This window comes from Panthera tigris, chromosome B3 (genome assembly GCF_018350195.1).
Source record: "Panthera tigris isolate Pti1 chromosome B3, P.tigris_Pti1_mat1.1, whole genome shotgun sequence".
Lineage (NCBI taxonomy): Eukaryota > Metazoa > Chordata > Mammalia > Carnivora > Felidae > Panthera > Panthera tigris.
The window spans coordinates 6,092,373-6,336,097 of NC_056665.1; the positions used below are offsets into that span (position 1 = coordinate 6,092,373).

The window sequence follows — 243,725 nt, forward strand, 5'->3', positions numbered from 1 at the left end:
CGGAGGGAGCGTGGGCCTGCCGACGCCTGGATCTCAGACATCTGGCCTCCAAACGGGGAGACAGTAAGTTTCTATTGTTTTAAGCCACCCGGTTTGTGATCATTTGTTACTGAAGCCAGAAGAAACCAACACAGTGGAGGCGAAAACCCGCGTTTTCCTCCACTGCACAGGGCGGCGCCTGGGCGGGGAAAGGAGGTTTGCAGACTGGCAGGGGGGCAGAGGGAGGGGGAGCCAGGGAGCGGGCTGCCTCGTAGCCTTGGGTGGGCTCAGGCGGTGGGGGTGGGGGGTGGGGTGGGCACAGGAAGGCCTGACGGATGGACAAGACCCGGGGTGGGAGGGGGGCGGAGGCCCGGAGCTCTCAGAGGGATGATGGGGATTCAGGAAAGGGCACTTTCAAGAGATAGCAGGGCCCGGGAAAGGATGCGGGAGGGACGGCTGAGAAGGCACATGGGGATACCCCAGAGCTGGGGATTGCTGGGAACAAGGCCGTTGGCCCCAGGAAGAGGCATGGCCAGAGGGGGCACGAAACTTGCCAAAGCGGGCAAAGGTGGACATTTGCATGGTAGGGTCTTTACGGAGGGCTCCCTATGCGCTTCATGAGGGACTGTGCCCATTTTACAGATGAGGAAGGTGAAGCTTCCTCGGCAAGTAAGCGCTCAAAGTCAGTTACGTCACTTGTATGCATCAGACCCCGACTGGAAGCCGAGCGTCTGGCTGCAAAGCTGGCCTCCTACTGAGCGCCCTGCCTGCCCTGGGGAGGTCCCCCCGTGAGTCCGGTGCTGAGGCAGCACTGGAATGGGAGCCCACCCAGGGGTGCGGGACTCACTCTGCCTCCCCGCCCTGCCTGCCTGTCCCTTCTCACCCCGCCTGGGGGCCTCTGTCCCTCCCACTGTGCTCTGGTCAGTCCTGTCCCTTCCGAGGCCCAGGACCCTGCCGGGCCCAGCTCCACATCAAAAGTCCTTTCCTGCTTCCTGCCTGGCCAACAGAGTTTGCTCTCAAAGCCGCTCTTTGTCCTCCTTTTTTTCCCCAAACAATGTGTTTTTTTGTGTGTTTTTTTAAAGATTTTTAAAAATGTTTATTTATTTTTGAAAGAGACAGAGACAGAGTGCAAGCGGGGGAGGGGCAGAGAGAGAGGGAGACACAGAATCCGAAGCGGGCTCCAGGCTCCAGGCTCCAGGCTCCAGGCTCCGAGCCGTCAGCGCAGAGCCCGACGCGGGGCTCGAACTCACAAACAGTGAGATCTTGACCCGAGCCGAAGTCTCAGGTCAAGCGACCGAGCCCCCTAGGCGTTCCCCCAAACAATGTGTTTTTAATCAATTTTATAATAAAACCCAAACTGACTTCTTGAAAACAGCAGCAATGAGAAATCATAATCATAAAATCCCAGCCCTAGCGGCCCCTCTGGATTGTCCTCCCTCTCCGGACACCTACCTCCTCAAGCCCGCAGTTCCTGGTTATCAAGCCCCTTCCGCGAAGCCCCTGCCTCCGCTGCTGGGTTTCTCCAGCCTCTGGAGAGCCTGAGCCCCCTCCCAACGCTCTCCCTGCCTCCCACCCGACTCCCCTCCACGCTGGTCCCAGAGTTGCTCAAAAGTCATCAGGGACTCGGCATCCCCGAGGAGTAGAGCCTAAAATCCTTATCGTGGCATCCAAGGCTCTCATGTCCTGTCCTCACCTGCCCCAGCCTTGTGCCCCACCGGACACTTGACCCCCTGCCTTTACAGATACCGGTCCCTCTGCTCAGGAACAACCTTCCTCCATCTGCCTGTTAGGTTAATTCAACTCAGTCCTCAAGACTCAGCCCAGATAGCTCTCCCTGCTCGCTTACCCTCCCCTGCCCTTCCCCAGGCACAGAGCAGACCTCCTGCCACCATCATGACAATAGTGTGGAATTTGGTTCCTACATTCACTCGGTAGGTAAGCGCCAAGTCCCGTGCTAGGCACTGGGGCGCAGCGGAAAGCAGTACAGATCCGGCCCCTGCACCCTGGGAGTTCATCATCCCTGCTACTGTTGCCCAGGTAGACCACGGGTCCCTTAGAACAGGTGCCACCTGTGTCCACAGAGCCAGGCGTGGTGCCCCCACACAGTGTGGGCTCCTCAAACATTTGTTGACTGACTGACCGACCAGATGAGTGAACGAAGAAGTGTAACCCTTTCTCTCTTCACTGTCCCCCAGAGCCGGGAGCTGAATCACCTGCTCACAGCAGGTGTTCCGTTCAAGGACGAGATCCATCGATCCATCGATCGATTGTTCCCCCCGGGAGAGGAAGGAGTGTGTAGGGAAGGGACACTGAGGGAAGAGAAGGGGAGTGCTCCCGGTGCTCAAGGCTGGGGAACCCCGGGAGTCTCCACCCCTCTCCTGCCTACTCCCACCCTACTTCTGAACTCACGGGGAGATGGAGACCTTGAAGGGATTGCCCTGGTCCCTGGCCCACCCTGACAGCCAGTACTCCCCACCAGGGCCCTGCCCAGAAGCCTCAGAGCCACGGAGGGGCCCCACGCGGGCTGGGCAGGGCCTGACCCCTCCCATCTCCCCCTTCCCCAACGCTGTCATCTATCCTTCCCGTTTGTAAGTAGCATTTGACTGGTTTGGGTGGTTGTCGCTACAAAATTAGTGTGTGTTTGTTCTCCGGTGTAAAGAGAACACAAGCGTCTAAGAAAGCAACGTCAGTCTCCCTGCCCTCCCTCCCACCCCCTGCCACCAGCCGGCCTCACTGAGAACACCCAGGTTAATCACTGGGCACATGCCTTTCCACTCGTCCCAACACTCGTGACACCGCAGGAGTATTCATGCCCCGAGAGAGTTCTTAGGAAGATGAAACATAGTAACTGTGTTCCTGTAGCACTTGCTTTTTCTTTTTTACTTAAAAATATACACAGACATCGGGGCGCCTGGGTGGCTCAGTCGGTTAACCGTCCGACTTCGGCTCAGGTCACGATCTCACGGTTCGTGGGTTCGAGCCCCGCGTCGGGCTCTGTGCTGACGGCTCAGAGCCTGGAGCCTGCTTCTGATTCTGGGTCTCCCTCTCTCTCTCTGTTCCTCCCCTGCTCTCACTCTGTCTCTCTCTCTCAAAAATAAATAAAAGATTAAAAAAAAAACCTCAAAAAAAAATATACACAGACATCATCCCAAGGTAAGTATACGGCATTAACTCATTCTAACTGCTGTGTAGTGCTTCCTGTGGATGTTTGATAATTTGTTTAAATGGCCCCCTACGGACACTTTGACCTTTTTTTTGTTGTTGCTCCCCCTATGACAAGGAATACTTCAATAAACCTCCTCCTATACATCCTTACGTTTTTGATTTTTAATTTTACTTTCTCGAGCAATCAGAGCAATTGACAAGTGTGCTAGGAGCTGGTGTCACCGGGTCACCGCACCCTGGCTAACTGTAGGTGTGGTGCATTGTCTAAACCTCTGCCAGCCTCCTGGGCAAAACCTGACCTCTCATTGTTTTGAAATTGTGTTTCCTGAATACAGCTGAGGTTGAATGACTTTTCATATGTCAATTGGCCTTTTTTATTTCCTCCACTATGAGTTTTTGAATCTAGTCCTTTGTCCTGGTTTCTTCTTTTTTTTTTTTTAACAGAGAGAGCCAGGGAGAGGGCTGAAGGAGAGAGAGAGAAAGAGAGAGAGAGAGAGAGAGAGAGAGAGAGAGAGAGAGAGAGAATCTCAAGCACGCTCAGGGCGGAGCACGACATGGTGCTCGATCCCACACCCCTGGGATCATGACCTGAGCCGAAACCAAGAGTTAGGTGCTCAACAGACAGAGTCACCTAGGTGCCCCCATTTTTAACTTTTTATCACAGAAATTTGAAAACATACTCAAAAGTAGTAAGAAGAGTTCAGTGAACTCCCCGTGTCCCCATCTTCAAGCTCCAACAGTGATCAAGGCAAGGTTGATTTTTCCCCCCCAGTATAGAATTTTCCTTTGGATGTCGCTTTTTGCAGTGCAGAGATTTTTTTTTGCTTTTACGCAGTCGAATTTCTTAGTCTTTCCTTTTGTGACTTTTGGGCTTTGTATAATTCTTAGAAAGGTCTTTCCAGTCTAAGGCTATTAGCAAAACAAAAAAAGATTCTTCCACTACTTCTAAAACATGATTTGTTATTTTGTGAATGATGGCGTAGCATTTTTTCACATGGAGGACCGTAATTTATTGAAGCAATCCGCACTGGCTGAGCATTAAGACTGTCTTCGATTTCCCCCTATTTTAAATCACGCTGTATTGGGCAGTCAGCCCTGACTTCCCCACCGCACCTGGATTATTTCAAAGCAAACCCCAGAAATCAAGTCTTTTCATCCATAAACATATAAAAGTCAAAAAAAAATTTATATCGTAAAATCTGTTAATCCTCTGGTCTTTTTGTCTTGCACTTTTTATTTACGTTTGAATAGACAGCATATGCACACGGCTAGACATTCAAAAGGACAAAAGCAAGCATGGAAAAATCTGTTTTCTATCCTGTTCTCGGGCTGCCCCGTTCCCTTCCTGGAAAACCACCAGTCTTATCAACGTCTTGCGTATCTTCAGTCATTACTTACACGTGTAAAAGCGAATTGTGTGCTTTCTCCTGCTTAAAACACAATTGGCAATCCACGTAAACAATGGTCTGTGTATCTGGTTCTAAACACATTTTTATTTGTTATTCTCGTTCCTTAACAGCGTGCCTTGGAGATTGTTCTAGGTAAGCATCCTCCTTCTTTTTTATCGCTCCATACATCCCATTGCAGGGACACAAAGGAAGGGTTCAGCGACCCTGATCCTACCGCTGCTGGTGGTAGGTTCCTCCCAACTACAGACGGTTCTGCCCGTGAAAAGCCTGCATTCACCATTGCACTTGTGGGTGAGGATATCGGTAAGATAAATCTCTAGGAGTGGAAGTGCTGAGTCAAAGGGTACGTGTGTTTCTATGTTTGCTAAATATTGCCAAATTCCTTCCGTCAGGGGTTTATCAGTTTACGCACCAGCCAGCCGGGCAGGAGGGCGTCCGTGTCCCCCGCCCCAACCCCGCAAACCTCGTGTGTGACCAAACCTTGTTGTCTCTGCCCATCCGATGTCAACCAGAGTATCTTTGGAGATCAAGTTTTTGTTTATCCTTTTAGGAGAGTTGTTGAGCATCTTTTCACACGTTTAAGAGTTCCTTTGAATTTCCCCTTTCCCTACTGTTTCTTCATATTCTTTGCCTATTCCGCAGCACCCCCCCCCCGCCCCCGATTTGCGTCATTGTGGGTTCATTTAAAAACGATTTGTGGGAGCCCTTTATATATTAGAGAAATCATCCCTCTGCCTTTGTTATGACCCGCAGCCCCTCACTCCCCAGTTTCAAGGTTTTCTGTTGACTTGTGGTAGTTCGTGCGAGGCAGAAATTTTAACTTTTTTACGAACTCAAATTTATCAATCTTTTGAGCCTTCAGGTTTTGGGTCATACTTAGGAAGGCCTTCCCCACTCCGGGATTTGTTGTTAGTGGCGGTGCTGTTTTTTAGTTCTCCCATGGGTTCATTCAGTAGTTATAAAACATGATTTGTTTTTCATGGTGGAGTAGTATTTCCTCGCACGGGAAGACCATAATTTATGTCACCAGTCACCTACAGCTGAACGTGTAGGCTATTTCCGATTTTCCTGAATTATAGAAGTCACGCTGCAGCGAAGGGCCTTGTCCATAAATATTCTATTTCATTAGGCTAAATTCCTGAAAGTGGCCTTCATTCCTGTCCCCAAACTACCCTCCAGAAAGTTGGGCTGCACTCTCCTGCTGCGGAGGCATATGTTTATTCTTCTCCAAATGCCCTCGGGGCCTAAGGCGGAGCAAAGGGACCCAGGGCAGAAGATTCTCTCCTGCCCTGATTGAATCTTTCCTTGGCTTCTGGGGCCGGAGAGCAGATTATGAGAAATATGCTGGAGGAGGGGACGGGGGCAGGATGAGACCCGGGGAGAGAGAGAGAAGGAAAACCCAGACCAGCTGCGGGGCCTCACTCAGAGCCTGCCTACTCTTACTTTACGCACAGTTCTACATCCCACTAAACTTGTGAGCTGGCTGTTAACAGCGCAGGAACAAATTAGGAAGGGGAAGCAAGACTGCTGCATAGGGGTACCCTGGTCCGCTGTGCAGTTTCCAAGGAAGAGCAAGTGAAAGTATAATGAAATGGGGTCAAGCAGCAACGGGCCCGGACCATGCGGTGCAGTGCTTAACTGTCCCACAGCTCCCAGTGACAGATAAGGAGAGCAGATGAGACTGGCTGATCTCTAAATGTGCTTCTAAACCTGAGACTCTGGCAGGCACCTTGAACGTCTTGTGTACGCAGAATGCTGCCCTCCTCCCCAGAGATGTCCTCGTCCTAATCCCCAGAAACCGTGACCACTGTCATGCTACGTGCCAAAGGGCCCCTGAAGTTGCAGATGGAATTAAAACTGCTAATCGGCTGAACTTAAAATGGGGCGATTATTTGGGATTCTCTCGGTGGACAATGTAACTACCGGGATCTCAGAAGTAGAAGCAGGAGGCAGAAGAAGAGTCAGTGTTGGACGGATCCAAGGGCAGGAAGGCCGGCCATCGCCGGCTTTGAAAATGGTGGCCGAAAGGAAACAAGGAATGTGGGCGGCCTCTGGAAGCCTGAAGAGGCAATAAATGGATACTCTGTAGACCCTCCAGAAGGAGGCCCTGTGGACACCGCTGAGTTTAGTCTAGAGAGAACCGTAAGGTACTAAATGTGCATTGTTTTCAGTTTGTGTTAATTTGTTGCAGCAGCCAGAGGAAAGGAATAGCGAGTCTCACCAGGGACTGTCCAGTGAAAAGATGCCCAGAGAAGAAGGCCCAGCCGTGGCTGCACAGCTTCTGGAAGCCGAATCTGAACGAGAAGTGCATATGTGCATACTCCTGGCTCTGGTATTTTTATTTTTATTTTTTAATTGCTATTTTATGTATTTATGTATTTATTTATTTGCTGAACCCTGCTTCTTCTCTGCCTTCTGATGATGAGCCCCAGGCATCACCTGGGCATCACCAAAGTTAAATTATGTCCTGGCAAGGGGCGCCTGGGTGGCTTAGTCCTTACGAGTCCGACTCGATTTCAGCTCAGGTCACGATCGCAAGGCTCCTGAGATCCAGCCTGATGTCAGGCTCCACGCTGACAGCGCGAACGAAGCCTGCTTGGGATTCTGTCTCTCTCACTCTCTCTCGCCCCTCCCCTGCTTGTGCTCTCTCTCTCTCTCTCTCTCTCAAAATAAATAAAAACATTAGGACATATATGTTGACTCTTAAAATATATATATGCTGGCGAGATTCAGCGATCTGTTTTCTTTCTGGGTGACAGGGCCTCTCTCTCCCCACCCACAACTCCAAAGGCGAGGAGGCTCTGTGTCCCTCCTTCGGTGGCAACTTCAGTCCAGATGTGGAGGGGCGGGGCGCTGAGGCTGCGGGGCCCCAGGGGGACTCGGTGGGGGTGGGGGGGGGAGGGGAGGGTGCGGGGGACCAGGAACCCAAGGGCGACTGGGGGCTGCGGGCGGCGGGGGCGGGCGCGGGAGGAGTCCGGGCGGAGCCGGGGGCGGGCGCGTGGCCTGGAAGGGGTTAACCGGGAGGAGTAGTGGTCGGGTCAGGTTACTTCCCTTTTAAACAGACGGGGAGAGGAGGAGTCAGGTCCTGGTGGGGCGGTTTTCGGTGGCGGCCTGGCTCCTGGACGTCGTCGGGGAGGAGGCTCCCAGCCGGCCTGGGTCGAGCGCCCGTGCGGGTCCCTCGGGCAAGTGCAGCGTGGTGGAGGGCTGCGGGCGCGGAGGGGGTGCGGGGCGGGGGCGGGGCTGCGGGCGCGCAGGGGGTGCGGGGCGGCGGCGGGGCCGTGGGGAGGGTGGGGGGCCGCGAGCCGGCGGGGCAGGTGCGGGATGCTGCAGGGGCGGGGCTGCGGGCGCGGAGGGGCTGCGCGGCGGCAGCAGGAGTCAGGCAGGGACCGCGACGCCGGCAGAGGACCCCACGTCTGCTGCCGACGCCCCCTTCTCCGTCCGGCACACTGAGGCCCAGGGAGAGCGAAAACTTTTCTTCCTTTCTTGTCTTTTTTCTTTTCTTTCTTTTTTTCTTTTCTGTTTTCTTCTGCTTTTCTCTTCTCTTCTTTTCTCCCGCCCCTCCTCCTCCTCCTCCTCTTCTTTTTACAAAAGATTATTCCTAAATGTGCAGCAGCTTCCAGGACGACCCTTCGCTCTAGATGTAGGTGGCAGCAGATGCTGTGGCAAGGGACCCAGATGTTTCAGCAGGAATGCAATGAAGGATCGCCAGGGCCCCAGGCACAGGAAGGGCTTACTTGGGCCAGATTTCTTCATTCCACCTGTGGCCAGGGGGCCCTTCCCCGCGGCTTCGTGTTCAGCTCCTGATGTGTGTGTCCTGCCCGTCTCTCTCCACTTCTGCTGGAGTGCCTTCTCTCGGCCGCCTCCTTGGCCAGCTTCTCGGGCTGCTTCAGGGACTCCTTGCTGCACCTCGGTGGCCCGGCTGGGTGCCTGCTGTCCCGTCCCCGGGGCCCCGCCCCCAGAAGTGCGAGGAATGCCTTTGGCAGAGATCCTGCTGTGATCTTAGGGCCCGCTCACCCGCTTCCCTGTGAAGCCTTGGAGTTAAGGCTACACCACCTGCAGAAGAAAGTTAAGCTGCTTCCATTTCGCAGGTGGGGAACAGGCCCAGCTGAGTGCGGCAGCCCAGCCCCCTCCTTGGATTCCCACCTCCCCCACCCCAGTCTCTTACCGCTCCCACATCTCTAAGTCAGGTCCTCCAGCCCCTCTGCTTGAAGTTTGTTTGCTTGCTTTTGAAACTTTTTTTTTTTTTAACAGTTATTCATTTTTGAGAGACAGAGCACGAGCAGGGGAAGGGCAGAGAGAGAGGGAGAGACAGAATCCAAAGCAGGCTCCAGGCTCTGAGCTGTCAGCTGTCAGCACAGAGCCGGACCAGGGCTTGAACCCACGAACCGTGAGATCATGACCCGAGTGAAGTCGGACACTCAACCATCTGAGCCACCCAGGCGCCCCTGAAGTTTCACTGCTCAGCAGTCTGGAGAGACGGCAGGGGTCCCCACATTGGAAGGGGTGGGGGGGGGAGAGTGGGGGTTGGAACTGGGCGTGGTTCCAGGGCTTGTGGCTCTAGTGGAAGGTCCAGGCCCCCTTGCTGGGGGCTCCTGGACGGTCTGAGGGATGGCAGGGGTGGTGGGCGAGCCGTTCACACTGAAGTCCCCTGGTGCCTTCCTCCGTGTCAGCCGTCAGCCATCACCACCTGCCTGGTCCCAACCCTAGGTGTCTGTCATCAACAACCCTACAGTGGCTTCAGCTGCACCCATGGAGGTTGGGCCAGGGGCCTCCGCAGGCAGCCCCCGAGCACTAACCTATTGCCAAGAAGTTCTACTTTCTAGAACCACCCTTCCCCCCCCCCCCCCGCCCCCGCCAGCTTCCTGTCCTGGAGGCCTGGGGCTCCTAGCCCTTTCGCAGAGCCCTCAGGCTGGCTTCCATCAGATTTTCAATCTCTCAGCCACTGCAGCTCCTTGCCCCTTACTGTGCCTAGAAAATCCAGACGGGACACCATTCCCCTAACTGACGATCAGACCTTTCATCCTGCCCAGATCTGCCTTCTGTAACTTGCTGTCTATCATGTGTTGTTATGCTAAAAGGTGTTTGTCTCCTCCCTCCCGGGGTCCCTAACATTTCCTGGGCACTGCACCGGAGCCAATAGGGGCCCGGGTAGGAGGTTGGGAGGATGCTTACGTAGTTGAGCCTATAAAAGCTGCCACTAACTAGCCGTGTGACCTTGGGCGAGTCACTTAATCTCTCTCGGCGCTTTGGCTTCCTCAGCAGCCCACTGGTGGTCATTATCCTGGTGGGGCACACAGTAGGTGCTCAGTTACACAGATAGCAGTTGCCAGGCAAGAGCCACAGGCCAGAGCGCCCCCCCCCTGCACACCCCCACAAGGCCTCTCTGCTCCTTCCCTCCTGAGTGCCCTACATGGGGCTAGAAATCTGTAGCGGGAGCTGACTTCCCATTAGGGCCCTTCTGAGGTTCTCACAGGATGAACAACGTCTGATGCTCCCAGAGGAAGCACCCTGGGGGGCTGGCCCACACCCAGCCTCATGCAGCTGTGGATTGAGGCCTCGGAAGTCTGGGAGTAGGCCAGGGCCTTGAGGGGCCAGAGCATGCCCTGTGCTGGGGCCCTAGCTGCGTCCCTGCCTCCCACTCACTGTTCCTTCAGGACAGACAGATGGACTTCAGATTGTCCCTAGAACCCAGCATGCCCAGCCCTGCAGGTGATGGGGAAACTGAGCGAGCACTGAGAAGCGGCTTACCGAGGGGTCTGTGAGGGAGCCTAGATCGCACCCGGCTGCTGGTCCTGGGGTCTCCCCACCAAGCCCCCTCCCAGGCTCCTGGTGTTTCCATGTTTGAATAGGAGGCAGCTTGTACCCCCACATCTGAGACAAAGGTGACTTTTACTTGTTTAGCTGAGGTCTCCTACAAGTGTGGCTCTGGCTTAAATATTCTCCAAGTTGTCAACCTTAATTTTATTTTATTTTTAATTTAGAAGAACCTTTGTTCTCTAGACCAAAATATAGATAGCCATAGGAGGGCTGCTTTGGTTGAGATGGGGCTGGAGGTCCTCAGCTTCTCCCCCATCAAGAGATTAATGGTAAAAGGGGGCACCTGGGTGGCTCTGTCGGTTAAGTGTCCTGCTCTTGATTTCAGCTCAGGTCATGATCTCACAGTTTGTGGGTTCGAGCCCCGCATCAGGCGGTGACCATGTGGAGCCTGCTTGAGATCCTCTCTCTCCCTCTTTCTCTGCCCCTTGCCTGCTCAATCTCTCTCTCTCTCTCTCTCCCAAAAAAGCAAACTCAAAAAATAAATAAACAAATAAAAAAAGAGATTAACAGTAGAAGGAACACACATTTTGCTCCCCTGCAGAAAGGTCCCACTCCAAAGACAGCCCGCAGGGAACACCACCCCCAGGATCACACAGGGTGGAACAAGGATTTCCAGAGTGAGTGCACTTATGCAAGATGATTTTAGGGGCCACCTGGATGAATAGGTTTTAAGTCAATAATCTTCAATTAAAATGTGTATTGGAAAAACGATAACATATCTAACCGTGAGTTCATGGTCATTATTGCCCAGAAGTAGAGTTAAGTAGTGGATGGAGTTAAGGAAAGATATTAAGTGAATAATACACAAGAGGATCAAAATTTGGCAAAACTCACAAAGGTGGTCTGTACGTATGACCCAGGAGCCCAAGAAGAAGGTGAGGTGTGGGGGGTGGGGGGCAATCTGCCCTGAGGATCGAGTGTCCGAATTACACTGAGTTCCATCTTTAACCACGGTCTCGTTTTCTTAGTGATGTATCCATTCCACAAACATGCGTCACCTGCTGGCTGTGCTAGGTGCCTGCCTGGTGTGGGGGATACTATCCCCGTGGTGCTCAGAGTCTTTAGGGGGCCGGGAAGGCTGTGCTGGGACAGCAGCGCTGAAGTGAGCCTCCGGGATGATGGGTGAGGGAAAGACAGGAGCCTCCCAGCCCCAAGGAACAGCTTGTTGCTGGTGGGGAGGGGGTTGCAGTATGTGGCTAGAAGAGGGAGAATGTGGTGGGCTTGAGGAACAGGAAGAGGCCAGTGGGCAGAGCCCAGGGGGTGACAGGGCAAGAAAGCCTGAAATGAGACCGGAGAATCTTTGGGGGCTGGATCACGCCAGACCTAAAAGCCATGGCAGGGATTGTGTGCGTTATCATTGATTTAGCCGATATTTACTGGGCTCCTGCCCTGTGCTCGTGATGGAGGGGTTTACAAAATTAGAGTCTTCCTTCAGGGGGCTTAGGTCTAGGGACAGGTCTTTGGACACAAAGATGGCCTATTCGTAAGTGCTGTGTTAGAAGTGTGACCCAGAGGCCAGTGAAGCACCGAGGGGAGAGGAGCCGTCAGGCGCGAGAAGGCAGTGACATGTGAGCTGGGCTTTGAAGGATGAGTAGGAGTTGGACAGGAGGGAGGGGAAAGGCACTCCTAGGAGCAGAAGCAGGATGAGTAAAGCCGCCGAGGTATGGAAAGGTGTGGGAAATGCCCGCGGCTGGCCAGAGGGTGCAGTTCGCAGAAGGTCTGAGGTTTCATTCCGCAGACAAGAAGGAGCCGGAGACCCGGTTCGAGCGGGAAAGGAAGATCCTTCTGCTGAGGCGTGTGGCGAGGCTGGGTGAGGTTGGGCACCTGCCACCACGACCCAGTGGGGTGCGAAGACGGCCGGGCTTGGGCCACGGCATGGGGGGGGGGCTTCTCAGTGGAATGGCAGGTGGGAGCCACGGATCATGCCCTCTCTGAGCCCCCGGAGCAGAGACCCCTTATCACAGGGCAGGAGGCTGCCTGCTGCACCAGCTTTGAGAACCGGAGGCTCTTTCCAAAAGGGTAAAGATTCTAGCCAGCTGGGCCTGCGGTCCGTGTCCAAAGCAAACAGGAAGAGACCACACTGGGCCGGGCGGGAGGAGGAGGGATTTTGTTTGGAGGAGGGACTCGGCCAAGTGGGCTGTCGGGACTTTCTGCTACAAAGGTGGGAGGGGGCTGCAGGCCCAGTCGGAGACAGAGTGAAACTCAGTTCAGGGGGACACGTGGCCCTGGATGCCAGCCTCCGGGGTTACGATAAAGATGGCCTCCCTAGGCGAATCCTAGTCCTGATGGTAGGAGATCGGGAGCACGTGACACGTCACCCTTGGGAGCCGCAGTTCCCTGTCACCATGCCCCAGCTGGAGCTTTCTCTTGGGCTCCTGGCTTCCCATTAGCGCAGCCTGGGCCTGAGGGGGTGGCTCCCGGCCGTGGCGGCGGGAGGTCCACACCGCCCGGGCCCGAGCCCTGTCGGCGGGTCTCTGTGGAAGGAGGGAGATGCCAAGGGCTCAGAACACCCTCAGTCTGACGGGTGGGCACCCAGGGTTCCCCCGCAGACCCTGCACTCAGACCTCGCGTCCCCTGGCCAGATGACGGTGGCAGTCATTCCTTCTGGCAGTTACACGTGAGTGAACTGATCTCCGCGTCCCTTCACTTACGAAGCCCTCGCCCAGGCTCAGGGGGTGAAAGACCCGAGCCAGGGCGGGGAGTGCCAGCCACGTGAGGTTCCTCGGGAATTTACAAGCTGATGGAGCCCTGGGATGCATTTGGCCCCAGTCTGCCATGGTTGGAGGAAGGTGCAGAGAAGGGGGCAGGCAGTGCTCCCCGGGCAAGGGTGGGGGCAGCGACAGGGCTGGAAATGGGCTAGAAAGCCTTCAGTAAGGAGGGACTCCTGAAACGACTCACGCGTTCACCTGTTCGTGCGTGTGTGCACTCAACAAACGTGTGTGCAGCACCTAGTGTGAGCCAGGCACTGTGGCAGGGCTGATGGGGACCACAGCTGCCGGGAGAGACAGGCAGGACTCGGGTCTTCACCATTCGATCAAATGGAAAAAAACTGCACTGAGTTATGGAGCTTTGAAGAAGAGGTTCGTGGGACTAATGGGGACTAATGGGAACGAATGGAACTCATGGAACTAGGGGGACCTGACCTGGTCAGGGAGGTTGAGGTGGCTTCTCTGAGGAAGACTTGAAGGATGACTAGGACATAGGTGGGGAAAGAGGGAGGAAAAGGTGATTCAGGCAGCAGGAACAGCATGTGCAAAGGGCCTGTGGTGGAGAGGCTGGATGAAGCCCAGAGTGGCTGGACCACCGTGACAGAAGGGAAGAGTCAGAGACAGAGACAGAAGAGTCTGGGAAATGGGCAGCTGAACTTGTGGGTCCCTTTTAGAAAATTTAGTCTGGATTTTATGAACAGAAGGAAGGGTTTTTTTGGTTTTTGTTTTTAGGATTTTATTTTGGGGCACCTGGGTGGTTCAGTCGGTTAAGCATCCACTCTTGATTTCGGCTCAGGTCATGATCTCACGGTGGTGGGATCGAGCCTCCTATCTGCGCTGAGTGCACGGCCTGCTTGAGGTTCTCTCTCTCTTCCTCTCCCTCTGCCCCTCCCCCCGTACCCTCTCTCTTTCTCTCTCTCAAATTAATAAACAAACATTAAGAAAGAAAGAATGATGGGAATGCAAGCTAGTGCAGCCACTCTGGAAAACAGTATGGAGGTTCCTCCAAAAACTAAAAATAGAACTACCTTATGACCCAGCAATTGCACTACTAGGCATTTATCCACGGGATACAGGGGTGCTGTTTCAAAGGGACACATGCACCCCCATGTTTATAGCAGCACTATCGACAATAGCCAAGTATGGAAAGAGCCCAGATGTCCATCGATGGCTGAATGGATAAAGAAGATGTGGCATATACATACGATGGAGTATTACTCGGCAATCAAAAAGAAGGAAATCTTGCCATTTGCAACCACGTGGATGGAACTGGAGGGTATTATGCTAAGTGAAATTAGTCAAAGACAAAAATCATACGACTTCACTCATAGGATGACTTGAGACAAAACAGATGAACCTAAGGGAAGGGAAACAAAAATCATATAAAAACAGGGAGGGGGACAAAACAGAAGAGACTCATAAATACGGAGAACAAACTGAGGGTTCCTGGAGGGGTTGTGGGAGGGGGGATGGGCTAAATGAGTCAGGGGCACTAAGGAATCTACTCCTGAAATCATTGTTGCACTATAGGCTCACTAATTTGGATGTAAATTTTAAAAAATAAAAAATGAAATTAAAAAAAAAAACAAGAAAGAAGGAATGAAAGCTGACTAAATTTTAAAAAAGGATTTTATGTTTCAGTAATCTCTACACCCAACATGGGGCTTGAACTCCCAGCCCCAGGCTCGAGTCGCACATTCCGCTGACTGAGCCAGCCAGGAGACCCAGGAAGGTTGTAAGCCGTGGTGAAAAATGAGCCAATTCTTGGGCCAAACAGGTTGGAGGGGCCCGAGCGGAAGTGGTGACTCCATGAGAGTATAGTGGTGTCTACTTAAACAGGGAGAGTGACTTTGACCAAGGACATGGTCAGATCAGAGGATGAGGGTAGAATTGGATGTGGAGGTGAGGGTCAGGAGGGGTCAAGGTCTGAGGCACTGAGCTGCTGGATGGCAAGAGTGATCACGAACATTATTTTATTAAGTATGATGAGTGAGATCTTCGTTCCACTGAGGATGGGAATAGAGGCCTGGCCGAGCTCTGAGTGGGGAAGAAGGGCGCGATGTTTCGGGTCTATTATGTGGAGTTTAACGTGTTTTCTCAGTAAATCTGTGCAACAAACCCGAGAGGTGAATGCTATTATCTATTTATGAAGAGAGAGATCTCAGAAAGGGAAAGTTACCTGCCCAAGGTCCCAGCGGGGAAGAGGTTAAGTCTCCACCAGCCTCTTCTCTCTCTCTCTCTCTTTTTTAAAAAGTTTATTTATTTATTTATTTTGACAAGGGTGGGGGTGGGGCAGAGAAAGAGGGAGAGAGAGAGAGAATCCCAAACAGGCTCCGAACTGTCAGCACAGAGCCTGCTTCGGGGCTTGAACTCACGAACCGCGAGATCATGGCCTGAGCCAAAATCAGGAGCCAGACGCTTAATTGACTGAGCCACCCAGGCGCCCCCAGCCTCCTTTCTTTAAAAACAAAACAAAACAAAACAAAACAAAACAAAACAAAACAGGGGCGCCTGGATGGTTCAGTCAGTTAAGTGTCGACTTGGGCTCAGGTCATGATCTCACGGTTCATCTGTGCGGACAGCATGGAGCCTGCTTTGGATTCTCTGTCTCCCCTCCTCTCTGCTCCTCCCCTGTTCACACACACTCTCTCTCTCTCCCTCTCTCTCAAAAATAAATATACATTTTAAGACCAACAAAACAAAAAAAACATGGCAAAACATCTTTCTTTCCCCTCAGTATGCCGATAGCTGAGATAGAAGTTTTGGGCAGGAAGGGGTGAGAGGGGGAACCTGGAAGGACTCCCTGCTCTGGAAGAATCGAGGGAGGGCTGGGGCCCCTGTCGCCGACGAGCCCCGGGCACCCTGCCAGGATCCAGCCACAGGGGTGACCCAAGGCACTCTTGACCCAAGCCAGAAACCGATCCTCTCCTCCCTTGTATCTCCTCCTTCTTGCTCCTGGGAAGTCCTTCGCAGACTCCAACCTCGGTCCTCCTCCTCTGTCCCCGCTGTCCCGGGGCACAGGCCAATCGATGCCACCCGGCCCTGCCGCTCCCTCTACCCGCTGCCTGCCCGTCAGCCCTCATTCCTGCATCCTGTAACCGGACACTGTTTGCTCCCCACCAGGCACCCCCAGCACGCTGTTCCTGGATCTCAGCCTCTCCAGGGCCCGAGCACAGGGTGCCCCTGGCCAGCCCACTGACCTTTGCCCGCCTGAGCCCTGGTTAATTTTTGCCCAATCTGTGGGCTGTGGGGCTCCTCCCCCTGCCCCTCAGGGATATAAGTCTGGCCAGACGCTGCGCCTGCTCCTCGCCGTCCTGAACCTCCCCCAGCTCCCCCCCTGCCCTCACCATGGCCCAGGGCTTCTACATTTCCAAGCCCGTGGGCATCCTGGCCATCCTCCTGGGCGTGGCGGCCGTGTGCACCATCATCGCTCTGTCCGTGGTGTACTCCCAGGAGAAGAACAGGAGCACCGAGAGCTCCACGGCGGCCTCCACGGCGGCCCCCACGGGCCCTACCACCACCGTGGCTACCACCTTGGACCAAAGCAAGCCATGGAACGTCTACCGTCTACCCAAGACGCTGATTCCCGACTCCTACAACGTGACGCTGAGGCCCTACCTCACCCCCAACGATAAGGGCCTGTACGTCTTCACGGGCACAAGCGTCGTTCGCTTCATGTGCAATGAGTCCACCAGCGTCGTCATCATCCACAGCAAGAGGCTCAACTACACCAACCACCAGGGGCACATGGTGTCCTTGTCGGGCGTGGGGGGCTTCCAGCCGCAACCTGTCATCGTCAGGACGGAGCTGGTGGAGCTCACCGAGTACCTGGTCGTGCACCTCCAGGAGCCGCTGGTGGCCGGCAGACAGTACGAGATGAAGAGTGAGTTCCAGGGGGAGCTGGCCGACGACCTGGCGGGCTTCTACCGCAGCGAGTACGTGGAGAACGGCATCAAAAAGTAAGTTGCGTCTGCGTCTGCTCAGTGGGGCAGGTCCCAGAGGCTGAGGCAGAGCCGGGTCCCGGGGGGCCGAGGAAGGTTTTGGGTTGCGGGCCTCGGAACCGCCTGGAGCCTTCGGCTGGCCATGACTCCATCCGCGGGGGCCGGGGGTGGGGGGCCCCTGGGGAGCCTTCCTAGTTACTTCCTGGGACTCCTTCCTGGGGAGCTTCCACCCCCCCCCCCACGAGGGAGTCGGGGGCAAGTGGCGAAAGAACCCCTCGGACAGATAGGAGAACTGGGGCTCAGAAGAGAGAAACTTGCCCAAAGCCTCCTAGTTAACTCGGGCACAGATCCTGCCGGGACTTTGACCCCGACTCCTGAAGGAGTTCTGCTCTCCCATAGGAGCTGGCCTGTCGGGGCCCAGAGGCTGTTTGGGGGAGGCGGGGAGGGCAGGGATGAGCCGGACCGGGCTTTCATGCCCAGCGACATGCCCTTCTCCCGCATGCCCAGCGGTGCCCTGAAGCCCCCGCCCTGCCCACCCTCACGGGGTGCAGGCATTCTGCCAGCACACCCTCTAATACCCCGGTCTGGGCAGGGTGCTGGCCACGACACACATGCAGGCTACAGAGGCCCGGAAATCCTTCCCGTGCTTTGACGAGCCCGCCATGAAGGCCACGTTTAACATCACCATCATCCACCCCAACAACTTGGTGGCCCTGTCCAACATGCTGCCCAGAGGTGAGCGGGTCTGTCCCAGGGGCCACACAGCCTTGGGAAGAAGGCAGCCCAGGGTTGGGATGCAGGGCGGGGGAGAGGAGGCGTCTCCACATGCCTGAACGGTCCATGCCCAGGCCCCAGCGTCCCGTTTGATGGAGATCGCACCTGGAAAGTCACCGAGTTCGAAACCACACCCATAATGTCTACTTACCTGCTGGCCTACATCGTTAGTGAGTTCTCATATGTGGAGACAAGAGCTCCCAGTGGCGTCCTGGTAAGAAGCTGGGCCTGTCGGCCCTTCCCCGGGATTGGTTCTGGCCTGACGGATATTCCTCTTTTATTAATTCCCATCTCAGCCCCTGAGTTGTTAGGCCGGTGTTTAAACCCCAGCTCCGAGTGATCTTGGGCAAGTGTCTTAAGTTCTCTGACCCTCGGTCTCTGCATCTGAAAAATGGGTCTGTCCTCATGAAGGGAGTTCCCAGCGCATGGATGCCAAACGGATGATGGCCGTGGCTATTATTATTCCCAGAGCTCCTCCCTAAGGCTCAAAGCCCCCCCAAGACCCCCCAGCCCCTCATTTTAACCTAGTCATCCCCCTTACTAGCCTGGGATCCCCACGGCTTGGCCATCTGCACCAGGAGCCGAGGGGGGCCTCTGACCTACCTCCACCCTCTTTGCAGATCCGGATCTGGGCCCGGCCCAGTGCGATCAACCAGGGCCATGGCGATTATGCCCTGAAGGTGACAGGCCCCATCCTGGACTTCTTTTCCCAACATTACGACACGCCCTACCCGCTCAACAAATCGGGTGAGTGAGGGGGCGTTGTGGTGGGGGCGGCGGGTAGGGTTCCCCACCCAGAGGCCGTCCTGACAATGGCTTTGGCCCATGCCACCCCCAGACCAGATTGCCTTGCCTGACTTCAACGCTGGCGCCATGGAGAACTGGGGGCTGGTGACCTACCGGGAGAGTGCGCTGCTGTATGACAGGCGGTCCTCCTCCAGCGGCAACCAGGAGCGGGTGGTCACCGTGATTGCTCATGAGCTGGCCCACCAGGTAGCCCCTGCTTCCCAGGGAGGGTAGGGAAAGGACACGGCCCAAGTCCCTGCTCTGCCCTGGGCACCTGCGAAGGGAGGAGGGTCCCACCCGACAGGATGGCAGAGGGGAGTCACGGCGAGGTCGGTGGAGTCCCAAACCGGTGCCTGGCGCGTGGGGGACACCCGGTGACCGTGAGCACAAGGCCAGCGTGGCCAGCCGGGCTGATCTTCCCCGCCCCCCCCCCCCGACAGTGGTTTGGGAACCTGGTGACCTTGGAGTGGTGGAATGACCTATGGCTGAACGAGGGCTTCGCCTCCTACGTGGAGTACCTAGGTGCTGACTTTGCAGAGCCCACGTGGAATTTGGTGAGCCGGCTGCCCCGGGCCCCGAGGTCTGGGGACGAGGGGCTGGGGGAGGGGAAGACCCGGGTCATCCCGTGTCAGGCCGGTCTCCTGACGCCCAGCGGGGCTTTGCAGAAAGACCTCATGGTGCTGAACGACGTGTACCATGTGATGGCCGTGGACGCCCTGGCCTCCTCCCACCCGCTGTCAACTCCTGCCTCGGAGATCAACACGCCGGCCCAGATCAGCGAGGTGTTTGACTCCATCTCCTACAGCAAGGTACTGAGACAGTGTGTTTTTTTTTTGGGGGGGGGGGCGTGTGGAAGGGGCGGGGACACAGCTAGGGCACTGGGAGCATCTGCCCTTGTCCGGTGGGGGCCCAGGGTCCGGCTGGCTCCGCACAGCCTTCTGAACCCCCTCTCCTTCTCCAGGGAGCCTCTGTCCTCAGGATGCTCTCCAACTTCCTGACTGAGGACCTGTTCAAGATGGGCATAGCGGTGAGTCCCCTCGGCCAGCCGTGGAGGCGGGGGGGGGGGGGGGGGGGGAGGGGGGCGGTTTCCTCCAACCCCCGAGGTGCGTCGCCACAGACACTCAGTGGTGGAGGCTGGGGAGCACCGGCTTTGCCCTCACTGCGACCTGTCTTTCCACAGTCCTACCTCCATACCTATAAATACGGGAACACCATCTACCTGAACCTGTGGGAGCACCTGCAGCAGGTCAGTGACAGCCAAGCCCCCTGCAGCCATCGTGTCGGGGTCCTGCGGTGCCCTAAGTCCCTAGGGGCGGCACACGTGTACTAGAATGTGTCCAGCTCCACTGCTCACCAGCCCAGGGGGGTCGTTTGAAGCCTTGTTGCTCATCTGTAAAGTGGGGGCCATGATGGCTCCTTGCAGGAGGCGTGAGACCATGGGTCAAGACCATGGGCAGCTTGCCTCAGCCCGTAGTGAGCTCCGTGATGGGAGCCGAGGAGCCCCCCAGGTCTTAGAGGTGAGGAAACCAGCCCTCCTCTGCCTGGAACTTTGGAGCGAGTCTTTCTATCTACTCAGCACTCCTGGCTGCCCTGTGCCCCGACCGGCCCCTCCCAGGCATGAATTTGCACACACCAGCACCCCCCGCACGAACTTTGACCCTCCCACCCAGCCCTGCCTTGCGTTCCTGTGCACTCAGACCCCAAGCAGCCCTTGCCTGCAGTGCAGACCCTCGGACTGCCCCTCTCCCCGCCCCCTCCCCCGGCCCCCCTGCCTCTAGTACGGCTGGAGTCTGCACACTCCCCATCTTCCCCCAGAGCTTCCCTTCTCTTAGGGCTCCTTCTCGGCCCCTCCTCAGCCCCACTGACCCCTCCGGGATCCCGAGCCCGGATCCCCTCCCCAGGGAGGGGAGACCCAGGGCCTTGTCTCAGAGTCACAGCCGGGCTCCAGGGCCCTCCATGCTGGTCTCCGGCCCAAATTCTTTCTTCTGGTCTGTCCCCCTCCCCCGCACCCCTTCCCCGCCCTGACCTCCCACAACCTGCCGACAGGGGGCTCCTCACTGCCTCGGTCCCTCCCCTCCACATCCACCGTCTTCCTCGCCTGCCTCAGTTTCCCGCTCCTTCCTCTCCTCCAAAGCTGAGCCCTCCTCCACGCCTGCTCTACCCCTGCCTCCAGGGTACTCCCTCTGTGCTGAGCCTCCCCTCTCTCTGCAGCAGCCCCCAGCTCCCCTCCCTGTTCAGCCTGTGCCCTTCTGGTGTTCTTTATCCTCTTTCCCGTCTTAATTTTCTCAGTCATTAACAGATGTTGTTGGCTTTTTGCCGTTATTACTAAAGCAGTGCACGTGCATGGAAAAAGATGAAGAAAGACCCAAGAAGACAGTAGCGACCGCCCTAAGCCCGTCCCTAGACCACCCACTCCTGCTGCCTGTCTCTGCACCCGCTCGTGCCTCGGACTATGTTTTCCCTCCTCTCCTTCTCCCCTCCCCTCCCATCCTCTGAGGTTCGAGCTGAGCTGGGACCCAGGCTCCTGCCCACCCCCACCCCCACCCCGGGCTCCTCCGCTGGCCCTGCCTCCCTGCAAGGTGGGTCTTCCGAGGCTGCCCTGGGCGGGCCACTGACGGCCGGGCACCGTCTCACTGTGCTCCAGGTTGTAGACAAACAGCCGACCATCAAGCTGCCCGACACCGTGAGTGCCATCATGGACCGCTGGATCCTGCAGATGGGCTTCCCCGTCATCACCGTGGACACCCAGACAGGCACCATCTCCCAGCAGCACTTCCTCCTTGACCCCCAGTCCGTGGTCACCCGCCCCTCACAGTTCAAGTGAGCAGCAGGGGGCACTGAGGCGGGCGTCCCGTGAGGGCTCTGAAGGACAGGTGCCGTGGTGTCCCTTGACCGTGGTGGGTCCTGACCTGCCGTGGTCCCAGCCCCAGCACCTGGCCCCGGATGGGGGGGTGGGGGAGGGGCGTGCTCAGTGCCCAGACGGAGCCGGGCAGAGACTGGGAGGCTGGGCGGGGCTGCTCTTTGCTGGCAGTGACCGAGAGCGGCCGGCTGTCATCACCTGGCGTCTGGGTCTCTTGTTGCAGCTACCTGTGGATCGTTCCCATCTCTTCTGTCAGAAGCGGCAGACCGCAGGAGCACTACTGGCTGCCGGGCGTCGAAAAAGGTAATCCAGCCCCGCCCTTGTGGACAGCCGTCCCCTCCCCCACACCCCCAGCTCCCGGCCCACATCCTGGGGGTTCCGGCAGGCCTCAGTGACGGCTTCCTTCATGGTCTCATTCAACAAATGGAGCCCACTTCTCTGGTTCTAAGCTCTACTGTGCGGCCGCCCAGCTGTGTGGCCCCGGGCAGGTTGCCATTCCTCTCTGGTCTCCCATTTCCTCATTTATAAAATGGGGCTAAGAACAATAGCGGCCCGGTGGAGTTGTGTGGGGACTAAAGAAGAGAACTCACATGAGATGTTTAAGACAGTGCCTGGCACAAAGTATAAACAGCCCTACTCCACCAGGTACTGGGGAATCCGGTCAAGGCAATTCATCCTCTGCCGAGGCCAAAACTGCAGCTGAAGAGAAGGAAGGAAGAGAAGCAGCTAAAACTTTCTAGAGCTGTGTTGGATGCCTTAACAGAGGCACGTACAGGCTGCTGGGGCATGGGGCAGGGAGCCAGGAATAAGGAAGTTTCAACTTCACAGAGAGGTGAGGGAAGGCTTCCTGGAGGAGGTGAGCTGAGTCTTAGAGGAAGAAAAGGACTTAGCCAGGCTCGTGGGGGCAGAAGAAAGAGCAAGTGCGAGGCAGGAGAGAACTAAGGACTGTGGCTAGGGCAGAGGTGTGCCCTGAAGGTAAAGCTGCTTCCCAAGGTCCCGGCGGATGGCAGGACACAATGGCTGTGTCCTCCGGCCAGGAGGAGCTGGGGCAGGTGGGAAGTGGCAAGCGGACGGCCCCCTCTGGCTGCTGGGAGCAAGGCTGGAAGGGAGGGCAGAGAGGGGCAGCACTGGGGGTGCTGACTGGCGGGGGGCGGGCATTGCCTGGGCTTCCCACTAGGTGACGACGGGGTAAGAGGGGAGGAGGAGGGAGGGAGGGAGGAGGAGCAGCGGCCTGTGGAGGCGGTCTGGGTGTCCTGAGGCTGTGCCGATGGAGAAGTCCGGGCTGCTGTCACTGGCCCAGCCACGTGGAGCCTGTGGGAGACAGGAAGGGCACCGAGGGGCAGAGATGGCGCTTGGTCCCTCTGAGGGCAGAGTTTGGCCTGGCAGCCCAGTCCTACCTACGCCCCTTCTCCTCCCCCTTCCCTTGGCATCGCCCGAGGCTCGAGGGCCAGCCGGTGCCAGGCTGCATGGGAGGCCTGGAGAAAGACAGGCCAAGGGTCAGCCTGTGGCCCTCTGAGCAGCCCCACCTAGCTCTGATCTCTCCCCGCAGCCCAGAATGACCTGTTCAAGACCACAGCTAATGACTGGGTTCTGCTGAACCTCAACGTGACGGGCTACTACCTGGTGAACTATGACAATGAAAACTGGAAGAAGATCCAAACTCAGCTGCAGACAGACCTGTCGGTGGGTGTTGGCCGCCAGCCCCCATCACCTGCCCCAGGCCCCGGCCCTGCCCACCCCCCTCCCCCCCCTCCCCCTCTCCCGCCCCCAGCAGCAGCCTGAGGTCACGCGCTCTGTCGCCCCTTCTAGGCCATTCCTGTCATCAACCGGGCTCAAGTCATCCACGATGCCTTCAACCTGGCGAGGTGAGTGCCCCCTTCCTCCTGGGGCCCAGCCTGTCCCTGGCCTGGTGACTTGGGCAAGTGCTGTTCTACAGCGACAGACCCAGGCACACTGCTATGGGCTCCCTGTGCTTCTCTGCGCCCCTCCCTGGGCCCCCACACCCCTGCAGATTGCTAGTGTTACAGCCCACTTTTCCCAGATAAGGAATCCGAGACTCAGAGTTTGATTGAGTGCTTTACCTGGGGTCACTCTGTAGCCCGTGACAGCCAGACACAGGTCTGGCCAACTCCAAAACCACAGTGTCCTTCATAGCACCAGCTCTTCCTGAGGATTAACTGTGTGCCAGCCTGGCATGGCAGATGCTACAAAAAGTCTGGGAAGGACAGAGCAGGAGAGAGGCAGCATGGATAAACAAATATTTATTCAGCACCTACTGTGTTCCCAGCAGGTGCTAAGCTCTTTGACTTAGGTGATGTCACCCATAGACACGGACATTTATGAACCACAGGTGCACAGATGGTCTGAGGAGGAGGAGGGAGGAAGGCACAGGGGGCCGAGCAAATCAGAGAAGAGGTGGGCAGAATAAAGAGCAGAGGTTTTTTGTCCTTATGCATCTCAGCTCTGTCTCTTATGGGCTGTGTGGCCTTAGGCAAGTCACTTTGCCTCTCTGAGCCTCAGTTTCCCATTTGTCAAATGGGGATAATACGCAGGGGAATGTGATTGGCAGTGGGTGAGGACAGGGCCTGAGCTGACCTTGTCCCCCATCCCTCCCCCCTCCCCGGCCCCACCCCTACCTACCCCCAGGCCCATCTACAGTGAACAGTGAACATTGGAGCTGGCTCATTTGGGGCTCTCAGGTTTCAGGAAGGGGTTGGGGCCCCCTCAGTGGGGAGTGGACTTAATGGGGATGCTTACCTGAGCCCTTGTGTCTATCCCCAGTGCCCAAAAGGTCCCTGTCACTCTGGCGCTGAACAACACTCTCTTCCTGATCCAAGAGACCGAGTACATGCCCTGGCAGGCCGCCCTGAGCAGCCTGAGCTACTTTAAGCTCATGTTCGACCGCTCTGAGGTCTACGGCCCCATGAAGGTACAGAGGGGCAGGGCAGGGTTCGAGGACCAATTTGCCCGGTGCCAGAAATGCACCATTAGGGAGTTACTAGAAATTTTGTCTGGAGCGGTGGCACCCTTCAGGCCGACAGGACACCGGGTCCTTTTCTGAGAGCAGGTGGGCAGAGTGGCAAGAGGGATGTAGGGTGAAGGGAACAGGTACTGGAAAGGCGAGCAGGTTGGGTAGGGCCGAGAAAGGACACAGACGGGGGCGCCTGGACAGCTCAGGCGGTTAGGCGTCCAACGTGGTTTCGACTTAGGTCACCGTCTCATGGTTTGTTGGGTTCGAGCCTTGCATTGGGCTCTGCACTTACAGTGCAGAGGTTGCTAGGGATTCTCTCTCTCTCTCTCTCTCTCCCCCTCCCTCTCTCTCTGCCCCTCCCCTGCTCTCTCTCTTCCCCCTTTCTCTCAAAATAAATAAATAAATTTATTTGTTGAGGCTCCCATGAGAGAGATAAGAGAGAAACTCAGCAGGGTGATTTACAAAAGAAAAAAAAAAAAAAAAAAAGAACCCAAAACAAATGTCCAACAGTTGGAGATTGGTTAGGTAAACTATGATATCCATTGATGGAATATTATGCAGCCATTAGATGAAACTTGAAGAGATCATTTTTTTTATTAACTTGTTTTATTTTTTATTTTTTAAAATTTACTTCCAAATTAGTTAGCATCTAGTGCAACAATGATTTCAGGAGTAGATTCCTTAGTACCCCTCATTCATTTAGCCCATCCCCCCTCCCACCACCCCTCCCATAACCCTCTGTTCTCCATATTTATGAGTCTCTTCTGTTTTGTCCCCCTCCCTGTTTTTATATGATTTTTGCTTCCCTTCCCTTATGTTCATCTGTTTTGTCTCAAAGTCCTCATATGAGTGAAGTCATATGATTTTTGCCTTCCTCTGACTAATTTCACTTAGCATAATACCCTCCAGTTCCACCCACGTGGTTGCAAATGGCAAGATTTCCTTCTTTTTGATTGCCGAGTAATACTCCATCGTATATATATACACCACATTTTCTTGAGCCATTCGTCCATCGATGGACATTTGGGCTCTTTCCATACTTTGGTCATTGTCGATAGTGCTGCTATCAACATGGGGGTGCATGTGTCCCTTCGAAAGAGCACACCTGTATCCCGTGGATAAATGCCTAGTAGTGCAATTGCTGGGTCGTAGGGTAGTTCCATTTGTAGTTTTTGGAGGAACCTCCATACTGTTTTCCAGAGTGGCTGCACCAGCTTGCATTCCCAGAGGTCATTTTTTAATTAAAAATTTTTTTTTCTCGTGTACTTCCTATGATGTTGAAAGAGGTGTGATGGCAAGTGAGATTTTAACTCTTTAACCTACCTGCGTTGGATTTACTCCATCCTCCCGATGTAGTTAAGTCACAATATTTGATCAACTCAGTAGTCAGCATTTACTGTATTGTGGTTATTGAAATTTTATTTATTTATTTATTTATTTATTTATTTATTTTTTAATTTTTTTTTTCAACGTTTTTTATTTATTTTTGGGACAGAGAGAGACAGAGCATGAACGGGGGAGGGGCAGAGAGAGAGGGAGACACGGAATGGGAAGCAGGCTCCAGGCTCTGAGCCATCAGCCCAGAGCCTGACGCGGGGCTCGAACTCACGGACCGCGAGATCGTGACCCGGCTGAAGTCGGACGCTTAACCGACTGCGCCACCCAGGCGCCCCTGAAATTTTTTTTAATGTTTATTTTTGAGAGAGAGACAGACAGACAGACCGTGAGCAGGAGGGGGGCAGAGAGAGAGGGAGGCACAGAATCCAAAGCGGGCTCCAGGCTCTGAGCTGTGAGCACAGAGCCCGGGACGGGGCTCGAATTCACGAGCCACAAGATCATGACCTGATCATGACCTGAGTCAGACGCCCAACTGACTGAGCCACCCAGGCGCCCCAGTATTGTGGTTATTTAAATATCATTCTCTGCTGAGCCACATGGACTACTATGTTTGTGTCCCCCCCTCCCTTTTTTTTATACATCTTGGACAAACGTCATCAGGGCATATGCTAGATTTGCTGCATTTTCCTGGAGGCATCCCTGCCGGAGCCCGCAGTCCCTGTGCTCCCTTCTGGAACTGCGGCTCAGCCCCACCCCTCCCCCGAATGGGAGGCTCTCCCCCGGTGTGGCTTCTCATGTTTCCTGAACCAGTGGGTTCTTCCTTGAGTTTTCTCTCCCATAGTGGAGCACCTTTTCCAGGAGTTTTTGAGAAAGTGTCCCTAAGAGTGGAGGTAGATCATGCGCAATGTGTTTATTCCATCACCACACGGGACCCAGAATTTACCGGGGATTAGAAGTTTCTAGGTTGGAAGCTACTATTCCTCAGACAATTTCAGGCCTTGCTCCGCTGATGCCAAGCCTCTCGTGCTGCTGTTGAGAAGCTCAGAGGCTTGCTCATCTCTGGTTCTTTGAACGTGGCTGTTTTTTCCCTTCTGGAAGCTTGTGGGCTCTTCTCTCAGTCCCGATGTGTCTTTCTCCTCCTCCTCCTGTAGCCCCCTTGGCTACAGATTGTGGGCGTTTCTTCTATCATATGTTTATTTTTAAAACATCTTTTTTTAATGTTTGTTTATTGGAGGGGGGGTGGTAAGAGGCAGAGAGAGAGAGAGAGAGAGAGGGAGGGAGACACAGAATCTGAAGAGGCTCCAAGCTCTGAGCTGTCAGCACAGAGCCCGATGCGGGGCTCAAACTCACAACCCATAAGATCATGACCTGAGCCGAAGTCAGATGCTTAACTGACTGAGCCACCCAGGCCCCCCAGTGTTTTATTTTGAGAGAGAACACATGCACATGTAAGTGGAAGAAGGGCAGAGAGAGAGAGAGACAGACAGACAGAATCCCAGTCCACGCTGAGCTTGGAGCCCAACGTGGGTCTTGATCTCACAAATCATGAGATTGTGACCCGAACCAATGTCAGGAGTCAGACGCTTAACCGACTGAGCTACCCAGGCGCCTCTGAGCATGTGACTCTTGGTCTCAGGGTTGTGAGTTCAAGAGCCACGTTGAATATAGAATTTACTAAAAATGTATACGCACACACACACACACACACACACACACACACACACATAGTATCCATGAGTGTGTTTCCCTGAGACCAGGGAATCACCCTTTATGTTGTATAATGAGGCTGGTGATGCCCACTTTCTACGACTGGCGGACACGGGGGAAAAAGAAGCTGACTAGAGTTACCTCCAGTTAGGATATAAACTTTCACCTCTGCAGTCGGCCAACCCTTCTGCTATGTCTGGGGGCCCCCGATTCTGAGCCCCACTGATTCAGCCTCACCTGTGGGGGAGGGGGGCTGTTGCCCTGCTGCAAGGAGGGGAGTGGGAGCTTGGGGGTTCAACTACTCCCGCTTCAGTCTTGGACTCATTCCCCCTGTGTTCAGCCCCCGCCTCACCCCTGTCTCCTGCAGACCCGTCCCTCTGAGTCTGAGCCTTGTCTGGGCAAGCCTTGCTTCCGGTTCCAACCCCCCCTACCCCTGTCCCCCGGGGCCCGCACTGTGACTCTGCCCCATCCCTCCCTTCCTCTCCCCACCTTGCAGCTTCCTGACTGCATGGGCATCTCCTCCACTCTTTTTCCCTTTCCGTTCTCTTGGCTCTCGGAGGTTTATTCCTTTTACGTTTGGACGTGGATTCCGGTTGGGGCCCGTGACGAACTACCGTGTTGAACCCGAGTCTGTGAAGGGTCTTAGTAACAGGAGGCAGAACTTACCTTCCAGCGTCGGGGGCAAAGGGCAGCAGACAGAATGACGGATCTGCTGGGTAGACAGGGGAAAAGAAGGGGTAAACTCACCAGTTTGAAAATCGGTTTGGGGAAGCTCCTGGGCAGTTTTCATTTTCTGCACATGCTGCTCTGTATTTTCCACACTCTTCACAGTAGACACGGAACACTCACCACCGGGATTGGTGGTGGAGTGGCGGGGCGGGGGGGGGGGGGTGGACCCAACACTATTAAAAACTGGTGACGCAGACAAGGAGTGTTGGAGCTGACTGAGGCTTTCAGGCAGGAGAGCCTCGGGCCGGTCATCTGAAACCTGGCCCGTGCGGGCCCCTTTGGGCCCTGCTGGCTCCCTCGGGGCCCTGAGCCTCCGGCCTCTCTGCCTCCGTAGCCACCAGCCCTTGCTGCACCTACACCCACGTCAGAGGCTGCAGGGACTCCAGAAAGACCTGGCAGGAGTCTTGCCTTCAAAGCTCTCCGTGTTTTCTTTTGCCCAGAGCTACCTGAAGAAGCAGGTCACGCCCCTCTTCGATCATTTCGAAAGACTCACCAAAAACTGGACTGATCACCCGCAAACCCTCATGGACCAGTGAGTGGACCGTTGAGAAGCCAAGAGCCTCTCTCCTTTCCTTATTTCTGGAGGCCATGGGCGGCCCAGCTACCCTGACCCGGGGAGTCCAGGGCAGGGCCCCGCAGTGTCCTCTGGAGGCCATCTCTTGGCCGGGGCCACCAGGCGGGAGGAGGAGGCCTGCCCTGAGCTTCTGTGCGGCCTGGGAGCCCATCTGACCTCTTTGTACAAGGGACCCAACTGAAACTCTGAGGTCCCCTCAGGGTCTTGATCATTCAGATTCTCGGTGTTCAGATAGGGGCTGCAGCCTGTGCTGACTCCTCTAAGTCCCTGGGCTGCCCAAGGCACAAAGCCACTTAGGGGATCCAGTGAGCAGCCTCAGGCAGAGCCCGGGCCCCGCCATCCTTCCCGGAGCCGTGTGTCGGCAGGGGGGTGTCTCTGCCCAAGTCCGGGCCGGGCGGCCCATGGGCCTGCTGACGGAGTGTCACCCGTGGGGCAGGTACAGCGAGATTAACGCCGTCAGCACCGCCTGCTCCTACGGGGTTCCTAAGTGTGAGAAGCTGGCCGCGACTCTTTTCGCCGAGTGGAAGAAGAACCCCCAAAACAACCCGTGAGTGTATCCCCCGCTCCTCCCCTGACCTTCATCCGTCCCTAGAGCCCACAGCCGTGTCCTCGTCACACCCTCGTCCCCCCGCTGCCCTGCCCTGACCCTCTCACCCCTCGCCAGGATCCACCCCAACCTGCGGTCCACCGTGTACTGCAATGCCATCGCCCAGGGCGGCGAGGAGGAGTGGAACTTCGTGTGGGAGCAGTTCCTAAAGGCCGAACTGGTGAACGAGGCTGACAAACTCCGCGGAGCCCTGGCCTGCAGCAACCAGGTCTGGATCCTGAACAGGTGAGGACCGGGGCCCAACGGGGCCGCGTGAGTTCCCCTCCCCACGGGGGACCCCACGTGGGAGAGCAAGAACCAGCCGGGCCTCTCATTCACGGCATCCTCACAAACCTGTGTAGTGGGGCGGTGGGGCCCCCACGTCGCAGAGGAGGACACTGGGGCTCAGAGAAGCGAAAACAACTTGCCCAAAGTCCAGAAGCTTTTGTAAGTGGTGGAGCCAAGATCTGAACCCACGTCTGGGTCTCTGTCCCACACTTTTAACCGCTTTGGCTTCTTGGACGGTAGTTGACAGAAGCTCAGTTTTCCTCTCGGCCAAGGGCTCTGTTGCAGCTGGGCCTGGGTCCTTTTGGACGTCCGGCGGGGCACGCCCCAAGCTCCTGGCTCCCACCGGCCACCTGTATGTCATCTCCCGGACCCCAGTAAAGAAGAGCCTCCCTCAGTGTCAAAGACAAAGGTGGCTGCCGTGCCTGGGACAGGGCTCCCGGCTCTGGTACTCCTTCCTGTCTTCATTCATTCATCATCAGTCATCACATATCCATCGGGCACCAGGTCCGTGTCAGGCAGGGCCAGTGACCCTGCCTGGGAGACTCAGTGTCCCACCTGTGAGAGGGAGGTAGGATGAAGAGGTCTTCAACCCTCAGTAGACTGAAGGGACATTAGGAGGATGTCGGAGAGGTGTCAGGGGCGGGGGAGGGGATCCTTTGCCTTCCTGGGTTCTCTGTCTCGTATCATCTGACTACAGCCCTTGGAAGTGGTCACTAACCCAGCATTCTTCCCTCACAGGTTCCTGAGTTATACCCTGGACCCTAACCTCATCCGGAAACAAGATGTCACCAGCACTCTCAGCAGCATCTCCAGCAACGTCGTCGGGCAAACCCTGGCCTGGGACTTTGTCCAGAGCAACTGGAAGAAACTCTTTCAGGAGTGAGTCTGGGGGAGCCTGCTGGGAGAAGTGCCCGTCAAGGCTGGGTGTCCGGGGCCGGAGGGAAGTGTCCGTGTGTCTGTGTGCATGGGACACCGCAGGGCTGGAGCGTGGTGGGGGGCTGTGGACACCGCCTAGGAGTGCTGAAAAATTAACCCAGCTTGCGGTCAGGCGCGGGGGAGGGCGGGAAGGGCCAACATGGAAAGACGAGGCAGGGTATGGGCTGTCCTTTCTCCCACTTGGGGCAAAGAAAGTCTGTTTCTCTGGAGACAGGGGAGCAAGGATACTGAGATCAAACCTGCGGTCGTGTCCCCCGGGGTATCACCTTGGGTGTGTCATTTCATCTCACCTCCAAGATGGGGACAGTCGCAGAGCAGACGTGAGGGTATAATGGCACCTGGCAGTCACGGAGCATTGCTTCTTCCGCCCCTCACGGTGTCTTCTCTCTCCTGTCCCCACAGCTATGGCACTGGTTCCTTCTCCTTCTCCAACCTCATCCAGGCAGTGACCCGACGATTCTCCACTGAGTTCGAGCTGCAGCAGGTAAGAAGCCCGGGACCCTGGGGCGCCTGGGTGGCGCAGTCGGTTAAGCGTCCGACTTCAGCCAGGTCACGATCTCACGGTCCGTGAGTTCGAGCCCCGCGTCGGGCTCTGGGCTGATGGCTCGGAGCCTGGAGCCTGTTTCCGATTCCGTGTCTCCCTCTCTCTCTGTGCCTCCCCCGTTCATGCTCTGTCTCTCTCTGTCCCAAAAATAAAATAAATGTTGAAAAAAAAAAAAATTAAAAAAAAAAAAAAAAAAAAAAAAAAAAGAAGCCCGGGACCCTGGGGCGGCATCCAGAGGTCCATCGAGAGTCTAAAAGGACCACCATTCAGCCGGCGCCCCCTGGGTGTGGTCAAGGAGAGCCCGGGCTCCACGTTGCCAGGCCTTCCTCACCTGCAGGGGAAGCTGGGTATTCAGGCTTTTTATTTATTTATTTTGTTTTTTTTTTTTAAATTAATTTCTTTCTATATTAAATAAATATTTATTATTTAACTATTAAATAAATATGTAGTTAGTGAACACACAGTGTAGTATTTGTTTCAGGAGTAGAACCCAGTATCCAGGCTTTTTAAATGGTGACGATTCAATCAGAAAACTTCATCTTGGAACTCTCATATAGGCAAAAAGTAAAGACAATAATATAAATGAACCTCCACGTACCTACCCATTACCCAGATTGAACAGTTATCAGCGTTTTGCCGGTTCTATTTTGGGGGTGGAGAATTTTCAAGCAGGGATCACTAATATCATACAGTTCACCTGTCTATGATTTAGTCCTATTTAATTGAATTTTTAAAAGATAATCTCAATGTTATTAGCAAAGCCAAGAAAAGGAACAATTCTTTACGTATCATATTCTGCCTGGCCCATTTTTGTTTGTTTGTTTTGTTTTTATTTTTGAGGGAGAGAGAGAGCAGGGGAGGGGCAGAGAGAGGGGGAGACAGGATCTGCAGAGGGCCCTGTGCTGACAGCAGAGAGCCCGAGGTGGGGCTTGAACTCACGAACCGTGAGGCTGAAGTTGGATGTTCAGCTGACTGAGCCACCCATGTGTCCCTCTATCTGGCCCATTTTAAACCTTCTAGGTTGTTTCTTTTAAAACTCATTTTGCAGTGATATGCATGTTTGAATCAGAAGCTAAAGTTAACTCATTGTATTAGGTTGATATTATCTATTTTTTTAATTGAGATATAATTAATGTACTATAAAACTCGCCATGTTAAGTGGCTTTCAGGGTATTTACAAGCTTGTAGAAACATAACCACCATCTACTTCCAGAACATTCTCATTACCCCCGAAAAGAAACTGTGGCAGTCGCTCCCCAGTCCTCTGTTGTCAGCCCCTGGCAACCACTAATCTACTTTCCGTCTCTATGGATGTGCATATTCTGGATATTTCATGAAATGGAATCATATAATATGAGGCCTTTTGTGGAAGTTTCATCCATGTGGTAGGGTACCACTCCTTTTTATGGCTGAATAATATTCCATTGTATGGATATAACACATCTGTTTATCCATTGATCAGTCGATCGACATTGGATTGTTTCCACTTTTTGACTATTATGAATAACGCTGTTATGAATGTTCATGTACAAAGTTTTGAGTGAACATATGTGTTTGGTTCTTTTGGGTATACACCTGGGAGGGGAATTGATGGATCATTTGGTAACTTTATGTTTAACTCTTTGAGAAATTGCCAAAATGTTTTCCAAAGTAATTGCACCAATGTACTTTCCACAGCTCTATGTCTTTGGACACTTAACGTTTCTTTTCTTCCTTCATTCCTTTGTTCCTTCATTCCTCCTTCCCTCCCTCCCTCCTTCCTTCCTTCCTTCCTTCCTTCCTTCCTTCCTTCCTTCCTTTTAAATTATAGCCATTCTGTGGATGTGAGATAGTATGAATTGCATTTCTCTAATGACTAATGATGTTGCACATCTTTTCATGTGCTTATTGGCCATTCATATGTCTTCTTTGGAGAAATGTCTGTTCAAAACCTTTGCCCAATTTTTTAATTGGGATATTTGTCTCTTCATTTTTGAGTTGTAAGAGTTCTTTATATATTCTGGATACTAGACCCTTATTAGATACCTGAACTGCAAATGTTTTCTTCCATTCTGTGGATTGCCTTTTTACTTTCTCAATAGTGTCTTTCCATACATTAACATTTTTTTTTATTTTGATGAAGTCCAGCTTTCTAATTTTTCTTTTATGGCTTGTGTTTAGGCATATCTAAGAAACGATCGCTTAATCCAAGGTCATGAAGATTTATACATGCTTTTTACTAAAAGTCTTACTATTTGAGTTCTTACATTTAGGACTTTGATCAATTTTGGCTGAATTTTTGTATATGGTGTGAGGTGGGGGTCCAACTTCATTCCTTTGCATGTGGCTATCCGATTGTCTCACTACTATTTGTTGAGCAGACTATTCTTTCCCCCACTGAATGGTCTTGGCACTCTTGTTGAAAATCAATTGACTGTAAATGCGAGGGCTTATTTCTGGACTCTTAATTGTATTTCATTGATCTGTCTGTCCTTCAGCCAATACCACACTGTCTTGATTACTGTAGCTTTGTAGTGAGTTTAGGAATGTCAGCCCTCCAGCTTTGTTCAAGAGTGTTTGGCTATTCTGAGTCCCTTGAATTTCCTTATGAATTTTAGGATCAGCTTGTCCATTTCTGCAAAAAAAGGCAGTTGGAATTTTGATGTGGATTGCGTTGAATCTGTAGATCGATTTAGGAACCGTTGCCATGTTAATAATATTAAATTTTCCACTCCATTAACACAGATTTGGGTCGATTTGGGTATTGTTTCCTTTTATTCAGTCCTTCTTAATTTCTTCCAACAGTGTTTTGTAGTTTTCAGCATTACCAGTCTTGTATGTCTTTTGTCAAATTTATTCCTCAGTCTTTTATTCTTCTTAATGCTATTGTAAATGGGACTGTTTTAATTTCATTTTCGTATGTCTCATTGCTAGTGTGTAGAAATGTAGTATGATCTTGTATGTTGCTCATCTGAAACCTTGCAGAATTTGTTAGTTTTAATAGTTTTTTTGGGGTTTTTTGTTTTTGGTAGTTTCCTTAGGATTTTCTGAATACAAAAATCATGTTATCTGCTTATAGAGATAGTTGTACCTCTTCCTTTCTGGGTGCCTTTTATTTCATTTTCTTGCCTAATTGCCCCGGCTACAACCTCCTGTACTAATATATCTTTTAATCTGTGACTTATTTATTTATTTATTTATTTATTATTTTATTTTATTATTTATTTTATTATTATTTAAAATTTTTTGGGGGCGCCTGGGTGGCGCAGTCAGTTAAGCGTCCGACTTCAGCCGGGTCACGATCTCGCGGTCCGTGAGTTCGAGCCCCGCGTCGGGCTCTGGGCTGATGGCTCGGAGCCTGGAGCCTGTTTCCGATTCTGTGTCTCCCTCTCTCTCTGTCCCTCCCCCGTTCATGCTCTGTCTCTCTCTGTCCCAAAAATAAAATAAACGTTGAAAAAAAAAATTAAAAAAAAATTTTTTTAATGTTTATTCACTTTTTGAGAGACAGAGAGAGACAGAGCATGAGTGGGAGAGGGGCAGAGAGAAAGGGAGACCCCGAATCTGAAGCAGGCTCCAGGCTCTGAGCTGTCAGCCCAGAGTCCGCTGTGGGGCTCGAACTCATGGACCATGAAATCATGACCTGAGCCAAAGTCGGGGGCGTAACTGACTGAGCCACCCAGGAGCCCCGAGGCCGTGCTTATTTTCACCTCTGCCCTAGATAAGGACTTTATCCCAGGGACAGAGAAGGGCCAGCCCTTTCTCTCCTGGAGAACAGGCTGTGGCTTCTCCATTTGCAAGGGCCCTAATGTGGACAGGGAGGACAGAGGACTAGGCCGCCCTCCCCTCAAGGCTGTGTGAGAGACCCAGCCTGAGGCTGAGAATCTTCATTTCCCTGGCAGCTGGAGCAGTTCAAGAAGAACAACATGGACACAGGCTTCGGCTCAGCCACCCGAGCTCTGGAGCAAGCCCTGGAGAAGACCAAAGCCAACATCAAGTGGGTGAAGGAGAACAAGGATGTGGTGCTCAGGTGGTTCACAGAAAACAGCTAACGGTCCTCGGTCCTTGCGGTCACCTGGCCCCCATGTGAGAGGCCTATTATGTGTCTGTCCCAGTGGCCCACGGCAGGACCCCTCCCTGGAGCCTGAGGCAATGGTGTCCTCACCCCAGGACAAAGTCTCCGGCCCGTGTTTTCTCCACTCTGCCCATGGGGCCAATCCAGTTCCTGATGGCCAGACTGCCCCAACACCTCTCAGTCCCTGCCCCTCCTGCCAACTCCACCCCAGGCCTGGCATGGTGTCTGTCACCCGGGGCCCTGGGGCTGATCTCAGGGAAGCCCAGCGCTGGTCAGATGAGCAGAAGCCCTTGATGGACGATGGATGGCCTTAGGGGGCGGCCCTGTGCCCTCTCTCACCTTCCCATAAATTTCCTGAACCTGAGGAATCAACAGGGCACCAGATCTATATATTTTTTTTCTAAGAGAAAATGTAAATAAAGGATTTCTAGATCAATGCCTAGACTCGTTACTACACTAGAGTGGGAGTGAGTAGGTTTGCACAAGAGCCGGGAAGCCTGGGAGGGACGGAGGGACCCCGGGGTGTAGGGGACCCCAATGGAGCACAGGAGGGGAGAAGTGCCCAGCCTGCTGGCCCTTCCTACAGAACACCTGGGTGTCCTGTGGGGTCGGCCTGCGGTGTTCATTTCATCCGAATTCCCGTGGCAGGCAGGAGATGCCGGGTGCCGGAAACCGTGAGGAGGTGGATGCTAGCAGACCCGGCGGTTCTCATGATGGAGTGGAGGGAGCTGGGGCTTGGTGCCAGGCGCAGAGCAGGTCCTGACAGTGGAGGGAGTCTTTTTCAGAAAGCAGAAGTTTCCGTAGTTTCAGACACTATGATCCGCACCTGCCCTACCGCGAGGTTAAGGGAGCAGGATGCTGACTGGGCTTCTCTTCCTGCATGCAGCCAGCATCCCGGGGACACCTGGGACAGTGAAGGGGGCTTGCAGTGAGGACGGCAAGCCCTGGGACCCAGGCCTGGTCTGACCACCCACTGGCCAAGGGCATGTCCCGCCCCTTCTCCAGGATTCATGGTGGAAGGTGATCTCAATTCGTAAGGTGGTTGTTTTCAAAAGCAGCGTGCGGAAAAAGACAGGCGCCCCTCCAGATCACCTGGGGCAGCCCGAGGTCAGAGCCTATTCTGAGGAGTCTGGGACCCACGCGGCTCCACGGCTCACATTGGCCTTGGTGGACGTTTCTTAGCAAATGGAGCCAGGTTTTGGGAAGCTCATCTCAGCCTCAGCCCCAGCCCCACAGGACCCAGCGGAGCATCACAGTCTGGTGGAAAGAAAGAGGAAGGTAATAGACCACAGGGCTCTTTGGGGGTTTCCTCCCAGTGAGCCACTGGGGCTGGAGTCTGGGAGACCAGGGGGCCTGGTTTCAGATCACAGCTCGGGCTCCAGTTTTCGCACCTACACCTAAAGGCAGTGGATCCCAGGGTCGGGGTGTGCATCTAAGGAGATTCACGTATGTGGGGCACTGCCTGACACAGGAGGAGATTTGGGTATTGTTATCCTTAGCCCCGTCTCCTGGCCTGCCCTCTTCCCTCACAGCCTCTATTCCCCCTTGGGAGCAGTGGGGGTGGGGTCTGGGACCGAAGGCTCCCCAGCCGGCCCCTGCAGTCCCTACATCAAAGGTGGGGCGGCTGGAGGGGTGAGGCCCGCCCAGGTTATGGGTGGGGTCTCTCCACCAATCGGGAGGCTTCCCTCAGCCCAGCCCCTGTGGGCCAGCCCTTCCTGTCGCCAGTGCCCAGCAGCCCTGGCTGGCACTTAACCTTCTGGGGATCAGAGGGCAGGCCCCCTCAGGAGGTCCCGCTGGGGGAGGGCCCAGCCTCACAGGGTCCCTGGGAGAGAACTGGCCTCCTGGGAGAAGAGTCAGCAGGGATCCTAGCCTCTGCGCCTGGCACTGGGCAAAGTGTTTATGCGCATTATCTCATTTGGGCCTCAACAGTCCCAGGAGATAAGGATTGTTTTTGTCTCCGTTTTGCAGATAAGGAAACTGAGGCTCAGGGAGGTTAAGTCAGTAGAGCTAGAAGGCGATGCGGGCTGTAAAGCCTGTGCAGAAGGGAAGCCATCTGTGGCAGGGTCCGTGGCATCCCCACGTTACGTGCTCCCACCACCTCACGGCGTACGAGGCTGGCATTCAGAACGCCCTCAGTGGCTGCAGAAAATCAGTTCCTCGGGAACGCCGTCAGGGCTCACACAGCCAGACACCTGCCTGCAGAACCCTGCACAAGGTCGCACACAGTGCAGGGGCCGGCTAGAACGCAGGCTGTCCTTGCCTTCCGGGCACCCTGCGGTGGGGCCAGCAGGGAAGGCAGCCCCTAGGGAGGGGCAAGAAGCAGCGGGGTGGGGGGGTATGTCTCCCACCTCCCCCCACCCAGGAGGCTCTCCGGGAGGCATGTCCCCTACAGGCATTGAAAGAATGTCCAGTCTCTTGACTCCAGCCGCAGTCAGGAGCAGCAAGCCCAGGGTGGAGCCAGGGGCTACTGCTCCTGAGAGGCAGGCCTGAGCCTTCCCTCGCAGAGGCTGAGGACAGGGGTGGGAAGGTCGCTGAAGTCCCCCGGGCCCTGCCCCTGGGTCCAGCCGCATCTCAGCAACTCTAGCTGGCGGCCTCTCGCCTCTGCCTTTGCATCTCCTGGAAGAGGTACCTCTTGCAGTGAGCTGGGAACAGGCTACCAAATGCCAGAAGACGCCCAGCTCTGGCTGCTGCTGGAGAAAGCCAGTACTCTCTCGGGCTCGGGCTTTGGAGCTGGAGGAGCATGGCCATCAGTGACCGGACCAGGGCATATCTCTCTCTGTCCCTATAAGGACTAACCCCAGATCTGTGGGAGCCAAAGGAAAGAGGGCGGCTCTTTAGCTCTGCTTTTGGTGAAGTTGCTGCGAGACTGTGGAACCAAGACCTCGGGCCTTCTCGGGAAGGAGAGAGCACTGAACAGGGAGTCAGGGGCCTGACATCCCCACCTAGCTGGGGTGCTAGGGAAAGTTGCTCCTCTTCCCCGGGCTGGTTTCCCCAGCTATAAAACGAAAGGGTGAAGAATAACCATCGACCCCAAACCTGGTTGAGCCCCCAGAATCCTGGGAAGGACATTCTTAAAGCCCCGGGTTCCTAAGCCCCAGCTCAAGGCACTGGATCATGCCCTCAGGGTGGGACCCTAGGACCAGATGCTTCAACACGCAGTCAGGTTAGGGAACCTCTGGACTGCGTCGTCTCTAAGGCCGTTCAGCAATTACTACGTGTCAAGCCTAAGGACCCTAGGGAATAGATAGGGTCTATCATGGTCTCCTTTACACAGCTGAGAAAATTGAGGCTCAGGGAGGTTTCTCGGTTTGCCCACAGCCATACAGTGGGTAAGAGCCGAAAGGAATGTGCACCCGGGTCAGCAGTGCCCTGTATCCGTCTCCTAGCTGTTCATGACCTCGTGAGAGGTTTTCTCATCCTTCCGGGTGTGGCTGGCAGCCCCCTAAGGACACAAGACCCCAGGGTAAGAACCAGAACCCTAGAAGGTTAGGGGAAGGAGCCACCTCAGTGGTCGCCTAAACCCATTCCCCTTTTAGGAGATGGGGAAACTGAGGCACAGAGAGGGAGTGACTTGTCTGACATCATCAGGCACATGGGCAGGTCACGGGTCACCGTGCAGGGTGAGATTGTGCTCTGGTCTTCCACCCTCCCCTGCTCTTGCCCTGCACTGTTACAGCGGCCTCCCTGCCCGGCTCCATTTCTGCCAAGCACCCAAAGGGACCAAATGTGCCTGTGACAGACTCATCTGCCTTTCCCTACCTTCAATGCCTCCCCATTAGCCAGGAAAGAGGCCATATGGGGGAGGGGTCCCCACAACCTGGTCTCTGAGCCCCTTTTCCAATTCTCATCTTCACCTTTGCCTGCCAGCTCTGGACTCAGTTTCTTCTGCCTAGGTCACTCTCCACTCACTCCTCTTGGCAAACTCCTGCACATCCTTCAAAACCCACCCCCCCCCCAACATCCTGCAATTCTCCTCCACCCGGGTCAGCAGATACAGAACGACGTCACCACAGCTGCTGGCTCCCCAGCCCATGGCAGCTTTTGCTAATGGATCACAGATTCCTCAAGGTTCTTTACTCCAGGCAGCATAAATCAACGCAGCGGCATTAACCAATCAGGTAACTCAAGAAAGAAACTGTCATCAGCCCCATCTTCCACCAGGCTGTCACATCCCCTCTGGTCCCTAAGCTCCTTTATTATATAAACTCCCATCCTTGACCTGGTCTTTGACCGCTTACTTGCCTGTAATTCGCCTTGTTAGTTGAGGAATGTTTTCTCCCTCGCGTCTAACATTGGCTATTATGGGCTGAACTGTGTTCTAACATGGCAGAGTTCTAACCCCCAGGACCTCAGAACAGGAATGCATTCAGAGATGGCGCCTATAAAGAGGTAATTAAGGTAAAATAAGGCCATATAGGTGGGCCCTAACCCTGTATGACTGGTGTCCTTACAGGAAGAGACCGACAGACACATAGGCCGCAGGGTAATTATGTGAGGACACAGTGAGAAGGTGGCCATCTGCAAGCCAAGGAGAGGGGCCTCAGTAGAAACCAAACCTGCTGACACAGCCCTTGGACTTCTAGCCTCCCGATCTGTGAGAAAAGATACTGTTGTTTAAGCCACCTGATTGGTGATCTTTTCTTATGGCAGCCCCAGATACACTGGGCCTCGCTGGTGGGAGCTAACCATCATGCAGCCTTTAACTTTTTTTTTTAATGTTTATTTATTTTTGACAGAGAGAGAGAGCACGAGCAGGGGAGAGACAGAGAGAGAGGGAGACACAGAATCAGAAGCAGGCTCCGGGCTCCGAGCTATCAGCAGAGCCCGACACGGGGCTGGAACTCACGAGCCGTGAGATCATGACCTGAGCCAAAGTTGGACACTTAACCAACTGAGCCACCCAGGCGCCCCACCATGCATCCTTTAAAAACACTTTCATATAACTGTGAAGGAGCCCTCTGGGTCAGCAGGAGGGCACCCAGGAGAATGGCAAAGGTGACAGCTGTGGGGCTGAGGCAGGTGAACGGGCCCAAACGTTAACCCGCCCGTGTCACCTTGCACAGCAGGCCAGGTGGAGCCCTTGCACAGTAAAGACTGTCCAAGTGGCAAGTGAGGGCACACACCAACCTCAGGAGGCCTAGAACCGGGGAGGGGAAGAACAGAATGACTGCTCCCCACAGGATGGGAACATTCTTCCTTTTCCCAATAAGGCAATAAGAACCCAGGTTGACAGAAGAAAAAGAGACCACACCAAAATTTGTGTTGTTTTTTTAAGAAGCACAAAATCTAAGCATACAGGCTTCTCCCACCCCCCCACCCCACCCCCAGCCACAACCCACTCCCCCACCAGTCCCAGCTGGCTGAGTCTGTGCTCAAGCAGCTACCACCCTCCTGTAGGTCAGGCGGTGCTCTGTAGAGCACTGGGCATTCCGGGGTGGGGGGGGTGGTTCTAGGAATGGAGGGCCCTGCCCCAGCCCTGACTCCAGCCAGGGAAGCCACCCACGACCTGTTTCAAACACTGCTTCCATAAAAGACATCCCTTGGAAAAGAGATGCTTGGTTTAAAAAAAAGCAAAAACAAAAAAACCTTGAAGACCTCAGAGGCAGCAGATGGAGGGCAGCCCACCCTGGAGGCCTGACTCCTGGCCGACCAGGGGACAGCGCAAGGCCTTTAGTAGAAGATGCCCAGGTGGGCCCCCTCCAAATCATCTTGCCAAAGTTCAGGGCAGCCACTGAGCTGCGCGCCTGAGCTCTGGGAAGGGCTCTCATCACTGAGCTGGAAGGCAGGGCCTGGTCCCTGGTCTTCTGAACCGGGGAGCATCTCTGCGCTGTGGCTCCAGCCACCCCACTCGGTCTGAGGCTGGAGTCTCTGGCATGCTGGGCGGGACAGGAGGGGTGGCGTTTCTGGCAACAGACAGGACTCTGGAGACACAGAGATACCCTGCAAGAGAGACAAAAGCAGCTGGTTAGTGGGCCACTGCGCTGAGATAGCTTGAGACCTTGAACCTGGATGCTCCCTGGAGTGTGGCCGGCGGCTTCTGGACAGCCCTGGTGCCACAGGTGCAGTGAAGCCAAGTGGTGAACAGCACTGGCTCTGGAGATACACTGCCCGGGGTTCGAATCCCACCTCTGCTACTAACTAGCTGTAAGAACTCGACCTCTTTCATTCTGTTTTCTCATCTGTGAAATGGGGATGATGGTAACAGTTACTTACTCCATGGAGCTGCTGGAGGGCTGACTGAGTAGGCACATGTACACGTACAGTGCCAAGAATGGTGTCGGGCAGTGAGCAAGCAATCATTTTCGCTTATTAACATGCTCTTTCGTGGACCATGATTCATTCATTTGTGGGCCTCAAGAACAAATGAAGCTTGAAGAAAACGGGAAGGTCACCAGCTCCAAGCCCCTCGACTCCGGAAGTCCCTACCCCCGGGGCCAACCACTGGAGCACCTGGGGCGACTTTCTTGCCAGCGGCCCTTGCTACCTTCCATCCTGCCTCTGGAGCAAGTCCGAAGATTCCCCCTCTTCCACGTGGCTGCGGTGGTGGTGGCCTTAATGACCCGGGGCCCTACCTCTTTCCCCAAGGAGGTTAGGGTCCTCTCCATACTCCCTTCGGCTCCTCTCTACCCCCGCCTGGGTTGGATTAGATAAACGGGGATCTGAAAAGTATGAAATTCTCTGCAGATGAGAGCCAACTCACCGTCTCCACCCCCAAACGAACCTGGGGACCATCCCCAGGGGAAGCAGCGGGGCCTGGGTGCGTACCTGGTATATTACAGCCAGCTCAGGGGCCGCGGGGGAAGGCGTCCAGGGTGTAGCCTGATTCCTGGACTCTGGGGACGTCTGCGTTCCTGAACAGCCCTGGGGCGGTGTCCAAAGGGCCCCGTCGGGGCCTCTCCCTCGGGACAGTTGCGGGGGCGACTGCATCCCAGGGTGGTAAGGGGGTGTAACCCAGGGACCCATGTCAGGTATCCTGCTCCCCAGGCGCTCGGGGGCCGCTAGTGCTTCGGGACACGCCGGCGGGGACCCCCAGGACGCGGAGGGGCTGGCGGCTGAGCCCAGCGCCGGGGCGCGCGCCTGCACCTGCGTCTGCGTCTGCGTCTGCGTCTGCGCGGGGCCGCCGTCGGGGCAGAGCGGGCAGCCCCGAGGCACCGCCGCGTCGCTGCGCCGCCGCCGCCGGCGCTGCAGGCTCTCCTCGCTGAGGCCCAGCACCGCCGACAGGTGGCCGATGTAGCGGATGGCCAGGCGCAGCGTCTCGATCTTGGTGAGGCTCTGGCCGGCGGGCGCCACGGACGGCGGCAGAAAGCGGCGCAGCTCGTGCAGGGCGCGGGCGAGCGTGCGCATGCGCAGCTTCTCGCGCTCGCTGGCGCTCTGCCGCTGCCCGGCGGCGGCTCCGCTGCGGGCTCGTCCGGGCGCCGTCGGGGCGGCCTCTGCGGCGCGGGCGCCGCGGGCCTGGGGCGCGGGCTGCGAGGGGCCGCGGGAGCCGTCGCAGGGGCAGGAGCCCGACGAGTCCGAGGAGGAGGCAGGGGACGTGGAGTCCGGGTGGCCGGCCCAGCCCCAACCCTGGGGGAAGATCCAGTGGTCTTGGCCCAGGAGGCTGTGCAGAGGAGGGGACTGGGCCATGGCCGCGGCTGCTGCGGGCTCTGGGAGGCTGGGCCGGCCACCTCCAGGCCTGAGCTTTTATCCGGACCAAAGGTGAGAGGTGCCCCCCTGCCAGGTTGCAGAGAGGTGTCAAAACCCACAGAGCCCAGGGAAGGCCTGGGCAGGGGGGGGGCCTTGGGAAAGCGGGCCCATTTGCGGAGGTGTGGATTCTGACTCCTCGGGGGCTCTAATGGAGGCCCCTGCAGCCCGGGAAGTGTGGGAGGGACAATTCGCATCTGGATGGAGTTGCTAAGCTTCTTACCGAGTTCCCACCCACCCGGGCTCGTGGCGGCGCGGTGAGTGCCCAGGGGCCCGACAGTGGTGGGCAGTGCCATCGTCTAGGGGCGACCGGGCTGCCCCTCGTGTGAAGAGCGGACCCGGGCGCCTGTCTCATCACCAGCCCCGTGGGGGGGGGGGGGCGGGGGGCCTTAGCCCAGTAACTCCCCACTAGCCCAGAGGGGTTTGCCCATAGTATGTGGGGTGGGGTGCAAATAGGGGGCCATACAGGTGGATCCTTCCTGGGTTGCCCCACCCCCACCCCTGGAACCTGCACTTGCCGGTTTGCCGAATGCCATGAAGAAAGTCATCTCACTATCCACAGATAGTTTCTGTCCCTGAAAAATCAAACAGAGCAGCCTGAGATGAGAAGAGGAATCAGGTGCAGTGGGTGAGGAACATGGAGGGAGGTGGGCCCCCAGGCAGGCCTGAAGCTATTTGCTGTGTGACCTGGGGCAAGTCCCTGAACTCCTCGGAGGCTCAAGCTTCCCCAGTCTCCTAGCAGTAATAATCCCATATCCCCACCGCCTAGGATGGCTGCTGGTACTTAGTGGAACCGTCTGTGGAACCACTTAGTATAGGCCTGGAAAGTGGGCTGAATGTTTGCTGCTATCATTTTATAGGCAAGGTACTTCCATTTCAAGATGCTGGAGGCGTTGCTCATTTAATTCATATTTTTGTTAGCCACTGGTAAATGTCAGGCACCCCAGGGTGAACAGGCTAGTTGCGGTCTCTGCTCTCGTGACATTTCAGCCTTGTGGGAGAGACAGGTGAACAGGCCATTATACATTGAGTAGGTCCACCACTAACTAGCTGTGTGCCCTTGGGCAGGGCTCTTAACTTGAGCTTCAGCGTCTGCTCTATTAAACAGGGATAATGTCGTTATAGCATCTACTCAGAGGACTGTTGTAGTCTCTGAGGATAAACGCCGAGACTCCAGGAGTAAAGCTCTCACTCCTCAGCGGTGATTACAGTTTAAAGGAGGCATCAGTGTCCTTTGTGATCTGCGGAGAAAGGGCTGAACTCAGAGGCTAAGGGCCACATGAGGGGCAGGGACGGTAGGGCTCTGGCCACAGAGCTGGAGAGGTCACAGCTGGGCCCTGAACCATGAGTAGGACTTGGGTAAGGAGAGAGGCAGGTAGGGGGCATTCTGGCCGTGGGAACTGCATAAGCAAAACCTGGCAGTGGGACTTGCCAAGGTGCTTCTGGGAAATTCTGGAGCAGTGTGCGAGCAGGCTGGTGTGGAGAGCTCCAGCACACCGTGGCTGGGGCCGGGCTAAGAAATTGGGGAGCCAAATGGACTTCGTAGCAGAAGTATGACATGAAAAAAAATTCGGTAATCGATAGCTAAAGGTCAGCATGATGAAGTTTCTGGAATAGATTGGCCTGGACCAGCTGGAAATAGTAAACGGCCTTGTACTATTTGTGGCTGTTCCTAAAAGTAAATATTTAGTTACACAAATTACATAACTAATACATTCTCTTTGTGAGCAACGGGACTTTGCGGATAAAGCTGGAGTCCCTATTACCCCCTCACTAGAGGTAGCGGCTGTTAAGTCGTCTGGTGCCTTTCCAGTCCCGGCCCAGGCATTCACACTGACATATATAAACAAGGTAACGTTGTAGCAGGCTTTCTGTAACTTGCTTTCTATCATTCAACAGCGTGTCTTAGAGCAATGCCTGTCAGGATATTGTAGCCGATGCATAGACTGTCATAGTTTGATTTAAATGGGTGAATATTTAAACATCCTACAAGGGTGCCTGGATGTCCCACTTTGGCTCAGGTCATGATCTCGCGGTCTGGTCGGTGAGTTCGAGCCCCACGTCAGGCTCTGTTTTGACAGCTCAGAGCCTGGAGCCTGGTTCGGATTCTGTGTCTCCCTCTCTCTCTGCTCCTCCCCCGCTCGTGCTCTGTCTCTCTCTGTCTCTCAAAAATGAATAAATGTTAAAAAAAAATTTTAAATGTCATATGAACATTAGAGTGGATAATTTTAACTGGGAAAAATGTAAAAAGACAGGAGGTGCAGATAAACCTTCAATGATGACATTACATTACTTTCTGCTCAGAACTTACTATTTTTTTATTTTTTATTTTTATTTTTTTAAATTTATTTTTGATACAGAGAGAGACAGAACATGAGCAGGGGAGGGGCAGAGAGACAGGGAGACACAGAATCGGAAGCAGGCTCCAGGCTCTGAGCTGTCAGCACAGAGCCCGACGCGGGGCTTGAAGTCATGGAGTGTGAGATCATGACCTGAGCTGAAGTCGGATGCTTAACCAACTGAGCCACCCAGGTGCCCCAAAACTTACTATTTTTTTGATATTAGAGAAAATTGGGGCGCCTGGGAGGCTCAGTCAGTTAAGCATCCAACTTTGGCTCAGGTCATGATCTCATGGTTCATGGGTTCGAGCCCTACCTCGGGCTCTGTGCTGACAGCTCAGAGCTTGGAGCCTGCTTTGGATTCTGTGTCTCCCTGTCTCTCTGCCCCTGCCCTTCATGTTCTCACGTGTTCTCTCTCTCTCTCTCTCTCTCTCTCTCTCTCTCTCTCTCTCTCAAAAATAAACATTAAATATTAGGGAAAATAGGCCGAAATTACCAATCTATGCAACATGATGATGAAATAGTAATTGACATTGAATAACGTTGGTCAAGGCAACTCGTGTTTCGTTTATTCTAGCTGCTGTGAAGGAGGAAAGGAAAATTTTAATTCATCCATAGCACAGGAAGAAGCTGAATCACTTAACAGTGGCTTTGAATCCACATGGGCTTTCTTTGGAAAGAAGCAGGCAGTTATGCAATATTTCATGACTCAAGAGGATTTAAACCAAGTAAAAAAAAAAAATGATAATACTTTTTCCTAAGGGCAGCAGGGACTTAGAAAACAGCCAGTTCTACACTTTCTAGGTCGAAACAATGGCAAATCATTTAGAATAAGTCATTATTCATCCAAGCCTGCACAGTACTAAAAAAAGCTTGTCAGAGTGTACTATCAAGGAATTGATATGCATGTGGTTGACGGTTGTAAACAAAATTCATATGGTTTCATGTATATTTCTTGATCCAGACTCTGAAGTTTTTCAGGTTAATGTGCTGTTGATACTGAGCTTTCTGACTCACTCCTTTTAACATTTCTATAATACTCCATGGCATGTGTGCACCAGCCAGGCCCTTATCGATGCATCTTTAGTGTGTTTTTATTTATTTTTATTTTTATATTTATTTATTTATTTACTTTGAGAGACCAGGCAGAGAGAGAGAGAGAGAGAGAGAGAGAGAGAGAATCCCTAGCAGGCTCCACACCATCCGCGTAGAGCCCTGTGTGGGCTTAAACTCACAAACTGTGAAATCATAACCTGAGCTGAAATCAAGAGTCTGATGCTTAACTGACTGAGCCACCCAGGTGCCCTTTTAGTCAAGTGTTTTTAGTTTTTGCCAAATAGCACTGCCCTTTTGCTCAGGCAGGTAGATGTGGAGAGGTGGATTAGCCTTGTGAGCTCCTGGAAGGTTCTGGATATCCAGAGTCCTCCTCCCCCCACCCCCTTAGAGCCAGCCCAGAGGCATTTCCTATGAAAGGATTTGGTGAATAATGAGAATCCACTGCCAGCACAGAGCCCTGCTTACTATCCTTTCCTCTGGAGGGTAGCCTGGCCTCCTGTCTTGGTTTGAGCTAGCCCCAGAGCCCAGGCTTCAGGCTGACTGGGATGTCAGAGCGTAAGTTCTAGAAGACGGGGCCCTGGCTCTTCACCAGGCGCCTCAGCCAGGCTCTGGAAGCACAGGGACACACTGTGTGCCAGCCCCACTCCCAGGGGGGATGCCAAAGTGGATCCCCACCACCCCATGCACTGGGCCTCCACCTAAGCACAGGGAGGCAATGTAGCCTAATAGGATGCCAGGCTGTGGAATCAGACTGACCTGGCTTAGAGTCCCAGCTTCACCCCTTATAAGCCGGGAGAACTTGGGTGATTTACTCAGCCTCAGTTTTCTCATCTGTGAAGTGGGGATTCTGATCTCCAGAGCGATTGTTGAGATAAATAAACATAATGCGTGTCATAGAGCTTATCACAGAGCCTACGTTTATAAATCTTGCTTATAGCAAGTTCAGGGGCAACAGAAGGAAGTAGGCAAAGGACTAGGTCGGGGTGTGGGTAAGGATATCTTTTAGTCTTAACCCTAGAAGAAGGTGATTCCTTCCATTCCTGAGACTTTCTCTTGCACCAGGCCGAGTGCACCCCACCCCGTCCCCCTCCTCTCTCTCCAGCCCTTCTCCGTGGACCCAGTGTGGGGGTCATCCTCAGCAGGGCACTCCAGCTCCTGGCCTGTGGCAGGGGTCACCACAGCTGTAGTACAGAGGGAACGGGAGAGCTCAGATGCCTGGAGCTGGAGCCAACCAGCCCCGCTAAAGCTAGGAAACAGAGCATCTGAACCTGTTCCTCCTGGTGGCTGGGTCCTGGCCCAGGTGCCTGTCCAGCTTGCCTCTGGGACCCTCGAGCATCCCCGCTCTGTGCAGGAACCTGCCCCAGGTGCTCGGCGAACAAGCTGGGTCTGGGCCGTGCTCCACGGCGTCCTCCCATTGAGCCAGCTCTGTTTCTGTCTTCCTCATCTGACTCTGATGTTAAAAGGAGGGACGTCTAAAGCTGTACGCTCTTAGATAAGGCGATTACCTTCTGGGCCTCAGTGGGCTACTGGCCCCGGGTTCAGCCCCTCCTGATAGGAGGCGGTGGCGGCTAGATCAGGGAAACATGGTCAGTAGTGTTCCCTAGTATTGTAGACACTTCTAGTTGTACACACAACGTCTGGTACAGCCTCTATTCTTGTATCTTTTTAAAAATGTTTATTTACTTAGAAGAGAGAGCGGGGGGAGGGGCAGAGAGAGAGGGAGAGAGAGAATCTGAAGTAGGCTCCACGCTGTCAGCACAGAACCCAATGTGGGGCTTGATCTCATGAACCGTAAGATCACGACCTGAGCTGAAACCAAGAGTTGGATGCTTAGCCAACTGAGCCACCCAGGTGCATCCTTATATATATTTTTAATAAGAGGACTGTGTATTGTTGGGGGTGGCAATATGCCCGGTAAGAAACTACATTTCCCAGCCTCCCGTATTCATGGAATGGCCAATGAGATGTTAGTAGAAATATTAAATGGGGCTTCTAGGAAAGCTCTTTAAAGTAGAGAGGTACACTCCTACATTTCTACCCGCTTATATTTTCTTCGTGGAAAATGTGATGACTGGAGGTTCAGCAACCATTTCGTGACACTGAAGCAATCCCAGGGACAGAAGTCATACAGTAAGGATGATGGAGCAGAAAGAAGCCTGAGGCATTGATGATCACACAGAAACACTATACCGGCCCAGAACTGTCTATCCCTAAATTTCTTTACTGTGAGAGAAAACACATCACCAGCCTGTCTTAAGCTGTTCGCATTTGGCTGTGCATGAACAGCCACACATAATTCCTGTGCACATGAGAAAGAAGTGCCTGGGATATCCTTGTCGACAACAAATGGGGCCACGTGAGCTGGGTGAGAGTTAAGCGAATTCACAACAGATTCAGTGTTCCCACAGATGAAGGATGGGTGACCACCTGGAGGAAGGTCTCCAGCGATGTGCCACCGACTCTGTTCCCAGCCTCGTCAAGGGCAACGCTATGATCTTGAATGAAGATATGAACTGATCTAATTTGGGGCAAGTGCAGCAAGTGAACTAGGTAATGAAGAGACGCTGACAGGCTGGATCTAATAAGGAGGGATCCACAGGGCTCCACGTGGCCTCCGTCCCCGTTCAGGGCCAGGCGGCGTCGTGTGACCAGCGGCACACGTGGAAAGGGCATCGTAGTCACTGCCTTCCAGGCATCAAGGGCACCAGAAGCAAATGTGATCCCATTTGCATTTGCAAGAAACAGAGGTCTTCAACCAAGGAGGCGATGGCCTCCTATTTTCTGTGCAGGATGGGCCCTAGCCAGAGTAATTGGGCCAAGATTAGCGAGGGGGATTAAAGCCGGTGGGGGGGGGGGGGGGTTGAAGGACTCAGTGATGTTTTGTCCAAAAAGAAAAAAAAACCACTCAGGGACGTGATGGTTGTCCCCAGGTGCCTGCAGGGGGAATACTCCAGGGAGATTGAAGAACTTTCTAAGATCAGAGCTGCTGTCTTATGAGGGAGTGAGCGGCCGGTTGGTGGAGGTGATCAAGGAGAAGCCAGCCGAGTACGTGCTGGGCGCGTGCAGGAGCTGGAGTGGATGGCTGTTCTTGCCTCTGCCGACACTGACAAGCCCCACTAAACGGGGTTCGATGGGATAATCCCTGAGGTACTTCAGGAGCTGGGGCCAGGAATCAGGGAGGAGATGGGGCCGCTGCCTCAGGACCCTGGGCTGTGTGAGGGCAGCCGTAGGGGCCCCTTCAGGCACAGAACGAGGCCTCCCAGGTGCCTCGGTAGTCCAGATGCTCTCACCCCTGTTCTCTGGGCCTGAAGCCTTGGCTCAGCCGGGCCCCGTCTTGGGCTGGCACCACAAGGCCAGCATGGCCCCGGCCAGGTTGACGCTCTGAGGCAGGCGGTGTCCGTGTCGATGATCTTATTACGCAGGTGAGGAAACTGAGGCCTCCGTCCCATCCTCCCCTGTGGACTTCCCAGGGCTTTGCCCCAGGCCACCAGTCAGATGAGGAGGGCCGCGGCCCAGGCCTGACCAAACGTGCTCACTCAGCTCTGGCCCTGCTCACGGCCTTGGGGCGGGGGCAGTGACTGTGGTCCAGCTTGCTCTTGGTGGCCTCGCGCGGGCCTCACCGTCTGTTCACCCCCGGCCCTGCTCCTGGAAGCTCTGCACCTGCTCTTTCTCCCCGGACAGGCAGTGCAGGGCCCCCAGGAGCAGACCCAGGGACCCAGAGCGGAGCCCGGGGAAGGCCTGGACTCTATGGGTCTCCTTTCCCTTCCTCCCCCTCGAGTCCTTTCCGGGCCCTGGGGGTGTCCAGGCTGTGGGAACGTGGGAGGGAAGGATGCAGGCAGGGCTCGTGGGGCCTGTAGCCACAGTGTGGTATTCTCATTACCAGCCCGGCCTCTCCCTCGGCCACCGTGGCTGCCTTCACACCTCCTCTCTGCCTGTTGACACAAGGCCGCCTCCCCCAGGGCAGAAGGTGTCGACTTGGGAACGAGGGTGTTCAGGGGCCTCCAAAACAGCCTGGCAGCGGTCCTCTCAGCAACCCCGAAACCCCTTATGGGCTGGGGGCGGGGGCTGCAGGTCCCCACCCTGGGAGGCCCAGGGAAAGGCGGGGCCTAGGTCCCTGAGAGGGGGAGAGAGGGAGGGGGGAAGAGGGAAGACATGAGCTCTGAGTCCACCTGCCCAGATAGTCCTCTCCCCTAGCTCCAGGGGCTGGTGCCTGACACGGCCTGCCAGGCAGAGTGCCATCGGTGTCACCGGGAGACCCAAGACTGAAGCCACCAGGGCAAGGGCACCCTGACCGGACCTTAGAACCGCCTGGTCTTCTGAGCACCACACACTGTCCAGTGCCCAACACTGCCTGCAGTGAGGGACCCATTCAGGGCTTAAACCCCATAATTTTGTCGGCCTGCTGTTCTCCCCTTGCTTAGATGGGCCGGGCCGGAGAGATCAGTTCCTCTGTCTCAGTCCCCAGAGTCAGGATTCGGACCAGCAGAGGGTACACACCGTGCCATCAGCGAGGCTCCAGGGAGGGACGTGCCCTCTGGGATTCAGAGGTTGGAGGAGGCGAAAGGCAAATTCCGAGTCTGTGGTGGCCTGGGTGCGGGTACCCCGGGGCCACGGAGAGGCACTATGTGGCCAGGTGATCAGGGCAGGTCCCAGGAGGAAGGGAGGGACCTGAAGTCGTGGGTTTTCTCCAGGTGGAGGTGCCGGGACCCTAACCGAGGGACCAGGTGTGAGCCCAGGCCTGGGAGGGGAAAGGCAGCACTGGTGTGGACCGTGAAAGTGAGCTGGAGCCCCGAGGGGAGCGGTGGGAGGAGCTGGCCAGGATTGAAAAGGCCTCCCGAGTGGGGAGTTTGGACAGAAGTCCAGAGGAGGGGGAGGGTGAAGAGGCGGAGGCAGGAAGCCAGTCGGGCGACAGCAGTCAGGCGGGGTGAGGGCTGACTGGAGCTGCGGCCTTTGGGCCCAGGAGCCAGTGGCAGAGAATGTGGAGGTTGGCGGGGAGGACGCGGCCTCATTGGCTAGGGGAAGCACGGGAGGGCTGGAGGGCTGGAGGGCTGCCCAGCGGGCCAGGGGCACAGGGGTGGGCCTGCCACTCTTCCTCCAACAAGAAGGCCAGGCCACGGAGGCTGGTGTGGAAGGGCCTGTGGCAGCCCCAGAACTGCCTGGTTCGGTCCCAGAGGCGGCTCAGGCCTAGGTTCCCGCTGTGCCTGGGCTCTGGTCCCCACCTGAGCCTCAGTCTCCTCATCTGTGAAATGGGTGTCCTTGCTGGGACATGCACTCAGCATGTGGGACTGGAGAAGTCTCGCCTGCCTGCCCTGCTGGGGGAAGCGGTCACCTGGGGTCCCGCAGCTCTGGGGAAGGACAGTGTGGAAGAGTGAGTGGTGCACAGTCCTGCCGCCCGGGCCCTGGGAGGGAAGACCCAGCCTCCTGGCCCCCAAAGCCATAAGGGGGCTCAGACCCACCTGCTGGAATGCAAACAGGTTTGGGTGGTTCTGCAAAGTCTTTTCCTCCCTCCCTCTGCTCCGTCCCTCCCTCCCTCCCCACCTGCCTTCCTTCCTTCCTTCCTTCCTTCCTTCCTCCCTCTTTCCCTCTGCTCCCTCCCTCCCTCCCTTCCTTCCTTCCTCCCTCCCTCCCTTCCTCCCTCCCTCCCTTCCTTCCTCTGCTTCCTTCCTTCATTCCTTCCTTGCTCCCTCCCTTCCTTCCTCCCTCCCTCCCTCCCTTCCTCCCTCTGCTTCCTTCCTTCATTCCTTCCTTGCTCCCTCCCTTTCCTTCCTCCCTCCCTCTGCTCCCTCCCTCCCTCCTTCCTTCCTTTTCTTTCATTTAATTATCAAAGCATTCCTTCCTTGCTCCCTCCCTCCCTTCCTCCCTTCCTCCCTCTGCTCCCTCCCTCCCTTCCTTCCTTCCTTTTCTTTCATTTAATTATCAAAGCAATGCATTCTCATTTCAGGAAAGTGAGAAAATGCAGACAATCAAAAAGAAGGGAATTTTATTCTATTTTCAGGTTTATTTATTTATTCTGAGAGACAAAGAGAGACCAGGAGAGGGGCAAAGAGAGAAGGAGAGAGAGAATCCCAAGCAGGCTCCGTGCTGTCAGTGCAGAGCCCGACTTGGGGCTTGAACTCGTGAACTGTGAGGTCGTGGCCTGAGCTGAAATCAAGCCTCATAGGTCGCTTCACCGGCTGAGCCACCGAGGCATCCCAAAAGGAAGGGAATTTTAAAAGGCCCCTGGTTGCATCCTGCCAGAGAGAACCAGGTTAACACTAGGTTGGCCCCAGGTTAGCACAGACCCTGCCCCTGCATCCTGTCCTTTTCCAGGCTTCCCTGCAAGTACGTGAACATAGACATAGACGCATCAAGAGAAAGCGTGTCGGGGTTTTCTGTTTTAGTTTTTCCATTTTTTGAAGCTTCTGGTATATGTTTTCTTTTTCATACCAGCTTTATTGGGATTTGATTCACACATCATACGTTGACCTGTGTAAAGTGTATAAGTCAACAGTTCTGTGTGTATAGTACTTAAAATTGTTTTAATTGGGGTAAAATATATTTACCATAAAATTTGCCATCTTAATCATTTTCAAGTGTGCAATTCAGTGCCATTCATTATAGTCATAGTGTTCGGCAGCCGTCACTTTCCACAAGTTTTCATCACCTCACGTAGAAGCTCTGGACCCAGCAAGGAAGAACTCTCTTTACCCCCAGTCCCTGGTAACCTCTCAACCACTTCCTGTCTCTATGAATCTGTCTGTTCTAGGTCCCTCGCAGAAGTGGAATCATACAGTACTTTTTCTTTGTGCCTGACTTACTTTACTTCTTAAAAGTTAATTTATTTTGAGAGAGAGAGAGAGAGAGAGAGAGAGAATCCCAAGCAGGTTCCACACTGTCAGCGAGGAGCCCGACCCGGGGCTCGAACTCACGAACCGCGAGATCATGACCTAAGCTGAAACCAACAATTGGACACTTAGCCGACTGAGCCACCCAGGTGCCCCGCATATGGCTTCCTTTCATGCCTTCAGGGTTTGTCCATGGGTTAGCGTGTGCCTGAACTTCATTCCTGTTCGCGGTTGAAACATACTCCATTGCACGTACAGACCACATTCTGTTTCTCCATTCATCCGTTGCTGGACATTTGGGTCGTTTCCACCTTTTGGCTCTTGTGCCTTAATGCTCCTACAAAAGTTGGTGTCCGAATCCCTGTTCTAGTGCCTGCTTCCAAGTTCTTTGGGTATGAAGAGAGCCTGTGGTTTTGTGACCGACTCTTCTCACTAACGTATCCACATTCTCCGTATCGTCAGTAGATGTATTTCTGCGATGAGATGTTTAGGGCACGCCTAGTGCTCCCATGATGTGGTGGTAGCAGGTTAGCCGAGAAGTTCCCTGGTGCACACTGAGATGCCTTACAGTTTTCCACACAGGGACATCCTGATACCTAGATTTTAAAAATTATTTTTAGGTTGCATGTGTAAAGGGAGCCTGGGTGGCTCAGTTAAGTGTCCACCTTCGGCTCAGGTCATGATCTCGCGGTTCGTGGCTTTGAGCCCCGCGTCGGGCTCCGTGCTGACGGCTCAGAGCCTGGAGCCTGCTTTGGATTCTGTGTCTCCCTCTCTCTCTGCCCCTCCCCTACTTGCACTCTGGCTCTCTCTCAAAAATAAATAAAAACATTTAAAAATTTTTTTTAAAAAAGGTAAGTTGCACGTGTAATAAACGAATGCAAACTCCTTGTGAAAAAATTAAGCATTCCAGATGAGATGAAAGTCTCCCTTGACCACCTCCCAGAACCCAGACCTGTCCTCGCCCGCCCACCGAGTAAGTCCCGTAGTCACCCACAGATTGGCTGAGACTCCTACTGTGTGAGACTTGTCTGTGCACGTACACACGTGCGCACAGTAGACCCTTCGAACACGCACGGTATCGTTCGATGACTTTCTGTGCAGGGGTTGTTTTTTAGATCTGTGTTCTCTCTTGTTTTTGCGTGGATTGGTGGTGGCGTCCTACTGGATGGATTTTTCTGGAACTTGGTTCTGCCACCCAGCGGCGTGTCTTCAAGGGCGCCTTTCAGCCTTTTCTAACCAGAATGAATTCCCGCCAGGGAAACCGCCGGGCAGAGGGTGTGCTGAGGCTGTTCTGAAGTTGCAGGCTGGCCTCAGAGAGGCCCCAGAGGTGGGCTGTCGAGGCCAACGTGGTTTTGGGCAGCCGGCCCGGCTGGGGGCCCCAGCTAGCCCGGCCACCTGTGCCATGCCGTGCCGGGCATTGCGAGTGCATTCCCGGGCTGGGGCACCATCTCCAGGGGGGAAGGAGGTTCCCTCGGCTCAGGCCAGGGGCTGATCTTGGATTTCTCTTGCTGAGGGAGCCTCGAGAACAGAGGACTGAGTTCATCCTTTCCCTCAGTCTTTAGCACGTCATCTGTACTGACCAGGTAAGACCCTTCTGTGTGATTTAGTTATCTGGTCGCTTTAAGCTCTGTCCCCTCCCCCTAGATGTTCTCCATTCTGTCCAGGGACGTCCCTGTCCCCCCCCGCCTCTGGCAAAGAATCCTCTGCCCGGAGTCGGCTCACTCCCCCAGGTGCTGGCCAGGTGTTCAGTCCTAGGAGCCCCCACTCTGTTTTTTTTTTTTTTTTTTTAAGTTTATTTTGAGAGCAAGAGGGAACGTGCCTGCAATGGGGAGGGGCAGAAAAAGCGGGAGAGAGAATCCCAAGCAGGTTCTGCAACGTCCGCGCAGAGCCCGACATGGGGCTCCAACTCACAAACCATGAGATCGTGACCTGAGCCAGAATCAAGAGCCGGAGGCTTAGCCGGCTGAACCACCCAAGCGCCCCCCTCCCCTCTGCTTTTTATTGGGCCTGATGTCAGATGCCTCGGGGGGGTACCCTCCTTCTCCTGCTGAGTTGGCTGAGGGCCCGAGCCGCCCGGTGACCTGGTGGGGGGCTCGTCGTAGTCCTGACACCTCACCACACTGTTGTGAGTGGTCAGCAAGGGTAGGGGTGGGGTTACAAGGAACCCCAGAACTGTCCATCCTGCCTGGAGGGAGGTCTATCTTGTGCTTCCTGGAGGGGCTGGTGTTGGACATGGCCTCGGTCAGCAGCTGAGCTAGACCTGCTAATCCTTATCGGGGACTCAGCAAGGGCACTGAGCCCAAGGCATCCGCGGCCTAGAGTTTCCAGCGGCTTGTGGTCTTTTTTCAGCCTTTGCTCCCAGGAGCGTATAGGGAAGGCCGGGGGACCCGAGCCCTGCTTGGGCCCTTCCCTCCTGGCCCGTCCCCCTTCTCCTCACTCCTCTGGGCTCTGTCCCTCTGCTTCTCTGCACACTTGTACGTTTTTCCCAGTGAACAGATGAGCAGGCAGGGCTCCAGAGAGGGCAAGTGGCATATCTGGGAGTCCCACAGCCCATCACACTGGCATTGAGCTGGCTTCACCCACTTCTTAAGTCAGCCCCTGCATCTCTGGTTCCTGGTGCCTGACCCTGGCCCTAGAACAAAGGCTTGTTACCGGCAGGTCCGCCCTGCTCAGATCCCCAAATCCCAGGCGGCTGGGCAGTGCCCTCTGCTGGCAGTGGCTGGGAATTTGAGGACACTGGTCCGCAACCGTCCACCCAGACGTCAACTCTCTGGCCTGGGAAGGGAACCTTCCAACCAGGGCAGGCAGTGGAGAGTCCTGGCTCCATTTTACGGTTGGGGAAACCAAGGTGTCACGTGACAGGCTTCCCCACACCCACATGTCTGCATCTCTGCTTTGGGCCGGTTCCCCTCCTTAACCCCTTTATGCCTTGGTTTCCCCACATTATCCTAGAAAGCTGCCATCTTCCTCCGCTTTCCCAGAGGAAGCAAAGAAGCATAAATGTGACTCCCCTACGAGGGAGGCACTGTCTGCTCCCCCTGCGCCCTCAGCCCCGCTCCCAGAACTGCGGATTCTGCCACTTCCCCTTGAGTCTCTCCTGGAATCCGCCAAATCTCTCTCCTTTCTTGCCACCCCCTCCCTCCTCATCACCCCTTTGCCTCCTGTGACTTCCACTGGCTGAGCATCCAGCTGATCCATGACCAAGATAATCAGATTATCTCAGGTCCGGAATAATCTATTCCATATGGCTTGCCAACTCTGAGGCTCCGGGAGCTAAAGGTGTGAGGACAGGGGGTGATCTTAGTTGGAAGGGTCTCCCTGGGAGCCTTGGGGCCTCAGCTGGGAGGCTGCTGGGGAAGGAGGGAGGTGGCGGAGAAGTCGGGGGCCTTCCTGCTGAGCCCCCTGACTGCTTTGGGGCTCCAGGTGGCCGCAGCCACATCCACCCATGACCCACGGGGGTTTAGGAACCATGATGGGGGGCTGGACACTCCCAGTGCTTTCTCCACTCTCTGGATTGGGGTGGGGGTGGCCACGCCACTATAGGGCACTGCTTCTCAAAAGTGGCTGAGCTTCATAATTCTGGGGGAGGTGGTACTTTTCTTTCTTTCCTTTTTAGTGTTTGTTTATTTTTGACAGAGGGAGATAGAGCACGAGCAGGAGAGGGCCAGAGAGAGAGGGAGACACAGCATCTGAAGCAGGCTCCAGGCTCTGAGCGGTCAGCACAGAGCCTGACACGGGGCTAGAACCCACGAACTGTGAGATCATGACCTGAGCCCGTCGGACGCTTAACCGACAGAGCCCCCCAGGCGCCCCGGACATGGTACTTTTCATACCCAGATTCTCCAGCTCTGGTGCAGCAGGTCCAGAGTGGGTGTGGAAACCTTTTTATTTTTACGTCTCCCATGGTCCCTGTGACTTGTGACAAGATGTTGTGGGCACTTGAGGTCTCTGGGGGAATCTCCTCCCACGCCAGCACCCTCACTCTTGGGGCTGCCTCTGGGAGGTAGGGGGCCCCACGTCTTCCAGAAGAGACAGGAGAGGTGGTGGGGAGGAGAGAACCCGGGCTTTGGCCCCACACACAGGCAAACGGGCCCCAGCTCTGCCCCTGCTAGCCACGTGACCTAGAACAACCTCCCTACGCCCATTCCCTCACATACAAAGGGAGGCAGAGACCCCCACATCGCCACGTGGTTGTCAGCTGTGACCCAGCCAGGCCCCAGCACAGCGCCAGGCCCCAGTGACGGCGGCAAGCGTGCCCGTGGGTGTTGCCCAAAGCCCCGTCCGTATACTCTGATCCGATCCTTACAATGTGTCAGCACAGCAGGCATTACCCCCTGGCCCAGAGGCAGAAGCTGTGTGGGCCCCGAGATGGAGAGTGAGTTACCCACATGACACAGGTGCTACATGGCAGGACGGGGACTCTATTCTGACCCACACTGGCCACACTCCAGAGGGGTGTTCTAGGCTGCCTGGAGGTGGCAGCTCCTTAACAATGAAGGGGCTGCCTCCGGTGGGTGCTGGGGTGTGGTGGGAAGATCTCAGCAAGCAGGGGCACCTGAATTAGGAGCTTCCCAGGAGATGCGCCTGCTGATGCTAAGCAGGCTGGCGGTACAGGGGGCTGCTTCCTTCTCCTGGGGCCTCTGGCTCCGGCGGGCCAGGGATTAGGGGCTCCAAGGGGCTATTGACATAGCACCTTTGATTAGCACTCCTGTGTCAGAAGGGCTGGCCGGGAAATGAGGGCATTGAGGCCGGGGGGGGGGGGGGTGGTGGCGGTGTCCAGGACCCAGGCCGGGCCTGAGGAGCGGGCTGGTTCCTAGCGGGAAGGCTGAGAGACCCCGGCCCCCCGCCCGGGAGGATGCCGCCCTGCTCTGCCCGCCCCCACCCGGGCCAAGGACCGCAACTGAACTCTCACCTCTGCTCAGTGGGGCTGCCCCGAGGCCTCATTTCCCAGCCTTACACGTTGGCAGGCGAAGGCAGGCTCGGGCCAGGGGAGCGGGAGCCACTGGCACCGGCACTTGTCAAAACACAGGCCCCAGAGGTGTGAAGTCCTCACCCCAGCGGGAGGGCGTGTGGGCCCTGCAGCCCGGAGAACTCATTAACGGGGGCAGCTCCCAAATGAACCCACAGGAGAGGCTGGCGATAAGGAGATCAAAGGTGATGGGGGGAGAGGAAAAAGGGAGGCGACTGACAGGAGGTGGTGGAGCCCAGGCCCCAGGTTGGGGGGGGGGGTCCCTCCTCTTCCCCAGCTTAGCTCCGTCAGGCCCACTGGCCGTGGCCCTTGTACAAACTGGGCCTGGACACCCCAAGGGCAGCAGGAGAGGGAGGGACTCCCAGGTGGCAGCCTTTAGGGCTGAAGACGCCAAGGTTGGGGTCGGGGGTGGAACCCTGCCATCTGCCCCACCTCTCTCATGCCCTTTTTGTGGGCTCTTTGACTCCACACTGGCCCCGGGACCTTTTTAGCCCTCCTTCAGCCTGCCATGCACCGCTCACGGTGTCCTCCCCTCCTCCAGACCTCTTGGTGGTTCCCGGGCAAGTGCCCGAGGGATGTCAAACCTCAGGTCCCAGATGTGAGAATCCTCAGGAGACAGAGCTGCGTTTTTTCAGGAGCAACAGTCTGCCTCCCACACATACGGCCTGTTGTCCAAAACATGTCTGGTTGATTTTGTGCTTTTACAATAACAAACCGGCACCGGTGGTTTCCTCTGGACACAGAATGGCAGGCCTCAGAGGCGGGGATAGTAATGAACTTTGTTATACCCTTCATTACCTGTTGAGCTTTTGACTTTCCGGTCACACACACATACTGTATTTTCAGAGATGAGAGTAAAGCAAAAGGGTGGCTGATTGCCTAGGAGTTTTGGGTTGTGCTGAGTTTCCTCAATTAGCTACAAAATGAAAATCAGAATTCTGTGGGGATTGGAGGGATTTTTTTTTTTTTTTTTGACGTTCAGAAGGTTGGCAGCAGAGGCTCTGAGCCCTCTCAGATGCCATCCCTCCTGCTTGACGGGTTTTTATTCTGCACCCCACCCCCCCCCCCACCCCTCGCCTGAGTGCACAACATACTCTACCAAGTCCCAACTGTTTGTCCCCTTGGGTCCGGTGGGATCAAAAGAGCCCAGCCACTGGGCTGCAATACCAGCTTCTTAGCTTGGATCTGGAGCCCCAGGAGGGCATCCATCGAGCAGGGTCCAAAAGGAGCAGACCCTACTGACAGCTTCAAGCTGAGGAGGGCTCTCCTGGACCAGACTCTCCTTGGGAATGGGTCCTACGGCAGCTTCCCTTCTCCCCAGGGGTGGGTTGGGACTGCCTCTCCTGGATGTGACCGTGGGCGTAAGCATTCTGGGGCTGCTGGGACAGACTGCAGAGGAAGGGGGTGTAGAAGGTGCTGGAAGAAGCTGAGGGCAGGAGAAGATAAACGAGTCGAGGGCAGGGGACGGTGGGGGGCAGAGATGCCCAGGGAGAAGCCACTAAACCACTTGGCCTTCTTTGCTACAGACCAGCTCACCCGGCAGTCACAGGGCTGGAAGGCATTGGGGATGCAAAATGTTAGACCCCTCACACTGGAAAAGACCCTATGTACCGCTTCTCTTGAAGACATGCTATGGACCAGGTACTTCACAGTCTAGGTGGACAACAGACATCTGTGCATGAAGTAGCTATCATGACAAGGTGTATAAACTCAAACTCCTGAGGGATCAGGCAGGCAGTATCGGTTCCTTGAGATTTCCTACGTAGACAGTCTTGTTGCAAGTGGAGACGGTTTAGCCTCTTCCTTTCCAATCTGTATGCTTTTCTGTTTTTGCACAAGCCAGGCCCTCCGGCGCACTGTCGAATAGGCCTGGGGAGGAGCAGACATCCCCTCCTGGTTCTCAACATTATGGAAAAGCATTCACTCTTCCACTATTTACTATGATATTAGCTGTGGGCTCTTTGTGGATGCCTCTCATCAGGTTGAGACGGTTCCTCTCTATTGCTAGTTGGCTGAGAAGTTTTATTATGGAGGGGTATGAATTTTGTTATGTGCATTTTTCTATGTCGTGTCCACTCACGTTTCGATGGCAAAACCTGATATACCTGCCCCCAAATGGTAGGACGCCAACTGGTGGCCAGTGGTGGCAGCTTGCCAAGCCCTTGATCCTGCCAGGGAGAAGGTGCCCTAGAGGGCCTGAGGCTTCCCCTCCCTCAGCTCACATGGTCCAGCAACGTGGCCATACTTGGCCAGCTTGTTGGATTTGCCTGGGATAGTTTCCTCATAGTGCTCCCTCCGTCCCCCCACCCCCGATCACCACCACCTGGTAAGGCCACGTCCAGGACCGGTCTGCCTCAGAGGAGAAACGGATTACTGCTCCTTTCACCTCTAGCAGGGATCAGGGCCCCACTCCGGGTCCCCATCCTATTCATTCTGCAGACCTGGCTGCAGTATGCCTCAAGGCTCCCGTTATACAAACTGGGAACGAAGTTGCAAGAAAGCGTAAGAATTTGCATAAGGTCCCAACAGGTGAAGGCAGCCCCAAGCCCAGGTACTGTACTTCCAGTTCCCCGGACCGCGCTTCCTCTGACCTGCTGGGCTGGCCCAACACGCCAGGCAGCGCGGGCAAGAGGCCCCAGTGGCTGGCTCCGGTGCCCATGCGAGGGCCCAGGTGGGGCCGACCTGGGGCGGCCAAGGGGCCCGCACCTTCAGCACCCCCCGTTGGTTCAAAGGGTACGGCCCCGCCCCCTCCAGGCCCCGAGCCCGCTTTGAAGTGCTGATGCGGCCTGGAAGGGGTCACTTCACACCTCGGGCTCGGGATAAAGCGGGCGCCGGGCGCCGGTCCGCAGATGCGCCGCCGCCGCCATGGCCCAGTCCCTGTGCCCGCCGCTCTCCGAGTCCTGGCTCCTCTTCCCGGGTTGGGGCCCGCCTCGGCCTCTGCCGCCCTCCGACAGGGACTGCGGCTGCTCCCCCGCCTCGTCCCCGGACTCCTGGGGCAGCGTCCCGGCCGGCAGCCCCGAGCTGAGCCCCGGACGGCCCGGCACCCACGCGGCCGCCGGAGCCCGGAGCGCAGGGAGGCGCGGCGCGCGCAGCAGCCGCCTGGGCTCCGGGCAGCGGCAGAGCGCCAGCGAGCGCGAGAAGCTGCGCATGCGCACGCTCGCCCGCGCCCTGCACGAGCTGCGCCGCTTTCTGCCGCCGTCCGTGGCGCCCGCCGGCCAGAGCCTCACCAAGATCGAGACGCTGCGCCTGGCCATCCGCTACATCGGCCACCTGTCGGCGGTGCTGGGCCTCAGCGAGGAGAGCCTGCAGCGCCGGCGGCGGCGGCGCAGCGACGCGGCGGTGCCTCGGGGCTGCCCGCTCTGCCCCGACGGCGGCCCCGCGCAGACGCAGGTGCAGGTGGAGGCGCGCGCCCAGCTTCTGGGCTCAGCCGCCAGCCCCTCCGCGTCCTGGGGGTCCCCGCCGGCCTGTCTCGGAGAACTAGCGGCGCCGCAGCCGCGCGACCCGACAGTGCTTCATGACGAGGCGGCGGGTTCGGAATCGCAGGCAATGGAGCGGAGCCCCTCGTCTCCGGTTAGTGCTTCCTTCCCCGCGCGGGACTCTCTCCCCCCACCCACGGGGCCATCGTGGGTGCTGCTACCTGTCGTCCGCGTCCGCCGCTCACAGGCCTCCTGCGGCATCCCCGCCGGCAGCCTGGCCGTGTCTGCTTGCTGTCCCGAGCACCGTAGCTAGTGTGCCTGGGGCGCTCAAGCGGCGAGGGGAGGGAGAGGACACACAGGGGACAGGCTCTTGTGCCCGAGTGGAACCTACGAGCGCGGACACCCACGCGTGGCGGCCAGCGCTGAAGGTAACTCTATACCCTCTCCCCCCAGCTCTTTCCCGGCGACGTGCTGTCCCTGCTGGAGACCTGGATGCCCCTCTCGCCCCTGGAGTGGCCGCCGGCCTGAGTCGAAGTGACGACGTACAATTGGCGCCCTGTGAGCATCGAGGCCCTTTTGGCTTTCAGCACCTTCAAAACGGTCCCTCTCCAGACTCCCTTTCCTAGGAGAGGGCACCTGCGATACTGGCATGGGCATTCCTGAGAGCAAGAGCCCGTCCCCACCCAAGACAACTCTCCCCAGCCCCTCCGGCAATGGAGGGACCCACAGGTTGACCCTTGGAGGCAGGCAGGGGGCGCCTGCCTACTATGTATTTATTTATTTGTGAATAAACTGTGCTGGTGTCAGTTGACCGTTTCTTCTTCCTTCGCATGGACACAAAGCTCCCTCCCCTTCTCCAAAGAAGAACCTAGGAGAATTAAGAGAGTTTCTGGCAGTCTTCAGCCCTCAAAGCACAAAGGCCCAGACCCTTTCCCCTTTGCCCTGGCTTAGCCTGTCCTATTCCAGGAAGGCCAGCCTGGAGCGGGAAGATGCTGTATGTGAGAAAGTGGTAGCAGTGGAGCCTGTCCCCCTTTTCCTTGAACCTGGTGGGAGGTGCATTAAAAGCAAAGTATCTGTGTAGAAAATACGTTTTCTTAGTACTTACTGTGCATCATCAGGTCCTTTACACATTTTATACCCAAATAACGATTTTACTGAGGGTCAGCACTCAGGGTCGGTATGAATTCAGAATCCCAAGTTCTCCCTGGTCAGGTTTTGCCAGCTCTGGGGTCTGAGAGGACACCAGCTCCAAGGCCTCAGTCCATGCATCCCAAGTCCTTATTCCCCTGTACTGGAGCTTTGTGGCCTGGACCTTGGGATTTTCTTATCTCCCTTCACTCTGCTTTCTCTTCCAGGTGGGCTAGGGACATTAACATTTTATGAGTCAGTCCCGAGTTAACTGTGACCTCCCAGAGGCCTAGCTAGAGTGGAGAGGCTCATGGGGTTGCCTCCAAATCCACATAGCTAACCTGGAACCACACTCGTGTCTGCATCGCTGGGTTCAGATCAGGGATGCAGTGTATGGGGAAGAAGGAAGCCTTGACCCAGAAGGGGCCTGGCTTGGCTCAAGGGGTCTGGTAAGCAGTCAAGCCTTGTGGGGGAGTTGAGGTGAGGCTAGGGGATGTAGCCTCTGCCCAAGGGTCCCCCAGCCCTCTATGGATACCAAGTTCTCCCCTCCTGGCCAAGCAACTTTGAAACACAGGCCTTAGCATTTGTTTTTTATAGTAGCTTTATTGAGATATAGTTTACATACCATGAAATTCAACCTTATAATTCAGTGACTTTAGTATATTCGTAGTAATGCAACCATCACCACTGTCTAAATCGAGAACATTTTCATCACCGGGGAAAGAAACCCTGTGCCCATTAGCAGGTGCTCCCCTTGACCCCACCCCCCCCCCCACCCCCCCCCCCACCCCCCACCCCTCTCCAGCCCAGGCATCTACCTTCTGTCTCCATAGATTGGCCGGTTCCGGACATTTTGTGTAACTGGAATCACACAATAGAGGCCTTTTGTGCCCTGCTTCTTTCATTTAACGTTTTCCGGGTTTATCCGTGTGGCCTAGGTGCATCAGTATTCCGTTTCTTTTTATTGCCCAGTGATACTCCATTGCACGAATATACCACGGTTTATCTGTTTATCCGTCGGTACGGATAGGTTTGTTTTGAAACCACCTCAGAGATCAGTTCCAGTGCTCGGGCCCAGGCCGGGAGGGGCAGGAATTCGGCGTGGCCGGGGGCACCGCTGTGACGTTCAGGCGTCCAGGCGCACGCACCCTGGCCGGCATTTGGCCGCACAGAGCAGGATCCAAAAGCAGAGGCCCTGCAGGGGGGCTGACCTCACACCTCCGTTGATCACCCCCTTTCCCACACCTCGCCCCTCATCTTGCTCTCCCCTCCCAGGACCCTAACTGGAGCAGAGCGAGAAGTCTTTGCCAGGGACCCTACCCAATTTAGAAAATCTGTTTGCATGGCAAAGGCCCTGAGGTTTCGGACGGGGAATTAAAGTTATTAGCAAGTCTTTTCACAGATAAGTGGGGCTCATCGGCCAGCGCCCTCCCCTGCGGAGAGCATTCTCCTCCCTCTCGGAGCCGGCGAGGCCCACTGTTTATCAGCACCTCGGTGTGAATTTTCATTAACACGTCTCTGCTAATAAGACGGAGGACGGCGGATGGGAAGGGGGCTCCTCCCACCTCTCCTGCGCCTGCGCCCGAGCCCCCTCGCTGGGCCGGCGCCGCCCGCCCCCGGGAGGAGGCCCTGTGTACGCGTCCCAAGGCCTACGTCAGTGAGCACCGTCCAGGTAGGTGACAGCGTGCGCTCGCTCGGTTCTCAGCACCTGTGACAAGTGGCCAGTTGGTGGGAGAGTTAAGGAAGGGAGAGGCTAGCCGACGCGCGGGAGCGGAGGGTGGGTGGCCGCTTTGGCTGGGGACCCGGATGTGAGTGCGGCGCCTGTGTGCCAACCCCGGGGCGCACGGTTTAGGCGACAGCTGAACGCCGGCCTGTCTCTGGGACGGAGGCTAGGTGGTGGCACCTCACCCGGGGCCCTGCCAGGGTGCCCTGGCCTGGCGCGGCGGGGGCGCGTGCCTGTTGGAAGGCGGGAGCCGGAGCGTGGCGTGGGCACGGGGTGCCCCACCGGGCCGCTGGCCCGCGGCGCTGCGTCCTTCGGAAGAGCTGCTGTCCCGGCCGGCCGGGTCGGATGGGCAGAGCGGTTGGTTACCCGAAAGGCTTTCATTTCACTGTCTAACCTCAAGTCGCCGCAGGTGAGGCGGGCAGGTGTGTGCGCTTATACCTATTTAACAGATCGGGACACTAAAGCACAGAAAACAGGGCATTTTTCACAAAGCTAGTACCTGGCCGTTGGGACGGGGACAACGGTGGGCGGCAGTTGACCAGTCAGGTGTTTGGAACAGTCCTGGCGGGCAAGCGTGTGTGTTGGGGGGCGGAGGGGCTGGGGGTGTAAAATAAGGCCCCACTGCACCGTGGCCACCAGTGCCATTGCCGGCAGCGAACATTCTGCCTACTGAGCCTAGATGTTGCTCCCGCTGGGGAAACTGTACTGTGTAGGTGCTGGTTGGGCCGGGTTCTAAGGCGGGGCAGCTAAGCGGAAGGCCCTGTATTCAAGACATTGATTCAAGGACAGGCTGCAGGGGTCACAGTGTGGACCCCCGGGGCGGGGAAGGGGGAGGTGGTCATGAGTTGTCTGCATGGGCCCGTCCTAAGGTCCTAGGCGTAGGACTGAGGGGGGGTCCCCTGCCTTGGGTGGGTGGCTGGTGCGTCTGGAGGAGGGCCAGCCCGGTGTCCCTCTGGCCACGCGGTACCAAATAAGCAGGTCCATCCAAAGGGCATGTGGATGTGCCAGGATTCTGCAAGGGCCTGGATCTGGAGAACCAGGTGGCCCCAGGCTGAGGAGGGAAGCTAGCCCTAACCGCTAAGCCCCGCTTGCCCCGGAGTGAGGCCAGGAGCCCACCCTGACCCCCACATGTCATCCCTGCATCTGCACAACCCTAAGGGCCCTGCCTCCCAAATGTTGCGCCTTGGGTGCTCCTTCCACTCACGCTGGTTCCAGCCTCCCCTGAGGAGACCCAGGTTTCTTGGTGCTTCTGAGGGGTCCCTTTGCCCAGTGGGCAAGCTCCTCTTTGGGGACCGCTGGCGCACCAGCCCCGAGTGGGGCTAGAGCCGTGGGTCCCCAGCTCAGCGCGGCTCAGGCCCCTTCCACCCATTCCCCGGAGCCTTGCCAGGCCCTCTGCCCTCCACCCTCCTCTCTTCCCCCTCCTCCCTCCCTTGGACCTGGCCTGTGAGGCTTCTTTCGAATGCCCCAGCTCCCCTCTCCCCTTCCTGCCCTCCCCACACACACTAGGAGATGGGGAGGTGGCCTGGTGTTGGCAACACGTGACTTTGGAGAGAGTGGACAGGGCCACCTCTGAGGTCTTGGCCAAGCTTAGCACCCCTCCTGCCTTCTTCCCCTGAGGTCTGGCATTTTTCTTTCTTCAGACAGTGCTCTCCCCTCCTTAGCTTCAGTGGACACCCCCTCTGCATTGCTCCAGGGATGGGCACGTGACACAGGCCCGCACGATCAGCACCGAATGGTTCAGGCATGAGACCACATTCGGGCCAGTGAGAAGCAGGCTCCAGACTTTGCTGGAACCATCAAGAAAGGGACATTTGCAAATATACATTCTTCTCCAGTTCTTATGGAACGTTCTCCAGAATAGATCACATACTGGGACACAAATCAGCCCTCAACAAGTACAAAAAGATCGAGATCATACCGTGCATATTTTCAGACCACAACGCTGTGAAACTCGAAATCAACCACAAGAAAAAATTTGGAAAGATAACAAGTACTTGGAGACTAAAGAACATCCTACTAAAGAACAAATGGGCTAATCCAGAAGTTAAAGAAGAAATTAAAAAGTACATGGAAACCAATGAGAATGACACCACCACGGCCCAAACCTCTGGGACACAGCAAAGGCAGTCATAAGAGGGAAGTATATAGCAATCCAGGCCTTCCTAAAGAAGGAAGAAAGGTCTCAGATATACAACCTAACCTTACACCTTAAAGAGCTGGAAAAAGAACAGCAAATAAACCCCAAACCAGCAGAAGACAGTAAATAATAAAGATTAGAGCAGAAATCAATGCTATTGAAACCAAAAAACCCAGTAGAACAGATCAATGAAACCAGAAGTTGGTTCTTTGAAAGAATTAACAAAAAATCACCCCCTAGCCAGATTGATCAAAAAGAAAAAGGAAGGGACCCAAATAAATAAAATGAAGAATGAAAGAGGAGAGATCACAACCAACATTGCAGAAATACAAACAATAATAAGAGAATACGGTGAGCAATTATATGCCAATAAAATGGGCAATCTGGAAGAAATGGACAAATTCCTAGAAACATATACACTACCAAAACTGAAACAGGGATAGAAAATTTGGACAGACCCATAACCAGTAAAGAAATTGAATTAGTAATCAAAAATTTCCCAAAAAACAAGAGTCCAGGACCAGATGGCTTTCCAGGGGAATTCTACCAAGCATTTAAGAAAGAGTTAACGCCTATTCTCTTGAAGCTGTTCCAAAAAATAGAAATGGAGGGAAAACTTCCAAACTCTTTCTATAAAATCAGCATTATCTTGATTCCAGAACCAGACAAAGACCCCACGAAAAAGGAGAACTATAGACCAATTTCCTTGATGAACATGGATGCAAAAATCTTCAACAAGGTATTAGCCAACCAGATCAAACAATACATTAAAAAAATTACCATGACCAGGTGGGACTTATACCTGGGATGCAGGGCTGGTTCAATATCTGCAAAACAATTAACGTGATTCATCACATCAATAAAAGAAAGGACAAGAACCACATGATCCTCTCAATAGATGCAGAGAAAGCATTTGACAAAATACAGCATCCTTTCTTGATAAAAACCCTCAAGAAAGTAGGGAGAGAAGGATCATACCCCAAGATCATAAAAGCCATATATGAAAGACCCAACACGAATATCATCCTCAATGGGGAAAAACTGAGAGCTTTCCCCCTAAGGTCAGGAACAACACAGGGATGTCCACTCTCACCACTGTTATTCTACGTAGTATTGGAAGTCTTAGCCTCAACAATCAGACAACACAAAGGAATAAAAGGCATCCAAATCAGTCAGGAGGAAGTCAAACTTTCACTCTTGGCAGATGACATGATACTCTATATGGAAAACCCTAAAGATTCCACCAAAAAACTGCTAGAACTGATCCATGAATTCAGCAAAGTTGCAGGATATAAAACCAATGCACAGAAATCAGTTGCATTCCTATACACCAACAATGAAGCAACTGAAAGAGAAATCAAGGAATCAATCCCATTTATAATTGCACCAACACCTGTAAAATACCTAAGAATAAATCTAATCAAACAGGTGAAAAATCTATACACTGAAAACTATAGAAAGCTTATGAAAGCAATTGAAGAAGACACACACACACAAAGGAAAAAATATTCCATGCTCCTGGATAGGAAGAACAAATATTGTTAAAATGTCAGTACTACCCAAAGCAATCTACATATTCAATGCAATCCCTATCAAAATAATACCAGCATTCTTCACAGTGCTAGAACAATCCTGAAATTTGTGTGGAACCAGAAAAGACCCTGAATAGCCAAAGCAATCTGGAAAAAGAAAACCAAAAAAGGAGGCATCACAATCCCAGACTTCAAGCTGTATGACACTTTTTTTTTATTGTTTATTTATTTTTGACAGAGTGTGAGCAGGGTAGAGGCAGAGAGAGAGAGGGAGGGAGAGAATATGAATCAGGCTCCAGGCTCTGAGCTGTCAGCACAGAGCCTGATGCGGGGCTTGAACTCATGAACCGGGAGATAATGACCTGAGCCAAAGTCGACGCTTAACCGACTGAGCCACCCAGTCGCCCCTCAAGCTGTATTACAAAGCTGTAATCATCAAGACAGTACGGTACCGGCACAAAAACAGACACTCAGATCAAAGGAACAGAATAGAGAACACAGAAATGGACCCGCAGATGTATTGCCAACTAATCTTTGACAAAGCAGGAAAGAATATCCAATGGAGTAAAGACAGTCTCTTCAAGTGGTGCTGGGAAAACTGGGCAGTGACATGCAGAAGAATGAACCTGGACCACTTTCTTATACCATACACAAAAATAAACTCAAAATAGATGAAAGACCTCAATGTAAGATGGGAAGCCATCAAAATCCTCAAGGAGAAAGCAGGCAAAAACCTCTTTGACCTCAGCCGCAGCAACTTCTTACTCAACACATCTCTGGAGGCAAGGGAAACAAAAGCAAAAATGAACTATTGGAACTTTTTATCGAGATAAAAAGCTTCTGCACAGTGAAGGAAACAATCAGCAAAACTAAAAGGCAACCAACGGAATGGGAGAAGATATTTGCAAATGACATATCAGATAAAGGGTTAGTATCCAAAATGTATAAAGAACCTATCAAACTCCACACCCAAAAAACAAGTAATCCAGGGAAGAAATGGGCAAAAGACATGAATAGACACTTCTCCAAAGAAGACATCCAGATGGTCAACCGACACATGAAAAAATGCTCAACATCACTCATCATCAGGGAAATACAAGTCAAAAGCACAATGAGATACCACCTGACACCTGTCAGAATGGCTAACATGAACAACTCAGGCAACAACAGATGTTGGCGAGGATGTGGAGAAAGATGATCCCTTTTGCATTGTTGGTGGGAAGGCAAGCTGGTGCAGCCACTCTGGAAAACAGTATGGAGGTTCCTCAAAAAGCTAAAAATAGAACTACCCTATGACCCGGCAATTGCACTACTAGGCATTTATCCAAGGGATACAGGTGTGCTGTTTTTTTAATTTTTTTTTAATGTTTATTTATTTTTGAGACAGAGACAGAGCATGAGCAGGGAAGGGGCAGAAAGAGAGGGAGACACAGAATGTGAAGCAGGCTCCAGGCTCTGAGCTGTCAGCACAGAGCCCGACGCAGGGCTCGAACTCACGAACTGTGAGATCATGACCTGAGCCGAAGTCAGACGCTTAACCGACTGAGCCACCCAGGCGCCCCCAGGGGTGCTGTTTTGAAGAGGCACATGCACCCAATATTTATAGCAGCACTTCGACAATAGCCAAAGTATGGAAAGAGCCCAAATGTCCATCGATGGACTAATGGATAAAGAAGATTTATATTTATATATATATAATTTATATACATATATATATAATGGAGTATTACTCGGCAATCAAAAAGAATGAAATCTTGCCATTTGCAACTATGTGGATGGAACTAGAGGGTATCATGCTAAGCGAAATTAGAGAAAGACAAATATCATAGAACTTCACTCATATGAGGACTTTAAGACACAGAACAGATGAACGTAAGGGAAGCAAAAATAATATAAAAACAGGGAGGGGGACAACACATAAGAGACTTAAATATGGAGAACAAACAGAGGGTTACTGGAGGGGGTGTGGGAGGGGGGATGGGCTAAATGGGTAAAGGAATCTATTCCTGAAATTGTTGCACTATATGCTAACTAACTTGGATGTAAATTTAAAAAATAAATACAATAAAACATTTTTAAAAATTAAAATAAACTTTAAAAAAGTAAAAAATAAATAAAAGAAAGGGACACTCGCTGTGGGTCCTGTTGGCAGTCATGTTGCCACCCAAGCAAAGGGCATCAAAACAGAGATGGAGAGAGATTCCTGTTGTTACTCAGCACCTGGACCCGGCTCCCCAGAAAGCATTACGTCCTACATTACGTGAGCCAACCCTAAAGTTCGTTTGAGAGCTGGGTCTCTGACACTTGATGTTGGAAAAGCCCATTAGGTCTTGATACGGGCTATTCCGAGCAGTGACCTGAGCCTCCATTTTCCTTCTGTACAACGGGGATAATGATCATCTGTACATCTCACAAGGTGTACTTGTAAAGCAGACACATCACAGCAGGTGCCCCATCAGTGTTAGTCCTCTGTTACATTTAGGGGGTGTGCGAGGCCAAGGCCACCATCCTGAGTTTTCCTCCCTCATCTCAAAAGGGAGTCAGTGCCTGCTGTTTAGAGGAACAGGACCCGTTGGTGTAAAGGTTATTTTTGCTGCTGTTTCTGTTTCCACGGGCAGGAGAGTGAGGGGCGGAGTGCCTCAGGTGGGAACCTCTTCATCCAGGGACGTGCTGCCGGTCAGTACCAGCGCCGTGAAGGAGGGATCAGGACAGTGAGGAGCATGTGTGTCCCAAGGGAGGAGATGGATGGGGACACAAAAAGAGATGCCTGTCACCAACCCCGCGTGCAGTTGACCACGGGGAGGCTGGGACATGTCAACCACCTGCAGTTCTCAGAGACACCACACGGTGTCCTCGGAGAGGCAGGCATAGGCCTTGAGCTGCGGGGACCCCTCCAGCCGGTTTTCCTGGGAAGGGCAGTTTCCAGAAAAGAGAGGCACCTCTCTGCCCTCCTCCTGTCCCCCAGCCACCCCACCCTGAAGCATCCCCCCACCCCAGGGTCCCAGGCCACAGTTCCTGCCTGCCACCTCGCCTCTCAGACCCGTGTGACCTCAGGCGGTCACCCAACCTCTGATCCTCCTCAGCCTCTCCGAAGCAATTCCAGGAAGGTTGTGTATGAGCCAACTCAGAGAGGGAGAGGAAGTGGGTGGGGAGAAAGAGGGCCACATAGCAGCTGGGGTGGCCTGGGGTCTTGGTCATTTGAGCAAAGTGGCTCTCCTGGGCTTAGAAGGCGAGGGTCCCTCACGCGGCCTCGGACTGGGCCTTGCTGGGGTCTGGACTGGGTGGGAACAAAAGGACACACACCACAGCGACTCTGGAGTCTGGAAACAATAGCACTGTTTATTGGGGTGACATCTGCCCACCCGAGGGCTCTGACAAGCGGCCTAGGGTTGGAGGCTCCCCAGATCATCCCTCTCCCCTTGCTGAGGTCCCAGACTGCCCGTCTAGGCCCCTGGGGGCCTCTGTCACCTTGTCTCTTGGCCTCGGAGCGTCCTGGGGCGAAGCCTGCCTGCCGCCAACCTTGCAGAGAGCCCGGTCACTTCCTGGAGGTCTCCCTCTGGAGAAGCAGGGAGTTCCTGCGAAGCCGGGCCCAGTGCTCCTGCTCTTTCACCTTCTTCTCCAGCTTCTGGAACCTGTGGGCCACACAGGTGGACATGAGAGGAAGCCGCTTTGTGCCTCGTCACCCCCCTGCCGCCCGGCTCCAAGGTCCCCGGGGCAGACCTTGACCGCCCTGTGCTAATCTCAGAGCCTCCCCGAGTGGCTCGTCTGCGGCACGACTGTGTCCTCGGGGCTCCAGCCGGTGCACGGCCAGTACTTGAAACACCTTTACTGCGTGACGACGGGGCCTGCGTGCTGCGGGAGGCGCCCCACGGAAGGCGCGGTACCACGGGGGACTCACGGCCTGTGCGCGTGGACCGTTAGCCACGTCCGAATGCCCACACCTCCAGGGAGTAGACACCGCTAGAGCATCGAGTGTCACCGGCTAGACTCCCAAGACCCGACCTTGACTGCCCACCTGCTCAAACTCACCGACCTTTGTCCCACATTCTTCCTTAAATTCTTCTTTCCAGCTTCTCTCTCAACTCAGGCAAAAGACCCGAAGGGCATAACATCCCGAGAAGGAAACCAGAACCGCCCCGCCGGCAATAACGACTGACAGCCCAGACAGAGTTCTGGAGGCCCGGCCAACCAGACCAGTCTGAACTTAACCCCCGGCTCACGCCTGCGCACACGGGACCGTGCAGTGACCCAGGGAGGGACCAGCGGTGACCTTTGCCTCATCATAATACTAAAATCTGCACCGAGGGGGGGCTCGTCTCATTTACGTGACATACAAAGCATATGTGTAGACGTGTTTCCTTAGGGCGCGTGCAGGACCTCATGCCCACCTCTGCGTACAGTGACAAGGCTTCCCTAACCCTCAGTTTCAGGAACCCACCCGCCCCTGCTCTGAGAGTCACGGCTTTTGAAAGTTATTCCCGGTGATGTCCTTATCCGCCGCGAATAAAGTTTCCCTTGTGCCACAATTCACCTGCTGTAGTTTGTCTGTGTGGCTCACCACGGAGTGAACTCCCACTGGTTTAGTTACGCTAGTGACAGGCAAGGGTGCAAGTGCGGGAAAGATCCAAGTGGCTGAAACAGCCCTGCTTCCCCCCACCCCAGCTCCATCAGGGTGACAGGGGGGAAGGACATTTGTAATTTGAGGCGTTTTAAGTGCCACAGAGGTCGAATGGAGGGAGGCGGGAGGGATCCATCCACCTTGCCTGGGGAGCTCCTGAAAGAGAAGACCCTCGAGTTGGGTCTTTTACAAGATGTTAATTTTTTTTTTTTTTTAAGTAGCAAATAAATGCGCATTCAGTACAGGAAAAGCAGGGCAGCCCAGGATTCACCCCTCATTCTGCCTGTGCGGAGATGGCCGCTGTGGGGTGGGGGGGAGGGGGGAGGAAGCCTACCTTCTGGGGAAGGGGTGCCCCTGCTGTCTGGGTTTCTGCCTTGGGTGCCTGAGGGCACAGAGGATGTTAAACCACTTAGGGCAAGCAGGAGGAGGGCTACTTCCGGGGAGAAAGACCATGGTTGCAGCTTTGGATTTTTGAGGCTCTACCTGCCAAGGAACATCCACGTGGAGATGTATCTGATACTCGATGCGTGAAAACATTTGTATTTTATTTTATTAAAAAAAATTTCTTAATGTTTGTTTATTTTTGAGAGAGAGAGCGAGAGAGAGAGAGAGAGAGAGAGAGAGAGAGAGAGAGAGACAGCATAGGTGGGGAAGGAGCAGAGAGATAGGGAGACACAGAATGCGAAGCAGGCTCCAGGCTCCGAGCTGTCAGCACAGAGCCCGACGTGGGGCTCAAACCCATGGGCTGTGAGATCGTGACCTGAGCTGAAGTTGGACGCTCAACTCAACTGAGCCACCAGACGCCCCTAAAATATTTAACTTGAAAAAGTACTCTATACTTTGATTTTTTTAAAAAATGGAAGAATACAAGTGGGTATACAGTTAGAAGCAATTTCCTTCTCTCCTCAGATCCTTATTTTCTGTTCCCAAAGCAACGGTAATTAACGGCTCCTTGTAAATCCTTGGAAATTACGTATACACAGACAAGCGTAGACATGCGTATAATCTTTTTTTTTTAATGGAAGTGTGCCATGCACTGTTGTGCACCCTGCTGTTTGCAATGAAACCGTATCCCAGAAATTGCTTCCAGGAGGCACTCCCAGATCTGCCACAGTCTTTTTCCCCTATTGGACACTCGGGGTTTCCACTCTTTTGCTAATGCTGTCCAGGCTGCAATGAAGTCTTTGCCTGCGTGTGAGAGCGATGGGCAGGGAGGAGGAAAAGCGTGTGCATGTTACAAACTCGGGCTTTGAACCCACACTGCTTGTGCTCAAACCCAGCTCCTTTGCTTACAAGTTGGTGACCCGGGGCGGGTGGCACGACCTCATCAGCCTCAGCTTTCTCGCTGTGCAGTGGGGAAATAATAGTAAAAAATAAGATGATGCCTGCAAAGCACTTAGCATAGCCCTGGCACACAGTAGGTGCTCAGTAAAGTTAATTATAATAATACTTCTGCTGCTGATAAATAAGTGGGCGTGAAATTTTTGGGTCAGGAGGTCAAAACAACATGGATTCAATAAGGGACCATCCAGGAGCGCTCAGCTGGCTCAGGTGGTGGAGCGTGCGACTCTTGATCTCTCAGGGTTGTGAGTTCAAGCCCCATATTAAGTGTGAGATTACTTAAAATCTTTAGGGAGGCACCTGGCTGGCTCAGTCGGTGGAACGTGTGACTCTTTTTTTAAGTTTATTTATTTGTTTTGAGAGAGAGAGAGGGAGACCACAAGCAAGCGAGAGGCAAGAGAGAGAGGGATAGAGAATCCCAAGCAGGCCCTGCACTGTCAGGTTGGACCCCAACACGGGGCTCGAACCCATGAACTGTGAGATCATGATCCGAGCCGGAAACCAAGAGTTGGATGCTCAACCGACTGAGCCACCCAGGTGCCCTGGAGACTGTAACTTCTCGACCTAGGGTTTGTGAGTTTGAGCCCCACGTTGGGTATAGAGATTGCTTCAAAAAAAAAAAAAAAAAAGAGCAACCGTCCAAGAGGCAGCTGGATAGATGGAACTAGGGCAAGTTTTAAAAGGAAGCCTGAAAATAAAGTCATCCGTGTGTTCAAGACAACAGGGATGACGTTCAGAACATGATGCTGGCGGGGAGAAGGCCTTTCTCGATGATCTCGTGGTAAAGATGCTCAGCCTGGTTAACACTTCCAGCGTGTGCCAGGCCACGTCCTATGCGGAGATGCAGCTGTCACCCACTTTACACTCGGAGACGCTGAGGACCACCCCGTCGCACAGCTAGAGCCCCCTGTCTGTGCCCTCGTCATACTGTAGAGCTTGCACCCCGAATTTGAGGCCCTTTACACCTGCCCCTCAGCGAAGCCTAAGGGACAAGGCGGAAAAGTCCAGCTACTGGACACTTGAAACTTCTGTCTGGCTGGGCGAGCAACTCCAAATACTCCTCCCCAAAGACAAACCGGGAAAAATTATTCACAGCACATTGACAAAGAACTCTTAAAATCAAAAGAAAATGAACTCACGCATAGGAAACAGATCCAGGGCAAGCCAGGGAAGGAGTGAGGGAAATGTACAGTATATATAACAGAAAGATGCTCAGTGTCCTTCGTTCCCTAATTAAAATAGCCATGAGCCGTCAGTTCCTGCCTGCCCAGCCCCTGGCCCAGAGGGCCAGGTGCCCTGTGGACCCAGAAGCCCGCCTTCTGGCAGACAGGTGGGTGGTTGAACCTGAATCTTGCTTGGCTTTGTATTCCATAAGGAATAAAGGGAGAGAGAGACAGAGAGAGGAAGGGACACTCTGTCTGCTTCCTGGTGTCCAGAAATTTCTGTCTTGTGATCAAGTTTGACCTAGCCAGGGATGGCAGAACTCGAACGTGGAAACGGTGCCTGGAGCCCCAAGTTGCACGGGAGCAGAAGCCAGGCCTTGGGGTGGGGGGTGGGGATGCATATTTGTGGCTAGCTGGCCTCCTTTTAAAGCCCCAAAGGCAGGTTCCCTTTCACACTGGCTATTTATAAAAGTCCCAGGGGCAGGTTTTGCAAAAACATTTTGGACAGATGATTGCAAGCTTGAAACTCTGAATCGATTGCCACATAACCCACTGCCTTGAAGTTTCACCTAGTTTTAGGGCCAATGGAAGCGGTTTCAGACACGAGGAGTAAATAGGGAAAAACAAGATGAGATTAAAACCTTTGGGACATGTATGGATATGTGGGATAAACAACAATAGGAAAATGTTAATGGCAGAATCTAGGTTGTGGGTATATGGATGTTCAGTGACTTTTTTTTTTTTTCAAAACTGCTGTATGTTTGAAAATTTTCAAAATAAAGTGTTGGAGCGAGGGTGGGGGGGGGGGGTGGAGGGCTACTTTTGGGAAAGTCCCAGACAGCAGACCTCAGAGCAAGTAGAACAGGAAAAGCCTTCTTTAAATCAGTTTTTCCCAATTTATTGCTGGGACCCAATCTGGAAAATGGGTTGCCACAAGGGATATAATTCAAACACTGTGATCAGGCCGAAGTAAAAGTTCCTTCAAGCTGGGCTGGCCCCAACCACACGATGCGACCCCTCCCAGCTCCTGCTGGGTCCCAGGACCCAGTGACAACTTCTCTGAGCTTTTCTGTTCCCAAGCTCCCATGGTTTGGGTCAGCCCCAGGCCCTGCCCCTGGCCACCCCCCCCCCTCAGCCCCCCGCCCCCACCTGATCAGCCCCAAGGACTCCAGCACTCTTCCCTGACAAGCTTCCCTGGGAGGGCAGTCCTCTCCACCCCCTCCTGGCTATGGGGGCCACCCCAGGGAGGGGCTCAGGCATGACACCTAAGAGCTAAGCTCTGCCGACAGGGAGGAAAGACTTTGGGAAAGTAGTAGAGTGAGTCCCATTCCTACAGGAACACAGACTGGAGGGGGCAGGGTGGAAAGGACCATCTTTACAGAGCAGGCCCGACCACAGGGGAGTGGAGAAATGCCCTGCAGACACATCCTTTCCACAGAAAATGACATTGGCATATTTATAAGGAAGGTTTTCTTAAAATTAAGAAAGAATTAAGTGATATTCTGGAGTGACAGAAAGCCAGATTTAAAAGTTGAACTCGGAACGTGACCTCAACTTAGTGAAAACACCAAAGGGAAAACCAGAAGGAAATGCACTGACATATTAACAGCAGGGCTAGGGTTTGGTGATGGTCGTGGGTGGTTTACATTTTCTTTTCTGCGCTGTCCTGTTTTCCAGATTTCTACAAGTGCGTGTATAACTTCTATCAGAAATAATAACTTTTTTTTTTTTTTTACAACGGGGAAGTGCTCCGTTATGGTCGTAGTGTGCTTGAAGCAGATTTCAGGGGCTGAGTGGGGCTCTGCAGGTGTCCGAGTACCGATCTCCACTCATACATTGGTTGAGGGTTGGAAATGTCAGTCAGGGACTGAGGGCGGCCTGAGTTGGCCGGGCCCCTTGCTGCCAGGCAGGAGGTGAGCCGCCCGGCGCTGGACATGTCGGTCCAGCCTCACCCTTTCCAGGCCAGTAAAAGAGGGCGTTAAACTGCGAGGCAGAAATGGAAACAGTCTCCTTAAACACGGAGTTCACTAGGCCTCATCAGGAAAGAGCTCCGGAAACTCCACACCATGACCCAGGCGTACAACCTCACCATAGCTATGACCTAAACTCGTACTCTTGACTTTTTTTTTAACCAGTTTTTAAAATTTTCCAAGAGAATGTTTTGTTTTGTTTTGTTTTGTTTTGGTAGGAAAGCTGCAAATAGGGAAAATACAAAAAAAAAAAAAAATCACATACATCATCACCCAAATAGAACTCCTGTTATATTGGTGTACACATTTCCAGACTTCTCTCAAAATCAGGATTATACTGTAAACGGTATTTCATAACCTCTCTCCATCTTTTGTTTGGAAAAATTTCAAACCTGGGGCGCCTGGGTGGCTCGGTCGGTCAAGTGTCCGACTTCAGCTCAGGTCATGATCTCACGGTTCATGGGTTCGAGCCCCGCGTTGGGCTCTGTGCTAATGGCTTGGAGCCTGGTGCCTGCTTCGGATTCTGTGTCTCGCTCTCTCTCTGCCCCTCCCTCACTTGCACTCTGTCTCTCAAAAATGAATTTAAACGTTTAAAAAATTTTTTTTAAAAAGAAAAATTTCGGGGCGCCTGGGTGGCTCAGTTGGTTGAGCGGCCGACTTCAGCTCAGGTCACGATCTCGCAGTCCGTGAGTTCGAGCCCCACATCGGGCTCTGTACTGACAGCTCGGAGCCTGGAGCCTGTTTCGGATTCTGTGTCTCCCTCTCTCTCTGACCCTCCCCCGTTCATGCTCTGTCTCTCTTTGTCTCAAAAATAAATAAACGTTAAAAAAAAAAATTAAAAAAAATTTCAAACCTACATGAAAGTTGCAAGCAGTACAGTTAACCTGCACCTGTGGTCACCGATGGTGAACATTTTGCCTGGCTGTCTGTCTGTCTCTTTCTGTGAGTATTTTCCTGGGTTTCACTGGTTGTTAACATTTTCTCTTCCTCTCTCTAAATGTTTTCCTGGTCTGTGCTTCAAAGTAAGCTGCAGACATCACGATGCCTCACCCTTCAATTCTTCAGCTGTGTCTCCTCAGAATAAGTCAAGCCGTCAAGGGTCAAAGCAAGAAACTGCCATGTAAAGAACAGCCAAACGCTCTTGGTTAATCTTTAATCAGGGGAAATGCCCAGTGACCCCTCCTTCACTGTCCTCCCCCCGAGACCCACAGACCATCTGCCTCTCCTGATGAATGGGCTGCCTCCTTCCAGGAGATATTGAAAGCCCCCCAAGAACCCCCACAACCGGAGAACCACAAGCAGCAGGGAAATGCAGCCTTGGGGATTCACGGCGCCACCTTGCGGTGGTGTTTAGAATTTCCCCAGGCACGAACTGGAAGTAACCCAGCATCCTTCTGGAACCTACCATTTACTGAGCGACCACCCAATGCCCAGCACTAGACGTGTATTATCTCTGGAATACCCACAAAACCTGAGGGCTGGGCACCATCAAAGTGTCCACAGCACAGCCTGGCGCACTGCAGGTGTTCAACACACCGGTTTTGAACAAAGGAGGAAACTGAGGCTCTCGGAGGTGAAGGCACTCACCCAAGGTCTCTCAGTTAGGAAGGGGTGGAATTGGATTTCAAACCTGAGTATCCTGGCCATTCCACTTCCTTCCTCTTGAGGCAAGAGTAAATAGAAAAAGGGGAAATGGTCGTAAAGGGATATCGTGGGGACTGGAGAGATCACAGAGTCTCTGAAGACCCTGGAAGGAAGGGGCCACCGAAGTCCCCCCACCCCCACCCCCAGGAGAATCCAGGGCTCCGCTGGTAACCTCCTCCTGCCAAAAGTGCAATCATGCCAGAAACCATCAGCAAGAATTTGCAAACCGCCGAGATGAGTGGCGGATGGATTAGAAGAGACACCTGCTTCTCCAGAGCAGACAGAGCACAGCTCCTTATGCTTTTACAGCAGAAAGGGCCACAGGCAGAGTCCCCACGGGCCTGGGGGTCACAGAAAAGGGAGAGACGCGTGGCCAAACCGTTTGTCCAGACGACGGTTAAAGCCAAGGGGCTTGGACCAGGGGCTGGCGACCAGTTTGTATAAAGGGCCAGATAGTAAATGAGGCCGGCTTTATGGGTCGTGTGGTCTCTGTCACCACTGTTCAAGTCTGCTGTTGTAGCACACAAGCAGCCATGATGAGACATAGCAAATGGGCCGAACCTGGCCCATGACTTAAGCCCCTGTCTCCCAAGACTGGTGTCTGATCATCCAAATACAGTTTTACAAAACCAAAGAATCCAGAAAGCAGGAGGACAAGACAGTCTTGACGAGGAGAAAATAGCGACTGGCAGGCAGTCCTTCTTCTTTACCAGCCTGAATCCGGGGCTCCCTTTCCTGCCAACCCAAACGGGAAATTGGAGTGTGGCTCACGGGCTACAATATGGCAGGGTCCCCCACAGAAGGGGCAGTCGAAATGCCGGACGGATCTGACCATCGAACACACTCCGCTAGTCCTCAACCCAGAGACAACCCCAGGAGCAGGGATGGGAAGCAGACCCGGGACTCTACCTCTCCTGGAGGAAACTCTCGCATCTTTTCTCCAAGGGCAGCACCTGGGCGAAGGCCATGCTATCGGTCATGTCCGCTTGAGGAACGGTGCAAAGGTTGCAGATGTTTTCCAGGAGCGGGTAGGCCTCGAGATTAAAACAGAAAATAGAATTCTGGATGTCCTTGGCGTCGTCGGATTCAATTTCGTCAGGATGGTCTCCTGAGATGAAACAAAACACAGCGTTCTGTAGAGGGATGACCTTCTCTGTGGGCTGGGTGGGCAGCTGGGGGCAGCTCTCTGCTGGTAAAGGCTGGGCCGTCAGGGCTGAGCTGTGAGGGGCTCCCTTGAAGGGGGGCCGCAGGAGTCTCTCTGGAATCTGTGTTTTAGCTAAGTGCCTCGTGAGGGGCTAAGCAGCAGTGTCCTTTTGGCCTGTGGCGCAGGGTTGAAGAGCAGGGAAGAGATTGGGGGCATCACCCTGTGCTTTGGGAAGGGAGGGAGAAGGTCAGGCAAATAGCAGCCCCCAGGGCCCCCCTCCCATACCTCGGAGCAGGAAACACGGGCGGTGCAAAGACACGACAAACATAGGCGTCCAGGGCACTGCCAGATGGTAGGTTCTGGGTGGAGCAAAGGCACAGATGATCTGGGGCTTGGCCACGTCCATGAGCTGCACGGAGCCATTCCTGGAAAAGGTCAGCACCTGGGAAGCAAAGGGATGGCAACGGGGACTTCTCTGTCACCCCCGTTTGGAATAAGAGAGGCAGCTGGACATCCAGGCCAGCAACAGAGAGAACGGATTTGCTCGGGGAGCAGAGAAACATGTGTGTTTACTTCTCCGGTGTCCCCAGCAGCAACAGGCCCTTTTCCAGGTGCCGTGTCTGATGCTGGGTGGCGCTCCCCACTCCTGCCCGGGCTTCTCTTCTGGCTCACCAGCATCCCTGTCCGGGAGCTGGCCCTCCACGTGGCCGGACGCAGTGCCGCCCTCTGCACACGTATGCTTTCCTCCCCATCCTCGGAGACCCCGCTCCATCCCAGGGCCCTTCCTGGCGCGGGTTCGGAGGCCGGCCTCTCTCCTGCCTGGCTCCTTCCTCCCTGTAGGTGAACCTGTTAGATGCGCCTGATCGAATCGTCCTCCAGCTGCCACACCACCTCCCCGCCCCTCACACTCCGACACCTGAGAGTGCGACCTCACCTTCTCTGCCCCGTCCTGTCACTTCCTCCCGAAAGCAGCCCCCCGCCCCCACTGACTTCTGCAGGCTGAGGTGGTGACCCCTGTCTCTGTTCTGTGGCATCCAGGGCCCAGCGCATCACAGCCTCTCTCGTCTTCCAGGGCAGCTGCGCGGTGATTCGTCTGTCTTCCCAGCTGAACCGTGCGATCTGCGAGGGCGGCGGCTTGCTCTTTCGTCCCTGTGCGCCCCAAAGCTAGTCTAGTGCCTCGCGCTTGACAGGCCTTCAACAAACAGTCTTTGAAGGGAAAACGAACACGCTTGCTGAAGAGGAGTGAGGGGCGTGAGGAACCTACCATGCCAGGTAAGGCTGGGACTGGGGCCACTGCACAGATGGCTTCGTCCAGGTACTTTACCGGCCTGTGGGGAACCAGACACATACACGTTCGTCCTGGAAGGAGTTAAGGCTGTGCTGTCCTCTCCTGGCACGCATCTAGGAGACACTCTTGTGAATAAGCATCGGGAGACACGTCAGAGATGGTTCATAGTAGCAGACGCGGGGAACAGGCGCATTACCCGCTGGTAGGAGAATGCCTTGCTGTGATATATTTATTACACGATGGGATGCAGTAGAGCCGGGAAGATACAGACCCGGCGCTGCATTCACCGACATGTGCGACTCTCCCGAACAAGGCTGCAGAGCAAGTTACGGAATAAACAGCCCCGAGAAACAAGCTGGAGGATACAGAGCATGGGAGTCCCTTTACGAATTTCCCAAATAGGCACAGCTAAACGATGCGTTACTTGGAGATGCGTGTGGCTAATTCTTACAGGAAAGCGAAGGAATGGATGATGAATTTTGGAAAATGACACGGTCGATTGAAAAAGAAATCGGCCGTGATATTTGGCAGCGACTCCCATCAAACGGTGGAGTCAGTTTCTCCACTGCCTGACTGCGGGTGTGGCCACGTGACATGCTTCGTCCACTGTGACGTGAGCAGAAGCTTGGAGAGTGTACGTTGCGGTTGCCCTCGCTTGCTGAGGGGACCCCTTAGGCTGTGGGGCGATGGAGGCGGAGACGGCCCGCAGGAGCCACCACAGGGAAGAGAACCACGTGTCCTGGCCAACGGCCACCCCACTGCCACCTATGCAAGTGAGGCTGTGCCAGACCATCCGGCCCCCAGCCCAGCTGCCAGAGCCTAAGCAAGGCCAGTGGAAGAACTGGCCCAAATTGCTGGTCTGCGAGATCAGGGGCTACACATTGACTTGTTTTCTGAAGCCATCAAGTTGTGGAATGGTTTGTTATATACAGCGACGATTACTAAGGGGGTCACCTCTGGAGAGGAGAGAAGGGTGTGACCAGGGACAAGCACACAGCCTTAACTGAATTGGAGATGATCTATTTCTTTTTTTTAATGTTTATTTTTGAGAGAGGGAGAGAGTGAGAAAGAGAGAGAGAGAGAGAGGCAGAGAGGGGGGAAGAGAGAATCCCAAGCAGGCTTTGCACTGTCAAAGCAGAGCCCAATGCAGGGCTCGAACCCATGAACTTGAGATCATGACCCGAGCCGAAACCAAGAGTTGGATGCTTAACCAACTGAGCCACCCGGGCGCCCCGGAGATGATCTATTTCTGAAGGTTCATGATGGGTACAGGGGAGTTTCTCCCTCCCTCCCTCTCTCCCACTGCCCACTCTCTGTCTCTCTCTCTCTGTGTATATATATAAACACCCAAATACATATACACATACATATATACTATACATAGTGTATATATAGCTATATCCTAAATATACACATGTATATATTGTATAGCTCATTTGCATGCATGAAGTATTTTCACAACTTCAGAAAGAGACTCTTGAGACAATTTAAAAAAGAAAGAAAGCCTCGAGGAAACTGATAAAAGGCGATTTTGGCAGAAATGACAAATGACGTGAAAGCTGTCATTTGTGCTGTCGCACAATTTTGTGAGACAAGTTTTACACGTGCACATAAAAAAGACGGTGGGGACTTGGGAGCTCACAGGGAGGGTGTTGACTACAGAGCCAGTGGACTCCAGCTGGGGAGCTGGTCACTTTCGGCTGGCCGGTCATTTGCCCCGTCCTGCGCTCAAGCCACTGACCTCTCAACCAGCACACTGACGGTGGGTTCTTGGGTCCCCCTGGCTGTCACCAGATGGACAGAAGAATCTGTGCACAGCACCACACATTTCATGTGGGATTTCAAGGGCCCCTCAGGATACACGTTCTGTCCCTGGTGGACTAAGTAGTATTTGAGGAAGTGAACACTCTGGCAGGAACATCCCTTGGGAAGAGCGACGACCCCAAGAGGGAAACCTGGAAAAACAATGGCACAGGCAGGTCAGTGAAAGGGGGAGGGCTGATGCAGCCTGGGCGCAGGGTCTGTGACCAACAGGCATATGAGGGGTGTGAAGGCAAGATCCGGCAATGAGAGCCTTCTGGAAGTGAAGCCAGAAAACCCCAGTGCCCAGTGGGAGAGAAGAGCCCCCCCTTCTAAGTATGGAGGGGGGGTGGGGGACGGGGAAGAGCCCCGGGGAGGGGGCCAGAGTCAGTGCTGGGACAGAAGGGACAGTGCCCTGCCAGGTACGGAACCACAGCTGACCGTGGTGGGTCAAGGTATACCAGAGAGAAGGTGGTTCTCTGAGAAGGGCTTTTTTATGAGAAGGGTGTATATGTGTGTAGTCAAACGATATCCAGGACGTATCAGTATCCAGACAAATGAAAACAACCTATTGAGCAAGTGAATGTGAAATTATGAGCATTGTTCAGCCCTTTAAGTATCTTTCACTCTTGTAAGAAGACTGGGTGAGGAACCAAAATTCAAGAGGGCGCGTAGGGATGTTTATCTCCCCACCATGTGGGCCGAGTGCCGGCTAAACGGAAACCACCACTGAATCCTTCAGATGGAAACAGCCAAGGGAGGAAGGCACCTCACTGACCTGACAGAAGGCTCCCCGAGATGGCCAGTAGACAGGGCACTCTCTCTGGTTCTCACCAGCGCGCTGGCTGGGAAGGCTGCCCACCTCTACTCTCAGAGGAAACACCCATCCAGTTGTACAATGACAAACCCAGCGATTCAGTCATCACTTCTAAAAGAGTTTGGTCAGAGGGAGCCTTTCCCTCAGAGGCTGATCGATCGACTTAGGGAAACTAGACACCACTGATTTTCTGCACCTGCAGAGCTGGACCCGGGATCCTGGGACTCCAGGACTCTAGCAAGGTGCCACCCACCCAGCATGGCTACTGGTCTTGCACTGGCCACCATACAGGCCTCTTAGCTTCAATAGCAGTGGGCTTCCTGCTGACCGCGGTGGGGGTGGGAGAGCAGGAAGACTTAGTTTGAGAACTTGGGGGCGGGTGGGGGAGGGCCAGGGCTGCCCTACCGTCACATCCTGTGCTGGGAGACACCTCCTCCCTGGAGTGTGATAATGAGGTAACTAACAGTCTTACTTCCAGGACCCGCTCCAGTGCGGGGCACGGGGCGAGCGCTCAACCAGTACACGGGGATTGGGAAGTGTCAGCACTTATCGTGTTCAATAAGTGACTGAATGAATGAGGGGAAGGCGGGACCGGCTCCCCACACTGACTTAAGAACACAGAGTAACTACCAGAAGGCCCAGAGCCTGCAGGAAACTCCAGAGCTCCCCGGGGTCTCATAATCCAGGGGTGAGGCGGGGGCAGCGGGGGGGTGCTCACCTTCTGCCAGGTCCCACAGCGTGAGCACGCCATCCTCGCAGGCCAGCACCAGGTAGGAACAGCAGCAGCTGAGCTGAGAGACAGCAATGGGTGCAGCACAGGGCCACACGCCCTCCGGGTCTAGCGGGGAGGACGGCACTCACTCGGCCGCCCCTGCCCCAGCCGCTGCACCCGCCCACCACCTCCACGCGCACAGCTCACGGCCCGGACTAGTCTGCCCGGCTGGCACACGGGCAGGGGTACCCGCTGGGCTCTCTGCAATGCTACCTCTTTAGGACAGAAGAGCAAGTCCCACTCCTTTTGCACTGACGCTCACACTGAGTACTTGCCAGGCGCTAAGCACTGTATGTGCACCCTTTCGGCTAATTCTCGCAAGGGTCTGGTGAGATGAGTCCTGTTGGCACCCTATTTCACAGATGAGGAGACTGAGGCAGAGAAGTCACCTGCCCAAGGTCAGAGCCAGTCAGTACAGAGGTTGAGATTAGAAGCCACGCTGCCTGAGAGGGCGTTGGGAGGAGAGAAAATTCTTCCTTTGTACACTTTTAAACATTAAAGTATAATCCCTTTTTAAAACTTTTTAACAATGTTTATTTTTGAGAGAGAGAGAGAGAGAGAGAGACAGACCGTGAGTGAGGGAGCGGGAAAGAGAGGGAGACACAGAATCCGAAGCAGGCTCCAAGCTCCGAGCTGTCAGCACAGAGCCCGATGCACGGCTCGGACTCATGAACCATGAGATCGTCACCTGAGCCGAAGTCAGACACTTAACCGACTGAGCCACCCAGGGGCCCCAAACATTAAAGTACAATTCTAAAGAATGATATCCGTGTACAGCTCAAGGAATTACCACAAAGTGAACCTGCTCACGTAACTGCCTCCAAGAATTTGTAAAAACCAAAAAAGACCACGTAAGTGGTGGTCCTAAGTGCCGTTCAATTTCAAAAAGCTTTCACATACAGAAACCCTCTGGATTTTGCGATCCACGGCAAGCACGTGCAGTCAGCAGGGATGGATGGTGTGATGAATGAGCTCTGTGTTTCAGATGAGAAAACAGGGTTGGGGGCACGCGGTGACTGGCCTGGGGCTACACAGCTTGCGGGCCTTCATTGGGCCGGGGCCGGATCCGGCCCCTGATGCCAAGCCTCTTTTTGCCTCAGCTGCCAAAGGAGCCCTGTGGACCTGACCGGGCTTTGTCCCTATCGACCTATTCTCTTGGAGAAATGGGACCGCCCAGAGACAGAGCCTTGCGCTCACACCACAGGCCCTGAGCCACCTGCTTCTGCCTGCACAGCTCTGGTCCCCTAAAGTGACGTGTCAGTCACGTGCTCTCAGCTAAGCTGGAGAAGGACACGTTCTCAGGCAACTCCCATCTCAGCAGCTAAGTACCGGCTTTATCCTTCAGAGTTCGGTTAAGTGAATAGAGGAAGAAGTTGTGGTTTCCGGTCCAATGTATGCCAAGGACACAGGCTACCCCTGGGAAAGAAGAGAGGAAAGGGGTGTCACGTGAGGCAGCTGGGTAGCCCCGGGTTTGTACGGAAGGTGTTTGCCCAAGCGGAAGTCGGTTTGAAGTCAAAAGTGGTACGTTCTAAGGGGCAGCGCCCAGCAGAGGGGTGAGCCTCCCGGGGAGGAGGGCTGAGCATCCCCGGGAGGGCTGTTCCCACGGCCAGCTGGCCTTCCCCGGTGAGGAGGACGGTCACGCTGCCCCTCAGCGGCTTTCACGTCATCTAGATAATTCATGTCCTCTTGGCTGTCAGTGTTTTAAATAGCATGTTCTACACAGTGAGTTCATGTTCAGAAGCAGCCTGGCAGGATATGTGCTCAGACCCTCCTCTGTGGCGAGTCACTGCCTGAAGACTCCACGGCCTCTGTTATCAGGGAGTCTGGGCTGGGGCACCATGCGTCCAGACACCGTTAAGCGGCGACCTACTCTCCGCCTCATTGCCTCCCACCGTGCAGGGGTTGCTGGGGTGCTCCCCGAGTGGACCACCTGCCTAGGACAGCCACCTGCATCGTGTTCATTTACCCGAGGGGCTCTTGACGTCCGCTGGCATGGTGGTGACGCGGCCAGGAAGGAGGAAGTGGAACGTGGCCATACTGGGGGAAGAAAAAGAGACACGAGTCAGCCATGGCAGGCTCCTTGGCAAGGAGACACCCTGGCAGAGTCATGGTACTAAAACCAGAAATGGGTAGTTAGGATGGACCTTCCCAGGGATACAGGGCCATGAGCTAAGTCACATGGGATGTGCCGGCCCTGGTGGCCGCAGACCTGGGAAGTTGGTGAGGGCAGGGCAGGGCAGGCAGAGGCGCGGGAGTCACCCCCGGGCTGGGAACGGCACCCAGCACCCAGAAGAACCTTCTCTGTCCTTGGGGAAGATCCCCTAGTGACCAGACTTGCCTGCCGTGAACAAATGCTCCCTTATGCTGGGGGCAATCCAACAGGGTGTGCTGATACATCTGTCCTTAAGAAAAGAACAAACCAATTTCCTGAGGTCTATATAGAGTTTGTAGCTTCTTGTGGTATAGACTCCCACTACAGACAGACATTACCCGCAGGTTAACAACGAGCCTGCAGCCAGGCAGCATGCCCCTGAACCTCGCTGGGGCCCAGTTCAGGGATCAGGTAGCTGCTAGGAGGGTGTAGCCCTAGGAGTTTGTGTCCTGACGTGAGAAAATTCAAGGTGCACTTGGCAGCAAGATGAGGGGTTTCTCTTCCTCGGTGAAGCAAGAATGTTCCTGGTTCCTGAGCTCCACGGTAGCTGTGAAGAGAGCTAGTTCCTAAAACCAGCTCCACCAGATCCTTCAAAGCCTTGGGCTCGGTTTTTACAGTCACAGCAGGGGATTCCTGAGCCCATCTGCTGCCTGAGGTTACAAAGTAAGGTATTTTAGTAATTCTGCGTTAATATATTACATTGAGAAAGACTGGATGGGAATGGAGGAAAATGTGAATAGTGGCGACTTTTATTTCTGTCTTTAGGATCTTCTGTGTTGTCTAGATAATCAGGAAAAAACTTAAAAAAAATTTTTTTTTAATGTTTATTTTAGAGAGACAGCGTGAGCGGGGGAGGGGCAGGGAGAGAGGGAGACACAGAATCCAAAGCAGGCTCCAGGCTCTGAGCTGCCAGTACAGGGCCCTGATGTGGGGCTCGAACTCACAAACTGTGAGATCGTGACTGGAGCCGAAGTCAGCCGCTTAACCGACTGAGCTACACAGGTGCCCCATCAGGAAAAAAGTTTTTAAAGAGAAGATATACATAAGATTGTAAAACAAACTCGACTTCTTCTCCTCTCCATAGATGTCTATTCCTCTTTGAAATCCACATGATCAGCCTTTGTTCTAACTCTCTTTGAACAATCTCCACATATCTTTTCAAAAAATCTGAAATTCTCGGGAAAATCTCCCAAACCAGAAACAGCTTTTAATTCAAGTGCTTGGGTTGATTCCTGTGTGTGCCCTGAGAGGAGACACTCTGCCCAACCCCCACCCCCCACCCCCCACCCCGGCTCGAGGCGAGGGAGGGGGAGGGAGCCGGGCCTCCTTCCTGCTCACCTGAGCTGCTCCTCCCCGCACTCTCCGTCCAGGTACTTCTTGAACAAGGCTTTGAAGATGGCCTCCTGCTGCTCCCACTGAGTGTCCTTGATGAAGTGGTTCTGCCCTGAGCCCAGCCCGTAGCAGTCCTCTATCTTTGCAAAGACTTCCAGGGGGCTTTTAAATGTGGTACCTAGGTTGAAAAGATCCCAGAATTGGTCAAACCATGGGACTTCCCCCTTCCTGATTTTCCCTTCCTTCCTCCACACTTTCCAGTTTCCTGCAGAATCTCTAGTCCTCAGAAATCCATCTGGGAAGCCAGCGTTCAGTCTTCTCCCCGCCTCTTTCCTCGCCAGGCGGCTCAGCGAGCACAGGCTAAGGGCAACCGCCCTCCCCCCTCCTCCTCCTCCTCCAGCCTCACCATCACGTCCTGTTTCCAGATGCCCGGATCCCCAAACGAGGCCAAAGAAAAGTTCACGAGGTCACTAGAGACCTTAGATCACCGTTGCCGTCTTCCCAGCCCAGCAAGGCCCCAAATGTGTCAGTTGCCATCACTACTGAGCCGCTGCTGCAGGGCCCACAGAAACAGACGGTCCCGGCCTCTACCTATGTTGACGTCTATCCAACTACCTTCCTTCAACCATCTCCCTTCTCTGCCAGTCACTTTTCTTACCATTCCCCTTCCCCCCCGAAAACCTTTCATTTCCTTCTTTTTTCAACTGTTCCTAAATCCACAGTAAAACTGGGTCATTTATTTTCTAGGTCCCCACCCCAGCTTTCAGATGGAGGGTGCCCAGGAGGCCCCCAGTGCCCCAGGTCTCCTTGGCCGGAAGCAATCATTGTTATTCATTTCTCACAGAAGTTTCTATAGGGAGACCACCTTTGTATAAACAAATGGTAGCACAGGATACACTAGTACCCCCCAAGTGTGGTTCCAAGATGAGCAGGGATCTGAGGGGCTCAACCGGAACTTGTTAGAAATGCAGATTCTCAGGTCCCAGCCCCAGCCTGCTGAAACACAAACTGTGTGGCTGGGGCGCAGCATTTTGGGTTTTAACAAGTTCTCTGGCTGAGTCAGATCCAGCTAAAGTTTACACCAGCCCCCTTGCATTTTCCACTCACAAATAGCTTGGAGATCGCTTCCTTTCAGTGCTACAGACCTTCCTTATTGTTGCTTATTTTCATTTACTAAACCTTTTTCTTACTGTGAAATAGAACACGTTCAGCAGAGCATTAAAAAATGTATATCTTGGGGCGCCTGGGTGGCTCAGTCGGTTAAGCGTCCGACTTCGGCTCAGGTCATGATCTCGCGGCCCGTGGGTTCGAGCCCCGCGTCAGGCTCTGTGCTGACAGCTCAAAGCCTGGAGCCTGTTTCGGATTCTGTGTCTCCCTCTTTCTCTGACCCTCCCCCGTTCATGCTCTCTCTCTGTCTCAAAAATAAATAAATGTTAAAAAAAATTAAAAAAATATATATATATCTTAATAAATTATTACAAAGCAAATGTCTGTCTCCACTCAGGTCCAGAGACAGAACATCACCTGCTCCCTGGAAGCTTCGCAGGGGCCCGTCTCCAGTCACAACCTCCTGGCGAGAGCCGCACCCATTCTCTTGGCTTTTCCATAAGCACTGCAGTAAGTTTGTTTTACCTTTGCTGTCTAAATGCGCATCTACACGAAAAAGCTCTGCTTGGCCTGCTTCTGACCGTTACACACAGATGGAATCGTGAAGAGTTAACTCTGTGTCTGCCCTCTTTTGCTTAATATTGTGAGATTTGTCCATTTGGTTGTGGACGGCTGCAGTTTGTTCCTTTTTATTGATAGTATTCCATCAAGTGAATACATGTTCTCTTGTTGACGGACATTTCGGTTGTTTCATGATTGGGGCTATGGAGAATCATGTCACTGTTACCATTCTCGTACGTGTCTCCTTGTACGTATTTGCTTGCACACTGTCAGGTACATACCTAGGAGGAGGCTGACCACTTCACCCTGGTTTGCTCAGGAGTTCCCTAGGTTTAGCTCTGAAAGCCCCACATCCCAGTAGACCAACCCCCCAGTCCCGGGCAAGCTGGTACGGTCGGTCACACTGCCTCCGAGTGTAAGTGCTGGGTCTCAGGGTATAAATTATCGTCACCATCGCTGGATCAAACCAAACTATTTTCCAAAGTGGTTGTGCCGATTTTCATTGCTAACTGTAGTGTACGGGAGGCCTGCTTGTGATACATCCTCACCAACTTGGTATGGCCCGCCTCTTTTAAATGTTGCCCTCCTGGTGGGTGTGGAGTGGTAGCTCATTATGGTTTTAATTTGCATTTCCATGATAACTAATGATGTTGAGTACACACATTCATCTGCTTATTGGCCATTTGAATAAGCTCTTGCCTGTTTTATACTGGATTATCTCTTTTTCTTAATAAGTTGTAGGAATTCTTTACATATTCTCAGTAGGGACCATTCCTAAGTTTTATGTGTTTTGCAACTATCTTCTCCCACTATGTGGCTGCTCCTTCATGCTTTTAATGATGTCTTGGGATTACTAGAAGTCCTTAATTTTAGTAGCCAAATTTGTCAAATTTTTCTTTTATTGTAAGTGCTTTTTGTGTTTTGTTTAAAAAGTCTTTCCCTATGAAATCATAAAGATACTGTCTTATATTATTTTCTAAAAGCTTTACTGTTTTCTCTTTCATATTTGCTTCTATGGGTCGTCCGGAATTTATTTTTGTGTATGGTGGGAGGCAGGAGTCGAGTCTCACTTTTGTTTCCATATGGACAGCCAGCACCATTTATTGAAATGACCATCCTTTCTCTCCTGCTCTGTAATGTCACCTCTGTCAGTTATCAAGTGTCCATTTATGCCTTGGTCTGTTCTGGCCTATCATGTTTATCTATTTTTCTACTACTATATTCTGTATACTATTTCTATCTATATTTCTATATTCTCTCTATATATATTTCTATCTATCTACTGTCCACTTATCTATTTTTCTATTGTGTCTTAATTACTATAGCTTTATAATAAGTCTTGATGGAGCAAATCATATCATCGTGTTCTTTTACAAGAGTGAATTGGCTATTCTTGGCCTTTTGAATTTCCTTCTTTGTTTTTGAGAGTTGTAAAGTATTCCTTTGGATGAGTGTACCAGATTTTATTTAATTAGTCTTTTACCTCTATAAATAATGCTGCAGTGAACATTCCTATAGATATATCTTTGAGGTTCTGGGCAGGTATTGAGAGGATATACTCTATCCTCTGCCTACAATGGACTTCTCTGCTCCTCTTGACCTACTCCCACTTGTCCTTCAAGTCCTTCTCCCTCCGCCCCCGCCCCCCCCCCCCCCCCCCCCCCCCGGCAAAAAAAGACCTTCCCAAATGTCCCTTCCTTTGATAAACCCTCTGCCTCCTCCATGGGAAGAGTTGGTCACTCTTTCCTCTGTGTTTTCATGGTCCTAAATGTTCCCCATTGCTGCACTTATCATATCCTACAATGCCACTTTCCTCTTATTCTCCCTTGGTAGAACAGCAGCTTTTAGAGTATGGAAAAGGTGTCTTACTCATCTGTGTGCTTGGTGCTTCACTGGCACTCAGCAAATCCTGATGAATGCATTAACACAGGAATATAGAAATGGATGAACTCCAGCTAGATGCCTGTTTTTCCTGATTTTCCAATTCTGTTAGTTACCTATGTCCTTGTAACATTTATATTTTTGTCCTTAGATCCCAGAGCTTATGACTTTTAAAAAAATTTCCTCCTCAGAACTATACTTGTAATTTAGATATTGCTGCTAATATCTAGAAAAGATGGGAAATTTGGACGAAAGCAAAGAAAGAAAAAAACAGAAATTAATATCAGAAATAAAAAGAGTATTAGTTGAATTATACTAACCTGTAACTGGTTTGGGTGGTTTGATCTTCATTATGTGAACTGGCAGACTCAACTTAATGTCTCCTCTAAAACAAATGTTTATATCCTACAAGAAGGAAAAGGCACAGCTAATAAGCCAACAAAGGAGATATAACAGAATCATTAAAAACATATCCCAAAAGAAGACAGAAACAGAGGGAAAGGAAGAAAAACAGATGTGACAAATAGGAAGTAAATAGCAAAGTGATTTATTTCAATCCAAATGTATGAACAATCACATTAAATATAAATGGCCTAACTACCCAATTAAAAGGTAGAGACTGTCAGATTGTCTAAAAAGGTAAGACCCAGGGTGCCTGGGTTGCTCAGTTGGTTAAGCTTCCAACTTCAGCTCAGGTCATGATCTCATGGTTTATGGATGCCAGCCCTGTATTGGGCTGTCTGCTGTCAGATCCTCTGTTTCCCCGCCCCCCCTCCCCCCGCCCCTCCCCTGCTCTCTCTCGCTCTCAAAAATAAACTTAAAAAAAAAAAGTAAGACCCCATTATATGTTGTCAAAAAGAAACTAATTTTAAATACAAAGACACCAAATCTATTAAAAGCATAGTAAAAATCCGTCTTGTAAAACTAATCAAAGAAAGTTGGGGTGGCTATATTAATATCTGACATAATAGATTTCAGAGAAAAGAATATTAACAGGGATAAAAATTCACCGAATAATGATAAAATGGTCAATTCATCAAGCAGACATAACATTCCAAACGTTTATGCCCCTAATAACAGAGCTTCAAAATACACAAAGCAAAGATTCATTGAAGTGAAAGCAGAAATAGATAAATCTGTAATCTTAGATATTTGAATACTCCTCTCTCAATAACTGATAGAACAGACAGATAATCAGGAAGAATATAGTAAGGATATAGAAGGAAAAGCCGACATAAATAACTTGACTAACAGCAGCAAAATACACATTTTTTCAAGTGCATGCAGAACACTGACCAACAACATAAACCATATTCTGGGCATAAAATCTTAATAAATTTAAAAGGTTTCAAATTATATGAAGTATTTTGTCTAGTCACAATGGAATTAAATTAGAAACCAAAAAAAGAAAAATATCTGGAACATCTCCACTATTTAGACACTAATATACTTCTAAATAATTCATTGGTCAAACAAGAAATTAAAAAAAAAGCAAATAGGAAGTATTTTGAAGTATTTTTAAAAATGAGAACATCCCATCAAAATATAAAGAATGCAGCTAAAACAGTGCTTAGATGTAAGTTTATAGCACTAAATGCCTATATCAGAAAAGAAGATCTCAAATACATGACCTAGCTTTCTGCCTTAAGAAACTAGAAGGCAAGGAAAAACTTAAACCAAAAGTAAGCAGAAGAAAGGAAATAATAAAAATCAAATTGGAAACTGGTCAGATAGAAAACAAAACAAAAATGTGGAGACAAAGAAATAAAAAACTGGCTCTTTGATAAGATTAATAAAATTGACAAAACTCTAGCCAAGCTGATTAAGAAAAAAAAAAAGAGAGAAAACACAAATTACCACCATCAGAAATGAAGAAAAGGACATCAAAACAGGTTTTACAGATAATAAAAAGATAATAAGAGAATATTAACCACTTTAAGTCAATACATTTGATAACTTAGGTAAAAATGGACAAGTTCCTTAAACGACACAAAATACAAAAGTTTGCTTAAGAAGAAAGACCTAACCAGGGCGCCTAGCTGGCTCAGTCAGAAGAGTGTGTGACTCTTAATCTCGAGGTTTGAGTTGCAGCCCCATGTTGGGGGTAGTAGCAATTACTTAAATAAAAACTTAAAGAAGGTGGGCGCCTGGGCGGCTCAGTCCATTAAACGGCCCACTCTGGCTCAGGTCATGATCTCATGGTTTATAAGTTCAAGCCCCGCGTCTGGCTCTGTGCTGACCACTCAGAGCCTGGAGTCTGCTTCGGATTCTGTGTCTCCTCCTCTCTCTGCCCCTCCCATGCTCATGCTCTGTCTCTCTTTGTCTCTTGATAATAAATAAAACGTAAAAAAAAAAAAAAAAAAAAAAAAAAACAAAAACCTTAAAGAAGGAGAAAGAGATGACCCTTTGTCACTAAAGACACTGAATTTATAGTTCCACAAGGAAAACTCCATGGCTAGATGGCTTTACTGGTAAATTCTATCAAACACTTTAGGAAGAAATAATACCAATTCTACACAAACTCTTCCAGAAAATAAAACAGGAACACTCTACTTATTATATGAGGTCAGCATCATCCTGATACTACAACCAAAAGATGTTAGAAGAAAATAAAATTGGGGCACCTGGCTGACTCAGTCAGTAGAGTGTGCAACTCTTAATCTCATGGTTTCGAGTTTGAGCCCCACACTGGGTGTAGAGATTACTTAAAATCTTAAAGGAAGGAAGGAAGGAAGGAAGGAAGGAAGGAAGGAAGGAAGGAAGGAAGGGAGGGAGGGAGGGAGGGAGGGAGGGAGGGAGGGAGGGAGGGAAGGAAGGAAAGAAAGAAAGAAAGAAAGAAAGAAAGAAAGAAAGAGAAAGAAAGAAAGAAAGAAAGAGAGAGAAAGAAAGAAAACAAAAAATATCCTTCATGAACACAGATGTAAAATTAACAAAATATTGGCAAGTTAAAATCAGTGAGTTAGGGGGTGCCTGGGTTGTTCAGTCGGTTAGGCGTCCGACTTGAGCTCAGGTCATGATTTCACATTCCCTGAGTTCGAGCGCCGCGTTGGCTCTGTGCTGACAGCTCAGAGCTTGGAGCCTGCTTTGGATTCTGTGTCTCCCTCTCTCTCTGCCTCTCCCTTGCTCATGCTCTGTCTCTCTCGCTCTTAAAATAGATAACATCAAAACAAAACAAAACAAAAATCAGTGAGCTAGATCCATTATGAACAAGGAAGGGGAATAATGTAAGAGACAGATTTTAATTTTCATACTATAGGAGAAACATATTTACATATATCTATAGTTATATATCTACACTAATAAATGACTTCTGACTGAAATTGGCTCAAAAGTTTTTGAAACGATGGACTAATAACCATAGAAGAAATTGAAAACATAAGATTTTTATAGACCTAGAGGTAAAAAAACAAAAAACAAAAAATGACATCCAACTTTCTTTACAAGGCTAGCATAACACTAATACAAAATTGTGTTAAGAAATCCACAAGAAAAAAAAAACACCACTATAGGCCAATCTCATGTTTGAATTTAGATACTATCTATGAATACAGAACTATCAGTTTGCTTTGCTGGTATTTTATTTAGGACTTTAATATTAGCAAAACACACTGAAGTATAATTAAATGAATTATTATCAAGCATGGATTACCCAAGAATGGAAGTAAGAAAGTTTTGGAGCACCTGAGTAGCTCAATGGGTTAAGTGTCCAACCTTTGATGTCAGCTCAGATCATGATCTCACGGTTCTTGAGATCAAGTCCCGCTCCGGGCATTGTGCTAACAGCATGGAGGGTGCTTGGGTTTCTCTCTGTCCCGCTCTCTCTCTGCCCCTCCCCCCCCACACACTCACTCTCTCTCTCTCTCTCTCTCAAAATAAAGAAACATTAAAACATATTTTACAAAGAATGTTTCAACATTAGAAAGTCTATTAATGCAACCTACTACATTAGCAGATGAAGGAAGAAAGCAGATGAAGCAGATGAAGGAAGAAAGCTCTTCTCAAAAGATGAGAAAGTATTTGGTCAATGTCCATTCCTAATTAAAAAACATACAAACAACAAACTCCTAGCAAACGGAGGCTAGAAGAACACATGCTTATCTTGATAAAGGATATTTATTTCAAACACCTATAGTAAGCTTCGGGCGTAATAGGCAAACAGTTGGAGGACCCCTGTTACATCCTGGATAGTCTATCACACCATGACTATTCAGCATTTTCCTAGATATCCTAGAACATAGAACAAGGCAAGAACAATAAATAGGAGAAATAAATACTTGAGAGAGGAAAAGTTGTATTTATAGTTATGGTTGTCTAGCTAGAAAATCCAGCAGTGTCAGCTGGCAAACCATTAGAACTTCAGTAGAAAGGCCAACAGTCCTGAGACTAGAGTAAATAAAGGAAGTGAGGCACTTTCAGGAGGCACTCACTCTTAGGTGCCCACCCCCACACTTGCATGACCCCAACAGTGTCTATGTTTTGCTGACCTCACCGTAATCTTGGCCGAATATAAGATCAACATACAAAAATCGATAGCTTCCCTATGTACTAGTGTAGCGGCCATTGTCATCATTTTGGCTATCCAGCCCTCAACATCTTTTCTACCTTGAGGGGACTCACCTATGGTGTGAGTCTGGGAGAATCTGTGTCCCTCTAAGGAACTGAAGGGACCAGATTCTTCTTTCTGTCCCTTGGAGGTTAGGGTGTTGGCACATGACCAAGGCTCAACCAGCTGTGTGCTCCTGCTTGGGACTGTGACTCTTGAGGAAGTGACACAGAGATCCAGAAGCAGGAGAGAAATTATTCACAGTGGAGGTGGCTATGTCAAGAGCCCAATGACAGAGCCATCATGGAAAGCCCAGCATCACCTTTGGTGGCTGTGTCTCTTGGAGGGGGGGGGGGGTGATGGTCAGGAGTAGTGGTAGTAGAGTTCTGGCTACACTGTTTTCACTGCCTACCCTCCCTTGTGCCTTCCAGTTCTCTGAAACTTGATATCCTTACAACTTCTTTGCGCAAATGAGTTGATGAATACTGATACAGCCTCGGATCAGCGATAACTAGCTAGAAAATATAGATGGTAGTGTGAACGGGTAACATTTAACACCTCTCCTTCCTGAAACCCCATGAAAATGACAGGAAGGTGCTTTTTAAAAAAGGAATAGGGGTGCCCGGGTGGCTCAGTCGGTTAAGCGTCCAACTTCGGCTCAGGTCATGATCTCACGGTTCGTGGGTTCGAGCCCTGCGTTGGGCTCTGTGCGGACAGCTCAGAGCCTGCTTCTGTCTCCCTCACTTTCTACCCTCCCCTGCTTGTGCTCTGTCTCTCCCTCTCAAAAATAAAAATAAACATTAAAAAAATAAACTCATAAGGAATAAGAGAATAAAAAGGAAACAAAAGCAAGAAAATTTTGGACTTGGGAAGCAGGTGGCTAAATGATTTAGCAGACCTAAGAAAGATCTGAACCCGGGGAGAAAGCCTGGGAGTCACTTGATTCACATCACAAAGGCCCTAAAGACTCAAGAAAATGACAGCTCAGGTGTCTCTGGATTCAACAGGATTGGTTGAAAATCTCTTTAAGACGCTTTTAAACTCTTAGACTCCCTAACTGCAAGTAGCGGACAGAATGCAGTTAAAGTTTACATACTGAATGTTGAGGTCACCCCTCCCACACCCCAAGGCATGTTCCCCAACCGCCTCTGCAACTCAGGTGAGAGCTGGGTTGTTAGAGTAAAGGTAGCACCTGCGCTGAGCGTTAAGCGAGGCCTCGCCCACATCCTTCCCGGGGAGCCGCACCCAGCCTGTGGGCGCCGCGCACCATAGCTTTCCCCGGTGTCTGTGAGCATCTGTGCTTCATGTCGATTTATCTTGTACATACATTAGCAAGCCTAAGAGAGGTTATTTTGGGGGTCTGGGAATGCTCAAACGTTGTCCCACGTAAGTTAGTGGTAATTGCTTCTTCACTTTACCCCATGTTGGCTTAGAAAGGTGTTTCATAGGCACGCTCTACTTAAGGACAGCAGGGGAAACCTGTAGTCTCAAGACACAGACAGGAGCATGTCCCAACACTGCAGCCCAGCTGGGGTACCCTTTAGCAAAACCAGTTAACAAGCCCCACCCATGCCCACAGGGCTGGCTTCCTGTCAGTTTCTCAGTGACCCCTACCTTTAGATAGGAGTAGAGAGCCAAGTGAAGAAAGTGTCCGTTTGGAAAGACAGAGACCAAAACAAATAGTAGGGAAAAAAGCAACTTTGGGGAAATAGACCAAACATGGAGAAGAAACATCAAAAATTACCATAAATGTTTTTAGGAAAGTCATTAACATTTATGAAAGAAAGAAAAGAGAAAAGAAAGAAAAAAGGGGGAGGCTCTTGTAAATGAAAATATGATAGCAAAAATGAAAAACTCAGAGAGTGGAGACACTGAGCAGATGAGCTCTCCCCAAAGGTAGAACAACAACAAAAATATGGAAAGTAGAACAGAAAATACACAATAAGGTCACCCCGCTAGCACGTGGCATTGACGAGATTAGAATCCTGGCAGTTTTGCTCCAAAGTTCATTAAGGTCTTGGTGCAGGCAGATGAGTATTTTAATGGAATAGGATAAAGAACATAGAAATAAAATAGGAATGATAAAAGGTCACATTTCAAAACAAATGGGAAAAGATGACTCAAAAATATTTGTGTGACAATTGGCTACTTAAAAGAAACAGATGAAAGTTGGCTCCTTCCTCACTCTGTTCACAAAAGACACTCCCCTATGAATTAAAGAGGGAAATGTCAAAAATGAAACTCTGAGATTATTAGAAGAAACCACAGGAGAATTTATTTATAACCTTGAGGAAGGGAAAGCCTACTTACGTGCGATGGGTATAAAAAAAAAAAACTCCAACTGCATCAAAACTTATAACTTCTTTACAACAGAAAAGCACATAAACCAAGGAAAAAGGGAAACAACAAACTGGAAGAAAATATATAACGAGCAAGTGATACAGGCAGGCAATTCAAAGAAAACCTCAGTGGCCAATAAAAAAATATGAAGAGATCAGTGAAAATTACATGAGATGCCATAGTATTCCATTAGTTTGCACCCCCGCCACACACACACACACTGGAAAGCATGGTATGCTCTTGGCCTCAAAGGGAGAGCTGGGAAGCCCCCCGCCCCGGGGAAGCCACTCTATTCTCTAAGGTATCCCAATACAGAGATGAAGCCCCCCAAGAAACTTGGCTTGGTGGAATGGGCTGTTATTTTGGCAGGGGCAAATTGGGTTTCATGGGACCTGAGTATATACATTTTAGGGGTCTCTAAAAGAAAGAACACAAAATTTTCAACACAAAATGCCCATAGCCACCCTAATACCACCCAATATGGGGGGAAATGTGACAGGGGAAGTTTGAGTGAAAACAGACAGTGGTCCTAAGTGACTGGTTAAAATATTACTTTTGCTAATTTCACAAAAAAATACATGTGAACACATTGGTCAGACCCCTCACAGGGCCTTGGAAGGGGCCATACAAGTGAGGGGCCCTGAAATTTAACCCCCTGTGTCTTCTTGGAAATCTATCTCTGGACAACTGACTTGGGTCAATTATCCTCAAGGATAGGGGACAATTCTCCATGGATGAGGCATGAGATTAAGTCACAGAGTATCTGAAAAGAGTGCCCTGTTGGAACATTTCACTAGTATACTTGATATTTAAAGTAAATTTCAAGTCAAAATAAAAATCTATAGCATGCGGCTTGAATCTGTCTCCCTGGAGATTTTCTTTGAAGTTCCTTACCATTGGGGCACCTGGGTGGTTCAGTCGGTTGGGCGTCCGACTTCGGCTCAGGTCATGTTCTCACGGTTCGTGGGTTTGAGCCCTGCGTTGGGCTCTGTGCTGACAGCTTGGAGCCTGGAGCCTGCTTCGGATGCTGTGTCTCCCTCTCTCTGGCCCTCCCCTGCTCACACTCTGCCTCATTCCCTCTCTCAAAAATAAACATTAAAAAAATACATAAAGTTCCTTACCATTTCCAAATTATCTGAAGTCACAGAATCAGGAGTATTCTGAGGAAAAAAGTGAGAAATTAATTCATAATAGGCTTGATGTACGTCCCCCCACCTCCTCTGAATCTCTTTCTTCCCCTGTTACTCTTGGCAGTAGTGACCTGTAGAAAGAAACAGAGGACCGATATTTGTGTGGTCCTCTGGCCTGCAGGATATTTAACACACGATCCCTACTGTCTAAGATCTTAAAATGTAGTAGGGGAAACTGGAAATAATGATACGAGGAAAAATGAATGAACAGAGGTAAGGAGATCAGTCAGGAAGCCATTATAAAAATCTAAGTCGAAGTGAATATTCCTGATTGGCAAAATATATTGGCGATGTTGGCAATTTTATTTAACCAACTCTACATGTAATTCACAGTACCAGGACTACCCCCGGGACTGGTGATATTTGGTTGGTTCTCAGTTATGGAAACTGAGTGAATTATGGTGAGAAACATCCCCTTTCCAAGGTAGTTTTCCCAGTTGGATAATAAATTAAGCCCTCAAAAAAATGTATCTTTTGGATACAGAGTATGATACTGTGTGGTTGGTTAATAAGGAGTAGAAGGTGTGTTCTTAACAGTCCAGAAAATTATCATCTAGTTAATAAAAAAAAAAACAAACTTTCATGCACAAAAGGATAACTAAAATTCAAGGTAGTATATGGGGAAATGCCAAAAAAGAGGTATAAGAAATAAATTCTGTAAGAGTTTAGAGGAGGAAGATCTCTGGGCTGGTAACTCTTCCAGTGATCAGGACTACACCCCTCTTTGAAGACATTCACTGGGGAGAAAAGGCATTTGTTTGAAGCCACTCAGTGAACTCAGTGGTGAATGTGAGTCTCAAACTCACTCTCCTATATTAATAAGTTCATAAGTCTTTTGCACCTGATACAGTGTTTTAAAAGCTCACCCAATTAATAATTGTTGCTGGTTAAAAACTAGTAAGTGCATATTGGATGGATGAGCAGATCAGGCCTCAGAATAATATTTACTGAGGAACTATATTTTAAAGACACAGCATGAGGTCCACATATAATTAAACTGAAGTGGGGGCCTGTGCTGGCTCAGTTGGTAGAGCATGCAACTCAAGATCTCGGGGTTGTGAGTTCGAGCCCTATGCTGGACGTAGAGATTACTTTAAAAAAACTAAAAAATAAAAATAAATAACCTGAAATGGTAGAGCTCCTGATTTCTAAGAATAATGTGAAAAATATATATACTGTATTCCCATATATCAAGAACAACCTGTTTATACCATAATCTGGGAAATTCAGTGGAATGCAAGGCATGAAAGGATTATTTCAGCCCAGATGGGGAAAAAAATTACCAATGAAGCAGGAGTCAGGATAAAAGATGACCCCCTCCCCGAAATGCCTGGGAGCGGCTTTGGTACAGAGGCGACTCTCAGACCAGAGACAGAGTGGGGCTCCCACTGCTGAAGACACCTCTATTTTTTAATATCTCGTTTTAACCAAAGCAAATCGACTTTGGAGTCGTGGGCCGGAGCACCTGCTGTCCTCTCCTACAGCCTCTGTAGGGCCCCCTTCATCCTGAAATTCCAAGGAGGATTTAGTTTGGATGTGGGTCAAGGGTAAGGAGAAACCTATCCATGGGAAAGGGAGATGTCTCCTACCAGTTGCAACTGTCTGACTTTCTTCTTTGGATTTATAGCAAGTTGGGGGTGCTCCACTTCCTTGAGCCAAGACTCCTTGGGCAATCTGTACACATCCAGCCAAATATCTCCGGCTCCTGCATTGGGAAACCACGGACCCGTTGAGCAATCGCGAGCAGGCGATAAGTCTCCTGTGAGGGATGGCCTGTCGTCTCAGAACCCCTGGCCCAGAGACCTGCTGGAGCCCTCGGAACGGCAACTTTGACAAACGGAAGGAGATGTCATTGCAAGTCCTTGCTCCTGGAGAGCTGGTGAGCCCCTCCCGATGGGCCTCTGCCACCTGAAGGAAACAGGGCCCCTCCCACTCACAGCACTGATATGACCGTTTTTTAACCAAGCTGCCTGCTCTGGCCGTTCCCCATGTTTTCTAGGCTCCAAATGGTAAATTCCAGTGACATTCTGTCTTACAGTTTTTCCCGTCTGGGGAGGACGGTGGTATAAACAGCCTCAGTAACTGAGGGGGGCATGGCTAAGGGCTAGAATTGGGAGAGATCGCTCAAGAGCGTTCTTCTGGCTGATATTAGAGGAAGTCACAACCCACGGAAGTGACTGTGGGGCTTTAACTCATCATAGAAACGCACTCAGCTCCTATCCGGAATTCCTGTCAACCTGGGAAGGCTTGCTTTCCCATGGTGTGGGCACCTGGCTCAGTGTTTCATCTAGAAAGTAATCATCTGGACACGTGGATTTCAGACTTCCGCCCCCCAGTCCTGTGAGAGAATAAATATCTTTGGTTTTGAGCCACCCGGTTTGTGGTGCTTGGTTGGGGCAGCCCCAGGAACTTCTAAAGAGTATAAAAGCTTCCTCTGATGCATAAAACATTATGAAGTATACGCTTTCTCTCAAGCACTTCACATTTGAGGGGCCCGGGGCAAGAATATAAATAGAGGCCCAAAGTTAAAAATCAAGCTAACAGTCACTTGAATAAAATATGTCCTATCACCATAGTAATGATTACAGCAGGTAGGATCCAAGATGAATGCTAGAACTGGTGGCCATCCTTTAAGGGGACCCAGGATACGTGCGTTGCCTCGTGTTTATCATTACTGTGGCGGTTTCAATATATGCCTCCAAATTCTTTGATCCTCCTACCTCAAAGAGGTAGAGAGGCTTAAATCCTCTGCCCTAGAGTGTGGTCCAGGCATAGTGACTTGCTTCTAACAGAGTATGGGAAGGGAAGTGTTTTATCAATGGAGGAATCTGGCAGACACCTGTTAGGCAGGTGATGTCGCTAGCACATACACCCTGATATACAGTGACGAGAGCACTTCACCCCTGTGGCATTTCCCCCAAATCCTTAACCCCAGTTGAATCCTGAGAAAAATATCAGGCAAATTGAAATTGAGAGACATAGTGCAAAATATCTAATCGGTATTCTTCAAAAAAGCGTCAAGGTCAAGAAAAACAAAGACCAAGAAATTGTCATAGATGGGAGTAGACTAAGAAGACACGATGAGTAAATATAATATGACATCCTGAACTGAGCCTTGGAACAGAACTATTAGTGGAAAAACTGGCGAAATCTGGGGGGGAAAAAAAACTTTAGTTAATAGTATTGTACCAATGTCATTGCTTAATTTTGACAAATGGTCACATTAAATGTCGGTATTGGGGAAGCTGGGCGAAGGGTGCAGGGGAACTCTGTACCTATCTTTGTAGCTCTTCTGTAAATCTTTGCAAAGTTTCTGTAAATTATTTCTAAATAAAACGTTTGGAAAAAAGGTGGTCGTCTGCAAGAGACTACACATCTGAACCTTCTCAACCACCTTTGGTTAATCTTGCCTTGTAGGAGGAAGGCTGCGAAGTCGCCTCCGTGGGAGATCTCCGTCTTCAGACAGGTGGTTTGCTTGCTGATATCGTCCTGGGAAGAAGAGAGGGGCGGAAAGAGGGAGCTCAGCCTGAGGACAGACGGGAGTGTGTTTCGGGGTCTCTTGGGGTTCATACCAGGAAACATGAGTCCTTTTAAAGCTCGTGACACAAAAAAGATGTCTCGAAATGCTTCATACTTCCCATTTTTGTACAGGAGTTGGTCAAGATCGTATGTAAAGAAGCAGAACTCGATTTTCTGCCTGAACATTTTTGGACTTATTTCCTGGTTTTTTAAATACTCCAGATGGTTGTGGTGATTGCATACTATCTGTTCTCCTGGTCATATCTGCAAACTCTAAAGACCTGCGCCAGCACTCAGTTATTCAAAATGAGATGAAGAAAGTTCTACTGAAAACTCTGGTCAGCCACTTGAAGAAAGGCTCCATCTGGACCTTAGCAGTGCCTCTGTCTGTTCCGGCTGCTATAACAAAATACCATAGACTGGATGGCTCACAAACAATGAACCTTTATCTCTCACAGTCCTGGAGGCTGGAAATCTAAGATTTCCAAGGACTTCAAGAACCTGGCCGATGCAGTGCCTGCTAAGGGCCTATTTCCTGGTTCACAGATTTCCTGCCTGCCACCTTCCCGGTGTGTCCTTACATGGCAGAAGGGTTGAGGGAGCTCTCCTAGGCCTCATATAAGGGCACTAATCCCTTGCCCTTGTCCTTGATGAAGGCTCTGTCTTCATGACCTAAACACCTCCCAAAGGTCCCACCTCCCACTATCATCACAATGGGGATTAGGATTTCAACCCGGATTTTGTGGGGACACAAACATTTAGTCCATAGCAAGTAGAGACTGACTGTAACCCTAGTATGAAATCTACTCGAATTTCAGGCCAGGTGAGAGACTCCATGTTTATGGTTGTCTATGACTTGCTTTTTAATTTTCTTAATTGTATCTTTATAATAACAAAGATAATTAGTAGTAGTAGTAATATTTTAAGTTTATTTATTTTGAGAGAGAGAGGATGAGCAGGGGAGGAGCAGAGAGGGGACAGAGGATCCAAAGTGGGCTCTGTGCTGACAGCAGAGAGCCCGATGTGGGGCTCGAACTCACGAACCGTGAGATCGTGATCTGAGCTGAAGTTGGATGCTTAACTGACTGAGCCACTCAGGCACCCCAAAGATAAGTATTATTATTTTTAAGGCCTTTATTCAGGCTCTGTGCTGACAGCTTGGAGCCTGGAGCCTGGAGCCTGGAGCCTGCTTCAGATTCTGTGCCTCCCTCTCTCTCTGCCCCTGCCTTCTCTCTCTCTCTCAAAAATGAATAAACATTGAAAAAAAAAAAAGAACTTTATTAACAGGTGCTTGCATTTTGTTGACTTTTTGAAAAAAAATCAAGTTGTAATGTTTTATTGCAAATTAAAAATGAGGTGCTTAAAAATCTCAACTTGGCTAGATAACGAAACAATTTTAAAACCATTAAAAAAGTATATTGAAAAAAAAAAGGCTTTTTGAAAAACCCATTTGGTATTACCAAAAAGAGACATCTTCAGGTAAAAATAAAAATCAGGGGTACCTGGGTGACTCAGTCGGTTGAGCATCTAACTCTTGATTTCTGCTTAGGTCATGATCTTGCATTTGGTGAGATTGAGCCCCACATGGGGCTCTGCCCTGACAGTGCAGAACCTGCTAGGGATTTCCCCCTTCCCCCCTCTCTCTGTCCCCCTCCTGCTTCTGCACTCTGTCTCAAAATAAATAAACAAACAGGGGTGTCTGGGTGGCTCAGCTGGTTAAGCGTCCGACTTCGGCTCAGGTCATGATCTCTGGATTTGTGAGTTCGAGCCCTGCGTCGGGCTCTGTGCTGACAGCTTGGAGCCTGGAGCCTGCTTCTGATTCTGTGTCTCCCTCTCTCTCTGTTCCTCCCCTATTCATGCTCTCTCTCTCAATAAACATTTAAATTTTTTTTAAATAAATAAACATTAAAAAAAAACAGATGCTGGCATAAATAGTGACACTAGTTCCAGTTGTCTGGTCAACAGTAGAAAAACAAGGTCTTCAGCTCCGATCTTTCGTTTGCCCCTTACTGCTGGGATTTCATAATCATTTCTATTTCCCCCATCCCCCCATTCCCTCCCCTCCAGCAACCACCAATCAGTTTTCTGTATTTAAGAGTCTGTTTGTTTCTCTTTTTTGTTTGTTTTTGTTTCTTAAAATCCACATATGAGCAAAATCATATGGTATTTGTCCTTCTCTAACTTAGTTCACTTTGCATAATACTCTCTAGTTCCATCCATGTTGTTGCAAATGACAAGATTTCATTCTCTTTTTATGGCTGAGTAATATTCCATTGTGTGTATATATATACCTCATCTTCTGTATCCATTCATCAGTCGATGGACACTTGGGTTGCTTCCATAATTTGTCTACTGTAAATAATGCTGCAGGAAACACAGAGAGGTACGTATATCTTTTTGAATTAGTGTTTTCATTTTCTTTGGTTAAATCCCCACTAGTGCAATTGCTGGGTCATAGGGTAGTTCTATTTTTCATTTTCTGAGGAACCTCCATACTGTTTTCCAGAGTGGCTGCACCAGTTTGCATTCCCACCGACAGGGCACGAGGGTTCCTTTTTTTCCACGTCCTCGCCAATACTTGTTATTACTGTCTTTTTGAGTCTAGCCATTCTTTTTTTTTTTTTTTATTTTTTATTTTTATTTTTTAATATATGAAATTTACTGTCAAATTGGTTTCCATACAACACCCAGTGCTCATCCCAAAAGGTGCCCTCCTCAATACCCATCACCCACCCTGCCCTCCCTCCCACCCCCCATCAACCCTCAGTTTGTTCTCAGTTTTTAACAGTCTCTTATGCTTTGGCTCTCTCCCACTCTAACCTCTTTTTTTTTTTTTTTTTTTCCTTCCCCTCCCCCATGGGTTTCTGTTGTTTCTCAGGATCCACATAAGAGTGAAACCATATGGTATCTGTCTTTCTCTGTATGGCTTATTTCACTTAGCATCACACTCTCCAGTTCCATCCATGTTGCTACAAAAGGCCATATTTCATTTTTTCTCATTGCCACGTAGTATTCCATTGTGTATATAAACCACAATTTCTTTATCCATTCATCAGTTGATGGACATTTCGGCTCTTTCCATAATTTGGCTATTGTTGAGAGTGCCGCTATAAACATTGGGGTACAGGTGCCCCTATGCATCAGTACTCCTGTATCCCTTGGATAAATTCCTAGCAGTGCTATTGCTGGGTCATAGGGTAGGTCTATTTTTAATTTTCTGAGGAACCTCCACACTGCTTTCCAGAGTGGCTGCACCAATTTGCATTCCCACCAACAGTGCAAGAGGGTTCCTGTTTCTCCACATCCTCTCCAGCATCTATAGTCTCCTGATTTCTTCATTTTGGCCACTCTGACTGGCGTGAGGTGGTATCTGAGTGTGGTTTTGATTTGTATTTCCCTGATGAGGAGCGACGTTGAACATCTTTTCATGTGCCTGTTGGCCATCCGGATGTCTTCTTTAGAGAAGTGTCTATTCATGTTTTCTGCCCATTTCTTCACTGGGTTATTTGTTTTTCGGGTGTGGAGTTTGATGAGCTCTTTATAGATTTTGGATACTAGCCCTTTGTCCGATGTGTCATTTGCAAATATCTTTTCCCATTCCGTTGGTTGCCTTTTAGTTTTGTTGGTTGTTTCCTTTGCTGTGCAGAAGCTTTTTATCTTCATAAGGTCCCAGTAATTCACTTTTGCTTTTAATTCCCTTGCCTTTGGGGATGTGCCGAGTAAGAGATTGCTACGGCTGAGGTCAGAGAGGTCTTTTCCTGCTTTCTCCTCTAAGGTTTTGATGGTTTCCTGTCTCACATTCAGGTCCTTTATCCATTTTGAGTTTATTTTTGTGAATGGTGTGAGAAAGTGGTCTAGTTTCAACCTTCTGCATGTTGCTGTCCAGTTCTCCCAGCACCATTTGTTAAAGAGACTGTCTTTTTTCCATTGGATGTTCTTTCCTGCTTTGTCAAAGATGAGTTGGCCATACGTTTGTGGGTCTAGTTCTGGGGTTTCTATTCTATTCCATTGGTCTATGTGTCTGTTTTTATGCCAATACCATGCTGTCTTGATGATGACAGGTTTGTAGTAGAGGCTAAAGTCTGGGATTGTGATGCCTCCTGCTTTGGTCTTCTTCTTCAAAATTACTTTGGCTATTCGGGGCCTTTTGTGGTTCCATATGAATTTTAGGATTGCTTGTTCTAGTTTCGAGAAGAATGCTGGTGCAATTTTGATTGGGATTGCATTGAATGTGTAGATAGCTTTGGGTAGTATTGACATTTTGACAATATTTATTCTTCCAATCCATGAGCAGGGAATGTCTTTCCATTTCTTTATATCTTCTTCAATTACCTGCATAAGCTTTCTATAGTTTTCAGCATACAGATCTTTTACATCTTTGGTTAGATTTATTCCTAGGTATTTTATGCTTCTTGGTGCAATTGTGAATGGGATCAGTTTCTTCATTTGTCTTTCTGTTGCTTCATTGTTAGTGTATAAGAATGCAACTGATTTCTGCACATTGATTTTGTATACTGCAACTTTGCTGAATTCATGTATCAGTTCTAGCAGACTTTTGGTGGAGTCTATCGGATTTTCCATGTATAATATCATGTCATCTGCAAAAAGCGAAAGCTTGACTTCATCTTTGCCAATTTTGATGCCTTTGATTTCCTTTTGTTGTCTGATTGCTGATGCTAGAACTTCCAGCACTATATTAAACAACAGCGGTGAGAGTGGGCATCCCTGTCGTGTTCCTGATCTCAGGGAAAAAGCTCTCAGTTTTTCCCCGTTGAGGATGATGTTAGCTGTGGGCTTTTCATAAATGGCCTTTATGATCTTTAAGTATGTTCCTTCTATCCCAACTTTCTCAAGGGTTTTTATTAAGAAAGGGTGCTGGATTTTGTCAAAGGCCTTTTCTGCATCGATTGACAGGATCATATGGTTCTTCTCTTTTTTTTTGTTAATGTGGTGTATCACGTTGATCGATTTGCGAATGTTGAACCAGCCCTGCATCCCAGGAATGAATCCCACTTGATCATGGTGAATAATTCTTTTTATATGCTGTTGAATTCGATTTGCTAGTATCTTATTAAGAATTTTTGCATCCATATTCATCAGGGATATTGGCCTGTAGTTCTCTTTTTTTACTGGGTCTCTGTCTGGTTTAGGAATCAAAGTAATACTGGCTTCATAGAATGAGTCTGGAAGTTTTCCTTCCCTTTCTATTTCTTGGAATAGCTTGAGAAGGATAGGTATTATCTCTGCTTTAAATGTCTGGTAGAACTCCCCTGGGAAGCCATCTGGTCCTGGACTCTTATTTGTTGGGAGATTTTTGATAACCGATTCAATTTCTTCGCTGGTTATGGGTCTGTTCAAGCTTTCTATTTCCTCCTGATTGAGTTTTGGAAGAGTGTGGGTGTTTAGAAATTTGTCCATTTCTTCCAGGTTGTCCAATTTGTTGGCATATAATTTTTCATAGTATTCCCTGATAATTGTTTGTATCTCTGAGGGATTGGTTGTAATCATTCCATTTTCATTCATGATTTTATCTATTTGGGTCATCTCCCTTTTCTTTTTGAGAAGCCTGGCTAGAGGTTTGTCAATTTTGTTTATTTTTTCAAAAAACCAACTCTTGGTTTCGTTGATCTGCTCTACAGTTTTTTTAGATTCTATATTGTTTATTTCTGCTCTGATCTTTATTATTTCTCTTCTTCTGCTGGGTTTAGGCTGCCTTTGCTGTTCTGCTTCTATTTCCTTTAGGTGTGCTGTTAGATTTTGTATTTGGGATTTTTCTTGTTTCTTGAGATAGGCCTGGATTGCAATGTATTTTCCTCTCAGGACTGCCTTCGCTGCATCCCAAAGCGTTTGGATTGTTGTATTTTCATTTTCGTTTGTTTCCATATATTTTTTAATTTCTTCTCTAATTGCCTGGTTGACCCACTCATTCGTTAGTAGGGTGTTCTTTAACCTCCATGCTTTTGGAGGTTTTCCAGACTTTTTCCTGTGGTTGATTTCAAGCTTCATAGCATTGTGGTCTGAAAGTATGCATGGTATAATTTCAATTCTTGTAAACTTATGAAGGGCTGTTTTGTGACCCAGTATATGATCTATCTTGGAGAATGTTCCATGTGCACTCGAGAAGAAAGTATATTCTGTTGCTTTGGGATGCAGAGTTCTAAATATATCTGTCAAGTCCATCTGATCCAATGTATCATTCAGGGCCCTTGTTTCTTTATTGACTGTGTGTCTAGATGATCTATCCATTTCTGTAAGTGGGGTGTTAAAGTCCCCTGCAATGACCACATTCTTATCAATAAGGTTGCTTATGTTTATGAGTAATTGTTTTATATATCTGGGGGCTCGGGTATTTGGCGCATAGACATTTATAATAGTTAGCTCTTCCTGATGGATAGACCCTGTGATTATTATATAATGCCCTTCTTCATCTCTTGTTACAGCCTTTAATTTAAAGTCTAGTTTGTCTGATATAAGTATGGCTACTCCAGCTTTCTTTTGGCTTCCAGTAGCATGATAAATAGTTCTCCATCCCCTCACTCTCAATCTAAAGGTGTCCTCAGATCTAAAATGAGTCTCTTGTAGACAGCAAATAGATGGGTCTTGTTTTTTTATCCATTCTGATACCCTATGTCTTTTAGTTGGCGCATTTAATCCATTTACATTCAGTGTTATTATAGAAAGATATGGGTTTAGAGTCATTGTGATGTCTGTATGTTTTATGCTTGTAGTGATGTCTCTGGTACTTTGTCTCACAGGATCCCCCTTAGGATCTCTTGTAGGGCTGGTTTCGTGGTGACAAATTCCTTCAGTTTTTGTTTGTTTGGGAAGACCTTTATCTCTCCTTCTATTCTAAATGACAGACTTGCTGGATAAAGGATTCTTGGCTGCATATTTTTTCTGTTTAGCACACTGTAGATATCGTGCCAAGCCTTTCTGGCCTGCCAAGTTTCAAAGGAGAGATCAGTCACGAGTCTTATAGGTCTCCCTTTATATGTGAGGGCACGTTTATCCCTTGCTGCTTTCAGAATTTTCTCTTTATCCTTGTATTTTGCCAGTTTCACTATGATATGTCGTGCAGAAGATCGATTCAAGTTACGTCTGAAGGGAGTTCTCTGTGCCTCTTGGATTTCAATGCCTTTTTCCTTCCCCAGTTCAGGGAGGTTCTCAGCTATAATTTCTTCAAGTACCCCTTCGGCACCTTTCCCTCTCTCTTCCTCCTCTGGGATACCAATTATGCGTATATTATTTCTTTTTAGTGTATCACTTAGTTCTCTAATTTTCCCCTCATACTCCTGGATTTTTTTATCTCTCTTTCTTTCAGCTTCCTCTTTCTCCATAACTTTATCTTCTAGTTCACCTATTCTCTCCTCTGCCTCTACAAGCCGAGCCGTCGTGGTTTCCATTTTGTTTTGCATTTCGTTTAAAGCGTTTTTCAGCTCCTCGTGACTGTTCCTTAGTCCCTCGATCTTTGTGGCAAGAGATTCTCTGCTGTCCTGTATACTGTTTTCAAGCCCAGCGATTAATTTTATGACTATTATTCTAAATTCACTTTCTGTTATATTATTTAAATCCTTTTTGATCAGTTCATTAGCTGTTGTTATTTCCTGGAGATTCTTCTGAGGGGAATTCTTCCGTTTGGTCATTTTGGAGAGTCCCTGGCGTGGTGAGGACCTGCAGGGCACTTCCCCTGTGCTGTGGTGTATAACTGGAGTTAGTGGGCGGGGCCGCAGTCCGACCCGATGTCTGCCCCCAGCCCACTGCTGGGGCCACAGTCAGACTGGTGTGTGCCTTCTCTTCCCCTCTCCTAGGGGCGGGATTCACTGTGGGGTGGCGTGTCCTGTCTGGGCTACTTGCACACTGCCAGGCTTGTGTTGCTGGGGATCTGGCGTATTAGCTGGGGTGGGTAGGCAAGGTGCACGGGGGGTGGAGGGGCAGGCTTAGCTCGCTTCTCCTTAGGTGATCGACTTCAGGAGGAGCCCTGTGGCAGCGGGAGGGAGTCAGATCCGCTGCCGGAGGTTTGGCTCCGCAGAAGCACAGAGTTGGGTGTTTGCGCGGAGCGAGCAAGTTCCCTGGCAGGAACTGGTTCCCTTTGGGATTTTGGCTGGGGGATGGGCGGGGGAGATGGCGCTGGCGCCTTTGTTCCCCGCCAAGCTGAGCTCTGCCGTCCGGGGGCTCAGCAGCTCTCCCTCCCTTTGTCCTCCAGCCTTCCCGCTTTCCGAGCAGAGCTGTTAACTTATGACCTCCCAGACGCTAAGTCGCGCTTGCTGTCGGAACACAGTCCGTCCGGCCCCTCGGCTTTTGCCAGCCAGACTCGGGGGCTCTGCTTGGCCGGCGAGCCGCCCCTCCGCCCCGGCTCCCTCCCGCCAGTCCGTGGAGCGCGCACCGCCTCGCCGCCCTTCCTACCCTCTTCCGTGGGCCTCTTGTCTGCGCTTGGCTCCGGAGACTCCGTTCTGCTAATCCTCTGGCGGTTTTCTGGGTTCTTTAGGCAGGTGTAGGTGGAATCTAAGTGATCGGCAGGACGCGCGGTGAGCCCCGCGTCCTCCTACGCCGCCATCTTGGCACTCTCGAGTCTAGCCATTCTGAGAGGTACGAGGCAATATCTCATTGTGGTTTCGATTTGCATTTCCCTGATGATGAGTCATGTTGAGCATCTCTGCCTGTGTCAATTGACCGTCTAGATGTCTTCTTTAGGGAAATGTCTGTTCGTGTCTTCTGCCCAGTTTGTCATTGGATTATTTGGTTTTGGCTGTTGAGTTGTATCAGTCCGTTGTTTATTTTGGATCCAAACTCTTTGTCAGGTGTATCGTTTGCAGATACCTTCTCCCATTCCCTAGGCTGCCTTGTCATTTTGTTGAAGCATTCCTTCACCGTGCACCTCTTATCTTGGTGTAGTCCAGGTGGTTTATTTTTCCTGATCACGTCTTGTCAGAGGACTGAAGCGGGCGGTGGAAGAGTAGGTAAGCCTGCATTTACTCAGCCCCGCCCTGCTCCGCCTTGGGAACCAGGAAGTCTCACCTGAATTCTTGGCTGCTTTTGTCCCTCTGCCATCTTATGGCTTAGGTTTTCTGGGCGTTTGCGTTAGTAACAGAAGTTGCGGGGTTGAGGTGGCTGCTGACCTTGGCTCTCATCTTGATTTTCCCCCAATACAGATTCTCTCACTGGTGTACCTGGTTCTGCGCCCTGCTTGTCAACCCCCTCCATCCATTCTTCCTGCGCAGGAGGGTTGGTGTGGTATGGCGGGTCTCTGCCTGTACACAGGTAGGGACTGTTGCCTGCACCGGGCCCAATGCTGCGGGGCCTGACCTTCAGGGGCACCTTCTGACCCCTCATTCCTTCCCCCACTCTCACTAGGTGGGATCCTGCTGGTGATTGCATGGAGGTCCAGCCGTAGACGGGGACAGCATTCACAGTGGCTGTGTTCCCCTACAGATGTACTGTCTTGTGCTGAATTCCACCAGGGCCTTAAAACCTGCTGCCTCACACACTTTCTTCTCCAACAGTACCAAACTTCACCGTCTCGCCATCTCCTACACCGAAAGGACCCTTCCTGGGGTTACTCTCTATGGCAATCTGCCGTCCAAATACATCCTCCTTGGTGTCTTTCCTGCTGATGAAACCCTGTCTGTTCTCCATGTGGAACCATCTGACTGTTCCCTAACCATCGTTGCCATGACCTCCTTGTCCCCGCCAGCAGGTGCCAGTGCTCCCTGCAACACGGCAGGTGGTGTGGGCAGGGGCCTCCGCCTCACTGCTCGGGATTGTGCTCATGCTGTCCGGGGCCAGCTGTGACAGCGGTGGCTCCTCCTGGGGTGTGAGGGTCACTGGGCTGGTGCCGGCAGTGGTGGGGGAGGGGGGCTGCTCAAGGCTCTCAGGGCTCCAGTTAGTTCCTGCTACAGAGTGAACTCTAATAACATCTTTTGATGAGGAGTTTTAATTCTTTTCAAACAGCTTTATTAGAAATATAATAACATATACTAACTACACGTTTCATGTTTATTTATTTTTGAGTGAGAGAGAAAGAGCAAGAGGTGGAGGGGCAGAGAGAGAGGGAGACACAGAATCCGCAGCGGGCTCCAGGCTCTGAGCCGTCAACACAGAGACCGACGCGGGGCTGTGAGATCATGAGGCTTAACCGACTGAGCCACCCAGACACCCCCCGAACTACATGTTGAAAGTGTACAATTTGACGTTTCGACATGTGTATATCCCTTAAAACCATCACAAGACCGTGAACATATCCATCACCCCCAAAAGTTTCATCCTGCCCTTGGTAATCATTCCTTCCACCTTCCTCCCACCGCACCCCAGGCAAAAACTGATGCTCTCCGTCACTACCTTAGTTTGCATTTTCTAGCATTTTATATAAATGGAATCATTCAGTATGTACTCTTTTTGTTTCTGATTTCTTTCACTCGGCGTAATTATTTTAAGATGCATCCACATCGTCATGTGCCTGAATATTAGTAGTTCATTCCATCGTGTGGGCATACCGCAGTTGGCTTATCCACTCATGTGCTGATGGACTTTTGGGCGTTTCTGGGTTTTGGCTCTTACGCGTAGAGCTGCTTACAAACAGTCATGTGCACGTATCTGTATGGAGATATGCTCTTATTTCTCCTGTGTAAATATCAAGGCGTGGAATGCCTGGATTGTATGGTAGGCGTACGTTTAACTTTTCAAAAAAACTGCCAAAGGGACGCCTGAATGGCTCCGGCAGTACAGTGAGCAACCCTTGATCTCGGGGTTGTGAGTTTCAGCCCAGTGCTGGGCGTAGAGACTAAATTAATTAATTAATTAGTTAAAAAAATAAAACCTACCACAACGATTGTACCGTTATACTTGACCGCCAGCAGTGCACGAGAGTTCCAGCTGTTCTGTGTCTGTGTCCCTGTCAGCACTTGGTATGGTCGGTCTTTTTAATTTTAGCCAGGCTAATACATGCACAGTGGTAGGTCATCATGATCTTGACTTGCATTTCACCAATGACTAAGGATGTGGAGCATCTTACTGTCTTTCCAAATAGCTTCTTTGGTCAGCTGTCTTTTCTTTTCAAATCCTTTGCCCATTTTAAAAGCTGGGTGTTTTTAATCCTTCATTTTCGAGTTTGTGTTTTGAGAGTTCATCACGTGTTCGGGATTCAAGTCATTTCTCGGGTCTGTGATTTACAATTATTTTCTCCCAGTCTATTGCTTGTCTTTTTATTCTTTTACCAGTGTCATCTACAGAAGAAGTTTTAAATTTAGATGAAGTCCAATTTGTCAGTTTTTTCCTGTATGTTGTGCTTTTGATGTTGTAGCTAAAACCTTTTGGCCTAACCCCAGGTCACGAGACTTTCTCTTACGTTTTCTTCTAGAGGTTTTATGATTTTAGATTTTACATATAGACATATGACCCACTTCAATTTTTGTGTTTGTTGTGAGAATAAGAAGTTTTTAACTTTGATGAAGTCCAATACCAATTTTTTCTTTTATATTCAGTGCTCTTCATGTCCTAAGAAATATTGTAGCAAATATATTTTCTTGTGTTTTCTTCAAGAACCCTTTACATTTAGACCTATAATCCACCTCAAATTAATTCTTTTTAAAATGTTTATTTATTTATTTTGTGAGAAAGAGAGAGAGAGAGAGAGTGCGAGCACGGGTGCACAAGTGGGGGAGGGGCAGAGAGCGAGAGAAGGAGACAGAGAATCAGAAGTGGGCTCCAGGCTCTAGCTGTCAGTGCCGAGCCCGACGCAGGGCTTGAACCCATGAACCACAAGATCATGACCAGACCAGAGTTGAAGTCAGACGCTCAACCAACTGAACCACCCAGGCACACCTCGAATTAATTCTTATATATGGTATAAAGTAAGGCTGAGGTTCATTTTCCCTCCCACTTTTTTTTTTTTTTGATGTTTATTTTTATTTTTGAGAGAGAGCATGAGTGGGGAAGGGGCAGAGAGAAAGAGGCAGGGACAGAGGATCAAAAGCGAGCTCTGTGCTGACAGCAGCAAGCCTGATGCGGGGCTTGAACTCACAAACCATGAGATCATGACCTGAACCAAAGTCGGACGCTCAACCGATTGAGCCACCCAGGTGCCCCATCCCTCCCACGTACTATTCTAGCATTCCAGCATCATTTGTTGAAAATACTTTCTCTTCCCCACTGACTTCCTTTGATGCCCATCAATGGTATTCTTTATAAGACAATGGTATTTTTTATAAGGCAATTAAAAATTTTACGGTGGGTTCATTGAGTCACAAAATACTTTCTGAGAACCCACTGAATACAGGTAGTGTGCTAGGAGCAGGGGAGGCATGGGTGAATAGTGTCCCCTGCCCTCAAGAAGGTTATGTCCAAGAGAAGAAGCGGTCATACAAACAAATAGGATGGAGGGTGGAGAAAACACTGTGACAGAAAGTCGTGCCGTATGGGGGTAGACAGAGGAGGGAGAGACCGGGTCCTTGGGGCATAAGAGGGAAAGTATCTCAGAGGATATATTTGAGCTGGTCTTGAGGGAAATGTAAGGAAGGAGGGAGATTTAACAGGCGCACATGGTAGGCAGGGAGGCAAGGAGAATACTCCCAGCAGAGGGAACAGGATGTGAAGCAGCCTGGAAAATTCAGGGACTTGTAAGTAGTTGTTGAATGTGTCGGTCTGGTGCTCAATCTGGAGTTCCTTAGTAAGCGTCTTCTCTGGACAACATGGTAAGTGAATCCAAGGCATTCAGCATGTGCCCTTGGATGGCGGGGCATCTTTTAATCGGATCTCTTAGAGGAGGTGCTCTGTCCAGAGAGTCGCTATCTTTCTACTCTAGGACAGCTGTCGTCACCTCCATATTAAAAGTAAACTTCATCTGCTACAGCTCTTAGCCCAGCCACAGGTAAGAGAACAGGAACTTACCACTTCATTGATGGCTTTGATTAGGAAAAGACCATCCTTACAAAAATAAAACAGTCTAGCGATACCTGAAATGGAAAAATCAGTGACAGACCATTGAGTCAGAGAAGAACCGGAATTTTATATCTGACTTTCTGAATTCTCATCGTGCGCTCATGGGTCCTTAGGCCTCCTCCTGGCCCCTCCACAGCCCCTGCTGATCTCAGTCTCCCTGCTTTCCTCCACCCCTGTCATGACATGTTCAGGCTGTTCTCCCTCCTGGATCCTCCCTACCGACGCTGGCCCATCCTCTTGTCCTGGAAGCCTCTGGAAAACACTCATAACTTGCCCCAATACCCATAATCCAGAAGGACAAAGGCAAAGGGCCCACCCTGTAAGCAGGTCTAACTCGACCCACTAAACATCTGAGGGATATCTGCTCCATGACCACAAATGTCCCAGGGACAGCCAAGACACTCTCTTCCCTCAAGCGCACTGCACTGAGGGTCACACGGACATGAAAGCAAGTAAACATGCAGCGTGATAGATGCGATCCCATCTTTAGGCCCCACTCCTCCTGAGTATCAACATTCCCCTTCCTGCTGCCCCAGGGCTGCGCGTGGTCAGCTCAGACCGCTGAGGCCTTATTCCCCTATGACTGCTGTCAAGGAATGGCATCATCGTCCACCCCATTATCTAAGGCAGAGAGGAGGACCATTTTTCTCACCTCCCCACTCACATCCCTGCTCACCTACCCCATACGCATATTCCACTGCTGGCCGAGTTTTGCCATTATGTTTACCTTTTTGTTTTTTAAACTTTTTATTTTGAACTAATTTTAGGCTTGTAGAAAAGTTGCGAAAATAGTTGAGTTCCCATATATCGCTCACATCACTTCCCCCGTGATAACATCTTACATGAACACAGCACCATTTTTCTTTTCATTTTACCAGCCTGTGCCTTGGTTCGGAACTTCATAGTTTCTCTCTTCGATGAATGCAACACTTCTTCTTGGTTTCCCTCCCTGCCCTTTTTTTCTTTTTCTTTTTTTTTAAGCAGCAAAAGATGGGTTTATTTGGGAATAGTAGAGAATTGCAACCCTGGACCAGCAAACTACTGCAAAACCACATCTCTGCCTCTCATTTTGACTTTTCAGACTGCTACCATGGTGTCCTTCCTAAAATGCCAATCTGGTCAGGTCACTCACTCTCCTGTAGAAACAGGGCCCTCCAAGACTCTATGGTTCCATATACAATAGTCCTCATGAAGGCCTGATTCATCCTCAAGCTGAGGGAAAAGAACCAATCCCTGGTTTCTATGAGCAGCAAGATTTCTGAGTACCCAAAGGGTGGGGACTCTGGGTCCACGTTGGCTGGTTCAAATCCTGCCTGTACCCCTTACCTTCTATGTTACCTCAAGTGAGTTATTTAACCTCAGTGCCTCAGATGCCTCTTCTGAAAAACAGGGATAATAAACTGTACTTACTTCCTAGGGCTGCTGTGAGGGTTAAATGGGCCAACCTATGTGTAACGTTAGAATAGTGCTTGGCACACCATCCTGTTCTGTAGACGTTAGTTAATGCTACGTGGTCAGGGAGAATTCTCCATGTCTGGCCTCACCCATACCTGGAAGGGAGATTTAGTTGAACGGTCTATAGACACTTATAAATCAGGCTAAAAAATAAATAAAAAGAACAAGTACCCGTTTCATCCACAGGAGCAATAAGTATTTCACTCCCCAAATCTGCGGCCCAGATGGAAGTGACATCAACCTTAAGTTTCTCCCAAATATACAGTCGTTTAGCATCGTACAGATTATAGATGGAGAACCCTTTGGCTCCTCCAATGAACACATAATCTTGGGAAACAGCCATACAATTTGGCATTTTGTTGAGCTGGGAAAACAAAAACAAAGAAGAAAGGAATGCTTTTCAGCTGCCCCCATCTGCAAGAATATGAGCTGACTTTTCAGAGAGGCATGTGGGTCCTTCCTGGATATAGCATCACCCCAAATAGTGCTCATCTAAATATCTTGCCAAGCATCAAGACAGTCATAGCATTCTACTTTTAGGGGAAAGGAGCCAGAGAAAACAAGTACACATTCACAACACTAACCCTGACCACGAGCCCTCTGAGGAGTGGACAAGTGGTCCCATTCCCTGTACTTTTTTCATGTAGAACACTGCGGAAAGAGCTATAGTTGAGGCACTGGCAGATTCTCAACCATCAAGCAAAAGGGTGATTAATATATTCAGAAGTATTTTTAAATAACAACAGAATATAAAAGACTTTCTGTATAGTCTTCAACTAACCAGAATATCCATTTCCCCGGAGCAATTACAAGACCCATTTTAATCAACGACAGCATGCTTATAATCTTTCAGAAATGCCCCCGTCTTATTGAATGAAGGATCCTTGGAGGAATTCCTTCCCCGGATCAGGCGTTTTCATTTATAAGTACTCAGCTGGGAAACAGGGACTCGTGGTCGGCGGTTCCGTACCTTGCTTTCTACAAGCGGAAGGTAGATGGTGGGCTGGACCCGGCTGTGCTCCGCTTCCCTCAGCGCATCCCTCTTCATGATCACTTCCCAAGCCTGGTCAAACAGAAGGTTCACCATCTTGTTGATCATTCGGTAAGGCTGAGGCAGGGATTCCAGCTCCTGTTCTGAATCTTTGAAGGCAAAATCCTTTTCATCGTCCTGAGGCCAGTCCTGCTCTGTTGGGGACGGCACCTCCAGCAGCACCTTTCGTACAAAGCTGGAGAGCCTCATCTTACGGACTTGACTTCCTCCGGGGGCTGACATCACAGAAGCCGGCCCTGGAAACTTCTATGAAACTCTGAAAAGCTGATAAAGGAAGCAAGCGAAGGTACTTTGAGAAACAGGGCAAGTTACCAGAAGACAGCACGTCATCCCTTCTAGCACAAAAATAGGCCCATGGGGACTGTTTATTCTAGAGACGGGCACTTTCCTTATTTACCACAGGGCCCTTCCTATTAGTATGGATATCATGTCAGTATGGATATATGCTTTTCATATTAGTAAGGAGAGCAGCAGAAACGGGTATTGACAAGTCGCATCTTCCAGGCTGGCCCAAGATGACGTGTGTGCACTATGGTGCAGGGAGAGGACTTAGGTATTCTTGTTGCCCTTCTCCTTCTGCTAAGAGAGCGTCCGTCTCAGTGCCAACTAGAAGCCAGCCTACCCGCTACGTTCTCCTGCTTCTTCCATCTCCGCAAATGGCTGTGCCCAGGCCAGCTGGGTGGCGAGCCACGTCTGCTCTCCTTCGTTTCTTTCACCTCCGACCAGATGCCGTTAAGCACTTCTAACCCTTGCTGTCTCATTTGCTCCTTTCTCTCTAAACCCACAGCTACTAACCAGGAGTTCTGTAGGCACAGTGCCCAGGGCCTGTGAGATTTTTCTAGGGGCTACAGAAGTGTTTGAGACTTGAAAATTGACTAAAAGCAGACAAAACCCCCGCAAAATCAAAACTGTTCATCATTCACAAAAATATTGCAACTTTCTGGCTCCAGCCTGCATGTGGGCATCATGTTTCTGTACAAACCTGTACAAATTATAAAAAAGGCTTTCAAATATTATAGTTAAATAAAGGCATTTAATGTGGCACATGGGGTCTGTTTTAAGATGAAGAACATGTAGCAGAGTGGGGTCCTGCACTGTCAGCACTGGGGGCCGTGGAAGTCTTGTAAAAACCCATGGCCGTCATCTTTCCTCACCTGCTAGGGTTCACCTGTGATGTTTCCGGCGCATGGGTAGAGGAGCCAGGTGTCTGAATATGAGAGAAAAGAACCACCTGAAAGAATTGGTAGGGACAGTAAACTGAGCTCCCACGGGGCCAAGAGTAATGCCTGGTGGAAACAACCAGGGAGAATGGAAAGCCTCGTAATTCACAAGCTTTGGGTGGAGTGCTCAGAAGAGTCTTGCCAAGTAGCGGGGAAAATTAGCCCTCGAATAAATGCCGCTCTGGCATTGCCAATCTAGTCTTAGAAGTTACGAGATCAAACGACTGATAAATAACTGCATACCAAAACAAAGCTTAAGAATACTTAGAGGAATACAGAAATATCCAGCATCTAATGAAGGAAATGTCTGGGATCCAATAAAAAAACTACCTGGCATTCAGAGGCAAGAAAACACACCCATAATGAAGAGAAAAGTCAATTAATTGAAGCTGACTCATAGTCAACACAGCTATTAGAAGTAGCAGGGAAAAAACAGTTATATATATAACAACAGAATATAAAAGACTTTCTGTATAATCTTCAACTAACCAGAACACCCATTATATATATATATATATATATATATATATATATATATATATATATATACACACACACACATACACACACATATATATATATATATATATATATATATATTCCACATGTTCAAAAACGAAGAGGAAAAGTCAAGTAGAGATGTGGAAGGTACAAAGTAACCCAAACTGAACTTTTATTTATTTAGTTTTAAACTTTTTAATGTTTATTTATTTTTGAGAGAGACAGACAGACAGGGCATGAGTGGGGAAGGGACAGAGACACAGAATCTGAAGCAGGCTCCAGGCTCTGAGCTGTCAGCACAGAGCCCAACACGGGGCTCGAACTCACAAGCTGCGAGATCATGACCTGAGCCGAAGTCGGACCCTCAACTGACTGAGCCACCCAGGTGCCCCACCCCAACTGAACTTCTGGAGATGAAAACTACAGTGTCTGAGATGAAGAACACGTTTGATTAATCACAAACTTTCAGGGAAAAATAAATTAGAAGATTAGTGAATTTGAAGATACAGCAATAGAAACAACCAGAAAAAATGAAGTGAGGTGTGGGAGTTACCTGAAGTTCCCTAATATGTATGACTGAAATCCCCAAAGGAGGGAAGAAACAAAAAAAATCTGTAGAAATAGACAAAATATGTCTAAATATGATAAAAACTATAAACTCACAGATCCAAGAAGAAAAACAAGTCCTAAGGAAATGAAACATGAAGAAATCTATACCAAGGCACATCGTGATCAAAACTAAAGATGCGATAAAGACAAATTTTGAAAAGCAGCCAGAGGGAAAAAAAAAAGACGTGAATAAAGGAACAAAATACAGGAGAGCAGCAGATTTCCTGAAGGAAAGCACCAGTGAGAGAGCAGTGAAGCAGTGTTCTAGAAGACTCTAGCCAACGACAGCAGTGTTCAGCTTCTTTTTTAAGTACATATGAAACATTTACCAAGACACATCACATCCAGGTCTGTAAGCCAAGTCTTAATAAATTTAAAAGTACTCAAGCCATACAAACTATGTTTTCTGACCACTCAGAATTATTTTAGAAGTCAATAACAGAGATTTAGAAAGATGCAAAACCTCAAAAATAACACGCTTCTTAATAACTTATGGATCACTACACATACTTATTAGAATGGCTAAAATAAAAAAAAAAGTATTGACAATACTAATAAAGATGCAGAGTAAGTGGGCAGGAATACAAAATGATACCACCCTGGAAAAGGATTTGGCAGTTTCTTATGAAGTTAAACATATATTTTACTCTATGACCCAGCAAGTGCGCTCCTGGGTATCTACTCCAGGAGTATGAATACTTACACTCACACACAAGCCTGTACACAAATGTTTATAGTGGCTCTACTTACAATTGCCAAAAATAAAAAAACAATCCAAATAGCCTTCGCCGGGTAAGTGGATAAATCAACAGTGGTGTATCCACATAATGGAATACTCCTTGGTAATAAAAAGTAAAAAACTACTGACATACACAAAAATATGGATGAATCTCAAAGACATTATGCTCAGTGAAAGAAACCAGTCTCAAAATTTATGTGCAGCGATTCTATTTATATGGCATTCTAGAAAAGACAAAATGAGTAATGGGGGACAGAGCAGTAGTTGCCAGGAGTTATGGGTGGAGGAAGAATATTATTTAAAAAAAGGATAGCATGAGGGGGGTTTGGGGGGGCGCTGAAGCTGTTTTACCCATATTGGAAAGGAAGATGTAAAGCTGTCTTTATTCCTATTCAGTATTATTATCTACATAGGAAATCTGATGAAATCTACCAAAAAATCTACTAAAACTAACAAATGATGTTGGCAAGGTTGCAGGATATAAGTTCAATATACAAAAACCTACTGTACTTCTATATACTGGCAACAAAAATCAAAAATTGAAATTAAAAAATACTATAATAGTATCAAAAGTATTATATAGGGATAAACCTGGCAAAAGTTGTATAAACTGTACACCTAAAGCTGTAAAATATTGCTGAGAGAAATTAAAGGAGACCTAAGTAAATGGGTTGAGATACTTTGTGGGTTAGAAGACTCAATTTTGTTAAGATGTCAATTCTTCCCAAATCTAAAATTCAACACAATCCCTATGAGAGTCCCAGATGGCCTTTTTTTTTTTTTAAGAAATTAAGAAGCTCATTTTATAATTCATATGGATATGCAAAGTACCTAGAATAGCCAAAATAACTTAGAAAAAAAAGGACAGAATTGGAGGACCAACACTACCTAGTTCAAGACTATTATAAAACTACAGTAATCAAGACAGTGTGGTATTGACATCAAGCTACACAAATAGATCAGTGAAACCAAATAAAAAGTCCAGAATTAGACTCACATATGAACAGACAGCTTATTTTTGACAAAGACGCAAAGCTAATTCAGTGGGAAAAGGATAGTTTTTTTTTTCCAATAAATAATGCTGCAGCAATTCAATATCCACATGGAAAAGAAAATGAACTCTGATCTATACCTTCAGCATATACAAAAATTCACTCAAAGTAGATCATAGACCAAAATGTAAAATTTTAAACCATGTAACTTCTGGAAGAAAATATGGAGGAAACCTGTGCAATCTTCAGTTAGACAAAGATTTCTTAGATATGACATTGAAGCACAATCCATAAAAGAAGAAATGGGTAACTTAAACCTTTCAGAAATAAGTGTATGTTTTTCAAAAACCACCATTTAGAGAATAAAAGATAGTCCACAGTCTGGGAGAAAACGGTTGCAGGTCATATATATGATAAATTACTTGTGTCCAGAATATTTTGCACATTCTTAAAACTCAGTAATAAGAAATGACTCAATTCTTTCAAATGGGCCAAAGGTTTGTGCACTTAACCAAAGAAGATATAACCAACGGACATGGGCACACGAAGAGATGTTCCATGTCATTAGTTAGTGAAATGGAAATTACAAGCACAATACATGTGTATTAGGATGCCTAAAGGTAAAAAGATCACACCAAGTGTTGTCAAGGATGTGGAGGACCCGGAATCCCTCCAACTACTGTTGGGAAGGTAAAATGGTACAATCAGTTTGGAAAACAGTTTAGTAACTTCTTAAAAAGTTAAACATATGGGGCGCCTGGGTGGCTCAGTCGGTTAAGCGTCCGACTTCGGCTCAGGTCACGATCTCGTGGTCCGTGAGTTCGAGCCCCGCGTCGGGCTCTGGGCTGACGGCTCAGAGCCTGGAGCCTGCTTCCGATTCTGTGTCTCCCTCTCTCTCTGCCCCTCTCCCGTTCATGCTCTGTCTCTCTCTGTCCCAAAAATAAATAAACGTAAAAAAAAAAAAATTAAAAAAAAAAAAAGTTAAACATACTACCTACCACTATAGCCAGTCATCCCACTCCTCAGTATGATATAAGGGAACTGAAAACACATCCACACATAGGCTTCTACATGAATGCTCATCATGGCTTTATTAGTAGGAGCCCCAAACTGGAAACAACAAATGTTTATCAATAGGCAAACAGATAAACTCCCAGACAGTCACATCCCATATTTAGTGGGCATACAAAATAGCACAGCCACTTTGGAAAATAGTCTGGCAGTTTCTCACAAAGTTGAACATTCACTCGTCCTATGATTCAGGAATTCCATTCCTACATATTACACAAGAAAAACTTAACATTTCATATGAAAATCTGTGCTATATTTATAGCACCTTTATTTATAATTGCCCCAAGCTAGAAACAACACGTACTTCAGTGTGTGAAGAGTTAATGAACTATGGTAGGTCCATACAATGGAATACTAGTTAACAATAAAAAGTTATAAACTACTGATTATGCGAAGTGAAAAAAATCAGATAGAAAAAGCTACATACTACATGATTCAATTTGATATTGTGAAAAAGCAGAGTTATAGGTATGGAGAACAGACTATATAAATCTGTGTTTAGAAGCACCCTGTGCTTTATCATCTAACGTATCATTGTGTTGTGTTTACTATTTACTCGCATCCCCCATTAACCTTTTACCTTAGGCTGAGAGCTTAGCACAGTGGTCGGGACATGGCTAACATTCAATAAATTTGCCTGCAGTATTGCCCTACCCTGGGACATAAATTTAGAGGATACTTCTGTCTCTCTCCCAAGCACTTCCCTCTGAAAAGTATAAGTAATTTGTGGGGCCAAGAGATTATACACACCCAGAGCCTAGATGCACCCTTCTGGAGTCTAGACCGTGTTCAGGTACCTATACCCCTGAAATTTACTGCCCAGATGATGCCAAGGACTGCACAAACTTCTTTCCCAGCTTTCTCTTGAGGGCAGGCCCAGATGCTAATGTGTGCACCCCTAGACGTGAAAGATGGCCAAGGCATGGCTATTTGCAGGGGCAGGGGCAGGGGCAAACTTGGATGTGGCTTGGAATATCCACACATTGCATGTAAGGCCCCTCTCAGTGATGTGAATGGCAGCCAGGAATGAGAAGAGAAGGGGTGTGGGAAAGGACCAGGGGGCCAGCTCTCCCCACAGTACCATATTCCAGCTGTGTTTCCAGGTATTCCAAGCAGCCCAAGAATTCCTTTTTTTAAAAATATAATTCATTGTCACGTTAGCTCACATACAGTGTATACAGTGTGCTCTTGGCTTTGGGAGTAGAGTCCCATGATTCATCGCTTACATACAACACCCAGTGCTCATCCCAACCAATGCCCTCCTCAATGCCCATCACCCATATTCCCACCTACCCTGTCCCCCCATCAACCCTCAGTTTTTTCTCTGTATTTAAGAGTCTCTTATGGTTTGCCTCCCTCCCTCTCTGTTTGAAACTATTTTTCCCCTTCCTTTCCCCCGTGGTCTTCTGTTAAGTTTCCCGAATTCCATATGAGTGAAAACATACGATATCTGTCTTTCTCTGGCTTATTTCACTTAGCAGAATTACCCTCCAGTTCCATCCACGTTGTTGCAAATGGCAAGATTTCATTCTTTCTCATTGCCAAGTAGTATCCCATTGTGTATATATACACACCACATCTTCTTTATCCATTCATCAGTTGAGGGACATTTGGGCTCTTTCCATAATTTGGCTATTGTTGAGAGTGCTGCTATAAACATTGGGGTACCTGTGCTCCTATGAATCAGTACTCCTGTATCCTTTGGATAAATTCCTAATAGTGCTATTGCTGGAGCCCAAGACTTCTGAATGTGAAACTGGTAGAAGGTAGAAGAACAGAACATATCTAATGTGACAATTGGGTTACCTTGACTTAAAACTTAAATATTTAAATGTATGGAATGTGTGGGGCGCCTGGCTGGCTCAGTCAGTGGAGCACAGGAGGCTTGATCTTGGGATCATGGGTCTGAGCCCCACTTTGGGTGCAGAGATTAGTTAAAAAAAAATCTTTGGGGCACCTGGATGGCCCAGTTGGTTGAGCATTAGGTTCTTGATTTCAGCTCAGGCCATGATCTCACTGTTTGTGAAATCAAACCCCATATCAGGCTCTGCACTGACAGCACAGAGCCCACTTGGGATTCTCTCTCTCTGCCCCTCCCCCACTCTCTAAATAAATAAATTTTAAAAAATAAAATCTTTAATATTAATTAATTAATTAATTAATTAACATATGGTATGTGGGTCTCTATTTGTAGTCCTACCCCGGGGCCTGCAAATGTTAAGGGCAGGCCTGACAAAGGGAATAAAGATTACAAAAATAGCTCACCTTACTTTTTGATTACAGGGGTACATTATAAAATTACTGCTATGGAAGGGGTGGGATTTCACATCTTCAGGCCCCAGAAAACTGCCATTCAGTGGTGCAGTTTCATCATAATTAACTTCTGCCTCCACTGTGTTCATGTTAGCCCTTCTAGGACTTCCTCAAGTAGCAATCTTCTTACAGTACTCAAACCTAGCAGACAATTCTCTCACTTTACCCAGCTCTCCGTGCTAGAAACACATGCCACAGACTGGCTTATCTCTGCTCTAACCATTTCCTTCCCCAGACCTGGAGCTGCTGTTCCTCAAGGGAAACCGAGGCACAGAGGTGGGAAATGATGCGGCCCCAAAGACCCCAAGCAAAACCTGAAGGGAATCTGCATTCAGGATGCCACATGGGTTTTTCCTGAGTTCCCAGGGTCTCCGGGAACGCCGGTGGTTGGGGAGACGGCCCCCCGTCCCGCAAAGCCCCCCTCTAGGAGACCCTAGATATCAAAGGGCGTCTGGGGACACGCGGGGAACCGCTGAACCCCAGCCCAAATGCCGAGCTTCCGCTCACCTGCGCCGGCAGCTTGGCGTCGCCTTAGTAACCGCCACTTCCGGCCGCCACCGGAAGTCCGCGAAGTCCCTGGTCGGAAGGCGCGTCCGCCCCCACGGGGGCGGGGAGACTCAATCTGTCCCGCGGGGGACCCGGCAACACCTTGGAGGACTCGAGACTGCGCCGCGGGTGGCACGTGGCCTCGGCTGGGCGTCATGGATGCCTTCACCCGCTTCACCAACCAGACCCAGGGCCGGGACCGACTCTTCAGGTGAGTCAGGAGCCCGCGGCCTTCACTCCTTCCGGTGCCGCAACCCGAGCTGGTCCCGTGTGGTTCGGCCCCGGAGGAGGGACCGAGTTCGTTTCTGGAGCCGCTCTCCGGCCCCTCTCTGGCACTCTGCGGGACTCCGGCGGAGCCTCCTCCCGGCAGCCTCCGAGGCCCTCACCGTGGTGGACCAGTCCCCCAGCCCTCTTTTTTTTTTTCCAAGTAATCACTACACCCACCATGGGGTTCGAACTCACACCCCCCAGGATCAAGAGCCCCACGCTCCACCGCTACACCTGAGCCAGCCAGGTGTCCCCGCCAGGATTTTTTTTTTTTTTTTTAATGTTGATTTTTGAGATAAAGAGAGCACAAGCAGAGGAGGGGCAGAGAGAGAGAGAGAAACAAAGAATCTGAAAAAGGCTGCAAGGCTCCAGGCTGCCAACGCAAAGCCCCAACTCAGGGCTCGAACCCACAAACTGAGATCATGACCTGAGCTCAAGTCCCAAGTTGGAGGTTAACCGACTGAGCCACTCAGCACTCCCCCATCTCCCCATCCCCCACCGCCACCCCCCACCAGGAATTTTATAAGATGAACTTTGGGTTGGCATTTGTGGCCAGGGAAGCCAACCCCTTGGCTGTGGTTTCAAATACCCCATGAAACGCTTATGGAGACACAGAAATTGTATTTATCTTTTATCATCGTCCTGCCTACCTCATTGAGATTGTAGGGAAGGAACAATTCTTCCTCTACCTTCAAGGTCTTTCAGCCAGCCAAAGAATTAAATTTACACAAAACAGGTTCACAGGAGGAAAAATCAAAAAACAAAAAAATCAAGGATGTGTGCACAGTGGCTGGTATTGAGACCTGAAGAAATGACCAAGGCAGGGATTTTTTTCTTCTTTTGAGACACAGAGAAAATACATTTATGAGGAATTGACAGGATAAAGAAAGCAGGTGTTTGGAAACTTCAGTTAGGAGGGAATCCTAAACAATTTAGGCTGAGTTGGTAGGGTTAGAAAAAAAGTAACCAGGTTCATTTCTGAAGCTTTCTCTGTTTTGAAGTCCCTATCTCTGGCGACAAGGATGTCCTTTTACTTCCTTAGTACAGGGAGGCTATTTTGCACATGGAAGATGTGTTTCCGGCCTTCTGGGTGACAGAGGAGTCTCTGAACCGCTGTTTCTTAAGTAATTTTTATTTAATTTGTATGCCAAAGTGGCACATTTTGGGGTGGCCTACCCTTGGCCTCTACAGTTCCCTTTTCTGAAACTTCCCTGGACGTTTTCTTGCTTTAAAACTTGAGCTGAGGGGCGCCTGGGTGGCTCAGTCGGTTGGGCGTTCGACTTCGGCTCAGGTCATGATCTCACGGTCCGTGAGTTCGAGCCCCGCGTCGGGCTCTGTGCTGACAGCTCGGAGCCTGGAGCCTGCTTCGGATTCTGTGTCTCCCTCTCTTTGACCCTCCCCTGTTCATGCTCTGTCTCTCTCTGTCTCAAAAATAAATAAAAAATTAAAAAAAAAAAAAAAAAGTTGAGCTGATAAATTGTCCCGTCTGCTTGAACCAGTGTCTTAGTTCTGAGGATAGGTCGTTTTAGTTAAACTCACTTCGGGAGGCGGCGATACAAGTGTGTTCTCACAGTTAGGCCTGTGGTTCAATTATCCAGGTAATAAATAAGGCCTCTCTCTGGAAATTAAAAGAAAAATAATGACCAGTGATTGGATCAAGTTGTAAAACCAGTTTCTGAGTCCTGAATGTAGCCAGTCCAGAGGGTTTCTAGTTGTCACGCCAAAAGCATCTTTACATAAAGTGAGGGCAGGCAGTGGCAATCTGGTGGAGTTTCTTGGTTTGTAACTTGAGTGTCTCTGGTGATCATTTCGAGTGGCCCATAGAGCACCAGGCACGAAGATCATTTATGTATGAGCTGTTGTGCTTTTTCTGAAGTGCTCATCAAGTTGTTCATACTCAGTTTGCAGGGCTTCGGGGAAAAGCGTGGTCTTAGTTATCAGATGATTTCAAGTCAAACAGATAGAAAATATCAAAAATAATAGTTTGGAGAATTGTAGCCAAGCATTGGAAGAAACTAAAAGGAAATCAGGATCTAGTCCAGTTTATAATGAATTGTATTTGAATCTAATATCCACAGAGGTGTGTTACTGAGACATTGTTTTTTTTTTTCCCATAATCACCTTCATTTTACTAGAGATAGCCAAATTAAGACTAATTTCTTTGCCAAATGAATCTAGTTTGGATAAACTTGGCCTGATGATTTACATAAGTACAGCAAAAATAGTGATTAATCATACAGGCTCTTTTAAATCCAGGGCCAGCTGGGTGGCTCAGTCAGTTGAGCATCCAACTTGGGCTCAGGTCATGATCCCACGGTTCATGAGTTTGAGCCACACCCTGGGCTGTGTTCTGACAGCTTGGAGCCTGGCGCCTGCTTCGGATTCTGTGTCTCCCTTCCCCCCCCCCCCCCCCCCCCGCCCCCTCTTAAAAATAAACATTAAGAAGAAAAACACTTAAATGTGCTGTTGAACTTTAAACAGCCTCTTGAGGCCAGAAGCCAAGCCAAATACTTGCCATCAGACTTCACCTGTAATACCTATAGGTTAAAGTTCATTGCTCTCTTCTTGAGGTCCCCCAAATACCCTGAGGTTCTTGCACCCGCCAGGAAGTGACCTCCTTTACTCACCTGGTGAGAGGCTCATGCTGGGAGCCCTGCAAGCAAGGTATTAGGCTCTTCTTCCAAAAGGCTTTACTGGCTCCATATGATCACCATTAGTGCCTTAAAACTCTCTAGCCATATCTGAATTTATGCCTGTCTCCCAAATGTGACATTCCAGTCAAAGCCTTGGTAATATAACCAGTGTTTCTAACCATGTCCTGTGCAAGGAGAACAAACTCTCATTGAACTTACCCAAATAAATATGTTGTCAAAAAAACATAAGAATTCAATGAGAGTTTTTGAATTCTAGAGGGATCAGACAGGGAGAAAAAGATAAATTGTTGTGAATCATAGCTTAAGAGAAAAACTTTTCTTAAATCTGGAAAAACAAAACATTAAAAGTCAGTATTTCAAACAAAAATGTCATTAAACTTATAATTATCCTCCTCAGTTCGTTTATGTTATTCTTGATCTGCTTAAATTCAGTTTTTCCTTTAGTTCCAGACATTCTTACCCAGTTCAGTTTTATGATCTTAAAATTATCAGAACCCTGCATTTGTCAAAATTCCTTTTTATGAATCTCTCAAGATGAAACGCATTTGCAGGAAGCTTTTGGAGAAGCATCCAAGTAAAGTATTAACTGTCTGTAAATGCTAAAAGAATTAAAAATGGCCATGGTTACAGATCTGCTTAGAGTTTGTCAGGGAGCAAGAATTCCTGTCCACTCAAAGGTCCTTCTAGAATCAAATTGACATGAGACAGATTAACAGGAAAAAAATCAAATTTGATAATGGGGATCCACGTAGACACGGAAATTCCAAAGGCAAGCAAGATGAGGTATATATGTCATTCTGAACTAAGGAGAAGGGATAGGGGTCTGGGGCTTCAGAGGAAAGGAATGTACTTTTACAGTGTGGTAAGAACAGATGTTTGGTAATTTGACGTTTGCCCTACGGTACAGATGGGTCATTCAGATAAGGGTCATTCAGATAAAATGTATCTTTGCTAATCACCCTTATTCTGGGAAAGAACCTCAATTTGGATTCTACGTAGTTAAGGAAGGGGCAGAAGTTTCCCTTGAGCCCACAGGGTCTCAAGTGCCTTCAGCTCAAAATAATCCACATGCCAAAGGGGTACATTTTGGGGGGACCTGTCATGAACCCCTTGAAGTTCATTACAGTGCAGCTGACAAGGAAACTTACTTCTGTGACATCTAACACTTCAAGATAGTTCTATACCAGTACATATCAGATTTCTAGGAGTTTCATATAATTTCTAGAACACATATCTTAGTAATATATATCTATACAAATGTAATTTAAGAGGGTTTAGTATCACTTACTTGACAATGCTTCTCATGTAATTTAACACAACAAATAAACCTAATTAATGTAATAGCTCCTTTTTATAAAAGGAGACCAAATATTTTGAAATGTTCCATGGACCCTCTGGAACATTTCAGTTAAGTTGTAGACTTGATTTTAGAATTTGATGTTGGGAAGTTTGTCAAAAAATACCAAACATTTGATTAAATAAGATCACAGATCATGATGAAACAATATCAATTTAGCTAAAGTGACAATAAAATTTTTTTTAATGTTTATTTATTTATTTTTGAGAGAGAGCACAAGCAGGGGAAGGGCAGAGAGACAGGGAGAGAGAGAATCCCAAGCAGGCTCCCTGCAGTCCACACAGGCCTCACTGTCCTTGAAGTGCCCGACACAGGGCTCGATCTCACGAACCATGAGATCATGGCCTGAGCCGAAATCAAGAGTCAGACGCTTAACTGACTGAGCCACCCAGGCAATAAAAAATTTTAAAGACAAATACAAAGGGTTACATAGTTGGAAGCAAAACTTAGCTTTTTTAGTATTAAGAAGACTCAGTTTTTTTGAATAATCAAAGATCTGATAAAGACAAAGCATTGAATCTTTGTTTTTCTAGGCAGATTACATGAAAGGTAAAAAACTCTTTACAATTTCTTATAAAAAGCAAACCAATAACCTAAGAAAACTTCTTCCTTTCATTTTATTTCATTTCATGTCAATTCCAGTATAGTTAATAGAGTGTTATGTTAGTTTCAGGTGTACAATATAGTGATTCAATGGTTCCATATATTACTGAGTGCTCATCAAGATAAGTGTGCACTTAATCCCCTTCATCTATTTTACCCATCCCTCCACCCACCTCCCCTCTGGTTACCATCGGTTTGTTTTCCGTAGTTAAGAGTCTGTGTTTTGGTTTGTCTTTTCTGTCTCTCTCTCTCTCTCTGTCTCTCTCTCTCTCTCTTGTTTCTTAAATTCCAATATGAGTGAAATCGTATGGTATTTGGCTCTGGCTTATTTCACTTAACATCATACTGTCTAGATTCCCCCCAGGTTGTTGCAAATGGCAAGATTTCTTTTTTTTTTTTATGGCTGAGTGATATTCCATTGTGTGTGTGTGTGTGTGTGTGTGTGTGTCTGTCTGTCTCCTTTAACCTATTGATGGGCACTGGGTTGCTTCCATAATTTAGCTATTGTAAATAATGCAGTAAACATAAAAGTACATATATCTTTTCAAATTAGTGTGTTTGTATTCTTTAGGTAAATACTCAGTAGTGGAATTACTGCATCATATAGTAATTCTATTTTTAATTTTTTAAGGAACCTCCATACTATTTTCCACAGTGCGTGCCTGTACCACTTTGCATTGCATTCCCACCAACAGTGCAGAAGACTTCCTTTTTCTCCACATCCTCAACACTTGTTTCTGAAAACTTCTACCTTTTGAAAGAGAAAAATTCTAATTTTGCACCAGTATACTTTTGATATTAAAACTCATTTTTTTAAAAAATATGTATTTATTTGGAGGGAGAGCGCAAGTGGGAGAGGGGTAGAGAGACAGGGGACAGAGGATCTGAAGCAGGCTCTGGGCTGACAGACTGACAGCAGTGAACCCGATTTGGGGCTCGAACTCACAAACAACGAGATCATGACCTGATCAGAGGACACTCAACCAACTGAACCACCCAGGTGCCCCTTAAAACTCATTGTTAGATAAGTTTATTTTAATCTTAGCCAGTACTGACCACATATAAAATTCGTTTTCAAAGGTTCCTTTTCCCTAAACTTTCTACAACCTTTTTTTTTTTTTTTTTTAATATTCAGATTTTTGTCATAAGTTTTCCCTCTTTAAATGATTAGCCTCACTTTAGGGTAAAAAATTTTTTTGCCCCCCAAAAATGTATTTCCGTTCTTCATACTTTTTCTTACCAAAAACATACATTTTACTATCCTTGAAGGTTGTTTCTTTTATTATTTAAAACATTTTTTTAAATTTTTATTTATTTTTAATTTTTTTAATGTTTTTATTTATTTTTGAGACAGAGAGAGACAGAGTGTGAGGAGGGGAGGGGCAGAGAGAGAGGGAGACACAGAATCCGAAGCAGGCTCCAGGCTCTGAGCTGTCAGCACAGAGCCCGACGCGGGGCTCGACGCAGGGCTCGAACTCACGGACTGTGAGATCATGACCTGAACCGAAGTTGGACGCTTAACCGACTGAGCCACCCAGGTGCCCCTAACACATTTTTTTAATGTTTATTTATTTTTGAGAGAGAGAGTGCAGGCAGGGGAGGGGCAGAGAAAGAGGGAGACACAGAATCTGAAGCAGGCTCCAGGCTCCGAGGTGCCAGGACAGAGCCCGACACGGGGCTCAAACTCACAAACTGCGAGATCATGACCAGAGCCAAAGTCGGACGATTAACCAACTGAGCCACCCAGGCGCCCCTGTATTTTATTTATTTTTTAAAGTTTATTTATTTTGAGAGAGAGCGTGTGCTAAGGGGGGAGGGGTAGAAGAGAGAGAATCCCAGGCAGGCTCTGTGTTGACAGTGCAGTAGCTGATACAGTACTTGACCAGCGCTTGACTGTGAGATCTCATGAGCTGTGAGATCATGACCTAAGCTGAAATCAAGAGTTAAGATGTTTGACTGAGCTACCCAGCACCTCTAAAGTTTGTATGTTAAAGAATGGGTCTTAGGTCCTAAAGCGGATGGGGATAGAAAATTTGTATCATCGAGGCATAGAGAAGGTATCCAAGTTTTTTCTAAAGTGGGCTTTTTTAAAGATTTTTTTAAAATTTAAGTTTATCTTAGAGAGTGAGCAAGCAGGGGAGGGTAGAGAGAGAGGGAGACAGAGAGAATCCCAACCAGGCTCTGCACTGTCAGCACAGACCCTGACGTGGGGCTCGAACTTATGTACCACGAGATCATGGCTGGTCATGGGCCGAAATCAAGACCCAGATGCTTAACCAACTGAGCCACCCAGGTGCCCCTCCTATGGTGGGCTCTTTGGGACATACTGGTCTCTTACTAGAGTTGCTAGAGCCTGAGCATAATATTCTTTTTAGCAGATTTTATTTTATTTAAATGTTTAAGTTTTATTTTATTTAAGCTTTTAAATTTAAATTTTTAGTTAAATTTAATTTTATTTAGAATTTATTTTTATTTTTTATGGAAGCAGTTTATATTTTATTTATTATTATTTTATTAATGTTTATTTTTGAGAGAGAGAACACACAAGAAGGGGAGGGGCAGACAGAGAGAGGAAGACACAGAATCTGAAGTAGGCTCCAGGTTCTGAGCTGTCAGTGGAGAGCCAGATGTGAGGTTCGAACTCACCAGATGCAGGGCTCAAACTCATGAACCATGAGTTCATGACTTGAGCCGAAGTCAGACACTCAACCTATGAACCACCCAGGTGCCCCCAAAGCAGCTTATATTTTAAAAAGTTGCCCCTGCTTTTTTCTTCGGTCTCAGGCTATCTTAGGCCGTGTTTACATTTTGAAGACATGGTAAGAGTCTTAACTCTGAGGGACAGAGAAGGAATACAGGTTGATTTTTTTTTTTCCTTAAGAGATTTTTAGCTAAAATAGGAAATAATTCATGCCTTTGTAAAGTCTATGTAAAGCATTTATATAAAAGCCTTCTTTTTGAGTGAGGAGGTCTTTTACTTCTTAGTACAGGGAAGGAGGGTATTTTTCACATGGGAGATGTGTTTCCTACTTTCTGGGGGACAGAGGAGGGGCTGAGTGTCCTTGTACCGTTGTTTCTTAAGTGAATTGTTTAAAATAATCATTATAGCAAAGTGGCACATTTTGGGGCAGCCTGCCCTTAGCCCCTGCAAGACACTGAGTGTGAAATAGTTTTGTGAACTGTGGAACAGAGCACAGTCTGGAGAGCACCTCTAAGATACATGCCATGCTATGGAAAATCCTAAGCAGAGATAGTGCTTTAATCCTAATTAAGTCATGATGTTTCTTTCAGAAATTTGGTTGATTCTTACTAAAAAAAAAAAGAAAAAAACAAAACAGAATAGTTACGGTTGAGGTTTCGACAGCATTCCCTTCTCTTCTGGGTGTACAGGTACTAATACAGACAGTCCAATAAGACTAGCCCCAATACTGGGACTTTCGGAAGCTGACTTTATGCCAGGTACTGTTCTCAGTGCATCACAGCTGTACATTCATTTAACCCTCATTACTACTCTAAGAGGTAGATACTCTGAATTATTCCCCTTTCGCAGACAGGGAGACCGAAGCAGAAGGTTAATAGGTCCTAAGTGGCAGAGCTGAGATTTAAATCCACACAGTTGATTCCAATGCCCACCATTTTAACGGCCAGCCCATACTACTGTTGTAATTCATTTGATAGGCTTTTTTAATGATCGCATTGTATGTGAGCTTCATTAAAATAGAAGCCTTCAATTTCAGTGCACTTGGAATGTGCCCTGCAAGGTTTATCAGTGAGGTTGGTTAATAAAATAATTGTTCGGATGTACTTTTCTGTAAGATCTGAGATCTCTAGTATTCATTTCCCGATGCCCTTGGTGATCCATGGCTCCTGTGAACAAACTGGCATTCACAAAATACTACCTGGGTTTTGGATGCATTCCTGTTTTTCGACCAGGTCTGAGAAAGGGGGACCCATTGCCGTGACTGGCTTGAGCCCTCTAGCCAGGAAGCTACTTTAAAAAAATTTTTTTAATGTCTATTTATTTTTGAGACAGAGCACGAGTGGGGAAGGGGCAGAGGGAGAGGGAGACACAGAATCTGAAGCAGGCTCCAGGCTCTGAGCTGTCAGCACAGAGCCCAATGCAGGGCTCGAACCCACGACCTGTGAGATCATGACCTGAGCTGAAGTCAGACACTTAACTGACTGAGCCACCCAGGCACCCTGGAAGCTACTTTAAAAAGGAGAGACAAAAAGATATTCTTTTTACTTCCTCCTCAATAACAAGTTTACCGTTTTGGAAAATGTGCCACATTTTTATTGAGAATAATATTTGTAGCCTAAAGGGATTCAAATGCAGTTACAGAACTGTAGGAAACAGGCACCTACTTTGTTAATAGGCTGCCAAATGCATTTAGATGTTTGATTATGTGATATAAAATTTCTCGTGTGTTAGTAAGGCATTATTATTTGTAGTCATAACAATAATCACTTTATTGAATATTTAGTATTAAATAGTCTATATATAAAACACTAGTTTTGAAAGACAAACATAAAAATATATCTAGGCTTATTCACGTGTTGGTGTGTATTTGATCCTTTTCTAAAAAATTAAGCAATGTGGGGCATCTGGGTGGCTCAGGCTGTTGAGCGTCTGACTTCAGCACAGGTACTGATCTCATGGTTCGTGAGTTTGAACCCCCTGTCGGGCTCTGTGCTGACAGCTCAGAGCCTGGAGCCTGCTTCTGATTCTGTATCTACCTCTCTCTCTGTCCCTCCCCAGTTGCACTCTGTCTCTCTGTCTCTCTCTCAAAAATAAGTGAACATTAAAAAAAATTTTTTTTTAATTAAGCAGCGTGCAAACAACTTTTCATTTGGTTCTGGTTTGAGTGTGTGTCCTATTAGATAAGCATTTGGTTAATTACATGATAAAAAGTTCATTTTAGGAATCTGAAAAGTCACTATACAGGAGAAAATAAAGAATGTGAATCTTTGCAGACTTGACCTGGGGGAGATTTTTGGGCAGTTCACCACTTTGGCTCTATCCATTTCTCTGTGCCAGCAAAAGGCGTTTTGGGGGGCTGCTCACCGTAACTGCAGAGTTCCCTTTCATCACCTTTGTGTCACATTTGCATCACATGCTCTATCTACCCTTTGGCCCTGTGGGGTCACTGTTGCAGAATTATGCTCTTGTAAGAACTGCTTATGTGAGAAATTGTCTTGGAAACTTTGCTTTTAGCAACACACATTTCTCCTTTCTTTGCGTCATGAATCAAATTTTATTTGGTTTATCAATCATTCTCATTTTTTGTTTTCCATTTCAGAGCCACTCAGTACACATGCATGTTGCTTAGATATTTGTTAGAGCCTAAAGCTGGCAAAGAGAACGTGGTAATGAAGCTCAAGAAACTGGAGTCCAGTGTGAGCACTGGCCGTAAATGTAAGTACCCTGTCTCTTGAGGGACAGTGGCTCCTGGTTTCGAATCGTCAGACCTTGTCATTTACAAAATACTCTGTAGATCATTCATTACTAATCAATCAAGTTTTTTGATGAGGTTGACCAGTAAGGCTGCCCTCATGAGATGACAGGCCAAGAAGATTGAAGTTTTGCTGCAGACCATTCACAGACACCCTGCAGACATGCAGTGTATTAGCTCAGCTGTAGTTCTTAGAATCACACGATGTTTTGGCAATCCCTGACATGAGCTTCCGGCTCTTGGAAGGCCTTTGTGTTCTCTAGAACAGAATAGCTTGCCTTTTCCTTGCCTTTTCCCTTCTTCTCTGGAGGAATTACTAGAGGAAACGGTTAAGGTGGATCTCGGACTGTTTGTGGAGTGGTTTCATGTTCAAGGCAAAAGTGAAGTCCGTGTTTTGTACTCATCTGATTTGCTTTAATAATAAAGCGTACTGGGAAACCCATCCTTCTAATAACAATCGCATGGCTGAATCTTAGTGGTTTGATGAGAATCAGATACTGCTACAGTAGGTAGACAGAGGTGTTAGAATGGAATGTAGAAATCAGATGTTGATCAGTTATTTTGGAGCACCTGCTTTAGGTATAGTTCTGAGCTTTCTGAAAGAACTAAGATGACACGGTGTAAATAATGGTGTAAGATTTAGTGCCAAATATATTGGCTAGGATAGAGGAAAAGAAAGGTTTGGGAGGAGGTGGAACTTGAGGTGTGGCTAGAGAGAGTGGGAAGGAGAGCCTTCTTGAAGGGTGACTTCCTCCGTGAAGGCTCAAAACTGTTCATGAACAAACTGTTGTATTGGAAGGTCAATGAGAAACGAGTTTGACAGAGAAAAGACTTCAGTTATCCAGCAGAGGGATGTTGGAAGGTAGGGTGAGCTTTTCTGGATGGCTTTGAAGGGTAGGATTAGAAGTTCTCAGATTCTTTAGTGTGTCAGAGCTCACTAGTCTCCGAGGTGCAGGAAAGACTTACCCAAGGTCATTCAGCTAGCTAGTGCAAGAGCCAGAACTGGAACCCAGGATTACTCATTACATATTCTGTTTTGTGTTATTGTTGACACAGTAATCCCAGGCATTCTTCTGAGGTAAGTCTCTTGAGGGTAGCTACTTGTGAACGTTTGCTCAGTCTAAGATAGAGTCCTTTAATGAAGGTACAGGTACTTCTTTTGGATGGTCCATAACGTTTAGGATCATAACTCATTCTGAGCAGGTGCTCGGTAAATACTTGTCGATTGATACATCCCAGATTCATCGAATTACATGCTCAGATAAGGATATGCCTCACAGTGGTTGATTTCATTCGACTAGGAACACTTTCCGTAGCCACTACATCCTGCCGTCTCTACTTTGTCTTCTTGACAGTAGGGAGCTGAAGAGGGTTTGAACCACAGAGATGGCAAGATGATAACGGCGTTTTATAAAAAAGCAAATCTTTTGTCTGGAAAGTAAGTAAAATCTGAGGCATCAGACTCTCCAAATGAATACTGGCATCTGGGTCAGAGAAATGCCCACAGTGAATTAAAGCTTCGTATGTGAAAATAATAACAATAGTCGCAGTAATGGTACAGCTAGACTTCCTGTGATCGTAGTACTTTTCTCCTAAAGACGTACAGGTGGTAATATTCAGACGTCACAATCCACACTCGTGATTGACCTTGCCTAAACTATATCGTAAGCCACTGTTAAGGTATCCACTGGAATGGAGGTGATAAATTTAAAGTCACTGTCTTCTGTGCCTTCCAGAATCATTTTCCGTGTCCTTCGTGTACTGTAAAGTCCTTCCTTATTCCTGAACAAAGACTGAGCCTCACATGGCAGCCACCTGTCAAGACACCAGTGCTGGCCCCTCACCCTGAGGCAGGGATTCTGCCTTCATGGTACATACCAATTAAATATTTGTTAACTGTTGCGGGTTCCTCTTGCAGGGTTCAGGCTGGGCAACGTGGTCCATGCCATACAGGCGACTCAGCAGAGCATTCACGCCACTGCCCTGGTGCCCCGCCTCTGCCTCACGTTAGCCAACTTGAACCGCGTGGTTTATTTCATCTGCGATACCATCCTCTGGGTGAGGAGCGTAGGGCTCGCCTCGCACGTTAACAAAGAGAAATGGCGAATGTGGGCTGCCCGCCATTACTGCTGTTCTCTCCTGCTGAGCCTGGCCAGGGATCTGTACGAAATCTCCCTGCAGATGGAACAGGCGGCACGAGACAGGGCAGAGAGGGAGAAATCACCACCTCAGGACCCTCCGGGGTACAGCGTGGCCGACGAGGAGACAGAGTGGCTCCAGTCCTTTCTCCTTCTCTTGTTCCGGTCTCTGCGGAAGCATCCTCCCTTGCTCCTGGACACGGTGAAGAACTTCTGCGATATCTTGAACCCCTTGGACCAGTTGGGGATCTATAAGTCCAATCCCGGCATCATTGGACTCGGAGGCCTTGTGTCGTCTCTAGCAGGCATCGTCATTGTGGCGTATCCTCACATGAAGCTGAAGACGCAGTGAAGCGGTTTCGGGCTCGAGACTGGCACCTGCTTTAAAAGACGCCGTCTCAGGATGGACATCTGCGTGAGGCGCAGACCATGTCAGACTGTGCTTAAAGACGGGTTCTTGTGAGTGTTTAGTGACCAGTGATGTGAGCAAGGGCGGGGCCAAGAGTGGAGAAGGGGACTGCATGAAGATTTACACGTGTTTTTTAGAGTGCTGGAGTGACTTCTGAATTTCCGAGTATTTCCCTTTCATCTAACATTTGTTGAGCCTCTCTCGTGCTCATAGCGGGAGCTTACTGTCTACCGAATATATAAAAATTAGAAAAGGCCCAAAGCACTGAACACTAATGCACCGTGACTTTGGGGCCGAGAACCTCACTTCCGTAGATCTGCTGCTCAGCTGTCTCTCAGATCTAGTAGGAGCCTCTTGTTCCTCTGATCGGTTACCAGCCCCGCCGCCCGCCTCTGCATAGATCCCCATGCCAGGGTGCAGGGGGCTGGGCTGACGGCCTTGCATCACTGCACTCCTGTCCTTCCTCTGTCCACAAGGAGACTCAGAAACGCATCAGCCACCTTCGTGGTATAAACTGTGACTTCAGGTAGTGAGTGAGTAAGCAAAAATCAGAAGCACATAGAAAGGACTGAGGTAAAAAATAATGTGCATGAGATGTCTCATGTGCCTGGGTGTCTCAGTTGAGCATCTGACTCTTGATTGCAGCTCAGGTCATGGTCCCAGGGTTGTGGGATTGAGCCTTGCACCAGGCTCCATGCTGAGGATGAAGCCTGCTTAAGATTTTCTCCCTCTCCCTCTGTCCTTCTCTCCCATTCACACTCTCTCTCTAAAATTAAAAAAAAAAAAATTCTTTTTTTAATATGGAAGGTCACGGTGGGCGCCTGGAGGTAGTAGCCTGTGACAGATGAGGAAACTGAGGCTAAAAAAGTGAGGCCAGCGCTTCGGCTTTCAGACTCCCAGTCCAGGGTTCTTTCCATTATATTTCATTGCCTTCCTGGGTGAGTGGAAGTGTGAGACTCTCCAGAATCCTGTGCGAAAAGGCTTTTTTCGAACTTTGTTAGTCATTGGTTCACATAAAAATTAAAACTATAGCTAGATTTATCAGCTGGATTGTCGTATTTAAAGCCATATAATCATTGTCATCAAAATGTATGCAGTTAAGAACTTTTTGGGAATACTCTGAATGTGGGAATGCCATAATTTTCTATGATAAATCAGACCTCCTATGTGTGGGGAGGTTGGGGGGTGGGAAAGAGCAATAAGGGACCAGTGACCAGGCCGTTTATTCGTGTCCTACTTCCCGTCTTGGGTGTTGAGCTGTGATTGCAGATCCTCCGATTTGAGGGCAGTGAGATAGCAAAATAGGATGCCATCAGGCAGGAGGCCGGTGTCAGTCCTGCCAGTAGAGCCGTTTCACTTACCTGAACGGAAATGAGAAAAGAAACGTGCACTAAATTTCCCAGGAATGCGAATGAGATTCTTAAAAACTAGACTCAGGTCCTTGGCTCTCTTATTTTTAAAGTGATTGATCAAGATAACGGGATTTGAGAAGACACTCGGGGAATTTTAAGAGAAATGAAAGCTGCTAGGTCAGGGCAAGTAAAAAGTTTAAGTAACCAATTCTACTTTGTCCAGATCCTTTGCTGTCATAGATTACTTATGTCTAATAAATTGCTAGACAAAACAGACTCCTGACTCTGTGAATGTGTTCTGGGAATGAGGAAGAGAGAAAAGAAAGCCAATCCAGAGACGATCAGAGTGGACACGGTAGAGAGGGCTCCGGTACAAGGAGCTCCCGCCTGGAAGGTCCAGGCTGAGGAGGAGGGTGAAGAACGACTTAGGTTGGAACGTCTGGGTTGAAAGACCACTAGGATGATCTCCTCTGGGAGAGGGTCTTCTGGACCAGCTCTGCCAGGTGGTGGTCTGGCTTCTGCCTGGAGAAGTGGGGCTCGAATCTGCGGTCGCCTGTCACAGTGGCGTCCTGCTTGCTGCTTTTGTCCTCTGCACTTTAGCGTGAGCGATGGGGAGTTTGGGAAATGCCATCTCTTCTAGAATGTGTGAAAACCTGAATGGTACCCCAGAACCTCCCTCTCTGCGTTTTTCTTGCTTCTAACTAACCATCCCCACCTCCAAGCCTCCACATTCATGAGGGATTCTGAAGACCAAAGACATTCATTCCTAATAGACGCACAGAACAACTGAACATTGTTCCCTGAGAATTAGCTCAACAACGAATGTCTGAACACCATGCTTAGTTTGGGGATCCACTTGTGCACAAGAGGACCAAGGCCCCTGTGTTCATGTCGGGGGGTGAGGGGGCAGGTGGTGGGGGGGAGGAGGAAAGGAAATAAACCTGCGTCTTCAAGCTGTGGCTGGAAGATGGACTGCTCCTGGGGGACCGTCCTAGGCCCTTTCACCACTTCTCCCCTCTCACCCACATTCCGCACTCCCGGCCGAGGCGGCCAAAGGACCAGCTTTGTCAGCAGAGCTTGCAGGCACAGAGCCCTGTACTCTCTGGCCCAGAGCCACCGCTCCAAAGCCCTGGAACTGCCCTTTGGCCCAGTTTGCTCTCCAGACACAGCCTCATGGATGAATTGCCCTGAACCTTGAGGCGAGGTTTTTAAATGCTTCCATTTTTAAATGCTTCCTTTCCTCCATCACTGTCTTCTATTTTAAAAGGCCCCAGTCCAGGGGCACCTGGGTGGCTCAGTCGGTTAAGTGACTCTTGATCTCAGCTCAGGTCATGATCTCATGGTCAAGAGATCGAGCCCTGCCTCAGGCTCTGCACTGATAACTGCTGATAGCTCAAAGCCTGCTTGGGAGTCTCTCCCATCCTCTCTCTCTGCCCCTCCCCCCCCCCCAAATAAATAAACATTAAAAAATAAAAAATAAGGGTTCCTGGGTGGCCCTTTTGGTTAAGCGTTCGACTTCAGCTCGGGTCATGATCTCACGGTTCGTGAGTTCGAGCCCCACTTTGGGCTGTCTGCTGTCAGCGCGGAACTCGCTTTGGATCCTCTGCCTCCCTCTCTGCCCCTTCCCTGTGTTCTCTCGCTCTCTGTCTCAAAAATAAGTTTTAAAACATGATGTAAATAAAATTAAATATAGAAGTCCCAGTCAAATCAATAAGTACTGAACATACCACATATTTATTACTCCTTTTGGAGGCTCCCTGCGTGACTCTTTCCTCCCTTTCCTGACCTCTCATTCCCTGCTTTATTATATCACAGATACAGAATTGATGACCAATGGAGAAAGCTCCATTTCTCCTCACCTCCTGCCCTTCTCTGGTTGCCCACAGCATACAGCTTAGCCGAGAGTCCTCGACAGAGATAATGCGACGAACAATAAGGAAAATAAGTTTGTACCCCCATTATTCATCTTATTATTATTTTTAAGTAAGCTCTAAGCCCAACAGGGGGGTTGAAATCAGGACCCTGAGATCAAGACTAACTGAGCCAGCCAGGAATCCCCCCACCGCCACCAATATCCATTTTAAGAGGCCCTTAGATAATCTGAAAACTGGCTTCCACCATACTCTGTCATCTTTGAAGCCAGGAGCTAGAACTTGGGCCCCCGGCTGGTTTGTACTAAGGAAGGGATGAGAGGTGATAGTTCTTGGTTGTTTGCATGCTTCAATAAGTCAGAGGATCCTGGCCAACACTGTTTCAGACTCGGCAAAATCCAGTTAGCTCTCCCACGGCATATTCTGGTGGCATCTTAGACCGGGTGGAGTTCAATAAACTTCCTTGAAATCTAGGAATTTACAGAGGTTGAAACTGCTTCCTCAAAGGCTAGATTGTCAAAGAGTCAACCCCCAGCTCTGGTCCTCTTTTTAAGAGTAATGTATCAGAGAGAGAGTAGTACATTTGGGTGAGTGCTGTTCCTGCGTAGGTTTAAATCTTACTGTTCAAAATTCACTCTTGATAGTAAATAATAAGGGATGAGGGAAATGGGTGGAAAACAGTCCCACAGCACACTCTGAAAAAGGAACCAAAGACTATAGAACTTTAGAATTCATGAGTTTAATGACATATTCCAACACCTTCTTTCTGGAAGACAGGTGGTTTTTTTGTTGTTGTTTGTTTTGAGAACCGGGGGCCAGAAATGTGTTACAGAATGGATTTTTCATGGCTCTGGAATAATAACGCCTCGGCCTGGATTTCCATCAGCTCTGCAGTCCACCTCCTAGTTGGCCGTATCTCCTTACAGAAGTTAGGGTACGTTCAGGGGGCCCTGGCTCAAATAACCATGACAACTGGCTGACCCAACGTTCTCTTCCTCTCTGCCCTCCTCCAGCTGGGAGGTGTTAGTAGCATTGCCCAAGGCTTCTCTGGAGCAGCTGGAAGGGTTTCTTCTGGGGAGACACTCAGAAGCCTGGGCTCTGTGGGACCGAGGCAGCATCCGCTAGCGTGAGTGCAGGGGCCCAGGAACATCTGCCTTACCTGCTTTGTTTCCGAGAGTTAAAGGAAAGAAGCTGAGGGTAAGGGTGTCCTGAGAATTTTACTGAAGATGAAGAGGCCTGCAGGGAAACCACTGAGGGAGAGATTACTCAAGGTGAATGACCAAGAGTGTAGGATAGATATCCTGGCGCACTAGCTTTTCCAGAACGCTGCTGAAATAGCTGGTTTTAAGAGTGACTGCTTTCTTAGTTGAGCATTCCGGGAAGGACCGGCAGATACGCTTGCTTAAAAAGAACAGAATTAATGCAGAACTTTTTCACCAAAAAAAAAAAAGACTAAACCTGAAACTTATTCTTTCAGTCTCTTTTGGATCTTCATCTGGGAGCCTCTTCATCTAAAACCTCTTACCTCGTAAAGCTACCCTTATTTCTCATTTCTTACCCTGAACCCTTGTAAGAAACATCAGTCTTGACAAGTAGGCTGTGGGGCAGCTCCTCCCAGTGGGACTCCAGGGAGGGGCCGCTAGTCCTTGACATTCACCCTCCAGCCAGATGCCTTCTGTTGAGGGAGCTGGAGCCCCTAGGCAGCCTGGGCCTCGTCAGTGGTCATGAGAGGTAGGGGACTGACCCTGCAAGTGTCAAGCTGAGAGCTTTCTCATGGACCTGGCACTCTGCTTTGCAGCTTGAAGAGCTATGACGGCCATCAACAAGGGCCCAGCCTTGCCGGATGGAGACCTCCCCGTAAGTAACTTGGGCCTTTATGAGAAGGGAGGAGGGGACCACTGAGTGGGGGAGGGAGGACAGGTTCAGGGGATTTAGGACAATATCTGTCTCGATTATATTCACCTTCCATTGACCATTATGTCTTCATTATTCTCACCCTCACTACCTTTTGCAGGGGGCTCTTAGAGGAGGGGGCGGGGAGTGCCTAATGAAAACTAAACACCTCGGAGGAAAGGACAGAAATATTGGCTGAGAGGTAAAGAAGGGAGGGGAAGGGAGCTACTTACTGAGTTCTAAACCCTGATGCAAAAGCCCCTGCTTTGTCCACCCAGGTGGGGTGTCGTTTGAGACGCTGAGCCGCTGTATTCTGTAACTCTGGGGCGTTGTGTGTGTTCTGTGCGAATGGCACCTCTCTGAGTTACACGCGGCACAGCCTGTGCTGTGTATGGGAAGGGGGCCGAGGAACGGTGTTTCCAGAGTTGTGTGTCTAGGCTGGTTTTCTCTGCGACTCGGAGCGGATTGACACCTTCAGGTGTACCTGATGGCTCCGTGCAAGGCCTCTCCGATTTAGGCACAGTTCAAAGAGTCAATGAAGCTTACAAATTGTGCACCCCTATACTGCCCATCTTGTCCCCAATTAGGGGACCTAATTTAAACTAACCTTTGCACTTGGAATCACCACGTTAAGTTTTATATCAAATCATAGAATATAGGGGCACTTGGGTGGCTCAGGTCATTAAGCTTCCGACTTGAGCTCAGGTCATGGTCTCTTAGTCCGTGAGTTCGAGCCCCGCGTCGGGCTCTGTGCTGACAGCCCGGAGCCTGGAGCCTGCTTCAGATTCTGTGTCTCCCTCTTTCTCTGCCCCTCCCCCACTCACGTCCTGTCTCTCTCTGTCTCTCCAAAATGAATGGATGTTAAAATAAATAAATAAATAAATAAATAAATAAATAAATAAATAAATCCTAGAATACAGAGGCATAAAATGAACAAGTGGGGTCGGGATCGACCCTCTTTGGCTCTGCCTACAACAACCTCCGAAGATTCTGTCCAAGTGTTAAAATATTCTCGTTTGCAGTCATAATCTTTGTCTAGTTCAAATTTCAAACTCGCCTGCAAAATGAAAGCTAAAATGCCGTGGCCTGCTGTTCTGAGTCTCCTTGCTGGATCTTCTACCTCAGCCTACAAATAGAGAGGCCAGGTCCTCTCCTCCAGAGCAGAACCCTGTAACAGGGACACATCCGACTGCAGAGAGAGCCCCCGCGCCTGAGTCAGACGGGGGGGCTTTCTCTTTTCACTTCCTATGTGGCGGTTTCTGAGCATTCCTGCGAGCGGACAGAAGCAGAGAATACCCCTCACTAGCTGCCACGGCCGCTCATCAATCCCGTGGCCGGTCTGGCCTCATCCACACGCTCGCTCACTCCTCCGCCTTGCGATATTTTGAAGCAAATCACAGGCCATTTCAGGCCTCAGTTGCAATCCTGACTCTGCCACTTACTAGCTGTGTGATCTCGGGTAAGTCACTTCACATCTCTGAGTGTCTGTGTCCTCGCAGGCAAAGTGCTAGACCTCAGAGGGTCGCTGTTAGAATTCAGTGAGGTCTTGTCACCAAAGCACCCTGATCCGTGCCTGGGGTATAATGGCACTGAGGAGACGTTCCCTTGTGCATGACTGGAGTCCACATTCTTTCAAGCACCTGTGTTTGTTCACTGAGAGTCCCAGACGACCTCCAGTTTAATTCGGTGTAGGTGACTGCTGCGTAGGTGACACGCATTAGTAAGGACATGGCTCCCCGATAACAAGAAGTGACGGTTTCACTATACCCCATGTGCTCAGACCACATCTGGAATGCTGTCTTCAAGTGTGAGTGCATATATTGAAGGAAAGCAGGGGACCAGCAGACCAGGGTGGTAAGCTAAGTTAGGATCTGGAGCTATTGAGCACAGAGGAGGGACCGCTACAGGCAGACATATATATTGCCTTCAAATATGTGCAGGGCCAGCCCATGAATGATGAAATAGGTTTGCTCAGTGTTGTTCCAGAGGACAGAGAGTGGAGCAGTGGGTGAAGGCACATTGTAGCTCAGCACTGGCTGTCCAACAAGGGCCACGGCCGCTCTAGGAGGGGCAAGACCCATCCAAGGAGACATCTAGAGACAAGTCTGCCAGAGAGGCTATGGGAAGGAGGCATTTTTGCTGCAGAAGCTCCCGGAGATCTGAACTTCCGTGATTCCGATCTAAACTCACCCCTTCTAGGTACAGCCCCGGCTGATTCGTTTATTCGGCCAACATTACTGCGCAGGTTTTAGGCTAGGCACTGGAGATGCAAAGAGGACGGATGGCCGGGAGAGAGACAGGTACACACGTGATCGCAGCACCATGTGGTGCGTGTGGAGACAAGCCAGGAGGGAGTGGAAGCTTCTGACGTGATGGAAGAGGGTCAGAAGCCTCACAGAACCAGTGAGCCTCAGGCCGTGTCTTGAGGGAGTGGCATTTTGCCCGACAGAAAGGGGCATGGGAGGGCAGGAGGAGAGTGCCCAAGGGGGGGACTGGCATGCGGAGGCCGGGAGGCCACGTCCCAGCAGCTCTCCAGAGCCTGGATTGTGGCCAGGAGAGCGGAGCAGCCTGGCTCTTGTGTTCCCCCTCTGGCCCGAGTTCCTCCTGGGTCGCTTGGACCCCGGCTAGCCTCACCGGTGGGCGCCGTGACCCTGGGCTGCCTTCCCGAGAGGCACGAGAGGGCAGAGGGACAACGTGATTGCCTTCTCTTCTTCCAGGAGCAGGAGAACGTCCTGCAACGGGTCCTGCAGCTGCCGGTGGTGAGCGGCACTTGCGAGTGCTTCCAGAAGACCTACACCAGCACCAAGGAAGCCTACCCCCTGGTGGCCTCTGTGTGCAATGCCTACGAGAAGGGTGTGCAGGGCGCCAGCAGCCTGGCGGCCTGGAGCATGGAACCTGTGGTCCGCAGGCTGTCCACCCAGTGTGAGTCTTCGTGGCCCTTGCAGGCCACCATCCGTCAGTCTGTCCGATCGATAGCTCGCTTGTCTGTCTGCCGACATGTCTGTGCACCGTCTTGTCTGTCTGACCGCCTTTCTTACCACCTACATCCCATTACACAGATCATGCAGACATAGAATAGCTACAGATATGGACATACATCTCTTCTCATCCTTACATGTCTCGTCTATCACCAAGTTGGCATTTTCCTGGGATCACATGATAGGCCAGAGAGTTGGCAGGGGAGGGAATGGGCAGAGCCGTGTGGGCCGTGGTGGGAGTGAAGCCTGTGGTAGACCAGATACCCAGTTTGGCCCCAAATCTGGCGGCAGCAGGAACTCGTAGAGTCTGACACACAGGCAGGGTCCCTAGGTGCTAGGGCTGGCCCGGCAGGGCCTGGGGAGCGGGGGCACAGGAAGCTCTCCGGGCCCAGGAGCTGATGGGACCAGTCGGTGACAGTCCATGTGGCCCCTGCTATCAGACCCCCCCTGTTCAAATTGTCCTGCCTTATTTGTAAATACAGTCTCCAAAGCAAGGCGCCCTCTCTCTCTCTCTCTTGCTCTCTCTCTGTTTTTATTCCAGCATGGTTAACATACACTGTTATGTTAGTTTCAGGTGTACAAGATAGTGATTCACTAATTCCATACATCACCCGCTGCTCATCACAACATCCAAGGCAGGGCTCTTGACAGGGCTGAGGGAAATCCCAGCAGCACCAAGAAGTCTAGGACCTTCCACCATCCTGATTAGAGAATTATGGGTGTCTGAGGATTCTGCCCTGGGCCAGCAGCCTCCCTGCCTACAAACTCTTCAAATAATTTCCCTGGGTCTCATTTCGCCCAGTCAGAAGATGGCCAAGTCATCTGGGTTCTCTGCTGCTTGAGAATTTTGTGAAGAAATGTCACCTATCTGGAGAAAGCATATGTGAAAGATTATGTGAGAGAATATAGAACCCGTCTCCATGGTCACGACTGCAGGGCTACATCTTCGGCAGCCCCTGGGCAGTAATCTCCTAGAAGCATTTGCGTCCCCTGGGACTTGCCCTGCTCTCTGGGGACAATTCCTTTCTCTTCCCTGTGACCCTCTTCCCGCTGCTGATCATCTTCCTCCTAGAGGTCAGAAGGAAGGGCAAGGACCGTCTGGGGCCTGGGCTGGCCGTGGCTAGGAGTCGGTCACCTCCAGAACGAAGCCGTGCCCGCCCTACTCCCACCAAGGCCCCCGGAGGGCCCTGCTGCCCCTGCTCACACGCCTTCCCTCTCCTCCTTCGTGCCCACCCAGAGTTCACCCAGAGAGGGGAGGGAGGGGAGGGAGAGCCCAGTATTTGTTGGTGATTCACAGAGTTTCTGCCAGTTCCTCCTGCAAGGTAGGATCCACGTCTTACGAATGAGGAACCGGAGGCTCGGGCAGGTTGTGACTCCCCCGAGGCCACACTTTGCAGGTGCAGGCTCTGGGCTTTGAGTGCAGACCTGCCTGACTCCAGAGTTCCTACACAGAGGGAAGACACGGGCCTGGCCTCCAGGAGTTACTGCGGACTGGAGGGGCTGCAGGGGAGCCCCAGGTTCCCAGATGCGCTGGAGGCAGCAGGGCTGGGGGTTTTGAAGGCTCTGAGGCACCTTCCCTGGCACGGAGGCCACTGCTAGGTTCTCACGGCTCACCCCACCATGGCCCTTCACTTCCAGTCACAGCGGCCAACGAGCTGGCCTGCCGAGGCCTGGACCACCTGGAGGAAAAGATCCCAGCCCTCCAGTACCCTCCTGAAAAGGTGAGCCCCTTTCCTCTTCCGGAATGTGCCCCGTGTTCCGTTGTCCCACTGCTCAGGAGGAGAGGGCACAGAGTGACGATCCATGACTGTCAGTCTTTCATTTCTGTGGTAGGCGTCTTTCCAGCTTGGGGGTGGCTGCCGGCTCCTAAGTCCACACAGCAGGCTTCCTCCTCTCCCTGTGGTGCCAAATGAAGGCAGCCTTCCTGGAAAGCAGGCCCCGCCCAGGGGCAAACTCAAACAGGAGCTTGGGGTGGGTCTCACTGCTTCCGATCCCACCACCCCCCCTGCCCTGCCCCATGACACCTGGTGGACCCACACTGGGCCACTTGCTAACTATAGTCCCCTAACATCCTGGGCCACACTCATCAGATCCTGGGACTGCAGTCCCATGTCCTCAAGATCCAGTCCTTTGTGGACCATGAGACTGAAAAGGTCACTTTACCTAGATACACGTGCATTGGGCGTTTGCTAGGTAAGGGCTTTGGGGATAAGCTCCCTCCCACTGACCAACTATCTACTCATCCCACAACTATTTCCTGAGCCCTACCCTGTGCCAGGGGCCGTGATACGATTTATGGAGCCCTCCCATTTGATCCTCTTGTCAGCCCTCTGGGACAGGGCAGGGATCCCCTTTTTACAGATGAGAAAGCTAGTGACTTTTCCCTGGCCGCACAGCCGTAAGTGGAGGCCACGTGAGAGCGGGTCTGCTTGGCTCGGAGGCCTGTGATCTTCACATCTTTCCGGATAAAGGGCACCTTTGTCACAAAAGGGCTCCCAGGCTAATAGGAGAGAAAGATCAATTATTTCGGTACAGAACTGGTAGGGTGAGCAGCCACATCTCTGAGGCAATATAAACACAGGTGGGAATGTGAGCGGTGTTCTGAGGGAAGGACAGAGAAGGCATTAAAGGAGTTTGGGAGTGGAGGTGCCTTGTGTGCATGAGAATCTCAAGACGGGTGTCATCAAGGAGGTGGCCTCCGTGGGGGAAGGATGGTGAGGATCTTGACAGGCAGAAGTGGGGTGGGAAGCAGCCAGGAGATCCATGCACAGGGAGAACTGGAGCTCTTCCCCTTTAAAGCCCAGCGTATTCAAGAGGCCCAGATATTGGTGCCCGTCCCCGGGGCCTTTATTTTCTTTTTTAAGTAAGCTCAACGCCCAGCGTGGGGTTTGAACTCACAAGCTTGACATCAAGAGTCAGATGCTCTATCGACTAAGCCAGTCAGGCGCCCCTCGCTTGGGCCTTTAATTGAGGCCTTCCTGGGAGCTGGGCTCAGGGCTACCAGACCCACAGGCCTGACCCCCCCTCCCCCTTTTTCCCACAGATCGCCTCTGAGCTGAAGGACACCATCTCAACCCGCCTTCGCAGTGCCAGGAATAGCATCAGCGTTCCCATTGCCAGCACTTCGGACAAGGTCCTGGGGGCCGCTCTGGCCAGCTGCGAGCTCGCCTGGGGGGTGGCCAAAGACACCGCTGAGTATGCTGCTAACACCCGAGCCGGCCGGCTGGCCTCCGGAGGGGCCGACCTGGCCCTGGGTGGCGTCGAGAAGGTGGTAGAGTACCTCCTCCCTTCCGCCAAGGAAGAGTCAGGTATCTATCGTTAGGGGGGCTGGCAGACCTCCCCACCCCCACCCCCCTGGGAAGGGAGGCGCCTACCCATGCTGCCTGGGAATTAGCGACAGGCAGCCAGGACTCACCCAGCCACTGCTCTGGAACAGGGAAGGTCTGGCAAGATATTTAGATGGAGCCACCCTAATATAGCCTCCTCTCCCCATTTGTAAGTGGGGCAAGTGAGTGACCCGAGTCACTAGCAGACTTGTGGTGGAACCAGGGTGACCGCTTTCCAACCCTAGACAGAGGCCCAGCTTCCCTAGCCCCTCTCTGATCAGCTTTCCTCTCTTTTACCCCCAAATCCAACCCAGCCCCTGCTGCAGGACACCAGCAGGCCCAGAAGCCTCCCAAAGGCAAGCCGAGCCTCGTGAGCAGGGTTGGGGCCCTGGCCAACACCCTGTCCCGACACACCTTCCAGACCACAGCCCGCGCGCTGAAGCAGGGCCACGCCCTGGCCATGTGGATCCCAGGTGTGGCACCTCTGGTGAGTGTCTGCCCTGATCTGGCTGACCCTCAGCCTGGGTCCCTCCCACCCGACTCCACCTCTGGTCCTAAGAACATTCCCTCCTCCAGCCTGGCCTGGGACTTTTGGTCTAAGGACAAGAGGCCTTAAGGCAGTTGAGGGCCGGTCCTCTGGCTGCAAGGGGAAAGAAAGGACAGGACATGAACCAAGGGCAAGCCTGCCTTGCTAGGGTGTCTGTCCCTGTCCCTCTGAGTCCCGCCCCCCAAATTCATCCTCCTAGGGGGCCTCCTGCTGTGGACCCTCCTGCCTATGAGGGAGCAGAGGCCCCCGGCTGCTATCCAGACACTAGGGAGTGTCCCCTGTAAATAATCCAGGCCCCAAGCTCCTTCTGTTGGGGAGAGAGCCCTGGCCAGGCTGCATCCCTGACCGCCCCAGATTTCAAAATTTCCTTTCCAGAGGCTTCTCATTTGCATCCTACTTGGCCCTAAGGCAAAGCCTCCTTTTCTAGGTGCATGTAGGGCTATCTCCCCACCATACACCCCTCCACCTCTGCATATTTTAGCAGAGATAGACTGCATTTTTTCGTAAGAAACAAAGACCAAATAAAGGAAAATAAAGGAAACACAAACAACATTACAGCATAAAGGTCAGCAAACAAAAGAGCCATTTCTGAGCCATCATTTGGGTGACACTTTTAAAAGCTCATCAGCCCTGGATCATCCATTCAAGCTAATGTTTGCTGAGAACGTGCTGTGCGCCAGCTTCTGTGGCTCCAGTAGGGATACAGGACTGGTAGTTCCCTTCTGTCCCCTGTACTGGGGGGTCATTTCCCAGCGGGGGCTGAGACGGACCCGTGTGCCAGCCTTACGTGTAGTCGGGAGACCCTACTGTACCGTGCAACCTCAGGCACCCTGTTCACATAAGACATACTGGTGTCCCCTGGAGTTGAATAATAAATGTTTGTGGAGCTCCCTAGGGTCCAGAGTGAGCCAAGCTGTGCCTCAAGGGGACACTAGCCCACCTGCCCAAGTCTGTTTCCGCCCATGGGACACTGTGGCCCTGTTGATTTTTTCACTCTTTAAAGATCTCCAAGCAGTAGCTGCTAAAGCCAACCACACATACCCCCTAAGACCCATCGATTCGACCCGCCAGCAGTGAGAGCTTATGTCCCCCAAAAGACACATCGAAATGTTCCTATCAGGCTTTATCCTTAGCCAAGAGCTGGAAACAACACAGACGTCCATCAACAGCAGAATGTGTAAATTATGGCATGTGTACACAGACTTATCACAGGGAAGAGAAGGAGCTATTTTGAACGCGCAAGAGCACAGACGAATCTCACAACATGATGTTGAATAAAAAGCCATTCGTGAAAGAAAACACATTGGATGAGTCCATTTATATGAGGTTCAAAAATGGGCAAAACCAAGGCATGGTGGTAGAGGTCAAAATGTGGTCCCCCTGTGCCACCCACCCGCCTGCGTGGGTGGCACAGGGAGACTGGGGGGTTGAAAAGGGTCTGTGTCTTGATCTGTGGTAGTTACACAGGCGTGTGCTCAGGAAACCTCACCGAGCTGCACATGAACGATGTGCGCACTCCAGGTATGGAAGTTATCCCTCAATGACAAGTTTTAGGAACAGTCTGCTGGGGCCTGACCCTGGGGGTGAGGGGGTCTGCCCCTGAATCCAGCAGCCCGCGGCCTTCCGTCCCTCAGAGCAGTCTGGCCCAGTGGGGCGCGTCCGCGGCCATGCAGGTGGTGTCCCGGCGGGAGAGTGAGGCGCGGGCGCCCTGGCTGCACAGCCTCACGGCCGCCCAGGAGGAGGACCACGAGGACCACACGGACACAGAGGGAGAGACGGAGGAGGAGGAGGAGTCAGACACCGAGGAGAACAAGCTCAGTGAGGTAAGGGGGCTGGAAGCTGAGTGGGACCAGGATGCCTCCGGGTCCCGCGGCCCAGTGAGGGGACGAGAAGCAGAGGCACAGGGTGAAACAGGGTCTCTGCCCCCCTCCCACCCCAAACCCCCCCCCCGGGGCTCAGAGACGCAGTGCCTGCCTCCTGCACTGCTCCCCTCACCTGCACACAGCCTCTGTGCCCCTCCCTCAGCTGACTGGCACAGCAGGTGGGGAGACTGCCAGACTCATTTTGCAAATGAAGAAGCGGGTTCAGAGAGGGGAAGTGACCTGCCCAAGGCCACACAGCTGGTGGCAGAGCCGAGCCTACGGCTGTTTCAATTTGGTGTCCCCCTTTCTTTCCCTTCTAGCTCTGGGGGTGGTGGGGAGGGGGAGGGCCAGGGGAGCCGCTGCAGGAGGTGCTGACCTAGCTCTGGCCCGCAGGTAGCAGCCCTGCCCAGCCCACAAGGCCTCCTGGGCAGCGTGGCCCACACCATGCAGAAGGCCCTCCAGAGCACCATCTCGGCCGTGATGTGGGCGCCCGCGACTGTGCTGGGCTCGGCAGCCAGGATGCTGCACCTCCCCGGGGCCCCTGCTGTCTCCTCTGCCAAGGGGAGGGCCATGTCCCTGTCGGACGCCCTGAAGGGTGTCACTGACAACGTGGTGGACACGGTGGTACACTACGTGCCGGTGAGTCCCGCCCCAGGGGCCTGGAAAGGACGGACACAGCAGCTTTGACTCGGCTGCGGTGGCCTTCCCGTCCCCAATCTCCCTGGCGGTCCTCCGGATCCTCAGCGCCCCAGAAACGTTTTGACAAACCATGGCCTTGACTGGGGGCCCTTGCCAGCCCCAAGAGTATAAAGCCCATGACCCTGGCCTGAGACCTTTCCCCACATGCCCCCTTCTGACCATCAGCCTGGGGTTGCTGGTGGCCCAGCCCTCACCTCAGCAAGCAAGGGTGTGCTGCTTCCTGGGAAGGGGCTGGAGGGAGGTTTCCAGGGCACCCTGGGGGCTGGGCTACGTTCCAGGGCACAGTGGCCGCCCCATCCCAATCCTAGCACCTAGCAGCAACAGGAAAAACCAAGAGACACCAGTACTGTCTGCTTGGGCGTCCCCGGGGCCCCTTCCCAGAGCAAGTTACAGGTTGTGTGGGCTCCATGGCTGCCAGCCAGGCGCCGGGCCCCTCGGGGCTAGCAAGGCTTGGGGGGCAGGGGTCGCTGAGTCACTCGCTTTCGAGAGGCAGGCCAGGGGTCCCGGCAGCCAGCCTGTTCACCTTGGGCCCGAAACAGGGCCAGGCCCGGGCACCCTGACCCCGGTGGGGACAACGTGTGGGCCATGCTTAGTGCACAACTCCGCCCCAAGGAAAGGTGGGAAAGCCACTCTCTTTCCACCGAGGGACCCTTGAGGGAGGCTCAAGGTGTCCAGAAACTGGGAGGAGGGGATGCCTGCTTTGCATAAGGGTCTGGCCTGTGGAGACCACTGGAGAGAGAGGGCAAGACATCATTGATCTCCCCTGGGCCCCTCCTTCCCCCCGCCTGTGTCCCAGGGCACTAAAGGCTCAGTCCTACACTCCAGGCGGTGCCCTCCCCCTCGAAGGTCGCTCCTGGGAGGCGTGGATGCGAGGGTCCCAGAGAAGCGGTGGGCGGGAGGCGCAGGGACGGCGGCCAGGCCGGGGCCCTAACACGACTGCCTTCAGCTCCCCAGGCTGTCGCTGATGGAGCCCGAGAGTGAATTCCGGGACATCGATAACCCGCCTGCGGAGGCCGAGCGCCGGGAGGCGGAGCGCAGGGCGTCCGGGGCGCCGCCCGCGGGCCCAGAGCCCGCGGCGCGCCCCCCGCAGCCCCGCGGCAGCCTGCGGCCCGCGCGTAGTCCCGGGGCGCCCCCCGGCCCCGGGCAGGAGGACAGGGCGGACGCGCCCGCCGCGCCGCGCCCGGTCTTCCCGGCGGTGGCCCGCGAGAAGCCCGCGCGCAGGGTCAGCGACAGCTTCTTCCGGCCCAGCGTCATGGAGCCCATCCTGGGCCGCGCGCAGTACAGCCAACTGCGCAAGAAGAGCTGAGCCCCGCGCGTCCGTCCGCCCGGCCCCCGGCCCCGACGGCGGCGAGGCCCCCGCGGGCTCTCCAGCCAAGAAACAAAGCCCAAACTTCCAAGTGGGCGCAGACTTCTTCCAAGTGGGCCCCATTCCCGCGGCATCACCTTCCCAGCACCTTTTTTGGGCTTAGCTGTCAGAACCTATTCTTAAGAAGCATCGGAGCGGCAGCTTGCTTTGCTTGTATGCCTTTTGTTTTTGTTTTTCCAAAGGATTGTCTGACTCGATGTCTCACTTCTTTAACCAGATTTGTTGCCAAATGACGTTTGTTTCCAAAATGTAGATCCAGCATCCGTAGACCAATAGTAAGCAGGAGTTTGTGACCCATGTTTAAGCCCTGAGCTCAGAGACTCCCCCTGAGTATCCGGGCTCTCCGCAGACTCCTTTGAAGGGAGCAACGATTAGGTGCGAAAGCTGTTGTACGTTTCTGTAAAGAGTAGCCTCGCGTTTCCGAGGACCCGCTACTCTTCCCAGGCTGAGCCCCGGCCTGCGCTCTGTAGCGCCACCTTCTGGCTCACAGCCACCTTTCCGTTCGCGTCCTTCTAGCCTTCCTTCCATCTGCGCGTTCACCCTTCCGTCGCCTTTTGACCGCTGGCGCCCTGGTGCTGGGGGACAACGGTGACCTTTCACCTCCTTGAAGTCTAACCTAGACAGACTGTGTGTATGGGCTCTGTGACCACGGTTCATTTCAAGCCCTGTTTTTGAAAAGGGCAGTATTTGGTAAATCTAGGGAATGGATACGTACAATTTAAAAATTCAAATATTGCAAAAGGGTGTGTGTCTTCCTCACTGAGTTCTCCAGTTCCCCTTCACAAAAAGCACTGTGCTGTCAGTCTGTTGTGCATCCTTCCAGGTACAGGCTGTGCGTGTGCAAGCCCACTTTGTACACTCCCCACCTTGTTCACACAGCTGTGGGATGTTATCCTGTAACAATACATCTGAGAGATCTTTTTGTATCCATATCACAAATACCCCTTGCTCTTTTTCACGACCATCCAGTAAGTGCTTCGTGGTATAGATGTGCTATCTTTGACTTCACTAGTTTCCTAATAATGGACTTCTAGGTTGTTTCCTTTGTTTTGCTCTTGCAAATAGTGCTACAATAAATGTCTATATACAAAATGCTTTATGCTGATGTGTAGATAATCTATAGGAGAAATTTATAACCTGGAACCAGGACATGCTGGGTAAAAGAGTATGTGCATTTTAAATATTGTTAGATGATGCCAAGTAACCTTCCAAACCAACTCAGTTTTTCTTGTTATTGTCATCTGCAGCTGTCAGTCCTTTTAAATATGTATTTATTTATTTTGAGAGAGAGAGAGAGAGAGAGAGAGCGACTGTGTGTGTGTGTGTGTGTGTGTGTGCGTGCGCGTGCCCCCGTAAGGGAGGGGCAGAGAGAGAGGGTGAGACAAAGTCCCAAGCAGGTTCCTCTGTCAGCACAAAGCCCAATGCAGGGCTCAAACTCATGAACTGTGAGATCATGACATGAGCCGAAATCAAAGTCAGACGCTTTACCAACTGAGCCACCTCGATGCCCCTCTGTCAGTCCTTTTGGATGTCCATATATACATTCCCCATAGGTTCCCCTCAGGCCTGTGAGCACCCTCTCGGCCCCCACTCTGTTGCACCTCTGAGAGCCCAGCTTTCTGAAACTGACTCTGGGTCCTGGCAGAGCTTTGGTGTAATGAGTTGTTGACCTTGATCCATGGTTCTGGAATCTGAGGATGCCCGGAGTGGGGGATGGAAGTGCCAGTGACATACACATGTGGACATGGCCAGGACTCTGAGCTGGCCTTGGCACCCACCCCACCTGTGCAATCCACACCACCCCAGCAGTTCCCTGGGGAGGGAATGTGATCTGGCAAGGGGGGCCCTTATAAATAAGCTGATATGGGGGGCACCTAGGCGGTTCAGTTGGTTAAGCGTCCCACTCTGGCCCAGGTCATGATCTCACCGTTCGTGGATCTGAGCCCCGCGTCAGGCTCTGTGCTGATAGAACCTGCTTCGGATTCTGTGTCTTCCACTCTCTCTGCCCCTCTCCTGCTCATGCTCTGTCTCTCAAAAATAAAATAAAATTAACATTAAATTTTTTTTAATAAATAAATAGGCTGATAGGACAGGGGCTAGAAAGATAGAGTCCCAACTGGCCCTGGCAGGGCTCCCGGGGGCAGCTGCTGGAGCACTGACCTCAGGCCTGGATGTGTAGAGAGAACGCCCAGCTGTCCTGGCCCCCCCTGCCCATGCCGCTTTCTTTCTGGAGCTTCAGAAACCACACTCCAACCGTCCACTCCTCCATAGGCCTGTGGCTCCTCCTTCGAGGCCATACCCCAAGTAGCAGAAAAACTGCCCTCTCAGCAACCCCGAAGAGCTGGGTCCCTGACCAGGCAGTAGCTGTCAACACAGCTGCTGACCAGGCCACACCCCTCACCCCTCAGGGTGCTGGGGCCAGTGTATGGGGCAGGATAGCCCAGGAAACAAACAGTTTAAGTTGTAAAAGTCTCTTTTTATCTTTAAAAACCTCTTGATTGGGTAGCAAACCACCCAGAGCCTGGCTCTCGGGGTTCCTGAACACTTTTTGGAGACAAATGAGAGCAAAATATTTCCTCGAAACGAAAGAAATGTGCTTCAGTGGCTGGTGTGGGACTTTTCGCTGTTCTGAAAGACATCACTCTGGCGAGCCTCCTTGTTCACATGGATGCGAAGGCTCTTGCACACTCATCTTCAGTAGTTCATGACCTCAGAACACCCCACTTCACATTGGGATGCCAAGGCCCCTCTCCAGAGAAATGCCCTATCCCCTATCCCCTCTCTCCAGCTCACGAAATGCACCTCCAACTCAATCTGGAGATGGAGAAAGGACCGTTACAGACCATAAAATACATTTATCCATGCAGTTATTTACCACTTCTTTCTTTCATAATTAAAAAAAATTTTTTTTTAATGTTTTTATTCTTGAGAGAGAGAGCATGAGCAGAGAGAGAGGGAGACACAGAATCCGAAGCAGGCTCCAGGCTCCAAGCTGTCAGCACAGAGCCCCATGTGGGGCTCGAACTCACAAACCCTGAGGTCATGACCTAAGCTGAAGTCATGTGCTGGATGCTTTTTTTTCTTTTAATGTTTTATTTATATTTGACAGAGAGAGGGAGAGAGAGAGAGAGAGAGAGAGAGCACCCACGCAAGCAGGGGAGGGGCAGAGAGAGGGAGACACAGTCCAAAGCAGGCTCCAGGCTCCGAGATGCTTAACTGATGCTTAACTGGATGAGCCCGGGCGCCTCATCTTCCATAATTATTTAGGACCTTAATATCCAAAGGACTTCTGTGTCTGGAGACCAATAGCACTACAACTTGGGCTTTAATGCTCATTGCGTTGAGCATCACTTTCCTAAACATTTAAACACTTTGTACTTAATCAAAACTTATAGAATGCATACATCAAATTATTTTAAATATCCAAATGTCGGTTACAGACAAAATGTCAGGTTCTTTCCAACATTCCTAGAAAGCCTGAGTCAGTGGAAACGTCTGCATGTTTCACTGGCATCTTATTACAGACAGCAACCTCCAGGGGATCCCCCGTCTGCGAAGGGGGCGCTGAGGCTGCACATAGTGCAGGAAGGACCCTTCCCCTGCCCACCTCTCAATGTAGGAGACAGAACGCGAGTAGTACCATCAGAACGTCCTTTGCGGCATCTCTATTCCCGCCCTGGCCTGCCCCCAGGAACCACAATCTGGAATTTTGTGTTTACTATACCCTTGCTTTTCTTTATAGATTCCTTTCCTATGCATATATCTCACTCCAACAGTATTTAGTTTTGCATGCTTTGACCTTTAAGTGGAATTATATGTATTCTTCTGAGACTTGCTTTTTTTTTTCCGCTCAAAGTGAAGTTCCTGAGAGCCACTCATTTTCACTAGAAATTTTTTTTAAACATTTTTTAAAAAATCTTTATTTTTGAGAGTGAGAGAGAGAGAGACAGAGCGTGAACAGGGGAGGAACAGAGAGAGAAGGAGACACAGAATCCGAAGCAGGCTCCAGGCTCTGAGCCGTCAGCACAGAGCCCGACGCGGGGCTCGAACCCACGAACTGCGAGATCATGACCTGAGCCGAATGAAGCCGGACGCTTAACCGGCTGAGCCACCCAGGAGCCCCAGAAATTTTTTTCTTGTACAACTATTGCTGTGGTCTCATTGTATCCCTCCCGGCAAATTCGTACGTTGAAACCCTACCCCCCAAAGATGAGAATATTAGGAGGTGGGGCCTTTGGGAGGTGATAGGGTCATGAGGGCTTCATGGGATTAGTGTCTTTGTAAAAGAGGCCCCAGAGAGCAACCTTGCCTCTTCTGCCGTGTGAGGACCCAGTAAGGCACCCCGGCTCTGAGCCAAGGAAAGGACCGTCACCCAAATGTGACCATGCTGGAGCTATGGCCTTGAACTTCCAAGCCTCCAGAACTATAAGAAATAGATTCCGTTGTTTATAAGCTACCCAGGCTGTTTTCTGTGGTGTTTTGTTATAGCAGCCCAAATAGACAAGTACATTTTTATGTTTAATAAGTATATTTAAATATACCGTAATTTAGTCATTTGTATTGGAATTGATTCAGTTATTTTTAAAATGTTTTAAATGTTTACTTATTTTTGAGACACAGAGAGAGAGACAGGGCATGAACGGGGGAGGGGCAGAGAGAGAGAGGGAGACACAGAATTCAAAGCAGCTCCAGGCTCCAAGCCGTCAGCACAGAGCCCTCCGCGGGGCTTGAACCCACAAACCGTGAGATCATGACCTGAACTAAAGTTGGACGCTTAACCAACTGAGCCACCCAGGCGCCCCAGAATTGATTCAGTTTTGAGAGAGAAAGCCCTAAATAACAACGTGTATTAGTCAGCCTTTGCCATAACACACTGCACAATAAACTATCCTAAATAGTGTGGCTTACAGCAACGTGCATTTATTCTTATGTTTGTGGGTCAGCAGGTCAACCGTGGTTCAGCTCATCCCTGTGGCTCTCCTAGTGACTCTGCTTCAGCCTGTGGATCATCTGCACTTGGCTTTGGGCTGTGTATGGGTTCAAATCTGTTCTAGGTGTGCTATTTCAGGAAGCCCGGGTAAGTAAGGGTCAGGGGCCATCTGGGGCATGCTCTCCCAACACAAATCACTGCCTTCTGCTTGCATCATATCTACTCATATTCCATTGGCCGAAGCATGTCACATAGCCAAGTCCACACCAGTGGGGAAGGGGAAGAGGGAGAGGAGCAAATATTTGCTGAACAATAGTACAACCCAGCACACCGTGGTTTAAATACGATAGTTTATTTCTCTCTCGTGTAAAAGCCCAGAGATGAGCGGTCCAGCGCTGGACCGCACTCCCCAGTGGCCGGAATCCAGGCCTTTCTATCTTATTGTTCTGCTGTCAGTGATTTTCTTTCCTCAAGTCGTCTCACAGGCCAATAAGGCTGCTCCTGCCCCAGCCATCAACTCCATTTTCCAGCCACAGAAAAGAAACAAGGGGGATGGAGAAATTATACACATGACTTCTGCTTATAAGTAACTGAACAAAACATAGTCACACAGCCACATCTAGATGGAAAGGAGGCTGAGTCTTTATTCAGAGTCTTTATTCAGAGTGGCTATGCATCTAATTAAAAATCAGAGGCCTTAGGGGTACCTGGGTGGCTCAGTCGGTTAAGTGTCCGACTTCAGCTTAGGTCACGATCTCACAGCTCGTGAGTTTGAGCCCCGCGTTGGGCCCTGTGCTGACAGCTCAGAGCCTGGCACAGATTTTGTGTCTCCCTCTCTCTCTGCCCCTCCCATGCTCACATTCTGTCTCTCTCTCTCTCAAAAATAAACATTAAATTTTTTTTTTTTTTTAAATCAGAGGCCTTAAAAGGATGGAAACTGGACCCCGGGGGTGGGGGTGTCTGGGGTATGCAATCTCTGCCTCACCACTCTCCTGTCAACAGTCATTTGGCTTATTTCCATATTCTTTTTTTTTAAGTAGGCTCCCTGCCCAACATGGGGCTTGAACTCATGACTCTGAGATCCAGGAGTCACATGCTCTACTGACTGAGTCAGCCAGACACCCCTCTATATTTCTACTATTCCATAATTTTGGCAATGAACATTCTTATGAGTTTCTTAGAGAATATGACTGAGTGGGACTGCTAAGCCATAAGGTACGTGTGTTTGCTAGATATTGCCAAATTTTCCTCCAACGTGTTTGTTCTGATTTATATTCTCACTACAAGTACGTTGACCCTTGAACTACACGGGCTTGAACTGCACAGGTCCATGTATGCACAGATTTATTTTTGATAAGTACAGTTCAGTACTGTAAATTGTACTTTCTCTTCCTTATGACTTCTTTAATAACCTTTTCTCTAGCTTGCTTTATTATAAGAATACAGTACATAATACATATGACATCCGAAATTTGGGTCAACTGACCGATTATGTGATTAGTAAGTCTTCCGGTTAATAGTAGGCTGTTAATAGTTATGTTTCTGGGGACCCAAAACTTACCCATGGATTTCTGACTGGGCAGGGGGTCGGTGCCCCTAAGCCCCACCTTGTTCAAACGTCAACTGTAATTTGTTCTTACTCAACATTCTCACGAACATTTGATATTGTCTATGTTTACCATTTTTACAAATCGGTAGTGTGTAAAATAGCATCTCATTGTGCATTTAAGTCCCTGATTAGCAATGATACTGAACATCGTTTATTATGTTTATTGAGTATTTGTGACGTGTCCCTTCTGTGAAGTATCCGTCAAAAGTTTTGAGCAATTTTTTTTTAATTAAAAAAAAACTGAAGTGGACATACATTGAACAACCTTCTTTTTTTTTTAAGTTTATTTATTTATTTCTGAGAGAGAGAGAGAAAGAACAAGCAGGGAAAGGGCAGAGAGAGAGGGAGAGAGGGAGAGAGAGAGTCCCAAGCAGGCTCAAGGCTCTGAGCTGTCAGAATAGAGCCTGATGTGGGGCTTGAACCCATGAGCCATGAGCTCACTACCTGAGCCGAAGTCAGATGCTTAACAGACCAGGCCACCCGGGTATCCCAGAACAACCTTCTATTAGTAGTTTTTCTCGCTGGTTTTTAGAGGGTTTTTTTTTTTTCATATTTTCTGGATAAACATTATAATTCTTTTCTTTTATGTTTTGTGATTTGGAGTTATGTGTTAAAAACTCTTCCCTACAATGAAGTCATGAAGATATTCCCCTGTATTTCCTTTGAATATTTCCATAGTTTTGCTTTTTACATTTAATTAATTTTGCTGTATGATTGAGGTAGGAATCCAATTTTCTTTCCTCCACACAGATAACTGATGGTCCTGTATATTTTTCTTAATTTCTTGAATTTTTAGTTTCTCCTCAGTGGAAGTGCACACTGTGAGAAGGTTAAGAGTGCCCCTCGGAAGTCAGCTGGGAGCTTCTGCCCTGCTGACGCCTGAACTTGAATGATGTTTCCTTGTTTCTTGCATCCAGATAGGGCTAAGAGACCAGGTTCTGGCTCACGTATAGCCTCGCTGGGCTTTCGTTCACTGATCCACCCGCTAGCCCTGCCACAGATCAAGTTTCCAAACACGTTCCGTTTATCTGTTCCTGTGGGATGAACACGTCGTCTGAATTACAGTAGTTTAAAGTATGTTTTCATATCTGGCTGGGCAGGCACCCCCACCCCACCCTTGGCCCTTCTGTAGGAATGTCTTTACAACTTCTGGCTCTTTGTTTTTCCATTTAAATAACAGAGCCAGGTTGTCAGTTTCCACAAAAGAAATTTGCACAGACTTGACTTGTCTCAAGTGACTACAATTATTCTTTGCTCGGATGCTCAGATTGTCACAATTTGGCCCCATTAGTTGGGACCCTTTTTCCCTTCAGGTGTACAACAGACATTTTAAAGTCATCTGAGTTTTCTGCCCGCAAAAAAATGATCCCAGTTCTTGACCTAACGTGTGGAATCAACTACTTTGAATAGGAAATCATGACAGAGGCCAAGTTTGGACGCTGGGGCACAAATATCCAATGGTTCCATGTGCCTATTGGCGACAGACAAAAACAAAAAACAAAAAACAACATTGCATATCCACTAGTAGGAGCTGGAAAGAAGGTATATCTTTCCAAAGTCATGAATTTACATCGACAGTTTCAGTGAACTCTGACATCGCAAAATTCGCTCAAATTGTTACTGTAAAAATTTTAATTTTATTTTCTTTAAGCTTAATAACTATTCTTATAATTATAACCCCGTACCTCCTTCTCTGAAACATGAGGTTTCGCCAACCATTACCAATCTTTGTTACATTTATGTGCATGAAGGTCCAAGTTTAGTCTCCAGCTTCTTCACATTCAGAGTCTGAATGAATCGTTTGGTTTTTTTTTAATGTTTATTTTTGAGAGGAGAGAAAAGGAGAGAGAGAGCGCGCGCACAAGCGGGGTTGGGGCAGCGAGAGAGGGCAGGACAGAGGATCCAAAGAGGGCCCCGAGCTGTCTGCACAGAGCCCAACTCGGGGCTCAGACTCACAAACCACAAGATCATCACCGGAGCCGAAGTTTAACGCCCTACTGAGCTACCCAGGTGCCCCTAAATGAATTGTTTTGACCACTCTGGTAACAGGCTTCTCCGTATCGTTTCAGCTCAGGACCCCAGCTGCTTTAGAATAGTTGGGACCAACAATATAATTCTACAGCATATCAGAGAAAGTGGGGGGGGGGGTTCACCTACTTTTCCCAAATGCTTGAATTTTTATTACATTATTGCATATATCGAATTATATTTTGAATTATATATCGCAGAAAGGGCCATATCTTCTGGCAGCTTCTGACGGAGAGAGGCTTGGTACCTGAATGAAGAACGTTCATGACACATTGACCAGCCTCTCTTCATCTTTGAAGAATCTAGGACACGGTGGCAGATGACGTCCTGTCTTTAGAGCTCTCCAAAGAAACGGATCCAACAGGTCTGTTGGTATATATATAAGTATATACCAATAGGAAATGTATATACACGGAGAGAGAGATTCATTACAAGGAATTAACTCACACCAGTCATGGAGGCTGGCGAGTCCTAATATGTACAGGGTGAGTCAGCAAGCTTGGGACCCAAGAGAGCCAATGGTTTGTTCAAGTGCAAGCCTGAAGGCCCGACTACTGGGAGAACCGATAGTATAGTTCTAGACCAATCCAAAAGCTGGCAGGCTCAGGACTCAGTTTGAGTCTGAAGGTGGGATAAAAGCCAAAGCCTCAGTGCAAGGAAAGTCAGGCAGGAAAACTCTTATCTGGGACGGGGTCAGCCTTTTGGTTCTATTCGGGCCTTCACTTGATTGGACAAGGCCCACCCACATTGGGGAGGGCAATCTGCTTTACTCAAAGTTCACCAATTTATATGTTAATCTCACTCAAAAACACCCTCACAAAAACATCTAGAATAATGTTTTGCCAAATGTCTGGGCACCCCACGGCCCAGTCAAGCCAATACATAAAAGGATGGGAACCATCACACTTCCCAACACCATGCAGACTCAGGTGCACATTCTAAGCCATCATAATCAGTCCGCCCCTTTGCCAGTGGTTACTTCCAGAGGGAAGCCCTCAGCTGTTTGGTACATGAGGTGTGAACCCTGCTCTTAGGGCTCCTAGGAAAAGCTCCCTTCATCCGAAGAGCGAAGAGCCTGCTCATGATACAGTGCTCTCTTCCTCCTCTGCATGTTTTATGGTCGAAGGTGATGATGGCCAGAGAAATGGATAAGCTAGGTCCTTTGTCACGTTGCCACTGACTCAGCCTGCCCCGGAGCCCTCCTCCCTCTCATCCGTCTCTCAGCTGAGATAAGAAACGGCCTTATTGTTCAAGCCACTTCAAGTTGTGGTGTGTGTTCCTTGAGGTCGAGGCCTTCCTAATATAGATCTACCCAAAGAGACTTGCCCCTCTCTGCAGCCTTTAATTACACTGCCTGTCTATGACAGGCAATCTTCTGTAGGCATAATAAATTAAATGTCACTGCTGCATCAGGGTTCAGTTTTTCTAACGACATTTAAAGTGACAAATATGTTTCTAGATTTTAATTAAAATTCAACCATGCATGGTGCTCTCAATGCAATCTATCCATCAGAGGTCACAGAGGTGAAGACACTCTCTCCTTGAGGTGGCACTTAGACACCTGTCACCTCTCCTGGTGCCAGGTTTCCCTTGGCAATGACTACAAGGTGTAACTCGATGTCACAAATGTTAAAATGTGAGAAAAATGCGAAACTTAGAACTGAAGAAGCATCTTTTTTGTTTGATGTGAGGAGGTAGATGTTTCTACTGGGTTTCTTTTTCTGGGGGGCGGAGGTCAGGACTGAGAGTGGAAAACGGAGATGACCAAAGAAGGGACTCTGAGCTGAGGACGGGATCGCCCGGTCTGCAGATGGGGGACTTGACTCCTAAAGCATAAGATGCCACAAAGAGGATGCTCCTTTATTCTCCAGGTATGTCCTGTGCACCGCTCTGTCACTTTGTGCCCACAGCAGGAAACCATGAGCCACGGTGACCCATATTTCTGCTAATGCGAAAAGGTTTTCCTTCCTTTCTTCAATAACTGTTACCAGAAACCTCTACAGAGTGATGGTGCCAGGCCTTGGGCCAGGGACAAGAGACACAGAGGTAAATAAGGCACACTCCTTTCAAGGACCTCAGTGTAGCAGGTAAAGTGCACCAGCGATAATACGTGTATCATACGTGTGTGTGTAATAGATACGTATGTGCTTGTATATCGTAGGGCTAGAGTCTGGATGCGCGTGTCCCCCCGCAAGTTCATACGTTGAAATCCTATCCCTCGAGGTGATGGTATTGATGGCGGGGCCTTTGGGAGCTGATCAGGTCATGAAAGTGGAGCCCTCGTGAATGGGGTCAATGTCCTTATAGGATACACCTCAGAGAGTTGTTAGCTCAATCTCTTCTGCCATGTGATGTGGGCCCTCTGGGGCATCCAGGAAGTGGGCCCTCATCTGACACTGAGTCTTCCGATGCCACGATCCTGGACTTCCCAGCCCCCAAGGCTTGAGAAATAAATGTTTGCCATTTATCAGCTGCCCAGTTTGGGGTATTTTGTTCTATTAACCTGAATGGACTAAGACACACAGAGAATAAGAGTTGGAAGGGAACCCTCCAAGACATCGACTTCTCTTACCTGCCTCCTTCATATTTTGGACACTATTATTTTTTAAAAACTTTTAAAATGTGTATTTAAAAAATTTTTTTTAATGTTTATTCTTTTTTTTTTTTTTTTTTTTTTTTTTTTTTGAGAGACAGAGAACGAGCAGGGGGAAGGGCAGAGAGAGGGAGACACAGAATCCGATGCAGGCTCCAGGCTTCGAACTGTCAGCACAGAGCCCCATGCGGGGCTCGAACTCACAAACCGTGAGATCATGACCTGAGCTGAAGTCGGATGCTTAACCCAAGTGCCCCTGTTAATATAATTTTAACTGGCAGGTATTACAGAGATGGGAGGGAGACCAGGGAGGAGGCTCTGCAGGGGTCCAGGTGAGGGATAGTGGCGGCTTGGGTGGCCAGGGCGTAGAGGACAAAGAGTTTTGCCTGGACTGGAAGCTACAGAGGAGGGGAAGGAGGGGCTCAGTCCTGGACAAGAGAAGAGGAGGAGACAAGGACGGCTTGAGTGATGGGATGGATGGTGGGGGGCACACTGGAAGGGCTGTTTGGGGGCAGTGCCTCGGGTAGCACCTGCCCAGGTAGATGCAGGATGAACAACACCTCTGCAAGGTTCCCTTGAGCCGTTCACTCAGCATAAGCTCCCTAACTGGAGAGGTTGGCTAAGAACCCCACAGCAAACCTCACCTCCCAGTGGCCTCTTTCAGGGGCAGCTGTCCATCCAGCACCGGAGGCTGGGTGCCAGTGCGGTCTACCAGCGGACCAGTGGTTCCCCTGCTCATTATAAACTGGGGGCTTACAAGCCAGCGCTGTGGGGCCAGGCCTTGTCAGGGCCTGTCCTGGGTGAGGCTCCCCCGGAGGCAGCTCCATCCTGCTCTCTGGCACGCTAGAAGGCCTGAGTAGCAGCTCTCTGGGGGCTTCACCCATCCACCCCCTGTCTGGGTCACTCTGGGCCTTGGCAGAGCAGGGCCCCAGCAACGATTGTTTCCAGTGTGAGTGCAGAAGGTGCAGCCAGGGCCCGTTCACACAGGGTGGAGTGGGCCCCCAGCCCAATCTCCAGAATCTCATGGGGGAGGGGGATGGATCCTTCTCAGCTTTAGAGAAGGGGTCGTGAAATCAGGGATAAAAGCGGGGCGGAGGCTTCCCGAGGATGGGGAAGGGAGAGATTTGCTGAGCTTTCAGGGGGCGTCGGCAGTGCTGGGATCGAGGGGCAGCCATGGCGGGAGGAGATCAGGTCTGCACCTGAACGAATCAGTTGATGAACAAATAGTAGCTTATCTTTAGTCCAACTGTTACTCAGAATCGAGAGTTGGAAAATCCACTCTCCCCTCGCGGAGCGAAAAAGTCTCCTGGTTAGTTTTCGTCTTCTCACCTGTTGCAACTTGCGTTGTAAGATTGCATGAGCAGGCGGGCTTCTCCCGCTCGGAGAATCAGGCCCGCCTTGGTGGTCGCGGCGACCCCAGAATTCGGCAAGTCTGCGCTGGAATCAGAGCGCGGCTCCGGCAACCCGATTGGCCGCCCCACACCCCTGCCGCGCCCCCGGACAAGGCCCCGCCCAATCCCCGCCCCTCCAGCCCTGACCCCGCCCTGTCTGCGGACCGACTCCACGGCGCCGCCCGGCTCGCGCCTCCGCCCCCGAGCTCCCAGGCGGGCGGAGCTGCGGGCGAGGGGCGGGATGTTTTGGGGGGCGGGGGTCCCGATGACGGCATCGGAGCGCGCCGCGCGGAGGCTCGGAGTCTGACTGCACCCCTGGGGGACTGTGCTCCCACCCGAGCAGGTGGGTTTGGGCCCGGGAGGGGTGGAGGTCGAGGAGGGGGGCGGGGGAGGCGCGCGCTCGCCCCCTCCCTGCGCAGGCCTGGGCCGGGTGGCAGCGGGAGCCGGCACTTGGGGAGCACTGGACCGAGCACGAGGAGCCCCGATCCTTGCATATCAGCCTCCTGGAGGCCCCTCCTTGAGCGGGCGGAAGCGCCCCCTTCCCTAAATCGGGGGCCTGAGGCCAGCATCCCGGGCCTGGCCGGCAGGGGCGAGCGCCGACGCTGGGAGAGTCGGGCCCGCATGTGTAATCACTTTTCCAAACTCCGGGAGATCCTGTCGCGTGCCCGCCTCCTCCCGCGCCAGACCGCACCCGTGCAGTTGTCCCGGAGCCTTGGGTGCGCGGAGTTCTGTGTCCCGAGCGCTGGAAGAGCTCAGGGTGCGGGGCGAGCCGAGGCGCCCACTGTATTGCGCGATAGTTACCGCTGTATCCCCAGGGCCCGGCACCCAGCAAGGGACTGGAGGATTGAATGAGGGAAGGGACGAACCGTTACGTGTGCTCAAAGAAGTTCGGTAGTGACAAACCAAGTGCCGCGGGCCGGGTGGGTAGGAGGCGGTGTGGACCGTGATGAGAAGAGAACGGGGACGGGGAGAGTTTTTTGGATGCAGTTTCATCATCACTGTTGGGCAGCTACTAAGCGTCCGACCTTGTGCTGGGCGGTGGAGATCCAGCAGGAAGGGAGACGCAGGGTCCCTGCCTCCCAGCTCCCTCTGCCACAGAGTGGCCAGTGGCGGGTGGGAGCGTCACCGGGCGTCGTGTGTGCGCCGCGGTGCGGACACGGAGCAGAGGCGCTTCCCTGGCTCCCTGAGGGAGAGGGGGCCAGTCCAAGACCAGAGAAATGAGGAGCCTTGGGCAACACGGGGTGGGGTGCAGGAGGGGAGCAGACAAGGTAGGCGGGGCTGTTAAAGTTTGGATGGCGGTGGGGAGCCTCTCTTGGGAGAGTGTCAGCAGGAGGGTAACATGATTGCATTTGCAGTTTTGAAAGATGCTCCTGGTTGCTGCGTTGGAGACAGAACAGTGAGGAAGCTGGTCACCGCCATCCTGTGGAGATGTCAGTGGCGGGGAGCGGGGCTTTGGCAATAAGATGGGGAGAAGCGGGTGCACTTGAGAGATACCTAGGAGATGGAATTGGCAGGTGTGGTGGTAGGCGTTTGGTCTCGAAGGATCTGGCTTTTTTGAAGAAGGCGGGGCAGGGGGGTGTGAGGGGACAAGGGCGGAGGTGATGGAGACCCTGGTGGGTATCAGGGAAAGGGGCTCCCTGATGTGGTGGTGGTGGAGCGTGCGTGTTCTAGGAGATGGGGTCACCGGGGAGGGGTGCGGCTGGAACACGGAAGCCCTTGGGAGTCAAGTGGAGGAGTTGGGGGCCTTCTTTTGCCAGTGACGGGAACCACGCAGCGTTACCGTGTAGGACCGCGTGTGGCCCTCGCAGTGTTCGGACACCAGGCCCCCTCCCTTCCATGTCTCCAAGGTCCGGGAGCCCCGGGATCTGGCTCCGGGTCACCTGCAGGTGCTGACGGCCAGGGGCCTCTTCCTCTCTCTACAGGACCGGGAGCTGCCCTCCCCCAGCATGGGGCTGGAGGCCCAGAGGCTGCCGGGGGCCGAGGAGGCCCCAGTGAGGGTGGCCTTGAGGGTCCGGCCGCTGCTGCCCAAGGAGCTGCTGCACGGGCACCAGAGCTGCCTGGGGGTGGAGCCGGGGCACAGCCGCGTCACCCTTGGTCGAGACCGCCACTTTGGCTTCCACGTGGTGCTGGATGAGGACACGGGGCAGGAGGCCGTGTACCAGGCCTGCGTGCAGCCCCTCCTCGAGGCTTTCTTTGAGGGCTTCAACGCCACGGTCTTTGCCTACGGTCAGACGGGCTCCGGGAAGACGTACACCATGGGGGAGGCCAGTGTGGGTGAGTGACCCGGCGGGGGGCCCCGCGTCCTTGTGGAGTCTCCCCAACCTCTGCCCCTGCGTTCCTGCTGCCATACCCCCGTCCAAGGCGAGCCGGGCTCCCAATCTGACCTGCGGCCCCGGGTGGGAGCGGCCGTGTCGGGAGGCGGACCAGGACGGGAAGGAAGAGTCCTTGACGTGGGGAGCCTTTTGCACCTCCACAGAGATGGGGTCACACTGTGTGGCTCCGGGGACCTCAGGGGGAGGAAGGGCGGGGCAAGTCGGCCGGTCTCTGGAGGTCGTCAGGATGGCTGACATGGCTCAGGGACCCGTGTTCTAGTCAGAGTAGTGGGAGGGGGGGTTGTTCTGGAAGAGCCGAGTTTGGCTGCTGCCCGGCAAGGGGGCCGGCAGTTCAGTGAGGCCCTGGAGCGTTCGTTTGGGAGGGATGCTTTGGGCCAGTGGAAGGAACTGCCCCACGTTAAGTAGCACAAACGTTCTCTCTCTTGGGTTACAAACGCATACAGGTGTGCCGTAGAAAATTAGGAAAATACAAACACGAGCATTTGGTACTTTCCAGAAATCACTCGCCCTGATACCATTCCGATTTCTCTGAGAAAATCATTTTACCTTTTAAAAAATGGATTATATTGTACCTGTGCTTTTATAGCCTGCTTTTTTCTTACAACATATCATACACATGTCTCTAGATCATTAAATATTCAATTAGATCATTAAAAAAAAATTAATGTTTATTTTTGAGAGCGAGCGACAGAGTGTGAGCTGGGGAGGGGCAGAGAGAGAGGGAGACATAGAATACAGAGCAGGCTCCAGGCTCCCAGCTGGCAGCACAGAGCCCGACGTGGGGCTCGAACCCACAAGAGATCATGACCTGAGCTGAAGTCGGACACTCGACCGACTGAGCCACGCAGGCGCCCCTCCAAGCTGATTTTTTAATGGTGGCTTGGCATTCCATTGTGTATCTAAGTTAACTTATTTAACCAGATCCCTATTGGATCGTAGGATGGACTCTTAGGATGTTTGCATTCTTTTGAAGTTACGAAGAGTGCTGTTCTGAACACCCTCTTATTACTTCCTTGGGATAAATTTAGGAGGTCCTTTAGCTAACTGAGCGTAGACTATAGTAATGAGCTCCCTGACCCGGGGAGTAATCAAGCCAAGGGTATCTGATGATCTAGCAGAGATGTGGTGGAGGGGATGCTTATTACTTCATGAAAGGGGTTGGCCGAACCCTGAGAGGTTGCTGCCAACTCTGAAGTTCCACAATTCCGCCTGACCTTCCTGGAGCGTGGTCTGGCTCAGGCTACCCAGCCGTCCTGGCCTCCGCTGCGACGCTCACGCTGGAGCCCTGCCCTCCAGCTGCTGGCTGGGGCCCTGGGGCCTCGAGCCATGTCCCCTGAAGGCATGGTGGCAGGAGGCTCTGCCGTGTCTCCCCAGCCTCCCTTCACGAGGACGAGCAGGGCATCATCCCACGGGCCATGGCTGAAGCCTTCAAGCTGATCGATGAAAATGACCTGCTTGACTGTCTGGTGCACGTGTCCTACCTGGAAGTGTATAAGGAGGAGTTCCGAGATCTGCTGGAGGTGGGCACCGCCAGCCGTGACATCCAGCTGCGGGAAGATGACCGCGGAAATGTTGGTGAGGAGCTCCTGGGGCCTCCACTGGCCGGGAGTGGGACGTGTGGCTTGATGCGGCTTCACCTGCCGAGGGGTGGCTCCCCTGTCTGGGAGGGCTACCTCCTAACTGGGAAACCCGAGCCCTGGAAGGTTTTGCCTTCCTTTCTCCCGTCTCCCCTGAGTTCGGTATATACTTCTGTACCCAGAGTGCAAGGTGGGCACGGGCAAGCGGGAGCCCCTGGGGCCGGAGCCAGGATGGGCAGGACCCTCCCCGCCCCTGCCTGTCAGGCATGGGGAAGGGGCATCTGAGTCGGGAAGAGCTGGAAAGGGCTAGCCCTGCTCTGCCTGCCCTCCTGGCCAGTCCCGGGCTGCCCCCGCGCTGGGCTCACAGCCTTGCGTGTCCTCAGTGCTGTGTGGCGTCAAGGAGGTGGACGTGGAGGGCCTGGACGAGGTGCTGAGCCTCCTGGAGATGGGCAACGCGGCGCGGCACACGGGCGCCACACACCTCAACCGCCTGTCCAGCCGCTCACACACCGTCTTCACGGTGACCCTGGAGCAGCGGGGGCGCGCCCCCAGCCGCCTGCCGCGACCCCCCGCGGGCCAGCTGCTGGTCTCCAAGTTCCACTTCGTGGACCTGGCGGGCTCGGAGCGGGTGCTCAAGACGGGCAGCACGGGCGAGCGGCTCAAGGAGAGCATCCAGATCAACAGCAGCCTCCTGGCGCTGGGCAACGTCATCAGCGCCCTGGGCGACCCCCAGCGCCGCGGCAGCCACATCCCCTACCGGGACTCCAAGATCACCCGGTGAGGGCCCTGCGGCCTGCGGCCCCACGGGAGCAGGGGCCCCTCTCCGGCCGCTGGGGGTCAGGGGGCGGCGGGAGGCGAGGCGAGGAGGGGATGGGGCCCCGCTGGCTTCCCGGCCGCGCCGCCCACCGCTCCGAGGCCCCCCCGGGCGACGAATCAGGGTCCCGGGGCCGGGCGCGTCCTGGCGCTCCGGCGCCCCTGACGCGCCCCCACCCGGCGTCCTCAGGATCCTCAAAGACTCGCTAGGCGGGAACGCCAAGACGGTGATGATCGCCTGCGTCAGCCCCTCCTCCTCCGACTTCGACGAGACCCTCAACACCCTCAACTACGCCAGCCGCGCCCAGAACATCCGCAACCGCGCCACGGTCAACTGGCGGCCCGAGGCCGAGCGCGCGCCCGAGGAGGCGGCGGCCGGCGCGCGCGGCCCCCCGCGCCACCGCTCGGAGACGCGCATCATCCACCGCGGACGGCGCGCCCCCGGCCCCGCCGCCGCCCCCGCCGCCGCCGCCGCGGCCGCCGCCCGCCTGGGCGCCGAGTGCGCGCGCTACCGGGCCCGCACCGACGCCGCCTACAGCCTCCTGCGCGAGCTGCAGGCGGAGCCGGGGCTGCCCGGCGCCGCCGCCCGCAAGGTGCGCGACTGGCTGTGCGCCGTCGAGGGGGAGCGCAGCGCCCTGAGCTCCGCCTCCGGGCCCGACAGCGGCATCGAGAGCGCCTCCGCCGAGGAGCAGGCCACGCAGGGGCCCGGCGGCGGGCCGAAGGTGGCCAAGGGCCAGGTGTGGCCCCGGGGAGGGAGGGAGCGGGGAAGGGAGCCGTCTTCATACGGCCAGCGGCGCCCCTGCCCCTTGTCCATCAGCGCAGCGCATTCCGGATTCAGAGGCGATTCTGATGACCTTGACCACGTCCTTTACCCTCCCGAATCTCAGGGTCTCTGTCTGTGAAACAGGGATAACGTGGGTACCTACCTCCTAGGCTTGTTGTAAGGGCCGAAGGTGCACCAAGTGCCCAGCGCAGCACGCTAGTGGAGCCTCAGTGGGTTCCCAATAATGGTGATGCCGTTATTATTGTTAATAAAAGTATGATTCATAATCCAAGAGATGGCCCAAATAGCTTGCAGAAGGGACCACAGGCTGGGTGGGCTCTGGAGCCCCACTGCAGGCAGGGCTTGCAGCAGAGTAGCAAGCTGGACTAGGGGAACCCCTGGCAGGGCAGAGAGAGGGCCGGGTGTCCCAGAGACAGGCAGGCTTGTCCGCCGGCTCCCGCCCCTGAAGCCTCTCTCCTTGCCCCTATCATAGGAAGATGGGGCACTGCAGTTGCTCGCCCTGCAGAGCCAGGTGGCCCGGCTGGAGGAGGAGAACCGAGACTTTCTGGCGGCCCTGGAGGACGCCATGGAGCAGTACAAACTGCAGGTGGGGGCAGGCTTCCTCAAGGTGAAATCGAGCTGAGCTTCCGGGAGAAGGGGGAGTTAGCCAGGGCGGGCTTCTGGCAGGGTGGGAAGAGATGGAGGGGGCACAACTGAGCGACAGCGTGGAGGTGAGGAAGAGAATGGTGCGGGTGGTTGTGCCTGACGGCCATGACCCTGGATGAGAGGTGGGACTGGAGGGGCAGTCGGACGGGTCCCCCCGTCGTCCCAAGGCAACGGGGTCAGCATTGCTCCCGGCGCCCTCTGGCGGCAGTGACTGGCATGAACGTGGAGGACTGACCTGGAGCTAGCTGGGTGGGGCGAGAGCTTGACCCCGAACGACCGGTGTGCATGTGTGTGTTTGGGCAACAAGTGGTCAGAGGTATCTGGCCCTCCTCAGTTTTAGCCGAGAGAGGGTGGGGTGGCCCCTTTCTTCAGTTTCCCGCACTTCTGCCTGCCAGCATCCCGGCACCCTCCCCGTCCGCACCCCCCATCAGCACCCGGAACATGTCTTCCAGAGCGACCGGCTTCGGGAGCAGCAGCAGGAAATGGCGGAGCTTCGGCTGCGGCTAGAGCTGGTGCGGCCTGGCTGGGGGGCCCCAGGGCTCCTACAGGGCCTGTCTGCCGGCTCCTTTGCGCCCCGGCCTCACACAGCCCCCCTCGGCGGTGCCCACAGCCACATGCTGGGCATGGTGCCCCCCGTCTGCCTTCCTGGAGATGAAGTTGGCCCTGAGAACTGGGGAGAGGTGAGGAGGTGGCGAGGCCGGGTGTCTCGCATTGGACAGGCTCGGGCAGGGGAAGGGCGGTGCTGCCGAATGTATCCAGCCTTTCCCGGGACCAGCTGGGAGATACCCCTTTCCAGTGCTCCTAGAGAAAGGGCCAAAATTTGGGGGAGTCTGTAGGGCCGCTCAGAAGGGTCTGGTACCACTGGGCATCCCTGGGCTGGCTGGAGATTTTTGAAGTGAGGAGGTTACAGAGGGAGTTGGGCTTCAGGCGCTGGATGGAAAGCTTGCACACCTCCAGAGACGGGGGGCTTATCCCCTCTGAGGCCACCCCTTCTGTCTTTGCAAGTATACTTTTCCATGAGCCCTAATCTCCCTGAGCCCGGCCTTCTAGTCACTTGGGACCTTCTGGACAAAGGCTGTCCTGCGTCTTCCTGAAAGTTCTGGGTCATCTCAGCTGTAAAAGCCCAAGGCATTGCGGGGAGGGAGGGTGTGAGTTTGACCGGAGTCTGTTATACATCCACCACTCTGGCAGGGCACTGCTGGTGAGCTGTATACAAAGATAGGGCAAACTGTCACCCGTGGAGTCCCAGGTGCTATGGGCGCCACAGGGGAGGAGGCGCTGGCAGGTTGGGAGGAAGCTCCTACTCTCGCTTGGGATCGGCAGGGCTGTGAGGAAGGCGGGCAGGGCCGGACATAGGCACGAGCAAAGATTGATGATGGAAAATGGCTGATGGACGGTGCCCTGGGTGCTTTCTGTCCTGAAACCCTGGCACTCCCCTAGCAGGTGACAAATGGCAGAGAGGCTGGGGCCCAGCTGCTGGCAGAGGCAGACAGCCAGGGGAGCGGCTCTTCAGCTGCCTCGGAGGAGGAGGAGCAGGAGGAGGGGCAGGAGGAGGGGCAGCCGCCCCTGCGGCCCCCGCACCTGCGCAGGTGAGTGGGACCAGCTGCCCACCTGACCCAAAGCACCTCGGGACCCAGGCTGGGCTGGAGGAGGACCCCACTGTGGTCTCAGGAAGCCCTCACCTCCGTTGCCCTGTCCGATGGGGAGAGCAGATGGGGACTGTGGGCTCGGAACCGGTGGGGTGAGTACGCCACAGGGTGGGCCCCGGGCCTCCTGGTTCTCGGCCTTCACGGCGGCCTTCGGTGCCCCCAGCAGCCCAGCCCCCTGGCCTCGGTTCTGCCAGGCCGACGCCCCGAGGCTCCATTGACCCTGAGAGGACAGAAGACCACAGTGGCCTCTCTTCCTTCCTCTGAGTCCTGCTTCTGTCTTCCAGGAACGGGATCAACAAGTGGAGCCAGAGGGTGGGGGCCCGCCCAGGAAGTCCATGTGCCGGGAAGGGCCCAGAGCTTCCCCCCGAAGAACCGGGTGCAGCCATCCCGGGGCCCAGAGGTGAGCTGGGCCTGGTGCAGAGAGGGCTCTGACCCTCCCCTCCGTGATCCTGGACTGGCTGTCCCAGACGGGCCACACGCCATGCCTCGCCGCCCCTGCCCGGGGCGTGCCTCTCCCCTCCCCCCCACCTGCCCCACTGATCGTTGGGGTGGTGGCCTTGACGGCGGGCTTGTTACAGTAGCCGGTGGGAGCAAGGCCCTGGCGCGGCCCCGCCGGACCCCAGCTGCCACGGCCTCTGAGCGGCGGCTGGCCCAAGCCCAACAGAAGATCCGGGAGCTGGCCATCAACATCCGCATGAAGGAGGAGCTCATTGGCGAGCTGGTCCGCACAGGTGAGGCAGTGGGCCTTCGGGCGGGCCTCCCGCCCGAGGGTGGTTAGGAGCGGGGACCAGGTGGCTTAGTGTGGTAGCCGACTCAGCCTCTTGGGCCTGTGTGACCTTGAGCAAGTAGAATAGCCCCTCTGTGGCTCTGTTTCCTTCTCTCTAAAGTGGGGCTAGTAATTGTACCTGCTTTTTGGGCCGTTGAAGGGACTTCATTCAGCTGAAGCGCTAAGACCGGTTCTCAGAAAGCAATACCTATTCGTGGTAGCGGTAGTTGTATTTGTCAGTTGCCTGCCGCGTTAGGCACCTTGCTGGGCACAGGATCCCCTACTCTTAGGGTGCAAACAATGGCCCCAAATCATGCTACGTCCGCCACTGGTGACACATGTAAAGAAGCAGCTGAGCCTTTTTATTTGAAGGGTCGTGTATTTATTACAAAATGCATTATGAAGGGACGCCTGGGTGGCTCAGTCGGTTGAGCGTCTGACTTCGGCTCAGGTCACGATCTCACGGTTCGTGGGTTCGAGCCCCACGTCGGGCTCTGTGCGGACAGCTCGGAGCCTGGAGCCTGCTTCGGATTCTGTGTCTGTCTGTCTGTCTGTCTCTCAAAAATAAATAAATGTTTACAAAATGCATCATGAAGAATTTCAAACACAAGAGGAGGAAGGCTGGCACAGCAGGGCCCCGTGCGCCCGTCACCCAGATTTAGCGTCACGAGGTTCTCCCATACATCCCTTTCCTTTGTCTCTTTTGTCTTCGCTGAGGTGTTTTGAAGCAAATCCCAGGCATCTTGTCATCTCACCCCCACACCGTTCAGTTTGCCTCTTTTTGGACACGTTAACCGACGTGCCATGAGCACGTCTAACGAAGCTCCACGTCCCCCCCACGCCCAGAGCACAAGCCTGTTCCCTCAGGTCTTTGGCAGAGTCCGTGGACAGCTGATTTGCTGGCACCCGGCTCCACACATGTCCCACACCGTGCTCGTGAGGTCTCTAAAGCGTCCCTTCTCCTGTCTCCTCACAGTCCTGGAGACTGTCCCAAACCCCTCGTGTTCAGGACTTGCCCATTGGCTTCCTTGTGGTGGTATTTAACTCGTCCCTCCGCTCGCCAGATTTCCCGCCAATGGAAGTCAGTTCTGGAGGCTTAATTACAAGCAGGCCCAACCGTGTGTATTTGTTAGTAGGTGGCAGGTAAAAATCAAAGCCAATTTAGGGGTGGCCTGGGAGGCTCAGTCGATGAAGCTTCCGACTCTTGACTTCGGCTCAGATCGCGATCTCACGTCTCGTGAGTTTGAGTCCCGAGTCAGGCTCTGTGCTGGCAGCGCGGAGCCGGCTTGGGATTCTCTGTCTCCCCCTCTCTGCCCCTCCCCTGCGTACATGCACGTGCATTCTCTCTTTCTCTCTCTCTCTCTCTCTCTCTCTCACAAAAACAAACATTTAAAAAAATAAAGCCAGTTTAGCCCCTAATTTCTGTGGGTCATTGCTATGGATGAGGCTAATTTTAATTGAAAAAGTAAGCGGCTTAAAGGAAAATATAGTAAATAACTCACGGTACCAGTGGTACAGAGGCTTGGCAAAACCCCCACAGGTGACCATGGCTGACAGAGGTCTGGAACCCCTCCCAGGGGAGCCGAGCGATGGTCCCCCTGGGGGAGAGGCGCTGCCTGTGCTGCTGAGGCCCCCGCTCTTTCTTCCAGGCAAGGCGGCCCAGGCCCTGAACCGGCAGCACAGCCGGCACATCCGGGAGCTGGAGCAGGAGGCGGGGCAGGTGCGGGCGGAGCTGAGCGAAAGCCAGAGGCAGCTGCGGGAGCTGGAGGGCAGGGAGCCCCAGGACGCCGGCGAGCGGTCCCGGCTCCAGGAGTTCCGCAAGAGGGTCGCTGTCGCCCAGAGCCAGGTGCAGGTCAGTGTGGGGATCCCGGGGCAGTGGCTGGGGGCCTGGGATCAAGCCAGGTGGGCCCCGAGGCCAGGTTCACCGGCACCCGTGGGCGCTCAGGCCCTCGTGGCCCAGCCCCTGGCTGGCTTGGGGAACGACCTCCGACTCCCAGGGTGAGGCCGGTGTTACACAGAAGTCAGCAGCGCTGAGCCGGGTGTCTCAGCTGTAAACACAGCAGAGGCAGGGAGGCCAGTGCTGCCTGCAGCCCAGTGAGGGGGGAAGGGTGGGCATCGAAAGCAAGCTACCCCTTCCTCATGCAGCCCCCCTCCCCTCCCCCCCAGCTCCCCGGCCACTTCTCTCTCCGTCCCGTCTTCTCTGTCTACCCCTCGGGCCGTCAGTCTGTCTGACCCGAACATCTGTCTATCACGCTGTTGGTTGGTAACCCCCCCCCCCCCTCCGGAGCTTCCTGGGTGTAACCTGAAATGGGTCCCTGCGTGCAGAGGGCAGGGAGAGACCAAAGAAAGAGGCAGCCACCCCAGGTAGAAAGGTTTCCTAAGCAAGGGAGCTTGCATACCAGTCTTGTCTTGGCGGCAGCAAGGTGAGTGGATCCCCGCACCCGCGCACCACATCTTAAGAGTTTGTGAGGCTCCCTGAACGGCGTTCAGTCGTGTGTACACGCAGCGTTCTCAGCGCCACATCACTCTCTCAAGGTCGTGTCCTTAGAGCCGCCTCGGGGAGTGGGAAAGGCGAGCAGAGCCCACGTTCCAAGGACAGGGGAGGGAGTGAGGAGCCTCTGATCACCTGGGTCCACCCAGCTCATGGGTCAACTAGATTCAACAAGGATCACACGTTAGCCGAACACACAACGTTGTGTTTGGATAATGGCACAGGGGCCTCCTCGTAGGACAGTAATGTCCAAGGCCATTCTATTTTGGAGGATAGCTGTTCTCATCAGAGACCTTTCAGTGTTGAGGACAGGCTTCTTTGGCTGTCATTTAAGCTTGCTAGATGAATTTAGTAAGGGCTTCTCTGTGTGCTATACTGTCCTCCAGCCCAGTGGAGGGAACCAAGATGGCGGCCAAACGATCGTACTGTTGGAAAACAGCGTCCGCCTGGCCTTGAGGAGAGGGAAGTTCGCAGCTTTAGGATATTGACCTGGTCGTGCGTACCGTACCTGTTGGCTGGGGGAGGCAGCTCTGCCAGGCGTGAAGAGATGGACTGGGGGATGTGCCCAACCAGGACTCCCACCTTCTTCCCTCTCCCAGTGGCACATTTACCATTCCGCGTCTAGTGCGTTTCACCAGGTCGGGCTTGTAGCAGGACAACAGGATCCCAGTGGAGACCGAGGAGTCCCCTTGAAGTAACTCACCCATCCAGATGGGACACCCTAGGCAAGTTCTGGTAGACCATCCCTTTCCCAGGCGTGGTGGGGCTTGGTGTTCTCAGCAGCACAGCACGTGGCTCCATGGTGAGAGTTGAGACAGTGGCTGTTTCCCATGACTTCCATACCTCGACGGGATTGGGAGCCGTGGCAAGAGGCCCCAGTCTGGCATATGGGGCACGGGCCCTACTGGTTGATCACTCACATGTATGAAAGCCTGGGGGAGTACTTTAGTCCACCCAGCCAGAGTGGTTTTATCTGTTACTACTGTAGTCTGCTGGGTTGTTTTGTTTTGTTTTTTTTTTTTGAAGTATAGTTGACGTGTTACATTAGTTTCAGGTGCACAACACAGTGATGCACCAAGTGTGTACCTATGCTGTGCTCACGGCAAGTGTAGCTACCATCGGTCACCACACAACGTTGTTACAATCCCATTGACTTTATCCCCTATGCTGTGTCTTGCCCCATGAGTTATTCATTCCATAACTGGAAGCCTGTACCTCCCACTCGCCTTCACCCGGGCCGCCTCCCCCTCCCCTCTGGCCACCGTGAGTTTGTCCTCTGTATTTATGGGTCTGTTTGTGCTACTTGTTCTCTGGATTCCACATATAAGCAAAATCATACAGTATTTGCGTTTCTCATATTTCACTTAGCATGAAACCCTCCAGGTCCATCCATGTTGTTGCAGATGGCGAGATCTCATCCCTTTTTTATGGCTGAGTAATATTCCATTGTACATATACGCCACATCTTTATCCCTTCGTCTATCGATGGACACTTAGGTTGCTTCCATATCTTGGCTATTGTAAATTACGCTGTAGTAAACATAAGGTGCTTATATCCTTTCAAACTAGTGTTTTCATTTTCTTTGGGTAAATGCCTAGTAGTGTGATTACTGGGTCATATGGTAATTCTATTTTTAATTTTTTGAGGAACCTCCATACTGTTTTCCACAGTGGCTGCACCAATTAGCATTCCCACCATCAGTGCATGAGGGTTCCTCCCCCTGCCCCATCCTCACCAACACTTATTTCTTGTCTTTTTACATCAAGCCATTCTGACAGGTGTGAGGTGATACCTCATTGTGGTTTTGATTTGTATTTCCCTGATGATCAGTCATGTTGAGCGTCTTTTCGTGTGTCTGTTGACCGTCTGCCTGTTTTCTTTGGAGAAATGTTTGTTCATGTCTTCTGCCTATTTTTGATGGGAGTATTTTTTTGTGTTGAGTTGGGTAAGTTCTTCATATATTTTGGATGCTAACTCTTGATTGTAAATGTCATTTGCAAATATCTCCTCCCATTCCATAGGTTGCCTTTTAGTTTTGTTTACTGTTTGTTTTGCACAAGCTTTTTATTTTTATGAAATCCCAATAGTTTATTTTTGCTTGTTTTCCTTGCCTCAGGGGATCTATCTAGAAAGAAGTTGATGTCAGAGATGTTACTGCCTGTGTGCTCTTCTAGGACTTTTATGGTTTCAGGTCTCACATTTAGGTCCTTAATCCATTTTGAGTTTATTTTTGTGGATGGTGTAAGAAAGTGGTCCAGGTTCATTCTTTTGCATGTGACGGTCCAGTTTTCCCAGCACCATTTGTGGAAGAAACTATTTTCCCCATTGTATATTCTTGCCTCCTTTGTTAAACATTGACCACATAAGTGTGGATTTATTTCTGAGCTCTCTATTCTGTTTTATTGATCTATGTGTCTGTTTTTGTGCCAGTACCATACTGTTTTGATCACTACAGCTTTGTAATGTAACATGAAATCTGGAGTTGTGATACCCACAGCTTTGTTTTTCATTTTCAAGATTGCTTTGGCTATTTGGGGTCTTTCATGGTTCCATACAAATTTTAGGATTGTTTGTTCTAGCTCTGTGAAAAATTCAATTGGCATTTTGGTAGGGATTATATTAAATCTGTAGGTTGCTTTGGGTAGTATAGACATTTTAATAATATTTGTTCTTCCAATCAATGAGCGTGGAATGTCTTTGCATTGGTTTGTGTTATCTTCAGTTTCTTTCATCAGTGATTTATAGTTTTCAGAGTATAGGTCTTTCTCCTCTTTGAATAAGTTTATTCCTACATATTTTATTATTATTTGGTGCAGTTGTAAATGAAAGGGTTTTCTTAATTTCTCTTTCTGCTGCTTCATCATTAGTGTATAGAAATGCAACAGATTTTTGTATAATTTTGTATCCTGTGATCTTACTGAATTAATTTATCAGTTCTAGTAGTGTTTTGGTGGAATTTTTAGGGTTTTCTATATATAGTATCATGTCATCTGCATATAGGAGTTTTACTTTTTCCTTACCAACTTGGGTGCCTTTTATTTCTGGTCTGCTCGCAGTGGCTAGGACTTCTAGTACTATGTGGAATAAAAGTGATGAGAGTGGACATACTTTCCTTACTACTGACCACAGGGGAAAAGCTCTCAGTTTTTCATCATTAAGCATGATGTTAGCTGTGGGTTTTTCATATATGGCCTTTATTATGAGGAGGTATGTTCTCTCTAAACCTACTTTGTAGAGGATTTTTATCATAAATAGATGTTGTACTTTGTCCAATGCTTTTTCTGCATCTATTGAAACGATCGTATGGTTGTTTTCTCTTATTGATGTAATGTGTCACATTGATTTGTGACTGTTGAACCACCCCTTGCACCTCAGGAGTAAATCCTACCTCATCATGGTGAATAATTTTTTACATATATTGTTGGGTTTGGTTTGCTAGTACTTTGTTGAGGATTTTTCTATGTTCATCAGAGATATTGGCATGTAGTTCTCTTTTTTTGGTCATGTCTTTGACTCGTTTTGGTATCAGGGTAATGCTGGCCTCAGAACGGATTTGGAGGCTTTCCTTCCTCTATTTTTTGGAATAGTTTGAGAACAATAGGTATCACTCGTCTTTAAATGTTTGGTAGAATTCTCCTGTGAAGCCATCTGATCCCGGACTTTTGTTTGCTGGGAGTTTTGTTTTGTTTGTTTTGTTTTTGTTTTTGTTTTTTTGTTTTTTTGTTTTAATTACCAATTCAATTCCATTGCTGGTAATCAGTCTGTTCAAATTTTATTTCTTGGTGATTAGTTTTGGTAGGTTATGTGTCTAGAAATTTATCCATTTCTTCTAGGTTGTTCAATTTGCTGGTGTATCATGTTTCTTAATATTCTCTTTACCATCCTTTGTATAATTTCTGTCATGTCACTTATTATTTTTCTTCTTTCATTTCTGATTTTGAGTCCCTCCCCTGCTTTCTTTTTGATAGGTTTGGCTAAAGGTTTATCAATTTTGTCGATTTTTTTCGAGGAACCAGCTCCTGGTTTCATTGATCTGTTCTATTTTTTTTAGTCTCTATTTTATTTCTGCTCTAATCTTTATTATTTCCTTCCTTCTGCTGGTTTTGGATTTTGTCTGTTCTTTTTCTTGCTCCTTTAGGTATAAGGTTAGATTGTTGATGTGAGATTTTTTTCTTTTTGAGGTAGGCTTGTGTTGCCATAAACTTCCCTCTTAGAACAGTTTTTGTGGCATCCCAAAGGTTTTGGACGATTGTGTTTTCATTTTCATTTGTCTCCATGTATGTTGATTGTGTTTTCATTTTCATTTGTCTCCATATAGGTTGTTGATTTCTTGGTTGGCTCACTCATTGTTTAGTAGCATATTTAACCTCCATGTATTTGTGTTCTTTCCAGATTTTTTCTTGCGGTTGATTTTTAGTTATGGTCAGAAAAGATGCATGGTAGGACTTTGATCTTTTGGAATTTGTTGAGACTGGTTCTGTGGCCTAATGTGTGATCTGTTCTGGAGAATGTTCCATGTGCACTTGAAAAGAATGTGTATTCTGCTGTTTTAGGATGAAATGTTTTGAATATATCTGTTAAGTCCATCTGGTCCAGTGTGTCATTCAAAGCCACTGTTTCCTTGTTGATTTTCTGTTCGGATGATCTGTCCATGAATGTAAGTGGGGTGTTAAAGTCCCCTATTATTATTGTATTACTATTAATTAATTACTTTTTGTTATCAACTGCTTTATGTGTTGGGTGCTTCCATGTTGGGTGCATAAATATTTACGATTGTTCTATCTTGTTGGATTGTTCCCTTAATGACTACGTAATGTCCTTCCTTGTTCTTGTTACAATCTTTGTTTTAAAGTCTATATTGTCTGATAGAATACATTACTACCCCAGCTTTCTTATCACATCCATCCCCTCACTTTTTTTTTTAAGTTTATTTATTTTGAGAGAGAGAGCGAGAGCGAGCATGATCAGGGGAGGGGCAGAGAGGGAGAGAGAGAGAATCCCAAGCAGGCTTTGCGATGACAGAGTGGATCCCAATGTGAGGCTCAAACCCATGAACCATGAGACCATGACCTGAACCGAAACTAAGGGTTGGACACTCAAGTGACTGAGCCACCCAGGCATCCCACCATCCCCTCACTTTCAATATGCAGGTGTCTTTAGGTCTGAAATAAGTCTCTTTTAGGCAGTATATAGTGGGTCTTGTTTCTTTAATCCATGTCACACTGTGTCTTTTTTTTTTTTTTTTTAATGTTTTCTTATTTCTGAGAGAGAGGAAGGGAGAGCGGCAGAGAGAGAGAGAGAGAGAGAGAGGGGAACAAAGGATCCGAAGCGGGCTCTGCACTGACAGCAGAGAGCCTGATGCGGGGCTTGAACTCATGAACCATGAGATTATGACCTCAGCTGAAGTCGAGTACTTAACCAACTGAACCATCCAGGTGCCCCAATACTGTGTCTTTTGATTGGAGCATTTAGTCCATTTACATTCAAAGTAATTTTTGATAGGTATGTATTTATTGCCATTTTATTGTTGTTTTTTATAGTTCCTCTCAGTTTCTTTATTCTTTTGCTCTTTTCTTCCCAGTTTGTTGGCTTTCTTTAGTGATATACTTGAATTCGTTCCTCTTTATTTTTTGCATATCTATTCCTGGTATTTGATTTGTGGTTACCGTTAGGTTTATATCTAACCTCTTCTACAAATGGCAGTCTATATTAAGTTGACGGTCGGTTAAGTTTGAACCCATTCTTTACTCTTCTCCCCACCACATTTTAGGATTTATGATGTCATACTTTACAACCTTTTACTTTGTGAGTCCCCTGACTAATTTTTACAGACATGCTTATTTTTACTTCTTTCATGCTTCCTACTTTTCTTACTCTTACTTATGATCTTTTCTTTCCACTGAAAGAGTCCCATTTAACATTTCTTGCAGAGCTGGTTTAGTGGTTGTGAACTCCTTTAGCTTTTGTTTGGGAAATTCTTTCTCTCTCCTCCTATCCTGAATGGTGGTGTTACGGGGTAGATTATTCTCGGCTGCAGACTTTTCCTTTCAGTGCTGTGAATGCCATTCCCTTCTGGCCTGCAAAGTTTTTGCTGAAAAATCAGCTGATGGTCTCATGGGGTTTCTCTTGTATGTAACTGTTTTCTCTTGATGCTTTTAAAATCCTCCATCACTACTTTTTGCCATTTTAATTACTCAGTGTCTTGGTGTGGGCCTCCTTGAGTTGATTTTATGGGGCGATTTCTGTACCTCTAGATCTGGATATCTGTTTCCTTCCCCAGCTTCAGGAAGTTTTCAGGTATCATGTCTTGAAATAAATTTTCTGCCCTTTTCTCTCTTTTCTTTCTGGGATCCTTATAATGCCAATGTTGCCACACTTGATGGAGTCGCCGAGTTCCCTAAATCTGTTTTCATTTTGCATAATTTTTTTCTCTCACCTGCTCAGCTTGATTACTTTCCATTACTCTGTCCTCATCCATTCTTCTGCTTCCCTAGTGTCTTTTTAGTTTCATTTATTGTGTTCTTCATTTCTGGTTGGTTCTCTTTTTATGTTTTCTGTCTCTTTGTTCAGGGTCTCACTGATGTCCTCTACTCTTTTCTCAAGTCCAGTGAGTATCTTTATGACTGTTACTTTAAATCCTCTATCAGGCATATTACTTATTTCTGTTTTGTTTCGGCCTCTTGCTGTGATTTTGTCCTGTCCTTCCATCTGGGACACATCCCTCTGTCTCCCCATTTTGTCTAACTCTGGGTCGGGTTTTGTGTGTTAGGAAAGCCAGCTACATCCTCTGCTCTTGAAAGTGTGGCCTCATGAGGAAGAGGTCCTGTAGTGCAGTGTCCCCCGTTCACCAGAACCTGGTGCTTCACAAATATCTCACATGTGCATCGTGTGCACCTGACTGTTGTGGCCGCTTTTGCCATCCGTCCAGTGGTCTGCAGGGGCTCTCTTTGTCTGCCGTGGGCAGAGTTTGGTCCCTGTGCCGTTGGTGGGCCAGTCTGGGGCCACGCCGGGCTTGAGTCAGATCAGGGATTTGCCAGAGCCGTGGAAGCACCGAACTGCAGGGCCCTTTCCCTGTGTTTTCCCGAGAAGCTTTTGTGGATGCGCACGGCCTCCAGCAAGACCATCTGTCTGCCCCCAGCCCACTGCTGGCGCCGCAGTCAGACTAGTGTGGTTGTCTTCCCATCTCTCTGGGGCAGGAGTCACTTTGGAGTAGTGCCGGCCTCTGTGGGGGCTGCTTCCACACTGCCAGGCTGTGGCCTGGGTTGGATGGGCTCTGGCCCAGAGCATATTAGAGCGGACGGGTCTGCGACGTGCACAGGGGCAGGGCGTCCAGTTTTAGCGAGGTTTGTGAGCTGTCCTCTTGTGAGAGGGGACCTCCTGCTACTATGTCCAGGACCCGCCACGGGGGCGGAGGAGGTGGACCTGTAAAGTGCGGGGTGCGTGGTGTCTGCAAGGTTTGCGCCCGCCTTCTGGGGGAGGAGTCCTGTCTCGCTGGGACTGAGGCAGGTCTGGCTGCAGGGGCAGATCTGCTGGAGCGCCGTGGGATGAGGCTCAGTGTAAGTTAGGCAGTGAGTGTTGGTGTCGCGCTGGCCCCCACGAGGGGCTGTGTGTTGATGCTGGGGGGGGCGGGCAGAGCCTGGAAATGGCACCTGCCAGGTCCTCTGTTCCTGGAGGGGTCCCTCAGTGATGTCTGTCCCTCCAGATTAGTAAATGACTGTCCCTCCATACGCCCTGGGCATTTTTCAAACTCCTGCATCTGTCTGTATCTCCATGCCTGTGTGTTGTGCTGTCTCTTTAAGGGTGGGACTCCACTTCCTGTGGCCCTTGGGTTCTCCCAGACCTGAGCCCGCTGAGTTTTAAAATTCTAATTTTTATTTATTTATTTATTTTGAGAGAGAGAGTGTGCGTGAAGCAGGGAGGGGCAGAGGGGAAAGAGAGGGAATCTTAAGCAGGCTCCATGCTTAGTACAGAGCCTTACATAGGACTCGGTCTCATGACTGAGATCACGACCTGAGCCGAAATCAGGAGTTGGATGCTTAACTGACTGAGCCACCCCGGCACTCCTAAAGTTCCATGCTTTAAGTCCCACTACTTTTAAGAACTCTCAAAATTTGGCCCCTCTGGTTTTCAAAGCCAAATGTTAGGGTGATTGATCTTCCCCGGGCAGGCTCCCTGGTGTGAGGGTCTGTTTCTGTCCCTTCTCCGCTTCCTTGGTGTCCCCCTTTCCCATGGACGGTCCTGTGGTCCATCTAGCTCCCACCGTGTCTCCGCCCTTCCCACCCTCTTCCACGGGTGTCTTCTCTTCATTTAGTTTGGTTTGTTCTGCCTGTCTTCTGGTTGTTTTCTGGGTTGTTTGCTCCCATGTGTTCTCCAGTTGCATCCATGAGATGAGGTGAGCTTAGCGGCCTCCTACGACTCTCTCGGCTTTCATTTCAGTGCTCCAGCCATGAACCAGCCCGCTCACATGGCTGGAGCTTTGATATTCGTGATCTTTCAGAGGCTGTGGACTGGATTTTGGACAAGGGAACTCCTCCAGCAGTCTGCATTTTATCGTGTTTTATTTTAATTTTTTAAATGTTTATTTTTGAGAGAGTGTGCGCAAGCAGGGAGGGGCAGAGAGGGAGGCAGAGAAACTAAAGCAGGCTGCGTGCAGTCAGTGCAAAGCCTGACACAGGGCTCAAACTCCCGAACCGTGAGATCATCACCTGAGTTGAAGTCCGATGCTCAACCGACTGAGCCACCCAGGTGCCCCAGCAGTCTGTATTTTAAAAGGTCCCCGCCCCACTTTGCCTTTTTCAGTCTCTGTGGGCAATGCTTTGGTCATGTCCTGGGGTGTTTATATTTCAAAGACTAAGATTTACTAAGAATTGCTAAGACTTACAAATTCAGGGGACAAAGCATGCAAGTTTTCTTCAAGGAGTTTGGGGTAATTGCTATTTAAATTTGTCCTTTGTGGGGCGCTGGGTGGCTCAGTTGGTTGAGTGTCTGACTCTGGATCTCGATTCAGGTCATGATCTCCCGGTTCATGGATTGCGCCCTGCGTCGGGCTCTGCGCTGACAGCGTGGAGCCTGCCTGGGATTCTCTCTCTTCCTCTCTTTCCGCCCCTCCCCAGCTCATACGCTCATGCTCTCGCAAAATAAATAAACTTAAAAAAAATAAAAAGTAAAGGAAATTTTTCCTTTGTGTCAGGGTCAGAAGACATGGGGCATCTTGTCTATTTCCTCCTCAGTTACCTCCTCATCCTCCTCACCTTCTCAGAGACTCCAGCTCTTAGCATCTGAATCAGGCTTTGTCACAAGCACCCGGATGTCAATCAGAGGCATCTTGTGCCCTCGTAGCTTTATAAGGTCTTTACCCCGCACCCCTTACCCCGCACTCCAGCCCAGCGGGCAGCAGAATAGCCTTACCTCTTCCTTCTTTGCCCCGGCGTGCCGTGCAGCTTCCCAAACCAGCCCCTAAATCAGCGTTTTAAGGATGCCCCCATGCTCATGCGGCCATCCGTGAGCGTCTGACATAGGGGCCACCTCTCCCCACCCAGGTCTCTGGCCGACTCCGGGTTTCGCCTGCTGCCATTTTCCGTGGCAATCTGCTCGCGAGCTTCCCGGATGTCACTTTAAACCGGTCCCCGCATGCAGAGGGCGGGAGAAGCTATGAAAGAGGCAGCCACTCCCCGTGGGGAAGTCGCAGGTTTAATCAGCAAAGGGAACTTATTTACAAGGCTCGTCTTGGGTGGCAGCAGGATGAGTGGATCCCCGGGCCCACCTGCTGTATCTTAGAAGTTCATGAAAAGGTCTACGCGGGTTCAGTCGTGTACACGCAGCGTTCTCAGCGCCTCGTCACCCTCTCGAGGCCGTGTCCTCGGAGCTGCCTCTGGGAGCAGGAAAGCTAAGTGTGGCCCACATTCCAAGGACAGGGAAGGGGGGTGAGGAGCCTCTGATCGCCCGGGTCCAGCTCATGGGTCAATGGGAGATCACATCCTTTTGCTGACCTTCCCCAACACGTTTTATCAGTTGATGTGACTAACTGTCCGTTTATCCATCTATCCGTTCGTCTTTCTATGGCCTTTTATTGATCCATGTATTATCTGTTTTGTCGTTAAGATTGATTTCTTTATTAGAGAAAGTGTGAGTGGGGCAGGGTCAGAGAGAGAGGGAGAGAGAATCCCAAGCAGGCTCCGGGCTGTCAGCGCAGAGCCCGGCGCCAGGGTTCCATCTCACGAACTGTTGAGATCACGACCTGAACTGAAGTCGGACGCTTAACTGACTGAGCCACCCAGGCGCCCCCACCCTGTTTTTCACCCTTGTATGATCCCATCCATCTGTCCACCCACCCTTCCATCCACCAAACTTTATAGCTGTCTGTCCATCCGTCTTCCCCCCCTCCCTTCCCGCCTCCCTTCCTCAGCTCAGCTGTCTAAGAGACAGTTCAGTAGAATGGTCAAGGGCACGGGCTCTGGAGCCTGACTGCTTGGGTTTGAATCCCAGCCCTGCCACTTAGTAGCCTTGTGCCCTCGGTCAAGTTTCCTGAGCTCTCTGTGCCTCAGTTTCCTAGTCTGCGAAGTAGGGATAACGATAATCCTATTTTTTCCATAGGATTGTTAGGATCATTTGATACCCACAGAGCAGGTGATGTGTGCCTCGTACAGAGAAAATGTCCTGGTAGCCACCATCTTTTGCCGTCATTAGTCCATTACCCACTGGCCTGTTTGCCCTTCCGTCCGTCCCTCTCTCCGCCCACCGTCCTGCGGTCCTGCCCCCCCTGGTTGAGTGTCGGGGGTGGTGCCATCTCGTGGTGGCCCAGCCGAGGCTGTGTCGGTCCAGGTGCTGAAGGAAAAGAAGCAGGCGACCGAGCGGCTGGCGTCGCTGTCGGCCCAGAGCGAGAAGCGGCTGCAGGAGCTCGAGAGGCACGTGCAGCTCATGCGGCAGCAGCAGGGGCAGCTGCAGAGGCGGCTTCGCGAGGAGACGGAGCAGAAGCGGCGCCTGGAGACCGAGATGAACAAGCGGCAGCACCGTGTCAAGGTCGGGTCGGGTCGGGTCGGGGGCGCCCGGGGTCGCCGGGACTCGCGGCCGCGGGACCTCCCGAGCTGGCGGCTCGGCCTCCCTGAGTTTGTCCCGGCCCCTGACAATGAGGAGAGCCGGAGGGCACGCGAGGCGGGGCGGGACTCAGGAGGTGAGCCGTGCCCGCGGCCGGCGGCCCGCAGGAGCCCAGTCCCAGGGAGACGTGGGTGGCGAGGCCATCTCCGGAGGGGCTCTGGGGAGACGCGGCCCCCCCCCGCCCCCGCCCCCCTGGGACCCTGCCCCTGAGCTGCTCGCCGGGCGCATCCCCAGGAGCTGGAGCGGCGGCACGAGCAGCAGCAAAAGATCCTGAAGATCAAGACGGAAGAGATCGCGGCGTTCCAGAGGAAGCGGCGCAGCGGCAGCAACGGCTCTGTGGTCAGCCTGGAGCAGCAGCAGGTGGGCCGGGCCAGGCCGGCGTCCCCGGAGCCCCCCCGGTCGGCTGCCTCGGTCCCCCTGGGGCGCAGCGGAGGTGGGGGATGGGGGGGGCGGCGCACCCTTCTCCCCCACTGACCCCGGGCGGGGGGGCCCGTGGGGCCAGGGGTGAGAGCTGAGTTCCCTCCCCCACCCCCGTCAGAAGATCGAGGAGCAGAAGAAGTGGCTGGACCAGGAGATGGAAAAGGTCCTGCAGCAGCGGCGGGCACTGGAGGAGCTGGGGGAGGAGCTCCACAAGCGGGAGGCCATCCTGGCCAAGAAGGAGGCCCTGATGCAGGAGAAGACGGGGCTGGAGAGCAAGCGCCTGCGGTCCAGTCAGGTGAGGCCCCGCCAGCGGGGTTTGTGCCGGGTGAGAGGCCATCGGGTGGCCCCCTCCCGTGGAGGTCCCTCCCGGTGACAACCCTGCCAGGGGAGGCTCTTCCGGGTGATGTCCCTGCCGCGCAAGTTCCAGCCACGTGAGGCTCCGTCCCCTTCGTCCCGCCCTCTGCGCTTGCCGGGGGCCGTGCAGGCCAACAAGGAACAGCAGGTGTGGAAAGGGGGATGACCGAGGAGACGCAGGCCTCACAGGCGCTGGAGGCCGACAGACCTGGGCAGACGGCGGCCTCCCCGCTGAGCAGTACTCTGTCCCCCCTGCGCCACTGCTTCCTCTTGAGTAAGGAGCTTCTGAGCCAGTGCCCTCTTCGGCCGGTGGAATCACAGTGGTGCCAGGACGGTGGAAAAGGGGGGGATGTCAGACCCAGAGCAGGTGCTCGGACTCAGTGCACGGGGGTCCAGAGTGCTCTGAAGTCCAGCAGGGTTCAGGGCGCTGCTGGATTGTCCGGTGCTGCCCCCTTTCTGCCAGGAGTGCCTTTTCCCATGCTTGCTGGGATCCTTCGGGGCCGTCTCTGGGGGTCCCTCCTCCGAGGCTCCGGTCCCACCGGCCCCACTGGCCGAGCCGCCGCAGAGTCGAGAGCCGGGCCCTCCCGCCGGGCGGTACTCCCGGATTGTAGGGCTCTTGAGGGAAAGGCCCGCAGCCTCCGTAGCATCCCGTGGCTGGGCCGCTTCTGTGACCTCTGCGAGGGTGGGGCCGCCCCCTCCCTGACCCCCAGTGGCGCCGCCCCCAGGCCCTCAGCGAGGACATCGTGCGAGTGTCCAGCCGGCTGGAGCACCTGGAGAAGGAGCTGTCGGAGAAGAGCGGGCAGCTGCGGCAGGGCAGCGCCCAGAGCCAGCAGCGGCTCCGCGGGGAGATCGACGCCCTGCGCCAGGAGAAGGACTCGCTGCTGAAGCAGCGCCTGGACATCGACGGCAAGCTGAGGAGGGGCAGCCTGCTGTCGCCCGAGGTGAGCCCCGCGGCCCGGACCTCCGCAGCCTGCCCGGCCTCGGCCCGGCCCAGGGCCGGGCCCTGCTGCTCCCCGACATGCTTTCCCTGCCAGTGAGACCCAGGGCGTGGGGTGGCCGCAGCGGGCCTGCTGGCCCGGCCCTTCCTCCCGCTGCGGCCCCCGCAGCAGGGACGCACGGACTTGGCCCTCGCGGTTCCTGCCCGGCTGGACCCTGGGGGCGCTCTGTGTCCTGAGCCGTGTCAGCCCGCACGCCCTGGCTCCCTGTGTGGGAATGAGCGGTGGCAGCACGTCCCTGCGCCTCGTGGCCAGTCCCTGAGCAGCAGAGAGAGCCTTCTTGCAATAAACTCACCCCGGTGGCCCTCTGGTGCCCGTAGCAGACCCGCCGTATCTTCTGTTTGGCGTAGAGCGCTCTGTGCTTCTGTAGATCACGCGACAGGCGATACACCAGAGAGCAGCCCGTCAGCAGAGCCTGGCCTCCCCCGGGGTCGGGGCTGTGACGGAAGCTTCCTGTCCCTGCCATACCAGTCAGGGACACTTTGGATGTGCTGTGAGCTCAGGATGAGGCGACAGAGCGTCTCCCCCGTGGCTGGGTGCCGGTGCCGTCTGCCCAGGGCCGTCATCCGGGGAGTGGGTGTGCGTGGTGTGGGCACCCGGGCCTCCCCTTCCACGGCCGCCCGTGTCCCGCAGGAGGAGCGGACGCTGTTCCAGCTGGACGAGGCCATCGAGGCCCTGGATGCTGCCATCGAATACAAGAATGAGGCCATCACGTGCCGCCAGCGGGTGCTGCGGGCGTCGGCCTCCTTGCTGTCCCAGTGTGAGATGAACCTCATGGCCAAGCTCAGCTACCTCTCGTCCTCGGAGACCAGAGCCCTGCTCTGCAAGTATTTTGACAAGGTGGGTCACCGGCTCCCGGGCCCTCCGCCACCTCCGTCTGGTACTTGTGTGGGGGAGGGGTCTGCTGGCAGCTCCAGACGGGGGTCTGTTTCTTCCCAGATGCGGGGACAGAATCAGGGCCTGCTCCAGTCTCCAGGGCTGCCTCAGACTCTCCTCCTTAAACCCTAACTTTCTTAGTGAAACGAAGACCCGGTCTCCTCTCCCCTCACTTTCCGGCCTCCTGGCCCCTTCAGTGCACCCAGATCGGTGGTTCTCAGCAGGGATGGTTTTCCCCCAGGGGACATCTAGCCGAGTCTGGAGATGCTTCCGGTCCTCACAGCCATGAGGGTAGAGACCAGGGATGCTGCTAACCCTACAGCAGGCAGGACAGGTCCCCACAACCACAGACTCCCTGCCTGAAATGTCAGTAGGGCGGAGCTTGAGAAGCTGGGCCTCAGCAAGGCTCCGCCCGCGGGCTTAGGAGTCTGGGACTCGGAAGGAGCTTGAGGCAGGGGTAGGAAGTAAGCTTCCTCTTGACAGCTGACTCTTGTCATTTGGAAATCCCTGCCTAGAACACTGTTGAGAAGGTGTGGGAGGCCAGGTCTTGGCTCAGCGGGACACCCTGGCGATTCCTTAGCGACGTCCGCCCGTGGGGGGCGGTAGCTACAAGTTTGCCGAGTACCTGAGTACCTGCCGCCCCGGTCGGGGATGATCCGCGCTGGGGGCTGAGCCCGGCTGGGTCTTGGGACAGGTCGTGACGCTCCGAGAGGAGCAGCACCAGCAGCAGATCGCCTTCTCCGAGCTGGAGATGCAGCTGGAGGAGCAGCAGAGGCTGGTCTACTGGCTGGAGGTGGCCCTGGAGCGCCAGCGCCTGGAGATGGACCGCCAGCTGACCCTGCAGCAGAAGGAGCACGAGCAGAACATGCAGCTTCTCCTCCAGCAGAGCCGAGGTGAGGCGCCCCCGCCCGCGGCCCCTCCCCGCCTTCCTCCTCGGCCCCTCCCCTTCTTCCTCCTCGGCCCCTCCCCGCCTTCCTCCTCCGCCCCTCCCCGCCTTCCTCCTCGGCCCCTCCCCGCCTTCCTCCTCCGCCCCTCCCCGCCTTCCTCCTCGGCCCCTCCCCGCCTTCCTCCTCGGCCCCTCCCCGCCTTCCTCCTCCGCCCCTCCCCTCCTTCCTCCTCCGCCCCTCCCCTCCTTCCTCCTCGGCCCCTCCCCGCCTTCCTCCTCCGCCCCTCCCCTCCTTCCTCCTCGGCCCCTCCCCTCCTTCCTCCTCCGCCCCTCCCCTCCTTCCTCCTCCGCCCCTCCCCTCCTTCCTCCTCCGCGTCCCCTCCCGTCTAGATCACCTCGGCGAGGGGCTAGCGGACAGCAGGAGGCAGTATGAGACCAGGATCCAAGCGCTGGAGAAGGAGCTGGGCCGCCACCTGTGGATGAACCAGGAACTGAAACAGAAGCTCAGTAGCCTGAGTGCGGCGGGCCAGAGCAGGGGTGAGGCTCACCTGACCCGGTTTGGGCCGGCCTCCGGGAAGGCTTGGGAACCCCTCTAACCTCCGCTCTTCCGTGGGCATCTCCCACAGGGGAGCTGAGGCCTCCGTTTCTGACGAGCGTCGTTGGTCTCGGTGACAGGTGGGGAGAAGAGGGCCCTGTGCCTGGAGAGCAGACCGGCTCCCGGAAACGAAGAGGAGCTGCGCCCCGTGCCCGAGCTTCTCTGGCAGCAGTCCCTCCCTGAGGGGGGCCCCCGCGCCCGGGACGAGGTGCGGGACTTGGTCCGGGCCCCGCTGCCGCTGACGTGGAAGCGCTCCAGCCTGTGCGGTGAGGAGCAGGGCGGCGCCGAGGAGCCCCTAGGGGGGCGGGCGCCCCCCGTGGGTGAGGCGGGCCTGCCCTGGAACACCGGGCCCCTGCCCAAGCCCCGGCGGGACCCGCGCCGGGCCAGCTCGGGCATGATCGACGTCCGGAGAAACCCGCTGTAGGCTGTGCGCAGAGCCCGCCTCGCAGGGAGGCTGAGCCCGCTCCCGGGCACGGTCAACCCCCTTCGCTTCGTGAAAGACGGCCTTTAGCCCTCCCTCCAAATCCGGGTCCTGATCTTGACACAGCGGGGATCAGCGAACCTGGGCCACCGGCCCCAGTGGATCAGACTCCTTTTTTTTCATCTGTAAATTCCTGCCCCTCATTTCTTTGAGCTCCGGTACCGGATTGCCATCTTTTGGCTTGAGAGTTCCCAAAAGGCAATTCTGGTCCCAGACCTGCGTGCGGGTGCCCACAGTGCTGGGGTTCAGCCGGTGCTGGACACACAACAGTGAGTGGCAACCGGGTTGTGTTTTAAATGGTCTTATGTATATGGTGGGAAGTGGGAAGCTTGGCATAGTTTTAGACTTTTGTAAAACCATTTTATAATAAATGAGACTCTGAAGGGAAGAATGGGAGTTTTTACTTGGTTTGATTTACAAGACACGAGTCAGATTTGAGAACATGACAGGTGTGAAGGCTTTTTAGAGCCCCTGAGGCCCAATTCAGAACTGTGGACCGGGACCCCCACCAGGAGTCCCCAGAAGCTGCTCCTTGGGACACGCCGGGCCTCTGTGCGACTCCGGTGCGTCTCCCCACTCACGGTGAGGACCGTTGGGCACTGGCTGAGTTTCAGAGCAGACCTGGGGATGTGGCTGTTCCAGGAACCACCAGAGCTCGGCCCTGGTGAGTAAGCAGAAATGCACTGAGTAGCAAGAGAGGACTTTATTATTATACGGGGAAGGCAAGAAATTTCTTCTGTCACCGCCTTCGGTTTTGTGTGTGGTGCTTTAGTTCGTGAGCCCTGCCGGGGTCTCCGGGTCCCAGCCTAACAGCAGCTTCATAAAGAACCCACGAAGGGGCTGGGGGTGGGGGGCGGGGGCAGTTGACTGACTTGCCTTGGTCTCTCGGAGGGCAGGGCTGGAAGAAGCGCCTGGTCTTACAGTTCCTGCCTGCTTCCTGACTCCCAGCCCCAGCGACACCACCTCCCCAAGGAGGGGTAGGGCTGGATTCCCGGAGAGGGAGTAAAGAATTTGACAGCTGACCACAAAGAGGCATGGGGACCGGGCTGACTGCAGCTTCCTCTTTTGAACTCCCTTGGCTCCACTGAGCCCTGGCGATTCCTGTTTCTGTGCAGCAAGCCCAGGGTTACGTGGGACAGAGAGCAGCCTGGAACTTCCAACCCGGAGAAGACCACTCAGAACACGTCTTCTGTGCTGGGGACACGGTGGCTCCGGCCACGCTCCGTAGTGTTTGAGGATGTAAGTCCCCCAACCGGTTCCAGCCTCACTAGCTAATCAGCTTCTTCCGTGTGTAAGTTCTGCTGATGGGGCGTCTCCTGGACAAGGCTCGGCTGAAAGGAGAGTCTTCTGCCGTGGCCGGGAAAACATCCATATCCTCATCTAGAGAAAGGCAGAAAGACTTAGTGGGCAGGAAGTCACTGAGGACAGAACAGAAGAAAACGGGCTTGAACTGGAGAGGCCACACCCGAAGACGGACTGACACCAGCACTGCCTGCAGGTTCTCGGGCTGTGTGAGCGCCCCCCACCCGTCAGCACTGACTGGACGGCAGTAAATAATGGAAAAAGCTAAGTACTGCAGTTTGAACTCCCTCAGCAGGGTTTGTACATTCTTTTTGGCTCAGATTGTGGGGTTTATGCTGTTTCACGTGATTTATGTCTGAGTGTCAAGGGAGAGGAACCACCAAAGGCCCCCCACTCCTGCATTCCCTTTCAGTTCCAGGAGACCTTTCTAACCCATGCACTCAGCAGACGCAAGCCACGGGGTCGAGGAAAGGGAAGCCTCGAGTCTGATCACGACAGCCAGTCCTCCATCTACCACAGTACAGAAGCGTGGAACCCGCTGTGGGAAAGCTGCCAGCATGCCACCCACCCCTCTCCTCCACACACTCCCGCCACACGGGATGTGGGATGTCCACATCTGTCACAGTTTCAAGAAGCTGAAGAAAACACATCAGGATCTGAGGACTGCACGTAACTACACCATGGGGTTCTAATGCGGAGATTCTTTGGGAAGAGCACGGGACCCTGCAGGGACGGTCCTCTGTCCCAGACCCGGCCTTCCCTAGAACTCCTCCCCCAGACGGCCTGGCAGCCCCGAGCTGACCCCGGGGAGGCACCCAGCAGTCACTCCTCAGGACCTTCCGTGAACAATTACCTCTGGCATCGTTCCACCGAGAGGAAGGCGTTCTCCCCTGGAACAGCAGTGGAGACTGGGTCAGGGCCTGCAGCCCGCTGGCAGAGACGCCGCTCCGCACGGCACAGCCAGGAGAAGGCGTGGAACCTACAGAGACGCAGGGTGAGCACGGCTCCGTGGTACCCCACGCCACGGGGCCCGGGCCTCTTCAAGGAGCAGCTCTGAGGCGCTCCCCCCAACCCCCAAAACCCACGGCGGCAGCCTCACCTGAAAAAAACACCTCGTCGTCCCCCGTCGAGGGCAGGTACAGCACGCTCGCGCCCGGAGACCGCTCCTCACTCTTGCTGAGTTCTGGGTCTCCTCTCTGCCCATCACACGCTCTTTTTGCTTGACACTCCATTTCCTCCTCCGCAGGAAGGAGCCTCTTCCTGGAACCCAGCCCAAACTGTCCCCAGGAGCAGGCTTCCTCGGCCTTCGGCACACTGTCCCCGGGAGGCGAATGGTCGGGCAGCTGGCACACCCCCTCGAGCTCAAAATCCCCCAAGAGGGGAGTTCTGCTGATGCTGAGCTCGGGGCCTTGCTCCCTCCTCTCCGGCTCGAGGAGGGACACCCCTGCAGGGAGGTCAGCGCTGACCTCGCTCCTCGCAGCAGAGCTGCTGCCCACTGCCCGCTTCCTGCGGGGCCAGTCTCTGATGGTGTCTGGAGTGGTCTTCCCGCTGTGCTTGGGAGACGGGGTCCAAGGAACACTGCCGTCTGTCTGAAACGGAGAGGGGGTGCTAGAGGGGCCGCGGGTGGGGGTACAGGACTGGCAGATGTACATCTGTCCCCCGCTCTTGCCAGGGGTGCTGTGTGAGGGGCGGAGGCAGGGGGGAGACACGTAGGTGGCTTCGGGTCTCCCTGAGGACCTGCCAGCCCGGGGCAGGCCAACACCAGGGAGGGAGCTCTCGTCGCCCCGGGAGCTCCCTGCCCTTCGTAGGGACTCAGCTTCGCACAGACAGCCGGGGTCGATCTTTCTGATGCGAAGCTTGGGCAGGCCAGAAGCTCGCATCTCCAGCTCTACCTCGTAGGTCTGCGGGCTGGCGGGGGCTTCTGGAAGCTGAGCTGACGCCTGCAGATCCTCCAGCTGCGCGGCGGCCTGGCGCTGCCTTCTGTCTGCAGTGCAGCGCAGGTCGTAGGAAGGTGTCGGGGGAGAGCCAGGCCCACAGGAACGAGGGGATGGAAGAACCCCAGGGCTCGACGGAGAAGACTTCTTGGCAACCATCGTCCTTGACTGCCTCTCCTCTCCCATTGGTGCCACATCACTTTTCAAGCCATCACTGCCGTCAAGCTGTGCTTCGTCCAGGAGAGTGAGATACTCTGTGTCACTCGCCATCAGCAGAGGAGAGGACAGACGCCAGTCCCTCCTGAAGCCAAGCCCGGGGTAGCTGTGTCTTTCAGGGGAAGACCGAAGAGAGAGGCTCACTTCCTTCTGGTCCTTTCTGGCATCTGTGCTGGCAGCTGGGTTGTCAGCTGGGGCCTCTCTAGGAGCAGCAGAGGCACTAGGCTGGTGTTCCAGGAAGCTGCTTGCAAGATCCGAGGGCTCTCTGCACCTTTTTCCAGTTTTAGAAGGGGGCAGAGCAGGTGCGGGGTCAGACTGGGCATTCTGCAGGATTCTGGGAGGAGTTGAGGGAGCAGGACAGGAGAGAGGTGAGGCTACATTGGGGGCTTTCCAGGGCTCTCTCCAGTCCATTTCTCCGGGGGAAGGAGAGTTCGTCGAAAATTTCCGAAATGGACTCTTCTTGGAAACCTTGCCTGAGGGAAAGGTGAAAGGCTTCTCTGGAGGAGGAGATGGGGGAGGCACCAGACTTGTCATCCCCGGGCTCCCGGGGGTGGAGGCGGCTTTCTCCTCTCCTTTTTCTGCTAGCTCCCCTGCCTGGGAGGCCCCGGGGACACAGGGACGGTGGTGCTCTTGGTCCGGAGGCATCTCTCCCCGCACCCCCGAGGCTGCCGCTCGCGGAGAGGACCCGGCAGGACTCAGACCTGCGGTCCCGTTGGGGGCTGCGGGGCAGGGGGTGCTTTCTGGACTGGAGGTCACCGAGAGTGGCCAAGTAGAATTCCGCAGAAATCCAGCTGGCTGACCACCTGGCCTTCTGGGGGTTCTTGGGATCTTCTTTTCAAGAGGAGAGGTTCCTCCTTTCGCCAGGGAGCAGCCTTTCTGAGGAGTGACTTTTGGTTGAGATGGTGAGCCCCAGTCCTGTGAGGAGTCTTTTAAGGACTCCTCAAAAATGGCCTTTTTCGCAGGGGTCACTTCGGTAGGGGGTTTCTGCCACCTTTCAGGGGTGCGCAGTGGAGTTCGTGGCATATGAGGGAACCGTCTCGGCATCGCTTTAGAAGAGCTTGGAGATTTCCGGTTACTCTTCTTGGGAGTCTGTAAAGAAATGCTCATTTCAGTGCCTGAATGTCATCACCCATATGCTCTACAGAGCATCTGAGTCACCTCTAAGACGATCAGAAAGGCACATGGGAAATCCTTAACCTGGATTTCTGACAGTGACACGTTTCAACTTCCAAAACATGATGCACACTTTTCTTTTCCTAGCACTAAGCACCAAATCTGATCTTGGTCCTAAGACCAAGAAGTGTCTTCAGATGCATACTGCAGCTAAAACACGCTTCGCCTTCAACGGTGGATCGCTCCACTACTGCCACGTTCTCTTCCACCGCACCGCTCCTGCTCCCTTCCTGAAGTAGCTTCTAGGTGTCACATCATCTGCTGTTCACCTGCCTTCAACATGTGCTTGCTACACGCCCGTCATGTGCCAGGCCGTGGGGGGGGTGGGGGGGGGATGGAGTATGGAATATATGGATACATAAGGTCCAGCAACAAAGACGACGTCTCAGGAGCGACACTCCCCAGCAAAAAATCTCCCTTCCTTCTGGCAAAATGCAGTTAAACACTCCAACAGGTAAAGCTGGTCAGACGCCCATCGTGATCATCTCAAGGGAATCCTGGTCTAGTGGGTATTTCACGTTGAATAGGGTACAGAGAGATGGTAACAGTGTCACCAGCGCACTGACAGGGATGTGCGTGGGACAACACGTGTTGGCAGCACAAGAGAGGACTGTCTAACCCAGCTAGCCTGAAGGGGGGACAGGAACAGTGAGTTAGGTCATTAAGAATGGGTATCAGCAGGTAAATGTAAAAGGTGGGAAAGCGGGGAAGAGGTAATTTTGGTGTCTTTAAAAAAAAATTTTTTTTTTTTAACGTTTATTTATTATTGAGAGACAGAGTGTGAGCAGGGGAGGGGCAGAGAGAGGGAGACACAGAATCGGAAGCAGGCTCTGAGCTGTCTGCACGGAGCCTGACCCGGGGCTCGAACTCACAAACCGTGAGATCATGACCTGAGTCGAAGTCGGATGCTTAACCAACTGAGCCACCCAGGTGCCCCTGGTGCCTTTGCTCTATCATTTTCTCTGCCTAAAATGAAAACCAGCAGCTGCATGCAGACCTATGTGCAGCCTGACGTCACCGGAAAGGTGGAGGACAGAGCAGAGGGAGAGTGGGAGCCAGAGCCAGCCGATGGAGGCCCATGCCCATCTGGAGAGGACTGAACCTGGTTCCGTAAATCTGTGGTCTTCAAACCCATCTCCATAGCTGTGTGTCCTCCCACAAACTCTAAGCAGTTTATTGGGTTTCCAAATAAAAATTATTTTTTAACATAAGGATTCCATTTTCAGAAAACCCTGTTTAACAACAGGTCTCTAGAGCTTTAAGCAAAGTGATGCAGTCAGAAAGCTCACTCCAGGGGGTGCCTGGGTGGCTCAGTCGGTTAAGCATCCAACTTCGGCTCAGGTCATGATCTCCCGGTTTGTGGGTTCAAGCCCCGCGTTGGGCTCTGTGCTGACAGCTCAGAGCCTGGAGCCTGCTTCGGATCTTGTGTCTCCCTCTCTCTCTGCCCCTGCCCCCACTGTGCTCTCTCAAAAATAAATAAATGTAAAAAAAAAAAAAAAAAAAAAGAAGGCTCACTCTGGCCTCTGGGGGCAGGATGGACTTGAGAGGGAAGAGGGAAAAGGCGGTTGAAATGTTCCAGGCAGAACTGGGATAGGGCAGAACTGCAGGGATGGAGAAAAGGGAATGGGTATAAATGGCTATGTCTGGGAGTGGCTCAGGCTTCTCACGTGGATGACTGGATTGGGTGGGTAGTGTAAGGGCAACAGATGAATGATGCCTGTACATTTCAGGAAGATCTATACATGGTGTATGATAAAAATGGTGGACGAAACCAAGAGACTAGATGAGATCATTTCTGTTTTCTCCTACCACCTTGGCCTCAGCCAAACTGCTGCCTTACATCCCTATATACCCAATAACCATTCATCTCGATCAACCCAACCACCCCCAAATACGTATTAACATTGACAGATCACCTGCTTTCTTGTCCCTAATGTTCTCAGTGGGTTTTTTGGGCCATGTTTGTTTCCCTCCACAAGACCACACTATTTTAAACATTATAGAAATGTTATACCTGATAAGCTGTAGGTATCTCAGAACCCAATGTGCTTCTTGAAGTCCTCTGAAGTCGAGCTGAACCCTTCTCAGAAGGACTGACCATCTCATGCAATGCCCCAAAAAGCAGGCTCTTGGGAGAACGAATACTTCGGTTTGGAGATTTTTCTCTTTGGTCTGCAAGTCAAAATCAGTAATTCTTTCTCAACTCCTGCCCTCCCAATACTAACAGAACAGCCAGTCCATACAAGAAAACAATTTTTTTCGAGCTACTGGGAGTGGGGGATCCCACCTAATTATGCCAGCAACCCCAATTATTGCTGCCATCTGGACTTTTAAGATTGCATAGTTACCTCAGCCCTTATGTGAGGCAAGTAAAACAATTTAATTTGTAAATATAAAAACACATTATCTGATGATCCAAACTAATGGTGGATGAAAGAATGAAGGACAAGCAGGTATCCCCTTCCACCTAGGACCCGAGTGTAGAATGTGAACACATGGTGGAAATAACAGGTAATTTACCTGTTGAATGAATAAATTACCAAAAGGACAGTATGAATGACCAGCTGTAGGAATCCAAAGGAAGGACACTGTTAGTGAAGGTCATGGATCGTCCATCACTCTACACCTCTACTGAATATACCTGTTCTACCGCTCCAATATCAAGAAAGAAAATGCCAAGTTTTATACTTCTTTTCCCAAAAATACTTCCCGCCAAGTAGGCACACAACTAGGCGGTGGGCAAGCAAGTTACCTGACTTGTCTTGCTGGAATGAGTGAACTCTTTGCACACTTCGAGACTTGGGCTGAGACACAGAATAGAAGGAACCAGAATTTGTCCTGCTGAGTGACAACTGCTTGATTCGAGGACTTCGTCTCAAGCTTATTTCTACAAAACCAGAATCACAGTTAGTAACCAGGGAGAAACACAAGCTTTTTACGTTTGCCTGTGTATGAAATGGGTAAAATTTACGTTATACCACATACAAGATAGACTGTCACAAATTACTGACCTTGAGACTTCTGAAGTGTAACAAGGTTACAAGGGGTAGGACCTATGGCTCCAACAAAGTTCAGAAAAACCACTGACCTACCAGACTGTGACCTTTGGAAATCTCAAACTGCCACCCTTTTAACCATGATACTGGGTGAAAAAAGGGTTTATATGGTGTGACTTTTGCAAAAATTTTTTTAAATTTAAAAATTGCAGTTTTCATGTTTATGATACATACATTTGTGTAGAAACGACACCTGTAAGAGTATCAATGAAGCTAAAATATTAAGTATTTCTGAGTTGTGGGATTACCAAACAATTATTAAAAATTTGGCTTCTTGGGGCGCCTGGGTGGCTCAGTCGGTTAAGCGTCCGGCTTCGGCTCAGGTCACCATCTCGCGGCTTGTGAGTTCGAGCCCCGCGTCAGGCTCTGTGCTGACAGCTCAGAGCCTGGAGCCTGTTTCAGATTCTGTGTCTCCCTCTCTCTCTGACCCTCCCCTGTTCATGCTCTGTCTCTCTCAAAAATAAATAAATGTTAAAAAAATTTTTTTTTAAATTTGACTTCTCTATATTTTTTGATTTACTTTTCTGATTTTTCTACAATAAACAAATTACTTGAGTCATTAAAAACATGACTTTGTTTTTGGAAAAAACAAAATGTTTGCTTTTGGAATCCCCTGTATTACATGTACTTTAAAAAGAAGCCACGGCACTTTGTATCACCCCGTGTTAGCCTGTACCCTGACCTCTGTTCCTACTGTGTAAAAAGGTTTCTCCAGAAATTCCCTCAGGAAATTCTGTGTAAAAGACCATTTACTAATAAACATTTACTGATCTACACTGCAGGCCCAGAGCTGTCATACTGTCTGCACAATATCCTAGGACATGCTGAACAACACCACAAATAGAGGGTTTTCAAAGAAACTAGAGAAAACAGCACAAAACAAACATAGGTAATACCGTCTGCTCCTTTTTCTGGGGACTCTTCAACTATGTCAATATCAGGGCCAGGCTCCGAGGACCTTAACGAATAACAAGCATAGGGATTATTTAGTATCACTCATGGTTCATGCACCATAAGCCTCACAAAGCAACAGAGACCACAGGGCTTAAGAGTACCAGTGCTGGCAAGCACTCTCATATACTTGACCGTTGCAAGTAAAATGGTTAGAACACTTTTTTGGAAAGTGGTTTTACAACACAAAAATTAATTAAAAATATGCATGCCTTCTAACGCACCCATTTCTCTCCTTGCAATTTATCCTGTAGATAACTTGCAGAAGTATGTAAAATCTGTACACAAATAATGTCAAGATGAAACCTTCCTATTATTCCTGTTAAGTTCAGCTAAAAACCCTGGATGTTATATTAAAATGAACTACAGATTAAACAGTGACAAGAAGAGGCAGGTGGCTGGGGATCACAGGACCCAAAGAGAGACAGGGCAGTGAGCTCCCAGAGAGTTCCCTTTTTGCTTCCTGGATCCTGGACTGGGTGCTGGGGAAATAGACAACCCAAATATGTCAACAGGTACCAAAACTGCCCTAAGAAAAGTCAGCTTTCTCTAGCCAAAGAACCAGGAAAGGGGCAGCTTAGCACGACAAACTTTCAGACACTAACTACCATGGAAAACTGTGGCCCACCACACCCATAGGCTGAGCCGAGATCCTAAACTTGCAGCCTGGCCCAGCAGTGATGATGACCCCCTCCATGTAATGACAAATGCTTTTGCATTTTTGTTTTTTAATTTTTGAGAGAGAGAGCAGGGGAGGGGCAGAGAGAGGGAGACAGAGGATCTGAAGCAGGCTCCGTGCTTACAGCAGAGAGCCGGATATGGGGCTTGAACTCATGAACCACAAGATCATGACCTGAGCCAACATCAGAAGCTTAACCGACTGAGCCACCCAGGTGCCCCGCGTGGGTTTTTTTTTTTTTAAGTTTTTTTATTTTGAGAGAGAAAGTGTGAGCATGTGAGGCGAGGAGCTGAGAGGGAGAGAATTTTTTTGAAGGTTTTTTAAAATGTTTATTTTGAGAGAGAGCAGGTGCACAAGGGAGGGGCACAGAGAGAGAGAGAATCCCAAGCAGGTGGCACGGAGCCTGACGTGGGGCTTGAACACATAAACCATGAGATCATGAGCTCAGCCGAAACCAAGAGTCGGTTGCCTAAGTGACAGAGCCACCCAGACGCTCGGAGAGAATCTTTAAGCAGGCTTTGCACTTAGCGCACAGCCCAACATGGGGCTTGATCTCACAACCATGAGGTCCTGACCTGAGCCAAAATCAAGAAATCAGACACTTAAATGACTGAGCCACCCAGATGCCATGAAGAATGGTTTTTAAAATTGTGCAGGGGAGGACTGGGTGGCTCAGTCAGCTGAGCACCAGACTCTTGACTTTGGCTCAGGTCGTGATCCCAGGATCTTGGGATCAAGCCCTGTGTGGGTGGCTGAGCGCAGAGCTTGCTTGGATTTTCTCCCTCCTTCTTCTGCTCCTCCCCCATGTGTGAGCACATGCACACACGCTCTCTGAAAAAATTTTTTTAAAAAGTTTATAATGGAAATGCAAGCTGGTGCAGCCACTCTGGAAAACAGTATGGAGGTTCCCAAAAAACTAAAAATAGAACTACCCTACAACCCAGCAATTGCACTACTAGGCATTTATCCAAGGGATACGGGTGTGCTCTTTTGAAGGGACACATGCACCCCCGTGTTTATAGCAGCACTATCAACAATAGCCAAAGTACGAAAAGAGCCCAAATGTCCATCGATGGACAAATGAATAAGGTGTGGTATATATGTACAATGGAGTATTACTCGGCAATCAAAAAGAACGAAATCTTGCCATCTGCAACTACGTGAATGGAACTGGAGGGTATTATGCTAAGTGACATTAGTCAGAGAAAGACAAGTGTCCTATGACTTCACTCATATGAGGACTTTAAGAGACAAAACATGAACATAAGGGAAGGGAAACAAAAATAACAAAAACAGGGAGGGGGACAAAACATAAGAGACTCTTAAATATGGAGAAAAAACTGAGGGTTACTGGAGGGGTTGTGGGAGGAGGGATGGGCTAAATGGGGAAGGGGCACTAAGGAATCTACTCCTGAAATCATTGTTGCACTATATGCTAATTTGGATGTAAATTAAAAAAAATAAAATAAAACAAGTTAAAAAACATTTTTTTTAATTAAAAAAAAAAAAAAAAGTTTATAAATGTGGAATACCCATTTGATGGACTGCTTCTCAGCAACCCCTCACCGCCCCAAAAAGGAAGAAATATGGATACATACAACACCATGGACCAATCTCAAAATAATTATGCCAAGTGAAAGAGGTGACACAAAAGAGTACATTCTGTATGATTCTCTAGCCCTCAGAATTTACAGAATGCTGAATACTCTTTAGTAATAAGACAGTCAAGACATCAGTCACAGGGGCTCCGAGAAGGTGGACAGTGGCCCGCAAGATCATTAGCAAGGTAGCTAGGCAAGGGTGTTACTCACCTGCCCTTGATTTGTCTATGAAGAAGCCTTCTGGAGACTTGCTTATGTACTGGAGTCTCAGCCACACTCTTAGTCAGCAGTTTGTGATAACCTAAAATGTAAATAGCATCAATTTCATTTAACCTTATCAAGAAGTGGCAGCAAGGCAAAGCGAGCAGTCTGAAATTCTGTATGGCTTACTACTCGCCTGGAGTGGTTTTTGTCTTTACCGGAGGGGCTCTTGATTGTTTTGGGACTAACGTCTAACCATAGGACTTAATTTAACATGACACAACAGTTAATCAGCATTAGAGATTAAATAATAAGCTAGTGTAAAATACTGTAAAATTCTAATAAGCAATTCTGAAAAAAAATAAAAATATTTATCAGAACTAATAAGTATCCATCTCACCAGTGCTTCTTATATTTATGATGAAATGATAGAGTATGAAAGTGCTGACATGCCACACAGATATTAAGATACTGAATAGCGAGCGCCATCTAGCCGGCATGCATTTCCGCAGTGGGGTATGCAACCAAGCTGATCACGGGAGGACTAGTTTAGAGGGAATTAAAAGTGACCAGGAAGAGAAGTGATGTCGGCAGGAATGTGGTGTAAGAACCTCTGAAATAACTCTTCCACAAAAGGAACGAGAACACTGGGCAAAAATGGGCAAAATCAGCCTTTTCAGAACTCTGGAAATTAACTAGTTTGCAACAATCCATGGAGTATTTATCCAAGAAAAACAGTGAATCCCAGTAACAACAGCCAAGTCCATGGAACTTTATCTTGCCCCAGCGCCCCCAGCCCCGTAGCCTTGAAAACCACCAGCCTGCAATCACTCTGCAGACCAACGCCCCTGCCCAGGGGCCTGTGTGTGAACAGGGCCAAATGAGACTGGAGCTCCTCCAAAGCCCCATTCACAGATGTCATTATCTGACCTGTCTGGCAGTTCCCCCGCAAAAGCAAAATCTCACGGGCTCAAGTAGTCTCTATTTGACCTCAGGACTCACCCAGTATGAATGAGCTTTTTCCAGGGAGCACTTACTGAAACCAACCGGCAGCAATTGTGAACATCACAGCTGCCTAGGGGAGTGATAACAGCTGGGGCAAACAACAAGCTAACCAAAAGTGTAAAAGGGGAAACTAGGGAATGAGGTGTCTATGGAGGACTCAACAAACCTTCAACATATTCCTGGGACCTAAAACTCCATGCAATGCAGGGCTGTGTGCACGCCCAGGGTAAACCCAAGAAGGCCCTAAGCTGTCACCCACGGCTCACCTTGAGGCTCCAGAAAAGCAGAGAGAAATATACGCTGCCTGGCTGAGTACTGAAGAAATGAGCCAACGCACCAAAGGCCCTCAGCAAAGGCTGAGAAACTTACTGGTTCCAGGCATCAAAGAAAATCTGTCCAATCATTAGCTGGATCGCTAAGCTAAGTGAGCAGACGTCAGTGGCCACACATGACAGAATACAGACTTTAAAGAATTAGTTCAGGAAAGTCACCAAACAAAAGCAGTAACAATAACAACAAACACTGGAGGGGAGGGGAGAAGTCTGTCAGAAGTGCCTTCTTATGTTACGTCCAGTTGTCAATAAAAAAACAGACATGCAGGGGTGCCTGGGTGGCTCGGTCGGTTAAGTGTCCAGCTTCGGCTCAGGTCATGATCTCGTGGTCCGTGGGTTCGAGCCCTGCGTCGGGCTCTGTACTGACAGCTCAGAGCCTGAGCCCGTTTCAGATTCTGCGTGTGTGTCTCTCTGTCTCTACCCCCACTCGCACTCTCTCAAAAACAAACATTAAAAAAAAAAAAAAAGCGCTGAAAGGGCAAAGACTCAACCAAGAATTGAATATCCAGCAAAATTATTGTTCAAAATGAGGGAGAAATTAGCACATTCCCAGGTTAAAAACAAATCCCCCCCCCCAAAAAAACAGAACTTTTCAGTAGCAGACCTGCCCCATGAGTAATACTAGAGGGGGTCCTTCAGGCTGAGAGCAAAGGGCACTCAAGAGTGAGGCAAATCCATGGGAAGAATCAAAAAGCACCAGGGAAGGAACTACATAAATAAATACAACGTACAGCACAGAAGCAGTTTCCGTTTGTAACTCTCTTCTCCTAGGAGTTGAAAAATAAAGTGATCATTATAAATTGATGTTGATGGGCATAGAGTGTACGAAGATGTAATGTGTATAACAACGTAGCACAAAGGAGGGGGTAGGAAACAGAACTGTATTTATAGGAGCAAAGTTTTTCAATACTGCTGAAATGAAGTTGGTATTAATCTGAATTAGGCTCTTAGAAGATAGGAATTGTAATCCCCAGAGGGAGTGATGTTACACTAAATAGTGCCATAAGAAGCTAGGGGTTGGTCTCTCCACCAAAACAGCTAGTAAACTGGCAGGGGAGTGGGGGGTGGGAAATGATCAGAATCAAGTATTTTGGAACTCTGGAACCCAAGGGGCTACTTGCAACAATGAAGGACATGATTTATGCAAGGAAGATGCTGCTGAGTTTTGGTAAGCGAACACCACGCATGAAGCTCTGATCTCCTTTCCCCAGCCTCACCGCAGCTGTGGGGAGAGGGGCCCACATTCCGGGAGCAGGTGGCTGGTGGTAGGGCAGACACCTTGTCCTCCAACCTTGGGGTTGTGTGGTTAATCTGATGGACCCCTGATGGGCGGGCGCAGACACTTGCCTCTCGTTTTGGGACCTCCAGAAGGCAGCTGCGTTTCCCAAGACGGCTATGGGAATACTTAAAGGGACAAGAATACTTTCTTGTTTTTCCCTTTTTAGAGTCAGACATTTAAGGAAATCTTGGTCAGGTTACTGGCAAACCAGAGATAACAGAAGAGAAACTTCGGTGACCACACACAATATGGACTACATGCGTCGCGGGTTTGGAAAACAGAGACAGCTGAAGTCCTCAATATGCGAAGAGGAGCAAACACTCAGGAGCGGGAGAATCTGGTTTCCAAAGTTGCCACATTATAATAGTCAGAATATCTAATCTTCAACAAACAATTACAAAATATACAAAGGAACAGGGACATAGAGCCCATCCACAGGAAAAGAAGAATTTGATGGAGACCATCCCTAAGAAAACCCATCAGAATGGCTGGTCAAGGACAATAAATCGAGTTTTCTAAATGTGCTCAATGACTCAAGAATATCACAAAGAAATAAAGGAAATCAGTAAAACAATGTATGAACAAAATGAGACTGTCAACAAAGTGATAAAAATTATTAAAAGAAACCTAATTCTCAAACTATTCCAAAAAATAAAAGAGGAAAAAAACTTCTAAATTCATTTGACAAGACCAGCATTACCCTGATACCAAAACCAAAGACACTACAAAAAACTACAGCCCAGTATCTCTGATGAACAAAAATGCCAAAATCCTCAACAAAATATCAGCAAACCGAATCCAGCAATACATTAAAAAAATCACTCACCACAAGTATGATTTAATCCAAAGATGCAAGGGTGGTTCAATATTTGCAAAACAACGTGATTCTTCACATGAACAAGAGAAAGAATACAAACTGTATGATCGTCTCAATAGACACAGACAAAACATTTGACAAACCACAGCATCCATTTATGATAAAAACTCTCAACCAAGTAGGTTTAGAGGGAACATACCTCAAAGTAATAAGGCCATAGACGAAAAACCCACAGCTAACATCATACTCGATGGTGAAAAATGAGCTTTTCCTCTAAGATCAGGAAAAAGACAAGAGTATCAACCACTTTTATTCGACACAGTACCACTGGAACTCCTAGCTGTAGCAATCGAACAAGAAATAAAAGGCATCCAAATTGGTAAGGAAGAATTAAAACTGTCACTATTTTCAGATGACATGATACTATATATAGAAAACCCTACAGATTCCACCAAAAAGCACTAGAACCGATAAATAAATTTAGTAAAGGTGCAGGATTGCAAGTAATATACAGAAATCTGTTGCCTTTCTACACACTAATAACAAAGTAGAAGAAGAAAAAAATCCCATTTACAACTGCACCAAAAAGAATAAAATACCTAGGAATAAACTTAACCAAGGAGGTGAAAGACCTGTATTCTGACAAGTATAAAACACTGATAAAAGAAATTGAAGATGACACAAATAAATGGAAAGATATTCCATGCTCATGGATTTGAAGATTTAATATTGTGAAAATTTCCATACTACAAAAAGCAATCTACGGATTTAAGATAATCCCTATCAAAATACTAACAGCATCTTTCACAGAACTAGAACAAATACTAAAATTTGTATGGAACCACAAAAGATCCCAATTAGCCAAAGCAATCTTGATAAAGAACAAATCTAGAGGTATCACAATCTGTGATTTCAAGATATACTCCAAAGCTATAATGAAAACGGTATGGTACTGGCACAAAAATAGACACACAGATCAAAAGAATCAATAAAGAGCCCAGAACTAAACCACTCTTATGTGGTAAATCTACAACAAAGGAGGCAAGAATATACAATGGGAAAAGAGTCTCTTCAATAAATGGTGCTGGGAAAACCGGATAGTTACGTGCAAAGGATGACACTGGACCACTTTCATACACCATATACAAAAATAAAATGGATTAAAGACCTAAATGTGAGAACTGAAAGCATAAAAATCCTAGAAGAGAACACAGACAGTAACTTGACATCAGCAACTTGTTTCTAGGTATGTCTCCTCAGGCAAGAGAAACAAAAGCAAAAATAAACCTTTGCGGGGCGCCTGGGTGGCTCAGTCGGTTAAGCGTCCGACTTCGGCTCAGGTCATGATCTCGCGGTCTGTGAGTTCGAGCCCCGCAATGGGCTCTGTGCTGACCGCTCAGAGCCTTGAACCTGTTTCAGATTCTGAGTCTCCCTCTCTCTCTGACCCTCCCCCGTTCATGCTCTGTCTCTCTCTGTCTCAAAAATAAATAAACGTTAAAAAAAAAATTTTTTTTTTTTAAATAAAAAAATAAACCTTTGGGACTACACTGAAATATAAAAAGCTTCTGCACAGCAAAGGAAACCAAAAAAACGACAAGGCAACCCTACTGAATGAGAGAAGATATTTGCAAAGGACATATCCAATAAGGGGTTAGTATCCCAAATACATAAAGAACTCATGCAAGTCAACACCAGAAAAATAATCTAATTAAAAAATGGGCAGAGGACCTGAACAGCTATTTCTCCAAAGACATACAAATGGCCAACAGAGACATAAAAAGATGCTCAACCATCACTCATCATCAAGGAAACTGATATCAGAACTACAATGATAGGTCACTTTACACTTGTCAGAATGGCTACTATCAAAACAAGAAATAACAAATGTTGGTGAGGATGTGGATAAAAGGGAACCCTTATGAACTGTTGGTGGGAATACCAGCTGGTGCAGCCACTGGGGAAAACAGTATGAAGGTTCCTTTATTTTATTATTTTTTTTTGTAGAGGAAATTCTTGATTTTTTAATATATATATATATACACATACATATCTTGATTCTAAACCTTATCGTTTTGGACTATTATTTTTTATTTAAATCCAGGTTAGTTAACATGTAGTGTAATAATGATTTCAGGAACAGAATTTAGTGATTCATCACTTACATGTAACACCCAGTGCTCATCCCAACAAGTGCCCTCCTTAATGCCCAATGACAGTTCACTTAAAAATTAAAAACAGAATTATCACATAATTCACCAGTATAATTCCACTACTGGGTATCTATCCAAAGAAAATGATAACTGCTAAGTCAAAAAGATATACACACACCTCTGTTTATTGCAACTTTACAATAGCCAAGATATGGAAGCAACCCAAATGCCCATTGATAGATGAATGGCATACATACAATGGAATATCACTCAGCCATAAAAAAGAATGAGATCTTGACATCTGTGACAACATGAATGGCCTTACAGGGTATTTTGCTAAGTGAACTAAGTCAGAGAAAGAAATGCCATATGGTTTCACTTACATGTGGAACCTAAAAGAACAAAACCAGACTCCTGAATACATAGAACTGGTGGTCCCCAGAGGGGAGGTGCGTGGGGGGTGGGTGAAATAGATAAAGGGAATTAAGAGGTACAAACTTTCAGTTATAAAATAAACAGGTCACAGAGATTAGTATAGCACTCTACCCAATAAGAGCAGAATACACATTATTCTCAGGCACATGCAGAACACTCTCCATTACAGGTCAAATGGTAGAGCATAAAATAAGTCTCAAATTTAATAAGACTAAAATACAAAGTTTGTTCTCCAACCACAATGGAGTGAAACTGGAAATTAACAACAGAAGGAATTTGGGAAACTCACACATACATGAAGGTCAATGCACACATAAATAGTCAATGGGCCAAAGAAGAAATCACAAGGGAAATTAGAAAATATTTTGAGATAATGACAATGAAAGCACAACACACCCAAACTTACAGGACACAGCTAAAGTAGTGCTTAGAAGGGAATTTGTACCTGTAATGCCTGTACTAAAAAACAAGATCTCAAATCAATAACCTAAACTAAACCTGAAAAGGTCAAAAAGATCAAACTAACATCAAAGCAAGTAGAAGGAAGGAAATGGTAAAGATTACATAGTAAATAAATGAAATCAAGAATTAAAAAACAACAGAAAAACCAAGGAAACCAAAAGTCGGTTCTTTGAGAAGAACCATAAAACACCCAGTGCTTTTTAGTGAAGAATCACTAAACTCTACTCCCGTCTTTGTTAAATTGACAAATCTTTAACTAGACTGACCAAGAAAAGAGAGGGAAAACCCAAACTACTATGAAAGAGGGAACATTGCTACTGAGCTCGCAGAAATACAAATGACTATTAGGGAATACGGTGCACAACTGTGTAACAGTAAAATAGATAACCAAGAAGAAATGGACAAATTCCTACAAAGACACAAACACTGAAAACAGACTCAAGAAGAAGCAGAAAATCTGAAAAAACCTGTATGTAACAAGTGAAAGGATGGAAGTAGTTATCAAAACCTTCCCACAAAGAAGTACTCAGGACTAGATGGCTTTACTGCTGACTTCTACCTAACATTTAAAAAACAATTAAATTGTTGGGGCGCCTGGGTGGCTCATCTGCCTTCGGCTCAGCTCATGATCTCATGGTTCGTGGATTCAAGCCCTGCATCGGCCTCTGTTCTCGCAGCTCGGAGCCTGGAGCCTGCTTCGGATTCTGTGTCTCCTTCTCTCTCTGCCCCTCCCCCGTTCATGCTCTGTCTCCCGCTCATGCTCTCTCTCTCCCTCTCCCTCAAAATAAATACACATATAAAAAAGTTTAAAAACCAAATTGTTAAAATGCCGACACTACCCAAAGCAGCCTACATATTCAATACAATCCCTATCAAAATAACACCAGCATTCTTCACAGAGCTAGAACAAACAATTCTAAAATGGTATGGAACCAGAATAAGACCCCAAATAGCCAAAGTAATGTTAAAAAAGAAAACAAAAGCCGGAGGTATCACAATTCTGGACTTCAAGCTGTATTACAAAGCTGTAATTACCAAGACAGTATGGTACTGGCACCAAAACAGACACATAGATCAATGGAACAGAATAGAGAACCCAGAAATGGACCCACAAACGTATGGCCAACTAATCTTTGACAAAGCAGGAAAGAATATCCAATGGAATAAAGACAGTCTCTTCAGCAAGTGGTGCTGGGAAAACTGGACAGCGACATGCAGAAGAATGAACCTGGACCGCTTTCTTACACTAGACACAAAAAGAAACTCAACATGGATGAAAGACCTAAATATAAGATGGGAAACTATCAAAATCTTAGAGGAGAAAACAGGCAACACCTCTTTGACCTCAGCCACAGCAACCTCTTACAGACATGTCTCTGGAGGCAAGGGAAACAAAAGCAAAAATGAACTACTGCAAACTCAAGAAAACAGCTTCTACACAGCAAAGGAAACAATCAACAAAACAAAAAGGCAACTGATGGAAAAGGAGACGATATCTGCAAATGACATATCAGATAAAGGGTTAGTATCCAAAAATCCATAAAGAACTTATCAAACTGAACACCCAAAAAACAAATAATCCAATGAAGAAACGGGCAAAAGACATGAACACTTTTCCAAAGAAGACATCCAGATAGCTACCAGATACATGAAAAGATGCTCAACATCACTCATCATCAGGGAAATACAAATCAAAACCACAATGAGATACCACCTCACGCCTGTCAGGATGGCTAACGTTAACAACTCAGGCAATGACATGTGTTGGCAAGGATGCAGACAAAGGGCAACACTTTTGCACTGCTGGTGGGAATGCAAACTGGTGTAGCCATTCTGACAGTAGGGAGGTTCCTCAAAAAATTAAAAATAGAACTACCCTAAGACCCAGCAATTTCACTACTAGGTATTTATCCAAAGAACACAAAAATGCTAATTCGAAGGGGCACATGCACCCCAATGTTTATAGCAGCACTATCAACCAAAGTCGAGTTATGGAAAGAGCCCAAAAGTCCATTTATTGATGAATAGATACAGAAGATGTGATATATATACACAATGGAATATCACTCGGTGATCAAAAAGAATGAAATCTTGCCATTTGCAACAACATGGATGGAACTAGAGTGTATTATGCTGAGCGAAAGAGGCAAAGAAAGATAAATATATGACTTCACTCATGTGGAATTTAAGAAACAAAACGGGAAGAAAAGGAAAAATAAAAAGAGGAAGTGAGGCAAACCTTAAGAGACTCTTAAATACAGAAAACTGAGGGTTGCTTGAGGGGTGCTGGGTGTGGAGATGGGCTAAATGGGTGACGGGCATTAAGGAGAGCATTTGCTGGGATGAGCACTGGATGTTATATGTAAGTGAAGAATCACTAAATTATACTCCTGAAATCATTATTACACTATATGTTAGCTAACTTGGATTTAAATAAAATTTAAAAAAATTAACACCTTAATATATATGGTCAATTAACTATTTATTTTGAGAGTGAGCAAACAGGGGAGAAGCAGAGAGAGAGGGAGAAAGAATCCCAAACAGGCTCTGTGCTGTCAGCAGAGTCCAACGTAGGGCTTGATCTCATGAACCATGAGATCCTGACCTGAGCCAAAACCAAGAATCGAATGCTTAACCTACTGAGCCACTCAGGCACCCCTGGTCAATTGACTTTGACTAAGATGCCAAGACAATTCAATGAGGAAAGAAGCCATTTCAACTAATGGAACAACTGGATAGCCATATATGAGAGAACGATGTTGGGCTCCTATCTCACACAAAATAATGCACAAAAGTTAACTCCAAACGGATCAAAGACTGAAACGTAATTGTTTAAAGTTAAAAGCGGATTCTGTTCGTTTTTTTTTTCCTAAGTTAGGACACCAAACGCATGAGCAATGACAAAAATTCACAAACTGCTTTCAAATGGACTTTACCAAAATTAAAAACTTTGTGTATCAAAGAGCACTATCAAGGAAAGTGAAAAGACAACCCCCAGACGAGGTAAAATATTCGCAAATCATGTATCTGATGAGGGCCCAATATCTAGAATACATAAAGAATTCTTATAATTCAACAGTAAAAAGACAAACAACCCAATTAGAAAATGGGCTAAGATTTGAATAGACATTCTCTGAAGCAGATCTACAAATGGCCAGCAGGCACAGGATAAGATGCTCAATACCAGTCAGCAGAGAAATGCAACTCATAACCACAATGAGCTACCACCGCACACCCAGGAGGATGGGGAGAATCAAAGAAAGAGACCACAGGTGGGGGGAGGTGTGGGGAAACTGGAACCCTCACACATTGCCAGCGGGAACGTGAAATGGTACAGCCACATTGGAAAGCAATTTGGTAATTCCTCGAAAGTTAAACACAGAGTTACCATATGTCCCTATAATTTCATTCCAAGGCATGTGCCTGAGAATTAAAAACACGTCTACGTGAAATCTTGTGTGTGTTTATAGAAGCATATTCCTAACAGCTGAACAGTAGAAACAACTCAAATGTCCGCCAATTGATGAATGAACAAATAAAAGGCAGTTTATCCACACAATGGTGTATTATGGCAATAAAAAGAAATGAAGTGCTGAGATGTGCTACAACCTGTACATAAAGCTTGAAAACATTATGTTAAGTGAAAGAAGCTGGCTACAAGGACCACATAGTATATGATTCTACCTAAAAGAAATATCCACAAGCGGTGAATCCACAGAAACAGCAAGTAGACTGGTGGTTGCCTACAGCTGGGAAAGTTGGGGGCAACGGGAGAGTGACTGTACCGGATATGTGGTTTCTTTCTGGAGGGATGAAAACAATCTGGAATTAGTGATGACGGTTGCACCACTTCACGAATACAATGAAGGCCAGTGAATTGCATTCTTTACTCAATTACTACAAGAACGAAAAAGAAAAAAACCAAAACACCCAAAAGACTAGAAAAAAAGCTGGTCATTATCCTTCATTTCTTTTTCACTGGTTTGTCAAACAGATACTTGTAGGGGTGACTAGGTAGGAGAGGACTGACCAGATCCCAGGATTAAGTCTTCACCCAAGCTTGGAGGAAGAGAGACCCCAAGGGGAAAACTGATGGTAACCACAGAGAGGAAAATGGAGGAGATCAATGAGCTTCTGCAACAGAGTCTGAAGACTGCTTTGGATCCAAGAATCCCCTTCTATTGGTTACCCTAAAATATAATACCTTTTGTCTTCTTCTTCTTCAAGTTGTTAAGTTTATTCTCCAAACCTTCCACAACCGACACAGAATGGCTTCTAGGCAACCCCCGCTTTGCCAATCTCTTTGAAGGAGAAATCATTTCATGGTTGAAGAGATTTCTTCGAACTTTGGTCACTTCTGAAAGCATTAAAAAAAACAAACAAAAGCACCAAATATTATCACTAATAAATGCCATATCTGGGAAAAGAAAGACATCCAAAACAGAAAGCGGCTGATTAAGCTTAAGGGACTATTCTACAGACTGGCTTCTATATTCACATTTACTAACAGTATTTTCTTAAATATTATACTCAATATGGTACATAAAGACTATTTACTTTTACAAATTCAATTTAAATCTAACTTTTCAGGAACACAAGGAAGGCCCACATCACTTAAACCAGAGTCTGTCGTCATTGTAAAATGGACACAATCCTCAGGAGGCCGGTAGTGTAGACCAGGCTCTGTTTTCATGTATGCCAGAATTGTGAGGATTTTCCTCACTTTGGGCCTTTTTACTGCTTTGGACTCGGCTCCAAGGAGAAAAAGCGTTCTTCTCAAACCCACAGATTTCACTCTGTGGATTTGAGTATTTCACGAATTTGCTGCATTATTTTAAATTCTCTTCCTGACTTCAGAACATGGGAGTGTGTGACCATTTATAGACTTAAAGTTGAGGAAAGTAGCTGAAGAATCCATCAAAAACTACCTGACAAAGCCAGCAGGATGGCATCTTCACCCGAAGCAAGATGGCCTATAGGGAAGCCGACTCACTCACTCACCACGGTAACTCTTCTGAGAGCAAGTCATTTAAATACAACCCCAATAAACCATGACCCACAAGTTGGGAGGAGCCCTTATATTTACCGATCAATGACAGACATTAAAGTTAAGGACACCAGTGATACCCAAGTTTCAAAAACAAACGCCTGAAACTCATTTATGATCTGACAGCCAAGCTGGATTTGTTGGTTTGTTTTCCCAAGTTTATAAAAGTTTAACATTGACAGAAAATGCCAATGACTAATTCATTACATGTAGAGTCATCACTAAAATTCACCAACTGTCGGGGCGCCTGGGTGGCGCAGTCGGTTAAGCGTCCGACTTCAGCCAGGTCACGATCTCGTGGTCCGTGAGTTCGAGCCCCGCTTCAGGCTCTGGGCTGATGGCTCGGAGCCTGGAGCCTGTTTCCGATTCTGTGTCTCCCTCTCTCTCTGCCCCTCCCCCGTTCATGCTCTGTCTCTCTCTGTCCCAAAAATAAATAAAAAACGTTGAAAAAAAAAAATTAAAAAAAAAAAAAAATTCACCAACTGTCAAGTTTTGTTTTCTCCCTCCATCACTCTCTACATTTACACAGTTTCCCACCAGGAACACAGCACAGTAAGGTAGGAACACCACAAAAAATAAGGGCCTATCACCCAGCATACTACCAATCTTCACATTTCTCTTACTGCCTCAATATATCTTATGGCTTCTTGCCTCCCTGAATTTAAGATCCAGGCAGGGATCATATAGTGCATTCAACTGTCACACTTAAAGTGCTTTCATCTAGACCAGTATCACAGCCTCAGCCTCTTTTCCTTTCTGTGGCTTTCAATAATAATGGTGTTGAAAAAAAAAAAAAAAAAAGATTTCAGGCCAGGGACACCCAGAAGGCTCAGTCAGTAGAGCATGCAACTCTTGATCTCAGGGTCATGAGTTCACCCCCCATGTTCGGTGTAAAGCTTAGTTAAAAAAATAAAATAAAGATTTCTGGCCCGTGATTTTGCAGAATGCAGTTATTTTGAGACCGTGTGAATATCTTATTCTCCTAAGATATTCTTAGGACGTATTTGGACTTAGGACATATGATACCTGGACGTATCTCATTAACCAACAACGATCATATAAAATTATAATTTAGAACTGTATGCAGCTGCTTAAATACATGCAATTAAACTAAGTTTGTCATCCTAGTCAGTACATGCGTACACCGAGAAGACAAAGTATACCTTGCACTGTATCTTTTGCCAGGACTGGAGGTTGCTGAAGAGTAAGGTGAGAGCCTTCCTGGAAGAGTAAATCGGCACTCATTTAAAAGAATAAAAATTCCACATGAAGTCCTCTGACCCTCGCAGTTCCACTTGCCAGAACCCCTAACAGAAATACTTGTAAAATGCACAAAAACAGATATATGTTCCAAGGACACTGAAGCCTGCATTGTAGTGCAAAATAAGAAACACCCCAGGGGCGCCTGGGTAGCTCAGTCGGTTGAGCGTCCGACTTCGGCTCAGGTCATGACCTCGCGGTCTGTGAGTTCGAGCCCCATGTCGGGCTCTGTGCTGACAGCTCAGAGCCTGGAGCCTGTTTCAGATTCTGTGTCTCCTTCTCTCTCTGACCCTCCCCCTTCATGCTCTCTGTCTCAAAAATAAACGTTAAAAAAAAATTAAAAAAAAAAGAAACACCCTAAATATCCAAAAAGAATGAAAGACATTTTGATACATCCATCCAAAGGAGACTAAAACATTAGTAAGACCTTTAAAAATAGAGAAGGAAGGAAGACTTATCTGTACATACACAGAAAGAGCTACATGATGGGAGAAAGTGGTGGGGGTGGGAAGGAGAAGTATAGCAGCTTGGTAACGATTTGTAACATTTATGCATAGGCGTGCATCCAGGTATGTGGAAAACTTTGATGTGTGCTATTGGTGTATACAGAAAGGGGCCTGGGAAGAGGAGGGACACTCTTAACTTATTAAGGTTTCAGTTTTTTAACGATGATCATGTATACCTTCTATACTAAAAAAGTAAAGGAAAACCCATATAAATTAGAAGATGACTATACTCTTTAAAAAAAAAAATGTGGGGCGCCTGGGTGGCTTGGTCGGTTAAGCGTCCGACTTCGGCTCAGGTCATGATCTCATGGTCCGTGAGTTCGAGCCCCGCGTCAGGCTCTGTGCTGACTGCTAAGAGCCTGGAGCCTGTTTCAAATTCTGTGTCTCCCTCTCTCTCTGCTCCTCCCCTGTGCATGCTCTGTCTCTCTCTGTCTCAAAAATAAATAAACGTCAAAAAAAAATTTTTTTTTAAATAAAAAAATAAAAAAGAAAAAGTTTATTTTTGAGAGAGCACATGAGTGGGGGAGGGGCAAAGAGAAAGGTAGACAGAGGATCTGAAGCAGGCTCTGCGCTGACAGCACAGAGCCCAAAGTGGGGCTTGAGCTCATGAACTGCGAGATCATGACCTGAGCTGAAGTCAGATGTTTAACCAAGTGAGCCACCCAGGTGCCCCACACCCCATTTTTTAAATTTTACAGTGACACTGTGAGTATGGGAGAGAGGGAGAGAGAGACAGAGAGAGGGAGAGACAGAGAGAGGGAGAGACAGAGACAGAGACAGAGAGAGAAGAGAGAATCTTAAGCAGGCTCCACGCAGAGCCCAGTGCAGGGCTCAACCCCACAACCCTGGGATCATGACCTGAACCGAATTCAAAAGTCAGATGCTTAACCCACTGAGCCACCCCAGCACCCCAAGGATGACTATAATCTTAAGGAGTCTCTATATTAAATTATTTGCTATACAATAATCTAAAAATATAGATACAGCTATACAATGGAATTGTTTTTAAAGCTTGGGGTTGTTTCTCTCCCATTATGCCAATGTGTTACTTGAAGAATGAACTACCACATGGAGGCTGACTTAAGGAGTGCTAGAAAGGACTGTGAATCATTGTAACATCTAGAGAGAGGAAGCCTGCCACTTCTGCTGCTGTCACTTTTGGATTTCCTGCTCTCCACTCAGGATTCCAACACATAAGATTAGTGCCTGATTCATGGACACTCATGAAGGCACACCAAGGAAGTGAATACCACTAGCTCTTAAAATACAATCCCACCTCCAATCCCAAAGGACAGCTATACATATCTAGAAACAAAGCAAACCGTTGTTATGATTAATGCTTCTAAAACTAGTTCTTATAGAATTTTAACTCTTCTCAGAGTGCCTGCAGTTCCAGAAAGTTTCAAGGTACTCTCTTCTTTCCTTAATAAAACATCAGTTCTACTTAATATTAACAGACTGCAGCTGGGTTCGAGTCCTCCCATCTACTGTCACAGAAAAGCAGATCACCTGGGTCCCGACAGCACTCCTCCCCCACCCCACCTTACTGAAGTAAAAGGTACTGAAAAGCACCTTCCGATCTGCAATCAAAGTCCTATCATGATGCACATTATTTTTTCCATGGTCTCTTTGCTTATGTTAGTTATTATTTTATGAGTTTTCTTATCTAGATATTTTGAATTCACTTATTCATTCCTAACTTTCACTTGCTGATTTTCTTTGTATCACCTCTAACTGTCACTCTTTTGGGTAAGATGGTTTGTCTTTAACAAATTTATAGTTCTTTACTTGTTGGATTAAAAACATCTACTTTTATTTCTATATTCTCCAATGACCATTTCCTCAAAGTAGAGACACTGCCTTTCAATCTTACTTATCGAATCAACTCCTGCTGGAAAGAACAGACCTAGAAGCACCATTTCCTGTCCTCTGGAAATAACTTACATGTTTTGTAGCTCTCTTGGACACTTTGGGAATTTCAATTTGCCGAAGATTCTGTGAAACCTCTGCAATGCTTTTATGTCTTATTAACGCATTTTTCCTTTTAAAAACAGAAACAAAGAGCCAAAATACATTCAGTAGAGGTGACAAGTAGTTACATTAGAAAAGAACCAGAGTTTCTAAGAGAACATTAAATAAAAGTCAGTTTTTTTGACACAGGTCTGAATCTGTAGCGAAATACGCCAACTTCACAATTTCCAAAATAACTGCTGTAAATTCAACTAGTTATGAGCAATGAAGAACATCAAGAAAAACAGAAAGTACGCGGAAGCCCTCAACTTGTCTCATAAAAGGCTCCCGGCAACCCCATGCGGACAGGGAAGAAGGACACTGCGGACCACGTCATCGACACTGCATACTCCCTGGGTAGTGAAAGGCATCAGATGATGTAGGTTAGGAACTCCGAGAAGTGGTTTCTATGATTCAGAAGTAAGGGCAGCTAGGAATTCAATCAATTATTTAAAGGCAACTGCCCTCTGTCTGAACTACAACAGTGCCAGTAATTCCTCCAATCTCTTGAGCTCCCACCTTCTCTTCTTAGCTGATCTGGTACGAAGCTCCTCCAGTTGGTCAGATTCAGTGCCGCCCGACACTGATCTCTGAGCACTTGACAGAAGAGGCACAGAAAGAAGCGGTGATCTGCTCTCCTGTGTCATGGAGTCATCGCTGAAAAAGTCTAGAGGAAGGACGCCAGCTAGCTTCTGAGGAATCATAAACCCCAGGCTGTCGTAAAGAGTTCCGAGCGTCTTCGGGATGGAGCCAATATACCTGCGGAACAGACTGGTTGAACGTGGAGCAGCCACCATTCCACCCTCTCTGTTCCACCCCTCGTCCAGCACGAGAAGCAGTCCTCCCGTTCCACGACTCGCACACAATACCGCACGTGGTTCCTGGCAAAAGAGTAGTAAAGTTACTAGCCCTCAAACTCACAATTCCAGAATTTCTTCCAGAAACTTCGCGAGGTACGCCGAATCCTCAGTTAAACACACCATGCGCAGCAAATCCGTCACCTGAAGAAGACAGTGGAAAATTACCATATGCCTTCTACAGGGACGCTGAAAGTCTTTGAGGCCGAGTCCCAGGGGCGCTGGGCTTATATACTTGCCTCCTTCACCATTTGCTCCATATCATCTCCACTTTCACGTATGGAAGGACACTGCAGACACATCTCCAAACGAAGAAATACCTGAAGCCGGCACCTCGAGAGAAAAAATACTTGGTCATATCGATCACGAGTGCCATTTAACTAAAAGCTCCTTCCTTAGGCAAAGATCTTTTTCCAGAAGAACCGACAACCAAAAAGAAGAGTCATTGCTTTCTCTAAGTAATGACATGATTACTAGATAAATGGGTAACTCAAACCGCACCTTAAAACATCACGAAGAATCAGGCACAAAAAGCCTCTTTGAACAATTGGCAATCTATTTTAAATGAATAGAAGCAAGTCTTAGAGCTTTGTTTGGGAGTGGTGGTAAATCAATCAATCAATCAATCAACAAAGGTAGTTACTTACTCTCTGACTTTATCTTCATCCAGTTTTTTGCCCAGATTCTGTCGAAGACTTTTGCTAGTTTTTAAGAGGCGATTTTTTACCTGATTCAGGCAGTTCATCTGAAAATACAGAATTATTACCTAGGAGAAAACTGAGTCACTTATTATATCTAATTTATTTCACAGCTGACTAATGCCCTAAGAAGAGAAGTATATCCCCTTAGGTATTTCCCTCTTATTGAACGAAAAATAGTGAAATGAATGTTCTTATTTCATATCTTCAAAAAAAAAAAACAGGGTAAAAAAGATATTTAAGAGCAAGGAGGTGTGGATACAAGAAGCTTGCATGTCTGACCTTAGAAAAAAAAACCTTAAGGACTATAAATAACTCCTATCTATTTTTGAGAAGGAGACTGGCTTTCAGCACTAACCGTGAATAAAAACAATGACAGCATGGTCTAAACCAGTGGTTTACAATACTCCCTCTGCATAGAATCATCTACGAAGCTTTTTACAAGTACATATACCCAGGAACCAAGCCCAAGAGATCTGTTTCTGTTGGTCTTGAGGAAACCAGGCATTAGCATTTTTCAAAAATGTTCTAGGTGACTCTAAAGTCACCTAAGGTAAAAACCGCTGGTTTAATTCATGCAGCTAACATGTAGTTGAGAACAGAGATTTTGTTAGAAAAGAAGTACACGAAGGGGCGCCTGGGTGGGTCAGTTACACATCCAACTCTTGATTTTGGCTCAGGTAATAATCTCGCAGTTGTAAGATCGAGCCCCCCACGTCGGCCTCCACACCGAGCATGAAGCTTTGCTTAGGATTCTCTCGATGTGTCCCTTTCCCCCTCTCCTCTGCTCTTTAAAAAAAATTAAAAAGAAGTTCACGTAATTACCACTACCCTCACCCAGCCTATTTCCTGGATTTCTGCTTTACCGGTTCATTGTGTCTACCTCCCAAGATCTGGAATTAAGTTCACCCCTTCTCTTATTTTTGAATCACACACTGCATAGCAATCATTTCCCAAGACATATGAACCAAACCCACCAACGAGCAACCAACCACTCCACCTATAATAAACAGCAACATCCATACTCTCTTACTTCCAATTCCTTGGTGCCTTTTGACTTTAGGAATGCTTTAATGGTTGAGATCATATTCCGAGCACATGAATGCAACATGATTTCTCCTGTGGCCACAGTCTTTTGGTAATTTTCATGTATATAAGACAGGAGCTCCTCCTCAGTTTTAAAGTCTGTGGAAAAAAAAAATTAAGTTGATCATCACATCCAGCTGAAGTCACTGTACGGCTTAAGCCAGTGGTTGTCAGCTAGGTATCTTGCCTCCCAGGGCACGTGTGGCTACCTCCGGGTTGCCAGACTGGTGGGGAGGAGGAGGGTGCTCCTGGCATCTAGTGAGCAAAGGCCAGGGATGCTGCTAAACATCCTGTGGTTCAAGGGACAGCCCCTAACAGCCCCTAACAGACATCCAAAATGTCAGTGGTGGGGAGGCTGAGAAATGCAGAGATCCTGATTAATTTTAAGGCTCTGCAAATCAAATGTACACATTATAAATTTAATGATAACTATTAATGGAAAAGAAACTATAGGGGCGCCTGGCTGGCTCAGTCAGTGGAGCATGTGACTCTTGATGTCAGGGTTGTGAGTTCGAGCCCCATGTTGGGTAAACAGATTACTTAAAAATAAAATCTTAAAAAAAGAAAAGGGATGCCTGGGTGGCTCAGTAGGTTGAACGTCTGACTAGCGATTTTGGCTCAGGTCATGATCCCAGGGGTTGTGGGATCGAGCCTCGCGTCAGGCTTCACACAGAGCGGGGTGCCTGCTTGAGATTCATTCTCTCTCCCTCTGCCCGTCTCCCCTGCTTGCACTCTCACGTGCGCGCACGCTCGCTCTCTCTCTCTCTCTCTCAAACAACAAAAAAACACCTATATAACCTCCAAACCCAGCAGAAAGGAAGAGGAACAAACAAAACTTGATTAATCCCAGTCTGCTAGAAAGGATAAAACAAAAAACCTAGAATGCACAAAATAAGACTCTAAAAAACATCCAAGCTTATCAATAATTATAAACATCTATTTCACAAATGTACATGCTGGTTAAGAGAAACTATCAGATTGGGTTAAAAAATTCCCTTATATTCTGGATGTCACCAAATATTTAGAAGTATCAATGAAAACAGAACATAGCAAACTTGTATAATGCACTTAAATTAAAACTTAAAGGAAAGTTCATAGACTTAAATAACCTTTTAAAGAAGAAAAATAAAAACCAATTAGCTAAGGGTACAACAGAAGAAATAGCATGAGAATAAATCCAAAAAACAAAGGCAATACTAAAGACAGGAACAGAAATGAATTAAATAGGGAAAAAAAACCAGAGATCAGCAGAAACAAAAAAATAATTCTCTGCAAAACCAGATACAGAAATCTATAGTAAGACTGAGGAATATTAAATAGAGAAAGGATAAATAAGCAGTATTAGAATGGAAAAATAGAGCAGAGATTTGAAATACTAAGAGGTGAGGTCAAAGTTCATTTTTTTCCATCAAGACACCCATCTGTTCCAGCACCATTTGTTGAAAAGATTATCGTTTTCCCACTGAATTATTGGGGCACCTTTGTCCAAAAGCATGTACCACTGCTGGGCGGGTCTATTTCTGCTTAGAATCTAATCCAGAAACTGTGTTAATATTAATGGCACTTGAGTACTGTTAATTTTGCTCTCCCTTGAATGAACCATCCACATTCGTGAATACTTTTTTACTAGCTCCTTAAAGATGTTCTGTCCCATTCAAACTGATTACCATCTGTGAATCTAGCATTCCAAAGTTGGGGAAAAAAAAAAAAAAAACTCTTCAAGGAGCAGAAAACTTTTACTCCAGAATTCTCAAAAGAAATCAAACGTAACATCATGCAGGTATTGTCCAAAGTTCACCTCCCACAGGACCGGCTCTGGTAGCGTGAGCTAAGAATGTGCCCTGAGGATGAGAAACACACTGCAGTGCAATCCATTTTTTAGCAAAGAAAGAAACAAATAGGAAAATTAACGCTACTGGATGAAATTCTTCTGTCCAACTCTGAAAGACCTCAATACGCCAGATGAGTCACAAAGCTTCCCCATCTCCCTCTCTTCCTCAATGGCTAAAGCTTCTTTAACTACCTGTCCTAGAGCCGTGCCATGGCCCTTCTTGTGACTTTACTGAGGCTAATCTTCCATCTAGTAAGCTCTTCTTTTACCCTCCTGCCATCTGAATTCTGCTTGTTCCTTAAACTCCAGCCTGGGCTCCACTGCCTCCTTAGAAGCCTTCTCAGCCTCTTCTGGCCCAAGGCTGACCTTCTCGTTCTCGATGCCTAGTATGTCTTTGCTGTTGTAGCTTCTTGGCTCTCTTATGTCTTACGTTGTATTAGTCCATTATGTACTGTGTGTGTGTGTGTGTGTGTGTGTATGCTCGCATGTACACATGCATATATGAATTCGCTATTGTCATCTTTGTGATTGGATCATAAATCTGAGAATAGGACATGATCCTATTTTTATTGTATTCCCCATAACACACCTTGAGGAATTCAGCAGATATTCAATAAATGTTCATTAACTGAAGGACAGGATTAAAATTTATAAAAATACGAGGGTATGAAAGAATAAGCGTGGCCTTAGACCCCAAAACGCGATGGCATCGAGGAATAAATACCTTTAGGTTTAGAGCTTCGGAGTGTTCTCCCTCGGTTTTCCACTTTATCTGCCGTTCTTCCAACGGCTGCCCTTGGGATCCCCTTCTCCCCGGTGGCATCTGGACTGCCATCTGGACACGACTTCTGGGCCTTCACGTTCAGCCTCGCGACATTCAACATCTTTAAGGAACGGCACATGGTGTTCATCTTCTGCCTCACTGGGGTGCGAGGGACCCCTCCTACCAAAACAGCATCGTGGGAAGACAAGTAAAATAGCTTTTACTTCTGCAGAATTAGTAATGCTTTAATTCAGACTCAGTATTCTGTGAAGGGATACTGCAATAAAGTACATCCCTTCAGGAGGATGTGAATGAGGTGGTTCTCCCATCGGTCTGTACCTACAACACAGAAGAGAAAGAGAGCTCTTCTTTTAACGGAAGTTTAGGAACTAAATATGGCAACAAGATCGGATGATTTTTAGGAAGGCAGAGGCCGAACAGACCCAAGGTATCATCACCCAGTGGTCACAGAGTTGTGACCAAAGTTCTGGAAGGCAACTGAGCAGTATGCATTGCAAGCTACTTTTCCCCCACTTTTTGATACAGTAACTTGTTCCAGACAATTTACACTAAGGAAGTCACTCAAAGAACAAATCCTATGCACCCCATATACTACGGTATTACTTATAATGATAAAAATTGAAAACTGTTCAACAACAGAAAAATTTCATCAATCTTGTGAGGCAATGAGGTGGAACAGTAACTGAAAAGGCAAGGCGGCACAGGGAAATAAATATTGATGAGTAGCATACAAAGTTGTATTTGCAGAAGTAAAAATGGAAATGGTTTCTTAAGAAGGTAAGATTGTAGGCGATTTTTTAACATCACTTTTGTACTAATGTAATCATTTTCAAGTTTGAAATGCAAGAACTTGTCCTCTTATTCAGTTACCGTTTCAACCCCATTTTAGGGAATTCCAGTCTTTTAAAACACACACTCTCTCAAGAAAGACTGCACCAAGAAACAGTCTATGTGCATACGTTTCTTTTTGCTGTCTTCCTGATTAGACACAGTGGATTCTTCCCGAGACTTTCTCTGGTAGAGGTCAGAGAGGCAACACGTTAATTCACTTTCAGTTTTGGAAGACTCTTCCTTATTAGATGAGGCAGCCTGTAGTAACCTGCGAACAAGTCAAGATGTCTAGTACAAAGCTGAAATTCTGATTTTTCAAAATGCTTTAAAAACAAAATTCATTAGCCTTTAAAAGCTAATCAAAAGATATCCCCACAAGCAGCCTTCAAAAAATGTATTTTCTCTCTCTTCTCATTTATGATTTAAACAGACTCAGGGACAGAAGCCACCTGTTAACAAAACCATTAATCATTACATATGGTAGTGACTTCTATATTGATGAGATCCTTAAGGTCCTACGGTACATGTCTAATTTAGGCAACTATTCCATTGTTGTTTTCTACTCACTGCCCATACATTAAAGTAGAAGACGATGCAATACAGTATAGTGAGTGTCACAGTGCCTTCTGAATAATTCCTTCACATCACCATTACATCATAGTAATCTAATCTGGAATTGATGAGAAGGGGAGGAAGTGTGGCAGAGGGGATTAGATATTAAAAGCTCTGCCTGGGGCTAAACATCACTAAGGGAAACCATGAAAAGAGCACAACTTTGAAAACGTATTCCTTGTAGGGGCACGTGGGTGGCTCAGCCGGTTGAGCGTTTGACTTCGGTTCAGGTCATGATCTCACGGTTTGTGAGTTTGAGCCCTGCTCTGCACTGACGGTGCACCCATAGTGCATGAGCAGCCTGCTTCTGATCCTCTGTCTCCCTGTCTCTGTCCCTCCCCAGCTCGCACTCTCTCAAAAATAAGTAAACATTCAAAAACAAACAAAACAAAAACTTATTACTTATATTTCACTATCTTCCATTATCTGATCTAAAAGTGGGAGGAAGTTATGGTGACATTGGTTGAATGGGCTGGGCTTCTCGGCTTCACACGTGCAGTTCTGAAGCAGACTAATTCTCCCTAAGTGTGCTGGGATTTCCTTTAACTGTGGGGATGGTTTGTTTTTCATTCTGTTAATTTTTTTTTTTAGAACTTATGAGCCTTTCAATTACACAGAAAAGTAGTGAAAGCATTATTAGATATGTTCTTCCCACAAAGATTAAATATTTGCTAAAGCTTGACCTTATCGACTTCAGATTCTTTTAATGAAATTAAGCATTATAGACACAGAAAAGCCCCAATCTTTTCCCATCCTTTCCTTCCAGAAGTATTCCTAGACTTGTATCTGATTTATAGAGACATACGTATGTATCAAAACCAACATAAATTGCTATTGTATACATTGGAAGTTTTAAAAAATACCATACATCATCCTTTTGCAATTTTCTGTCTGTACTCAACATTTTTCATGAGTATATAAATAGCTCGTTTATTCCGTTTTACTAATCTATCTATAATGTTCTATTGTGTAACTATACCATAGTCTGTTTATCCGTTTCCCCGCTGAGAGACAGCCGGTTCTTTCCACTTTTTCACTTGTAACGACTGGCAATGAACAATCGAGCGTAGCTCTCCTTGTATTTGTGCAAATACTTTAATGTAGACATGTAAAAGTGGAATTGCTGGGTGCCAGCATGTAAAGCTTCTCCTTTACGAGGAATACAAACTGTTCTCTAAAATGGTTGTAACTATTTACAATTCTATCATCGAAAGTGCTCTCATTTCTTTATGTGCTATATCCGACTTACTGACCTTCGACAATCTAATGGGTATAAAACAGAATCTTGTGGGGGGGGGGGGGTTCTTACTGTCGTTTTCATTTCCATTTGCTTAAACTGAGCTTTTTTTTTTTTTTTTTTAAAGTAAGCTCTACTAGGCCCAATGTGGAGCTCAAACTCAGAACCCCGAGTTCAAGAGTCACACGCTGTACTGGCTGAGCCAGCCAGGCACCCTGAAACTGAGTATCTTATCTTTTCAAATTACTGCTCTATTGGATTTCATTGTATGAATTGCTTGTTTGCATTCTGTGCCCAATTGCTTTTCTTCTTATTGATTTTTAGGAGCTCTGTGCTAATTTAGATACAAATCCTCTGCTGGTTATATGGATTACAGCTACCTAGGCCTATGACTAGGCCTTTTCATCATATAGGAAATTTTAAATTATAGTCATATATTTTCCTTCATGGTTTCAGTGCTTGATGTTTTATGTAAGAAAACCATTCCAAGCCTGAACTCCTCCTGTGTTTTCCCTTAAGATTTTAAAGTTTTACTTTTCACATTTGTTTAAAATTTATCAGGAACTTATTACTGTGTATGCTGTGAGGTAGAAATCTAATTTTTATTGCTTTTCTTCTGGAGAGCCGATTGTCACATCACCATTAATAGAACAGTCTGTTCTTTCCCCAACAGTCTACTTATAATTCTGCCTCTGGTGTATGCTGAGCTCCCATACATGTGTGGGTCACTCTTTGGGCTCTATTGCTGTATGGGTCTCTCCGTTGATCCTTGCACCAATACCACACCACCTTATTTATTAGTGCTTTATGGTAAACACTGCTATCTTATAGGGAAAAGTGCACCTGTCCTGTCTTAGCCCTGGCAAGCTATACCACATCCAGGAATCAGAAGACTCATTATTAAGTCAATTCTTCCCAAATTGATCTCCAGACTCAATGTACTCTTAGTTAAAATCCTAGCAGGGTTTCCTGGTGGAAATTAACAGAATAATTCTAAAATTTACAGGGAAATGCAAAGTTTCTCAAATAGTCAAAGCAATTCTGAAAACAAAACCAAACAAAACAAAGTTGAGAGGACTAAAACTACTCGATTTCAGTACTCAAGACAATGTGGTATTAACAACTTCTGGACTAGATTCTTTGCAGAAATAAACCTGCACAATGGTGGTGAACTGATTTGGACAAAGTGCTACAGTAATTTAATGAGAAAAAGACTTTTAATAAACAGGGTTGGAACAACTGGTCATCTATATGGCAAAAATAAACCTTGACTTTACCTCTTAATACTATTTTGAATTTCTGCTTCATCTTTTACATTTCTAATATGGTTTATGTCTTCTTTTTTAAAAAAAATTACTCAATTTTACAATAGATAATTCCATTTTATTTGACTTCTCAAAAAATCACTTTATGTTTGTTGATTTCTATTGTTTATTTTCTGTGATTATTGTTCTTATCTTTATTACTACCTTCTTTGAGGATTTACTCTGTTGTGTTATTTACTGTATTGGACCCTTAGCTAATTGGCTTTTAATGTTTATTTTTATTTTTTTATTTTTTGTTTTATTAAAACAAATTTTTTTTAAGTTTATTCATTCATCCATTCTGAGACAGAGAGAGTGAGTGGGAAAGGGGCAGAGAGAAAGAATCTCAAGCAGGCTCTGCACCATCAATGGGAAGCCTGATGTGGGGCTTGATCGAAATCACGAACTGAGCTGAGCTGAAACCAAGAGTTGGCTGCTTAACTGACTGAGCCACCTACACTCCCCTTATTATTTTTAAATGTTTATTTATTTTGACAGAGCGTGCGTGACCAGGGGAGGGGCAGAGAGAGACGGAGAGAAAGAATCTCAAGCAGGCTCTTAGGTGTGAGCAGAGCCCAATGTGGGGCTCGATCTCACGAACCAGGAGATCATGATCTGAGCCAAACCAAGTCAGACCCTTAACTGAGCCACCCAGGTGCCCCTAACTTTTCTTCTTTAAAAGACAGTTTAGGGGCGCCTGGGTGGCTCAGTCGGTTAAGCGTCCGACTTCGGCTCAGGTCATGATCTCGCGGTCCGTGAGTTCGAGCCCCGCGTCGGGCTCTGTGCGGACAGCTCAGAGCCTGGAGCCTGTTTCAGATTCTGTGTCTCCCTCTCTCTGACCCTCCCCAGTTCATGCTCTGTCTCTCCCTGTCTCAAAAATAAGTAAACGTTAAAAAAAAAAAAAAAAAAAAGACAGTTTAAGCTCTTAAATCTTCCTGTATGCATAAACTTAGCTGCATTATACAAATTTGTTATTTTTCATTTTTACTGAGATTTAATACTAAATATTTTCTTCCATAATGAGAACATTTTGTTTTTGTAATTAATTTTTCCCAAGTTTTTTAATTGTGGTAAATTAAAATATACTAAGTACACTGTTCAGTAGTATTAAGTAGATACATAATGTTGTGCAACCATCACCTCCATCCATCTCCTGAGCTCTTTTCATCTTATAAGACTGAACTCTATCCCCATTAAACAATGCTCTCCATGTGTAGTTTTTAGTATTACTGGACTACACTAAGAAAATGCAGTATGCTAAAAAACCAAACAAACCCATAAGCAGATAAGTGAGGGCCGATTTCATCAATCAATATCCAGAGAAATAAAGTTTTACCAAAATGACTCCATCAGACTTGAACTAGCGCCAGTCAGGTTAGAGCAGGGGAACCACTTCTCCATGACGGCCGCGCTCCAAGGACCGGTGCGGCCAAGCTCCTGCTGGGCCCACTCTGGAACAGGAGGAGCTACAGGGACAGGAGCAGAGATGGGAGAGGAAGGAGAGAAAAAGACGCATTAGGACCGAAGCAGAGAATCCAAACACCTGCTCCTCCCTTGGATTGGCCGCTTTCTTACAAAGGATGCACAGCCGCATCACTAACAACACTCCTCCATCCACACCACCAACCCCAACGGGTCTATGCTGTCAATGAAAAATGCCACTCCCGACAGTGTACAAAACGCAGGCTTGCTCGCGGTCCCTCAAATGTAACAGACACACACCTTTCTCAGAGTCTTGGCGTTTGCTGTTACCTCTTTGTATCACTTCCTTCAAGCCTTTGCTCAAATATTACTTTTTCAACAAAGCCTGTTTAAAATTTCAACCCCCCACCCCTTAACTCTCCCCATTCCCTTTTTCCTGCTTTATGACTATGGCACTTATCTCTTCTAAATATACTACGCAATTTCCTTATTCACTGTCTGGTCTCCCCAGACTAGATGGTACACTCTGTAAGAACACAGACTTTTGTCTAGTTTGTTCTCTGCTATATTCCCGTTACTTAGAACAGTGCCTGCCATAGCAGGCACTCAATAAATCTGTTGAATGAATGGGATAAATATCAAATTGATTATACTTATAACTACCTGGCATAAATAGGGTTTGTACTGTTATTAGTAACAATGCACCAGACTGGAGGTGGACAGAAGCACAATACTTTCACGTGCAGTCTTCAATAAGTATATTCAAATACAGGTTTCATCTCATACCTCTGATTTCACACCAGTTTCATAGAGCCTTTGGCCTCCTCAGAGGTGCTTCAGGATTTCTACAAATAATGATGATTTAAACTGCCTAAAGTATTGTAGCTTGCTTTTATCTGTTTTATAATAGATACTGGGGTTCTACGAAGAGCACAGTGAACAAAATTCTGATGGTAGAAGAAACTATAAACCACTGCCCTAGAGTATGTTAGTTATCGGTTCAGGAGCTTACCACAGGTGGCAGGATCCTCAAGTGAACTGTGAATCTGGCTCAGTACAATATCCATAACATCAGAAAAAAGGGACGCTGTATCCTGGGGGCTCTCTGCCACAACTGTTTGGAGAAAATGTCTTTGAAATTCAGCCTCCTCGGGGCGGAACACAGTGAGAATTGTAGCATTGGTAGAGAGGGGGGAAATAACTCCAGTGATGGGGGGCCAGCCTTCACCAGGGTCCACGCTGGCAACCTACATCAGAAGGTCTAATTAATTGAGAAGACTGTTGATGCACAGCTAAAGGAGAAGGTAGCTTAGTAAAAGACAGAATGATAGTTTCTCCCAATGATTATTACAAAAGACAAAACTGTGGAACAGACGGGCTGGATGGGTATTAGTGCTGGAATTGAATTTAGTGACCACATGATCCTAATCTCTCAATCTATAAACAAGAAAAACCTAAGGTTACCGGGAATATTTACTAAGCACTTATTATGTGATTATAACTCACCGAATCCTCACAGCCGCTCTGAGGTAACAAAATGATATTACCCCCATTTTACAGAGGAGGGATTAAGGCTGAGGAATAAGCAACCTGTTTAAGGTTACCGAGTTGGTAAGAGGCAGAAGCCAAGCCTGTACGCGTAGTAATTCGAAACCCATGCTCTTAACCATGAGGCAATACTACCACTTAAGGGATTTAGATACATAATTGCAGAACAGAGCAGAGGCCCAGCTGACTCCCTGAGTCCAGCTCTTTCATTAAGAACACACCTAACTCTTAGAACATCGGTCCAGAGACTGTACAGTTTTTCTATGTTTCACAAAGGATCTAGACGACAGAAGCCTTCTGAGGTTACAGAGGCAAAAGACAAAGTAAGGTAAAAAATTTGCCAGTAGTTGAAAATAATCATCACCTTTCAATCAAATCTGGGTACCTATGTGTTTTTCAGAAGACATTTCTAAGTCTGTGGAACTATTAAACACTATTACATCCAATTTTACAGTGAAGGGCTTCATAGCAATGACATTTAGTATATAAAAATACATAAGTTAGAAATACATATTAGAACACTCAAAAAAATAGCAAGAAACCACACATTATTTCACCACCCTAATACTTCCATTTGACCTGCTGCCTTTTCTTCCCATGTGAATATAACTTAACTTAATGGGAATCAAGGTACATGCAATTTTATAAACTGTTTCTTCACCAACAAGCACCGTCATGATGCTACCGTGAAATAGTATGATTCACAAAAACATCACCTGTGTCACTGAAAGTATGTTATGTAGATCCAGCCTTGGCTCCTCACGGACCCCTTATTGAACCGTACAAGTGCATTATCAGACTGGAATAATTCGGCGCGTACACGGTACCTACCAGGTGTAAGTCTTCAGCAGTCAGCCTGGTTACCAGCTGCTGAAATAACAGCCTTTGAGTTGATTCGCTCTCCTCTGGACTTTGTAGCAACCAGCTATCGGTGCCCAAAATGCTACTCGCTGGGAGAGACCACCGGGCTGCTGTGCCTTTTAGGAAAATTCTGACTGGCTTCTGAAAGTGTCTCTGATGCATGGCCAAGGGCTCTAGGGTGACTGTCCATGTTTCTTGAATCTCTTTGTCTATTAGAAATAAGGAATATTAAAATTCTAATGTGAGAGGTACTAAAAATAGAATAGTAAGAAGAAAAAAATCAGATTGTCAGTCGAGGTGCTGGTAACTGTCACTTCACACTTCAACCGTCATTCCACCGCCAACAGGCTATCAGAGCAAGTTCATCTCGCTCTCTGGGAAGAGCGATAGATGAAAAGAATTACACGGGTGCAACTAAATGTCAGAACTTCTCAATAATTACGCCTTCGACGTAAGTATTCAAGTAATACTCATTACTTACAAAAAAGACAACACTGCCTCTTAAGTCCAGGGTATCAGATCTTATTAAAATGTTAAAGTCTAAAAACTCGGTATGACAGAACTGGTTAAACAAAACTACTCTTGGAGTTTCCTTAAACTGAACGTAATGCATCACATAGTTTTAGGTTTACATCTCTAGGCAGGATTACTCCTGTGTGGAGGCAGGATTACTCCTGTGTGGAGACAGGATTCACAAAGGAGATTCACCATACGACAGACCACACGGCAAAGCCGATTTACGAAGAGTTCACCATGCTGGCTCTTCCTGGTAACAAGCACCATTCTCAGCGCCCCTTAACTAATTTATTTCTTCTCTTAATCAGTCATCGCTTCTCTGTGGTCTTCAATTGTTCAATCTCTTCTATGAGGTGGGAAATCTTACCACCCCCTCTGCTCGGGCACCTGAACAATATTATCCTTCTTTACAACAGCTGGGAAACTTTTTTAAAAAAATTTTTTAAATGTTTATTTTTGAGAGGGAGCGGGGAGAGAGAGGGAAAGAGAGAGTGAGCGCTCGAGCATGAGTGGGGAAAGGGGAGGGAGAGAGAGAGAGAGAGAGAGAGAGAGAGAGAGAGAGAGAGAGAGAGACACAAAGAATCTAAAGCAGGCTCCAGGCTCTGTGCTGACAGATGAGGGGTTTGAACTCACAAACTGCAAGATCATGACCTGAGCGGAAGTCGGATGCTTAACTGACTGAGACACCCAGGCACCCCAGCTGGGAAACTCTTTAAACAATCACTCACTAGTTCTTTTCAAAGGTGGGCTGGCAGTTATACTGTGCCCATGTCCAACCGTTTCCTGTGGTACCTCTGATTCTACATAGGTATCTTTTTTTGTTGTTGTTTTTTTAGTTTATTTATCTTGAAAGAAAGGGAAAGAGAGTGGGAGGGGGGAGAGGGAAGGGGAGAGAAGGAGAAAGAATCCCAAGCAAGCTCAGCACTGCCAGCACAGAGGCCGATGTGGGGCTCGAACCCATGAACTGTGAGATCATGACCTGAGCCAAAACCAAGAGTCAGATGCTTAACCCACTGAGCCAGCCACCCAGGTGCCCCTTCACATGGGTATCTTTTAATTACAAGCATTGAGCGCCTAGGCTGCTGGAAACTCTAAACAAATGAAAAGCATGGATCTGCCTTGAGGAAATGAATGTACCTGAGACCATAAAAGCCCCCAAAATAGTATTTGCTTACCTTCAACAGGGAGAAATAACATTCCTTCCATCCGTGGAAATGAGGCTTCATACGCAGGAGAATTATAGAGCAAACAGTTTAAAGTGGCATCAGATGGCAGAGTCGAAATCCATGAAGTGAGGGGAGATTCACTTGACAGCTTTTTTTCACTGCCAAGTAGTATTTTCCCAGCTTTAGTACAATCCTGGCGGAAAGTTTCGGATGGTAAGATAGTGCCTCCTACAAGGTGGAGCAGTTGACACACTGTCCAGTACCCAAGGTGATCTGGGGACTCCCACAACTGAAATAAAAATTATAAAGAACCTCAGGTAGTTATAAATGAGGCACCCATAAAGAAAACTTAGGGGACTAAAAGGCAACCGACGGAAGGGGAAAAGATATTTGCAAATGACATATCGGATAAAGGGCTACTATCCAAAATCTATAAAGAACTCACCAAACTCCAGACCCAAAACACAAATAATCCAGTGAAGAAATGGGCAGAAGACATCAATAGACACTTTTCTAAAGAAGACATCCAGATGGCCAACAGGCACATGAAAAGATGCTCAACGTCACTCCTCATCAGGCAAATACAAATCAAAACTACACTGAGATACCACCTCACAGAGTGAGGTCAGAGTGGCCAAAATGAACAAATCAGGAGACTATAGATGCTGGAGGGGATGTGGAGAAACGGGAACCCTCTTGCACTGTTGGTGGGAATGCAAACTGGGGCACCCGCTCTGAAAAACAGTGTGGAGGTTCCTCCAAAACTTAAAAATAGATCTACCCTATGACCCAGCAATAGCACTGCTAGGAATTTACCCAAGGGATACAGGAGTGCTGATGCATAGGGACACTTGTACTCCAATGTTTATAGCAGCACTTTCAACAATAGCCAAATTATGGAAAGAGCCTAAATGTCCATCAACTTTATTTATTTATTATCCAACGAATAGATAAAGAAGATGTGGTTTATATATACAATTGAATACTACTTGGCAATGCGAAAGAATGAAATCTGACCATTTGTAGCAACATGGATGGAATTGGAGAGTTAAGTGAAATGAGTCAGGCAGAGAAAGATACCTTATGTTTTCACTCATATGTGGATCCTTAGAAACTCAACAGAAGATCAGTGGGGAGGAGAAGGGGGGTGGAAAAAAGTTACAGAGAGGGAAGGAGGCAAGCCGTAAGAGACTCTTAAATACTGAGAATAAACTGAGGGTTGATGGGGGGTGGGGGGGGAGGGGAAAGTGGGTGATGGGCACTGAGGAGGGCACCTGTTGGGATGAGCACTGGGTGTTTCAATTTGGGTGGAAACCAATTTGACAATAAATTTCATATTAAAAAAAAGAAAGCAAGCTTAGGGAGATCAAGAGAAAGTCAAGCTGGCATCTACATTAAAGGATCAAATTCCACAATCGTTGTATTTATTAAGCCAAACACAAATAATGGCCAGTATCCTGTTACTGTACAGCCTAAGAATATAACTACTACATACTATGCCTTCTAGAAAGTGCCCATGTAGTGAAAACAACACTTGAGTTCTATTTTCTGGCAAGGAACAGAAGCGATAAAAATCCCTGGAGAGGAATCATGAAATGTCAAGAGTCAAAAGAAACATACAGTCCACTAATAAAAATAATTCTGTCCTACACAACAGAACACAACAATGGCTAGGTACCAAGGGAGCTAGGCAGGAGCCCCTCTCCTAGAGGGGGATCACTGCTGACTCACCCACTCCACATGACTGTGTGGGGACCAAGCAGGTCTCAGTTCTGTCCTCACTGCTCTCACCAAAGTCCTCATCATCTCTTGCCTGAACTCTTACTGTACAGCCTCTAAAGTCTGTGTCCCGCCTCGAATCGGTCCTCCATGTTTCTCTAAGAAGTATTCTTCCAAATCATATATCACATCATGCTATTTCTCTAAAAAACTTTCAAGGGCTTCCCACCGCCTCCACGATAACGTAACTCTTGGATAGCCCAGCCCTAAACAAACTTTCCAAACACATTATCTTTCCCTCGCCCATCGCTGCTTTCCAGACACACTGAACCACTAATGTTTCCTGAACATGCCCTGTTTTATCATCCATGCTTTTGTTCATTGTTTCCTGTGTCTTCCCCTTCCCTCTTCACTAAGTTTGGTAATCTAGCTCAAATACTGCTTTCTCTGTAAAAGCCGCTCTTCGCTTCCTCACACACAGCCAACGCTCCATTCAACCTTCTTTTAACAAGCTTTTTTTTTTTGAGGCATTAAAGTCTTGTTTTATTACAACAATTTGGTCGAACTCCAATACCCATTTGAGCAAACATCCTGAACTGACCTACTTCATCAGTGGGAATTCTATCAGGGAGCATTGAGGTGACCCCCTCTGAGTCTCAACACCCAAGCATGGATTTCAAACTTTCATTGAGCAAACTTTATACGCCACAGATTAGTGAGACACAGTGCCTGTCTTCTAGAATTTTAAAGTTGGGGGTGGAATAAAACAATAATAAAATGAAATATTTAATGCAGCATCACAATATAACATGAGACTATTCAAGTAGTATGGGAACAGAAGAGTGCCTACCCCAAAATATGATTATTGTGCTGGTTTGCCTACTCCACAGGACAGTTAATAACTGTAGACAATAAATTGCTATGGAAATGTGAGGTCTTCCAGGACATCTCCAAACTTTCCATATATTCAAGTTCAAAGAGGGGCATAAGAGTGCCCAAGGTCACAGCAAGGGAAGGATAGACTAGTCCAAGAACCCAGAACTATCTTGGATAGTGCTTTTAATATGAGGGTTAAGACCCTTTGATGGACTCGGATGGATCCTTTGATGGATCAATTTCCTGGCTTATGATCAGCATTTAAAAAAAAAAAAAAAACCAGGCTAGGAAATATCAGAGAACAGAAAATATCACATGTAACAAAGATAAACAATATATTGTAAGACTTTTCAGTTATGCATGCCAGTTTGGAAATTAATCAATATCTGCCATTACCATCCATGTGTCCACGCCTGTGTTCACTGCTATAAGGGAGAATGGTAAGCTAGTTCATTCATACACCACAGATCCTGATTGGGGTTTTCCACCAAAGGGAAACAAAAAAATTTGTTGAAATTGTTAGAGATTCTGGCTAGAGGATAGCCAGGAAAAAAAAAATCTGCTAATCAATTGAAAAGTAAAGCTTTAATAAGAATTGAAAAAAAAACCAACTTTTGATGAGAAGTAATATATGCACATGATTTGAAAAAACCACCATGAGGAATGCAAACTGGTGCAGCCACTCTGTAAAACAGTGTGGAGTTTCCACAAAAAATTTAAAATAGGGCTACCCTAGGACCCAGCAGTTGCACTACTAGGATTTACCCAAAGGATACAAAACGCTGATTCGAAGGGGCACATGCACCCCAATGTTTACAGCACCACTATCGACAAGAGACAAAGTATGGAAAGAGCCCAAATGTCCAACAATGGATGAATGGATAAAGATGTGGTATATATGCACAACGGAATATTACTCGGTGATGAAAAAGAATGAAATCTTGCCATTTGCAACAACGTGGATGGAACTAGAGGGTATTATGCTAAGCAAAATTAGAGAAAGACAAATATATGACTTCACTCATATGAGGACTTTAAGATACAAAACAGATGAACATACGGGAAGAAAACATAATACAAGAATAGGGAGGGAGACAAACCATAAGAGATGCTTAAATACAGGGAACAAATTGAGGGTTGTTGGAGGGGTGCTGGGTGGGGGGATGGGCTAAATGAGTGATGGGCATTAAGGAGGGCACTTGTTGGGATGAGCACTGGCTGTTATATGGAAGTGATGAATCATTAAATTCTACTCCTGAAACCATTAGTACACTTTACGTGAGCTAACTTGGATGTAAATAAAATTTTTTTGAAGTTATGTCAAAATAAAAAACACAATCAGTATAAAGAGTATGGTTATATTTTTCATTTTTTTTTTAATTTTTTTTAACGTTTATTTATTTTTGAGACAGGGAGAGACAGAGCACGAACGGGAGAGGGTCAGAGAGAAAGGGAGACACAGAATCTGAAACAGGCTCCAGGCTCTGAGCTGTCAGCACAGAGCCCCACGCGGGGCTCGAACTCACGGACCGCGAGATCATGACCTGAGCCACCCAGGCGCCCCTATATTTTTCATTTTTATGCATATTACAGAATAACTGACAGACAAGCCTTAGTGATAGTTTCGAATCTGGAGATTTATAAATGTCCACAAGACTATAAACTCCAGGAAAGCATCTGTCTGGTTCACTTAATGGTACACTCAGCACACCTAGCAGACATGTAATAAGTAGGTGTTGAATAAATCGGAGAGAAAGCCGAAAGTGTTCCAGGAGTCTCCTATGTTCCCTTTATTCTGCCAGAGTTCTGTGCTTGGATCCCTCCTCCCCCAGTCTGTGAATCCAGGTTCTGTTTCTCCCGTTCCATTTTCCAGATGGGGAGCTCCACCAGACAGGGCCTGGATTTTCTCTCCTTCCCTTTTCTCTGCCCTTGTAGCCAGAGCGCTCCAAGGACAGGACCCAAAGCTCCCTTTGTCTCCAAGGTGTGGCCGGGCAGAGGCTTTCTGAATAGTAAAGGATCAATCTTCACCAGAAAAAAAAATTCCAGAAAAGCCTGTTTGATGGGACATTTTCTTAGGGGAAAGGACACAGCTAATGTGAGAAGGGAAGCCTCAGAGAAGACCCATCCCCTCAGAAGGTAGAGTGTTAGAACTGGAAGGGGTCTCCAAAAAGGTACCATCAATCTCCTTATTGCAAAGCTATTCCAAAAAGAGAAAAAGGAGAGAAGGATCTCCAAGCCCCATCCGTTAAGATTTCTAGCCAGTATTTGATATAATTTCAGAACCAAGTCTTTGTTGTGATCTGGTGTCAATCATCCCAAATCAAACACTTATGTGTTGTGTATGGGTCCAACACTTCATTTGCTGCCTTAAGAACTTTTAAGTTCTAGGATTCCTTTTTCTCCATGAAATGTTTACAATCCCCTTAAACACTCTGTCCCTTCCTTTTGACAAGCTGCTGCCTTATTTTGCATTTCCCACGCCTTTTTTGGGCTTTGCATGCGAAAGCACGTTGGAAATTTTAACATTACATACCATTATTTAAGCATCTGCTCATTTTCCATTTGTAATCTTGCAATTTAACCCACCCCTCGTTCAGTGGCAGGAGTTTTCAATAAGCGGAATCACATCTTTCACCTGGTTAACCCACTTCCCATCAATTAGAAGAAAATCGGCACTTTTACTGCTTAAGCCCCATAGATGGGCACTTGCTGAAACAAACTAAGCTCGTTTCTAGTTCAAACCTTTATACCTGTTCTTTGCCTGGAATGTTCTTTCCCAGCCTCCACATTCCTCCTCCTTCACCTTCTCTGCTTATAAAGGCCTCCCCCGACCATCACCCTATATAACAACAGTCCCCCCACCCTTTTACCTCCTCCTGCTCACCGGTTTGATCTGTTAATCTTATCTGTTTCATGAATCTTCCTCACCAGAAGGTAAACCACTTCAGCTGACCACCGCACCCCCAGCAGCTACAACGTGCAGTAGGCGCTCAGTGCAATGGCTTGACTATTACAACAAGCAGACAGCAGAAAAATGAAGGTAAAAATATATACTTATCAGGGGCGCTTAACTGAAGCTGGGGCCCCAAATGAGCCACTTAGAACCGGAAGTACCTAAATGTACTCCTTTAAGTCAACAGATACTTAACTGAGCTCGCACAACGTTCAAGGTGCCATCTGCAGGGGACACAGAGGGGTGTGCGGATTTGCCTTTGAGACGTTTTTAGACCAGATGAAAGGGAGAGACTTGCAGGAGCGGAACTGATCACTGGGAAAGGGTAAGTGCCACAAAAGTGGGTGGAAATTCAAGACAGAGACCGAGGTGTTGCCACTGGGCAGGGCGTTGGAAGAGAGGCTTAGACTCGCAAAGGCTTCCGGGTGGCTGATAAGACAGAACAAGCACTCAAGATTTGTTGACCCAAGAGACCATGCTTCTTCACATGCTGGAATATTCCCTGGGAAGGCGGACAGGGCCCAAATTGTGAAGGGCTTTAAACGCTGACCTCAGCAGGGCCCAAGGACCTACCTGCTTTGTCGTGAAGACTCTCCCACTTTGTGACCACAGGACTTTCCTCCCGAACGGACCCATGCGGGTCAGGCCGGTCGCATTCTGGGTCCACTGGCGGCTCTGCGGACGCCGCCAGGTTCCGGCTGATCCCGCAGGACACCGTGCACCAAGTCGGACCTTACCATTAACTCACCTTGGGCCACTCGGTGGTGTCCACCCAGTACAAGGTGATTTTTCGGGCGATCATGACCTCCTGCACTCGCTTGGGCAGCAACTTCTCCATCACCTGCTTAGGGGCTGGCGGCAGGCGCTGGGCCTGCGCCTCGCACCCGGACACGAACTGCAGCAGCTCCCTCTGCGAATGCGGGCAGGGGGCCAGCAGGAAGACCGCGTTCACGAAGCCCCCGAGCGCAGTCTCGGCCTCCTTGGCCTCGCTCTCCACGTCCAGCAGTCTCCTCCCGCTGCTGCGCAGGATCGGCTTGGTGGGCGACGTGATCTCGGGCCGGTCCCACTGGTAGTCTAGCAGCGTCTCCATCAGGGCGCCGTGCGTGTGGCTGGCCCTGGGCGCCGGGCCCGGCAGGTGGGCGCCGTGGGCGCCGTCCCCGAGCACGGCGTCCAGCTCCTCCTCGAAGTCCTCCCAGGAGCGGGCCCCCAGCTCGCGGAAGTCAGACACGCGGGACGGCCGGCTCCGCGCCCCCTGGGAGTCAAAGAACTTGAAGGCCCAGCGGACCCTGGCCAGGCCGAATCGGCAGCTCAGGTAAGTGAGGAGGCGCAGGGCGGCCCGCCGGGCCGGGCTCCGGCCGGCGGCACCGCCCGCGGTGTCCAGCAGCAACATAACGTTGTGACAGCAGGCCATGCCGGCCGCGCCGCCGCCCCCGGGCTCCGGCCGGGGCCCGCGCCGCCGTCCTCTCGGCCCTCGCCTCAGGGAACCAGCGCCATTCACCACTTTCCCTCAGGAGTCCCGGTGGAAAAGCTCCCGCGCTCTCCAAGCGCTGCTGCCATTGGCGGAGTCAGCCCCCAGAGTCAGCTCCTATTGGTCGCTCGCCTTACGTAACTTACGTGAGTAACTCCCAGCCTTGGCGCTGATTGGAAGGACGACGGAGAAGCTCTCTGCCCGATTGGTGGAGGGCGTGGCTGTGAGCGGGGCACCCAGTTCCGGGAGAAACTTAACATTCATTGGTTTGGGCCTTCATTTTAAAATTTAAAGAGGTTGCGCTTCGGGGGCGTGTCCTTAAGTTTCCCCTTTGGTCAGGAGGCCTGGGTTTGGGCGATTGTGCGCAGGCGTGGGTGCGGGCTGCTGGGAGATGTTTACCGAGACTGAAAATTTAGGGCTGGAGGGGAACTTGAGACGGTCCGATTCAAACTGGCAGGAAGCCGCCCTAGACTTTCTATGGAGTAGAATCCGATGATGAAATTTTCGTTTTGTGTAATTTAAGAAAAATTTATTAACAATCAAAAGTTCACTTTGCCCCAATAATTTCAAGGAGTTTCTCTGAAGAAGGTAATTAGATCCAAATAAAAGACTTAGGTACATCATAGAGTTACTTACTTAATTTGAGAAAGACTGGAAAACATCTCAAATGGGCATGATTAAAGTACGGTACGGCCTAAAGGGAAGGAACATCAAGCGGCTTTCAAAAATATTTTTATATGTAACATTAGATTTTTTAAAAAAGGACTGTGAAACAGCACATGCAGCGAGAACCCCCAATTTTCTATGCGTATATTTTTAAACTGTTATGATAAAACTGTACCGAAAGTTGTCATAATGAGGACATTATGGTGATT

General features: G+C 49.7%; 8 protein-coding genes, 1 long non-coding RNA gene and 1 other non-coding gene across 33 annotated transcripts; 7 read left to right on the plus strand and 3 right to left on the minus strand.

Moving 5' to 3' along the window:
* The first annotated feature begins 16,206 nt into the window (after positions 1-16,206).
* LOC102962318 (alanyl aminopeptidase, membrane) lies at positions 16,207-35,571 on the plus strand. Its single transcript, XM_042987658.1, has 20 exons — positions 16,207-17,037; positions 17,612-17,754; positions 17,868-18,007; positions 18,414-18,540; positions 18,632-18,786; positions 19,020-19,133; positions 19,245-19,388; positions 19,541-19,606; positions 19,760-19,825; positions 21,224-21,399; positions 21,663-21,742; positions 22,989-23,122; positions 23,249-23,304; positions 24,221-24,368; positions 28,625-28,716; positions 29,195-29,305; positions 29,423-29,590; positions 30,371-30,511; positions 30,971-31,052; positions 34,991-35,571. Exons 1-20 carry the CDS (start codon positions 16,427-16,429, stop codon positions 35,138-35,140), a joined length of 2,904 nt encoding a protein of 967 aa, XP_042843592.1. The 5' UTR covers positions 16,207-16,426; the 3' UTR covers positions 35,141-35,571.
* A 4,925-nt stretch (positions 35,572-40,496) lies between these two features.
* MESP2 (mesoderm posterior bHLH transcription factor 2) lies at positions 40,497-42,847 on the minus strand. Its single transcript, XM_007078289.3, has 2 exons — positions 41,929-42,847; positions 40,497-41,103 (listed from the first exon to the last, which is right to left on the minus strand). The coding sequence occupies exons 1-2, from the start codon at positions 42,784-42,786 to the stop codon at positions 40,834-40,836; spliced, it is 1,128 nt and encodes a 375-aa protein (XP_007078351.2). The 5' UTR covers positions 42,787-42,847; the 3' UTR covers positions 40,497-40,833.
* Positions 42,848-60,896: 18,049 nt separating this feature from the next.
* MESP1 (mesoderm posterior bHLH transcription factor 1) lies at positions 60,897-62,253 on the plus strand. Its single transcript, XM_042987659.1, has 2 exons — positions 60,897-61,601; positions 61,901-62,253. The coding sequence occupies exons 1-2, from the start codon at positions 60,897-60,899 to the stop codon at positions 61,973-61,975; spliced, it is 780 nt and encodes a 259-aa protein (XP_042843593.1). The 3' UTR covers positions 61,976-62,253.
* Positions 62,254-64,168: 1,915 nt separating this feature from the next.
* LOC102964218 lies at positions 64,169-103,132 on the plus strand. The gene is made up of 4 exons (XR_006218371.1): positions 64,169-64,247; positions 89,513-89,625; positions 101,258-101,509; positions 103,048-103,132. It is a non-coding gene; the product is annotated as an uncharacterized LOC102964218 (long non-coding RNA).
* WDR93 (WD repeat domain 93) lies at positions 71,284-126,575 on the minus strand. Of its 13 annotated transcripts, none has more exons than XM_042988055.1 (18): positions 126,348-126,501; positions 119,743-119,795; positions 118,508-118,852; positions 117,709-117,901; positions 116,032-116,096; positions 103,041-103,119; positions 101,220-101,335; positions 99,562-99,600; positions 91,878-91,962; positions 88,015-88,186; positions 86,491-86,561; positions 85,854-85,940; positions 84,471-84,590; positions 82,877-83,090; positions 81,112-81,175; positions 80,133-80,289; positions 79,613-79,811; positions 71,284-71,599 (listed from the first exon to the last, which is right to left on the minus strand). In XM_042988055.1, the coding sequence occupies exons 3-18, from the start codon at positions 118,808-118,810 to the stop codon at positions 71,503-71,505; spliced, it is 2,061 nt and encodes a 686-aa protein (XP_042843989.1). In that variant the 5' UTR covers positions 118,811-118,852; positions 119,743-119,795; positions 126,348-126,501; the 3' UTR covers positions 71,284-71,502. The 13 variants fall into 13 exon arrangements, 11 of the variants coding, with proteins under 11 accessions (XP_042843989.1, XP_042843987.1, XP_042843986.1 ...); XM_042988053.1 differs by having other exon boundaries at positions 126,271-126,501; XM_042988052.1 differs by lacking the exons at positions 119,743-119,795; positions 126,348-126,501 and adding an exon at positions 126,541-126,575.
* Positions 126,576-126,701: 126 nt separating this feature from the next.
* Positions 126,702-156,416, plus strand: PLIN1 (perilipin 1). Of its 9 annotated transcripts, XM_042988065.1 has the most exons (12): positions 136,787-136,876; positions 138,650-138,783; positions 142,628-142,757; positions 143,490-143,617; positions 144,482-144,540; positions 147,294-147,498; positions 149,193-149,275; positions 150,598-150,862; positions 151,195-151,367; positions 153,062-153,250; positions 153,683-153,928; positions 154,935-156,416. In XM_042988065.1, exons 5-12 carry the CDS (start codon positions 144,493-144,495, stop codon positions 155,292-155,294), a joined length of 1,569 nt encoding a protein of 522 aa, XP_042843999.1. In that variant the 5' UTR covers positions 136,787-136,876; positions 138,650-138,783; positions 142,628-142,757; positions 143,490-143,617; positions 144,482-144,492; the 3' UTR covers positions 155,295-156,416. The 9 variants fall into 9 exon arrangements, with proteins under 9 accessions (XP_042843998.1, XP_042844002.1, XP_042844003.1 ...); XM_042988062.1 differs by lacking the exon at positions 143,490-143,617; XM_042988066.1 differs by lacking the exon at positions 143,490-143,617 and having other exon boundaries at positions 142,628-142,749.
* Positions 126,708-140,127, plus strand: PEX11A (peroxisomal biogenesis factor 11 alpha). Of its 2 annotated transcripts, XM_007078226.3 has the most exons (3): positions 126,708-126,790; positions 136,761-136,876; positions 138,832-140,127. In XM_007078226.3, the coding sequence occupies exons 1-3, from the start codon at positions 126,735-126,737 to the stop codon at positions 139,401-139,403; spliced, it is 744 nt and encodes a 247-aa protein (XP_007078288.2). In that variant the 5' UTR covers positions 126,708-126,734; the 3' UTR covers positions 139,404-140,127. The 2 variants fall into 2 exon arrangements, with proteins under 2 accessions (XP_007078288.2, XP_015391263.2); XM_015535777.2 differs by lacking the exon at positions 136,761-136,876 and having other exon boundaries at positions 126,721-126,790.
* Positions 156,417-168,167: 11,751 nt separating the features above from the next.
* Positions 168,168-196,948, plus strand: KIF7 (kinesin family member 7). 3 transcript variants are annotated; one of them, XM_042988071.1, is made up of 20 exons: positions 168,168-168,248; positions 169,828-170,179; positions 171,613-171,813; positions 172,199-172,592; positions 172,819-173,365; positions 173,885-173,998; positions 174,510-174,737; positions 175,498-175,646; positions 175,991-176,106; positions 176,285-176,437; positions 178,122-178,324; positions 189,786-189,983; positions 190,293-190,418; positions 190,597-190,773; positions 191,558-191,773; positions 192,461-192,667; positions 193,398-193,596; positions 193,980-194,126; positions 194,265-195,329; positions 195,781-196,948. In XM_042988071.1, exons 2-19 carry the CDS (start codon positions 169,852-169,854, stop codon positions 194,606-194,608), a joined length of 4,047 nt encoding a protein of 1,348 aa, XP_042844005.1. In that variant the 5' UTR covers positions 168,168-168,248; positions 169,828-169,851; the 3' UTR covers positions 194,609-195,329; positions 195,781-196,948. The 3 variants fall into 3 exon arrangements, with proteins under 3 accessions (XP_042844005.1, XP_042844006.1, XP_042844007.1); XM_042988072.1 differs by having other exon boundaries at positions 176,288-176,437; XM_042988073.1 differs by having other exon boundaries at positions 175,501-175,646.
* On the plus strand, positions 176,882-176,966 carry TRNAR-UCG. The gene has a single exon. It is a non-coding gene; the product is annotated as a tRNA-Arg (tRNA).
* Positions 195,926-243,072, minus strand: TICRR (TOPBP1 interacting checkpoint and replication regulator). The gene is made up of 22 exons (XM_007078292.3): positions 242,131-243,072; positions 235,844-236,123; positions 234,123-234,361; positions 232,756-232,990; positions 231,658-231,787; positions 227,297-227,436; positions 226,278-226,496; positions 223,670-223,821; positions 222,586-222,683; positions 222,178-222,271; positions 222,003-222,082; positions 221,601-221,840; positions 221,016-221,112; positions 218,469-218,526; positions 216,463-216,615; positions 205,788-205,878; positions 203,243-203,304; positions 202,043-202,177; positions 201,305-201,462; positions 197,067-199,206; positions 196,821-196,946; positions 195,926-196,045 (listed from the first exon to the last, which is right to left on the minus strand). Exons 1-22 carry the CDS (start codon positions 242,791-242,793, stop codon positions 195,933-195,935), a joined length of 5,703 nt encoding a protein of 1,900 aa, XP_007078354.2. The 5' UTR covers positions 242,794-243,072; the 3' UTR covers positions 195,926-195,932.
* Positions 243,073-243,725: the final 653 nt, after the last annotated feature.

Coding starts and splice junctions, on each gene's coding strand:
- MESP2 (XM_007078289.3), bottom strand. CDS start 42,786: ATGGCCCAGTCCCCTCCTCTGCACAGCCTCCTGGGCCAAGACCACTGG. Junction 41,104..41,928: donor AGCTGGCTGTAATATACCAG/GTACGCACCCAG, acceptor TCTCTCTTGCAG/GGTATCTCTGTGTCTCCAGA.
- WDR93 (XM_042988052.1), bottom strand. CDS start 118,810: ATGTCAGCCCCCGGAGGAAGTCAAGTCCGTAAGATGAGGCTCTCCAGC. Junction 99,601..101,219: donor AAGTCAGACAGTTGCAACTG/GTAGGAGACATC, acceptor TTTTTTCCTCAG/AATACTCCTGATTCTGTGAC. Junction 83,091..84,470: donor GCTGTGGGACCTGGCAGAAG/GTGAGCACCCCC, acceptor TTGTTTTTCCAG/GTTTCCCTCTTGGGGTCGTC.
- KIF7 (XM_042988071.1), top strand. CDS start 169,852: ATGGGGCTGGAGGCCCAGAGGCTGCCGGGGGCCGAGGAGGCCCCAGTG. Junction 174,738..175,497: donor GCCCTGAGAACTGGGGAGAG/GTGAGGAGGTGG, acceptor GCACTCCCCTAG/CAGGTGACAAATGGCAGAGA. Junction 190,774..191,557: donor AGCGCCTGCGGTCCAGTCAG/GTGAGGCCCCGC, acceptor CGCCGCCCCCAG/GCCCTCAGCGAGGACATCGT.
- PEX11A (XM_007078226.3), top strand. CDS start 126,735: ATGGATGCCTTCACCCGCTTCACCAACCAGACCCAGGGCCGGGACCGA. Junction 126,791..136,760: donor GGCCGGGACCGACTCTTCAG/GTGAGTCAGGAG, acceptor TTTCCATTTCAG/AGCCACTCAGTACACATGCA. Junction 136,877..138,831: donor TGTGAGCACTGGCCGTAAAT/GTAAGTACCCTG, acceptor TTCCTCTTGCAG/GGTTCAGGCTGGGCAACGTG.
- PLIN1 (XM_042988064.1), top strand. CDS start 144,493: ATGACGGCCATCAACAAGGGCCCAGCCTTGCCGGATGGAGACCTCCCC. Junction 149,276..150,597: donor TCCAGTACCCTCCTGAAAAG/GTGAGCCCCTTT, acceptor TTTTTCCCACAG/ATCGCCTCTGAGCTGAAGGA. Junction 150,863..151,194: donor TTCCGCCAAGGAAGAGTCAG/GTATCTATCGTT, acceptor AATCCAACCCAG/CCCCTGCTGCAGGACACCAG.
- LOC102962318 (XM_042987658.1), top strand. CDS start 16,427: ATGGCCCAGGGCTTCTACATTTCCAAGCCCGTGGGCATCCTGGCCATC. Junction 17,755..17,867: donor GTCCAACATGCTGCCCAGAG/GTGAGCGGGTCT, acceptor GTCCATGCCCAG/GCCCCAGCGTCCCGTTTGAT. Junction 30,512..30,970: donor TGGAAGAAACTCTTTCAGGA/GTGAGTCTGGGG, acceptor CTGTCCCCACAG/CTATGGCACTGGTTCCTTCT.
- TICRR (XM_007078292.3), bottom strand. CDS start 242,793: ATGGCCTGCTGTCACAACGTTATGTTGCTGCTGGACACCGCGGGCGGT. Junction 227,437..231,657: donor AGTCTGATGGAGTCATTTTG/GTAAAACTTTAT, acceptor ACTTGTTCGCAG/GTTACTACAGGCTGCCTCAT. Junction 221,113..221,600: donor AGATCAGCTAAGAAGAGAAG/GTGGGAGCTCAA, acceptor TGTTTTTAAAAG/GAAAAATGCGTTAATAAGAC.
- MESP1 (XM_042987659.1), top strand. CDS start 60,897: ATGGCCCAGTCCCTGTGCCCGCCGCTCTCCGAGTCCTGGCTCCTCTTC. Junction 61,602..61,900: donor AGCGGAGCCCCTCGTCTCCG/GTTAGTGCTTCC, acceptor CTCTCCCCCCAG/CTCTTTCCCGGCGACGTGCT.